The 284,797-nt window shown below is 46.4% G+C and overlaps 5 protein-coding genes, 1 long non-coding RNA gene, 1 other non-coding gene and 2 pseudogenes across 32 annotated transcripts; 5 read left to right on the forward strand and 4 right to left on the reverse strand.

Annotated features, from left to right (window-relative positions):
* Positions 1–5,768: 5,768 nt before the first annotated feature.
* LOC120888577 (tetraspanin-31 pseudogene) lies at positions 5,769–6,453 on the reverse strand (annotated as a pseudogene).
* A 4,414-nt stretch (positions 6,454–10,867) lies between these two features.
* Positions 10,868–50,474, forward strand: Slc6a13 (solute carrier family 6 member 13). 3 transcript variants are annotated; one of them, XM_005333963.5, is made up of 15 exons: positions 10,868–10,994; positions 13,696–13,902; positions 28,493–28,627; positions 31,664–31,804; positions 36,096–36,180; positions 37,424–37,556; positions 38,390–38,524; positions 44,195–44,298; positions 45,682–45,806; positions 46,786–46,898; positions 47,215–47,352; positions 48,040–48,142; positions 48,563–48,663; positions 49,575–49,745; positions 49,998–50,474. In XM_005333963.5, exons 2-15 carry the CDS (start codon positions 13,701–13,703, stop codon positions 50,124–50,126), a joined length of 1,815 nt encoding a protein of 604 aa, XP_005334020.1. In that variant the 5' UTR covers positions 10,868–10,994; positions 13,696–13,700; the 3' UTR covers positions 50,127–50,474. The 3 variants fall into 3 exon arrangements, with proteins under 3 accessions (XP_005334020.1, XP_077871662.1, XP_077871663.1); XM_078015536.1 differs by lacking the exons at positions 10,868–10,994; positions 13,696–13,902 and adding an exon at positions 15,191–15,337; XM_078015537.1 differs by lacking the exons at positions 10,868–10,994; positions 13,696–13,902 and adding an exon at positions 22,608–22,627.
* LOC101969044 (growth arrest-specific protein 7 pseudogene) lies at positions 25,285–26,215 on the reverse strand (annotated as a pseudogene).
* A 138-nt stretch (positions 50,475–50,612) lies between the features above and the next one.
* On the forward strand, positions 50,613–79,290 carry LOC101954843 (sodium- and chloride-dependent betaine transporter). 5 transcript variants are annotated; one of them, XR_002484880.3, is made up of 17 exons: positions 50,613–55,070; positions 56,887–56,966; positions 59,065–59,337; positions 63,790–63,924; positions 66,921–67,061; positions 67,843–67,930; positions 68,982–69,114; positions 70,705–70,839; positions 72,812–72,915; positions 73,294–73,418; positions 73,785–73,897; positions 74,414–74,551; positions 75,306–75,408; positions 77,126–77,226; positions 77,519–77,689; positions 77,822–77,952; positions 78,817–78,953. XR_002484880.3 is itself a non-coding variant. In XM_078015531.1 (17 exons), exons 4-17 carry the CDS (start codon positions 59,124–59,126, stop codon positions 78,958–78,960), a joined length of 1,845 nt encoding a protein of 614 aa, XP_077871657.1. In that variant the 5' UTR covers positions 50,613–54,546; positions 54,921–55,070; positions 56,887–56,966; positions 59,065–59,123; the 3' UTR covers positions 78,961–79,290. The 5 variants fall into 5 exon arrangements, 4 of the variants coding, with proteins under 4 accessions (XP_077871657.1, XP_077871660.1, XP_077871659.1 ...); XM_078015531.1 differs by lacking the exon at positions 77,822–77,952 and having other exon boundaries at positions 50,613–54,546; positions 54,921–55,070; positions 78,817–79,290; XM_078015533.1 differs by lacking the exons at positions 50,613–55,070; positions 77,822–77,952 and adding an exon at positions 55,353–55,373 and having other exon boundaries at positions 78,817–79,290.
* Positions 78,144–195,223, reverse strand: Iqsec3 (IQ motif and Sec7 domain ArfGEF 3). Of its 17 annotated transcripts, none has more exons than XM_078015520.1 (16): positions 194,541–195,222; positions 161,741–161,824; positions 139,562–139,838; positions 126,699–127,822; positions 124,353–124,514; positions 120,045–120,206; positions 109,600–109,722; positions 108,969–109,135; positions 104,538–104,677; positions 102,822–102,947; positions 100,337–100,436; positions 99,874–100,035; positions 97,542–97,634; positions 95,551–95,600; positions 95,384–95,463; positions 78,144–78,352 (listed from the first exon to the last, which is right to left on the reverse strand). In XM_078015520.1, exons 1-15 carry the CDS (start codon positions 195,083–195,085, stop codon positions 95,389–95,391), a joined length of 3,390 nt encoding a protein of 1,129 aa, XP_077871646.1. In that variant the 5' UTR covers positions 195,086–195,222; the 3' UTR covers positions 78,144–78,352; positions 95,384–95,388. The 17 variants fall into 17 exon arrangements, with proteins under 17 accessions (XP_077871646.1, XP_077871652.1, XP_077871653.1 ...); XM_078015517.1 differs by lacking the exon at positions 78,144–78,352 and adding an exon at positions 92,030–92,164; XM_078015519.1 differs by lacking the exon at positions 78,144–78,352 and adding an exon at positions 92,049–92,147.
* On the forward strand, positions 100,240–100,315 carry Trnaa-ggc (transfer RNA alanine (anticodon GGC)). Its single transcript has one exon. It is a non-coding gene; the product is annotated as a tRNA-Ala (tRNA).
* Positions 112,586–120,595, forward strand: LOC110598967 (uncharacterized). Of its 3 annotated transcripts, none has more exons than XR_005731982.2 (3): positions 112,613–112,841; positions 116,769–117,007; positions 118,990–120,595. It is a non-coding gene; the product is annotated as an uncharacterized LOC110598967 (long non-coding RNA). The 3 variants fall into 3 exon arrangements; XR_013423220.1 differs by having other exon boundaries at positions 112,616–112,841; positions 116,928–117,007; XR_013423219.1 differs by having other exon boundaries at positions 112,586–117,007.
* Positions 195,224–230,932: 35,709 nt separating the features above from the next.
* Positions 230,933–250,685, forward strand: Washc1 (WASH complex subunit 1). The gene is made up of 11 exons (XM_005333960.5): positions 230,933–231,088; positions 236,754–236,907; positions 246,908–247,019; positions 247,183–247,329; positions 247,483–247,619; positions 247,855–247,990; positions 248,198–248,399; positions 248,486–248,656; positions 249,241–249,399; positions 250,056–250,124; positions 250,271–250,685. Exons 2-11 carry the CDS (start codon positions 236,759–236,761, stop codon positions 250,408–250,410), a joined length of 1,422 nt encoding a protein of 473 aa, XP_005334017.2. The 5' UTR covers positions 230,933–231,088; positions 236,754–236,758; the 3' UTR covers positions 250,411–250,685.
* Positions 250,682–274,288, reverse strand: Ddx11 (DEAD/H-box helicase 11). 2 transcript variants are annotated; one of them, XM_005333959.5, is made up of 27 exons: positions 274,127–274,288; positions 273,670–273,817; positions 269,616–269,864; positions 269,105–269,191; positions 268,638–268,795; positions 265,627–265,672; positions 264,591–264,698; positions 264,264–264,351; positions 263,676–263,884; positions 262,961–263,113; positions 262,041–262,087; positions 261,624–261,703; positions 260,696–260,740; positions 260,509–260,576; positions 258,207–258,245; positions 257,895–258,006; positions 257,665–257,796; positions 257,035–257,147; positions 254,337–254,409; positions 253,929–254,032; positions 253,176–253,325; positions 252,832–252,900; positions 252,631–252,731; positions 252,224–252,308; positions 251,884–251,962; positions 251,557–251,711; positions 250,682–251,476 (listed from the first exon to the last, which is right to left on the reverse strand). In XM_005333959.5, exons 1-27 carry the CDS (start codon positions 274,255–274,257, stop codon positions 251,447–251,449), a joined length of 2,859 nt encoding a protein of 952 aa, XP_005334016.2. In that variant the 5' UTR covers positions 274,258–274,288; the 3' UTR covers positions 250,682–251,446. The 2 variants fall into 2 exon arrangements, with proteins under 2 accessions (XP_005334016.2, XP_077871664.1); XM_078015538.1 differs by lacking the exon at positions 264,591–264,698.
* Positions 274,289–284,797: the final 10,509 nt, after the last annotated feature.

A 284,797-nucleotide genomic window follows, 5' to 3' on the forward strand; every position in this document is an offset into this window, starting at 1 on the left:
GGTTTTCATTGTTATTTTCCATTTCCTCTTCCTGTAATGTTTTGCCAAGGATTTTTGAAGAGATGGTTTTCTAGCTGCAAATTCTTTTAACTTTTGTTTATCGTGGAAGATTTTAATTTCATCTTCCATCCTGAAGCTTAATTTCGCTGGATACACAATTCTTGGTTGGAACCCATTTTCTTTCAGTGTTTGACATATGTTATTCCAGGATCTTCTAGCTTTCAGAGTCTGTGTTGAGAGATCAGCTGTTATCCTGATTGGTTTACCCCTAAATGTAATCTGCTTCCTTTCTCTTGTAGCTTTTAAAATTCTCTCCTTTTTCTGTATGTTGGGCATCTTCATTATAATGTGTCTAGGTGTGGATCTCTTATGATTTTGCACATTCGGCGTCCTGTATGCTTCTAGGATTTGGGATTCTGTCTCATTCTTCAAGTCTGGTAAGTTTTCTTGTATTATTTCATTGAATAGATTGCTCATTCCTTTGGTTTGGACCTCTATACCTCCCTGTATCCCAATGACTCTTAAGTTTGGTCTCTTTATGTTATTCCATATTTCTTGGATGTTCTGCTCATGGTTTCTTAACAGTCTCGCTGAGCTGTCTATGTTCTTTTCAAGTTGGAATACTTTGTCTTCATTGTCTGATGTTCTATCTTCTAAGTGTTCTACTCTGCTGGTAGTATTCTCAATCGAGTTTTTAAGTTGGTTTATTGCTTCCTGCATTTCTAGGATTTCTGTTTGTTTGTTTTTTATTACCTCTATCTCCCTGTATAGTTGATCTTTTGCTTCTTGGATTTGTTTATGTAATTCATTGTCAAAGTGATCTTTCATTTTTTTGTCTGATTTTGCTGTCTAATGTCTTCCTTGAGACTCCAGATCATCTGAAGCATGTATATCCTGAATTCTTTATCTGACATTCCATCTGCTGCAGCTATTACCTCTTCTAAAGTTGACCTGCATTGCTTGTTGTCCTTTCTTGCCTTGTCTTTTCATACTGCTCGCGTTTCTTTCTGCTTGGTGAAGCTGTTGTGTTTTTGAAATTTTCCCCCTATGTATTTATATTGCTCTTGTATAGTTGAAAAGTCTCCCTTGCAGGACGGGCAGTGGCTGTGCTCCTCCTCCAATTGGTGTGATGTGTCTACCACACCCGCGGATCCCTGGGCCTGTTCTGCCGGTCGGTCGCAGGTCTGCCTACCTTGCAGGCGCGGGCAGCGGCTCTGCTCTGCCCTTACTCCAATTGGGGTGATGTGTCTACCACGCCGGCGGGTCACTGGGCCTGTTCCAGGCGCGGGAGGCGGCTCTGCTCTGCCCCTACTCCAATTGGGGTAATGTGACTGCCACGCTGGCGGGTCGCTGGGCCTGTTCTGGGCACGGGCGGCGGCTCTGCTCGGCCCCTATTGCAGTTGGGGTGAAGTGATACCATGCTGGCGGGTCGCTGGGCCTGTTCCGGGTGTGGGCAGAGGCTCTGCTCTGCCCCTCTGGCCTCCACAATACTCAGCAGGACCCGGATCGAGAAGCAGTTTCCACGAGTTCTTTAGCCCTGGGCCAGAGCAGTTCCGGGAGTCAGAATTCGGCCGCTCCGGGCTCAGTGTATGTTCTGATAGGAGCAGGCTCCAAGAAGCAGTTTTCGCGGGTTCTTTAGCACTGAGCCTGAGTAATTTGTCTACGAGACGCAGGTGAATGGCAGCCTGAAATTACCTGTTCTATAGCTGAATGAGCTGCGATCAGTCGAAAACAGTGATGGTGACGTCGGCTCTCCAAGATGGTGGCCACTAGCTTCCTCTGTGGTCTGACTGGTGTGGAGAACCGAATTGGACCGCTTCCTTCCCCCATCTCAAACCCAGAATTCAGCACTGAGTACAGTGATTGCACAACTGGCAGGAGCCCACAGAATCCGCAGCGCTGTATCTTTGCTTTGGCTATCTCGTCGTTTCCCAGCGCGCGCCGCAGATTCTAGCCATGGGGCGATTTTCTGAATAAGCAGCGTGACCCTCCGCGCGGACAAATTGCTCGTGTTTGAGCCCCCGAAGCTGATCCTCGTGTGATGAAAATTCTTCCACTAGGTTTTGGAGCACCCCAATTTTGCTGGAAATTCCTAACAAGATAGCTTTTAGCTGTTCTAACTCGTCATTCTCCCGCACAGTGACGTGGTACACGGGGGTGATACACTCCCTTCGCTGCCATCTTCCGAATCCCTCCTCTTCTTCTTAAGGAGTTCACAAACTCCTGCATTGAGACCAATTAGGGAACTACACAAGAAAGACTAAGTGTGGTTTTTTTTTTTGCACTAATTTCCACAGAAATTCTGTTGAAAGGGGAGTCAGCAAGGGCTGAAATGACTCATGATGACTTCATGGAAAGTGTGGGTTTGAGCTGGGTCTTGAGGAACAGTAGGATTCAAAAAGAGAGTGAGTGAAGGAGGCCCCGCCAGGTGAGACAGGAACAAATAGGATATCTTTGGGAAATCTTGAGGAAAAGAGTTTGGCTAGAGAGAAAGAGCATGTGGGAGAGTAAAAAGAAGTCAAGTCCAGCGGGGTGGAAGGGGCCAAAAGCCAGGTTATTACCCTGGGTCATTCATAATCTAAAATTCTTAATAAAACAGGCAATTCACTGGGACAGGTGAGGTAGTGTAAAAGAAGGGTCAGCAACACTTCACTGAAATCTTTCATTCCCATTTGGTAAAGGCCCACTGAAACAAGCTTCCTTCAGACTTCCAGTTAATGCTTTGGGACTTCTGATTCTGAATATTAAAAAATTGAAAGAATGGTTAGGAAAATGGCCCAATGATTTCAATCTAGGCTAATATATATATATATATATATATATATATATATATATATATATATATATATATATTTTAAATTGAAGTAATAGGGGTAAAATATAAGAGTAAAGAAAGTTGGAGTTGGGCTTACTTTGAAGGATAGAAAATATAGGGAAAATGAAGTGGGCCTATGGCCAAGGCCTTGAGAATAAGTAAGCTTAAGGATCCTTCTTCTTCCTAGGGTCATTATCTTCTATTATCTCAGTTCATATTTCTCTCTCTCTCTCTCTCTCTCTCTCTCTCGCTCTCACACACACACACACACACACACACACACATACACACATTCATACACACATTCTTGTATTGGGGATTGAACCCAGGGGCACTTAACTACTGAGCTACATCCCTTCTTTATATTTCATTTCTCTCGGTATGTGGCTACTATGGCTGAGAAATAGAATAGAAGTCCCTGACAGCTGAGATCTGGACACTATCAGTTAGGCCTTGGTACCGCCAACAGCTGGGCCCACACAGCTGGGTCTTGTGCTCTGTTGGACACAAACATCAGACAGGCCACTTTGTGAGCAGGATAGATCAAGACACAAATAACACTACTCTGTGATCATGTCTGAACAGAGACAAAAAATGAACATTGTTCAAACCACAAAAAATGACCAAACACCACCTTGTGCTAACACAGGTGATTGCTACTTTTTAATTTTTTAACCAACTATAGCTTTTAACTTTATTTTTCTTGCTTCTGGATAAGATTCATTTAAAAACCCGCTGGGTGTGGTGGTGCATGCCTATAATCCTTTTGGCTCCAAAGGCTCCTTTGGCTCTCTGAGGCAGGAGAATTGCAAGTTCAAAGCCAACTTCAGCAACTTAGGGAGTGAGACCCTGTCTCAAAATAAAAAATAAAAAGGGCTAGGGATGTAGCTCAGTGATTAAACACCCCTGGGTTCAATCCCTGGTACCAAAAACATAACAACAACAAAGCAAATCATAAAACTAGCTCTGCTTCCTAAAAACATTCAATCTAGAGCAAAACCCTGCTTACTGAACCTTCCTTGGAATTGCCTAACATAAGCTCATCCTGTAATAAATCCATACCAATACCCTCTTACTGCGTGGTTCCTTTCTTGTACATTCTCCCTTATGGCAATGAGTGATAAACTCAACTTGATTAACTGTAGGCATGTCCTTGTGGTCTTTAGCTGGTGGACATTGGCACCATACAGTTTGAATGTGCCCTATTTTTCTCTTGTTTGGAGAAACCAGGGCAGATGAGAGCCTGTTATGGTTTGAATTGTAAATGTCCCTAAAGGCTTGTGTGTTAAAGGCTTGGTCCCTAGTTGATGGCGCTATTGAGAGGTAGTGGAAACTTTACAAGATGGGGACAAGTTGGAGGAAGTAGGAGTGGGCCTTTGAAGGGCATATTAAGATTCCAGCTCCTTCCTCTCTCTCTGCTTCCAGCTGTCATGAGGTGAGCAGTTTTGTTCTGCCATTTGCTTTCCACCATGATATTCTGCTGTCACAGACCCAAAGCCATGTGGCCAAGTGACCATGGACTGAAACCTCTGAAACTGTGAGCCTTTAAAGTCGATTTTCTCTGGTATTTTGTCACAGCCACAGAAATCTGATTAACACAGAGTGAAGTATTCATGTTCCTACTTCTAGGTCTCCTCTCCCTCTGGACTGGAAAAGACCCATGAGCAGTGAGAGATGAGACTCAGGCCACACTTTGTGTTCCACATCAGTCAGCTAAGGGATCAGCACATCTATATATTTTCTTAGTCATCACAAATGAACTCCTGAGGTGATGTTCAAAAATGTTGAGGATAAAAGGCTGTCCAACGATTGAAGTTGTTCTTTTGCAATGTTGTCATCCTGCCCTAGTCCTTCACCCTGGCTCAGTAGTACAGAGTGTGGGAGCTGTACCGAGATCTCCCCATTTACTCAGAGCCCCTGCTCACTGTTAATCAGCCAAGCGCTTCCTGCTAAGACTAATTACATAGATGTTGCAAATTCTGTACTTTGAGAATCAGACAAGAAATCAGGGAAACAGGGATTGGAAAAAACTAGATACGATTGGAAAATAACTACAGTTACTTTTCTGGAGTTAAAGAGAAAGGGCTGATTTTCCCCCTTTACTAAAGAGGGCAGAGTGGTAGCAAAGGATGATAGTAGAATACATTGGGATAGGAAAGAGCCTTCTAATTCGATTTTTAAACTCTTCTTCAAGCCTGATGAAATTTTTAGTAAAAGAAATATTTTTTTTTCTTGTCATTTTCTCTACTTGCCTCTTTCCCAAAGTAGACACAGCACTAGAGTTTTAGTTTTTTTTCCTCGTATTTTCCTCCACTTGAGTTAAAGGTAGCATGGTAGCATGGTTTTTATAAACCATGGACTTTAGAAAATCTTACAAACTTGAATTAATTTTTTATGTTTTTTTTTAAATGTTTCTTACTCTGATTAGCTTTCCCACTAGGTGATTTGAAAAACCACTTGAAAAAAGGAACTTTCCTGCTCGTTCCTTAAGTTACATAGGGCCTATGCTGTCTATGGAGCCCTTGGACTGGAGGTTAAGGTGGCTTATGTTCACTAAGCTTTTCCAAACTGGGTCTTGCATATTATAAGGGTTTTTGGTTTTCTCCTTGATTTTATCCGATTTAGTCTTGGAGCCAGGCAAAGGCATGTTGAGGTAGTCCAGCATGTAGAAGAGTGAAAAAGGGAAACACCTGTGAATGACTCTACCCCACATCCATGCACTCCCAGGCTCTGTCTATATCCACCTGGAGAGACAAGGAGTTTTGCTCTTCCTTACTTCATCTTGCTCCAAAACATGTCAGGATATAAAGCCTAGTCACTCAATTAGCTTTAGGGAATGTGGCACAGGCCTTTCCTTTTTCTTAAACCAAAAGGTCTATAGGCCCTAGGTATTCCCAAAGGGAGGAATAAAAAGCTGAGAGAGAACAGGGAAAAGTCAGAAAGATCCATCGGCTCATAGAAAGGCACTGGGGTTGGTGTGAGGATCTTTCTGATTCTGAAATTTCATTGCCATCCCAAACACCAAGTCAAACTAAGGAATAATCCAACACTCGCTAGGATTTTCAGGGCTTCACCTGAATGCTTAAGAAATTTTTCTCTGCATATCTGGCATGTAGATCCCTTCTTCTTATAGATTGCATTGCAGAAAGGGTCGTCTTGGTACAGGGTTTAAAGTAAATTCAACAAGCCACAAGAGTCAAAACTTCTTTCCAGTTCATGCCTGGTTGTTGTTACTCCTGACCCACAAGAAGCACTGATGACATCTGTCATGTAGACCATGTTGAGAGTGCACAGCACATTCTTTTTTTTTTTTTAGTTGTAGGTGGACACAATACCTTTATTTTATTTTTATGTGGTGCTGAGGATCGAACCCAGTGCCTCATGCAAGCTGGGCAAGTGCTCTTCCTCGGATCCACAACCCCAGCTCCACACAGCACATTCTTGGAGCAGGCAAAGCCTCCTCAAACTATCTCCCCAGCTATGGGGACCCAAGTGGTCCCAAGGACTTGGGGGAAGGGCATAGGGGGACTGTCTTCAAGGACCCCCAACAGTTTCTGTCTCTCAAATTCTGATTCTTGTGTGATGTTGAACATGTCATTTAATTCTCTCCAAGTCATCTGTATGACTAAGATGGTCATAATAGTAAGACATAACCCAGTGAAACAATCTTAAGAACAACGACACCCTCAACCTTGAATTCTAAACTAATTTTGGACTTACAGAAAACTTGCAAAAATAATAGTTTCCATATATGCTTTATCCAGCTTTCCCTAATGTTAACATTTCATATAATCATAGTTGCACTATCAAAACTAGGATATTAATATTGGTAGAGTACCATTAAAGATCTTATTCATATTTCACCAGTTTTTACATGGATGCCCTTTCTATTCCACACTCCTGTCTACCATCTTATCTAGGATTCCATGTTGCCTTTAGTTGTTAATTTTCCTTAGTCTCCTGAAGTCCGAACAGATCCTCAGTTTTCCATTGCCATTCATAACTTGGACAATGAGAAACAATGATTAGTTATTTGCTGAATGTCCCTCACTTTGGGTTTGTCATGTTTTCTTATGATTGAACTGCATTTTTGGCAAGGATACCACATAAATGTTGCTGTATCCTTTGTACATCATATTACATGGTTAATGATATGGATCTTGATATGTCTTATCACTGGTGTTGTCTTATTACTAGGAATGTTGATCAGGTTTCTCTATTATAAAGTTATTATCTTTCCCTTTGTAGTTATTAATATCTTGGGAGAGATGCTTTGTAACTCTTACATTCTGTTCCTCCTCAAAAAATTCCCTGATTTTTAATATTCATTGGTGGATTTTATCTGCAACTATTGTTATAGCGCTGTTTATCTAATGGTGTTTTTTTTTAGTTTTATTTTTTATTCCACATTTATTAATTGGAATTCTGTAAGGAAGAGCTATCCTATTTTCCATCATTTATTTATTTAATTTATTATTTATGTTAGCATGTATTTTATTGAGTTATAGTTCAATACTATAATTATTCATTTTGTTGCTCAAATTGTTTCAGTTCTTCCAAGTCATAATTTTTTAGTTTATTCCGCTTGCTTCTTTCTTTTCTTTCAGTGTAATATTTGAAAAGGGATCTAAAAAGTTAACAGGTTCCTCACTTCTATTGTTAAAAAGAATTGTACCTTTTAATTTAAAGGTCTCCAAAGAATATAGCCACCACTTCCTTTACTGCCATTCCATCCTCCATTCCAGAGTTGAAATTGATGTTGCTTAGAAATGTTATTTTTGAAACAAGTTGTTCTTCTTTTAAAATTTATTTGTTCTTGTTCTATTCTTTGTGGACACAAAATATTTTTTAAGAGTGTATCAGGGCATACTGGCATTTAAATATGCCCAGGATCAATTTAATACAAACCAAGATCTCCCAGGCCTGCTTTTTCCATGGCTCACTTTGTTTCAAATAGATTATAGATTGCATTGCAGAAAGGGTCATCTTGGTACAGGGTTGTGAGGTTAAACGGGAGTCAAAACTTCTTTCCAGTTCATGCCTGGTTGTTGTTGCTCCTGACCCACAAGAAGCACGGATGACATCTGTCATGTAAGCCATGTTTAGGGAAGTACAGCCTTCAGTCATCCTCAACATCAATCTCTGATGGCAGTCTCTCTCTCTCTCTCTCTCTCTCTCTCTCTCTCTCTCTCTCTCTCTCTCTCTCTCTCTCTCTCTCTTTCTCTCTTTTGGTACCAAGGATTAAATTCAAGAGTATTTAACCACTACTACTGAGTCACATCCCAGCTCTATTTTTTATTTTGAGACAGGGTCTTGCTAAATTGCTTGGAGCCTCACCTAGTTACTGTTGCTGTTTGAACTTGGGATCCTCCTGCCTCTAGTCCCTGAGCCCCTGGGATGCAGCCTCTTAAGAACTCTTGAAGACTGATTCTGGTATTATCTATTTCCAGGTTTCTTGACCTTATACCCAGGAGACCAGAGGATGATAGAAACATGAGATAAATGCAAGGCTTATCCTGACTGATATGTGCTGAACCCCAGCCAGGCAGTGGTGAGGGTCTGTCACCAACACCTATCTACCAATGGTTCTCAAACTATTTCTTCTTTATTCTTTCATTTTGGTTAACCTAAGCAGGGAAAAATATCTATCATATTCATTTCACTCCATAGAGCAAAAGAAGAAATCATGGGTAACAAAAATTTGGAAAGAAACAAAATAACAATCAAAATAGTAATAAAGCAGAAGTTACATAAACACCAAAAGATAGGACTCAAGACCAACTCTAGATAACTCTGATGATGACTTGATTACTGGGAGTCTTTCCTGAAAGTTCCAATCACTTGCACACTGCCAACACCGAGGGTTGAGTAACATTGCCCAAGGCTATATGGTATTCTGGCGTCTTAAAGTAGTGAATTTGAGTCCTAAGTGAACTCCAAGTTTATAATGCTGAAGAGTTCAATTAGTAGGCCATTAGTAACTACCACTCGATGATAAGTAAAAACAGAAGTCAACAGCATTGGTATAAAGGTAAGCTTTTTCATCTTGAGTTTACAGCCCTTCTTAAAGAGCTCTTTTGGTCTTTTGCTTTATACAATTAATCAGAGAGATAGGTGGAAAGGGAAGGGAAGAGAAAAGGGACAGCTAAAACATAAGATCATGTTAAGCTGCATTGAAGCTCCAATGAAGGAATTATCCTGGCCTGCTTCCCTGCCCATCCCATACCCTATAGATGGGTCAGAAATCAAGAACCAGCTGGGTGTGGTGGCACTCGTTTGTAATCCCAGCAGTTTGGGGGGCTGAGGCAGGAGGATTGCAAGTTCAAAGCCAGCCTCAGCAATCTAGAAAGACCCTTAGAGCCTCTGCTTTTGCTTCCTTTTCACTGCTGTCTGTCATGGCAGTCATATTTCTATGACCTCATGCAGTCATCCACTGCGATCCCTCATCCTAACAGTCTGACCAGATCCCAGTTTTGCTCAGAGGTCTCGCTATTCCATTGGCTTCAAGAAGCATTTTCTGCTCAATAATTCCTCAAGCATCAATAATGGCTACTGCTTAGCAACTTGCTAATACTCATTATTTCCTGAAATGTCACACAATTTTTCAAGATAAGGAATATACTCCCCATTTTATAGATGAGAAAAAAAAAGACAGAGAAGTTGGATACCCCATAATAAAAACAAAACAAAACAAAAAGGAAGTTGGGTACCTTGCTTAAGACCCTGACTTACAAAGTGATAGAATCAGCTCTCAGGCCCTGTACTTGGCTGATGTGGAAGCCTAAGCAGTTTCCCATCCAAAGTTCAGCCCCATGCCTAGAAAATGATGCTTACTCTCTATGGTGGCTTCTTTGGGCCATTCCTGCCTAAAATTGAAGTTCCTGTGGTTAGCTCTGTCTACCTTATGCTTGCCACCAACTCCTTTTGGGACAGGATTTTGCTTTGGTTTTAAATCTTGGCACTTCCTTTTCTGTGTTTGTTTTTTTAAATATTAAAAAACTTTTCTTGGTGTAGATGGACAGAATACATTTTATTTATTTGTTTGTTTGTTTATTTATTTATTTGGTTCTGCTGAGGATCGAAGCCAGTGCCTCACACATGACAGGCAAGTACTCTGCCACTGAGCCCCAGCTCTAGCCCTATTTTTCAAAAACATTTTTTAAAAAATTCTATCATATAGGGGCTGGGGCTGTAGCCCAGAGGCAGAGTGCTTGCCTAGCATGCATGCACAAAGCCCTGGGTTTGATCCCCAGCACCACAGGAAAAAAACAAACAAAAAGAATTCTAGTATATATATATTGCCAGGTAGGAAGCTGAGGCAGGAGGATCTGAGTTCAAAGCCAGCTTCATCAACTTAGTTGATGAAAAGACCCTGTCTTTAAGTAAAATAAAAAGGTCTGGGGATGTGGCTCAGTGGTTGAGCACCCCTGGGTTCAATTCCAAGTGTCAAAAAGAAAAAAAAATTCTAGTACACGAAAATTGTAAAAATTCACACAATATACTAGCATTATTGTCATCTCTTGATCCCAATCTTACTCTGAATATAACTACTATTAACCATTGAGTGATTTTTTCCAACTTTTTCTATATGTATTTAAATGTGTGTGTGTATGTGTGTGTGTGTGTGTGTGTGTGTGTGTGTGTGTGTGTGCGTGTTTGGGAAGTTTTTGTGACTTTTCAGAGTTCTGTAGTTGGTGTATCTTTTTTCTAAATTATTCACCATTCCAGATTGTTAGATGCAAAATGGTAAGATAAACGTACTTTTAAATCAATCTGTGCTGTACCTGGCAAAATAAAAGCACCTATTCTTGAGTTGGGGAGGGGCGTGGAAGGCCAGATCCCTCTAGAGAGATTCCAAAGTCACTAAAAGGGGAGGGCATGTGAGCTACAGGGAAGAGACATGATGTGTGATGAGCTCACAAGCAACTGGCTTGACCTGCCAGGGTGTGCACACAGTCCCCAGGCTGTGAAATCACTCATGTGTGGATTGTCTGGTGGCCTAGGGGAGGGGAGAACAGGAGGGCGGGAGGCAGGAGGGCGGAATGTGGGCTGGGCCAAGTTTAGGATTACAAGTGCCACAGAGGCATTCTCCAGCCACACTTTAAATAGCCAGCACCTTCCCCTTCCCCCTAGATAATTCTTCTCCCCTGACTGGACTTCTGGCAGAAACTTCACTAAGGTTCGGATTATTTTCTTCTTTTTTTTTTTTCTGTTTCTGGGTCTCAGACTGCAGGTTGGTGGGATCCATAGAAACTATGACCAAAGGGCTTTTTGATCTTCTAGAAAATGTTTCTGACACTTAGGTGTGCATATGCAAAGACCGAATGCTATTTTCTTGATTTTCTGAAACCTGCATGGCTGATAACTTAAAAGGGATAATTTGAGTTGGAGAAAAAGAATACTAGAATGAGAGGAAATACATATGGGTTCAATTCCCAGAAAATGAAGGTTTAATTCTTTGTGAAATGAGAAAATGATCAACTCTTCAACAGAATTGAGAGAAACTAAATTTTTTTTTAAAAGAGAGCCTGATATTTTACTGCATGAAGAAGTATCTCCTTATTTAATCCTTATACCTACATAGGTCACATCATTCCCACTTCTGCAGATGAGCAGACTAAGGCTGAGTTATTCATTAACTTCTCTGAAGCCAGGCAGTGGTGTGAGAAAAAACTAAGAGTTGAAACCAGGCTCCTCTGATTCTATGCTCATGTCCTTTCAACTGTAGCATGCTACCACTGAGGAAAACTATACTGAGGCCAGGGGAAGGGACTACTGTTTCTCCTAGGGCCTGGGAAGGTGAAGAAGTAAAGGGAGATGGCTTTCTACCACTGGAAGACATCTGTCAGGGAGGCCCAGAATCAGCACAAGGCTTTTGCCAACTGTTTCAAAAGGACTGAGGAACTCTCTTAGGGACAGTTGCTGGAATTTCTCCTTCTTAGCCCACAAATAATCTTGAAGCCCATTCCTAATTTATCAAATGAGCAAATGTATGTTGTGTTCCCTGACTTCCTCACTGACATTTTGGATCCCTTGGGTAGCTCAACTGGGGAGGAAAAGGCTGAGCAGAGCTGTGGCCTGAAGGAGCTCCTGCTGAGAAAGTTCTGTTAACATGAACTCTTTTTTGAGGCTTATGAAAAAGTCCACCTGTCCACTTCTCTACTGAAGGAACCAATGTATCAAATCAGGGTCAGGAAGTAATTAGAAGACACATCAGACATGCTGATGAACCTAGGCAGCCAGTGTAATTCAAGATATGTAATTGGAAAAGCGGGAGGGACAGAGTGGGTTCAAGTCTTAGCTGTGCAATTGGCTAGCTATGTGGCAACAGTCACATTATTCTCCCTCCCTTCCTCTCTCTCTCTCTCTCTACTAGGGATTGAACCCAGGGGGTGCTTAACCCATTGAGCCACATCCCCATCCCTTTTTATTTTTTATTTTGAGATCTTCCTAAGTTGTTCAGGGCCTTGCTAAGTTGCTGAGACTGGCTTTGAACTGGCCATTCTCCTTCCTCAGCCTACCAAGTTGCTGGGATTACAGGTGTGTGCCACTGTGCTTGGCACATTTAACTTCTCTGAGCAACTTCCTTATTTATAAAGTGGCAGTAATAATACTTACATCTCAGGTTGTTGAATGAAATTACTATTCAGTGAAAAGCATCCTTATTTAATCCTTACAACTATGCATGTCACATCATTCCCACTTTCACAGATGAGTAGACTAAGGCTGAGTTATTAATTAACTTTTCTGAAGCCAGGCAGTGGTATGAGACTAAAAACTAAAGGTTGAAACCAGGCTCCCCAGGCTCTATGACCTTTCAATTATAGCATGCTACCCCGAGAAATAGGTAAAGTGCCTAATCCATAGTAATTGCTCAATAAAGTGAGTCATATCCAATCTTATCCTTGATCCCAATAGCAATCTAGAGCATTTTGGGCAGTGTAAATTTAGAACTATGACTCTTTATTCATTTTTGCTGTCTTCTCTACTGTAACAGATTCCTACATTTGTCATCATGAAAACAAAACAAAAATAAGTCCTTAGTTTATCTTTCAGAGAGAAACGGAGGAATCGGCACCTAGATAGCTCAGCTTATCTTATTCACAGTCACTGGTCTCACTCAATAAAACATATTATTTGATGAAAGTATAAAATATAAGCAAAATATTACTATAATCCAGCCCCTAAGAGACAAACATTTTTGTGTATATCCTAATCTTTCAATTCATGTAAATACTTTATAAAATATTTGTCAAAAATAATTATATTATATATACTGTTGTTTTTACTTCATATAGTATAAATACCACTTTGGTTCAATATTCTTTTTTTGCAGCAAAGTCTTTAATAACTATAGTTTGTTGTATATATCTATCGATTTATTAACCCATCTGCCCATTTTTGAACATTTACATACTTTATAAATTTTTTTGCTGTTACAGAAAATAAACATAATACCAAATCTTTTTCCCACAGTCACAAATCAGTGGCTTTGAGGGTATGTAAAATCTCATCTTTTCAATGGTTCCCAGAATATAGAGTAAAAAAACTGAAGCACAATCTGATCCAGCTGAGGCCAAGGCTAGGTGGTGGGGAGAACTGAAATATCCAGAGGCTGTGATTCCTTCTGTGCTCCAAAGTCTAAACCTGAGAGAGCCTGTGTGGGGGAAGAAGAAGCTCTCCTTCAGTATCAGTGCTTGTTTGATAAAATGGGAAAGGAATATAATATCTCAGTAGCAGTTACCTAGTTCTACCAATGAGAGATGCTAAGGAGGACATGGGTCTACTTCCAATTTATGCTCTTGGACATTTTCTGGTGCAGAGAGGAGGCTTTCCTTTTGGGGTTCCCAACAGTAACAGAGCACCCACTTGTTTTCCAGGTGGGATGGATAGCAAGGTCTCAGGCACAACCAGTAATGGAGAGACAAAACCTGTGTATCCAGTCATGGAAAAAGCGGAGGAAGATGGCACCCTGGAGCGAGGGCACTGGAACAACAAGATGGAGTTTGTGCTGTCAGTGGCTGGGGAGATCGTTGGCTTAGGCAACGTCTGGAGGTTTCCCTATCTCTGCTACAAAAATGGGGGAGGTGAGAGCCACTGCACCACCCCACCCACTCCCAGAAGGAGGATGATTCAATTTCCTGCATTCCCTGCCCCTCTGGGGAGTCCCATAGGTGCATAGAATGCTGGAATTGGAAGGACCCTGAGAGGTCATTGAGGACACTCTGCAGGGAACAGACCTAGAAAAGTTATGTGAATGTTCTAGGGCTCTTTTATTATAGCATGGCCCTCATAGAAGTATGAAGACAGGCTTGGAACCAGATGGATCAGGGTGTGGATTCTGGCTGTGTTACTTATTCTCTGTGTGATCTTGGGCAATTGCTTCAGCTCTCAGAACCTCAAATGGCTGCTACAGTAAATACCTGCTTTTCAAGGTTATTGTAAGGACTAGAATTAATGTACGCACAGTGCTTAATAAATAGTAGCTACCTTGATGATGATGTTGATACCAAACTGACCTGTGGTCTTGAGATTCCTCAGTCTTGGCCTTGTCTCTTTCCCCCTACTCAGCTGGTATCATAACATTCCTGAAGCTCAACTGCCACTAGTGCATAACCTTTGACCTTAGAGGCTTTTAAAAAATTTTCTCACTACAAACGTGTGTGTGCGTGTGTGTGTGTGTGTGTGTGTGTGTGTGTGTGTGTGTGTGTTGGATCTTCACTGACTTCCATTGCATCCTCTTGGAGTAGCTCTGCCATCCCCACAGCAGTGGAGGTCATTCTGCTACTGCTAACTTTCAGGGAACCTCACCCCATTCCTGTGGGAAGCCCCACAGGGATTTCCCAGGTATGTAAGAGTTTTGGATAATCAGTGTGGGATAGTTGGTGTGTAAAACTTACAGGAAGGGGTTGGGAATTCTGGATCTGGTTTTATAGAGGGGCTGCAGCCTACAGGAGCCGGCATTTCACAGGCCACAAGGATTCGAGGGTACGGGACCGAAACACCTACCCTTTCTCAGGGGAGGAGGGGCCTCCAAACCCATCACGCTTGATGGTCCCAGTGATTTTAGAGAAAGAAAGCACCATTCCAGAGTGGAGGTGGAAGGTCTGAGGGAGAACACAGGAGATATGTTCTGGATCCCTAGTCTTATTCCCAGGTTTGTGGCAATTCGGGATTGACCCTGGGATTGAAAGTTAACTTGTATTTTTCCAGAGTGGTGGGAATGAGCTAAAATGTCCTTTCTCCACAGGAATTTCTGGCCAGTGGCCTGAAATCACAGGACTTTGTTCAGTCGGCATTGTGAGGGAAGGAGGGAGGTCTTCCAACTTCTTCTGTAGCCCTGGACACTCCCCATGTTTGTTGAGGAATTTGGGCCAGAGCACCTTCCCTTTAGAGAATTTAGTGGAAGGATGAGGTTGGCCCAGGGCACACGCAGAAGTTGGTGACCAAGCTGGGCACTGGGACTCGGTATCTGGAACTTAATAACCAGCTTAGCGCCTCACGTGGCAGAAAGATTAGGAGGTGAGCAGCTTTCCCCAAGCCTCTCTGGAATTGGGTAAGGATTGGCCCTGGGAATTAGTAGAAATGGCATGAAGAGATGGGAAATAGTGATGTACAGGTTTAAAGCAAAACCACTAAGCTGAAGAAGGGGCAGTAAAAGGGAGCAGTGACAGGAGCAGCTTCATTTGTCTGGAAACTTTTGGGTCCAAGTTCTGCAAAAGGGTTTCATGGAAAGTTTGTGTAGACCTGAGAATACGTTGGCTCTGTCTTGTATTGAAATTCAGGCACAGGAAGAAAAGATTACCTAGGGCCCTTGGTTTCTCATGTGGGTGCCTGTGTGGGGAGGTGGAGGCAGGCAGTAGGGTGGCTGCTGAGGCTTCTTCCTTCCATGAATAGAGCCTGTCTTCCACACACTGATCCCAACAGATAGTTGAGACATTTTTAGGGGTCCTCAGATTAGTCAAGTTCTTTATTTAACCCTTAGGCAACCTCTCACAATTTTATCCCCTGATCCAGCATGAGGTCTTAGCACGCCTCCTCTCTATTTGCTGGTGGATGACAGCAACTGGAGAGGAGTGTTATGAGGACTTTGGAGCTACAGGCTAATGCCCAAGTTTGCTCAGAAGGGCATGAGTCATCCAGGGCCATTGGGTGAATTAATGAAAAGTTTCCTTTGCCAAAGATTGATCAAAATATGTATGGTCATTAAAGGAAAATTACACCTGCCTATTTTTCTGATTTTTTATGTTCCTTTTAGTTACCAATTAACTCCCCTCATCTCCCAAGGAAAACAATCTTCCACAGAGGATGGACCCAAGCACTTCAACATGTCATCTTTTTGTCAAAGAAGAGACCAAGGCCTCTTCCCTAAAGAGTCTTTTGCTGCTGATTTGGGGAAGGAGTGTTCAGAGAATGGACACCATCAGATTGGTTTGACCCCTTTACTCCTGGTTTAGTGATTTTATTGAAATTCATGGTTCCTAGATTGTGGCTTGGGTTCAGGGGATGACGGGGATGTTCTGAGCAAGTCCTGGAGAAAGATGCTGGGATATTCCATGGATGTAGCAAGCCCAGCTAACGTATCCTATCAGCTTGCTTCTGAGATCTTGAACTAACAGATTCACACGATCACTTTTGTACTCGGAGGAACTTTATTAGTAATAGTATTTGTTCAGTGAGAAGGTCAGGGATGAAAAAGTCCCCCAAAGCAAGTTTTAGTTCCACACTAAACATACAAGTGATGTCTTCTTTGGTTTCTTTCAGCTTTAACATTTGATAGATCTAATTTGAAATGAGTTCCAGAGCAGGGAAGAAGCTGAGGCAAGAGAGAGAAAAGAATGGGTGAACAGTTGAAAAGTATAGCTGAAAAACGGGGAGACTGAGAGAGTACTATAATGAAGCCCATCTCAGACAAAAAGCAAACAGTGGGATTTTCAGGGACACGGCTGGAGGATGCCCGCCTCATTCATCTCCTAGGTAAACACTCCCCCAGAGTCCAGGACCTGTGGCCCATTTATCCCCACACGCCTGCCTGGCCCTAAAGGCTTTCTGAGGTCTTCAGTCTGTACTTGGATCAGCACAAAACTAACCAAGCCCTGACTTTCACAGTCATTAAACAACAAATATTCCCTGAGGCAGGAATTGTTCTAGGGGATACATCTATAAACAACAGACCCAGGCCCAGCCCTTGGAGCTTACATAATAGAGGAGGGAGACAGGAAATAAACAATAAGCAAAGTAAATAAGTAAAATAGACATTCTATCAGAAGTCAAAGAGTGCTATGGGAAAAGAACAAAAAGAGTGAGATAAAAGGGATCAGAAGTGTGGGTGTGGGTGGTGGAAATTTTAAAAAGCTTGGTTGTGGGCGGGGAAGCTTCATTGAGAGTGTCTGGGCAAAGCCTGGCCAGGAGTGAGAGAGTTGGCCTTAGGATGCAGGGGGTGAAAGTTTTCAGACAAAGGAAAATAAAGGTTTAATGGTCTTAAAGAAGAGGTTGAAGGTCTTGTTTGAGAAGCCCCAAAGAGGCCAGGGAGCCTGGAGCAGGAGGAGTGAATAGGAGGTGCCATTGGGAAGTAAGTGGAGTGTGGGGTGCATACCAGGTAGGGCCTTGCTGGCCATTGTCAGCCTTTGGCCTTTAGCTGGGACCTCTTCAGCAGAATACCTGGGGCCATGACCTGGCCATGTGAGGCCGCAGCAGAATGAGTGACAACTAGACTTCTCAGAAATAGACATCTTAGAGGGGAAGGGCAGTAATAAAATGAATCTTAGCTCTAGACTATAAAGAAATAGAGGAGAAGATGAATAGGGGCAGCAATGTAAAGAGGACAAAGTGAAAACCATTAGCCTTGATGCTGTTTATAGATACCAAAGAATAAAGAGAAGGGAGACTTTTCTTCTTAGAGAAGCAATAGTTGATATTTTAGCAGTACTTGACAATTGTTACCATTTTTAGTGGATTATTCAGTGACCACTATTGGTCAGGCTAATGTTGATTCTAGCACATAAACATTCAAGTAGGCTCGCTGTTTTGTTGCTCATGTAGGATATCAGTTTTATCTTTAAAAAGTACCTAGGACATTGCAGTGATACTCCTTTTGAGAAGGGTAGCCAGCTGAACAATTCCTTCCTAGGATGGGAATGTGGTCTGTCCTATGTCATGGGGGGAAAAGCCAGCACATTTTAGAATTTTGATGAGATTAGCTTGGTGATAAGAGAGTACAGGTAAAGTGAACTCCATTTGCCATCTCCAGGACTAACTACATCTTTTGATGGTGAAACCTGAGGGAATGAAAGACAAAAAATGCGCTTCAGGGCTCCCTGATCTGCAGTGGATCCCTCTTAGGCTCCATCCCGCCCCTGGTCCCTTCTATACTTCTAGAGCCAATAGCTCTTCCTAGCAGGTGTGGACTCTGTTCCTTGTGGCAGGCTGCCCTGATGCTGAATGAGGCAGAGGAGGAGGGGAGCGGGGCTGACCATGGGACCAGGCAGTTAAACATTGTCTTGGTTTATTGGGAAAGAGCAGCCAGCAGAGATGTGAGCAAGGGCTTGAGATGAGCTGATAAGTCTTTCTGGAGGGATTAGGTCTCTCAGTGAATATGTTCATATCAGCTACTGGGTTCTGTCTTCCCTAATTTCTCCCTCTTATCCAATACATCTTAGATTGATTTATGGACTTATTAGGATGAAGTGTTTACAACCTTTATTTCTTTGCCCAGTAATCAAGTGCCCCCTGGGTATCTGAATCATGGATGTGTAGACTACAAACTAGAGATTTGGAAGGAGACTTAGAAGATGAAGAATTTGAGAAGTCTGTTTCCCTTTAACTTAATATAAACTATAAATATATAAAATATATTTAAAGTGTATAATTTGTTAAATTTTGACGTACATATGTACTCATAGAACCACGGCCACAATAAAAATAATGAACATATCCATCACCCTCAGAAGTTTTTTCCTCTCTCTTTCTAACCCCTTCCTCCCACCACCACCCACTGCTATGGCATCCCAATGCAACCACTGATTTGTTTTCTATCATCACACATTAGTTTGTTTTGCTTGGAATTTTGTATAAATGTAATCATTAACTGTGTACTTTTCTTTATTTGGTTTCTCTTGCTCAGCATAATCCTTTTGAGATCCATCCATAGTTTCTTTGTGACAGTAGTTCATCCCTTGCTTTTGAGACTTCTTTATATATTTGAGGCACAGTCTTTTAGCAAATGTATCTTTTAAAAGATTTTAAAAGCAAATACTTTTACTCATTCTGAGTCGTGTATTATTTATTTATTTAGGTACTGGGGAGTGAGTCCAGGGGCCTTTAGCCACTGAGCCACATTCCCAGCCCTTTATCGTTTTTTATTTAAAGACAGCGTCTCCCTGAGTTGCTTAGGGCCTCATTATGTTGCTGAGGCTGGCTTTGAACTCGTGATCCTCCTGTCTCAGCTGGGATTACAGGCATGTGCCACCACACTTGGCCAAATTTTTCCTTTTCTTGATAGTCTTTTCAAGAGCAGTTCTTCTAAGTTTTCATGATTTTTCATGAGGTCCATTTTATCACTGTTCTTTTATGAACTACTTTTGGTGTCATGTTAAAAAAAAATCTTTGTCCAACTTATATTTCATTCTAAAAGTTTTACAGTTTAAGGTTTTATATTTTGGTCTGTGATTTATTTTGAATTGATTTCTGTAGTACAGTGAAGCTGTGGATTGAAGTTTTGTTTTGTTATATGGATGTTTGCTTGTCCCCGCACCATTTGTTGAAAAGGTTATCCTCTTTTCATTGAATTCCTTTATGTCTTTGTGAAAAATAAATTGTCTCTATATGTGTGAGCCTGAGGTTGAGCTCTCTTTTGTGCCATTTATCTCTTTGTTTAATACCAATAACATATCATCTTAATTTCTGAAGCTTTATAATAATATAAATACTAAAGTTGAATTAAGACTATAATTTCTTCTTTTTCAAAGTTGTTTGGCTAGAATTTTAGAATTGTTTTGTCAATTTCTATCAGAAAGCCCACTCAGATTATGATATAGATCAATTTAGGAAGAAATGACATGTTAATGATAATAATTGACTCTTCTGAACCATGAACGTGATATGTCATTCCATTTATTTAGGTCTTTAATTTTTCTTAGCAATGTTTTGTAGCTGTGACTGCACACATCTTTTATGACTTTTGTCAGATTTATTAAATTTTTCATATTTTTGATGCTGTTGTGAATGTGTTATTTCTGAACTTGTGATTTTTTTCTAATATATAAGAGTACAATTGATTTTTGTATTCTGATCTTGTAATCCTGCAGCCTTACTGAATTCACTTATTGGCGAATTAGTAGGTTTATTTTTTTCACATTCCAGAAGATTTTCAGCCTATAATATCATGTCATCTACAAATAAAGCAGTTTTATTTTTTCTTTTTCAATCTGAATAGCTTTTAGTTCTTTATCTTGTCTTATTTCCCTAACTAAAGTCTTTGGCACAGTGTTGAATACAAGTGGTAAAAATAGACACCTTTCTGGGTATGTTGGCGTACATATGCAATCCCAGTGATTCAAGGCAGAAGCAGGAGAATCACAAGTTCAAGACCAGCCTCAACAACTTAGTAAAAGCCTGTCTCCAAATACAAAATAAAAAGGACTGGGGATGTGGCTCAGATGTAAAGCACTCCTGGGTTTAATCCCTAGTACAAATGAAAAAGACACCCTTGTCTTTTTCTGTCTTAGCAGTTTTTCAATATTAAGCATGCTATTGTTGAAGGGAATTATCTTTTATTCATTTGCTGAGAGTTTTTTTTTTAATCAGGAATGACTGTTGTATTCAAATACTTTTTATTCATCTATATAATGATCATATGATTCTTTCTTTTTAATTTGTTAATATGAAAAATTACATTGATTTGTTTGTTTGTTTTTTTGTGGTGTTGGGGATTGGACCATACTAGGCAAGCACTTCATTACTGAGCTACACCCCAGGCCTACATAAATTTTAAAAAAATGTTAAACCTATCTTATTTTCCTCTGATAAACTCCATTATGTAATATATTGTCCTTTTTACATACTTTTTTAGATTTGATTTGCTAGTATTAGATGTAAAATTTTTGGTTCTATGTTCACGAAATATATTGGTCTTTATTTTCTTTTCCTTTACTGTCTCAGTCTGCTTTTGTTATCTATAATAATGTTGGCTTCATAGAATGAGCTGGAAAGCTTTCCTTCCTGCTTCCCCAATGTTCTAAAACAGCTTAACAGTTTTTGTAGAATTGGAATTATTTCTTTGTTTGGAAAATTCAACAGTGAAGTCATTTGGGCCTACAATTGTCTTCATGTTTTTTACTCCCTCCCCCAACAAAATCAATTTCTTTAATTGTTACACAGCAATTCAGACTGAGGTTGTTTCTTATTGAGTGAGCTTTGGTAGTTTGTGTTTTTCAAGGAATTTGTCTACTTTACCTAAATTGTTGCAGTTATTGGCATAAAGTTGTTTATGCATGTTGTTCATATTATCCTTTTAATATCCATAGAATCTGTATTGGTGACGTAACTCTCAATTGTCAGACTGGTAATTTATGTCATCTCAGACTTTATAAACTGTATTTTTTTAAGGATTCAGCTTTTGGTTTATTGATTTTCTCTATTATTTTCTATTTTATTGATTTTCACTATTTCCTCTGACTTATTTTGGGTTTCATTTGTCCTTATTTTTCTCACTTCTTAAGGTGGAAGCTGAGGTAATTGATTTGAAATTTGTCTTCTTTTGTAGAAATAGTCATTTAATACTATAATTTTCTCTGTAAATCTGCTTTAGCAGCATCTACAAATTTGGATATGTTGTGTTTTATTTAATTCCACTTGAGATACTTTCTTCTTTTGGGGGGTCAGGGGTGGTAACCAGGGATTGAACTCAAGGGCACTCAACTACTGAGCCACATCCCCAGGCCTATTTTGTATTTTATTTAGAGACAGAGTCTCACTGAATTGCTTAGTGCCTCGCTTTTGCTGAGGCTGGCTTTGAACTTACAATCCTCCTGCCTCAGCCTCCTGAGCTACTGGGCTTACAGGCATGCACCACCACACTTAGCCCACTCAAAATATTTTCTAATTTCTCTTTTCATTTTTTATTCGACCCTTGTGTTATTTAGAAGTGTGTTACATAATTTCTAAATACGTGGAAAGTTTCTGAGGTATTTGTCTTATTGATTTTTTAAAATAATATTATTATATTTTTTATACCTTTATTTGATTTGATTTATATTTATATGTGCTGAGGATTGAACCCAGTGCCTCATGCATGCTCTGCAGGTGCTCTACCACTGAGCTACAATCCTAGCCCCTGTCTTATCCATTTCTAATTTAGTCAGAGAACATACTTTGTATGACTTGAATCCTTTTTACCTTGTTGAGATTTGTTTTGTGGAGTAGGATGTGGTCTATCTTGGTAAGTATTTCATGTACACTTGAAAATAATTTATATTCTACTGTTGTTGGCTAGAATGTTCTGCAAATGTTGTGTAAGTCAATTTGGTTGATACGGTTTTCAAATCGTTTATATTCATATTGATTTTTTGTCTCCTTGTATATGTAAAATATCGAGAGGAGGATATTAAAATCTTTGACTTTGATGAGTAAATTATTTCTCCTTGCAGTTCTATTAGTGATTGCTTCATGTATTTTAAAGTTCTGTTTTTAGGAGAATGTGAGTTTAAGACATGATGTCCTCTTGATGAATTGACTCCTTTGTCATTACCGAGATGACCTTCTTTACCCCTGGCAATATTCTTTGTTCTGAAATTACTTCATGTGATAATTAAGGTAAACATTCCATCTTTCTTTTGATTATTATTAGCATGACATATCTTCTTTTTTTGGAGGAGGGTACTGGGGATTTAACCGAGGGGATCTTTACCACTGAACCACATCCCCACCCCTTTTTGAGACAGGGTGTTACTAAATTGCTGAGGCTGTCTTGAACTTGCAATCCTCCTGCTTCAGCCTCCTGACTTGCTAGGATTACAGGCTTGAGCCGACACATCCAGCTAGCATGATAAATCTTTTATTGTTTGTTTGTTTTTGTGGTGCTAGGAATTGAACCCAGGGCCTTGTGCATTCTAGGCAAGCACTCTGCCAACTGAGCTATCTCCCCATCCTTGATTAATATTTTTATATCCTTTTACTTTTAACCTCTTCATGTCTTTCTTATTTGAAGTGCATTTTTTAGGCAGCATATAGTTGAGTCTTGCTAGTTTTTTAAAAAAATCAATCTAACAATCTCTTTTAACTGTGATATTTAGGCCATTTACATTTAATACAGTTATCTATATGATTAGGTTTAAATCCATCATCTTTTCCACATTTTATATTTGTCCTATTCATTCTTCTTTGTTCTTCTCCTATTTTCCTTTCTTTGTTCATTCTTTCTTTCCTGCCTTCTTTTAGATTAATTGGATTTTTAAAATACTCCATTATTAGGCTTATTAGTCAAACTTCTTTGTTGTATTACTTTAGACTTTGTAGTATACATCTTTAACTTATCACAGTTTATCTTCAAATTATATTGTACCACTTTATATATAAGAACTTTATACTACAACTAAATTTCTATCCTTTTGACCTCTTGTTACACATTTTATTTTTTCATATGTTATAAGCTAGATTTGGGCTTCCATTATTGTTATTTTTGCTAAACTAGTCAATTATCTTTTTTTTTTTTTTTTTTGGTACTGGGGGTTGAACTCACTGAGCCACATCCTTAACCCTATTTTGTATTTTATTTAGAGACAGGGTCTCACTAATTGCTTAGTGACTTGCTTTTGTTGAGGCTGGCTTTGAACTTGCAATCCTCAGGCCTCAGCCTCCAGAGCCATTGGACTTACAGGCGTGTGAAACTGCACCCAGCTAAGAAATTCTGATTCAGTGGAAGAGATGCAGAATGATTCAAGATTAATATCCATTATTAACATGTAAAACTGAGGGAAAGATCAGTGAATTGTGCTTGTAGAATTCTGACCCCATGGGAGATGGAAGGGTCAAGTCCAAAGTCGCTAATGGGAGAGATGAAGAAATACTGACTCTGAAAGCGTGAGTTTCTGGCTAGAATCTATTCCTTGCTCACTGTGTCTTCTTTTCCCTCTCTCAGCCCCCTTAGGCTGATTCTCTAGGTTAATGTGGTGGAGATCATGTTTGTTATAATAGGGAAAGGAAGTGTCAGGCTGAACCCAGTGCTGAAAAGCTTCCTGGGTCACACTTGGCTCAGGCTTCTCCAGGGAAGATGGACAGAGGGAAGAGAGGTGCTGGCACCAAGTAGGGGCTTGGCACAGGGCTCTGGAAAGTTCAGAGGAGCTGGAGGCCCAGGTGGCAGGACATGCCTGGGTAGCAGTGAGCTCCTATGGCCACAAGAGTCTGCACTGCCCATACAAGGGACAGCAGCCCAAACCCTATCATGCATGAGCAGATGGAGCCATATGGGGGATGACAAAGACTTGCCCTAACCTGTCTCCCATGTGGGACTGACCCAGCCCTATTAAGCCCATGGCAGGCAGCCTGGGAGAATGGGGGTCAGGGGAGCCCAGTGTTGGACAGCATACCATGGTAGACAGACCCCATCTGGTTTTTGATTCATCTCCATTCATTCAGCTGTGAGCTTTTGTATATGCACACAGCTGAATGAAGTCCTGCTGACTGAGAACTTTGGAAAGATCCCTCTGGCGAGACAGGGCAGGGGTGGCAGGGTGGGGGTGGGACTGCCTTGAGAAAGCAGCTGAGGAATGGATGGATTGGGATTTCCAGAGCCTTCAAAGATGATGCCTAGTCTGATAGGAACCGTGATTCAATGCTCTGATTTGGGATTAATTTGTCGAATGAGGTCGTTCCATCCTGACCTCTGTAGGCAGGGTTAGTCTGGGAAGACAGGCCTTCCCAAGACCCACAGGGATGGAAAGTGGCCAAGAAAAGCTAGATTTGGGCTTCCAGAATGCAAGGAGAAAAATAGAGAGAGAGGGCTGTAAAGGTTACTAGGTGCAGGCTGAGCTGATGACACCTTCTATTCATGATTCTGATCCTGATATTGGCTTTGAGGCAGAAATGGCCCTTTCCTGATCTTTCAAAGCCCCACAGATAAGGGGACCAGCTGGAGGATGGGCCTTGGGCATCCAGAGGCACAAGTGTGACGGCCACCCCTATGGAACTCAGCAGGGACCACAAAGTTCCAGCCTCAGTTTGTTTTCAGAGCAACAAGCATGGCTTGGGGTTTGGGGGGGCTTCAGTCTTGGACAAGGGCAGGGTTGCAGGTCTGTTTTCTTGGCCTGGGAACATTTGGGATCCCCTTCTGGAATCATTAGTTCTTTCCTCTCTCCCCAGTGAACAGGAGAATGGGTGGGAGGGCAACTTCACCCAGCAGGAGCCACTACCTCCTCTCTGTGGGACCCCCAACCCGTCTCCTGGGCAGGACCCCTGGGGCCGCACAGGTGTGTTTAGATCTCCATGTCTGCAGGGTGAATGTTCCCTATTTTGTGCTCTCTGACCCACAGCTCTCTGTCTTTGGCCAGGTCTACTTTTTGAAGCAGTTGGTCCACATGCTCAACTGTGCTTTGGTTGAACATGTCCGTCTCATGCTGCAGCTGTGTGTATTGGCACAGATGTTGCCAGATCATCTCCACCCTCTCCACCTCCAGCTGCTCCAGCTTCAAAGTGGTGGTCACCATCTCTTCAAACCACTTGGACTGGGCCTGGCATGAGGTCAACGCCAGCCTGTGTGGACTTCTCCGTGTCTTCTTGAAGTCCTCCTCTGTCTTGTTGCTCAGCTTGATCTCCAGCTGCTGAGCCTTCATCTCCAGGTCTCTCTGCCACTCTGTGAGGGCGTTCTGGGCCTTCTGACGCATAGCGACAGGCGAGTTGCTTGTGGGGGTCAGCAATATGGTGGTCATACTTTTTCATGTCTTTCTCGAAGTTCTCATGAAAGTTCATTAGGGGCTTCTCCATTTCACTGTGAAGCTTGGCAGAGAACTTGAGATAAACTTCGGCTTTACCTGCCAGGCTCTGCTTCACCTGGGCCCATACTTCTCCCAGGGAGCCTTCCTCCTATGCAGCCAAGGAATTCTGAGAGAGCTTAGCCAAGTTCTTTGCATGTTCTTCTTCAAACTTTGTCCTCTCTTGGACAAATTCAGACATTTTTTTCTGCATTTGTTCGCCTTTCATTTGCTTTTGGAGTACCAGTTGGAACCCAGCCACAGTGCCGTCGCTTTGGTGGTCCTTCTTATCAGCCCAGAAGTAGTCACGGTAGCTCCACTCTGTTGGCTTTAGCAGTTGCTGTTCAGGCATGGTGTCTGGGTGAGGGAATGGCACACAATTTATCATCTCTGTGTGGTCAACTTTATTTTCAAGATTATATATTTTTGTCTTCATTGCCTGAGGTTCTGTCTTCCAAGTGGCCGCATCTGTTGGTGATACTTTCCATTGAATTTTTTATTTGGTTTTTTGAGTCCTTCATTTCAAGGATTTCTTCTTGATTTCTTTTCAGGATCTCTATCTCTTTATTGAAGTGATCTTTCACTTCCTAAAACATATCTCTGATTTCACTCCTTATATACTCATTCAATAAGTTAAGGAGCAGTTTTACTAAGTAGATTCTGAACTCCTTCTCTGATATTTCTTCTACTGTTTTTTCAACAGATTCTATGATTGGAGCATTTTGGTTTATTTGGAGCACTTTATTCCCTTGTTTTTTCACGTTGTTTGTGGTCTTCCCATCTAGCCATGGATCTGAGGCAGAGCAGTTTCTACTCTGTAGACTTTAGTGCCCCTAAAGGTTTCCAGTACCTTGCCAATCCAGGTTTCAGTTTCTGTAGGCTCTGCCATGCTGTAGTCCCAAGATGGCTCCTGGATCATGGACGATGGTTAAAGTCTGGTAGACAGTGAAGGATAGGGACAATAGGCCCCAGGGAGGGAACTTCCCTTCCTCTCTTTCATGTCTTTAACTTTTAAAAACATATGCAATAGGGGGCTGGGGATATGGGTCAAGTAGTAGCGTGCTCGATTGACATGCGTGAGGCACTGGGTTCGATTCTCAGCACCACATAAAAATAAAACAAAGATATTGTGTCCACCTAAAGCTAAAAAATAAATATTTAAAAAAAACATATGCAATATAGTTATGGTATTATTTATGTATTTATTTGGTACTGTGGATTAAACCCAGGGCTGCTTAACCACTGAGCGACATCCCTAGCCCTTTATATTTTTGAGATAGGTCTTGCTAAGCTACTCATGGCCTCACTAAATTGCTGAGGCTGGCCTTGAACTTGTGATCCTCCTGCCCTAGCCTCCGGAGTTGCTGGGATTACAGGCATACGTCACCACATCTGGAAGGATAACTTTTTAAATGCCCTCATCTGCTAATTCTAATATCTGCTTAAATATGGATAAGGTTCAATTGATTGATTTATCTACTTATTATGAGTTACATTTTTTTACTTCTTTGCTCTGAGGCAAAGAAATTGGATTCCAAGCCTGGTGAAATTTTGCCTTATTGGTTGCTAGATAGAAAACAATTTCTACAAAGATTCTTGAGCTCTGTTCTGCGAGCAGCAAAGCCTCTCTTGATCCTTTTGCATTTTGCTTTTAAGATCTGTTAGGTAGGCCTGGGAGTTGTGTTCAGTCCAGGGCTGATTATTCCCCATGAATGAGGAAATGGTCTTCTGCATACTCTATTAATACCAGGTGATTCTTGAGATTATTCAGCATGGCTGGGGAGAAGAGGCACCGTATGAGCACCATTACTTTCACTTTTTTTTTTTTTTTTGTAACGAGGATTGAACCCAGGGACACTTAACCACCGAGGCACATCCCCAGCCCTTTTTTTGTATTTTATTTAGAGACAGGATCCTCACTGAGTTTCTTAGGTCCTCACTACCTTGCTGAAGCTGGCTTTGAGCTCATGGTCCTCCTATCTCAGCCTTCTGAACCACTGGGATTACAGACGTGCGCCACTGCTCCTGGCCCAGCACTTCTAATCTTTTTGATAATTCTTTCCCTTGTCTCAGTTAGTGTCTTCACACATATGTTCTCACCAGGACTGAGTTAAGGGATTGAGGGAACCCTATGAAGATATTAGGGTTCCCTTCTCTGTGCAATTCTCCCTTCTCGATACTCTTTCCTTTGAAGTTCCCTGTTCATTTTGGTAGTAAAGTCCATGGTAAGGAAAAAAAAATACCAGCATTTTTGACATTCATAGTTGGTCTTAGTTAATGGTAATGGAAACAGAAGTAGAAAGATTACTAAAGGGAAATCTGAATTCAGCCTGCTTAAAGTCCCTACCTGACATTAAGAGCCATATTTTTTTTGAAAAGAATAATAGACTGTGAGCTGTGCTAATGTTCCTGGATATTTATTATTCAATGAATTCCTTGCTGTTGTCACAACTTATGTTAGGGAGCGATTGGTGTTCGGTAGAGTACAGGTATAGATTGAAACCTCACAATGAAAAGGCCTGGGACACTGTAGATCCTAGGTAACTTGTTCATTCTTGATTCCTGTTGTGTCTGCAGACATGGAGGCAGACGTCTCTCCTGCAGTGTGCATGCTCCTAACCCCCAGGATTCTGACTGGCAGTGTGGGCTGGTAGCGGGAGGACACAAATGTGACTCATGGAGAGGATATTGACAGCCTGTTTTCTACCCACAGGTGCTTTCTTTATCCCCTACCTCATTTTCCTCTTTACCTGTGGCATTCCTGTCTTCCTCTTGGAGACAGCGCTGGGTCAGTACACAAGCCAGGGAGGTATCACAGCCTGGAGGAAGATCTGCCCCATCTTCGAGGGTGAGTAACTCTGTGCCTGATTCCCAGGTGTCTGCTCTAGTTGGTTATAGACCATACTTGGGATGACTGAGTAAAGAGCAGCAGGTCTGAGATTAAGATAAGACTTTAAGTCTACATGTTAAACCTTTGGTTTGTGGACTGAATACTGAGCTGGTCACCTGGTTCATTAGAGGATGGGACAAAGGTTTTAGGTTAAATGAGTGCAAAGTTATTTTAGTTATGTATATTTTACATATGTGACAATAATTATTTTTTAAATATATAGCCATAATTTTGTATTTTAGAAGACATTTAATTAATTAAAGCATTTTAAAAACATTTAAAAATGAGAAAAGTTCTTTCAGTAATAGTTCTATCATCTTGACATAATAAGTTTAAAACTTAGGATGTTTTGTGTTGGCTGTGGTGGTGCACACCTATAATTCCAGCTGCTCGGAAGGCTGAGGCAGGAGATTGCAAGTTTGAGGCTAGCCTTAGTAAATTAGTGAGGCACTAAGCAACTTAGTGAGATCTTGCTTCAAAATAAAAAATAAAAAGGGCTGGGGATGTAACTCATTGGTAAAGAACCCCTAGGTTCAATCCCTGATATCCAAAAAAAAAAAAAAAAAGTGTTTTAAAAATTTTCTCTCTGTATAGTTTTTTCTTTAAGTTTTTATTTTGAAATGATTATATATTCACAGGAAGTTACAAAAATAGTACCGAGGGGTCTTTGTACTATTATAAGAACAGTGTAATAGCAAAATCTGGTACAGAGCTTATTCGTATTCCAGCAGTTTTCCATACTTCTTTTGTGTATGTCTGTGTGATTTTATGTGTAGATTTATGTGACCACCATCAGGACACCCACTATTCTATCACCACAGTGGTCTCTATGTCACCCCCTTATGGTCAGACTCACCCCATCCCTAACTTCTGGCTTCCCCTATTCTTTTTTCTATCTCTATAATTTTGTCATTTTGAGAATGTCATATGAATGGGCTGATGCAGTACGTAACCCTTGTGAGTGTTTTTTTTTTACACTAAGCATAATACCCTTCACATCCTGGATCATCCAGGTTGTTTTGTGCATCACTAGTTCCTTTTCACTGCTGAGTGGTATTCCTTGGTATGGATATACCACAGTTTGTTTAATCATTAATTTACTGAAAGCATTTGGTTCATTTACAGTTTTGTGGCTTTATTTCAAAATTTCTTTCTCTTTCTATATTTTATAATTTATTAACATGGAATGTACACACGTATGCTCTCTTCAATTCATTTTATTTTTCATTTTTTTAAAAAATCAGCTTCTGGTTTTTTTCTTAAATTTGTTTTTAGTTGTTGATGGGCCTTTATTTCTATTTATATGCAGTGCTGAGAATTGAATCCAGGGCCTCACACATGCTAGGCAAGTGCTCTACCACTGAGCTACAACCAAGACTCTTATTTTCCATTTTTTTACACAATAATTACTTAATGATTTATAAAATTCTATCAAGTGGGTATATCATAATTAACAGTTCTCTGGGGCTTTTTTGCTTATTTTTAAGTACTCATAAAATTTATATTCTTATACTGCACACATTTGTTTAGATAGTTCCCCACTTCGGAATTATTTCCTTGGGATAAATTCCCAGGATTAGGATAACTGGATCAAATGGGTATTTAGGTTGATATTTCTTGGAATGATTTATTAAATTGTCCTAGGGAAATGATAACTGACAGTGTCACTAGACATGAGTAGGCATCTTTCTCCATATCTTGAACAACTCTGAGTTCTTTTTTTTTCTTTTTTTTATTGATTGTTCAAAACATTACAGAGCTCATGATATATCATCTTTCATACATTTGACTCAATTGGGTTTTGAACTCCCATTTTTACCCCAAATATAGATTGCAGAATCACATTGGTTACACACTCACATTTTTACATAATGGCATATTAGTGACTGTTGTATTCTGCTACCTTTCCTATCTCCTACTATCCCCCCTCCCCTCCCCTCCCCTCCCATCTTCCCTCTCTACCTCCTCTGCTGTTGTTCAATTCTCTCCCTTTTTTTCCCCTCCCCCTTGCCCCTCATAATCTCTTATAATTGAGTTCTATCAGCGGTTCCCAAACTTGTCTGCACACTGGGATCTCCTGAGCCCCTTCAACATACCTGTGGCTGTGCCCCATTTCTAGAGGTTGTGATTTCAATAGTCTGAGCTTTGTCCTGGGCTTTGGAATTTTGTAACTATTCTAAGGTCATTCTAATATACAGACAAGTATGGAAACCACTGAGTTAACATCATTTGTAAAAACTTGCAGTAAGATCATAGCTGCAGAATGGTACCTCATTAGTGTTTCATTTTACACACATGTAATTATTAGAAAGAATGGACATATTATAAAAGTGTTCATTCACTATTTGTATTTCTCCTTATGAAAATCATATGTCCCTGCTCTTGTGCTTTTATTTTTAAGAAACATATCAGTTTAATTCTGGGGAACATTAACTATTAGGATCATGAATGAAGGTAATCTTACACATTTTAAAACTCACTGACTTCATGAACTTTGAGAATGTGGTAAAATTGACCAGATGTGATGGCACAAGCCTGTAAACTCAGTGTCTCAGGAGGTTGAGGCAAGAGGATCACAAGGTTGAGGCTAGCCTGGGCAACTTAGCAAGAGCTTGTCTCAAAAGAAAATTAAAAAGGGCTGGGGATGTAGCTCAGTGATAGAGCACTTGTCTGGTATGCTCAATGCCCTGGGTTCAATCCTCAATACAGAAAAACAAAACAAAAGATGGAAGATGAAATTAAAGTGCACAGGAAGCATACCTATTGCAGCAGAAGACAGGAGAAAGGTCCTAGTCTGCCCTGGAGGGCTGTGGGAGCCCAGAAGTTTCACTTTTTGGTGCCAGAGTGGGAGAGCTGAACCAGGAGCCTCTACTCCAACACTGTTTGCTTTAGGGGACTGACAGTGGGGTGCAAGCACTTTCCTATACAGGGGTGGATGATATGAGAAGAATCTGGGTACCATCCCCAGCCTAATCTGCAGCCCCTACTCCCCAGGTATTGGCTATGCCTCCCAGATGATCGTCATCCTCCTTAACATCTATTATATCATTGTCCTGGCCTGGGCCCTCTTCTACCTCTTCAGCAGCTTCACCACCGACCTCCCCTGGGGAAGCTGCCACCATGAGTGGAATACAGGTAAGGCCACCACTGGAGAGTCCCCTTCTTTCTCTTGCTCTGCCACATGAACCAGGAAAGGGATTGTCCCAATATCTAGGCAACCCAATCCCCAGTCTTAACTCAGGACTCACAGAAATCAGCCAATTTGTTCATGAAAAACTCACATCAAGAATAAGTGCAAGGGGGCTGGGGATGTGGCTCAAGCAGTAGCGCGCTCGCCTGGCGTGCATGCGGCCCAGGTTCAATCCTCAGCACCGCATACCAACAAAGATGTTGTGTCTGCCGAAAAAAAAAAAACTAAAAAAATATATATATATTAAAATTCTCTCTCTCTCTCTTTAAAAAAAAAGAATAAGTGCAAGGGCTGGAGTAGACAAAGGGGAATGAAGGGACAGGAGGGAGGATGGGAACAGGAAAGACAGTAGAATGAATGGGACATAACTTTTCTATGTTCATTTATGAATACATGACCACATCATGTATTCCTATATCCACATCATGTACAAGCACAAGAATGCGAAGTGAAACTCCATGTATGTATGATAAGTCAAAATACGTTCTACATTTATAACTAAAAAGAATGAATACAAAATTAAAAAAAAAAGAATAATTGCAAGGGGCTGAGGATGTAGCTCAGTGGAAAAGCATTTGCCACATTCAGGCAATGCAGTCCCAGCACTGCCAATAAATAAATAAATAAATAAATAAATAAATAAATAAATAAATAAATAAATAAATAAATAAAATTAAATACTGAGAATTCACCAATGTCACAAGAAAAATGTCATAGGCTTAAATAAATTCATGTATTTGATTAATGTTTTATGCAAATAGAACTGACTTCTTTTTAAATATAGTTTATCCACTTATTTGTTTCAAGGTGAAAAATAGTGTTTGATATATATATCTATTATTTGTTTATGTACTTGTTTTTCATGTCTTCTTTCTGACACTACTTTAGGTCTCTCAAATTATAATTTATCTGGACTTAACTAGGGAATGAGCTGTTTTTTATGTCATCAATAAAATTTATAATAGCAATTAACTCCTGTGCTTCTAACACAAGGTGAGCCACCTATGGCAATAGAATCACTGAATCTAGTATATTGAAAGTAACAGTAACAACAAAAATCTAGGGTAAGGATGTCCAAAGGAATTGTCTATGAGGATGAAAATGTTCTCCACATGTCCAATACAGTAGCACCAGCTACATGTGTCTATTGAGCATCTGAAATGTGCCTAGAGCTTCTGAAGAACAGAATTTTAAATCATTTTACTTAATTTTAATTTAAATACCTATGTGGACTAGTAGCTATCCTTTTGGAGAGTACAGATGGAGAGCATGTTGACCACTGTTCTGTTTGGATTCTTATCACACAACTTGCTTTGATTGTCCAAAAAGCTTTCAGAGCTTGTCTGTGAGACCTCTGCTTTTGAAGTGGGAATGGCCATTGTGTTAGCTTTTCATCGCTGTGACAAAATACCTGAGAAAAACAACTTAAAAATTAAAACTGTGCATGCATGGTTTCTGAGGTTTCAGTCCATGGTAGGCTGGCTCCATTGCTTTGGTCCTGAGGTGAGGCAGAATATCATGCAGTAGGGCATGGTATGGAAAAGATGCTCCGCTCATGGCAGCCAGGGTAAAGAGAGAGAGAGCAAGGAAGGTACCAGGGACAAGATATAGTCCCCCAGGGCACACTTCCAGTAACCTACTTCCTCCAACCAGGCCCAGCCTTCTAAAGCTTCCATCACCTCCCAATAGTCCATTCAGCTCTGAATAATTTTACCTCAATGTATCAATCCACTGATGAGGTCAGAGCCCTCATGATTCAATCACTTCCCCAAAGCCCCACCTCTTTTTAACATCATTTCTTTGGGGACCAAGACTTCAACACATGAACCTTAGGGGACATTCCAGGTCCAAACCATAACAGACACAACCAGTTCTTTCTTGTGCAGGTAAGTGACTCAGTTTAAATCCTTTACTTGCCAAGGAAAAAATTTTTGCAGGGTTAACATGGTATTCTTCATGTCCTTATGATGTTGCCCCTGCCTTTTTTATTTTTTTCAGTGCTGGGGAATGAAGCGAGGTCTTGCATATGCTAGGCAAGTGTTCTTCCGCTGAGCTACCCCTAGCCCACCATTACCATTCTCATACTTCACATTTCCTTTCAGGCAGTTCCTTGCCCATCTCTTTCACTACTTTTATTCTACTGTCATTTGTCCATTGTCAGGTTATCTCTCCTGACACCCCAAGATTGGATTAGATTTTTCTCAAATGTATCTACTGGTATGTATATTGAACCTGGCCCTATTGTGGCACTTACCTTATTTTTTGTGTTTCTTGGCTCGATTTTTCCACTAGTTGGCAGGATCTCAAGGCAGAAAAGACTCTCTCTCCATAGCCTTTCTGTCTAGCATGGGGCTGATTAGCTTTCAAGAAAGAGTTGTTGAAGGCAAGATTTAAAAATCTTTTTTATTCTAATATTTCCTTTTTTTTTGTATCTTTGCACATGAGTCATCTTTGACAACCAGCTTATCAGATAGTAACCATTTCATCCAGATCCTAGCAGAGTGTCTCTTGAAAGAATTTTGGTGAAATTTTGTCTAGAGTTTTTGTTTCAGGACATGAGTAGACCTATCTGTCTTTGAGTCTCTGAGATAAGTCTGAGGCAAGCTGAATACCCGAGTCTTTTGTTTTCAGACATTTTTTGTCCCCTCTCTTAGTGGGTCTGGTTTCAATCAGAGCCTGGCATCTTGAATGGCGTAGGCCATCCTGTCATCAATATGAAATAATGCTTTTCTTCAAGGAGAATGATATGGTTTTGTGGAGAGAGCCTTCCATGAACGCCTACCATTTAACAGGCTCTCTTCTAAGCACTGGGGATATGGTAATGTATTTCCTGGAATTGTCATTCTAGCAAGGGAAGATAGACCATGAACAAAATAAATAAGTAGTATGTATTATGAGAGAAAATAAGGCCATGTATTATGTTAGAAGAAATGCTATGGAGAAAAATAAAACAGGGAATGAGATTCGGAGTTTAGGGGTAGGGGATTTTAATAGGACAATCAGGAAAGGCCTTCCTGAGGTTGCACTTTCATTTGAAGGAGGAGAGAGAATAAGCTGTTAAGATAGGGGGACAACCATTCTAGTTAGTGGGACAGTAAATGCAAAGGCTCTGAGGTGCATGGTGCCCAAAACGTCCAGGGACGAGCCTGGAGCCAGTGTGGCTGGAACAGGGAGAGTGGAGGGGTGTTAGGAGATGCGGGCAGAGATGTTGAGAGCTAGGTGAAAGAGGACCTTGAAGGCAGCTAAAGGAGTTTTGTTTTTTTTTTTGGAGTGGGATGAGATACCCATTATAGGGTTTGAGATGGGATTTAACATAATCATCTTGGCTGCTGTATGGAGATTTGACAAGGGAAGTGAAGGTAGAAACCAGTTAGGAGCTGTGAAATGCTGGTGACCTGCACCAGGTGGTAGTGGAGATCACAAGAAAGGTCAGAGTCTAAGTATTTTGAAAGTAGAACCCGGGCAGTTTGTTGACCTGGATTCCAGCCCACACTTGATCATTTATGAACTCTGACAGGCAATTTCTAGGAAGATTGATTTTCTTCATATATACAGTGAGGAAAACAGTATCTGTCTTAATATTTCCTCGGATGATTATACTGATAAAATATTAAAAAGAATGTCAACTCTCTATGTGAAACTCCAAAGTGACATACAAATAATCAAGAACACTTTATGGAGCACTTTAGATTTACATTTTAATTTAATCCCCCTATCAATCCTACTAGAGAGACATTAATGTCTGCATTTTGGAGATCAGGGAAATGACACTTGAGCAGAGAGTTTTCACAAGGTCACACAGCAGATATCCAGAGCATTGGGATCCAGCCCAGCGCTTTCTGACCTTGCCTTGGTATCTGAGGTCTTGGCCTCTGTGCTCCATTACTTTCTAGAAGGCATTTATACTATTCCTCAAAGGCTGTGACTTTACACAGTTTGGTTTCCTGGAATTAGTGTATATATTTTGAAGCAGCTAGCATGCAGAGCACCTTACCTCATGCTGTCTGATGGTGCTTTAAGGAGAACATGCATGCAAACATCTATAAGCCCCCAGTAAAGGTGCAGCGGGGAGTTGAGGTGGGTTTGTGGAGGATGAGGAGGTTTTGTAGAATGATGGCCCAGTTCTTCCAGATACCTTACCTTCATTCTCCTAAAATTCCATACCGTTCTCTCTAGTTTTGCCAAATTTTGGCTGATGAACTTTCTCTCTCTTCCTTCCCTGGGGCCCACGGGTAGAGAACTGTGTGGAGTTCCAGAAGACCAATGGATCCCTGAATGTGACCACTGAGAATGCCACGTCCCCTGTCATCGAGTTCTGGGAGTAAGTGAGGCCCTGTCCCCATGTGAATGTGGGAGGCGTGTTCCACAGAAGGGTAGAGGGTATAGTTCTCACTGGAGAGCAAGGAAGAGTTTCTTCTTTCCTGGTCCTGTCACCTGTGTGCCCTTTTTCTGTGGTGTCTGTATTGGTGGTTATGCAGGACTGGTTTCAGAGATGAGTAGTTCTTCTCAGGCTGTGCTGGCCTTTTCCTCACGTCAGAGAGGGAACATGCATGTGTATTCACTCTGCTAACACCCTCCTCTCTTTGACTCTTGTATGTTGCCCCTTATCCAGCCCATTCCCCCAAATGTTGATATTCACCCAGTGTGTGATCCCTGATGACAGCCTAAAATCCTGGTTGAGAAAATGCATGCTTGCACCTCTTTCCCTGTGTTAAATTAGTACTCAGAGCAAACTTCCCTGGGCACAGTTTTTATTTGCCACCCTTTAAATCTAGCTCCATCTCCAGGCAAAGGAGAGCCTCACAGTCCCAGTAAAAAGAGTTGACCTACCTTCAGAGAGAGCCCGGAGGCGTGGCTCTGCAAGACCCACAGGCTACAAAACTGAGAATCAGGGCTGGGGTGCAGCTCAGTGGTGGGGTGCTTGACTAGCATGTGTGAAGTTCTGGATTCTACCCCAAATCCCTCCAACCTCGAAAAAAAAAGAAAGAAAAAAGGAAAGAAAAGAGAGAAGGAAGGAGTGAAGGAAGAAAAGAAGGAAGGAAGGAAAGAAAGGAGAGAGAGAGAGAATGAGAATTTTTAGTCAACTTTTTCACTGCTGCAACGGAAAGACCTGACCAGAACAACTGTAGAGGAGAAAAGGTTTACTTAGGGGCTCATGGTTTCAGAGGTCTCAGTCCATAAAAGGCTGGCTCCATTTTTCGGGGCTCCAGGTGAGGAAGGACATCATGGCAGAAGAATGTGGTAGAGGAAAGCAGCTCTCATGATGATCAGAAAGCAGAGAGAGACTGCACTCTCCAGATACAAAATATATACCCCTCAGCCACAGCCCCCATGAACCACCTCTTCCAGTCTCACCCCTCCCTCCTCCAGCCACAACCCGGTTAATCCCATCAGGGGACAAGTCACTGATTAGGTTAAGGTTCTGCTCCAATCATTTCTCCTCCAAATCTTGTTGCATTGTTTCACATGTGAGCTTTTGGGGGACACCTCACATCCAAACCATAACAGAGAGAGACCTGAGGCTGACATCCAAAGTGGAACCAAGCTCACTCTTTTCTCCCCAGGAGGCGGGTCCTGAAGATCTCTGATGGCATCCAGCACCTGGGGGCCCTGCGCTGGGAGTTGGTCTTATGTCTCATGCTCGCATGGGTCATCTGCTACTTCTGCATCTGGAAGGGGGTCAAGTCCACAGGCAAGGTCTGTATTAGACAGCCCCCGCCCCCCTATCCTGGGATTCCCTGCCCTAGTCTGGGGACTGTCACCCAGTTGTGGTCTAGTCTGGAATGGGAGGGAATGATCCAGCGAAGATTTTATGTGCTTCCCTTCCTTGATTCTGTGCCTCTCCTGGAATCAATCCCATGTGCTTCTGGGAAGTGAAACAGGAGAAACAAAGGCAGGGAGAACCCTTCCAGGAGTTCCATCTTGGAATTTTCCATGTGTGTGAGCACACTGCATGCCGAACACTGTTTGTGGCTTTTTATTTCATATACAACATTTTCTGTGGATAAGGAATTCCACTGAGACTCTTCACCTCCAAATGATTTCCAACCAACTCAAGAATTTGGGAGTCTGAGGTGCTAGAGGGTAGGCTAAGCTGGACTCTCGCACTGGAGGCTTCAACAAGACTTCTTTTCTAATTTGGCTGCCTGGTTGTGCTAAGCTCGTAAACTCTTGTGAGGAAGAGATCACATGTTACAGATCTTTTCATACCTGACAAGTCTTGCCAGAATTCCAAGCACTCTTGTTGGAAGAATGCCTAAATTCATTCAGTCACTTGACAAATATTTGCTGAATATGTGCTGGGGAGGGCAAATGCTTAAACTGGAGGGAGGAGGGGTGAGGGAGGTAGTGACCCAAGGTTTCAGGGAGATGGAGCTGAACAGCTGCACGGTGGAGGGAGGGAGCAGGAGAGGAGCTCCCATGCCCTTTTTGGTGGGGTGAGAGCTTCTGCCTCTTGTCTCTGCTGCTGAGTCTTGGGGTCCCTCCTTCCTAACTCACAAGTTCCTTGTCACTCATCTGCTCTTGACCAGGTGGTGTACTTCACAGCCACATTCCCTTACCTCATGCTGGTAGTCCTGTTAATTCGAGGAGTGACACTACCTGGTGCCGCCCAAGGAATCCAGTTTTATCTGTACCCCAACCTCACACGTCTGTGGGATCCCCAGGTAAGAAGCCACAGGCAAGGGCTCTGGGGGCTTTGCTCTGGGGGAGTCTTGGTTCCTGGCTCATCCCCAGGGCATCCCTGGAGATGGTGGGGTTCACCCTTCCTTCTGCAGACATGTGTTGGCAGTGGTTTGTGGTTATAAGGTGTCTGACATTGCCCCTTCTTGGTCCACAGCTTCCAGAGAACCCAGGGGGCCTGAAGCCCTAGCTATATTTCTCAGGGACTGCAAATATGTCAGTCACTGAACACCTTTCTTATGAGCTGAGCTCCTTTCCTCTTGTCTACCCATTTTTCTCATGTTTGCATTTTTTTCTTCTTCTCCATTTCCTTCTCCCAAACTTCCTCTCTAGTTCTTGTCTGGTGTCTTCCTTCCACCATGTGACCCTTTGGGGGGGGCGGGCAGTTCCTAGCCCCTCCCCACACTAGTTGGCTGGGTCTTTTCCCCTTCCCTCGGCCCTTCCTTGGTTGCCCACACTCCCTCGGAGACAGTCAGCTTCCTTACAGCTCCACAGGGAGGGAGGGGGTGGTGCTGCTGGTCTTATTTTCTCCTCTTTGAGAGCCATTTTGAAAGCTGGCAAAGCCAATGGGAGTATGGGTAAGCTCCACCCCAGAGCCTCCCAGATTGTGTTACCCAGTTCAGGACCATGTCTCTGCCTCTGCCTCCTTGGCACAGAGGGGAGTATTGTATAATTTAGAGCTGCTCCTCTGGGTTGTCCAAGGTTCCCTGTGACTGTGCAAGGGGCCCCCAGGAGACTCAAGGGCAGATGACTTTCCAGGCTTACGACTATAAGATGGCCTTCCAGAACTTTCACATAGCGCAGCGCCAGACAATCACTGAAGACACTGAGTGGGAGAAAAAGACTAGGACAGGCATGCAGCTCCAGAGTTCCTTCTCAAGACCCAGGAACTCGGTTTACCCCAGAAGCAACAGCTCTCCATTGGGAGGAATTTGCGGGTGATCTAGAAGCTAAACCACTCTCATCTCCTAGCCCCCCTGGCAGAATTGTGAGGCTTCCCTCTTGACTTGTCCTGGTACTGATGTGGCTCCCAGAAGCAGCCAGACCAGCCCTACTCAGAAATCTCCCCACGGAGTCCAGTGATCTTTGTCCTGGGTGTGTCTCAATGGTCTTCCAGTGGGAAGAATTTATCTTTTTGCTCTTCCATTTCTTTTCTTTCTTTTTTCCTTCCTCTTTCCTTTCTCCCTTTTGACAGTGTGACCTCAAACTTGGAATCCTCCTGCCTTCACCTCCCCAGTCACTGGGGTTACAGGTGTGCACCGCCATATTCTGGCTTCTCCCATTTCTTACACATTATAGAAATGCAGATTGCTATTTCCTCATTTTATGCAGGCTGCAATAAGGTTGTGGAGCCAGTTTACAGAGACAAACGTGTTGAAGCTAAAAGGATTCCGGAGATCATCTAGTGCAGCCTCCTCGCTGCACAAATGAGTAAACTGTGAGCTCAGGGGGGGAAAAAAAAGCAATGTAAAGGTGTATTTTGTTTCCTAAATCATAAGCCCTTTTGACTTATATGAAACCAAGGGCTGTGATAGAGAGTAGGCAGTAAGCAGGAGGTTGTGGGGGCAGTATATTTGAGAAAGGCTTTGAAGGTCAAGCAAAGAGTCTGGTGTGGGTCTGCCATGCAAGAGGAAGCACTGTGGTTCTGGAGCTGCAGAGCTGTGAACCAGTGGCTAAAACTCAGCTTTCCTTGCAGATAGGGCTGGGTTGAGAGAAAGGGGAAATGGGCAGGGAGACATGCAGGTAGGCTGAAAGAGGAAAAGGAAAGTGGGCTTTGTCTTGATCAGCTATTTATAGCTAACAATTGGTGAGGGCTTACTATGTCCCTGGCACTGTTGAGAGGTTTAAATGCATTGTTTCAGATAATCCTCACAGCAGATCCATGAGGTATCTCCTCCATTTTATAGACAACGAAATTGAGGCCTAGAGAGCTTAAAGGATTTTCCATCTTCACACCTGCAACTGGAACCAGGTCTGAATGATGATAAATACCATACACTTTTATGATCTCCTCTTGAAGGCAAGGCTCCTGTCTGCTCATATTTGTTTCTTTCACAAGCTCACTCATTCAGCAAAAAAAAATGTGTTGAGCATCTATTATATGTCAGGCCTGTTCTAGGTACCATATTTGGTGTATAATAGCTTCCAGCCAACTTGAAAGTGGGCCAGGTAGCCTTCAACTCTGAGAATTAACAAGGCCACGAGCCTGTGTCTGGGTGACTGCAGGGAATAAGACTTATTTTAATCTGCACTCTGGACACCATCCTTCCAACCCCAGCCAGCTGTGGGCTGTTCAGGGAGCATATGTCTTCCAAGGGTTTTGAGGCTGCAGGGAGGGAGCTGTTTCAAGAGCAGCCTGGTCCTGGTCCCATGAGGAAGCCAGGCCTTTGTCATCAGTGAGCAGAGAGCACCTGCAGGGTGGGATGCCCTGCCAGAGCCCTAATTGAATCTAGTTGGCACTCCCCAGGAAGTGTGATAATTCCAACTGGCATTTGCCTGGCACTTGAGAAAGGTGCAAAAATCCCTGTTAGCCAACACAAAGACCAAAGACATCTCCCTCTGCCAAGCACGGAGGCTGGGGGCTGGGAGCCAGGCAGAGACACTGCTGGGTTCCCCTCCTGTTTCCGCCTTTTTCTCTGCCAGGCTTGCTGTGCTTTGGGCGAGTTGCTACCTTTTCTGGTCTCCAGGGCACCTCCCTTTCATACTAGGGAATGGCCCCTGCCCCCCCACCTGATGTGTGCTTCATTCAGGTGGCGTGTTGCTTTCCCTCGTCCTGTCTTTCATTCTCCTGAACTTTGGTCCATGGATGGGGACAGGGGGATGGCAGTGGGGTGTCCAAAGAGCCCTGTTGAATCTTTTACATTTCTGTGTTAAGTAATTCTGATGAAGGTTTTGTCTAGGGAGGAGGTTGAAACCACAGATTAGAACTAGTCTTATTTAGCGTGGTACATTGAAATCCATGCTATCTCATTATCACTGAAAGGTGAGTTGCTCTGTAAGATGGTAGCAGCAATAAACAGCAGCAAAAGCTTGCATGAGTGCTTGACAAAATCTAATATTCACACCAACCCTGTGAGTCAGAGGTTAGCCTCATTTTACAGATAGAGACACGCTTAGGAAACTCAAAGACACTTGCCCAAAATCACAAAACTAGCATGTTGGGGAGCTTGTGTTTCCTCTCAAATAGTTTTTTTGGAGTCTGCTATCTTATTCATGTGATACATCTTTTCCAAAGGATATGAATTATTTAAAAGTTTTAAATGCTGTTTTCTAACCTGAGCACAGTAGTGCATGCCTGTAATCCCAGCAACTCAGGAGGATTTGCAAGTTCCAGGCCAGCCTCAGCAATTTAGCAAGGCCCTAAGCAGCTTAGTGAGACCCTGTCTCAAAGTAAAAATAAAAAAGGGGGCTGGGGATGTGGCTCAGTGGGTAAGTACCCCCTGAGTTCAATCCCCAGTACCAAAAAAAAAAAAAAAAAGCTGTTTTCTAAAGGAGGCAATAGGAAACTTTAATTTATTTTGTGTTAGGCATTTTTACACATTATTTTATTTGTTGTATTTATACCCATTTTTCTGATGAGGAAAGGGAGGTTCTGAGAGGTCAAGTGACTTGTCTAAGATCACACAACCAGTCATCAATAGAGTTGGAAATTAAAGCTGGATTGTCCTGACCACGCTTTTCCATTTCACACTAATAGGTAATCATAATCCTGGGGGCTGAACTCAAGGTTGAAAACGTCTTTCCTGGATTTTTCTACAGGTTTCTCTCTTCCTCTTTCCTGTGAACAGCCTCATTTCGTCCACATTCTTACAAGTGTTTTTCAATCTTGGTTTTTTCTTGATCTGTCTTCTGCCCCAGCCAAAGGCACATCAGAGTTTTGTTCTGGAAACCGGGGCTCCTGCAATGGGCAGATAGGAGGAGATCTCCTGTGGTGGGGAATGGAACAGTTTGCTCTGTGTGTTCCTTCAGCTTCCTTTTGACCCCATTCCCATCTCCCATCCCAGCAGGCTTGTCAGGCAGTGGCTCTGTGAAGAGCTGGGCCTGCCAAGCCCCCGGGGGAGAGGGCTTTGGTCCAAGGCTCCACTGGACCTTGAGCTCTAAAGGCTGCAACCTCCTGCAGGTTTCTCTGTTCTCATTAATCTGTATTCCCAACTCCTTCTCAGCCTGCCCCCTACACCTCCCACCCCTGCGGGGGGGTTTGAGATGAGCAGCCAAGTCACGATTTCCCTTAGTACTTCTTTTGTGCGTCTTACACGATCCTTTTTCCTTGGTGGCAACTCCTGCCTCAGGGAACACCAGGGATAGGATTCCCAGTGAGTGAAGGGACAGAAGATGGGAAACATTCTCGCCTTTCCTCCATCTTTCTGTGCTTGATCCCCATTCCTGCATGAAATGGATGCACAACAAGAGGAATGTCCTAGGTGTTTCCCTGATATCAGTTCTCAGGGCTGCAGGGCTGTGATTCCCACACCTGGTTGCTATTCATTAGCACCACCAGGAAGCTTTGAAAATGGTACTGTTTCTGGGTTCTCCTCCAGCCCTTGATATTGGGGATGCTGACTCTGAGGTAGTTCACTTGCCTATGGGGTCCCCCGACCTTACAATGTGAAGGAAAATGGGCACTTGGGTATGGCTGAGTAGGATGTGGGAGAGCAACGGGCAAAGAGATGGAGGGTGGTGGTGATGGTTAGAGGGCAGGGAAACTCCAAGGCTGTGGAACATTGGTTTATGGGGGAACTGGAGGCTGCTTTTAGTGGAAGAAAACCATGGGGGCTGGAGGATTTGGGGGTCCTGAGTAGGCTAAGCAGAAGGCACAGATAAGACTGTTCAGTGTCCCTCTGTAAGGACACCTGCCTGGGCAATGTCTGCATCCACAGTTGGTGCTCCCTGGTGGTGCACTGTTTCCTGAAGGGAGGGTGCCTGGGGAGGGTCTGGAGCCACAGGACCCCATCTCCTGCAGCTCTGAAGAGTTGCTTACTCCTGTTGCCTTGATATTCTTTCTCATCGGGATGTTATTCTAGCTGTTAGAACTAAATCACAACATGCAAAGCGGGGTCAGCCAGCTGCAATAACAACAGCAATAACCATGCCTCGGCTTAGCTGGATAGGTATTTTCCGTATGCATTTCTGTTCTTCCTGGAGACTTCTTGTGAGTGGAGGATCACTCTCCCCGCTTTTCAGACAGAGGATTTTGAGAAGGAGGAACAAAGCTACATGCTTGAGATGGCCCTGATATCTAGGACCCACAGTCCTAGGGAGCCTGTACCTGGATCCCTTCCCTGCTGGTCACAGTGCTATGAGAACCTGGAATAGGAGAAAGTGGAGGCAGAACCCAGGTTTTGTTTCCCATTATAGAACACTTGACCTCAAACCTCGCTTTGTTCTAGAGCTTTGCCCTGTCCTCCTAGGCCTTCCACCAGGGTCCTGTGGTCTTGTTCTTTGAATGCCTAGTGCCTGTTTCATCTTGGTGAAGATACTCCATCCAGGGCCCAGAGAGAAGAGCCACTGGGTTTGTGGGGTTGGCAGAAAGTGCCGGCAATGGCTGAGAGCAGGTTCTCACCATCCCTAGGCAGCATCTGGCTCATGCCTGTGTCTTCCCTTGGAGGCCCAGTGGCCTGGCTCTCCTGGAGTTCAGCTTTCTTCTTCCTTTGCAGGTGTGGATGGACGCTGGCACCCAGATCTTCTTCTCCTTTGCCATCTGTTTGGGCTGCCTCACGGCCCTGGGCAGCTACAACAAGTATCACAACAACTGCTACAGGTGATTGGGAGAGTGGGACCTGAACCACACGCCTATATCTCTGATGTTTCCCTAGCCATGCTAGACCAGGGTTGAGCTGCACCAGCTACTGCATTGCCCCCTATCTGTACCCCCAGTTTCCAATACCACAGAGCTATGGGGGGGGGGGTTAGAATGTGTAGAGCGATTGCTTCTGAAAAAAGTGGAATAGTAGTGGGAGACCAAAAGAGGGACCTAGCCCATCCTGGCTGATTCAGAGGTCAGTGGGATCTGGAGTTGTAGTTAAGCAAGACTGAGAAGCAGTATCATACAGTGGAAGCCTGGTCTTGCCTGCTTAGTTTGCCCCAGCAAACACGGAATCAACACCCATTTTCACTTCATCTCTTGGGCATTCTTCCCATAGGCCCCTCCCTCACTTTATGTCCTCTCCGCAGTGTTCCTTCCTGCCTACCTGGTTAATGCTCAGAGAATCTAAGCCAGTTTAGCTGAAATATAGCAAGAAAAAAAAAACCTATCATGCATTTCAAAATCACACCTAGATGCCCAAGAATTATTTGTTTGTTTCTTTGCTTTAAATGATCCATGTCCATGTCAGAAGGAATTATATCAGAGTTGCAATGAACTTCAAGAAGTGTGGAAGCAATATGACAGGGAGGGGAGGCTGTGTGGCAGTTGGTAATATTTAGATTTACATTTTACTTCCTTTGAGCACCATTCTTTTAGGATGATGTGTTAGTTAGCTTTTTGTTGCTGTGGCAAACACCTAAGAAAAACAACTCAGAGGAAGACAGATTTATTTTGGTTTGTGGTTTCAGAGGTTTCAGTTGGTGGTTTGCAGGCTCCATTGCTTTGTGTCTGAGGTGAAGCAGAGCATCATGGCGGAAAGGCATGGCGGAGGAAAGCTGTCAGCACGTGGCAGCCAGGAAGCCGAGAAAGCAGGAGTGTGGGGACGAGAGGAATGACTAGGGACAAGATATAGACACCAAGGGCATGTCCCCAGTAGTCCATTCAGCTATCAATGGATTAATCCACTGGTGAGGTCAGAGCCCTCACGATGCAGTCACTTGCCCCAAACCCCTCCTCTGAGCATTGCTGCACTGGGAACCAAGGTTTTAAACACACGAGTCTGTGGGGGATACTTCATATACAAATGATGACAGACCACCTTGATTTACTCTACATTTGAGCAATCTTTGGGGGGCCAGGGGAGTGGGGCAGAGCTGACCCTTTGAATAGTCATCTAAATTCTGCAAGGAGCCCTGCCCCTGGCCTCTGCGAAGATGCCAGGATGAGTATCTGCCAGGAGGGGTTGTGTTTCCCGGGGGATCCTGTTGCAGACTGAGACTCTGATAGCCCCTGTCTGACCTGGCCTGTTGCCTTCTTCTCCCATCTGCCCCCACACAGGGACTGCATTGCCCTCTGCTTCCTCAACAGTGGCACCAGCTTTGTGGCCGGGTTTGCCATCTTCTCCATCCTGGGATTCATGTCTCAGGAGCAGGGGGTGCCTATTTCTGAGGTTGCTGAGTCAGGTGAGTGTTGCTGGGAAGTGCTGAAGGCACTGGATTCTGTGAGCCTGGTTTGAAACTTTGGCAATCAGGATCCAGAGGTGATGGCCAAGAAGTTTCAGATTTTGGAGCATTTTAGATTTTAGATATTCAAATTAGGGATATTCAACTGGTCAAGCTTATGCAAATATCCCCCAAATCCCAACACTTCTGGTTCCTAGCATTTCATTTGAGGGATGCTCAACCTGAATGTGTCAAGCATTGTGTGAGGCATTTGCATGAAGCATGTGATACAAACCTGTTCCCAGTATGGGAACTGACACTTGAAGAAGCAGATGATGGTCCGAGATCACAGTGGTACTTTTTATTTTTCAGAGGGAGTTTCTTATGGACAAACCAGGCTCTGGCATGTGCATTTGTTCTTTGCCATTTGAGTCAACTGAGAACAACATTCATATTTTGAGAATACCATGTGTGTCAATGGTATTCTAAAATGAATGCCAGTTTACTTACTGTAGGGTGAGAAGCCCCAGGCCAAATCCGGCTCTAGAGGCATTTTCTTTGGTACCATCTACTTCCTAAACACATTGTGATGGCCCTCAGTTGGACCATGATTGTTCCCTTTCTCACCAGGCCCTCCCTACAACTTCCTCTTATTTCACAGCGAATTAGCTTCACATATTTACATGGCCTGTTGGTTCCTGAACTCACTCCAGGTTTGGAACCTCTGGTTTGGAGCAGTAGATCTGGAGGCCCATCACTCTTTTACAGAAAGTCCTTTGTATCTAGGGTCTCTAGGTTCTCTTCTTGCCAGTGAGAACGTGACGGGTGGTGCTCTGGAAATTCAGGGATCCGGTAGAGGTTTGGGTGGCTTGTCCTGGGCCAGGAAGGTGGTGATGATGGTAACTTTGGGGTTTCCTCCGACTCTGTTATTCCAAGGTCCCCTACCGGGAGGCCCTGGGACACTGAGGCCTGGAGCTGTGTTGCTCTGCTTCTGTTGTAGGCCCTGGCTTGGCCTTTATCGCCTACCCTCGGGCTGTGGTGATGCTGCCCTTCTCTCCCCTCTGGGCCTGCTGTTTCTTCTTCATGGTCGTTCTTCTGGGACTAGATAGCCAGGTATCAAGAGGTGGTCTCTCAGAGCATGAGAGATGAGTGGGTATGGGGGGGGGGCTGGGGCAGGGGGCACAGAGAGTATGAGGTTGAGCTTTATTCCCCAAGGATCCTTAAAATAGTTGGGGACTAGGCAAACGTCAGAAGTGGACCCAGAGGAGCTTGTAGAGTAGGTCCACACTGACCATGCAAAGACCGCAGCTCTGGGGACTAGTGACAGGAATGCTGGCAGGCCTGACCCTAGGAGTAAGAAGCCAGAGCTGGCGGACAGGCTTCTTGTGGGAGCTCTCTTTCCCTCCAATTCTTTTGCCCTCTCATCCAGTTTGTGTGCGTAGAGAGCCTGGTGACGGCGCTGGTGGACATGTATCCCCGGGTGTTCCGCAAGAAGAACCGGAGGGAGATCCTCATCCTTGCAGTGTCTGTCGTCTCCTTCCTGGTGGGGCTGGTCATGCTCACAGAGGTGAGGGTCTGGAAGGCCGGAAGGGGGGACCTGCAGAGGAGGAGGAGCCAAGAGGACTGTTTCTGTCAGGTGGGGTAGGCTGCTAGGGTTCCAGGTCACAGGACAGGCCCTCCGGGAGTCAGGGTACCTCTTCCCCCTCCCCCACTCCCCACCCAGAAAAGATGGCTGAAGGGTAACTTGGCTCCATGGTAAGTGAAGACTTATGGAAAGGACGGATGGGAAGTCCTCTAGAGTGGCCTCTCTAGCAAGAGGGTATGATTTCCTAGGTCTTTGAACCAAGTGCAGTGAAGGACCTCAAAGGGAGAAGGGTGGCCCTAGGATGGATGGGTGACATTCTGAGTGATGTCCCAGGGGTGAAGAAGGGCAATGGAGCTTGTCAGTTTGACAATACCAGACGACCCATATCCTGATTCTTTCTCACAAGAGTACACACCATGCCTTAGGCTTCTGAAGCAATCCCTAGATGTTCTCAGGGAGCCATAGCTGTGTGATCTCATCTTCTTTCGGAAAACAATAACAAAAAACAATTATTGTCCATATCTGCCGAGTGCTTTGCAGTTTACCTACTGCATTCTCTTTTTATCTCTTGTGATCTTCACCAATGCTGCTTTGTGTTCCAAAGTCGTGAGGCTGAGGCGCACGGGGGGTAAATCCATTGTTTCCTCTGGCTAATCTCCTTCCTTCCAGGGTGGCATGTACGTGTTTCAGCTCTTTGACTACTATGCAGCCAGTGGCATGTGCCTCCTGTTCGTGGCCATCTTTGAGTCTCTTTGTGTGGCTTGGGTTTATGGTGAGTGGCTTTCCCCGCTGGGTCCCAACTCTAGCTCCAGTGCTCTCCTTCTCCCCAGGGCCCTTAGACCAAGGGGAGATATTTATAGCTCTCACCACCTTTCCCCAGACTCCACCCTACCCAACCTCAAGCCTCAACCCAAGAGGCTGCCTTTGGAAGGGCCTTGCCCACACACCTGTCATAGCACACCTGGACCATTTCAGATGGGTCCACATCCTGTCTCATCCCAGCCTTTTCATCTTTTAACCACCTTAATAACCAAGAAGTGTTGCCTCTCCCTAAGCCAAGTACTACTGGCTGCTCCCATAATATCTTTTATTTACTGGTCCTGGCCCATCCTAGTCTGTGGCCCCTTTCCTGACTCTTCAGATGCTGGAGAATGTCCTTTCTCCCCCTTCCTTCTTCTCTTCTCCGTGGTAGGAGCCAGGCGCTTCTATGACAACATTGAAGATATGATTGGGTACAGGCCATGGCCTCTTATCAAATATGGTTGGCTCTTTTTCACGCCAGCTGTGTGCACGGTAAGGTAGTCCTCAAGAGGTAAAGACAGATGAAGGAAGGGAGAGATGGTGGTGGCTGCAGGGTAGAGGTCATGAGCTCTTGAGTGGACTTCTCCCTAGGAGTTGACAATCACCTTAGATTTTTCACTCCTCCCCCTGTTGGAGCTTAGAAAACTACAGCAAGATAGATTCTTCCTTTTCATTTCAAGGAGGGATACACTGAGGTACAGGCTGTTAGACAGTTTGATCGACAGCCCAGTGCGAGTCTCAAGTCACAGTCAGAACTTAGCCCAAGGGTTGGGCTACTCGGAATAATGTTGATAACCATGGTGGCCATAATAGCAGTAGTTATAGAGCACGAGCTTTGTGCCTGGCACAAAGAGTTTCACACAAGAACCCTGACTACCAATGACACTCATTTTACAGATGAAATTGAAGCTTAAGAGGTGAAGCAACTTACTCAGCCAGAAAGTCATAGAGAGCAAGGATTCAAACTTGCTCCAGAGTTTGAGCCTTAAACTATGATGTGATGTGCTCTGGCTTCATCTGCTTCTGTCAGGAGTCCCCAGAGCCCCCACTGTGTGCACAATATAAATGAGGAAAGAGGGAGAGGGAGGCATGATCACTACCAGGAGGTACTCATTGCCCAAACTCCTGAGTGGGAGATATAAACACCTTAAAGCACCCAGCAGACACACAGTCATGTCCTAAAGGTGCCCAGGGACACAAGCGCCCTGGAGTGACATGGTGTGTGCCCTGGAAGTACAGATTGGGGACGTGGATTTTGAGCAGAATATGGGTGGAGATTGGAGACTGGTCCAGATAAACCTGGATGCAAATCCTACAGGCCAGCTGTGGGGAGAGGGGAATGAGGACTGAAGACACGGTTCCTCCTCCGCCACATCCTCTTTCTTTTCCTCTTCCACCCCCAGGCCACCTTCCTGTTCTCCCTGGTCAAGTACACTCCACTGACCTACAACAAGAAGTACACATACCCATGGTGGGGTGATGCCCTGGGCTGGCTCCTGGCTCTGTCCTCCATGGTCTGCATTCCTGCCTGGAGCTTATACAAACTCAGCACTCTCAAGGGCTCCTTCAGAGAGGTATGGAGGAAAGCAGTCAGAGCTCGGCACCTTGTTGGGTGAGGAAGGCCCCTGGATGACGGTGGGCTGCCTGCAGGGGTAGGAGCTGGTACACAGAGGAGCCAGCGGCTGGTGTGGGTGCAAGACTATGATGATAGGCCTGGTACCTGGAGGTAAGTTTATGGGGCTGCAGGCAGACTTTGATGATAAGGGGTTCTGGCAGACAGCCCCCCCCACTCCACCATGTGACAACTACCTCCACTGTCCTTGCAGAGAATCCGCCAGCTCACATGCCCAGCTGAGGACCTGCCCAAATGGAACCAAGGAGGACCCCCTGCCCCTGCCACACATACAACGTCACTTCTCAGAACGTCACTCAAAGAACCCGAGTCTCACTGCTAGGGTCCGGACTCTCAGATGGTGCCTGTGAGCTTGGGTGTGGGGCCAACTGCAGGAGCAGAGGGCCAATGCAGTCCCTCTCTGCTTCCCTGCTCCCCACCTGGGGCAGACAAGACAAAAGATATTTGCCAAATAGCCCAAAAGATATTTGGGGATCTGCCTTCCGCACTGGGGGCCTTCCACTCCAACTTCCCTGCTCCAGGGGTGGTCTAAACAGTTGTGAGATGCCAGTATCAAGAGGACCCCTTTGAGGCAGCTTGGGAAGCTAGCTGGGTGAGGGCTGGCGGGGTGAGAGCATGGCTGGCGTCTGGCCTTCTACCCTTCATTCCATTAAACCCATCTTCCCCCTGACTCTTGCAGTTCTGTCTGGTTTCTGCCCTCTGCCTTGTGCCTTGGCCACCTTCCCACTTTGAATCTGGGGCTGTAGGACCCTTCCTCTCCCTTCCCTCGCCTTCCCTCAGTGAGTTCTCCTTGTGGACCACTTAGCAGAGGGTATTGCTGTGGTGGGAGGGTGACAGGGCCAAGCCACAACCCTTCATTATCAGACATTTGGACTAGAGGAAGCTTCCACACCTCTCCCATGCTTCCCTTCTCTCCTCCTTTGCTTTGCAGGATAAGAAAGGAGATGGAGGCAAGGATAGGGGAGCCCTGGGCACTAGCTACAGGAAAGTAAAAGCCTGGTTGCAGCTTCTTCTTGCCTGCATTCCCTTTGTTGTGTCCTTGCCTGCCCTTGAAGTTGGTCTGTGCGTGCCCACTCAAGACCTGGTGCTGGGGACCTAAGAGAGGGCCAGCAGGCCTTGCCATTGCCCATGGGAGGAGGGCAAGGAGAGCCTTGGCAGAGGAGGGCACTACCCCAACTCTGCCAGTAGAGGGATCCCACCGCCCCAGGATGGCCTTGCTCCTTTTATGTTTTGCAAAAGGATGCTGTCGCCATTAAATGTGGCCACAAGGGGGTGGCACTGCCATGACCTCCACTTCACTGTCAGAGCCTAAGTTGTAGAGATAAACCCCTAGGGTTAGGCTGCAAAGAGGGTCCAGGTGGAAGGCAAAGTCCAGTCATAGTGATTTGAGTCCCCTTCCGGAGATTCACAAATGGTAAAATATGGCGTGAAAATCACTGCCTGGCTCAAAAATCAGGAGCTAGGGTTCTGGTCCTGACTTACCTCTAACTTGCCGTTTGTCTGTGTGGAAGCTCCTTGGACTTCGTGTTCATTTTTCAGATGCACCGTTCACTGCACCTATAACCCCATCCAGTGGCATTCATCTGTCCATCTGTCTGTTGTAGGGCTCTGATGAGGCCATGGGTGTGAAAGTCCTTTCAGTCTTTTGAGGCCAATGAGTGTGAGGTCACTAAATCTTTGGGGAGATGGGTGAGGGGAGGTTCTCTGGCCATCCAGGAGTGAGGAGCTGACAGGTACTAATGTGAGAAATGCTGCTGGTTTGAGGTCAGAGTTGAGAGCAGCAGTTCCTGCACTTGGTTTAGGCCAAGGGAGGGGACAAGATGAGAGTGGGGGTGAAGGAGGGCTGTTTTTGTCCCCATCTGCTTTCCTTGCCTGGAATGGCAGAGACAATTTCCAGAGGAAGAGAGCACAACAGGATGGGGAACCTCCCTTGTCCAAAGGCTACACCTATTAGAGAAGCAGGTGGGGAGAGTCTTGGGCAGGTGATAGCAAACAGCAGAAGCATGAATAACTGGAGATTTCCAAACTGAGGCTTAGTGCAGTAGCAAGCACTTGTTGGACACTTGGCTCACCAAGCTGCCTTGGGGCCTCAGACCTCATGCCTTAGACCTTACAAACAGATATATTTAGGTCTCTGATTCATACATGTGTGTACACACAGTTTCTCACTATCCTTAGACAAATGTCCACACGTGCGCAAAGTTAGAGGCCCCACAGTCAGCTGAGCACACTCCTTTACTGAGACTCGCGGTCCTGACTTAGATCTTATTAGCTGTAAGGCCTTGGGCAAGATAACCTCTTGGATCCTTAGTTTTCTCCTCTGAAAAATGAGGATCATACTATTTATGTCATAGAAGTCACTGTCGTCCAGTAGAGAGAATAGTGACAGCTGCCCTGGGGACACTCAAGCAAATCCCTTGTATTTACCCCACATGGGACTGTCAGTATAACAGAAAAGCCCAGGATGAAATGAGACATCCTTGCTGTCCACTATGTTGCACTGGGCTCCATGAAGGAGAATACACATTTATTGAGTTAAACTTATTTGTTAGGAGGCAAGGGAGAGGCAGTCCTAAAAAAGTACCCAGCCTGTGGCCCCGCAGCCCTGCTCATCACAGCAGTATTGTCCAAGGAAAGCAGGACCTGAGCCTCCCTGCTTTAGCTTATTCCCCGGTCCTGGGAGAGCAAAGCCTTCCCAGGATAGGAAAGGTGGGGATCATGTTTTCCCCATCAAGTTGCATTCATCTGTCCATCTGTGTATCAGTTCATCCATACATCCATGTAATCAGTAAAAACCAAGTGCCTACTGTGAGGCAGTATTGTATTAAATGCTAGCAGCAGAAACAAAGAATTATGAAATGAAACCCCTGACATTTATATATGTATGGTCTGGTAAATAGTATGCTGCATAGATTTTGGGAACCAAGAGACCCAGATTCAAATCCCTGTTCTATCATTGACTAGTGCATGGCCATGTGACAAATCACTTAGCATATATTCTCCCTAGCATTCTCTTCTGTAAAATGGGGCTAATAATGCCTACATTTCAAGATTTCTAAGGGGATTACATGAGGTAACAGGTAAAGCACTGAGCCTGAGTTAGATGCTGATAAAATAGGTTCCACCCCAGGTCCTCTAAAAGCATGCCTGGAGTTAGAAGATGATGGTGTTGAGAACATTCTAGGGGGTACAGTAGTTCTCACTGCAGTGAGATCACTATTCACTTGGTCATATTTCCTCTCAATCCAGGACTCTTCCCAGTATGGAAACAGTCCAGTCTTAGCTAGAATTTCTAGGATTCCTTCTTTTTGCAAAGACAGGGTTTCTGGCCTCCAGAATTTTCCAGTTGGTCTGAATACCCAGGGGAAAAGGATGGCTCAAAGCTCAGCCAACGAGACTCAGACCAGAGGCATCCAGGTAAGGGCAGGAGGAATGAGGCAGAGAGGGCTTTCTCTTTGAGGGAAAAAAAATCAAGCTCCATTCCCTGGGGAGAGAGGGAAAGAGAGTCAGGCTAGGCAAGAGGGTGAGTTTGGAGCAGCTGGATATTTTGTTTTCTAATAACTGTAACTAGGTAGTCTCCTGGACTCCAGTAACCCCTTTGCAATAAACTCTATGAGCAATACATTTTGGACCCAATATTCAGAGACAGGGCAGGCTCAGCAATGCAGATGGCACCGTGACAGCCGGGCATGGGGGTAACACAAGTGTGGATTCTGGCTAGACGGGGTGGGTCCTCCTCTGCCAGAGCCAACCTTCAGCCTGACTTCTAGTATCACAAAGGCAAAGGGCCTGAGAACTTAGACTCACTCTAGCTTTCTTTTGATGAGGGACCTCACAGAAGAGGCTGAGAGGGGCTGGAGGGATGCTGAGTAGGGGTGCTGGATGGAAAATTACAGACCAAGATTCTCACTTCACACCCCTCTGCTGCTGGGAAGTTCTAAAAGACAAAGAGGAAGCACATGTAAAGGGAAATTTCCCCTTCTCCCCACAACTTCCCCTCCCCCCACACCACCTGTAGCTGAAGAAACAGCTTTGTCTAGAAGAAGGCATTGTCCCTTCTGAATGAAGGGCCATGGGACAGTCTTGTCCCCAGTGCCTTGAGTGCATGCTCAAGAGAGGTGACTGAGGGCCTCATTCTGGAGATGCTCACTGGGCATGCAGCACAGGGCACATACTCCACACAGGCCCTTCAGCATGGCCGGCTGCCAGGCTACTCCAGAGAAATCCTATCTGTGTACATCAGTGCCAAGAGGTGCTGCTTAGGACCAGACCCTCCACGTTCCGAGCCCCTGCTTCCAGAGGCATCATAAGGAACACCAACAGCTTCCCTTGAGCTCTTGGGCTAGCCTAGGCAATGACCAACTTGTCTGTAATAATCCCTGCAAACTATGGATCATTAACTTTTCCAGTGTGGGAAACTGAGGCTCGGCTCCTCACCTCCCCGACCAGACTGGTAGGTGCTAGAGGAGAGGAGGAAAGCCAGACCTGTCTGGCTGCAGACCGGAGTCCTCTCTGCATCATGGACCTTGAGATACACAGGCTCTGGGTGCTTTCTCTAGGAAAATCCCAAGGAGAAAGTAGTGGTTCTAGAGCTCTGCCTGGAAGCCACAGAGGGCAGGTACTTGGTGGAAAACTCCAGTGTGTGATTCACCCTCCTCCCGTGCCCTCATCAGGGAGGCCAACTCCCCTCCCGAGTTTTCAGTCTTCAGCCTGGGAGTTGGTGGCTTCCATCTGCTGCTCTGGTAAGAGAGGACTGTCCCTCGCCTAAGAAGGGGACGGTACTGTGGTGGGGGGCAGAGGGAGAAAGGGAAGGGGCAAAGAACAAGAGGGGAGATGAGGGCAGGATGTGAGGGTCTGAGCCCCTTCCCCTGCTCAGCCCAGCTACGGAGGGGACAGGACGTCTTGGGACAGTGCCACTGGGAGGGCAAAGGCCAGGAGGGAGGGGGCTACAGCGCGAGTGTCATGGGTTGGGGGCAGGGACAGAGGGCTTGGCTTCCTGAGGTTGGATGTTGTAATCCTGATTCGTAGACTTTTGGCTTCAATCCCTCCTGTTACTTGTGGTATTTCTGTCCCTTCACTTCCCAATACTCTGTCTCTCTTTGTCTCACACACACAGAGAGAGAGAGTGGCTTTCTGCCTGGTAGTCCCAGGACAACTTGGATGGGAGTCCGTGCTGGGAGGAACAGGAGTGAAGGTGGAGAACATTCCCCTTTCAGGTCCCTGGAATGACCCGTGTATGGAGCTGAGCTGACTGCAGGGCACTGAGGTGAGCAGGAAGCGGAGGGGCTGGACTTCACAGAACTATGGAGGGGGGTCTTGGGGAGCAGGGGTAGGCAACTGCAATTCCCCACACCAAAGAGAAAGTCTGGTATTGGGAATGCTGGGACAATGGGTGCCACCAAGTGCCCCTCAACATCCACAGCACTGGGTGCTCAGGAACAAACCTGTGTAGCAGGAGAGTCTATTACCAGAGCTGGCCCTGGGCAGTGGGTGAAAGAGGGGCAGTCAGCTGACTCGGACGGTCCGGGAGGCAGGCAGTGCCCAGAGAGGTGGGAACTAACCATCACAGGTGAGGGGTGACAGTCCTTCCCTTCAGGGTCACTGGTGAGCCAGAAGCCGAGTGGCTCCCAAAAGAAGGAAGCAGCCTGGCTCTTGGGTGGCAGCAGGGGCGTGTTTGTGTCTAAGGTTGGGGGCGGTGTGAGGGAAGGCGTGGGCAGCCACAGCAGAGCCAGGCCGCCCACGGGGTGTGAAGGACTACAGACAGAGCCAGGCTTTGGTGCCATGCACACAGGTATGTGTGTGCAAAGAGACGTGACGGAAGGCACCAGTGTGCGTGTAGGAATGGGTATTGGTATGTGGGTGTGGGCTGCAGCAGTGGCCAGGCCCTTCTCATGCTGGATAGGCTGCCAAGGAGACTGAGCCCGGACCTGGCCACTGGCAGGCAGCGGCATTTCTGGACTTCACCTGCTAGAGCCCGGCCAGCCTTCCGTCTACACCCCCAGCACCCCAAACAGAAAGTAGCTTTGTACTTTCTAATCTCTGAAAGACTAGAGCCCGGTGTGTGCATTGGTGTCTTTGCTTCTGGGTGGGGAGGACCATCCCCTATCTCCATCTTCTGCCCCATTTTAATAAAGCAGGAAGACAGTCTGGGGAGGAGATGCTGGGGGCTGCCAAGGGGACAGAGCTGGGGTGAATTCTTGGGAAGATTTCCAGAAGTCATCTTTGCGGTGGACAACACTGGTGAAACCATTCTTAACAGATGAGAGGTAGAAAGGTGCAGTGGGGGTAGACTATGCTGTCCTTTTAGCTTTTAAAAATAACCCCCAAAGGATAGCCACATATGGTTTGTTTTTACGTCTAAGGTCCTCCAGGATATTTCTCCCCCTAGTCTAACTTAACTCTCTCTTGCTTCAATTCCAGTCTGTTTCCCCTTAACTTACCAGGGCTCTGAGCCAACTTTTCCTTTCACTTGCTCTTGCTTTCATTCTGCCATTCCAGTTTTTCATTCCTACCTGTAAGTTATGCTTCTTCCAATAATATTTTTGTTTCAAAAAAAATGAATGACCCCATGTCAGTTCATGTTCTCTTCTGTCTCCTCCCCCATCCCCGATACAACCCAAACCCTTGGCACAAACTTCTTCAGCTTTCCCTTCATCCATCCCTTCCGTCACTCCTTTTATCCATCAGGTCTGCCCTCCGACACCTATTGAGAGCATCATGGTCTTAAAATAGTCACCTCTGGTCTGGAAATAGTCAGGCTCTTCTGCTGACCATTTTTTTGGGGGACCTTGTGCTTGGGCTTGCCCTGAGCTCAGCTACCCTATGGCTTGGCAAGCAAAGACAGTAGTTGCTGGGGCTGGGATTGTGGCTCAGTGGTAGAGTGCTTGCCTAGCATGTGCCAGGCCCTGGGTTCAATCCTCAGCACCATCACATTAAAAAAAAATAAATAAAATAAAGGTATTGTGTCCAACTACCACTAAAATAAATATTTAACAAAGACTGTGATTGCTGATTATGGATCTTACTGTTATTCTCCCACTCTTGCATTATTCCTGTTGAGCAGGGGTCCTTCTCTCTTCCAGGAGGATTTAAAGTTCAGAGAGGAAGTGTGAGTTGACTAAGGTCAACACCACAAGACCCAGCTCCACCACTTATTGTCTTGGTAAGTTTATTCTGCCCTTCCAAGAGAGTTTTACTGAGCACCTGCTAGGTGCCAGGTACCGTTCTCTAATCTCTGAGCTTCACTTCCTCATACGTAAAATGGAGCTAATAGTAACACCTACTTCAGAGACTTAGGAGGAAGAGATTCAATAATGTACATAGAGATTGGTATGTTTTTAACTCAGTGCTTCCTCAAATGTTAACCTTCTACTGTTATTGTAATTAGCAAAATGTGGATGAGATCTCCGGTTTCCTCTCTGACGCTTTTGAGTCTGTGTTTCCAAGTTTTCATTCACTTATTTGTTCATTAGTTTGATAATGATTCAGGGGCCGTTCCTTAGGGTGCCCCAGTTCTGACTCCTTAGCAATGGTCATTTTGGGGTTCAAGTGTCATAGACCTCTCCCCTGGGTGGAGCTCCCCTGTCCTTTCAACCTGACGCTCTGGTTCTTTAAGTTCCCCTGGGACTGGCCACTTCCTCCCAACGTGGAGCCCTCTTTTCTTCTCTTCTCCCCTCCTTCTCTCTTGTACCTGAGGGTCAAGGCTTCTGAATTCCCAGGTGACTCTTTGTTCTCCCTCCTGGATTGAGCTTGCATTAGAAGCCTCTGAACAAGTCCCAATCCCAGCATTTTACCCTGACATGCTTTCTGCTCCTGGGATAACCTGTACCCTCCAAGTCACCTTCAAAAATTTCCATAACCTCAAATGGCTCCTGCCCACGCCTTTCTAACTGACTTGGGCTTGGGCTGTTGCCTGGATTAAAAGGACCAACAAATAAACACAGACTTTTCCTTAATAAAAAGACTCCCTTGTGTTTCTCTAGCGCCTCGGAGGAGCACGGAGCCCTTGGTAGTCCTGGTCACTTTGATTCCCCCAATACCCCTCCGAGGTGAGGGGTGGCAGGATGGGTGCTTCTCTCTGTAGGCTGGGACAATGTCTCCTGGCACTTGCCTGGGAATAAAGGCACAAGTGGCTTCAGGCTGATTGTCTGTGTGGGTGGAGAGAGGAGAAGGCAAACATGGGCTGCAGAAACCAATCTGCTGCAATCTGTCTCTTGGTGATTGACAGGTGAGAGGATTGGAAAATCAAACTGACAGGGGCCCACATCCTTCTCTTGGAGGTCCAGGGAGTTTGGGGATCTTTAAGAGGGGAAGGATTAAAGGATGGTCCGTGATCTGCCATGACGGGCAGTTCTTACCAGGCTTGTCTCCACCCTTTTAAATAAGTACTTTATTTATTTACCTTCATATGGTGCTGAGGATCGACCCCAGTACCTCACTCGTGCAAGGCAAGCGCTCTACCACTGAGCTACAACCCCAGTCCTGGCTTCCCTCTTAAGGAGACCATTTGGTAATCTTGGAGTCATCTGGAGATGACCACTACCCAAGTAACAATTGCTCTGGTGACCCCTCCTGGCACACAGCCCCCGAAGTTTTCTCATGACAGAAATGCAACTGAGAGAAGAGAAACAGGGCTCCTTTGAAGGCCTATACTTGGCCCTGGTGCCAGTTCTAGTCCCCATCCTGCTTTGTTCTGAGGTCCCACCTTCTCCTGCCCTTCCAATCAGACACCTAGGGCTAGCTGGCCCCATGTTTACCCAGAGTTGATCCATCACCTTGGCACAGGAATGAGCACAAAACTGGGGGGGACAATACAGCCACCTTGGACAAACTGCTCTTTGACCCCCATCACCTCTGGCAGCCTTTGATTCCTTCTGCCCCAGAGGTCAGAGGCCAGGCTAGTGTAGCCCACTAAATCCTGAGGATCTGGGCACACGGGCCAGCTGTGATGGTGACTGGTGTTAGAGATCAAGAGCCACTTGGTCTATAATGCTTGGACTTTCACGGTAGCTCTGCTCCTGCCTGGTCTCGGGCCAGTCGCATCACTTTATCTGTCGAGGCTTGACTTTCCTGTCAGCACATCTGCAAACTGAGATTTGCTCCCCATTTGTTTAGTCTCATGACTCTGAGAGCAAAGTGTAACTCTATGGAGAGGTGCCATGGAGAAGAAAAGCAATACTCCAACAGCAAAGACCGGGCTGGGGAGGGCAGGACGGTGGAGCCTGTGCCAGGGTTTTACAGTTCACTCCTCCTCCCACCAGACTTTGCCTCTCTGACATCTTGCTCCATCCCACGGGGACTCCCAACTCACTATCTGGCTATGGACAAAAAAGTGGCAGTCCCTGAGGACGGGCCTCCTATGGTCTCCTGGGTCCCGGAGGAGGGAGAGACGTCGGACCAGGAAGGCGAGGACCAGGTGAAGGATCGGGGCCAATGGAACAACAAGATGGAGTTTGTGCTGTCAGTGGCCGGGGAGATCATTGGGCTAGGCAATGTCTGGAGGTTTCCCTATCTCTGCTACAAAAATGGAGGTGGTGAGTTCACACTGGGGTAGGCGTGGTGGGGAGAGCCGTGCACTGTGGCTGAGCAGTGCCTACCTGGGCCCCTCCTTCCCGGGCAGTGCGGTAACAGGGAAGGGGGGCTGTCATCGAGTTGGGGGCCTGTAGTAGAGCTCCAGCTCCACCTCCAGCCTCAGTGTTTCCCTCTACGAAATGGGGATGATACCTCACAGGGATCCGGTGACTTTTAAATGAGGCCACAGCAGGACCAAGAAATCTGCGTCCTCCATTACTCCATGCACACTCCATTCATTCATTCAACTAATATTACTCCAGGTCTATCTTGTGCCAGGCACTGTTCTCGATACAAAACAGAGCCCGCTCTGAGTGTTATGTTTTGACAAAGGCTGACAGATTACAGACAAGAAAATGTGTACTATGTCAAGTGGTGATAAGCAGAGTGGCAAGAAGTAAAGCAGGGATAAGGGACAGGAAATGCTGGATCACTGGGACAGGCAGAGGGATTTGATACGGGAAACAGGGAGACCAGGAAAGGTTTTGCCAAGAAGGCAATATTTGAGCAAAGATGTGAAGGTGAAAGTGTGAATCCATGGTTGCATGTGGGACAAAGAACATTCCCAACACTGGGAATGGTGAGTGCAAAGGTCCTGGGGTGAAAGAGCAATGACCTGTTTGAGGAACACTGAGGAGGCACTGTGGAGCTGAATGAGAGAGGAGAATAACAGGAGATGAGCTCAGAGAAGTAATGGGTTTAGATCTTGAATTCTTTGTTCCAAGTGAAATGGGAGCCATTGAAATATTTTGATTGGAGAAATAATAACTTGTCTATATATTTTTTTCAGATGAAGAAAATGTATTTGATTGTTTTTTGGCATTGGTAGTAAAAGTTAACAAGGTCACAGTGGGGAAGGGCCAGATTTATTTTTTTAAGTGTGCCATTCAGTGATTTTAGTATATTTACAGAATAGTGCAACCATCACCAAAATCAATTTTAGAACATATTCATTGTCTCTAAAAGAAAGTCATGTCTACTAGCTGTCACTCCCCATTCCCTCACCCCCTCCCCACTTTCAGCCCTGGGAAACCATTATCTGCTGTCTCTAAGGATCTACCTACTTGGAGTATTTCATGTAAATGGAACCCTTCAATATATAGTCCTTTGTGATTGATCTGATTTTTTTTTCCTCTTGAAATTACCTTTTTCTTTCATATTTTTTCTTGTCATACTGGAGGTTGAACCCAGAGGGCACTTTACCACTGAGCTACATCGTCAGCCTTTTTTATTTTTTATTTTGAGACAGGGTCTCTCTAAGCTGATCTTGAACTTGCTATCCTCCCATCTCAGCCTCTCAAGTTGCTGGGTTTACAGGCATGCACCACCAAGGCCGGCACCTGTTTTTTTTTTTGATAGAAATTATATATGTTTATTATAAATACTAGAAATACTCTAGGTGGGTAAAAAGAAGAAATACATTGAGAGATAACCATGGTTTAGGAAATCCTTCTAAATACTATTTATATGTAATTTGACAAATGTTTTCTGAGTATTCACTACACATGTTGCTATGTGTTTTATTTTTTTATTTATTTTTTAAAGAGACAGAATTTTTAAATTTCTTTTTTTTCAGTTTTCGGTGGATACAACATCTTTGTTTGTATGTGGTGCTGAGGGTCGAACCCGGGCCACACGCATGCCAGGCGAGCCCGCCACTGCTTGAGCCACATCCCCAGCCCCAATTGCTATGTGTTTTAAAACTTATAGTTGTTTTCATGAACTGTTTAAACTAATGACTCCAAAGAAATGGAAATGGAATTTCTTGGGTGGATCAGGATGATGGTGGGAGACAGTTAGGAGCGGGAGAGGTGTGCTCTCTTTCTTTGTCCCGGGGCATAGTGTTGTGGATGAATCTAGGTTGCTAGAGCCAGAGCTGAGGGTTATCAAGTCCCAGAGGAGGCCTTGCCCCAGAACACAGCTAGTGCCATGCTTGTGGTTGGGTGACTGCCCTCAACTCACTGTTTACATTCTTGTCCTACTACCTGGAAGACAGAGCCTGAGGGCAGGAGGCAGGGCCCCAGGCTCTGGTGGCTGAGCCCAGGTCACCTCCAAGATGGCAGGATCAAAGAAAGACATTATATCTGTATCACTTTAGCTCTGTTGCTAAACCACCCAAGTAAGGGTTTGATAAGCTAATTCATAGAACTGGTGTGTTGGAAACTCAGAGAGAAATCCAAACATGGAGGAATCAACATCCTCCCCTGGGCTGCAAGGTCTAAACTTGTGACCAGCCTGAGGTGAGGCTCTTCTGAGGTCCCCAGCTTCTGTGGGACCAAAGCCCACATTTTAAAGTCAGAACGGAAGCCGTCTCCTTTATTAGAGAGAAGGACATCTGACAGCTGGCAGAAGGGGCCTGTGGGCCACATGCCCCATAGCTCTCCTAGAAAGTGCCCTGTGGGAGAACCCCGGAGCTGTGTCCTTTCTCCTGAATCCTGCCCTCAGCCCTGGCGCTGCAATCATCCACGAAACCCAAACCTGAGCCAGTTGTGTCACTGCAGTGTGCTCGCCAATGCTCTAGTAGCACTCAGGCTGGGGAAGCCAACGTGAGGCAACAGGACTGTAGCTCAGTGGAGAGTTAGGTGGCACTCTGGTCCAGAGGACATAAACCCTTCTTCACTCTCACAGGTTACTAGGGGGGACGTGTTGGTATAAGAGTTATGGAGGGCACTGTGAAATGCATGCCAAAGACCTTTAGGCAAGGTATATCCCCAAAGGTGGAAAGAACCCAGACGTCCTACAGTGGATGAATGGATACACCAAGTGTGACGTATACACACAAAGGACATTATTTAGCCTTAAAAGAGAAGGAAATCGTGATATATGCTGCAACATGAGGCATCTTGAAGATATGTTAAATGAAATCCATCAGGATAAGTACTCCCTGATCCCACCTTCATGAGGAACCTAGAGTAAGCACGTTCATAGAAACAGAAAGTAGAACTGCGGTTGCCAGGGGCTGGGGAGGAACAGGAATGGGGAGCTGCTGTTCAATACGAACAGAGTTTCAGTTTGTGATGATGAAAAAGTTTCAGGAGGTGGATGGGGTGATAGTTACACAACACTGCGAATGGACTTAGTGCCCCTGAACTGTGCACTTGGAAATGGTTAGAATGATTCATGTGGTATGTATTTTAACACACATACACATGCATGTAAAACAAAACAAAAAAAGTTTATCTTTGGACTCAGCAATTCCTCTACTGGAAATTTGTATTAAGAAGAAAATTAGACAAGTGCATGAGGCTATGGACAATGGTCTTCACCGTGGTGGTGTTTCTAATGTACACTGAAAAACCCAACAATAAGGTACTTGAAATATGCTAGAATTACATATAGTGGAATACTATACAGCCAATAAATGAGATAGGTATAGATTCTCTGGTTGATATGAACAGGTTCATGATGAAGATTTTTAAAATGGTTATCAAATAATCTATAGTAGGTTCTCATTTTGCAAAAGAGAAATGAATGTGTGTGTTTATAAGAAAACTAGAAGGATTCACAGAGCTTTTTCCTTTATAACTTCCCATTTTTTTCTACACATGAGAGAGATTACTTTAGAGGTATTTTGATGTAGTGGTTAAGATCAGGATCAAAACCCCTGGGGTTGGTGCCTCTGTTTCCTCTTTTATGCTTCAGTTTTCTCTTCTGTGAAAGGGGATAGCAATAGTACTTACCACATGGGAGGTTGTTTTGTGAGGACTTTGATGTTGGTGAAGCATTTAGAAGAGGGTCTGACACACAGCACCAAATAATGCCAGGTGTTATTATTAGGTGATGAACCAGAATCCACTTGCCCAATTTGAACCTCTGAGGTGAGGTTTCGGCCTTGGTGATTTCAACCAAAGTGGGCACTGGCTGAAGGGTGTCTTCAATTCCATCACATCATTTGCTGAACGTCTCTTAGCCTGGCCTCCCCTCAGTAGCTGCTGGTCAGTGCCTAATTATGTGATAGCTTTCTCTGCTGCGGGTCCCCTGCAGACCAGAGCCTGATGGGGGTGGGGGAACACTCCAAAAATTACTAGTGTGAAAATAATGTTTCCAAGGTGTTTTTTGTTTGTTTGTTTGTTTGTTTTTCTCTAAAATGTACCAAACTTGATAATTTAATAAGCATATCAAATTATACAGAACACATGTTTGGGTTCCAAAAATAATACACTGATGAAATTCGTGAAGCACACTAAGAAAATAAATAGTGCACCTACTATTCCCTAATCTTAATTCATTCATTTCCTTTCAAAGGCCTTGCCCACCTCACGCAGGGTTTAGTCTGGAACATTTCCACCCATCACCCCTGACAGCATGAGAAACCTTGGGCCATGGGGAGGAAGGTGCTGGATGGAGGTCTGGGAGGGTCCCCGGGGCTGAGAGCAGAAAGGTGTGGCTCAGCCTTTGCCTCTCCTCTCCTGCAGGGGCCTTCTTTGTTCCCTACTTCATCTTCTTCTTCAGCTGCGGAGTCCCAGTGTTCTTCCTAGAGGTGGCCCTGGGCCAGTACACCAGCCAAGGCAGCATCACTGCCTGGAGGAAGATCTGTCCCCTCTTCCAGGGTGAGTATTCTGCCTCCTCCTTCCAATACATGGGGAGGTGATCATGCCCACCTCCTTCCAGCGTCCCTCCCTTCACTGTCATCATTCTCCCCGTGCTCACTGTCCCCTTTGCTTATCCACTCTCCTCCTGCACTGAGTGAGAACCAGGCTTTTCAGGGCCCAAGCTTACAAAGCTTGGGAAGGAGGGAACACTTCAAGAAAAACAGACAAAACAACAAAGACCAAATCAGGTACAGAGCTTGGGAGGGGTCCCTGCAAGGGAGGAACCCTACAGTTCAAGCTTCATCAGCCTCATAGAAAGTGTTTCTGAGTTGATGTCATGGTCCCAGATGGGCCTACAACACATGTAGTGACAGGGATGATGCTGAGGGGGATATCTAGCATCTATGGAGCACTACCCTGTGTCAGGTCACTTGTAAGCACCTTTCTCACCTAATTCTCTGGTAACTATTGGTTTCATTTTGTAGATGAGGAAAATGGGGTCATTCACAAAGGATTTGAGTCCAGATCTACCTGAACCCTTTCCCTCTTGACTATACCAGGGGCAGCTTCTGTTCCTCTCTCAATGAATCTGTTGGCACTAATGTGAGCAGCCTGGAGCATCCTGCCCCAACCCCTCTTTAGTTGATTGGCCAGTCCCCTGGGGGATAGTGGGATGCCCAAGGGGTCTTCCTGTCCTTCAAAGGTTCTTTGCACATTTTGAGATGCAGAGAGGACTCTTCCCCTCATGTCAGTAACTAAGGGAGCCCTGGGGACTAGGCATTCTTGGGTTTCCTGGGCACAGTTCAAATTGGATAGAGGTGTCATGAGGAACATCTTGGTTACTGGGTAAGGCTGGGTGCCTGACCACATTGGGGAAGACTGAAGCCTGTTTCATGCTGTGTTTCTGGAACATCCAGGGGGGGTCCTTGTGGAGGTAGCAGTGAGGGGCAGAGCAGAGCAAAGCTTGGCCTACCACGTTTCTACTCATAAGTTCTGGGCGCTGCAGGAGTTTCTGGGTGTTCTGCTCTGAACTCAGCAGTAGTGTAAAAGTCCTACTCAGCTGAGTTCTAACCCCAGGTCCAAGCAAGCTCCTGGGCAGAAGCAGTAGAGCCTGGCCTCTGCAGAACACCCTTATAGGGGTACCTGGCAGGTGGACATTGGATGGGTAGGGAAGAGACTGTGAGACTGCGGCTCCTTTCCTCTTCCACATTACTGGGCTTCCCCTGGCCTGGGTGCTCCGGAAGAGGCTGGCTCAAGGTGTGTGCCCCTCCCCGCGCGCGGTGGGAGTGCAAGCTGCTCACTGCCTGCCCATTCCCTGCCTAACTGTCCCCTCCTCCCCCAAGCTCCCAGCAGCCTGTGCACAAAAGGACGCACAGGAAACGCACCCTGTGCTCACCCACACCCCCCCTCCCCAGTCTGCACTCACTCAAGCTTCTGAATCACCGCAGGTCGCTCCCACACTCCCGCGTCCTCCTCGCTCTGCAGGCGCCACCAGAGCCCGCCGCCCGCCCCCCCGCCCCGCGCTCAGGTCCCGCCCGCCCCTCGGCGGTCCTGGGGGTTGACCCGCTGATCCCCGCCCTGTCAGGTCCCGCCAAGCCACGGGGAGCGCAGTGTTCAGGAGGCTGGCACAGAGGCCGCTTGTTTGTGCTTTCGTGGTCTGAGTGGGAGTCTGTGTGGCCCGGAAACATCCCCCAGGCTGGCCCACTGCTCCCGGGGGAGCCCTCGGCCACGGCAGCCCTGGCTCCTCAGCCCCCGCAGCGCCCCAGCCTGGCCGCAGACGCGGGGGGACCACCACGCCTGCAAACCGCCCTTTGCCAGGATGGGACAAAACAGTCGCGAGTGGGTTCTTCCCGCAAAGGGGCAGTTCGGTTCACGGTCAGCATTGATTTCTGAGCCAGCCCTGAGGCTAACGGGTTGTTCCACACAGGCCACAGTCTTCGTTAAACAGCATTGATCAGCCTGTGTCCTCTGTTCTCCAGAACTCAGTCCCGGTGGACAAAGTCCGGGTGGGCTTTGGCCTGGGAGAGCACCACCCACCACCCCTCCCAGCTGGCTTTCATTCAGCCTGGCAAAATGCTGCTTCTAAAATGACTGTGAGGAGATTCTACTTTTATTTAATTAATTTGTTATTTTTTTAGGTACCAGAAATTGAACCCAGGGGTGCTCAGCCATTTAGCCACATCTCCAGCACTTTATGTTTTTTTTTTTTTTTTTTTAGACAGGGTCTCCTTAAGTTGTTTAGAACCTTGCTAAATTGCTGAGGCTGCCCTTGAACTTGTGATCCTCCTGACTCAGCCTCTGGAGTGGCTGGAATTTAGAGGTGTCCACCATCATGCCTGGCAAGATTCCACTTTTATAGCACATGTTTCCATTAAAGAGACCAAGTGTACCCCACCAACCAGAACCTGCCTGATAAGGCTAAAATGGAAGCTCAACTTTTGCAGCAAGGGGCTCTGGACGCTGGGCCAGGCACATCATGTCAAGGGCCGCTTCTCTCTTCCTGGCTGTTTTCTTTTTCTTATCCTGAGATACATTTTTACCATTTCCCTCTTCTTACTCCTTTATCCTTCCTGTTTTTTCATTTTGCAAGTAATACACAATTACATCAGAAAATGCAACAAGCAAAATGAAAAAAAAAAAAAGCTTGAAAAAATAAACTAAAATCCAAAATCCTATCACTTCAAGAACTTCTTGCTAACTTTTGGGTGGGAATCTTTCCAGAGTTTTCTCATAAACAAAAATAGACACTCTCATTCTGTTGTCATGTATAACAAATTAAAATAAAAAAAATAGACACTCTCAAATATGTTTTACAAAAATGAGAGAATATATAGGATGATGATTTATAACCTGCTTTTCTTACTTGGAAAAAAGGCTATAAATGGCTTCTCATGTCAATGAATAAACCCAACTCTAAGAAGACCCTTGTAGCCACACCTGGCAGCTTTTTGTGACTTTTTGCTAATGTTTATCTCTTGGATTCTCCTTGCCCGCCCCACCATTCACTCTGGAAGGCATTGGACTGGCATCTGTGGTCATCGAGTCCTATTTGAATATCTACTACATCATCATCCTTGCTTGGGCCCTCTTTTACCTGTTCAGCTCCTTCACCTCTGAGCTACCCTGGACAACCTGCACCAATTACTGGAACACAGGTATCCATTCTTTCAGCCCCTGGGATGGTGTCTGTCCCTTGAGGTTGGGCCATGGTGGCTGGTGATGGTCAGCATATGGCAGAATTGGCCTCAGAGCCACCCCATGTGGGCTTTGGTGCCATTCTGCTGGCTGATCCTTCTGGGGGCCCTTAGACCAGCCCCTGGGAGAATGAAGTACAGTTGTGAGAACCCAGTGGGCCTGTAGCAAGAGGTGATCATTCATCATTTAACAATATTTATTGGGCACCTATTATGTGCCAAACACCGCTCCAAGGCCAAGCAAGGGCAACTTGGACCCAGCCCTCTTCTGAGCTTACTGTAGAGCTGTAGAAATAGTTCAACAAGAACAAAGCATTATGGGTAGAAGAAACAGACAATTAACTATGTAACAGTGGGAGGGAGAAGCATGTGAGCAGCATCAAGCCAGGAAGAGCTGCACCTGGCCTTGGTCCCTTGTCTGTAGATGGGGGTGATAGTTATCCTTGTGAACTACTCATATTGGGGCTGTATCATCTTCAGTCTGGATGATGCCAGAGGTTGATAGAGTGGCCAGCTGAGTGGCCAGGCTCACTGAGTACAAGAGCAGTGAGCACAGGCCACATGAGGAGGAGAAGCTGGTCCCATGAACCTCCTCAGAAGTTCACCTCTGATACTCTGGAAAGTGGGGAGTCCAAAGGTCGACTAGAATGTTAGAGACCCCTAGGCTGGGGGGGATTGGATGTGGGGACATCTCTCCCCATCATGTCCCTAACTGACATGCACTCTACCTTGTCCCCAACAGAGCATTGCATGGACTTTCTGAACCACTCTGGAGCCAGCAAAGTGACCCATTCTGTGAACTTCACCTCACCTGTCATGGAATTCTGGGAGTAGGTGCTGGGCCTGGTTGTCACATGTCAGGGGCCCCTAAGCAGACAGTCTGCATGTCTGAATTGTGCGAATTTGAAAGTCTGGGGTGCAAGTTTAAGACTCTCTGTGCATGCTTTCTAGCACTCATGCACCTCCTACCCCCCATCACTGAAGGATGAGAGAACAATCTCGCATCCACCCACGCTTGTCCACCTGTCCCCTTACACTCACCCCAAACCCACATGAGTCCACGTAGACTCACATTTTTCTCTCCACATCATTTACAGTCTCACGAATATCCACCTACACCCTCACATCCACCCCACTCATGTCCAATGGTGTGCTGGAAACAGCCTCCACAGCCCCAGAAGAGCCCATTGTACCATCTCTTCCAAACTCTGTATTCAGTGATGTCACATTGGCAACCTGACACTGGCCAATGTGAGAATATTTATACCACAGAAATGGGCAGGCCCTCCGCTCACACGTTCACCTTACCATGGGATCACGCACACTTCCACCTCCACCTCGCCACACGTCCCTTCTCTCACAGGTCCCCACACATGCTCACCAACACCCTGTGTCTGCCCACACCCTCGCACATGCAAGCCCTTGATTACCTAAAGTTCTCTCTCAGTCATACCCACATCTCCATCTCCCCATACACATCTCTAGAGCCCAACACTTTAGGGTTCAGCCCCTCCCTGCGATACTCGCATTCTTGCCCATCACCCTGCATATACAAATATCTACTCTCCATGGACGTGTTGTTTCTGCGTTCCTCACCATCCCCACTCTCTTTTTCTCTATCTGTACAACAGAGAAATCTGGATGAGTTAGAAAGACACAGATACCTATGGGATTATGATGATTTGGCCTTCTAACAGCCAGGGCCATACAGACCACAGGTGGGAACATGGCATGGCCACAGGGAAGGTGAGCAGGGCTGGGAACGGAGGAAGCCCTGGAGTGTGAGGCCTGTGGTGTCAGCTCTAAGAATCAGGACACGTGGTGATGGACAACCATCCTTTTTAGCTTTTCACCGGGTTTTTAATTTTCCCAATCCATTAGGAGACGGGTTCTGGGCATCACCTCGGGCATCCATGACCTCGGGACCCTGCGCTGGGAGTTGGCCCTGTGCCTCTTGCTTGCCTGGATCGTCTGCTACTTCTGCATCTGGAAGGGGGTCAAGTCCACGGGCAAGGTGAGGTGTTCAGGCTCCCGTTGGGCTCTCTGTGGCCCCCAAAGTCCATGGAGACCCCTGGAGGGCCCTCAGGAGAACTGAGAGAGTGGTAGAGGGGAGGTGCATGGTGAGGATGAGGGAAGTTGTAGGAAGGCAAAGTTTAGCTCAATACAAGGAAATACTTTCTGTTTTCAACAGACTTTAAAAGACCTGTTTATGTAAGCAATATTCAGAACAAAATAAGAACCATAAAAGTTCCACTGTTGGAGCTAATCACTGGACAGGCCACCAGCATGATGGCAGTTGGATCTGCTAATCCCAGTTCACTTTCTCTGTGTGGCCTCCTCGTTCCTTTCATAGGTATGTAGGTGTGTGTCTGTAGCCATTATGTGTATATATTGCACAAATTAGGAACACACACTCTTACATCAACTCAACTGCTTGTTGAATTTAATACATAAGGAGAATATTTTTTTTTACCTTTTAGATTTTATTTTGCTTTTTATTTCAGATTTTTTATTGGTTCATTGTAGTTGTACATAGTGATGGGATTTATTGTTACATATTCATATATGCACACAATATAGCAATATAATTTGACCAATACATGATGTAATTTTAAAAAGGGAAAAGGACTTGGGTATACATTTCTCAGAAAAGACCTACAAATAGCCTATGAAATGATATTCAACATCATTAGTCATTACTGAGTGCAAATCAAAACTACATTGACCCCAGGCATGGTGGTTCATGCTTGTAATCCCAGGTACTCTGTACGGAGAATATTTTTAGCACAAGTCACAAACAGAAATGTCTTTGGGGTGGTGAGTTGCTAGTTGCTGATGGGGTTCAAGCCAAAACTGGGTAACAGTGAGTTTATTATATAGAGAGAATTGGGGTTTGAGCTTGATTTCCAACACAAGAGAGCCAAAGATGCTGCTTGGTGTTTTTGAAAGCCAGGAATGGCAGGATGCTGACTGTTCTGATCAGCCCTACAGTTAGGCTGTTCCCACAGCAGCCTCCTCTTCTTTGGGTTGTTGTAAAAATAAAAGCAATACTAATGATAAGAATAATAGTAGTCCTAACCACACAGATGAGGCCGCTTGCTCCCTTGGTAAGGAGCTGAGTGTGGTCAGGGACAGAGTGGAACACCTTCTGTGAGTCCCTAGGATTGCTGAGCTCAGGCCACGGCTGCTTCCCCAACCCTAAGCCTGGAAAAGTACAGTCTGAATCTTCCTGCAAATCACTGTCCAAATCTGGCCACTTTTTCTGTGAGGGCCAGTCCCACCCTCACTATGGCCATGGGGAGAGCAGCCAGGTTGAAGGATGAAGGCTAATCAGTTTCTGGGTTTCAGATGAGTCCCTGCCCCTCCCCCTGCCCTGCTAATGTGTGTCTCACACTGGGCTGGGGAGCAGGGCCACTGGAATGTGTAGGGGAGGTGTGGAAAGTTCCCGTGCTCTCCCCCAGGCTGTTTCTATGATGGTGGAACCTGGTGGTGAGCTCTATGTGACTGGCATTACCTGAGGGTGGGGGGGGGCACTGGAGACTCTTTGCCGGGTCCTGGCTGCCAGGTCTCCACCGGGAGTGACCTTGGCCTGTTTCTCTTCCAGGTTGTTTATTTCACAGCCACTTTTCCCTACCTGATGCTGGTCATCCTCCTGATCCGAGGCGTTACCCTCCCTGGAGCCTATGAGGGCATCATCTACTACCTGAGACCAGACCTGCTCCGCCTCAAGGACCCCCAGGTGGGCACCATGTGGGACCTTTTACCTTTGAGGTGGAGGGTCCTGCCCCCACCCCAGTCTGCATTTGAAAGTCTTCTATTGCTTTTCCTTTGGTAAAAAAGCCAGAGATGCCCACTGGAGAAAAATGAGATAACATGGAAGAAAATTGAAAAAGATTTAAAATCTCTTATAATTCCACCATTCAGGTACAATTTCTGTCCACATTTTAGAATATTTCCTTCCAACCATTTTCACTATGTGGTTGGCGTGTGTGTGTGTTTTGACATATATATATATATATATATATATATATATATACACACACATCTATCCTTGTTTCACTTATGAGACTTTTCTGTGCTGTCAAATTCACCTGTAAATGTAATTTTTAACACCTGCATAATATCTCATCCATTCATTAGTCATTTATTTATTCAACAAAATATACTGAGGACCCATTAAGTGCTAAGTACTGTTCTAGTGCCAGGGAGAGGTCAGTGGATAGAGGGCAGTCTCTCTGCCCTCTTAGAGCTCATATCCTGCCCTTGGACATTTAGGTGATATCTATTTTTCCCCGACTCCTGGGGATTGAGCCCAGAGAAGCTCTACACTGACTTACATCCCCAGTTCTTTTTATTTCTGATTTTGAGACAAGGTTTCACTAAGTTGCTGAGGCTGGCCTCAAACCTGTGATCTTCCTGCCTTGGCCTTCCAAGTTGCTGAGATTTTAGACATGTGCCACTGCACTTGGTAGTGATATCTATTTATAGGGTTATCCCTCAGTATCCATGGGAGATTGGTTCTATGGCCCCCACAGATACCAATTTTTTGGATGCTTAAGTCGTATATAAAATGGCATCATGTTTGCATATAATCCAATGCAATTTTCTGTATACTTTAAATAATATCTAGATAATTTACAGTAGTTACTGTAATATAAATGCTATAAAATTAGTTGTTATACTGTATTATTTAAGAAAAAAATCTGTTCGTGTTCAGTAGAGGTACATCTTTGGGGTGAATATTTTTGCTGTGGTTGGTTGAACCTGTGATTGGTACTGACTTTAAAGAGCCTTTTTTTTTTTTTTTGGTATTGGGGATTGAATCCAGGGTGTTTAACCCCTGAGCCACATCCCCATCCCTTTTTAATATTTTATTTAGAGACAGAGTCTTGCTGGGTTGATTAGGGCCTTGCTAAATTGCTGAGGCTGGCTTTGAACTTGTGATCCTCCTGCCTCAGCCTTCTGAGCCTCTAGGGTTATAGGTGTGTGTCACTGCACCCAGCTGGTTCTGGCTTTAGAGAAATATAGATTTCTACTACCAGTATTTGAGGATACCCTTCTTCCTATAGGGCCTTTGCAAGATTTGATTAATATTTATTTTAATCTTTTATAACTTGATAGGTCCAAGCAGTATCACTTTATGATTTTAATTTAGCTTTTTTTTTTTTTAAACTCTGGGCAAGGTTGGGCATCTCCCACATGGTTACTGGCCAACTGCATTTCCTCCTCTAGGACTTGTCTGAGCACATTTTTGTATGCCCATGAAGTCTTGGTGGTTTTTCTTTCTATTTTCATGAAGCAGCCTCTTTGCCCCAGGTCACAGCTGCCTGAGGCATGATGTAAATACATCATGCCTCAAATATTTGAATGAATGCAGGTGACTCTTAGCTCTGCCCTGTAGGTGGGCCTCACCCATCTTGGGTACAGCTTGAGTTTACAGATTACACCTGAGGTAGTCAAGGGACACACATGTCTTTGGTGCTTCCTAAGTGTCCATAGGACTGAAAATGGGCCTTGCCTGTGAGAAGTCCACGGTGGAGAGGCGGGAGGACACGAGGGGAAGTATGTCACATGGACTAATGTCACATGGGTGTGACATTCTTGGGGACAGTGAGGGGTGGACCTATGCTATGGCCAGGGGTCTGTTTTCCCTGGTTCTAGGCCGTGGCCACCCCCTCCTAACCCTGGCACTTTCTTGGGGTCTCGTGCAGGTGTGGATGGACGCAGGCACCCAGATCTTCTTCTCCTTTGCCATCTGCCAGGGCTGCCTCACGGCCCTGGGCAGCTACAACAAGTATCACAACAACTGCTACAAGTGAGAACTGGCAGGGCTGGGGCAGGGGCAGGGGCAGGGGCAGGGCGAGAGTGACTCCTGCCTCTCTGGGAGCCGAAGAGGGTCACAGTCCTGGAGGTGGGCTCCGAGACCAAGACCCACCGTCCTGGGCCCAGGGAGGGGCACCTTGTGTCCACTGACACTCTGCCAGGCTAACTTTCTTTCTCCCCACTTTCTCTCTTCCTTTCTTTTCCTCCTCCTCTGACACCTGACTTTTGTCTCTCTCTCCCTTCTCCCTCCCTGGCTCATCTCTGTGCTTCCCCTTCTGCCTTCTTCTTTCCTCTTTACCCTCCTCTCCTCCCTGATGGGACTCTTCCTCTCTTGCTCCCCACTTTTGTCTGCATCAATCTACTCCCACAGGGACTCCATCGCCCTCTGCTTCCTCAACAGTGCCACCAGCTTTGTGGCGGGGTTTGTCGTCTTCTCCGTCTTGGGCTTCATGTCCCAAGAGCAGGGGGTGCCCATTTCTGAAGTGGCCGAGTCAGGTAGGTGCCCCGGTCTGCCTGGGACCTGAGGGGAAGGAGAGAGGCCCGGAGCCCTAGAAAACTGAGTGGTATGAACCTTTTAGCCTTGGAAGGACAGCGCTTGGCACAAAGCAAGGCTTTTGGAACCACGGGAAGCAGGAGGGAGGGGGGAAGAGCCGAGTGCATGGACTGACATGTGTGTGTGTGCATGGATGAAGGAATGGCCTTGTCCCCAGGGAGTAGAATAGCGGACTCACCCTGCTGTCTTGAGCTAGCCCTGTCTTGAGCTAGCCGTGCACGTGACACGGACAGGACAGTGCAGGGGATTAGCGCTCTGCTGAGGGCAGCGAGACCCTGGATCAGCTGAGCATGCTGTGTGCTTGGCAGGTCCCGGTCTGGCCTTCATCGCATTCCCCAAAGCTGTGACTATGATGCCCTTGTCCCCGCTGTGGTCCTGCCTTTTCTTCGTCATGCTCATATTCCTGGGGCTGGACAGCCAGGTACGCCACCCAGCCCAGCCTTGCCCGGGTGACCTTCTTTCCGGCCTCTGCTTGTCTTGGCCTCACTGTTCTCACTCCTTTCCTCCTACCCATGAATCTGAGCCCTTCTCTACAGTCTGGGGCTCATTCTTGTGGTTGGCTGGTGGCCCCAGGCTTCGAGACCCTCTTCTGTATGTGTGTGTTGGTGGGGGAGGGGGTGCCCATTTTGTTCTCAAGGCTTGAGCCTTCCACATACACAGGTGTCCCCCAATACCCTGCAGCCTCTCCCAGATGCTCAGGACCAGCACAGTGCCAGCCTCCTACCTTTGGGCGCAGGATAGATCTCCCCTTCCATCCTCCCTGTTGGGACCCCTTCTTGAGGACAAGGGCAGGGCTGGCCTCACCCAGACCCCCGACTCCTTCTCGTGACAAATGGGATGAGAAGGGCCAGGGAAGAGCGGGGCGGGGAGAGCGCTGGGCAGGGGCTGGCGGCCTCCCACACATTCCCCTCACCCCAGCTCCCCTCCTGGCCCACAGTTTGTCTGTTTGGAGTGCCTGGTGACAGCCTCCATGGACATGTTCCCCAGGCAGCTTCGGAAGAGCAGGCGGCGCGAGCTGCTGATCCTCACCTTTGCTGTGGTGTGCTACCTGTTAGGGCTCCTGATGGTCACCGAGGTGAGCGGGGTGGTTAGCCTGTTTTGAGGCTCATCACAGGGTGACTTGGGGTCACTGCCAGCCCCTCTTGGAACCACTCTTTCCTTATCTGCTAAGTGGGGCATTGACACCTGCTCAGTTTCTCTCGCAGGGCTTGGGTGGATGGGAAAAGGTAAGCTGGAAGTGGTACCAGCCTTGCTTGATGGGATCTGTCTACCTTAGTTAGGTCTCGAAGAAACCAAATACAAGCTGGGTTAAGCAGAAAGGGGAATTAATGGGGGTTGGGTGGCTGCAAAGTCTAGAGATAGTTGGATTTTAGGCATAGTTGGATCCAGCTGCATTAATGACACGGTCCCTTCTCCTGGCTCCCCTTTCCTCTGGTAACTTTGTCCTCAGGCAGGTTTTCTTCCTGTGATATCCAGGAAGGCTGGTACCACTTCCAGCTGACCTTTTCCCATCCAACCAACCCCAGTGGAAAGAAGGGGCTTTCTCCTGAGTGTGGCAGGAGTCAGGGTCATGACTTAACCCAGGCCTGCTGCAGGGAGTGGCATACCCCAACCCAAAAGGAACAGAGGGAGGTGGGTGTCCATTCCCAGAGGATGGGATGCTGGGATGTCGACTGAAGGATCTATGGTAGGGCCAGCATCCTCTTAGATGCGAGGAGTAACTTCCCTGGGCAGGGCAGGATGGCACCCCTGGTGGGGATTTGCCACCCTGGAGGAGCCTGCAACCAGCGCCATGGCCCCAGGCCTGAGCCCTGCTCCCTGCTCCACAGGGCGGGATGTATATCTTCCAGCTGTTTGACTACTATGCCTCCAGTGGCATATGCTTGCTCTTCCTCTCCGTGTTTGAAGTGATCTGCATCAGCTGGGTGTACGGTAAGGAGGCAGAGAGGTTGAGGACCGAGTGGGAGGAGGTTGGGGCAGGGGAGTCCCTGGCGAAGGACAGGGTCTGCTTGGACCAAGAGGTGAGTGTTTCCTGAGAACCTTTGCATCACCGTCCTGTTCCTGTTTCCTGGGAAGGTCAGCCACGGCCAGGCAGCCTGGCATCTCTCCCGAGGGCAGCGAGAGCTGGGACAATGACAAGACAGATTTCCTTGACCAGAGAGAGGAGTGATCAACAGCCATGCAGGGTGCTCTTGACACAGAGGCAGCCTGAGGCCCTTCGCCAGTAGAACCCCAGTCGGAAGGGACTGTCGGGGTCACTTGGTCTGACCCTTCACAGATTCCCGTGTTCCCTTTCAAACAACCAGGTTGTCACCTGATTTTGTTTGAATACTTCCACAGGCTGGAAGCTCATTCTCGTGGTTTTGAAGCAACCTCTTCCGTCGCGGCTGCTACACATTTCTTTCTCACACTGCAGTGAATTCTGCCTTCCATGCATTTCCACCAACATCCTGGGGGCCTTCAGCAGTGCTGTGGAATGCCTTAATGCCCTGCCATCCCTATGCCTGACTCCCAGGAAAAGAAACCTTTTTTATTGAGCCGTGTGCTCTGTGTCAGGCACTGAACTGGTCACTTTCTCTCTCACAATCTCAGAATCTCTATGACAGTCTTTTGCAGGGGAAAGGGAGGTTCAGAGAGGTTGCATCTCTTGCCTAACCTCACACAGCTAGAAAGTAGAAGGGCCATTGTCCTACCCCAGGTCTGCTAGCTCCACTGCACCAGGTTGGGGTCACAGTATACCCATGTCAAAAGACTCAAGGTGAAGCTACAAGTAGGAGGGCTGATTATTTTGCTGCCCTAAGTCTTCCTGCTTGGTGTCCTTTCTTCTCTTCACCTTCTCCCTTCAAGCTTCTGATGTTTTCTGGTTTTTTCTTCTACCCCTTTCCAAATCTTGTTCTCAGAGAGGATCTGATAAACTCAATCACAGTGAGGTCTTAGACTGTGATACCCACCTGGCAACATCTGGCTTTTAACTTTGGCTTTTAGAAGTGAAAGCTATGACTCTTTAATGGTGGGATTTCACGTGGCAGTAATCAGTGGGGAGGTCCTAGGGGTGTGGGGAGATGAGTCCCCCATGTGACTTTTCCAAGGAGTGGTTGGTTCTTCACTGCGAGAAGACCAGCTCTGCCTAAGCAAATGTAGAAACCTATGGACATTAAAACAAAACAAAAACAAAACCAGGGTTTTCCCAAAGCGTAAATCAACCTTATCACGCTTCCTTTGGAACGCAGAGGTAGTTCCCCTGGAGTCTGGGATCCTGGCCCTTGTCCTGTAATTTTCTAACCCTGAGTTTGGTATAGTATGTGTGAGCACGGGGCTCCTTGCTGCTCTGACCCCAGTCAGACCCATGTCTGCGGCACAGGTAAACAAGCATCTGCACTGCCACTTGGCCCCGTTTCAGGCTCACACTTTCCTGTGTGATGAGGAGAGTGGGGGTCTCCACTCCATCCTTACACAGGAAGTCAGAGATGGTACCAGCCCCTGCTCCCTGCTCTCTGACGGGGGTTCCAGGGGCACATCTCATTCACAGCTGTTCCTGTCTCCCATCCCAGGGTGGGTGGGTAGGTGGGTGGAGAAGAAGCCAGGCCAGTCTTTCCCAAAGACCCATGAAGTTCTTCTCACCCTCTTTCCCCACGGTGGACCTGGTCAGGGGCGGACCGTTTCTATGACAACATTGAGGACATGATTGGCTACCGGCCTTGGCCACTGGTGAAGATCTCCTGGCTCTTCCTGACCCCGGGGCTTTGCCTGGTATGTGCCCAGTCTGCTTCCCCTTCCTCCCTCCTGCCCCCAGAAGACTTGTGGGGTGAGGGGGGATGCCTGACTTATGGACACCCACTTCCCCCTGCCCCACCTCTGTCTCCTCCTGCCTCAGTTCTTGTGAGTGATGCCTTGGGTCACGATTTGCTGTGGCTTTTCCTGTCCCACCTGGGATGCACCACAGTGCATCCTGCTTGTATTCTGTCTTGGGCTGTTCAAGTGGCCAGGGAGGGACTTTGAATGTCCCTCTGTCTCATCCGCATCTGCCCTTTCCTCTTCCCAGGCCACTTTTGTCTTCTCCTTGACCAAGTACACGCCTCTCAAATACAACAATGTCTACGTGTACCCTCCCTGGGGGTACTCCATCGGCTGGTTCCTGGCTTTCTCCTCCATGGCCTGTGTCCCACTCTTCATTGTCATCACCCTCCTGAGAACCCAAGGTTCCTTCAAGAAGGTAGGTTCCGGGCCCAAGAGAGGATGGGCTGGCTGCACACACAGGCTCTGCGCGGGGTGGGGTGGGGGGGCCTGTGGCCTCACAGAATCTCAAAGAGAAGGGCTTTGACCGGTCCAATGGCTTTACTTTCAGAAACCTTCTTGACCTCTGGTAGATCATCAAGGGTAAACTGTAAAGGGTTAAGGGAAGCCAAGTTACAAGAACATAGAGAGACCTAGACACAGAAGCTTAAAGAGCATCGATACCTTGCTCTTGGAAAACTGGTAAGCATGGTTCACTCCACACACAGGCTTCTGACTTCCTTTCATCTTAAGCCTGCTTGGAGACACTGAAAAAGGCTCCCTGTTGGGAGTTTGGGACATGCCTTCCTGGCGGAGGCTATGGCTAATGACCCACAAAGACGTTCCATCTGTCGAAGTCTGTCTGGCCTACAAGTAATAGAAAATCCACCCTATAACAGTTTAAGCAAATAGGTTTATTTGTTCTTTGACATATCAAGGAAATCAATCGGGGGCTGCTAGCATTTGGTTTGGCTGCTTAAAGGGGACATTAGGGACTAGACTCTTCCTTTATTTCTGTGCTTTCATCTTGAACACAATGTCATTTCATCATGCTTATCCCTTCATAGTCACACAAAAGCAGTTATGATTCCAGTCGTTACATCTGCATTCAAAGAGAGAAAAGGGAAGGAGATAGGACCAGTGTCAATAGCAATAGTAATAGTTGTATCACTGATAACAGGAAAAACAATAGATACTTATGAGCACATACCAAGAGTAATAAAAAGAATGGTAGTGATAAATAACAAAAATATGCACTTATTGATCACTAAACAGTGTAGTGTGTTCTACTGTTATCCTCATTTTATAGATGAGGAAACTGAGGCAATCGCGTGAACGAACAGAGGAGTTGAGTGAGCTGCTAGGGGTGTGCAGGTGGTTGGGAGCAGGACCTGCACCGGAAGCCAGGCAGTGCCCTCCTCCTCGCTGTGTTCTCGACTCTTCTCTTGAAACACTCTTTGTCCCTGTATACCCTGCTCTGGGCTGAGCCCAGGCTCACACATGAGGAGCCATCCTTTCCTCCCTCACAAAAGTATGCACTCACCGCCTCTCCTCTCCTCTCCGCAGCGCCTGCGACAGCTCGTCACCCCCGACTCCAGCCTGCCACAGCCCAAGCAGCACCCACATCCTGACGGAGGCACCAACGGGGGCTGCAGGCTCCCCCTCACAAAAGAAGGGCTGATTGCTGGGGAGAAGGAGACCCCCTTGTAGGAAGTGTCCACCCTCTGCCCTGAGGGAACAGCCCTCTCCTCTGACCCCTGCCGCAGTCCTGCTGAGAACCTCAGAGGGAACCCTGGGCACCTGCACCCGGAGGCCACCCACTGTCCTCCTGGCAGTGCTCCACGTGGCTGTATCTGTCATCTACTTCTGACCCAACCCGCTGACTTCACGGATGAGGAGACTGAAGACCAGAGGCAAAGTGACTTTCAAGTTCGTTTGGCTTCTTAGAGCCAGAGTCATGACTCAGACCTGGTGTCCGTGTGCTCAGGCCCGTGTCCCTCCCTCCATGCCTTAATTAACAACCACGTGTGGACCACCTTCGCCACCTGCTGGTGTTCTTTGCCTTGCTCCATATCTGCCCAGTCACACTGTCTTGGGGTGGGAGGGAGGAAGGGAGATCTCTTCATTGGAGGGGTGGGGTGGGGCTCTCCCCAGACTGCGTCCTGCCTGGGATCCCCTTGGCCAGCCCATACCCACTGACAGATTTTCTTTCTGGGCATTTTGCTGCTTTCCACGTTCTCTGCCCTGGGGGTGCCATGGGTCTCCCTGAGACAGGGGTATGTGAGGGGCCTCTTGTTTGCTCCCACACAGTTCCTTCCCTTCCTCACCCCTTTCCCTGCTCTCCCCACAACCCTACCAAGCCACACCTGCTCCTTCCCTGGCGGGAGGCTTCCAGGAGGAGGAGGGCAGGGTGTGGATAAGTTGGTGTCCTTGTGTTCAGAAAGGAAAGGAGGAGAGAGAGTGGGATGGGACACTTCAGGATAGTGTCCTGGGGCACAGGAGGCCACCCTGGGGGAAACAGTGTGCAGACAGATGTCACCCAGAGCCACTGTTCAGTGGCCAGAATAATCATCTATAGTCTGGCCAGGGAGAGTTCCATCCCTGAGCCCCCAGCCATCCCCAGAGTGTCTCCCACTCTCCACCCAGGCTTGTGAGGGCTTTTCCATTCAAGAGGGTGAGTCCATTGGTATAGTGGGCACACTAGATGCCCCAGCTTCTGGAAGCTCCCATCTGCATTCCTCTGGACTGCTCTGTACACCTGTACTTGCCCTTATTAGACCAGGTAGTGGGGAAAGAAAGAGGTCCAAGAGAAAGGGGTACAGAAAGGCTCTCCATAGCTGAGTCCAGGGTCCATGTGAAAACCAACTGTGGAGCTGGCATGGTGCTCTCTATTGCCGCCTAGTGGCCCAGGAGAGCAGGGTTGCATCCCGCCTGTGCCCACATTCCCAGCCCTATTTTGTATTTTATTTAGGGACAGGTTCTCACTGAGTTGCTTAGCATCTTACTGTTGCTGAGGCTGGCTTTGAACTCACAATCCTCCTGCTTCAGGGTACTGAGCCGGTGGGATTACAGGCATACGCCATTGTGGCCGGCTAACAACTTTACTCTTTCAAGCAGCCAGAGCGCTGGTACACGGGTGTGTGTGTGCGTGCGTGCGTGCTTGCGTGCGTGCGTGGTGCGTGTGTGTGTGTGTGTGTGTGTGTGTGTGTATACATGTGTGCATAAGGACCAGCTGTGGGTTGTGATTTGGGGTCTCTTTTCATCTCATCTCCTAGGGCTGTTTGAGTCTGTCAGCTGTGGTTTATTTGGCCTAGTGTACATTTAGAAAAAAAATTTTTTTTTAGAAAAAAAATATATATATTGGTTGTAGATGGACACAGTACATTCACCTTATTTATTTTTATGTGGTGCTGAGACTCAAACCCAGTGCCTCACACATGGTGCTAGGCAAGCGCTCTACCACTGAACTACAGTCCCATTTTTCTATGTTTTTAAGCAAATGCCTTAGTCACTCTCTGGTTTGCCACAGGCTCCACCACCCCCTGCCATTCTTGACATTTTCACACATTCATGTTTGAGTGGATCTGAATTCCTAACCTGGGTGGAACTTTGGGCAGTGGAGGAAGCTAGACCCTGGCTTGAGCAGGAGGAGAAAAGCAGAGGGCAGTGGCCGCAGGAGGCTCAGGAGTGGTGGTCCTGGATGTCTGGTATGTAGACTCTGTAGATCCTCCGATGTTGATCATCTACCCTGGAAAGAGTCCCTTTCCTGCCCACTCTTCCCTTTCCCAGAGAAGGCTGGTGGCCAACTTTAATTTCAAAGGTAGATAGGAAGTATCAGACCACAGCAGCTCCCATATGGCGGAGTGGACTCAGAGTGGAGCATCCATGTGGACACTCATGTAACCCACCCAATAAAGAGGTTCATGAGGAGGGAATTGAGGCCTCCTGGCAATGGCCATCACCAACTTGTGGACCAGTTGAACGGACTACTGTGAAAGTGGATCCTCCAGTCCCAGGCAAGCCTTCGGGTGACTGTAGCTGGCTGACATAGGGCCTGAGATCTCATGAGAAGCCCTGTGCTACAAACATCCAGCCAGGAGGGCCCCCGTCCATAGTGAAGGATCAGAAATGTGTACTGTGGTTTTAAGCCACAATGTTTTGGACTCATTGGTTAAGCAGCAGTCAATAACTAACATTGTCCTTGGCTTCCAGGGTACAAGAGGCTACCACTTTGAGGGGCAGGCATGGCCCCTTATCCGAGGGTCTCTGAGCACATTGGGAAGAGGAATGACTCCCCATGCTCTTCTGGTCCCCAAGTCTTTTGCCCTTCTCCTTATCTCTGTCTCCTCTGGCCCCTCCAGAGCCCTCTCCTGAACCCCACTTATCCTCTTCTCCTTGCTCAGAGGCAGGTGAGATCTGGTTGCCTCTGTCCCTGCTGCCCTCTATCCTCACATGCCCTGTTCCCTGGTGACCGAGCCTATGTGACTTCCCTCTGGGTTGGTTGCTCGGTGAAGTAACCAGAGTTGATTGGATCTGACGGGGTTGAAATGCATATTAACTACCCCTGGGTACAGAGAGGCCCAGGAAGGACTCGTGGGCTGGGGGAAGATAGAGGGAGCCAACAAGAACCAAGCCTGGTAAGGGTGCAGGGTGGAGGGGGCTGGTGCCCTGGGCCCTGGTACTCTGCACTCCAGCTCTCTCTGCTTCCAGGCTGTCCACCAGCAGGGTCAGGTCACTTATCTGGTGTGAAGAGCCTGTCTGACAGGTGAGGGAGGTGAGCATCCTCAGAAATTGAAGAGCCCATTCCCTGCCCAGCCTGGGTCTTTCCATAGGGTTCATGTCCAACCCCACTGCTAAAATGAGAATCCCACCAAGAATTCTGACGCAGTCCCATGCTGAGGCTTTCTCTGCCCACACCCATGTCACCAACTGAAGGCAGCTGTGGGCAGAATCAAAGGGCCTGGCTCTGAGGACAACTCCATATTCCACATCAGCAACACCCTAACCAGTAGTGGGAAATTCCCTCGCAACAAGTCACCAACCCCTCCAGACTAAGCAGAGGTGTCCTGCACTATGCCTGGCCGGAGCTGGTCCTCAACAAGAGTTGCTGACATCTGGGTATATTGTGAAGAGAGGGATTCCAGGAGGAGACCAGGGACAAGGTCAGGAGCCACCAGACAGACTGGTGGGGCAGCCAGCTGTCAGGATACCTGGGTTCCCTATCTGTCTATAGCCTCTTCCTCTGCATTAATTCTAATATATATATATATATATATATATATATATATATATATATATATATTCTTTCAGGCTTTTTAATAGGTAATCAGACTGTCTGGAAATAATGACATTGTGTTTCTCCAATCACTATTCCTTATTCTTTTTCTTGTCTCCCTTTACCTGGTAACTAGAAGTGGTGACAGAGGCTTCCCTGTCTCCCTCCTAGTTTTGACAGCAATCCTGACATTCCATTATGTAGTGTGATTGTAGACACTGTTTATTGGGCTATGAGGTTTTCTTCTCTTCCAAGTTTGCTTTCTTATCTTTAAATCAATAATAAGTGTTGAACTTTATGGATTGCTTTTTTAGCATCTATGAGTTGATCAGATTATTTTTCTTCTTTAATCTATTAATGTAGTGAATTGTAGGAGCAAATTTTTAAAATATTTCAAACTATCTTTTCCTTCCTGGGGAGAACCCATCTTGGTCATGGTCTATCATGTTTTTGCCTTTCAACGCCAGGTTCTGTTTAATACTTTGTGTAGAATGTTTGTATTTTAGCCAGATTGGCTCTCATCTTCCTTTCCCATATTGTACTTGTCTGCATTTGTCTTTGTCTTTAAGATCACACGATGGCCAGGCCTGGTGGAACACACCTGTAATCTCAGTGACTTGGGAGGCTGAGGCAGGAGGATTGAGAGTTCAAAGCCAGCCTCAGCAACTTAGCAAGGCCCTATCTCTAAATAAAATAGAAAAAAAAGGCTGGGGTTGTGGCTCAGTGATTAAGCGCCCTGGGGTTCAACCCTTGGTATCAAAAAAAAAAAAAGAAAAAAAAATCATACTCTGCTCATGAAATGGAGCCTAGGGATGTTCTTTTTCTTTCTTCCTTGCTTTCTTTTTATTTTCTGAAAAAAGTATGAGATTGGAGCGGCCTGTTCTTTGAATGTTTGGTAGACTGCAGTAAAAATCATGAGGCTAGTGATGTGAGGGGTATTTTTTTTTTTTTGAGGGTGGTAGATGGACTTTTATCTACATATTGAAATTTCTTTAATGGTCATACATCTCAAATTTTCTTGATGGAGTACTGGTAAGATATCTTTCTAGATATCTTATATTTCTAGGATAGTGTTAATCTTGGGAAGGTTTTCAGACGTCTCATCGTAAGACTTACGGTTTATCTGCAGTTTATTTTAGTATTCTCCTTACAATAAACTCCCTGTGGTGTTTGCCGTTGTGTCCTCCTTGGAGGTCCTCAATCTACTTATTCCTGCTGACTTTCCCATCAGTCTTCTCAGAGGTTTATCACTTTCATTCATCGTTACACAGAACTAACTTTTGACTTGTTAGTCTTTTCTGTTGTATATGTATTTCCTATGTCATGAATTTTTGGGGGGTCGGGGTGGGGGAATTAAACCCAGGGCTGATTTACCACTGAGCCACATCCCTAGCCCTTTTAATTTTTTCTTTTGAGATAAGATCTTGCTAAGATGCTTAGTGCCTGGCATGCTAAATCGCTGGTCCTGGCCTTGAACTTGTGATTCTACTACCTCAGCCTCCTGAGCTGCTGGGATGACAGGTGAACACCACTGCACCTGGCTGCTTTTGTCTTTATTATTTCCTTATTTCTACTTTCTTTGGGCCCGTACTGTGTTTTGTTGTTTTTGGAACTTCTTAAGCTAAATAGTCATATCTGTAAGAAGATCACTAACCTAGTTAGTTGCACTAACTTACCTGTGAGTCTGCTCACAGGCCTGCTGGGGATTCTGCAACTCCCTGTGAAGGTAGACGGTGTCTCTCCGCACTGCCTTCTACTCCCCAACGGTGGGTAGTGGGAGGCCCACCTGTCTTGGATGAAAATGGAATGGGGGCTTTTGGAGAAGGAGATCAAGCCAGGTCTCTTAGGAAGTTGGAATGAAGATATGATCTTCTGGGTATCCTGACTTTTCTGTGACTAGCTCCCGGCTTTCCCAGAGCCAGGCTTGAGATCAGTCAGTCCTTAGGGTCATGGGAGCAGGAAGCCCTGAGGTGCTCGGGGTTGGCTAGTGGGGTTAGACTGCCTGGTTCCTTTGGGAACAAAGCACACAGACCTGCAGGGGGAATGGGAAAGAGAGAGTTCCCATCCCTCCTCCCCATCCTCTGAACTCCAGTTCTTGTTTCTTCCAGCCTTATCCAGAATGGAATTTTCCTGCTAGGACCAGTTCTGGACCTGCCCCCCTCTCTATTCCTGTTTCTTCTTTTAATCTTCCTGCCCCCAAGCTAGGGCTTGGGGCCTATCTCTGAGTCCCTGGGAAGAGAAGGGTGCAGAAAAGAACTCAGCCCTTGGCCCTTGTGGCTTTGGGGCTCTGGCTGAGCCCCACCTTCTCCTGGAGGAAGCACCTCCCTGTTCTCTGAAGGGTCTCCCTGGAGGGAGGGAAGAATGGAGCTCTCTCCTAAAGCAGCTAAATGCACCTCGGGGTGGATTGCCCTCAGGATGCCTTTCTTCCCAGTTCTCCTGGTTTATGCCTGTGACCCTGGCAGTCCCATGGCTTGCCCTGTAGGTAGAGGAAAAGACTTCATGGGAGGTGAGTGGATAAGTGAGGGGACCCAGTGGACAAGATATTTGGTTGTCAGTTATGTGAAGTCCTCAAGAGAGCAATCCTAGGCATCTAAGTGGCTTTTGTTCCATTGGTAGAACAAAAGCAGAGCTGTTTTCCATGAGGAATCTGAGAGCAGTGACAGGGAAGAAACCCTGAGACTTCCTTCCTTCAAGATGCCTCCGTTGGAAAGGATATCATGGGCCGCCTGGCAATTTTATTGCATCCTGGTGTCAACAACATCCTAGTGATGGATGGTGGCTCCGGAAAGCAGTGATCAGTTAGCCACATCTGTAAGGACTGGGAGAGGAGGGTAGATATGCCAAGGCACACGGCCAGGTTGATGCTGTGCCAGCCCTGCTGTTAATCTGGCTTCCGATTTGTGGGGTTTGTGCTGAGGTGTGAGAGGCTGTCAGTTGCAAGACTGACTGGCAATAAGCCACAGAATCCATCCCATTATAACTTAAAACCCAAGTCTTCGTGGATTGGGGTCCCAGGGGAGGAGGTGGACAGTAGACTGTTGTTATGGTCTAAATATGAGGTGCCCCCCCCCCCCCCCCGAAAAACCTCATGTGATAGATCATGCAGGAACATTCAGAGGTGAAATGATTATGAGAGCTGTACCCTAATTAGTGGATTAATTCATTTGATGGGTTAATAATTTGAAAGGAGTACTGGGTGATAATTGTAGGCAGGTGGGGTGTGGGAGGTGGTGTGCCCTCAGAGATTATATTTTGCCCCTGACTCCTGTGTGCTCCCCAAGCCCCCCTCTCTCTCCTTGCTGGCTCGCATGAGAAGAGAAGCTTTCTTCTACCATGCCTTTTCACTATGATGTTCTGCCTGATTCAGGCCCAGAACAATGAGGTTGGCCAACCATGCACTGAGACCTCTGAAACCATGAGCCCCCAATACACTTTTCTTCCTCCAAGTTGTTCTTACCAGTCATTTTGGTCACAGTGATGGAATGCTAACTAACATCACTGCCAGCTGGCTAAGCTAACCGCCAAGCCCTGGAATGGACTCCTTCTTCATCAGGAGAATCACCTAAGTGTACTTGTTGGGACAGCAGGTGCCCCATGTTGGGGTGGCTGGGCCTCACTGTTGCTGGTGTCTGCTTCCTGGGTCTACTGTGATGGCCTGGGTCCTCTAGCACCGTTGCCTGTGCACCCAGCCTTAGTGCTGCCCCCACCCCTACCTCTAGGAGCCACCCGACCACCTGTCCCCACACCACTTCTTTCCCTGCTCTATGCTTCTGGTAACTACCTGACCTGGATAGAATATTTAGAAGACCAATTTGATGATTTCCTCAGTGAAGGTGGTTTTTCAGTCCATTTGTACACTTAAGTATGATTTTTTTTTTCTTTCATGCAAGTAAATTTATATATCAGGTTATGGTCCTTGGGCAGATGGTCTTGGTTTCCGTCTCATGAAGATATGTTCATTCTCGTCTGTAGAGGTGGCCTTGAACATGTTCACTGGTCCTCAGACCTGACTCTGACTGGAGAATTCCCTCCTTGGAGAGCCCTGGGAAGTTTCATTCTAATACAGGCCTTCCCCATGACCCCTACCAGGTCACCAACCTCTACATTGAAATAACGGGTCCATTTCTTGTTTCTTTTGGATGGCACCCCCAGTGTGAACTTGTAAGCAGGAGTTTTGTTTATCCCACTCACTGTGTATGCCCAGACACTTGGAAGGTGGAAGGTGTGTGCTGGCTGGCAGGTGTGCACAAGCTTGTTATTGAATTCACCCTAGTTTCTAGCACTGCCGTCTCGTTTGGCCTGTTGCTCTCAGCCAGAAACCCATAAATCCCGGGACCCCCTTCCTGCAAAAATTCAAAGTCAATGACAGATGAGTGTGAATTTCCACCATCACAAAAAGGATCAGAGCTTTCCATCTCAATGGCAGATGGATCCAGAGGGATTTGGAGGGTTTTGTTAGAATAGGATGGTGTCCATTCTCACTGGAGGGATAGGAATTCCTCCTAGATGACTTCAGGGGCCAGAAAGTTGGACCAGTGTAGCCCGCCTGCATCTGAACAGTGGGGTTCTTTTGGCTGCAGGCCCTCTCCCAGGGCTGGCCTGAGCTAGGTCCCCTCCAGGGTATTCTCCAGGGGTCAGTCCTCAGCTTCCTGGGTCATAGAATTCCCAGGATAGGACAGGTCCTAGCTGGCTTCTGCTTCTTCTGGAATTTCCTATTTCCTGGGAAAAGTGTAAGGTCATGTCCCCTTTTACAGGGGACAGTGGGACCACTAGGTTTGTCTAGATTTCTGGGCATTCAGAGTTCTGGTCCCCAGGAGAGCTGGGAGCCTGCTTGCAGGTACCTCTCCTTCCTCAGTGAGGTCCTCTGGTGACTCAGCAAGGCTCTTTCTTCTGTCCCCAGTTAGGAGAAAACAGGACCTCACCGTGGAGCAAAGAGCAGAGCTGGGCTGAGCACTGCACGTGGCTCTGACTCAGTCAAGCCCTTGTGTCTCTCAGGAGCCCACGTTTCAGAGTCCCCTCACCCTGTGTTATAGCCATGGGCTATTGTCTTATCCTTCTCAGAATCTTGGCATCTCTGGCAGCTCCCAGCAGGAGACCTGGCAGGCACGTGATAGGGCTCAGGAAATGTTTGCCAAATTGCTCTCTGTGGCTCCAATTACATTCCCCAACAATGCTCCCCCCAATCTTTCCACTGGAACCTGTTGCCCCTCCATTTCAGGAACAGTATACCCCAGGGGCTTGTCAAACCAGACCCTGTCATTAGGTTTTACACTTGGGTAACTGAAAATCACCTGAGGTTAATGATCCAATCTGCTCAGTGGGATGGGCTCCCTTGACCCTTGATCAAGGAGGCTGGGAGGGTCCTAGCCTCCACCCCCTCACTGCCTCGGTGCACACTGATTGTTGTGATACTTCTTCCCTCTGCAGCTGCCTCCAGTCTCCATTGTAACCTGGTCTCTTAACTGGCTCTGTGTGTGTGTGTGTGTGTGTGTGTGTGTGTGTGTGTGGTGATAGCAGCGGTGGAAGAGGCAGATCTGGACCCACAGGCAATCTCCTGGCCCTGCTCCCCAGCTCTGCCCTAGTGCACCCCCATTAGATGACCAGTCCTTACCTTCCCCATCCAGGACTTCCCAACAATGTCACATAAATACTTAATCCTGGAATGGCTGCCACGGTGAAGGAGAGAAGCCTGACACCCCCAGCCGCCCCAAGAAGGCAGTGGAGAGCAAGAGTCCATTGGGTGGAGGGACCCATCCCACTGACAAGATATGATCATTAACCTCAGGTGATTTTTCACCTGACATCAACTCCCAGAGGCTGAAACCCGATGGCAGGGTCTGGTCTGGCCAGCCCCGTTTCCTGAATGAAAGGGCAACAGGTTCAGGTGAAAGATTGGGGAAACATCAAGGGCACCGGTACATCCTCTGACCCGACCCTAACCAGGAAGATGCTCTGATTTGAGGTGGGTCCTCCCTCTGTGAAAACAAATGAAACAACAGACACCGTTGGCTCAAGTGACATATTTCAATATAATCTCTAAAACTCTATGAATTGAACAGATAAAATACCTCTGGGCTATTTTGTTACAAAATATTTGCCATTTGGATTAGTTGCTGGGTGCAGCCACCCTGACTTTTCCTAGAGAGGTGTCTCTCCAGTGGGGTGAACGGTGTACGCGGGGAGGAGGGGCACAGCGAGAAGGGACACACAGCTGAACACAGGGACAGACGGATGGATGGTTGTCAGGGAGGCCTACTGGGCACAAGAGACATCCTGGCAGGCTCTGGGGGACAAGTGGGTGAGGGATCAAAGGCCCAGGGCCGAAAAGTGTGTGCGGGAGCAAGACATCTCTGTGAACAGACAGACAGACAGGCAGGCTTCTGGGACAAGCTGCTGGGGCCGGGCCTGTTTCAGGCCTGAAGGTGGGACTTGGCCAAAAGCTGGTGGGAAAGCTAGTTTCATCCCCCACTCTCAATTCTGGAGTTGAGGCCAGGTGGATAAATTGGGAGAGGGTACCAAGTCCCCTAAAGTAAGGCCTAGAGAGTTGATGAAGTGGGGCCATCTTGGGGTGATGGGGTCTGGGGGCTCAGTCAGCACTCCACTGCCCTCTTGGGAGAGCAGGAGGGCCCAAGGGCATCTCTGCCAGGCCCTCTGAGAGGACTGAACCACTGTCATGGGGAGGGACAGGAGGCTTCTCCTAGGTCTCTGTGGAAAAGGACAGAGAAAGGTCCCAGACTTAGCCTGCTGGCTGAGTGGGGAGGGAAGTTAGAGACATTGGGAATTCTGACTTCCCCTGACGGTGAGGAGGCCCAGCTGTCTCCTGCCCTAGGTGACCAGGGGGTCAGAGTCCCTCCCTGCTCAGAACTGCTGGGTGCCCAGGACCCCATGCTGATCTGCTGCCTTTGCAGATGGAGTACACACATGTGCCAACCCAAAGACCCCTGCCGTGGAAAGTCAGGCCTTTAGGGGGCAGTGTTACTGTGCCCATCAACAGGAAGGGAGGGCACTTTTTCAGCTTGAAGCATGATGTGAGCAAGAGACCTTGGTCCAGATGATGGGGACCAAGTTGTCTGGGCTGTGCCCCTTCCTCGACAGCCCTTGGCATCCACGGTTCCTACCCCACAAATATATCTACCTGCGCTCATAGCTCATTCTTTTATAGCTCATACCCTGCCTCCTATTCATAATTTTCACCTTCATTCAAGATTTATCCATTTCCATACTGCAACTCTACTTCCTCCCCAGGCCCTGACACCTCTGAGCCAAGGGCGATAAGGTGTCTGACCTGTGCACCCCATCTGTCCGTCTGTCAGCTGCTCCATTCCCCAGGCTTTGACTGGAACATTCCTGTTACAGAAAAGACCCTGCAGGGGGCCAAGGCAGCCAGGACAGGGAGGAGCAGATGGGCTGGGAGCCCCCAGGGGAGCCAGCAAATTGGCTGCAAGTTATGAGTTATGGAAATTGGGCCGACAAAGACAGAAATAAACTCACCGGGTGACATCATAATGACGTCTGGGTGACCACACATGTACATAAGAAACTAGGTCATCTGGCCTCTCCGAGAGCCAGGAATTATGTGTGCCTCCTACCTGGCCCAGAGTACTGCAGGTTGGGGTGTGCAGTAGGGGCTGGGAGAAGCCAATTCAATTCAGACTTGGGCAATATTCACTGTATCTTTCTGGGTGCTTTAAAAACAGGCTCTGAGTGGGAGATGGGGTGGGGGAATCTTAATGAAGGAGCGACAGTGGACTAGAGACGGGCCTGGCTTGAGATAGACACTTCCTGGAAGGGTCATGACTCGGGAGGACGGCACTGCCCCGTGGTCTTGGAGGATGGGCTGCCTTTCATCTGACTGGGCAGAGGACACTTCCCTGGGCTCCATGTGGCCACCTGAGGTTAGCTCTGATTCTGCTCTGCCCTGGGAAGTCAGTGAGCTCTGCTTGGCTCCTTTGCAATTTCTTCTTCTTCTTCTTCTTTTTTTTGGTACTAGGTATTGAACCCTGCTCTACCACTGAGCTACAACCCCATTTTTTTTAAATTTTGAGAAAATTCACTAAGTTGCCCAGGCTGGCCTTGAACTTGCATCCTCTTGCCTCAGCCTCCTGGGTTACCAGGATTATAGTCCTTTGCAATTTTGAGAGTCCAGGACTCTTAGCCATCCCTACTGGAAGTGGGTCCATACCTTCCAGAAGGGGGGACTATTTAAAGGCTGGGGGTAGCAGGGGAGATGCAGTGCCTCTGGAGCCCCACTTCTCCTGCCTGCCTCCGCACCCAAGCCTCTCCTGGAGGCCACAGAGTCATGCAAAAAGGAGCCCTGCCTCAGGACCAAGTGGCAGCTCTGCTGGGCAAATCACTGTCTCATCCCCTTGTTTCTGCTTCCACATTGGTTCTCGTGTGTATTTATGTGCCAGGGCCTGTGTGCTCTTGGCATTGACTGGGTAATATTTATGGGCCAGGAGATTGAGAAATGCTTTTAAAAAGTGCATTTGGCAGATATATGATCCAGCAATTCCATGGCCCTGTTGACCTGGCCCAGAGACAGCGCAGTGCTCCCCTTTCCCTTTCTTGAAGCCCTCCTGGAGTCAGGCCAGCTCAGGAAAAGCCCCAGGAAGAGGAGAGGGGGGAAGACATGGTCAGAACAGCCAATGTCTTGGAGGAACCATGGAGAAGCCCCCTGAGACTGCCAGGCTTGGGGGACAGGGGCAGCAGAGAAAGTCCCCCTTCTCACATCTCCCACTCACTGGTACCTCCAGGGACCAGGGTCTACTCTCCTCCACTCAGCCACAGATGCCTCTGGTCCTGGGGCTGTGAGGCAGCTGCCTTCTATCCACAGCTCTGCTGCTGGCCACTGGCCACTAAGAGACTTAGAGCCGGCCACCTGTTAGTCCCTCATCTCTGGTCTTCTTCAATTCATGGGCCAACTGGGGAGAGTGGTAGCCACAGGAAGAGGAGGTGTCGCCTCATCTGGCCATGTGGGCCCAGGAGTGTGGGTGGTGTCTCCCCCTCTTGGGGGAGGGGGTGCTCAACTGAGTAAGGGGAGGATGTTTGGACCAAGCAAACCCATATGCCAGGGATTGGGGTTCTTTCCAAAATGACGGTGATCAGTGACCAGGAACACATCGTGCCAGGGTGTGGGGAGCAGCGAAGGACAGCCCAAGTCCCCCCCAGTGGACAGCTCTCCTAGGACAGTAGGGTGCTGGGGGACAGAGTCTACACCAGGCTCCTTGAGCCGCTGGAATAGCGGCGCCGATGCAGCAGGGAGCCCGGTGGGCAGAACTGGTGTGGGTGGTTGTAGGGGGGTGGGGGCGGGGGCAGTGGAGGCTGGTGGATGACCTTGACCTGGGAGCCTGGGCCGCCCAGAGGTGTGGAGCCACAGGAATCAGAAGAGGATGAGGCGTAGCAGGAGAGAGCCTGGCTCAGCAGGGGCTCCATGCGGGCCAAGCAGGGCTTGTCCAGGACAATGACCTTGACAATTTGCTGGCACTGCACCAGGGTGCCTGGGGGCGTGGGTGGTGGTGGCAGCGGTGGGGGCTGCTCTCTCAAGGGGCTAGGCTGCAGGTCTGGCAGCTGCGGTGCTCCCCTCTCGGCCCCCAGCCCGGGGTGGTGCTGGGACGTTTGAAGCCTGTTGTGAATTGACACCTAGTTTAGAAACAGCCAGAGAAGCGTGAAATGTTACAAGACTAATTCCCAGCTGCTAGGACTGGCTACCCTGAGCCTCCCTTTGCCTCCCTCCCTCACTCTCGGCCCTTTCTCTGACCCGCGACCCATCTCTCTACCCAGAGGAGAACTGGTTCTGACTCTGGCTCTTGTGCAGCAGGGACAGAGGAGGTAAGAGACCGTCCACAGGCAACCATAGCACTCCAGGCCTCCGTTTCCTCATCTGTGAGATGGGGTCTGCCTGAATCTGCAGTTGGATTTCATGGACTTGCTGGGAAGCTCTAGGTCAAGGGCTAACTCCTTCCTATGGCCCTCTGTACTGACCAAGCTTGAAAGGTAGGGGTCATGATCTGTATCTGCTCAGGGCCTCGCAGACACTGTGTAGACACTGTCCCGGATGGGGCACGGGGGCAGAGCCTGGTGTTTTGGATTCTTCAATCCCATTTCCTCTCTCCAGCTTCACTGAAGAGGAAGCCTCATGGCTATTGACCTAGAGGTGCCCCAACTTCAGAATGCTGGGGACCCTGAAAGGGGCGTTCTGGGCCAACCATCCTCCTAGACTACTCAAGCCCATGACCCTGAGTTCAAGAGCAACCCAGGCAGCCTAGGGCAGAGTCAGGCCCCACCCTCCTTTCCACCTCAATCTAGGCTTTGCTACAGAAGGGGAGAGGCTCTCCTGTTTATCCCTTGGGTGGAACAGGAGGAGGTGACCTGGATGGTAAGACTACGGAGGTCAGTATGAACTTCCCGGGCCTCATCCCGCTAGCAGGGCAAGGTGGAGAAAATGGGCGGCAAGGGGGGCTAGAATTTTCTGGAAGGAGAAGGATTTAATTCCTTATCTTGTTCCATGCCACACCCAAGCCCCCAACCTATAGATGTGACACATCAGATCCTCTCCAGACATTGGGGCCTTTTGAGCGGGGGTGGGTGGAACCCTTCCCCTCTCTGAGGAGGCTTCTGTCAGCTGTGCCTGGGCACCACCTGGGGCCAGCTGCTCACCGTGCAAAGGAGGACATTGAAGCTGCAGGGAGGGGGACTTATCTCAGGCCTAGACTGGGTGGTCCAATCTCAAACTATCTCTGAGCCCTCACCCAGCATTCCCTAGTTCTGTTTATTGCTAAAGGTATAATTTCAGGGACCCCTTTTCTGGAAACAGGTCCTTCCAATGGGTTGCTTCCCTCTCAAGGCTCCCCACCTGTGCCTTCCCCTCAGGATTCTCAGGCCCCACTGCCACCATCAGCACCTGACAGGCTTTCTCCTTCACCCTCAGCTTCCTACTGCACAGTCCTAGGCTGACTGTCCAGGTCTGAGATCCCCCTAAACAAATGAAGGTGCCTCCAGACACATGGCAGGAGAGGGCACAGCTAGGGGCCACCCTTCCTCTCACGGAGCCTCTGTGGTCCTCGCTTCGGCAGAAGCCACTGCCCGAGGTCATGGGCACCTTCCCCCACCTGCTGGTATTTTGAACTATTCCCCAGGAGATAAGTGGCTTGAGAACAGCCAAGCTAAGCTCAGGGCCCATCTGCCTCCCGGTCCCCACCTTCACAGTGCTCCCTCTCGAGGAGAACACCTGGTCACTTAGCCCAGACCCAGCCTTCCTGGTCCTCCTCCTCGGCTGCTCCCAGGAGGCTGGAAGCTCTTGGCTTCTTCCAGCAGCTCCCTACACCTCCTGCTCTAGTTCTCCTCTGCTGCATGGCAGCCCCCACCCCAATCTGGGTCCTTTGTTTTTGATGGTCAGTAAGTGAAAAGCAGGACGTGACAGCAAAATTCCCTATCACTTTAACCCCCTTCTCACCTCCCTGCTCATGAAAGAAAGAGAAGAGAGAGAGAGGATGGAACATGAGTAGCAGCTCAGAATAGCTCAGAGAAGATGGAGAAGCGCCTGCCAGAGGGCTCGGCCAGGCAATGATGGAGGAGAGGGCAGAGGACGAGAGCTTGGGGTCCAGCCGAGAGGCCATGGGGTAGAGAGGCTGCTCTCTGTGCAGGGGAGCAGAGGCTGGCAGGGCCCTGGAGCTAGCTGAGGTGTAGCAGCCTTGCAGATAGCCACATGGCCCCTAAGGGCAGGCAGGAGGGGAGATAGGGTGTTCAACTGGGGTCTTCCCTGGGCAGCCGGGGCTCAGGCTGGGGCAGGGCTGGCGGAACAAGCCGGTGGGCTGGTAACTGGGCGTGTTTATCTGCAAGGCTGAGAATGGGCAGCTGCAGGAAGATGGGGAGAGGAGGGTGGGGGATGGAATACCCACCCTGGGGGCTGGTCAGCTGCTGGGGCAGGAAGCTCCTCCGAGTAAAGGTGCCTCCTCCAGACACACGTGTGTGGGGGGGTGGGGGCCAAGGGGACAGAGAAGAAACTGATCTCCCCAGGACATCCTGTGGCTTCCCAGGACTTGGGCAGACTCCAGGTGGGGCTCCTCCCTTATTGAGCTGGGTGGGAGCCTCCACTTTGAAGTGGGGGTTGGGAAAGGATCATCTGTATGAGCAGTTAGAGGTCCCCAGGGGCCTGGCAGCAAAGGAGTAAGGTTGGGTCTCACAGGGGTGTGAGGATCCAGTGTGGAGAGCTGGGACCCAGCAACATGCCAGGGCCACTCCATGGTCCCCCACAGGGGAGACACCCTGGGGCTGGCAGGGACCAGAGGCTACTTCCCCAGTCCCTTCCTGGGTGGCTTAGGGAGGGACACCACCCTCTGCCTCCAACACAGCTGGTCTTCATATTCATCAGCTCTCCCCCCAGGAAGACCCCTAAGATGACCCAGCCCAAGTCTGACTCCTTTTTTCCTGTGCACATCACTGTCCCCCGGGGCCAGCTTTCTGGGGGACCAGATGTTCCGAGGAGAAGCTCCTCCTCCTCCTCCTCCCTTGTTTCCACCCTCAATTCTCCATCTTTCCTAGGAAGTATCCAAAAGGGCTGGTCTGCCGGAGAAATGTTCACTTTGGGGATTTAGTGGGTGACTCTCTAGCGGGAACCCAGGCTCCCTCTTACGGGGATGGATGGAGGACACAGCAAACACTGGAGAGCCGTGGAGAGTCTGCTGGGGAAGTAGATACGGGGACAGGATGGGTGGGAGGGACGCGGGGGTGTCATGGGCTTTGTTTCCATGGGGCTGGTCTGGGAGCTCGGCCTTGGAGGGCAATGGGCAAGGAGGGCTGGGCTGGGGAGTGGGCAGAAAGTGCTTGCAGCTTAACTAGGGGCTGGAAGAGTGGCATTACCCAGGCTAGCAGTAACTTTTAATTGTATCTCTTGAAATTGGTAAAATGGTGAGTCGGGCTGGGGAGGCATTGATTAATACCTGAGAAGAGAAACAACAGAGACGGTGAGAAGAAGGACAAGAGGGGCACAGACTCACTCACCTGGACACAACCAGGCCTCCACTTACCTCCCCTGAGCTCTCCACCGGCTTCTCCCCCAGCGCGGCTTCCCTTTTGGCTTTGAATGCAAACAGCATAGGCTCATTCTCTACCAGTCCCGGAGGGAAACCTGGCCCACCCTACTCCTCCCCTCCAGCATCTCTGTTGTTGGCTGTCGAGGGCAGCAATACCGTAAGTGCCATCTTGCCGATGACAGGCTGCACTGTCCAGGTAAGAATCTCCATGCAGCAGGAACTCAGTTCTACCACTCAGTGGCTGTGTGATCTGGGCAAGATGCTGCATATCTCTGGGCCTCCACACACTGGCAGAGGTCTGATGTTGACATTGTGGAGTCTAATTCCCCACAGTCAAAGCCTTTCCAAAATGGACTAGGAAAGCTGGCTGATGGGGTGAGTCCTGGTTTGTGGGTATCATGGTAATCTGCCTCCTTCACCCACAGGCCCCTTGAGGGAGAAGCCTGACTTTGTTTCTATCCCTGTGACTTGGTTGAGTGGTGAGGACTTGATCAGCTGAGGCCTGCACCGTTCAAAACATGGTGCCCCACACGCATCAGAGCCGATAATGGCCTGTAATTACTAGTAAGGCATTCTGCCTAGCCTGGCACAGCAGCAGGGACCCTGCGGACCCCCAGGGACAGCTTGATGACTTTTCTGGCTAAGTCACTGATGGTTTCCACCCACCCCCAGCAGGAGCCCCTCTGATTTCTCAACTCCTGGGGGTGCCAGCTCCCCTTGCCAATGTGCAGCCCTCTGTTTTCCAAAATGCAAGAGGCAGCAGCACCACTGTTTGGGAAAGAGAAACACCTCGCGGCTGAGGCCACCGATGGCCAATTCCCTGGGGATGCGCATCCTGGCCTGACCTGTGCTTGCAGCTCCCAAAAGAGAGGCCAGCGGGGATACAGGCTGTGGGTGAGAAGGGGTGAATCACAGCTGAGGGCCAGCTGTGGGGTTCAGACTGCCCTGCAAAAAACAGTGACCCGCATCCTATGACCTTATAGAAACAAAGGGGCGCCCTAACAGGCTGGGCAGAGAATTATGGATGCACCAGGGCAGGTCCAACCATCCCCAAAGATCACAGTTATAGTAAGAATCTCCGTGCAGCAAAAAAGAGCCCCATGTCTTGCTTGGAAGTGAATCCCAAGTCCTAGCTGGTGTGACCAGTCCCTGTATCTGGAGGGTTTGAGACCACATGGAACCCACTGGAGTTTCTCAGCTCAGGCTGACACCTTACTGTGACCCTGGTCTTCTGGTGCTCCCTGTAGAGCAGCAGATACTCGGTAGGCATTTTTTGAACGTGACACTGAATGACTGGGTTATTGAACGGTTCTGGATGGTTTGCTGGGGTTCTGTTGGGAAGGGTTGTAAGTCTCATGCCATCTCTCCCCATTCCTTTTATTTGGTGCTGGTGTGAGGGAGGTGGTGCTCCCTGAAAATGATGAACAAAGTCGGGGCAGCAGGTAGAAGGAGGGGGCATGGTAGGGGTTGGGAGAAGCAGGTATAGAGAACATGGCAAAAGGACATGTCTGAAGCTTATTCAACTTGGCCAGGAAACAATTCAATTTGAAGGAGTTGAGTTTGAGGCTCATCTGGATCTTGGGGTAGGCTGACTTGGGCTTGGGGCTCATTAGGGAAAGAATAGGGCTCTGCACGGGGCACAGCAAGATTCAAGATCAGACCCAGACCCTCCTGGCCATCCTTCCTTCTTACCCTGCTCCTCCCATCTGGGGCCAGGACTTGATTTCTCCAAAGTGCATTGTGACATTTCTCATGGGCTCCAGAACTCTGGTGCAGTTTGGATAGATGGATAGATTTCTCTCTCACCTTCCTTGTCATTTCCCTACTGAAGCCCATGAGATTAAAGACAGCAACCCTGGAGCTCCACAACAGAAAGAAATGGCCAGAGAAAGGGGCACGTTTCCCACCCAAATCACCCAGGAGCCAGGTGCAAATGCCTCAAGTGTCCATGTGGGCCAGGGACCCGGGGCAGAGCTGAGGCTCACCTGTAGGCGATCCTTGCTTCGACTGTGAGTCCACCTGGGCTCCCCCAGGCTTGAAGGAGAGCGTCTTTGTTCCCTGCTGCTTTTCCAGCTCCCCTGAAGAAGGTAGAGGCCATGAACAGACAGGAACCCTAAATTCTACCCCACAGAGGTGAGCAAGGAAAAGTGGGGAGAGCCGGAAGAGGACTAGGAGAGCCCTACTACATGCTACAGGGAGGGACCTTAGGGTCTGGCATGGCACTCAAGGTCCAGTTAACTCTTCTCTGGGGCCACAGTCTCATCTGTACATCTGGATGGCAAGATCTGCTGAAATGCCCGAGGGGCAGGGGAAGAGGCTAGTCTGAGGAAGGTGAACTACCTGGGCTGGAATCCTGGCTCTGACGCTCCCTAGCTGTGTTACATTAGGCCCATTATCTTAGCTTTCTGTGCCTCTCTGCAGGGAAGACAAAGTCGGTGATATCTAGTCCATCCATGTGTATCTAGAAGAACTGAGCTCACCCCAGCTACTGGGCTTCTGCATGTGCTCAAAGCTCTCTCTCAAGAAGGAGATTCTGCCTACCTGGGCATCTGTAGGGCTTGCACAGCCCGTGTGGCCAGGACATCTATCTTGGCATTCCACTTTAATGCCTCTCCCTGGACTGGAAACTTGTTCCATCTCGTTCTCCCCGTGGTGTTAGAAAACTGCCAGTCACCATCACTGGAGATCCGACAGTCATTATTAAATAACTCCTCCAGCTTCTCTGTGCCAGGAGACATAACTCAAGTTCCTTTTATTAAAGCTGCTCTCCTGGGTTCCATTTTCTGTCTCTCTGGTTGTCTAGAATCCGGGGACACTGAACTGAAAGCCCCCAAACCAGAATAATCTGTCCCGATTGCCTGAATCACAACATCCATCAATACTTCATATTTTTACTGAACTGAGAATTGTTGGAGAGTTCCAGAGGGCCTTCTGGGCTTTGGAGAAATTAGCATCATAATTACGTACAAGAAGTCTGCAGAAACTGGGTGCGCCGCTTGCTGTCACTTACCTTGAGAACTTGGACACCTTTCTTAAGCTCTATTAGCCTTGGTTTCCTTGTTTTAAAAATGAGATTAATAGACACCCGTGGAAAGTGGTTGTGAAAACTGATAGGCTCTGTCTACAGCCCAGTGCCTGGCATGCAGTGATGCTCAATTCATGGTAGCTGCTACTGGCTTCCATTTTCTCTTTCGCTTTCTGACTTCCTCTCCTGCCTGCCCCATGGCCAGCCTATCATCTCTCCTCCCTTTGTCTTCACCTGAAGACTGAAAAAGGAACCTAAGTCTTTCTCCCTGCTCCCTTGGCCAGCAGGAGGGGATGTTCCCCTCTGGACACAGCAGATCCTGACAATATCAGCTCCTCAGTTGCTTTGGGAAGGGATTTACAGGCTGCCCTACAGCTGATGGGAAAAAAAGATGTCTCTTCCAGCAACTGCTAGTGCTGGGAGTGTGCAACGGCTCCCCAGGGCAGTGTGGAAGCCACTTGAGATGTTTTGACCATAAGAGATGTGAAACATCCTTGAGAATGTTCTAGAACAACAGCTAAGGTGGCCTCCTGGGTATCCACTCCAGCCCCTGAAAAGAGTCCGTTTGTGACAGCACAGAACTCAAATGAGCAAACACTGCAGAAAGGAATGTGCATGTATTTAGCCTCACCATGCAGTGACCTAAGCTATATCTGGTGGTTTTTATTTTACTCTGATTTCAATTATTTTCTTAGGAAACTATAAACAGAACGTCTTCTCCCAATCTCAGAGTAGAAAGAACAAGAACCTTGAAACCAGACTTAAAATGCAAATGCCAGTTCCTCCACTTCTCACAGACATGACCTGGACATACTAATTCCTTCTCTGAACCTCATCTCTAAGGTGGGACAAATACATCTGTCTTCAAGGTCACTGCCAGGAATAGCAGAATATAGATAAACTGCCTTGCACCTAGCAGGTGTTCCAAAAATGATGCCCTGTCATATTGACCCCTTGCTCAAAACCCCTCACCTGGTGTAGCTGGGTGGTGGAGTGGTTGCTTAGCGTGTGTGTGTGTGTGTGTGTGTGTGTGTGTGTTTGTGTGTGAAGCCCTGGGTTCCGCTTGTGTGCACGCTCCAGTGTGCCTCATTTAACTGTACAGCCACACCCACATCAGCCCCATTTGTCCAGCAGCCTGTGGGTGGTGCTGGGAGAGGCAAAGGTGGGGAGTGTGGGCGGGTCCAAAGTGGGGCAGGGGCAGAATGGGGCTGCTCCCAAGAGCAAGAGGCATGTCTGTCTATAAGCTGGCCTTGCTGGCCACCTCGGGGAGTCCCAGGCCACCGTATCCTTACACTCTATCCGGATCTGCTCCAGTTCTGTCACCTCAGCGATGGACTCCTTCAGGTCCTCCACGAACTTCTGCATCTCATCAGAGCCCAGGGCACAGAAGTGTAGCATCTGCTTCTTCTCAGAGCCCGAGATGGGGGTCACCAGTGTGATGCCATGAGAGTAATCTGGAAACCAGCCCCAGGACCCCAAGGGTTGTGAGCAACAGCAGCATCAAGGCTAGAGCCAGCCAGATGTGGGGAAGGGATGGAGTCTTTGGGTACTTGCCCCTTCACCTGCCCCCCCCAGCCCTTTTCCCTCTACTTCCCCCACTCCCCCATGTGCCTGTCTCAGGGTCATTCATTCATCCTCAAGACTTATACTCCAGACCTGGGGATATAGCTCAGTTGGTAGAGTGTTTACCTGGCATGCACAAGGCCCTGGGTTCAATCCCCAGCACTACCACCAAAAAAAGAGGGGGGGACTTACACTCGTTCTCAAAGAGGTGGAACTGCATGCCCAGCAGGCCAACTGACTTGCAGAAGGTGTATGTGGAGGAGCTCTTCTTTTTGGGGCACAGTTTGAGAATCTGCCAAGAAAGGAACAGGAAAATTTACTGACTACGGTGGATTCCTGACAACGTGCATATGCACACACACATGCATCAAAACCCAGGGACACTTGTGAATACATCAATCAACCCACAAACACACACACACACACACACACACACACACACACATACATACACGTGCATGCTTTCAAGATATATTCACACACATATATACATGTACAGATATACATGTGTGCTTTTCACTGATGAAAACCTACCTGTGGCTGTTGCCTCTGCACTTAGAAGCCAGGCCCCATTTCCTGCCCTTGCCTGTAAGCCTTACTGGATCTGGCCACTGTTTACACTGGCTTTATGCAGGAGCCACACTGTTCTCCTTTCTGCAACTTGAAAAGGGGCAGCTCAGGGCCTTTGCACTTGCTGTTCCCTTTCTGTAGTTCCTCCTGCAGCTTTCTGTGTGGCTGGAATACCCTCATTACTTAGGTCTTGACTCAAATGCTACTTCTTTAGAGATACCTTCCTGGATCATCCTATGTAAAACATAAACCAAAAGCAAACCAAAGGCCTCTCCCTTGACCTCCTGTCACCCTGTTTTATTGTCTTTGTAGCACCTTACTGCCATCTGATATTCTTGTACATTTATTTGCTTAATTGTTTTCTCTCTCCCTCTCCTACTAAAATGAAAGCTTAGCCAGCCAGTTGCTCAGTATGTAAGTATTTTATTAGCACCTCCTCTGAACTGGGCTCTGGGAATACAGGTGTTATGGTTTGGACGTAAGGTATCCCCCAAAAGCTAACAAGTGAAACAATGTAAGAAGGTTTGGAGGAGAGATGATTGAGTTGTGAGAGTCTTAACCCAATCAGTGAATTAACTGCCTGGTGGGGATTAGCCAAGTGGTAACTGAAGGAGGGTAGGATGTGGCTGGAGGAGGTGGGCATTGGCGGCGCAGCTTTGGGTATATATTTTATATTTAGGAGTAGAGCTTCCCTCTCTGCTTCCTGATCAGGTGAGCTCTTCCCTCTGCCACACTCTTCTCCCATGAGGTTCTGTCCCATGAGGTTCACTCTGAGGAATGGAGCCGGCTGTCTGTGGACTGAGCCCTCTGAAACCATGAGCCCACAAATAAACTTCTCCTCCCCTAAAATTGTTCTGGTCAGATCTTTTATTCACAGCAATGAAAAAGCTGACTAAAACAACAGGAGGGCACAAGACAGTGCCCCTGCCCTCAAGATGTGATGCTGGAGGAAGACAGTCAAGATGTAATTCAATCAATCCATAAAGCCTAGTGACGAAAGGGGTAAATAAGGTAACTTCAGAAAATGGTGTTTTGAAGAAAATGAAATAGGATAAGGAACAAAAAGTGACCGGGCAGTCTGCCTTGCTTGGTGGGCAGGAGGGTCTACCTGGGGAGGAGGTATTTGAACTGAGATGGCATAAGAGAGGGCGACCACCACACCAAGGTCCAGTGGAAGTGAAGGAGCAGCCAGAAGACAGTCCTGGTTGGTGGGAGCAGCCCCTGGGGCCAGAGCTCTGGAGCAGCCCCAGGAGTGTGTAGGAGATGCAATCCAAAGACCTGGGCCCTTCCCTGACCCGAGGAGGCCGTTTGGAGCCCAGGTGGGACCTGATGTGCACTCTAAAAAGATGGCATGAGAGCTCTGTGGAAGGAGGCCTTTGTGGTGGGGTGCTGGTGGGCAGTGAATGTCCCCTAAGGGAGGCGCTCAGGGTGGGACTGACTGGCGGCAGTGGAGGAGTGAGAGGGGATGCCACGAGGCTCTGAATAGAGAGGATGGGGGCGGTACCACAGGAAGATATGTCTTGTTGAAAACCTGCTCACCCCTGTTTCCCGGCACTTAGAACATGCCTGGCACATAGTTGACACTGATGAAAGATTTGGTGACTGCATACTTGTTTTCAAAAAGCAAAGAACCCCTCAGTGTGTGTATGTATGTGTATGTGAGCAGGATGCTGTGCACCCCACCCCCCCCACCCCACAGCTCTCCCCAGACCCAGGCGTAGCACATGCTCCAAGTGGGCCCTCGGTTCCTGCCCGGCCTGGAGACGTGAAGCGCATTGCTGTGCTCCCCTGTCCCAGGTTTTTTGTAACATAGAAAGGCAGATGGTTTGGGGTCTAGTTCACTGCCACCTGGGAGTGTAACCACGAACAGATCATTTAATGTCTCTCTGCTTCCACTTACAGTCGGAAGGGTCACATTCTCCTGAGCTACCTCACACCACGATGTGTAAATGCCAGGAAAACAGTGACTCAGGCACGGTGTGCAGAGCATTCTGTCTGCGAGCTCTGGGCGCCCCCCTCCACTTCAGAGTCCCAGTGCAGACTGAGCCGGGAGGGGGGCCTGGGGCAGCTTCAGCCCCGCCCCGCCCGGCCAGTGCTCTCTGCTCACCACCAGCAGGTCGTTGAAGAGGAACACCTCTCTCTGATGCGCCGCCTGCTTCTGCAGCTTGTTCACATCGGTCACCTCGAAGAGCCGGCTGCAGCAGACGAGGCGGCGGTGTGGCATCGACAGCACCTGGAACCCAGGCGTCAACTGAGCCTACCCCGCACCACCTCTTCCCTACCCCGCACCCACCTCTTCCCTACCCCGCACCCACCTCTTCCCTACCCCGCACCCGGCCCCAGCCGACTCAGGAAGAGGGGATGCCCCTCTGCCATTATAGCAGGGCCTGCTCTTGACCCTTAAACCTCTTCTCTCCTCATCTGGGGCCTATTCCCTTCGTCGCACATCTTGGGGAGCAAAGCCAGAGGAGAAGGGGTTCATGATGCTAGAGGGAGTGAGGAGATTAAGGAGTGGGGAAAAGAACTCCAAAAGAGCCCTCAATTGTTGGCATCCAGCCACTGTCAACATTTTCCATTCTGTGACCTTAAGGGCACCCCCACATTCCAGGCTGCAGCTTATATGTATGACTCCTCCATCTCTTTCTCTACTGCACACCCAAATGCAGGTGTGCAAGAGTGAGGAGATTACAAGGACACACAAACCTTCTCTAGTGGGTAAGAGAAACAAACCATTTACAAACCAGACAGAGGCCTAAGACCTCAGCCGCCAAGGCGCTAAAGCAGACTGGGAGGGGGAGTCTAACAGCCCTGGAGGGGGCCCCCAAGTTCTCCAGCCTGCTCCCCAAGCCAGCCATTCAGTCAGGAGGGACTGGAACCTGCTCTTCCTCCTTTATATTCATGGTATAAAGCACTTCTGTGCCCATGTGAGTAGTGCTGTAATCTACCCAGGATGCTCACTTGAAAAATCGTTGCACAAACTCACATTAGCTAAGTTATGGAACCAACTCAGGTGCCTGTCAATAATTGAATGAATTAAGAAAACGTGGCATACATACACAATGGAGTTTTACTCAGCCATAAAGAATGAAATTACGGCATTTGCCAGTACTTGGATAGAACTGGAGGACATCATGCTAAGAAATAAGCCAAACTCAGAAAAATCAAGGGTTGAATGTTTTATATGTGGAAGCTAGAGCAAAATAAGGGGAAAAATGGGAGCGAGGAGAGTCCGATACCAGAAGAATAGAGGGAAGACCAGTGGAGTAGGAGGAGGAGGTTGAGGGGGGAGGGGAGGAATGGGAAGGAGAAGGAAATGTGGAATGTATTTGACAAAATTATGCTGTGTGCATGTATAAATAGACCACAGTGAATTAAAAAAAATCATTACACACTTGGATCACATTGCCTGTGACACAGGTTACAATGAAGGGGCACCTCCATGGTTTGAGGCACTAGTCTATAGCCCATTTCCAGGAATTCCTGGTATCCATGCCATCCTGGAAAGAGATTCTAAAATTCTCCCTCTGGCCATTCAGATATTTCAGCCTTATATTACAGGGCAGTCCTTCTTAACATCTCACCGTAGTCTGTCCTGCTGTGGCAGCTGGTGGCAAGAGGCAATGTGGATATTATGCAAGGGAAAGATCAAGGTGCAGCACCCGACACACAGTGAATGGATAACAGAAAAGTGTTTTTAAAAGGTAAGGAGGAGAGAGGGAGGAGATGTTAGGAAGAAGGAAAGGAAAGGAGATGTGAGATAGGGGTGGCTTGGTAGCCATGGGAGAGGAAACTAAGTCCTGCATGCTCCGTGGTGGACACTTACTGTCTTCATGCCCACAATGGACTTCTCCACCTTGGTGACATACGTGACATGATCCTCATTGGACTTGAGCTCCTTCTGCTGAATCCTCTCGTAGATGCCTACTACCAGCTCCCTGGGGATGTCAGCACCGTCATCCACACCTGCCAACAGGGAGGGGGGAGCAGGAGGAGAAGAGGGGGACGGTGGGGGTCAGCGCCCTGGACCATGGGGACAAAACCTTACCAGACAAGCTCAGGGAGGGTGGCCCTGCTCTTGTCAGGCCCTGATCCTGTATCTGTTCCAAAGCCTTCAAGAGCTGGTTCCCATCCTCTTTAAGGACACACTCCTCAGGAGGTATGACAGCTACGTATGACCCCACGGCATTTCCAGGATCATCTGCTGACGTGTTCAGTCAGAACCTCCATTCTCACCTGGCAGGACCCTTTCCTGATGGCCCAGTACAACCTCCATGTTCCTGCTCAGTGTCTTTGCTTTTGTGGCCCCACTGCCTTCTGAGGATCTGTCTTGACCTCCCCCAGTCCCACCCCAGGAGCATCTTTGGGATGTTCTGTCTTGTTCTCTTTAGGATCTCCCCCCCCCACCCCCAGGCCCTCCCCTCCAAATAGGAGTATGTGGTTGAGTGATCTTTGTGGAATGGGTGACAAGATTCTCCCCTCACTGGGAGCTTTGGAGGGGGCGGGGGACAGGCAGCAAAGAGAAGCTGGTAGGTGGCCTGTGGTGACGCAGGTGATGAGGCCCTTCACCCTGGCTCCTAGGTCCCCGTGAGGTCCACACTCGGGCAACAAAGTGTCCTAGCAGGAAATAGACCCACATGGAAACGATTTTCTTTTGGAAATAGAAACAGGAAGTAAGAAATATTTCTTCTTTATATTTTCCCCCAACCCTTTCTTATTTTTCTTTTCCTTTTTTTCCCAACTCTTTCTTTAATGTCTACATGCTTCTTTTATAAGAGGGAAGAATTAAAAATAGAAGGACTTTGGCGAAGGCCCTCAAAGGAGCTTTCCCAACTACTGAGAGGACGTCATGCCTTCTAACTCCCTGTCTTGTCATTCCTTCTTCCATGTCTGATCTTGGTTTTTAAAGTCAGGCAAACAAGCGCTGCAGCATCCCAGGGGCCTGAAGAAATCAGGCTGTGGGTGAGAAAGAGCAGGAACACAGGTTCTCAGTTCAAGACGACCTCGATGCTCTCTGGATGCCCAAAAGGCCTAGATCCACTAAGACAGACAAGGGACAGAGCACCCTGGGGTCTGGCAAGTGGGTGAATAATGGGGTGGATTAGCAAACCTCAGACAGCTGAAACCTAAACTAGCAGAGGTTAGAAGCCACCCAACATCCCACAGGTGGCAAAAGGAACTGGTGGCAACAGGAACCCCAGAGAGTGAAGTGGAGGTGAACTGGAGATCAACACAGTTGGAAAATGAGCTAGACAGCTGTCCTGTCTCCTCCTCTTTTCAGCAGATGACTGAAGAAGGGCTAAACCAGGAATTTGGGGCTGGGGCAACTCAATCCCAGCCAGAGGTGGGACTCTGTGCTGAAAACAGGAAGATGAGGTTGATATCTACGTATTGAGAGACCTTGACCTCATTTCCCCCAAAGATCTCAGAACACTGGCAGCCAGAACTGTACCCTCTGGGCAAAAGGTTAGACATTTATCTTCTGGTAAAAATCCACCAATAGAAAATAAAATATCTAAAGATACTGCAGTAACAGGTGACCAGGGAGCAGTTTAACTAAATCACCCAAGAAAGGCCACAAGGGAGCAGGCCTCACCTGCACCCACACAGCTTTAGATCAGCTTTTCAGTAGCTCCCTCTTGACTACAGACAACCACATTTCACCAACTATGTTTGGAAGGTCTGTAACATAAAAGAGAAAGAAATAAAAGGAACCCAGAAGGAACAGGCAAGCAGGTAGCCAATAAAACAAACAAATAAGAACATATGAATATCTTCAAAGAGATACGAGAAGATATTGCAACTAGTAAACAGGAATAAAATGCTATAAGAGAAGAACATTCAGAGAACCACAACAACAAAAAGTTTCTGGAATTGAAAACAGTAACAGTGGGAATGAAAAACTTGGTAGGGGGCTTTAAAGCTAAAGCTGAGGGACATCTTCCAGAAAGTCAATCAAGAAAACAATGATGGCCCATAGAAAACTATAAAGATTAGAAGATCAAGTAGGAGACCCAGTAACTGAATAACAGGAAGTGGAGAAAGTACAGAAAACATGGAGAAGCTAAATGGTCAAACATGGTACAGTGTGTCCTGGTGTCCACGGGTTCTGTGTCTGTGGGCTCCACCAACAGACAAACAGAAATATTTCTAAAAACCTGCATCTGCCCTGAATATGTACAGACTTTTTCCTTGTCCTTATTCCCCAAACAGTGCTATGTAAACAGCAAGACCACTATTTGCATTGCATTTGATATTATAAGTAACCTAGAGATGAATTCAAATGTATGGAAGGGTGAGCCTCGGTTTTATACAAATACTACACGATTTTATATATAATTCACAAGGCACTTGAGCATCTGAGGGGTATCCTGGGAAGCAATTCCCTGTGGATTAACAATATTTAGTAAATATAAGAGATAATAATATTTAAGAGAACCTTACACATTTGGAGGATGTGTGTTTTTAGGCTGTAAAGACTAACTCAGTACTGAGCACAGTGGGTGGAAACAGAACCCTAGCAAGGCGCATCATTATGAGAATTGAAAACATGAAAGGCAAACAGAAGAATCAACAACTTTTCAGAAAGAGAGAAAAAGAGTGTGTAAAAAAGGCCAGGAATTCAAACAGCAGAGCAGCACTGTCAGCTAAGGCACGATGGCAAAGTTTTAACATTCTCATTTACCTGTTTCCTTCTGGAATTCTGTTCCCAGCAAACTCCCAATCAAAGGGACAAATAGAAACAGGTATATTTGAAAAACTCAAGTTTTCAAAAATGTTTTTCTCCAAGATGCCTTTTCTTTGAAAGTCATCTAAAAATTAGGAAACTATAATATTCAGGAACAAGAAATCCAGCCCAGGAGACTTCTAGATGATGGCTTGTGGCTGGCCTGGCCCAACAACCACCCAGATAGAGCAGAAGCAGAGGCCCTGAGACACAGCTGCAAGAGGATGGGAGTCCCGGGGTTCCTCCCAGGTCTGTGTGATTGACAGGAATTGGATAATCAGGGGCAAGGACGGGATGGACTGGTGGCAGGTATCTAGAGAACTAAGAAAATGGAAAAATAATACAAGTACTGACTCCAAGGAAAATAGAAATGGAAAGGAATCGTAACTCAGGTTTGCACTGTGTGTAGCCAGCCTCCCTAAGGTGAACACTGGTTTTCATGGGGATGGTGTGGGGAAGGCAGATGGATAAGAGCTAAATTCTGAAGTTCTATAATGGGAAATTAAAAGATAATGCTTAAAAAATTAAAAAACTAATAAGCAATAGTGTTTAAGAGAAGCCAGATACCAATATGTATATGTGTGTATTTATGCACATATATGCACACATCTGTATCTATCTATAAATCTCTCTCTCTCTCTCTCTCTCTCAGTATATATTTCTTATCTAACCTAATTTATATAAAGTTCAAGGACTGGCAAAATAATGGTGCTAGAAGGCAGAATAGTGTTCAGCTTAAGCTTAGGCAAGTGTATCTAATGGGATGCAACATAAGAATGTTCTGGGACGATGTAAAAATCAGTATGTGGATACAGGTGCAATCACACGGGTGTCTGTGAAGATAAACAGTCATCAAGCACTCAGATTTACATACCTTGTATAGTATGCACTTTATACCAATTAAAAAAGGAATAGAAAAAAAAGAAGCAGGACAATGTTACTTATTGATATAGAGGGGACACAAAATAAATAGCTAATAGGTGCTTGCTTAGCATATTTGAGGTTCTGGGTTCCATCCCCAGCAGCACAAAATAAACAAGCAGCTAAAAATGTTGAAAGTGTTTGCCCCTGGAAAAGAAGAAAGATGAGCTGAGCAAAGACTAATTTTTTTCTGTAGTGAGTCCTATAGAATTATTTTGATCTTATTAAATCATATGCATGTATAACTTTGATTTTTTTTAAATGCCAAAAAACATCAAAGGACTTGGCTGGCAGATGATGTACAGCTGCCTGCAAGGTTGAATAAAATGGACCCAGGACCTGAAGGCCCTGTTCCTGACTCTTCTCTCCTAAGTTGTGGAGTAGGGAAGGGCTGATGCCACCCAGGTGCCCAATCTGGTGCCCGGGACCTACAGGCCATCCAATGGAGAGTATTCACATTGCCCAAGGGCCTCTGTTGCTTTGAAGATGAGCAAGCAACCTTCCCAGCCTGCCCTGGGTGACCGGACCCTGAGAACAGGTGACAATCTACAGTTCGGTCTCAGACTCAACAGAATCAACAATGAACTGGCCTGGCCCCCACCTCCTCACCTCGCAGGTTCCGGATAAAGTCCTCCAGCATCATCTTCCGGTCAGGCTTAATGTTGGGGCTGTACATGTCGGTGTTGAGGAGGATGATGGCGAAGGCCAGGATGAAGATGGTGTCGGGGTTGTGGAACTGCTGCACCACCTCAGGGTTGCACATGCAGTAGCGCTGGCTGTGGTGGGGGAGACGCAGGGTGGCACCGTGAGCTTCCCAAGCTCCAGCAGTGGGGACTGATGACCCAGGGGGGATGACCCAGCTCCTCGAGGGCTTTGGGCCCAGGGAGATGATGGGTCTGCCCCATATGGCAGTCCTCTTCCCCCCTGAGAGGACAGGCTAGCAGCACTGCTCCTCAGGTGCCCCCCAGGACCAGCCTCACACAGATGCTCAACACCAATGTGCTGGCTGGTGGGGATGAGTGACAGGCAGTCCATCTGGAGGGCCCCATGTTGCTTCCAGCTTAGAGGGCTCAAGGGGTTCGGCCCCCTTTGTTTCCTTTTCTCCTTTCCCTCCAGCCCACCCGCATGCCTGCCTCAGAAGAGTGATCCCCAGCACCTCTGGTCTCTGGAGTCCCAGCAGCTCTGCTTCCCCACCCACACTCCCAGGCTCTAGACACATGCGAAGGGGGGAGGGTCCTACCTGAAGGCCTCTATGAGCCGCTCCACCTTCTGGGCCTCCCCCTGCACACGGATGTGAGCCTGGAACTTCCGCAGGGCCTCATCCAGCTCCATGCTGGAGAAGTCCATCTCATCCACCACGCAGCTGAGGACAGGTGCAAGGAGGGGTGGTGAGGACAGGCGGGGACCTTCTGCTATACTTGAGCTGTGGGATGTACAGCCAGGGCCCTCTGAAGTGGGCAGGAAGGACGGACATAGGGTCTCCCAAGCTCACTTCCCCTCAGGAGTCTTCCAGGAATAACCCAAGAGCACAGCGTTTTCGTACCTCCTCTCTACCAACACAACAGCCCCGTCAGGCAGGCCACAGGCTGTAACCTCCATTTTACAAGCCAGAAACCTGAGGCGCAGAGCAGTCAGCTGGTGCCCAAGGCCGCAGAGGCAGGGGGAGGCTGAAGTCAGACCCTCCTACTCCAAGTCCCAAGAGCCCAGAGTGAAAGCAAGCTTTAAAATGGAGTAATATGGGCTGGGGATGTGGCTCAAGGGTAGCGCGCTTGCCTGGCATGCGTGCAGCCCGGGTTCGATCCTCAGCACCACATACAAACAAAGATGTTGTGTCTGCCGAGAACTAAAAAATAAATATTAAAAATTCTCTCTCTCTCTCTCTCTCTCTCTCTCTCTCTCTCTCTCTCTCTCTCTCTTCTCTCTCACTCTCTCTTTAAAAAAAAAAAAATGGAGGAACAGCTGCGGCCTGGAGTCCCAACGAGGCAGGAGGCTAAGGCAGGAAGGAGCACTTGAGTTCAGCAGTTTGAGACCAGCCTGGGAGATAGAGTAAATAAATAGAAGGTATTTTTCTGATCTTTCAAAGACCTGTTGGGGAACCCCAGTTCTCAGGGGAGTCTTGTTGGGTAGGCTGGGATCCCTGAGGATGGGGCACTGTGAGGCACAGAGCCAGGTTCTGGTCCTGGTCCTTGGCTGAGCTTTTTGTGACTTGAGTTAATGGACTCCCCCCTTTTAAGCCTCAGTGTGTTCTTCCGAAGAGCAAGGAGGTCAGAATCCCTGCTCCCCCAGGGACTTTCCACCTGAAATGCCACTCGAAACCTGAAGGGTTCCTCGAATGTCCCAGTGCAGTGAGTAGTGGGAAGAGGAGGAGCTGGGGACATCAACCAATCCCCCTGCTTCATAGTGGTCTCATTTTTCTGGGCTGGATCACTCCCAGGGGCCTCCTCAGCCCCTACACCCTGCCTTGTCCTCCTTGGGGGTGGTCCCATGGGCCTTGCTCACCGAGGCCCGGCAAAGCTGCAGACCTCCCCTGAGCATCTAAGCATCGTTCCTCCCCGCAAGCTGATCACAGAGCGCCAGGCGGTCGCAGCTGCCGACAGACCCAGAGCTGTCTTTCCCTCTCTCTCTCCTCCATTTCTCTCCTCACTGCTGGCTCCTTACAGCCTTGACCCCCACTTCCCAGTGCTACCATGTGGCTGGGCAGGACTCCAGCCCCCACACCCTTGGCCAACTCCAAGGCAGTATCTAAACCCCAGGCACTAATCACCTCTCACAGTTCCTTGGCCCTCCAAGGTGTGCCCATGGCTACAAGCACTTGATTCAGTGCACAGCACACCCACCAATGGCTCAGAAAACATCTGCAGAGTGGCCACGCGAGGGGTGGGCTCTGAGCAGGATCCACCTTCTCCATGTTCCTAGAAGACCAACAGACCCCAACTCTGGTGTCAACGGTCAGGAGAAAGCAAGGGGAGTTGCCACAGGGCATCTTGGTGGACTTGGAGTCTGCCTCCCCCACTTTTTTCAGGGGCAGGGGTTAAAAAGGAGAGAGTGTCACCAATGAGTTCTAAAGAGGGAGGGTAGGGCTGAGAAGTAGTTAGAGGCTTCTCTCCTTCCTGACCAAGGGCAAGGCCATGGCCGGGATCAGCTAGCTGCAAGCTCCCCTTGCTTGGCAGAGGCCTGCTCTTCTCAGGCTTGTCTGCCTGGTTAGGAATCCGGGAGAGATGGGCTGGGAGCTGGAGGCAAGAACTTTGCCTGAGCATAAGAACCAAAAATGTCAGTATGTGGGCACTGAGGGATGACTGGGCAGGTCTAGCCAGGTGAGAGGACGTTCCAATTTCCCGGTGGCTCCCATTACCTCACCCTGCACCCTCCCCAGCTGTAATACGGCTCTGAGGACAGCACCATTGGGCCCACATCTGTGAGTCCCCACAGCCCATCCCAGCAGGGGATGGTTGAGCACCACTGGGCCACAGAGCAATGCTTTTCTGGAAGAGACCCAGTGATGGAGACCAGATCCAAGGAGAAGAGAGGAAGCAGAGAACAAGAAGATAATGAGACAGAGAGGGAAAGAGAAAGGGAAAGCTAGAGAGTGAAAGAGAGAAGCAAGGAAGAAAAGGAGGGAGAAAGATCAACTTAAAAAGGGGGAGACAGCTGGGGGAGAGGGACAGAGTGAGAAAGCGAAAGACAGAGAGAGAGAGAGAGAGAGAGAGAGAGAGAGAGAGAGAGAGAGGATGTAGATGAGGAGGACTGAGGAGGGTGGGCCAGGGCATGAAGCAGAAGACAGCCACATTGTGTCCTCTCACCCCAGGAGCCCCGACACCTAGGAGGCCAAGCGGGAGGACAGCAGGCCCAGCCTGGTCAATGCAGACCAACAAGCCTGGCTCCTTGGAGGGTTCCCAGGATGACCCTTGGCCCCTGTGGTCTGGCACCCAGCTGCTCCCCACGACTGGCTCCCATTTGTCCATCTACCCTCCCAGCCTCTCCCCTGCCCTTTCCCTGTGGGCTCCTGAACTGAGATCTTGGTTTCTCTTCCCTCCTCCAGATCCCACCCTCCACCCCGCCTCTCTCCATGTTCCTTCTGCCCCAGAGCTCTGGACCAGTCCTTCCCCTGCAAAAATAATGACAGAGGTGTGTGCTGGAGGCCAGGGCACCATTAGGGGAGGTGGCAGAAGGAGGTGGCAGCTGGAGAGGGTGGGATCTGCTCAGTCAAGCACGATGGCCTAGTTTCCCGTCCTCCACTCAGGTGACATGCAGCCGGTTTGCATGCTCACCCGCTTGGGGCTGTGGTTAAAAGCTCCAGTAATGAGCCAAGAGCCCTGGACCAAAGGCTGGGCTGGGAGATCAGCCAGGTGGAAACACCCACCACAGAACAGGGAGTGCTGGATTAATCCTTCCTGGGCCTGCAGGTTGGGGGGACCTCAGGGGAGGACATCTGGGCTTCGGAGCTGGAGCAGCCTCTAATTCAGCACCTTCCAGTGCAAGGAGGTGAGAGGTCACGTGGGAGGGATGAAAGGAAATATGGATGCCCGCAACCCCCCATTCCTGCTTTCCTCTCTGCAACACCACCCTGGGGCGTTTTATGGTCCTGAATTTCTCGGACCCTGGGGGCAAAAACCCAACTACAAAACTGCCAAGTAGGGGAGGGGAAGGGCTGAGTAGTCTCTGTACTCCTCTCCAAGGCAAGCTGCTTCCTCTGGATGCAGAACCCACTCCCCAATTCTGACATTCCCCTAGCCAGAGCCCAGAGAAGGGCAAGCCCACAGCAGGTCTCTAAAGGTGCTAAATGCTCCCCATGGTGCACTCTGTGTCCTCTTGGGGAAGGTGGCTGGGCAGGGACTGTGTGCCCCCCCCCTCCCCCCCCCAGCGTGCTGCTCCTGTGGACCTTCACCTCAGGGTCTTGCTGCCTTGGAAGCATCATCAATCCTTGTCCCTCACAGCATGGTTCTTTTGGCTTCTCTCCTGTACCTTTCAGCCAGCACCTTGGCCTCTTCTTCCTCTCTCCTCTTTGTTTCTCTTTCCATGGCTTCTATTTTGCAGCATCTAGCCCTTTAAACTCCACCCCCCTCCACTTTTCTTTCCTACCCTGGAGTCCCTGTGGGGAGCAGACTGGTGACAGTTTATCAAATCCTTCCTGCTTCTTTGACCCAGGACAGTCACCTCTCCTTGTCGATCACCTTTAAGGCAAATAACATCATACATTCCAGGTGTCTTTCCTGGTTGGATTCTCTTTCCATTTTACAGAAAGGAAAATTGAGACTACATAGGGACTTGTCCCACACTCCCACTACTAGAAAGCAGGCTTTCAGATCCCTCTCGGGTGCACCCCTGTGTGTCCACTGGGGCAGCATGTGGTCCAAATGCCAGTGGGAGGCTCTTGTTTAATGAGTGTTGTTCTTAGTGCTTCACTAATCACACAATGACTTAATCTCCTCTAGCCTGTGCAGTATTAGCCATTTTCAGGAAACTGATGCTCACAGGAGAGTCGGCCCTGCAGGGGGACTGTACACATCACATTCCTTGTGGGCATCTCCTGGTCTAAGCAGGGCTGCCTCTCCCACTTCCCACTGCTCTCTGCAGCTCAGTGGCTGGTGCTAATGTGTCTCTCCCTGGGGGTTGCCATCTTCCCCAGATGCCTGGTGGGGGTCTGGGAGGAATTCAGGAGGTATGTTCCAACACAGTGTGGAGGCTGATTATTGGTGTGTGAGGAGGCATTTGTCCATCGGTAGCCAGCAGGAAGGCTGTGTGGGCACCTGCAGTTCAGAGCTGGCTTGGGCACACAGCCCACGGCAGGGGCTCCCACCTCCCTTCTTCTGGAACTTTTCCTGACCCTGGGAGTGGCTGACTGGCTGGCTCTCTTTCAATGAACACGCATTGAGTGACTCCTGAGTGCAAGGGTGGGCAAAAAATACAAACACAGTCTCCGTCCTGGGAGAGAGACAGACATTAAATGAAGAGTTGAAAATAATTCTTTATATGTGTGATGAGTTCTATTCAGAGAAAGGGCATGGTTCCATGAAAGGACGAAGCAGAGATTATTTTATATTGCTGTGTCCTTAAAGGCCTCTTGGGGGACATGACATTTCAGCTGAGATCTTAAAGATACGTAGGGTTGAACAGGAAGAGGAAGCATATGCCAAGGCCCCGTGGTAGGAAAGAACTTTCAAGAACCTAGAAAGGGTCAATGAGAGTGTAGTGCAGAGTAACAGGGAGAATGGAGGACAGTGAGACTATGGAGGTGGGCATTTCTCTCATGGCCTGCAGAGAGAGATCTCAGAGTTTATCCTAAATGTGGTGGGATACAGTGGCAGGGAATGATCAGAGCAGTGATGTGATCCATTTTTTTTTTTTTAAGATTTCTCTGGTTGTTGGGCAGAGAATGAATGAAAGGGATGAAGCAGAGAACAAGAATGAGCTGGACCCTGAGTCAGGACGCTACAGCAGAGATCCAGGCTAGAGGTGATGAGGCTTAGGTTGAGACACAAGCAGCAGAGACAAACTGAGTGCTTGATCCAAGCTACCTCTTAGGTGATAGGAATGTGGGAGGGTGGAAAAGGAGGAGACAATGGATCTCAGAGCTCGGGCTTCACTGGGAATCCGGAGATGCTACTCCCAAAGATGAGTACATGGGGTGGACACAGTTAGTGGAGAAGACATCAAAACTTGTCTTGGCCACGTTCAGTTTGAGATGCTGTTGCATATGGTTTGATTTCTCCCTTCTATAAATTGCTCTCATGAACACCCCAATGCGTGCGTGTTTTTATTTTACAAACTAAAACCTTACCCTGGCCCTTCATTGCTCACTACTCTTCTTTGCAGTCATGCTTCCGGAAGACGACCCTTCTTGTGCTCTCTCTGCTTCCTCATTTTCACTCATTTTTCAGTCCACTCCACTCAAACATCTATCCACAGCACCCCTTTAGAATTTCTCTTGACAGGGTCACCACTGGCCACCATGTTGCCAGATCCAGTGGACTCTTTGTCCTCATCCAACCAGCTGTTGGCAACATCATCCCTCCGATGGTTGCCCTCTTCTTCTCTGGAGGTGCCTCTCCTCCTCTCTCTGACCTCTGACTTGGGACAGTCACCAGGCCCCTTTCTAGATGGCCTCATCTATTCCAACAACTGTAACTGCTACCCACTAACCACTCTTTCCTGTCCCTTGTAATGACTTTACTAACTAGTTACTTTGCTTCTTGGCTGATCTCTGACTATGAAAGACCAGTACCGTGCTACCTAGACAGGAGCTCTTGCGTCACCACCGACTCTATGCATTTGACTGGCACTTGATGGGCACTTCTGAGATCTGGCTGGCTGAGGGCACCTGGGGTGCCGTGGCTGGAATATCATCACTGGACAATGCTCATGAGAGGATAGGATGCACTGGTATTTCTTGTGGGCAAGTCAGGCTGTACATCTTTTGTTTTACCTGATATTTAACAGTTTGACTTGCTTGAGTAAATATTTGACAATGTCTAGTTTTATAAATTCTGCAGATGAAATGTCCCCAAGCCCAGCCATTCCCCTCCCTCTTAAAGTGAAAACATATACAGCATATTCGGTATAACTGGTACCAATGCAGTGGTATGAAGCACCAACATATCCATATGCAAAGACGGAGTGTCCCCAGTTCTCACTAGCTCTGGAGGTCGTTCACAGTGACACGACCCCTCGGCTCTCCTCCCACTCCTGTCACAGGTTCTCGGTTCTGCCTCCTCCCCTGCTCCTGGTGGCTACTGCTGCAGCTTAGGGCCTCATCCTCTCCTACTATTACTGCAATAGCCTCCCTTCCTCCAACTATCTTCCAGAATAGTCCTTCTAGGACACTCAGTCTGTCACTTACTACCCTGCTTACATTTCTTCAAGGTCTTCTCACATTCCTAGTATGAAAGCCTAGTTCCTCAGCAAAAAAAGGTAGCCTGTGTCACTAACAACTCAGCTTCTTCCACCTCTTCCCCCCCCCCCCGGTGGCCCCTCTTTCAGGCCTCTGCACTTTGCACACATTATTCTTTATTCCTGACATCCATTGTACCCTGGATCTGCTTCTGGTCTGCCATGGCATTTCCCTCCTTGGGTCAGGACATGCTTACCTGTCCTCCCTCCTTACATCTGAGCTCTTTCAGGATAGGGCAGCTCTTCTCATCTCTGTATCCCTAGTATATGTATGAGCTCAATACATGTTCTATATGATGAACGAATGAGAGATCAATGAACAGGACCTGTGCATGTGGTCAACTGGAGAAGAACTCCCAGTGGCCTGCACATCTGGAAGGACCACCCAGCGGCACTGGATTGCTTAGCCTGCTTTGTCAAGATCATCCAGAGCTGACCCCAGACCTGTACACAACTGCAGGGAAATGACCCTGAGGGTTCCAGAGGTGGTGTGGGGGTACACATGCTTTCCTCTTCCTTCAGCCACACATGCAAGTGAGTCAGTGATGAGAACCAACCAGGGAAAACTGGACTGCTTCCAAGGCAGCCTGTCTGGACCTGTCTTGGGAGGTGCTGCTGATCTGATCGGTGAGAGAATCACGAGTTGTGCAGGTTTTGCTTGGGCCTCCCTCTTTCCCGTAGGTTTCCGCAGAGGCTGCAGCAAATACCTGACAAGGGCTCGGGATGCAGAAGCACAGATGTTCCTGCATCTGTATAAACAGGTACAATCTTGCATCAAATTGCTTGTTAACACTGATCAGTGTGTGGAATCAGTTTGTGTGGAGGGGAAATGAAGCGTCCTATGCCACTGTGATCAAAATGAATTTCGTCATCTCATTTTTTTTTTCTTTAAATGTGAGCAAGACAGTGTCTGGCAGACAAAAGAACTGGTTAGGAGCTGAAAATAGGTGATAGCAACAGCAGGGTGTTTTAATTGGCCGGAAGAGATGGTAAGGATCTGGAAGGTGAGGCCCCAGCTGAGGCCTGGGGAGAAGTATGTAGCTGTGCCCTAGGGGGAGTCTGCCACGAGACGTAGAAACCTGGTTGGATTCTGCGATTCTTGGCTTATGTGATTTAATTAAAAATCTCTCGGTCCACCGGAGGGTTATTTTTGTTAGTCAGAACTCATAACATGTTCCACAAAGGTCAAGGCCTTTGGGGAAAATGTGATGGGGCTGAGAACAGGGAGAAGCTGACTCAGGGTGTTCCTGGTGACAATACAGGGACAGAGAAAGTCTCCTTTGAGGGGGCCTCAGAAGGGATGACGGCCAGTCACACCTGAAGCACTCAGGAATCCAAAGAACTAAGTTTCAACTACCCAGACAAATCAGGAGTCAAGGTGGATGCCTGAGACACTTTTCCTCAGGGACTCAGGAGCACTGTGGGTCAGTGGTTCTCAAACTTCAGCATGCACGAGATCACTTGGTGGGCTTATTCACCCCAGACTGCCGGGTCCTACCTCCAAAAGTTTCTGATTCAGTAGAACCAGAGACTGAGAATTTGCATCACCAATAAGTTTCCAGGTAAGGCTGATGTTGCTGGTCTGGGGACCACACTTTGAGTAGCAAGACACCATGCCAGTAACAGTGGGTGGCATGGGAAGAAGTCAAAGCTTTGGGGTCGGTTACCTTGGGTTTCAGTTTGGTTTCCTCCTCTAGCTACTCAGTCCAAGTCAATGGACCTCTCTGTGCCTCAATTCGTAACCTAGAGAACAGAGATCATGCCTATCACATCTACTGGGAAGGGATGCTATGAATTTTAAGATGATAATGTGCGTAAAGTTCCTAGATACAACAGGGCTTTATATACTATTGCTTTCATTATGTACCTGGAGACCACGTCTGGTGAGTGACAGGCCAGCTGAGTGAGTGGATTCAAAGTCCCCTCTAGCTTAGATATTGAGAATATCCTTCCTTGCCAGGCATGGTGGCACATGACTATAATCCTAGTGGTCTGGGAGGCTGAGGCAGGAGGATGGCGAGTTCAAAGCCAGCTTTAGCAACAGTGTGGCGCTAAGCAACTCAGTGAGACCTTGTCTCTAAATTAACTACAAAAAAGGGTGGGGATGTGGCTCAGTGGTTAAGTGCCCCTGGGCTCAATCCTGAGTACCAAAAAAAAAAAATAAATAAAAATAAATAAATAAATAAAATACCCTTTCTTAACCCCAGGACTACAAAAACAAAAAACAAAACAAGAAAAACACCTTTTCCTTCACTGCCAATTAGCTGTGCCTGAAATTGCATCATTAGACAATCATCTGATGGCCCTTTAAAATATACGTATAGCAGAGAGAGGAAGCTGAATCTAGCTCAGACCTCCTGAGACTTATGAATTGGTTTCTCAGCTCTGCCTTCTCCCCAGATGACACGATCAGAGCACAACAAATAAGGCAGAGTCAAAGGAGGCGAGAGGACCTGATTCCACTCCATTTCTCTGCCACTAGAGAAATGGAGTGGAATCCTCTCTCTGGCCCCCCATTTCTACCTAGGTAAATAAGAGGTCTGAACTAGCTGATCATTCCAGGGGTCTTTTGGTGCTGTGCTTGCAAGTGGACTCACCAGGACTCTAACTGCATGCAGAACATGTCTTTAGATGCTATAGGGTTAAGGGCTTATTTGGCCTGGCTTTAGATCTCAGCCATTGATGAGCTCTGTGACTGTAGGCAAACTACCTAACCTCTCTGTTCCTTGGTTCCTTCATTTAGGAGAAATGAACAGCACTCACAAAAACTACTGCAGAGACAGATGAGGCTTCACCATGTGAGATCTTGGAACAGCACCTGCTGCGAACGATCGATGCCTGATACATGTGAGCTGTCAGTATTATGCTTCCCAGCCTGCTCCCTCACCAACGCCCTGCTGCAAGACCTCAGGAAAAGATAACTGCCTGAAAGCCCCTCCTAGAAGTTCCACATGAAGAGTGGTCAGGCCAGACGCAGTGGCGCATGTCTGTAATTCCATCAAGGCTGAGGCAGGAGGATTATGAGTTCAAAGTCAGCCTTAGCAACTTAGTGAGGCCTTGAGCAACTCAGGGGGACCCTGTCTCTAAATAAAATACAAAAGGGGCTGGGGATGTGGCTCAGTGGTTAAGCACCCCTGAGTTCAATCCCTGGAACAACAACAACAACAACCAAGTGGTCAGCTGGAGCCACAACTGAACGTTACACAGAGATTGAGTGAGACCCCTCTAGAGCGACAGCCTGAGTAATCAGGAAGGGGTTGAGTGGTAGGGATGTCCGTTATGCAGGATGTCCAGTTCACATGGGGAAGTGACCACACTGACATGGTATTGTCAACCCTGGATTTGTTTGTCCCCCTCAACTAGGGTCTCCAAGATGCCCACATATAGAAGCCAGGGAGTCCTCAACTCCCATGACGATTTTTACTGTCCAGGAGAGTCCTTGTCTATCTATGGCACGGTAGGGGATGGGAGGGGGGCTTGGAGAGGTAAAGGGTCAAGGCCATAAGCCAAAGACACTCCCTTGCGTGTCTGTCTTCCTTCCTTTCTGCTTTGCTGCTGGGGGCTCAAATCCAGGGCTTCATATATGCTAGGTAAGCACTCTACCACAGAGTGGCACCTCAGTTCCTCAAAGACACCACTTTTCACAGAGACACACTGCCTTCCATTCCTTTAGGCAGTAGGAGTACAAAGTTTTCAAGCGGTGGAAATAACTCCACTTCTTCTCTTCCTGCCCGCCCCAGGCTTCCTTCTATCCTCCTCTAGACCCAGGAGTCTGCCTGGGCCCTCCCCTGCTCTTGCCTGCTCTCCCTTTCCTCCTCAGGAATGAGAGAACTCTTCTGAGACGACACGCAGCACCCCGGGCAGGATGTTCTTGAATCATTTCTTCCCAGTGATGAAAGGCCAGAGCCTTGCAGTCTGTTAAGTTTGACAGACAATCTGTCTTCATTTTTGAAATGTCCCCTAAAAAGAACAATCTGTTATACTCTGGCCCACACATTTGAATGGAAATGAAATTATGAAATCTGACCCAAACATCACAAAGGAAGGAGTAACCTTGGAGGGAAGGGATGCATGGGAAACTTTCTGCTGGCAGCTCAGCCCAGAAGTTGCCCTTTGTGCATTTTCATGGAAATGATGGATACCAGTGCCCTCCGTGTGCATGTGAGTCACACTGGAAAGACTCATCCAGGCCAGAAAGGAGACCGCTCACTGTCGACACGGAACATTACCCATCCGCTGGCTTTCAAACCTGCTGAAGCGAACATTTTGGGAAGGAAATAGAGCAGAGCTAAATTTCCCAGCCATGTGAAAACAGAGAGAGGGAAGCACATATCCTCCAAGGATCCCAACTTTGTCTGTGGTCTGGCTCTTATTGCATCCAGAAAGGCTGTCCCAAGTGCAGGGTGGTCCTCAGAACGAGCTCCCCTATCATCTCTCCCCTCCTCAGCAAATTCCAGAAAGTCTAGCCAGGTTTTATCCGGTGGGCAGACCTGACTTCAATCTAGACCTGAGATGTTCAAGGTCTCCCGGGGTGGGGATCAGGGTAGAGATTTCTGTCTTGTGATTTCAAGTGGGAAAGATCATAACAGAAATAACTAACATTTACAGTACATTTACTAAGCTTTGATTACTGAGTTAAGCTCTTCCTGTGTATTTTAAATATTTAATTTGCAGGAGGAAGGTCCTTTTATGGCCATTTTACGAATGTGGAAACTGAGACTGACTTCTCTTTGAAAAACCAACAAACAAGCTTGGCTGGTGAAACCTGGAGTAGGCATGACCCTTGGAGCTCATTCTTACTTGCTAAAGTCTGGTGCAATACGTTCCTTTTTGGAATGTGTCTTCTGTAGAAATGAGACACAAAAGCCCAAGACATCGGCTTCCAAGAGCACCCAGGGCCCATTCTGGAAGCTCATGTCAGGGCCTCCATGATGTTCAGACTCAGCAGAGGGGGCAGATTGGGCTTTGGTCCCGCCTCTCCTCCTTTCAATCCTAGCTTCTAAGAGTTGCCCCCCCCACCCTTCTCCCCTCCCCCCAGAGGCATTCCACCTCTGTCCTCCTCGTTGGGCTCCTTCTTGGGGCATGCCGTGGCTTGGGCCGTCTCGGTCTCCAAGGGGATGGGTGATTTATGTCCTTTTATTCAACAAACAGCTTTGTATAGAAGGGATGTGACTTGCTGAATGCCACCAGGCGGGGGGGGCAGGGAAGCTGTGCAGAATCCCAATGAAGCTCTCTGGGCCTGGGCAAAATGGCATGGGGAGACTCTGCTATTGTGTGTGTTTGCTCTGGTGGGAGGAAGGGCAAAGCAGCCAATCCTGAAAGGTTCCAGATAGGGGGATGGAGCAGCAAGGGAAGGCCCAAAGCCCCAGCGTCCTAGTTGTGCTGCCAGTGCCTGACTTTTCTCAATTTTCCATGCCCTCCTGGCACTCTGTAGGAGTAGGCCTCCTCGTCCCTGGACAAAAATTAGGAGGGGCTCCTTTCTGTGGGGCTGAGTGAGTTCAGAGGCGGAGTGTGCCAGGACCTTAGAACCCTTGGCTGCAGAATAAATTGAGGGGCATGGAGACATTCACTAGGACAACATCGGGGCTCCACTCTGCACACAACCCTTCCCAAACCCAGGAGGCCCTGTGGTCTATCTGCTTTCTATGTTCATCTTTCACCTCACCCCATGGATGTCTGGGTCTGTAAGTTCTCTGACACCATGAGCCACGCCTATTCCTCCCCCGCCCCAGGATGCCCAGCACAGCCCTATCTTCAAAACACAGTAGGTACTCCATGTTTGTTGAATGAATAACAAATGTCATTTCATTCCCTATTAATCCTGACACCCATCATTGCCCGGGAGCCTGAGGGCTGCTCTGGGATACCTGACAGAATGACAAAGCATGACCCCAGTGTTTGGGGCAGATTCCATGGTGCCAACCAGTGTGTGACAGATGCACTAAGGAACAGGAAGAATGAGAGCTGCAGGACCAAGGTTTGGTCCCACTCTCTGCCTTCTCCCACTGGAAGAGCTTACCAAGGCATAATCTAGTCTCACCTACTCCAAGCCTGACTCCTTTCAGCAGCTGGCCCCGTCCCCAGCTTGGTCCCTCCCCAGAACAGGCTGCAGTGACTTGTCTGAGTCTGCAGCCCCAAGGCCCCCATGCTGGCTCCCTCAGCCTCCCCCACATTCAGTCACCAGGGAGGACGGCAATTAGTCTTCATTATGCTGCTCGGCCTAACCTGGCCTGGTGAAAAAACTCCTTGTTCCCCACTTTTCAGATCAATGTGGACCTGGCACACAGGATCCAGAGACTGGCTACACAGGGACTGGGGAGGGCAGAAGAAAACATTCAGAGCCTGTGAGAGGAGCAGGTCCACTCTTGCCCCCAGAGCAGAGAGACAGCAGGGTCCCCTGGAAACATGGGGCAGCTGGAAAGAGCAAAGTGAGGAGAATGGAAAGGGACAAAGGCATGTGAAAAGGCCACAACAATGGGGCAAATGGAGGGGCAAGAGGGAAACGAAGAAAATGCGATGTCTCTTTGGTATGTCCTGATGTGCGCTTTGTTCTGTATCATTTCCTTGGAACACCCCTGTGGGATACCCCACATGGCAGGGGTGGTGGTAAAGGGTAAGAGGAGCTGGAGGTAGAAGAAAGGAGGGCTGAAGGGAAATGCTGAGCATTTACCTATTCTCTTTCCTTTCCCAAACCTTGGTCTCATCTGCACTGAGAGCATCAGATCCTGGATTTCAGTTCTGGGAGTCAGAGGCAGGACCTTGGCTTTGCCGAACTAAGGGCCGTCCAGGGATTTCAAGGTCTCTCAGATAGCACTAAGCCCTTGTTTTCCTACCTGCACTCAAACACCCCAAGAGTGAAGTCAGGGTCTGTCTTCAGGATCTGTAAGTCCCCTGAGATTATAAGCCATGGCTGTTCCCACATAACATCAACATAGGGGATGCCCAGCCTAGTCCATTATCAGAAGGCAACTGGTCTACCCTTCAAAATCCAATACCCTGCCTTCCTGCTGCCATTCCACAGGTATGTAACACAGCCCTGGCTCAGGGACACTAACAACCAACAGGCAGGGTAACTCCCCAAGCTTCCCAACCCTGGGGCAGAAAGAGTCCCTGCCCCTCTCTCATCAGGCCCTTGATACTTCAGAAGCAAGTGCAAAAGGGGCAGATTCTACCAGGACCTCTGGAGAAACAATTCTGCTGACTGTACCCAAGGAAAAGAAGGGAGAGAAATGGGGAGGGTCCCTACAGAAGGAGGGTGACGGTCAATAAAGAAGTGAGCTTAGGGGGCATAGTGAAAGAGAGAAGGAACACAGGGCAGTAGCAGGGATCTCACCCTCCCTCCCCAGGAAGCAGGGGCTCCAAGGCTTTGATCCTCAGTCCCTAAGCAATGCCATCCCTGCCCTTTCACTCTGTAGATGGAGATACTAGCTAAGCACTGGGAAAGGCAGCTCTTCATGGTCCCCACCACATCCTTCTATTGGACTTTGAGATTATTTTCTTTGTTGCCATCCTGTGAGTTAATTTACCTCTATGAAATCAGTTCTTTCTTCCTTTCTTTCTTCCTAAAATCCTCAAGCCAGTCTCCTTTCTTTTGCCGCTTCATGTTTTGCCCCCGCTGATCTGAAAAATGTGCCTGAGCTTACGTGTCCTGGGGGCTGGACAGGTGGCAGTGAGAGTGTGGGCGGAGGGGGCTGTTCCCTAGCAGAGATGACCAGGCGCTGATACATCCCCCCGCCCCACCCCGCCACACACACACTTTCTTCTTCTTCCTCCTCTTTTTCTTGCTCTGGAGGGTGGCAGGGTGGGTGGACTTTAAGCTACTTTGATGTGAAGTCTCCCTAGCGACTCTAATGGCTCCTGGCCCCAGCACACTCTGAATGACTCCCAGGTAGAGACAGAGGCTTGGTCCTGCGGGGAGTCATTGGCTAAAGATCACGTGACTCTACCTCCCTCGGCCAATCAAGAAGCTGCCGGGGCTGGAGTAAAGATTTCACCCGGGAAATCGCTGGAGACATCACCAGTCTGGGCGGAGGTGCCTGGAGAACCTGGGCCGGTGGGGTGTGAGAAGGATGGGGAGGAGGGGAGCCCGGGGCGCGGGACACTCACTCTAGTACGTCGCGGTTGAACTGTTTCTTGCTGTTGCCCAGGAACTCGCCGATCATCTGGCGGCTGAGGCCCTTACGCTGGAGCAGAAAATGGGCCACACCGATGGGGGTGTCGGGGATGAAACCGCGCGAGATCAGGAACTGGATGCCCTTGTCAGGGTTTCTGGAGGAGAGGTTGGAAGTGAGGAGTAGTAATAGAGAATGAGCCAAGGCTGTCTCTGACTTCCATCCTCTCTGTCTTCCTACCCGTGAAACCCATAAAAGGGCCCGGAGGTCCTTGGAAACCAACTTCCCAGGAGATGCCAGGATTCTTTATGCTGCAGAGGTATCTCTGCTGATGCATCCCTCACCTGACCCATCTCACACAGAGGTTGGGGGCGGCGCCGGAAGGAGGTTAATGTGGAGGTCTTGCATAGGCAAAGAGAAGTCCAGAGCAAGTGGAGGCATAGCACCCTTCTCTATCCCTGCCTTGCTCGCTCTGGATCTTACCCTGAGGTCTCCCAGGTCTACTGAGGAGGCCCTTCCTTCTTACCTGGATCCTGAGCTCAATCTCGGGTCCCCACCCTGGAGTCCAGAGAGGGAGGGGGAAAAGAGGTGAGATCTCCCACTACGCCCCCCTCCTTTCCTTTGCACGGTTGACAAGGCTACTGATCTCCAGTGTGAGTCTCTCTGTGTGGGTGTGTGCCCTGTCCTAAGGCAATTGCGCTCTCAGTGCAGTCTGCAAACCCATGCTGCTCTCTGGGCTGAATCTTACTGGTTCAGGAGAAGATAAGTACAGAGATTGAGGGTAAGCATTTGGAACCTTTTACAGCACTTTGACATTTTCGGGACAACCAAGCATGTGATTGTTTTTCTAGCAATTCATTTTTATTGTGTTTTACAAAAGCATCAGCCCACAACATATTAGGTGAGAAAAACCAAACTGGTCTTTCAGGAGGGATAGTTTGAGACTCTCCGCTTTGAGGGATAGGAGTATCTCAGTGTTTTTATGTATAGGCAGAACTGATGCTGCGGCTATGGGGGTAGGGTGGAGGCAGGGGTGAGGGCGAGGCTGTGCTCATCAGGTGAGGAGGAAAAGGAGAGATGGATTTGGAGTCCACTCTGGCTTCCCCTAGGTTTGCCTCGTACTAGAGTTGAACAGTGTGCAACCTGCCTCACTTTTGTGAGTCATTTTCTTTTCTATAAATGGCATAATACATATTACTAGATATTACTGGGAAGATAGCAGATGCTTTATGTCAGCTGAACTATGAACAGCAGTGAGTGTCTTGAGGCCAGGGGCTGGGTCTTACTCATCTTTGTAGTTGCAGTGCCTGGCACTCAATAAATAATAGTTGAAGGAATAAATGAACACACATGTAGGCAGGAGAGACATCAGGGCTATGAAGGAAGGGGTGAATGGATAGTGATGAGTATCTCATGGTTTATGAATTTCCACGAGAGGGGCATGTCTGCTTCCTCTGTTTAGCATTGTCTGTGCACATTCTGGTTGCAAGGAATAGTCAGGTTAGGATCTCTGAATTATGGCCATTCATTTCTCTCTTCCCATTCCCCTATTCTTTTTCTAGTCCATCTCTGCTTGCTTCATACTTTCTTCCTTGTCTCCCTCTCCTCCTTTAATTCCTTCCTTCTCTTGATCTCTACCTGTATTCTTTTCACACACTCTCTCTCCTTCACTCAGTCCCTCATTTCACCAATCCCAAGAAATAATGCTGTTTCCTCAATTTCTTTTTTCTTCTTTGGTAGTGGGGATTGAACCCAGGAGCAATTTACCACTGAGCTACATCTCAGTCATTTTAAAAATAATAATTATTATTCTTATTTATTTATTTATTCTTGAGTCAAGATCTTACTAAGTTGCTGAGGCTCACCTGGAACTTGCAATCCTCCTAGCTCCGCCTACCAAGTCTCTGGGATTAAAGACATGGGCCACTGTGCCTGGTTTGTTTCCCTAATTTCTTATTCTGAGTGCTTCCTGCTCAATCTTCATACAGCTTGTTCCATTATTTACTCAACACTGGATTTTCTTTTAAATTCTCTCACTTTTCAAACCCTCACTCCAACTTAAATAGTAGTAGTTGTAAAAAAACCTGTATTTTATGTTTTCCCCTCTAATTTTTCTTAAAATAAATTTATAATGAAAAATAAAACGTGTACTTCCTAAATATTATCTCAGTGATCAAGTGTGACACAAAAATACCTGGAAAGACCTTGGGATGATGTGGTAAACTACCTAGCACCCAGTTTGGTGGAGAGGGAGTCCCCTGTAAATTCAAATCCACCATTTTTCCGTCCCTCCCAGGCCCTCTCCAGGTCCCCAAGGTGCCCTAGGCCAGAGCTCACTTACATGTTGAAGAGGTTGAGGCCAATGCGATAGAGGCGCTTGCGCAGCGTGTCGGTGGACAGCGTGGGTGACTTGCAGCTAGCAGGGTTCTCGCAGTGGTAGCGGGGCAGGCTCAGGATCATGGCCTGTAGGGCTTCCTTGGAGGCGGAAGCCGATACTTCCGAACCTGACTTGGCAGACTTGGTGGATGTGCTGCTACTGCTCAGCTGCTCCGAGTTGTCGCCAGCCTCAGTCTCTGTTCCTTTCCCTGCCTCCCCAGTCTCCTCTTCTTCCTCCTCCACCTCTGTGGCCACAGCCTCCTCCACCACGGACTCTGCAGCCACTGGCTGGGAGGCCCCAAGGGCCCCACTGACTGCCACCTCTGGGCACGCGTCTTGGGAGAAGGCGTCCCCCTGACCCACAGCTGGGGCCTCCGGGGCCTCCTGCCCTGGGGCTTCGCCCCGCTCGGCTTTGCCGGCTGCGGGTTCTGCTGTGGCCTGGGCAGGTTGGGCGCCCAGGCAGTTGGCCACAGACAGAGCGGTGGAGGAGGAGACCGAGATGTTCTGGCTGGCGATCTGCACAGTGACGTCCCGGAAAGCCATCATGAGGGTGCCGCTGTGGCTCTGGGGCAGGCCGGTGGTGGCCTCGCTGGCCTCATCTCCAGGCCCTGCGCCTGCGCTTTCAGGATCCCGCATCTCAGTCTCCAGACAGGGCTGCCCGGTGCCTGCGTGCAGGGCTTGGTGGATCTGGTAAGCGCTGCTCTCCTGCAGGGAGCACATGGTCTTGAGGCTCCAGGTGTTCAGGGCGTCGTCGATGGACTTGGCCAGAGACTGCACCTGCTCAGTGAAGGAGTCCTCCAACTCGGTGAGCGTGCCGGCGAAGGTGGGCGGCAGGGAGGGTGAGCGCACTAGCGGCAGCCCCATGAGGCCGTAGCCCTCCATCAGGGCTTTCTCAGCCGCCAGGCTCTCTGCTGTGGGAGCCCGCACCTTGCGCAGGGAGATCCGCCGCGGAAGGCGGCTCTCCAGGAGCGAGTTGCGGATCTTTTCGAAGTTCTTGCTGAGCTGGTACTGGCGGAAGGCGGTTTGGATGGTGCAAGCAGCTCTCCGGGACACCAGATGGCCCCCGTACTTGTGTTCTAGCATTTCAATCTGCAACAAGGACAGCGGAAAGGGATCCATTAGGAAGGGATGTCACTGCCTGGAGGGTAGTGGCGGATATCAGTTCAGTGGGTCACCTGGTCCAGCTTTGGTGGGGCCAAGAAATGCATTGCAGGGGACTACGAGGGGGCTCATGTCTGAACATTCCTACTGTGTCATGGCCTTGGATACCAGGCCCTTGGTAAGACTTCTAGCCGTGCAGGATATAGGATATGGGGGATTGGTGAATGTCCCAAGGGGCAGAGGAATAAGGTGTTGCTGATTGTATCCAACCATAGCTACTGTGGTGGTTATCAAAAATGTTCCATCAGAGATGAGTATTGAAGGACTGATAGGTGAAACGCATGATATCTTAAATTTGCATTAAAATATTCTGTAATAAAAAGAAGGGTTAAGCAACACAATATTAATAAAAATATTAATAAAATCATTGGAGCTCAGTTATGGCCATATGTGAGTTTATTGTGCTATTGTTTCTACTTTGGTGCACACTTAAAAACATTAAACCATTAAAAATTAAACAGAAATGCTAAGGAAAAAAAATACAAAAAACAACTGCTGCTACTCCCTCCCTGCCTCCTCAGCATTCATGTCACTGCATTGGGGTCCTTCCCTTTCCCTGCAAACATCATAAGGATTGAGACCAGGGTTTGACTGCATTACCATTACCCAGCCCAGGGTCTGGCATATGATAGGTGCTCAATAAATATGAAACTAATAAAAAGATGGAGGTGTATCAGGAGTGTGGGTCTCAGGTCACAGTGTCCTGCAGTTCTACAATTCAAGACACTTTCATTCACAGTGGGAGCTGTCCAGCCAGGACAGTGTTCGGTGGGACTGGCTAGTGTTGCCTCACCTGAGCAGATTTGGCCCCAGGAAAATTTTTGGCACAGACTAGTTTGTGTTCAGGGGCCTTGCTCACCTTATCTCAGCTCTGGCCACCTGCCTATGGTCTTCTCTGTGCTTAGGTTGCTATGTTCTCACTTTATCCTTTATCAAAAACTCTCAGAAAAGGACTAGAAAGAGTATTCTCCTGAGGTGTGAATGACCATTAACATTACCATACCTCCTGAAGGGTTTGCATTTTAAATAAGGAGGGAGGTTTAAGGGGAGAGGCCTAATTGGTGGTATTGCAGACTCTGGTTCTCAGAGAAGTTTAGGAAGCAAGGAAATGTTCTGGGGTCCTAAAATTATGTCCTATAGGCTGGGGATACAGCTCAGTTGGTAAGAGTACTTGCCTCGCATTCATAAGGCCATGGGCTCAATCCCCGGCATCAAAAAAAGTCCTATCCATAGCCTTACCCTTCTCTTACATATTATGTTATTCCTGAACAAAGAATTGGGAAAGAAAAACTGAGACTCACCTCTCCAGGCAAGAGCAATGTCACCACTCCCATGTTCCCTAGGGACCATGGGTATGAGGAGTAGAGGAAGAAAGGCCAGGTTCACCCCTCAGTACAACCCTGCAACCTGCTTTCCTCAACCCAACAAAGGCTGCAGCGATACCACCCACAACTTCTGTAATGCTCACTGCTCCCCCCTGCAGGGTAGGATGGTGACCCACATCCTGGACCTTCAGAGGTGTCCTTTTAACCCGATTTCTAGTGACAATTCCAGGTAAAATGGGAAGTCCCCAGTGCTAGTCTTTGGCTCTTCTAGTCTTGTCATTCAGTGCCCTTTCCTATTCCCAAACCTATGGAAGTCACACTATCTCTCCTCCTGTATCCAGCCCTAGCCCTACTCTCCAGGGGCAATTAGAAGCTTACTCAGATATAGGTATGAATGACCCACGAGGCTTCCCAAAAGTAGCTGCATTTTACAAAAGACTCTAAGCTGCAGAAGAAAGATTGACCAGTGGTGTCATGATCCTAGTGTTGTAGGAGTCTTCAAAGTATTAAAAATTATACTAGGATGGATTGGGAATGTAGCTCAGGTGTAGAGCAGTTGCCCAGCATGTGCAAGGCCCTGGGCTCCATCCCTGGCACTGCAAAAAAACAAAACAAGCAAGCAAGCAAGCAAGCAAACAAACAAACAAAAAAACCCATAGAAAGTGTATTGGTTATTTTGGTGTAACAAACTATTAAAAACTTAGGTGCTTAAAACAATGCCCTTTTATTTTCTCATAGTTCTTTAAATCAGTTGTCTGAGCATGGCTCAACTGGGTTCTGTATTCAGGATGTCACTAGGCTGAAACCAAAGTGTCAGCTGGAGTTGCAATCTTATCTAAGTCTTCTTTCAAGCTCACTATTCTTGGCTGAAGCCAGTTTCTTACACTTGTAGGTCAGAGGCCCTCAGTTAACAAAGGCTGCCCATGTTTCCCTGCTATATAGCCCAAGGAGCAACATGGAGTTTGCTTTTTCAAAGCCCACAGAGGAGTATTTCTTCCAAGGTTTTACTTTCTTTTAAAGGCCAGACCTGATTAGACCAGGACCACCCTTTTGGTTAACTCAAAGTCATGTTGGACATATCATATCACATATTATAGGAGTGATAGCCATTATATTCATTTGTCTCACTCAAATTTGAAAGGAGGGGATTATATAGGACCTGTACCCCAGGGGTAGGAATCCTGGGGCCCATCTTGGAATTCTGTCTACAATACCAATGGGACAATTGTCTACTTGGTCTTTATCTGAGCAGCACTGCATGAACCCAAAGGAAATACGGATATCTGCTTCCGAGGCATTTTGTTCCTGCTCTAGCAGAAATCATGTTAGAAGGGTGAGAACACTGTAGCTTGGCTCATTTTTCCTGGTAAACTCTGACATGTTCCCTGACGCCTAGAATGGATATTTGACCTTGGCTTATCCAGGAGAGTCCTCCAAAGGCAAAGTACAGAGAGTGAGGGGGAACTCATCATAAATTGCTTCCTTCCCTTTTAACTTCCATCACCCTTTTACCTCTCCTCAGGTGTGATAAGAAACTGGCATGAGACCCCGACTTTATATCTCTTTCTCATTGGCCTATTAGTGCTTCCTAGGGAAACCTTAGCCCAAGATTTATAAGAGGCTACTGGCAACTGAGAGAAGGTATGAAGCCCATTGCCTGAGGTGTTCCAACATGGTAAAGGGGTCCATCTCCCTGGCATGGTGTCATCCTATTTAGAGGCAGAGACTTGAGGTAATCCTCAGAGACTCCTTCTGCCAGTCAATGTCTAGGCTTCAACCAAGAAGAGAAAAAAAAAACCAATAGATTTTAAAAACTGATATTTATCCCACTCCCTAGACTTTAAGCTCCATAGAGGCAGAGACCATTCCTACCGTATTAATTTCTATATCCCCAATGCTTGGACATTGACCAGCACACAGTAGAATTCAATGAATAAGTACTGAATAAATTAAAGAGAAAATCCCCAGGTCGTCTTTTGTGACTCTCAAAAACCTTCCTTGTCTGACCCAGTACAGATAACCTCTCCTCTCTTGCCTCCTCTGGACGTTCACGACTTGTCCCCTTCTTGCATTTCCAACCTCCACCCTTCTGTTTGCTGCTTCCCACCTGCCGGTGCACACCCTCCAAAATCTCCCCAGGATAAAACAGAGCTCCATTTGGCTCTCCTCCCTCTGGAGCACTCGTCAAATCTTGTTTTCCACCGCACTTCTTGGAAGACAAGTCTGCCTTTTACCTCCCTCCGAAAATGAATGCCAAACTGGTGATCCAACTCCCTGTGCCCTACTCCTCACATTCTGGCTCCCACTCCCATGGCCCATCCTCAACCTCCCTCCTCCCCTCCTTGCTCCGGATGTTGAAATTCTCCTCTTGAAACTTTCCTCTTGATTTTCTTGCCCCTCTATGGTTCCTTAATCTTAGACTCTGGCCACAAAAATCCCCGCCTGCTAGTGGGTCACCTGCCATTCTATACACATATTTTCTCATACAGTTCTGACATCTTCCATGACTTCCATGTTGGAAGTCATTAGAGCAGTGACAGGGAGCTGATAATTAATGACTAATTAACAGGGAGAAGTGGCTCAGGCAGAGCCTTTGTGGTGACTCTCACCAGGTTCCGTAGGCTAATGTCTTCTCACCTCTCTCCTTCTTTAAGAGAGCTCTTCGACTATCATAACATTGCTCTACTTTAGTGGATCGATGAGCCAGCGTCTACTTCCTCCATGCTGGCTGAACTTGGACAAGTTTATTAACATCTCTGACTCTCCGTTTTTCTTATCTGTTAAGAAGAATGAAGCTCATCCTGCTGATTTTCTCATGTAGCATCAGGCATATAGCAGGTACTCAGTCTGTGGTAGGTATTTGATGATGACATTGATGGTTATGTACATGACTCCCAAATCTCCATTCCTACCCTTGATCCTAGACCTGCATTTCTAGTAGCATATTGGTCTCTCTGTTCATCTATGTAAAGCCATAGTCTTTCTCCATCTCACCCTAATCACTTTTCTGTCTTCTCTTATTCCGTCATTCAAGGTGGGAGCCTTGTGTCTGTCCTTGGGCCCTCCTTTGCCCTGTGCTTTGCTTTGTCTCCTATAGCCTCCATCTCCGTCCTTTGTCCTTTCTCAATCATCCTCTACTTTCTTGCCAGAATATCACCACATGGGACTCTCATTGAATATCCAGCAGTCTCTAACTCTCTCCTACTTCCTCTCCCTCCCCCATTCACCAGGCCTGGCACCTGCCTCCTCTGTTTTAACTGCACAAACTACATCATACCCCATCTCCACTGCCTACTGCCCCCACCAGCCCTGGGCCTCCTGCTGCAGCATCTGCTCAGCCTTTTCCTTCAGCCTCAACTTCACCCACCCTCATCCCTTTCCTCCATGTACAAATGTTCCCCTTTCTTCAAGACCTGTCTTGAATACGCCTCTTCCACACGGCCTTCTCAATTTCCCCAACCACACAGGGTCTCCTTTCCTTTGACCCCCATACAGAATGCTGAGTCAAATTTCTCTTGGATGCTCAGTTTTGTCCATGAATCTTTGTGGTATTCCATCCCACCCATCCTTCCCTGTCTACCTTTCCCCCAACACTCCAATAGAGCCTAAGTTATTTGAAGTATTGTCAACCTCAGACCCATCTATAGCACCTAGCATGGTGCCTGGTGTGGAGCGACTGCTCGCTGAAAGGTATTCAAAATCAGTTATTGGTTCATCTCCATTTATTCCAACCAGTTTAGTACAACCATCTCCCACTGATTCCAGTTTCATGCTGGCTGTGCCCCCAGCTTGCCCTGTCCCCTGATAAGTCATTTCCATCCTTTGCAGCCCACCTTCAATGCTCATGGTCATTGCTCTGCCCAGAACTCTCTTAGCACTCACAGACTATCCCTCAAAGGCAAGATACTAATATCTGTCTCTTTATCCCTAATATGACAGATTCATGGTTGGGCTTAATAAATGTCTGTGGACATGAACTCAACTGAACTTTTTTCTATACCCCAGTGGAAATGAAAGTCCAGATTGTCTTACTGATCTAGGTGTGGAGCCAAATGCCCATCCTTTGTTCCCCTCCATGCTCCCCCACTCCACTCTCATAGGACTAACTAAAGAACTCAGCAGTGCCCCAGGTCAGCTGCATCTATCCAAGCCAGGCCTTCCGAACACTCCAATTCTGTTTTTAACCAGGGTCAGGCCAAAGAGCTGAGAAAGGTGGGTGTGGGAACAAGGACAGTCCCATGCAGGGTCTCCAAACCCACTGACCCAGAAGCAGCTCTATTCATTTCTCCCTGAGCCCTATGAATCATGGGTCATTATGGTCTCACCTCCTCCCAAGAGAGCAATCTCTCAGCTTCTGCCAGAAGAAGCAACAGAGTGGGGCTCAGGGGCTCTATCTCTAATGAGCTTCTCAGTGTTAATTAGAAAGGCTCCCTCTTTTCAGTTTGCCTGACAAGTTAGCTGAGAGATGGTGGCCAAGTCAGTGAATGGGAGTGGGGGTGGGGGGAGTAGGAGTAGGGAGGTGGCATGGACAACTAGCTAGGGGAGGTGGTATAGGGCTGGGGAACATGGGCCAGGTGAGAGGGACTTTCAGACATGAGCAAGGATCTCCTTTGATCCAAGATTTCTCAGTTGAGAACATCAGAACCTTGTGTTTAATGAGCTCCTGGAACCTGACAAGGCAAACCCTAGCATGAGATTGAGCAGCAGAGTCTGGGGAGGGAAGAGGCACTTTGGGGTTGTTCAGGAGGCCCACAGGAGAGGTGGACCTGTGCTGGATAGGACTGTGGTTTCCCTCAGGCCTGGGATTGTGTCTCTCCTGTGTGTCCACCTCTTGGCTCACTAATTGAAACATAGTAAGCACTCAGCAGGAAAGGCTGCCCTTGGGAACCTCTCCTGACTACAGCCAGGCAGGCATGGGGGGAGTAGTATGATCAGCTAATCCCAGGGTCACAGAGACTCCCTCACATTGAGCTGCTCCAGGAGGCTGCTGCTCCATAGGCCCTGTGCATCTCTTTCCAAGGAGGCTATGCCCTTCACTGCAATAGCAAGGGGTGATAGAAGGTACTGGATTAAAATCATGGTCTGTGGATTCTTCATCTTGGCTGCACTACTTCCTAGAGCTGTGTCTCACTCTTTTCATCCCTGAAATGGTGATGGTAATAGTGCCCACCCCACAGGGATATCATACAGACCTGGGAGACTGTTCATGGCACGTGCTCAGCCCCGAGCCTGACACACAGCTCAGTCAGCACTAGCTGGTACTGCCTGCATGCCAGTATCCACCACTGGAACCTCCCTGAGGACTGGGACTGTGTTTTTTACATCATGGTGAACCTGACTAAGCACAGGGCCACTATCAATGCTATTATCTAAAACTGAATGGGGGTACCAGCCCTGATGAGCCTTGCCTTCACCACCATGCCCTGCAGGCTCATGCTCCAGGGCCCTCCTTTGGAGTTGGAAGGAGCCTAGAGACATTCTTGGCTCCTGCATGGATGAGGCTCAGAGAGGGGAAGTGACTTAGAAATGTAGCCAATCACTCCTTCTTGGAGAGGTGCCCCATGGAGACTGGGCCCTGTGGCTGAGGGTGTGAGATCTCTTGGGAGGGGGACTGCTACCTGGGAGAACGTGGATTCTGTCTAGGGCCCAGACTTGGAGAACAAGACCTGGATGCTACTGACCGTAGCTCCACAGCCTCACGGTGCTTGACCAGCACAGACAGCTTTGCACCTTGCACGGCCAGGATGGACCATGGATCAACAGTGTGCAGACCAGTATTCAAACTCCCTCAAGGGCCAGGATGGACTGTGGATCAACAGTGTGCAGACCAGCATTCAAACTCCCTCAAGGGCCAGGATGGACCATGGATCAACAGTGTGCAGACCAGTATTCAAACTCCCTCAAGGGCTTGAATGAATTTGGAAATCACACGGGGGCCTTCTACATCCTTGCCACAGCCACTTTTCTGAAGGGGTCCTCTGTCCCCCTAGGATTAACCCCAAAAATCTCTGTGAGAGAGAGCAAGAGGGTCCTGGATAGAAGGAGAAGAGGACAATGGGGCAGAGTAAGAAAATCTTCTTGTTATGATTTAGATGTGGTGCCCCCCAAAAGCTCAAGTGTGAGACAATGTAAAAAGGTTTGGAGGAGAAATGTTTGGGTTAGAGCCCAAACTAATCAGTGATTAATACCTGATGGGATTAACTGAGTGGTAACTGGGGCCAGGAGGGGTGTGGCTAGAGGAGGTATGTCACTGGGGCATGGCTATGGGGTGTATATTTGTATCTAGCAAATGGAGTCTCTCTCTGCTTTCTGATCATCATGTGAGCTGCTTCCCTCTATCACACTCTTCCACCATGACATTCAGCCTCACCTTGAACCCCAAGAAATGGAGTCTGCTGTCTATGGACTGAGACCTCTGAAACCATGAGCCCCTAAATAAACTTTTCCTCCTCTACAATTGTTCTGGTTGGGCCATTTAGTCACAGTGGCAAAACAGCAGACTAAAATAGGGAAGGGCTTTGGAAAAGGACATTCAGGAACAGAGAAACTCAAGGCTGGGCCTCATTCATGCATTTGTTTGTTTGCTCATTCATTCATTCATTCATGCGTTCTCCATATTGAGCATTTCCGAAGCTCCAGGAACTGTGCTGGGTGTTGGAGAACAGTGGTGGGAAAGTTGCATGCACAACTTGGGAGCCACCTGCTCTTCTGGTGGACTATGAAGTGAATGGCGCCCCTGGAGGTGTCCGGTGCACAAGCTGCTCCACCCAGTGGCTTGAGAACAACATGGTTCTTGTCCTTATGAGTGGGACAAATATCAGATAGCAGAGTAAACTATGGGCATTCGGTGGATGCCCCTTGAGCCTAAGTCTGTGTGGAGACCACCCGGGTGAAGCAGGACTGTGGATAGGCAAGGAACATTCTCATCAGAGGAAGTAACATCCACCAAGGTATGGGGAAGGCCCAGAGGCAACGCACACCTGGACAGTTCAGGGAATGGCCATGGGAATGGCTGGGACTCTAGTGTGGGGTTGGGTCTGTGAAGGGGGAGCCTGCAGAAGCCTTTGTACTGCACCCAGCTGGAAGCCACCGAGGGCTTTCACACCAGGGCACAGCATGGTTAGATTCAGCTACAATCTGGAGACAAGGTTGAAAGAGGCACCGCTCAAGAAGGGGAACCAGTGGGAGTTTTCCCAGGGGCATAGGCAAGACCCCCTCCCCATCTCTCCTTATGTCACTAGGTTTTTCCTCCCTCTTGAGCATCTTCTTCATGCCAGGCACTGTTCTAGGACCTGGAGAATAATAATGAATAAGCCCCTTGCCCTGACTTCAAGGAGAAGTCAAGTCAACTGGAAATAAAAATCCAAGGCTGAAGAGCAGTGACAGAGATCACCTGCATGTAATGGGTGTCCTGGGCAGCCTTGGGAGGGTTGGGAGGCTGCCAGAGAGGAGGAAGAAGTACCTAGGTGATTCCTAAGGCAAGGAGGACAAATGCAGGAGTGTTGACGGGAGTAGGAACTTCAGAGATGGAAGTAAAGAGAATAGCATGAAAAGCCCCAAGGAGATATATGGGGTTGCTAAGACCCACAGAAGTTAGGCTGCTTGCCCAAAGTCATGCAGCTCATTGGCAGAAAGAGAGAGAGAGAAAGAAAGAGAGAAAAGTAGAGACCAGTCTTTTGTAACTATGTGCTGTTCTCAATCACCTTGCCCTAGCCCTTGATTCCCCTTTGGCCCTTTTCCCTCGCCCTCAGACTATGCTTGGTCTAGAAAGATAGACAAGCCAGGGGACATAAGCTGTTCCTCAAGGCTGGACTCACTTGGCAAGAGGTCCTGTGTTATATCCTCTGCCAGTCCTCACCTTTCCTGACCTCATCCTACTAGCTTGACATGCAAAACCATCAGTTAGAATTATACCTATTAACAAAAAGTCTTAACACCAATCAGAATTCTTTACAATACTCTATAGCCACTCAGTCAGTCAGAATTCAACGAGTCTCCTGCCCAAGCCAAAGCACAAGTATTCTTTGGAATTATGAGCTGGATACCCCTGAAGTGGAACAGCAATATCTTTGCAAGGAGCAGGTAAGAGCATGTTTTTTTCTTTCTTGGTACCCTGTCCACTTCTTGCTTTGTATAGCATGGTTATTTAAAAACAAGACTCACTGAATGAGATGTTATTATGTCTAAGATGCTCTTCTAGATGCAAAGGGAACGGTACAAAAATGAATACAAGATAGTTTGTGTCCTCAAGGAGACCAGAGAGTGGTGTGGAAGTGCATGGACTCTCATCTGGGCCAAGTGACTCCCAGGTCACACTGTCATGTTCCTGATGGATCATCTAATAATAATAATAATAAAACTTATTACTGGGTATTCTATATTTTAATTGCTAAATAAGTTAAGACCTTCCCTTCCTAAAGCTATCACAGTACCATGATTTTTACCTGGAATGATGAAAAACACATCTAGTCACTTTTTCACACGCCAGTACTTCCATATTTAAAACTTGTTTTCTTTCCTCTCTAGAATTTCTTCATGTGATCCCAACTCATTCTGCTCTCCTTCTTCAGGAAACTCAGGATTCTCATTTCACCTTTAAATTCAGCCCTCAGAACAAAGCACAGGGTGTAGACAAGGCCCTGGCCAGTAACCCTGAGGCTGGGGCCTTATTTGCCCTCCTGTGAAGGATGCTGAAGGTGTGTGCGCTGTGTTGGCAGCTGCTCCACTTAATTCTGGTGCACCCTGAGCTCACAGTAGACTGAAACCCTAAAGCCTTTCTCCCAGAATCTGGCCTGCCTACCTATTTACTAGTGCTCCAGCCTTTTCTAAGTTACAAGCAAAACTTTAGATTTCTTCCTATTTAATTTGAATTTTTTTCATTTAAATATCCTTCTGATAAGATATTTTTTAAAAAATCTTAGATTCTATGATCAAGATGCTAGCTGCTCTCCTTCAGCTTTATGCTGTTAGAAAGTTTGGAAAGTTTGGGAAATGTAACTTTCATGCCTTTGTTCAGTTCTTTGTCAAAATGATTGACTTGGACAGGACCAAGGACAGCACTCACTTAACTCCACTGGAAGTAGCACTGATAGAAAACCAGTGTGTGTGGGGGGGGGAGAGAAAGTGAGTGAGTTCTGGTTGAGAACAACACATATGATTACATTGTCACTTAATCCATCTATTCATTTCTGGTTCACATAAATATCATGGGAGATTCTGTTAAAACACTTCACCGAAAGCCAGATGCACTGATACAGCTGGCCCCTAATCCAAGATAATGGCCTGGATCGATGCCAAAAGAAAGGAAAGAGGTTAATTTGGCTTGACCCAGTCCTATAACTTTACTACTTGCTTCCTTTCCTAAGATTCACCTTGTCCACTGGATTAAAGAACGATTCTTTGGATCCTACACATTCCAGAGCCAGTGGGGATCTTAGAGGTGATTCAAAGTCTAGTTCCCAGTTTTGCTGATGAGGAAACCAGTCCCAGAGTGCTTAACTATCATCCCCCAAATCACAGGTTAGCAGAGGAACAACAAGGATTGAATCGCATTTCTGTCTCCAAGTTCAAAGCTATTTCTTAAGAGCATCACATAATCATGTCTTTCTCTAAACATGTGTGTGTGTGCACACACACACACACACACACACGTCTGCACCCTGTACTTTGTTCTGAGGGCTGAATTTTAAGACTTTCCTTCCAGTCCCTTAATTGTCCACTAAAACATACAACGGCATCATCTTTGTTTTAGGCTCAGTGGGACCCCATGTCTGACTGACCACTTTTCCCTCCTGCTTTGCAGAACAGCAAATGAAGGCCAAGAACTCCTCCATGGGATTTGGGGGATCTCTAGACTCCCTGAACTGGGTTAATCTTGGGAATCCTCTGTCTACCTAAAAAAGGACACTGGCTCACACCTCATTTGCACCTGTGTGCCTGGGCATGAGGCTTGTCCTGGGTGGACATGTAAGCTGGGCTCTGTCTTGTAAGCAGAGTGGAGGTGAGGACTTTTTCAGTGAACATTTGGTTCCTTGACTAGGGGCCTGTGGGAAAGTTCAGGCTTCCTGCACATTATGAAGGGGACAGAGTCCCTGCATAGACTGCCTCAGGACAGCCCTGTCATGTAAAGGACCTGGATGGGAGTTGGGCAGTGGCCTGTGGTTCATTCCCTGAGGAACCGACTCCAGGGAAGGGCAGATTAGGTGGCTCAATGCAGAAGAACAGGGAAAGAGGGTGTGCCTGCAGGGTGGGCCCAGAGCGGGAGGTCCCTGGTACCCTGGACAGCCCCCAAAGGCAGGGCCCCTTCACCACCCTCCCCGCCCCCCTGGGAGGCCCTGGGTACCTGTTTATTCTTTAGGTCAAGGGAGAGTTCGTATTCCGAGGCGGCAGGGGCGTGGGAGCAGAGTGCTGTCAGGGCAGGCTGCTGCTGGCCGGGGGAGGCCACGCGGTGGGAGCCCGCCCTCGGGGAGGCACCCCCCGCCCCCGGCCGCTCCTCCTCCTCCTGCAGCTCCTGGGCTTGAGCCTTCGGGGCATGGGCACTGGGTCTGCCGGCTGCCACCGCCGCCGCTGCCACCACGGAGTCCTCCATGCCCCCACCAGCCTGGGCGCAGGAGCCATCGCTGTGAACAAAAGGCAACGGGTGCTCGGTTGGGGGAGAGGGGGACAGGCATGTGGCCTGACTTTTCTGGCAACTGGGCCTTTCCAGTGAGGGGGACCGCTGGGGGTGTCTTCTGCAGTCCCCCCTAGGGAGGGGATCTGATGATGGCAAGGGGGGTGAACCTGAACTTGGGGAGGGTATCTCAGATAGAGAAAAGGATCAACAGTGGCCAGAGTCTATGATGCTCTGCTTAAAACTAGAAGCAGAGAGGTTAAGAATGACTATCTTCAGATCTGGAATCTGCCTCTTCTCAGCTATGTGTTCCTGATTTAACTCCGGTTACTAAACTTCCCTAACCTCTTGTTTCCCCATCTATAAAATGGGCAGAATCATGGTACCTACCTAAAGGGGAATTTGGATGGTTAAAGTTAGTTAAAATTCTTAAAACTGCCTGGATCATGGTCACTGCTATATATAAGTGTTAACTACTTTACTTATCAGTGCTTTGGCTCCAGGGCCATTAGCTTAGGCAGCTGGAGGGAGTGAATTTGCACAGAAGCAGTGTCATCTTTAGCCCAAACAAGTTTGGGGCAATGAGAGATACTGAAAGGCCTGGCTTGGATGTCAGCCTCTCTAGAGTGGGTGGACTCTGGTATTGGGAGCTGGGTCTTTGAGGAAGAGGGATCTGGTCCTGCTGGGCTGAGGGAGGCATCTGTCCTCTCCTGGCCCCTCTTCTCTTCAAGGATCCCCTAGCAGGCTGAGCATGGCTGCTGCCCTCCTGCTTACCTAAGAAGACAGCTCTCGGACAGAAGCAGCCACACTGCAGCATACTCTGGGGAGCTAGTGAACTCAGGTTGCTTTTATCCCCCAACAATCTCCAAGTTAGCCCCTCCACAAGGCCCCAAACCAAACCACCTTCTCCAGCAGCCTACCCAGATGACTGCGGCTTTCACTGCCCTGCCTTCTAGGAGAACACTAGAGAGGACCTGTCCTTAGAGCGTTGCTGCCCATTTCTTGGAGGAGGAGCAGCATCATGCTTACCAGCAGGGGCTCAAATCCAAGCCCAACTACGGAGTGGCTTGGGGCAGGCTGTTTTGCCTCTGATCCTTGGTTTCCTCATTTGTGTGATGGATGTACTACTAATGCCTACCTCGTGGGGTTGTAGTGAGGAATATAGGAGTCCATATATGTAAGGTGTTCAGCAGAGAGTACATGCTCAATAAATAAACTACTTTTCCCCTTTCTAGCCCTTCTTAGAAGCCGGGGCCTGATTTTATTTGGTTCTCATCTCCCCAGTGAGTGTTGGACAAACACTGAGTACTCAGTCAAGACTTGTTGATGAGTGAATTAAAAAGAACCCCAGGGTCCTGGGAGTGGCCTCTACATAGACAGGGATAGAGGTCAGGACTGGAAGGGGACTTAGGGTCATCTAATGCAGCCTGGCAACCCTTCCTTTTTTACAGAGGAGAAGTGGGGGGCCCAGGGAGGTGGGGCACTTTGGCACAGAGAGATGGGCAACTTCAGGACTTATTTCTTCTGAAATTTTGCCTTCATGGAAGTTTCTCCAAACCATCTCAGAAGAAGGACTTCTTCCCCTTGGGGTGCCCAGAGATGTGCGAGAATAACCAGGAGTGGGATGAAAAGTGCTCTCTTTACCTGATCTCCATCTGTCCCCCTACACCCCCCTGAACCCTCACAGCTGGAGGATGGCTTATGGGCTGACCTTGGCAATAGGGAACCCTTGTTGCTACTGCAGAGTTCTTTGCTCCACCATTTCTCGTGTGGCTACCAGTCAAACTGCATGGTTGGATGCAGGTCTGGGCATCTTTGATATGTTTTTTTTTTTCCATTAGCATCACCAGAAATTTCTTTTTAAGATCTAACTTCAACTCCTCTTGCTGTAGCACATGCCCTTTCTTCCCTCAGAGAACACGAAATTAGTCCATTTCCACCACGAGCACAACTTGCTCCGGGGCCTGGAGGAGCACTCTGCCTCACCGTCTCTTCTCCAGCCTGTTCTCAGCACAGACACCCAAGCCTTCTTCACTCCAGAAGGTTTCCAAGACTCTTTAGGGAACTAGTGGCTACTCAGGGCCACAAATATCTATAAGAATAGCCCTTTTCTTGCTTTGATTGTTGGAATATGCCTGGCAACAGATTCTAGGTGATTGATGGCCCTCAATGGCTGCACTCAGCTAATGACAATGAAGGGTAGGGGGTAAACGCCACAGCACCCTTGTCCTTTGGGTGGGACAACTGTGAGGCAGCTTCTACACCATTTTCCAAAGTCCCTAGGGAACTGATCCCTGGCTGCCCAAAGCAGTGACTGGATCATTTACAAAGACCACATTGGCTTCCTTCTCTTCTATATCTTGTTTTCCCACTCTCCTATGGGTACTTCCTGGGGTCACCTTGTCCCAAATAAATTATTGGCATTAAAACAAATCAACTTTTAGTAGAAATAACAGAGGCCCTTGGCATGAGCCTCTGTCTATGGCTGCCCCTCTGGATATAGACAAAAGCTACAAGGCCTTCTTCCTTGAGTTCATTCACAAGGCCTGGGAGTGAGGCTGTGCACAGCCAACTGAGGCATGCACATATGCATGTACAGAGGCCAGTTCACCAGAGCCCTCCAGCCCCAGGGATCCAGGTTCTCTGGCTAAGAACACACTCCACCTTTGTCTGCTTATGCACAGGGACCCAACAGGCTGGAACCTTCCAGATGTATAATGAAAGTGTTGGAAAGGGGATCTTGTCCTTGCCTTCCTGCCCTAGACTTCCCTATAGGCTGTTTGGTGGAAGGAGGCCATAGAAACCTGGAGAGCACTCACCAATATGGCAAAGTCTCGGGTTATATAGTAGAGGACAAGAGACATGAGTTTTCGTGTCAGGAAAGGGTTAAAAATGGCTCTGCTACTTCCTATGTGATGTTGGGCAAGTTGCCTGCTTTCCTTGTGGCTTTATTTCCTCATCTGCAAAATGGATATCCTAATAAGAATTTTGCAAGGTTGCCATTGGGAACAGACAAAGCATGCACAGCCCCTAGGACAGTGCCTGGCACTCAGAAATCCTTGATAAATGGTGACAGTGGTGGTGGCTGCTTGCTTTTTGAGCTAGACCCCTACAACATAGAGTCTCAAAGAAATCCGCAGAAAAATAATATGGAGGGTTCTCCACACTTGGCCTTCCTGTCAACCTTCACAAAACTGAAACATGGGTTTTCCATCATAGTTCACCGCCTTTTCCAGCCCTCCAGATGACCCACGGGAGCAGCAACACGGTGAAGAGATTTTAGATGGCACCAGCTCATGGGATCCATGGCCTCTGAGGAATCTCTGGGTGCTAAGCACCTGCCAGGGCAGGCCCGTCAGCTATGCCCACCACAATGTGGGGCACTTCCTGGATGGGCATTTGTCCAGTGCCCATAGCGTAGACCAGTGCTTTGGTCACTTTGTCAGGGAACAGAAGAGGCCTGGGTGCTCAGAGCATCAGTAGAATGTTAGTAGCTGAGGATCACTAGAATGTTCTTGGCTGTTTTCCTCTCTGCACTCCATGTTTACAGACAGTCTGAGGAAAGGTTGGAATCTTCATCCTAGGCTATTACAGAAGGTCGGATCATCTATTTCTTAGGGACCATCTTCTTCAATCCACAGAATCCAAAACATCTTTCCTTCCAAGACATGGTCTCTTCAGCTTCTAGAAGTTGCTGGATTGAGCCCACACATAAGCAGCTGCCATTGCTAGGGGGTTAGATTTTTTAGGACAAGAATCCTGTGGATGGGGTTCATTCATTCTGTGACATGAATATCTTCTTTCTTATTCTTTTCAGTTAGACATCTAAATTTATTAAAACTTAGATGTAGTAGAGACTATTAAAATGCTAAATTGTACAGTAATTATAAAAGGGACATTTTACATGATTTGTCCATGAAGTTCTAGAGTGTTTGTGTGTGTGTGTGTGTGTGTGTGTGTGTGTGTGTGTGTGTGTGTGTGTAATTTTTTTGATACTGGGGATTGACCTCAGGGGCACCCAACCACTGAGCCACATCCCCAGCCCTATTTTGTATTTTATTTAGAGACAGGGTCTCACTGAGTTGCTTAATGCCTCCCCATTGTTGAGGCTGGCTTTGAACTTGAGATCTTCCTGCCTCAGCCTCCTGAGCCTCTGGGATTAAAGGCGTGTACCACAATGTCTGGCTATATTTTCCTCCTTTGGAAGATGTATACTTGGAAAGTAATAGAGAAACAGGAGGAAGAAGGAGGGAAGGGAAAGAGGAAGTACTTGGGACTGAAGTGAAGCACATCCTATTCTTCGCATGTATGATTATGTCAAAGTGAACTCCAATCGTGTGTATAACTATAATGCACTCATAAAAACATTTAAAAGAGACTGAAGACACATAAGTCCGTCACAGAGTATTCACTTGTAAAGAAAAGAGTTCTCACAGCAGGCCTGGGACTGCTGTCCTTGGAAAGCCCTTCTTAAAAGGTCAGTCTTTGATTGGCATCTGGAAACTTGGATTTGGGGAATGTCACCATCATTCCCTCAACGATGAAGATGGCTCGCTGCCTGAACCGTGGCACAAAATGGTTTATGTAAATGCCTGCTTTCCTTCTGGGAGTCTAGAACTCAGGTACCTACTGGGCAGAGGGCATCTATAGGACCAGCTTCCATGAAAAATCCCTGGGCACTATGCTCCCCATGAGCCTCCCTGGGAGACAACACTTCACGCTTCTCACAACTCGATGCTGGAAGAACTGCATGACTCCACGGGGAGAAGGCTCTGGGCAGCTTGGTCTGACTTCATTGCATTGCACTTTTGGCCTTCCTCTTGGCCTTATTCCAGGTGCCTTTCCCCTCGGCTGAGCTTCTGCCTTAGGTCCTGTCTTTGTAACAAGTCAAGCCAGGTAGCTGATCAGATGCTGAGTCCTGGGAGTCCTCCAATGGATCACAAAAGCTTGGAGTGGTCTTGGGGACCTCGAACATAGCACTTTAAAAAAAGTGAATCACTTCTTTTAAGCCCCTCCACTGAGCTCCAGGGTGATGGCAGGGGAGGGTCCTCAAGATCTTGGCTCTCTTGGGCTCCCCGTCCAGCTGCTGAAAAAGATTCCTTGAGTGGCAATATAAGTAAAAGCGTGGAAGGAAAAAATAGGATGTGAAGGGCACTGTGATGAGGGAGTTCTTAGAAAGCTTGGTTTGTCCTTGAGACATGAGGCTGATACATCTGCAGGGGCCTGGGTCAACAGTGGAGGTAAGCCCCGGCAGGAGAACACAGGATCCTAGTACAGGAAGTGAAGATCTTTGAGAAAATGGGGAACAAGCAGTTGCTCAGAGGAACATCACCTGTGCTCAAGATCACAATGACCTATGTGACGAACCCCAACATCCCATCAAAAGAGGGTGACTCAGGGGAGAAGCTGGCTCAGGCTCAGAGGGATGCTAGGCACCTGCTGTGCATGCCTGGTCCTGGCACATAGATAGCTCCCCCAGGATCCCAGGGACCTCTGCATCCTTTCTGTCATTTCCCATCAGAGCTGACTTCTTAAAATGCAAATGCTTTAATGCCAATTCTCTGCTCAAAACCCACCAGTGACTGCAAAGTACTGATGGATAACGTTCACTCACAGTCCTACTCTGTCTCCCTTTCCAGTCTCATCACCACCAAGTAACCCATCCACTTTGTCCACACTGTCCCCAAGTCCATCAGGCCCTTTCAGACAATTGCACCTCTCAAAGGATCACTTCCATCTGAAGTACCTTCTCTCCACGCCCCCTGCCCTTCCACCCAGGCCTTTCTCTTCCTTGTTAACTCCTTCAAGACTCACCTGCTGCCCCCCAGAAAGTCAGACTCATCTCTCATGTGCTCTGATAATCCTTGGCACTTGATTCTCTTTTAGTGATGACCACTTTGTGCTCTAATGTGTCTCTCTTCTCTATCAGACTCTGCCATGTTCACCTTTTAATCGCAGGTGCTTTTCACAATAGGTTGGTTTGTAAGATGTGTTTCATAGATTTTGAATAAACAGCTAGCTGGGTAAATGGTTGGCTGGCTGGCTGCGGGGGATGGATAAGTGGGCAGATGTACAGCATTTAACCTATGTACTTTCTCAAGAACAGAGATACTGAGATGGAAGGTAGACTTGGCAAAGCACCACCTAGACCTTCCTTTGTGGCAGGACCTTTTGCCCAGCTAGTAGGAGTGCTGTTGGGAATTGTCTTCAGCTGTCAGCTCTATCATCCCTCAGATATTGTCCCCACCAGGGATTGTTTCAGTTACAGAGAACTTCCTGGCCCATGGTCACATCCTTCCAGAGCTGTGCATATCTGATGACCAACTGAGATGGGAATGTACAGACCCAGCCATTCTGACCCAACATAGGGCACGTTTGATAAATCTCCATCCAGAACTCCTGGTGTGATTGGCCAAGGCTGCTACTGGACATTTGCAGTTGGTCTTTGCCCAGGTCTAGGCTTCTGTGGAGACTCTTCCCCAGCATACCCTAGCAAAAAGTCCACACACTAAGCTCAGAATCTGCTTTCTGGAGAACTCAGCCCCATAATAGATACCTAGGGTTTCTTTTTCTTTTCCTTTTCTTGATATCTGGAATTACCCTGGTCTCTTAGCTCCCTGACCTATAGAACTTTTCTGGGCTCCAGACACCTTGGCTGAAAGTTCTGGGTTCTCTTCCTAGAGACATGTCAATGATTACCTTGACATCAGGGGCTGTACAGACTTCACGGACCCAGGCTAAAAATACTGTCATGGATCAGTAATCATGGCCTACTTTCCATATGCTGAGAACTGATCCAGGGCTGTAGGCAGCTCTGGTCATACAAAGAAAATGTTTGGGTACCACACACCACCAGGCTTTTCAGATACTGGTGGTCATTATTCTTAGTGCTGAGGGGATCTTCATTCAGAGGTAAGAGAACTTGAGAGGAGCAAGGCCCCCAGGTCTGCAACTTACTAGTTGGGTGGTCTTGAGTGAACATACCTATCTTACAACTCATCTGCAAAACAGGGATGCAAATATCTCTTTTCCAGGAAAGTGATAAAGACCAAAGACCCATGGGTAGCCTTTATACAGAAACGGGCAGGTATGCACCAGTATTCATACAACCCCTGCCAGAGAACTGACTCTGGGTAGTGAGTGCCTCCTCTGAGGTTCCGGGCAGGCTCTGGCAGGCCAGGTTATCCAATGCCAGGCGCTGAAGGGACAGGAACAAATGTAGAGCTGCTGAGTGAGAACCAGGGGGGGGGGCAGGGGGCTCTGCTTGGGAAGGGGGAGGCATGGGAGAGGGAGAGGGCACATCTAGGCCCATCTTTCTCCTGCCAGAGGCTGGCTTGGGTGGCAGAGAGTTGGGAGAAGGAAATAAAGAGGCCCTGGAGGCTAAACCCCTGAGGGGATCGCTGGTCTTGATATGATGGGCACTTGTGGGAGGTCAAGTTGAGGGCAGTTTGCCCATCTCTGCAATGGCTGTCACGATGGGAGCTCTTGCTAGCAGGGTTTTGAAGGTTGGAGGCATGCTCAGGCTGGGAGGCTCCTCCTGAGGCCCTAGCCAATTGCACCTGATTATCCCTGGCTCTGCCAGCCATTCTCAAAGCTCTTCTGGGACAAAGAAATGCAGCATTTTCCAGACAAAAGCTAATGCTTCAAATCCCCTCAAGATTTTTCAACCGTTACTAAAACACTTATTTTGCTCCCTCCTTTGAATCAATGCAGTGATTTTTAGGTGGTCAAAATGAAGGCACTGAGCGTGGGAAGCCAAGCGTCGTTTGGGGTCCCAGACGGTGCTAAGAGTGTTTGAGGTAAACAGAGGACCAGTGTCAGTGACAGGGAATGAAACAAATTCATTCCGTGCTGATTCAAAGAACAGGCTCAAAAATGTTGCCCTGGGAGTCAGATGGAGTCCCATCCTCCGCCTCCTGTGTCACCTTGGGCAAATCATGTCCCCTCTCCACGTTGCCCTGTTCCCATCATCAAGTGGGAAGTTTGACAAGATGCTCTGACATCTGGGAGGAAGGAGAAGCCCAGCTTCCTCCATCTTCCCGTGCCCTTCACATGGGCCAGGGGCCCACACTGTCCATCCCTGCTCCTGCTGACAGCCATCAACTGGCTCCACCTCCCCTGCCCCCAACAGCCAAGGCTATAGTAGAAGCCTTTCCACGTCTTCCTTATGTCATTTGATCCGAGCCAGCCAGCCCTTCCCCTGGCCTGTGGCCCCTTGTCGGCCATCACCAAGCCAGAAGTCAGGGCTTAGAATAGGAACCCCTGGAGGAGGGTAGACGCGGCTTTCCAGGCTCAGCCACTTCCAGAGTCTGTCCTGACTTCACTGGTTGTGACAGCCGCTTCTCCCGCCCAGTCCCCGGGGCTCTGAGAGAGTAAGTTATTTTCTCTCCTTGTTGACTCCTTGGAGACTCCAGGCTTTGGTTCCCCAGCTGTTCCAAAAGGTGCTAGCAGGTTTGGTTTGTCTCCAGGGATTTCCTGTCAAAAGAATCACAGCCACTTCTCTGGGCTCAAGCCTTTCCCCATCCAGGCCACCCACTCACAGTAGGGTGTCCCTGCTGACTGTCCTAGGTGGTGAATATGGAACCCTCCTGCTTTGCCCCTTCAACCATGAAAGCTAACATCTGGTATGGAGAACCCTAAAGTGCTCATGGAGGCCTCTTCTGGAAGCTTCCCCAGGCCTTCTCAGGATATCATCTCCCTCACAGGCTCCCAAGCCAGACCTCTGACTAATGCTACCTCATTGCCCCTGGAACCCGACTATTTCCAAGCACTTTATGTTCTCATAAATGGGCCCGGATCTGGAAGCCAAATCAAGAATGCCCTCCTGCCCCTCCCTAAGGCACTACACAGTTTCACATCTGCATGTTTTTCTTTGGCCTGGCCGACAAATTCTGGGGGCACCTGAGTACACCTCACAGTTTCTGACCTTTCATGTCTGTTTGCACCACTCCCCCTAGAGGAAGGCAGTTCCTGTCTCCTCACACTCTCATCTCCACATCTTAAAAGGGAGAATCTGGAATTTTCCCTTGAACATACAACCTAAAATCATCCCACGGCTGATTTGGAAAGCATTTAAGATTTTCAGCCTGAGGCTGGTGTTGTAGTGTGGTTGAGTTTGTCCAGGATACACGAGGCCCTCCCTGGGTTCCAGCCCCTACACCACACACACACACACACACACACACACACACACACACACACACACATACACACACACAAAAGGATTTAAGCCTTGGTGAACACTAGTTTTTGCTTAATTTTTCTCTTATTATGAACTATTTTATATGCAGATATGTACAACAGATATGTGAGGCATAAAGAAAAATATCTGCATGTAACCAACACAAGAAACAGGACTTTGGAAGATTTTCATACCCTGTGTATTCTATCCCTTCTCAGGAGAATCTGAGTTCTGATTTCCGTTCCTCATACCACGACTTCTCCTTTTCGGCCATGTTCTTCCTGGCTTCCTGGTGTCTTCTTCACATGAGCACCAAGTTTGCACCGTGAATGATGGAGGAGGCTCCAGAACAATCAGGATCTTGAAGATCCACAAGGGTCAGAGGTGCACCTTCAAGGGCAGTGGCCCCTCCAACTCCATGCTGGCAGGGCTGGTGAGATGGCAGGGCTCTGAGTGCAGCTGGGTTGTGCTCACAGTGTGGGACCCAAACATGACAGCAAGGAAGAGTTTTAGGAAAGGAAATGGAGTTTTTCCTTAGGTGGGTTCCCCTTCTGGCTCTTCATGGCCTGGATCTGTGATGATCTCCACATGGACAGTGGTTGACCAGCCAGGGCCACAGGGGAATGGAGCTGGATGCAGTGGTGCACACCTAGAGTCTCAGGGAGTCTGGGGGCTGAGGCAGGAGGATGGCGGGTTGAGGGCCATCCTCAGCAATTTAGCAAAACCTGTCTCGACATAAACAATTAAAAAAACAAAAAGGACTGGGTATGTAGCTCAGTGGTAAAGTGCCCCTGGGTTCAACTCCCACTACAAAAAAAAAATCAAAAGATAAAGAGCAGCTCACAGAAATGGGATGTTGGGAGAAGGCTACCCAGTAAGAGAGGTATCAGCGCAACTGAGTCCAGGGTGTGAGTGCCTTTGGTGTCCCAGAGAGGAGGGAGCATGGGAGACCACAGGTGGTGGCAGCCGACTGTGGTCACAAATGCAGATGTGGCCACACTGCCTGGGTGTAAAGTCAGCTGAGCCATGCACCTGCTGTGTGGCCTTGGGTAGGTCACCTGACCTTGTGCCCCACTGTCCTCTCTATGGACTGAGATGGCCATAAGAAGACAGTGAAAATGGAAGAAATAATTAATGCAAAATGCTCGTAAGGAGTACGAGCATTTTGCATTAATTTTAGTTTTTCTTTTTTTTCAGGATTTCCAACATTCATTCTGTCAAATAAGAAAACAAAAAGCAAGAGCATCATCCGTTTTCCCTAGATCATTGTAAAAGAGTTCGAGCCGTAGGAAGGCTGTTACTTTAGAATGAAGAACAGACCAACTTGAATTATCTTTTTTTTATATGTGTCTTGCACTGGATTTGTCTCAATGGAGAGGTATTGGGCTTTCTGTGTGGTGTAATTTCTGAAGCTCCGAGTTAGAGATGGTGCCAAGAGAAGCATAACAGAAAGTAAGAAAGACTGGGAGACAGCAGTGAGTAACAAGTGAGAGATTTAGAACCAGGCAGACCATCCTTGCTTAAAATCCCACTGCTTACTAGCTGTGTGGGGTTGAGCTGGTTCCTTAACTTCTCTGAGCCTGTTTCCTCACGTACAAAAATGGGGATAACTACTCCATGATTTTGCTGGGAGAGTTAATGAATTAATGTTCAAGAAACCTGTAAGCACCTGTTTGGATGCCATGCCTCCTCAGTTCCAGGTTCATAAGTCAATTGCTCCCTGGAGAGTGGGGACCTTATGTCCTCCGCTGTGGCCCCTCCCAGAGCCTATTATGGTGGCTCACACAAACTCTATGTACCCAGCCCATTCCAGGGCAGGCCATGACACTTTGCCCAGGTGTTTTGTATTCTCAGGGCTATAAAGTCCCTCATTCCATTCTTCTCCCGTCCCAACCGAGGTCCATCCTACTCTCCCCACCATGGTGGGCGTTCCTTTGGTCCTGAGTTATTTCCAGGGAAGCACAAGGCCTCACAAGCTCAATCTCACCACAGGGTCTCTGATGGCCTAGAGGTGCGTGCCTATGCAAGTCACAGTGTGCTTGTGGAAAGCAGGAGTCTTGTGACCCGAGAAAAGGAAACGGCAGAATTCCCAGTGATCTTGGACATGATCTCGTTGCTATGGAGCAAGATTCTCCTTCTACAAGAAGTCCTTCCTGATGTCTGGCCTCATTCTTTCTTGATGCAGTAGAAAACCCAAGCTGGCAGCATCAGATTGGCCACACTCCATGCGCCTCGAGATGTCATGGGTTCTATCTGAAAGTGTGTTTAGGAGGAACGGGCGAACCTGGGCTGCTGCAGCATCTAGGACCATGTAACATCTGTTCACTGTCTCTGCAGGACATACTGGTGCTGGTAAGAAGCCTCGGAGATCCCAGCTTGAGGAGCAGCCCATGGGGCAGGGTAGGGAGCAGTGCAGGGCCATAGACCTTTCCCTTTTAGGTGAGCAGACGGTCAAACTGCTGCTGGCAAGAAGACTTTCCTGGTAAGATGCCTGTGCTCTTAATCTCCTTCCATCCTCCGAGATGACAGCCTCGTGCTGGGTGACGTCTGGAAAATCTCCCTGAGCCTGCTGAACTTGATTGACGTTCATCTGGGCCGTTAGCTGCTTTGATCTCTGCTCCAAATTGGTCCCTCAGTTCTGAGTCAGAGTCTCTCTCTCTCTCTCTCTCTCTCTCTCTCTCTCTCTCTCTCTCTCTCTCTCATGTTGGGCTCTTTCTAGCCAGTACTCCATATGTCACAGGCAGGGCTCGAATGGACACAACTGAAGATGACTTCTTCTGCTCCTGTCATCCCAAAGGAGGGACCTTACCCTCTCTCTGAAGGGCACAGCTTGGGGACTTTTATGGTTTGGGTCTGGAATGTGGAAGACTTGGACCCCAGCTGATGAAGTGAGGTCATTGGGGGTGTGCCCATAAGGAAATATTGGGACCCCCAACCCCTTCCTCTCTCTCTCTCTCTCTCTCTCTTTGCTTTCTGGACACCCGGGGTGAGCAGCTCTGCTTCACCACATACACTCTGCCATGTGTTCTGCTTCACTACAGGCCCAAAGCAACAAGGCCAAGCAACCATGGGCTGAAACCTCTGAAACCATGAGCCACAATAAACCTTTCCTCCTTTTAAATTTCTGATAAGCTGCCTAACTCAGTGACCATGAACCACATACAGGGTAGCGAGTCCCCTCCTGCTTGCTACTGGGTGCATCCTGAAGTGGTCGGTCCATTCTTTCTAAACATTTCCCAGGCATCCTTGGGCTTCTTGATCCTGGATCTTGCCGAATTTCTGAATTCTTCCTCTCTGCCCTTGAAAATCTGCTGTGTGTGTGTGTGGGTATGTGTATTTGTTTTGCTGAGGAAGAACCCAGGGCCTTGCACACACCACACAAGTAAGCAATCTACCTCTGAGTTAAACCTCCAGCCCTGAAAGTCCAGCTTTAAAATAGCTAGCTACGCACCTCTCAGTGCATCTCATTTTACCTTCCAAACACTCTGAGAGGCAAGTGCTGCCGTTATCCCCACTTTATAGATGGGCAGGCTGAGAATTAGAAAGCCTAAGTAACCTATCCAAGGTTAGAGTTTGTCAGTGGCCAAGCCAGGACTTGAACTTGGGTTTGAATTACACTAGTCTGAACTCTCACCGCCTCCACGTCACAGTGCTTCTGAAGCACTCTCCTACTATCTCCTCACCTCCTCTCCCTTTCCTTCTCAGAAAGGAATCCACAAAACCACATGGGCTCATTCCTCTGCCCCAGAAAAGAACGGGAGAGGACGCTCATGTTTTTTAAATTCTTTAGTCATCAATAAATAGGTGTATCCAGTTCTCTTGGCTAATTTCTCATTAGGAACTAGTAAATTCATAGTAATAAGATATTTCACTTTCTTATGAACTTGTTTCTGACGAGTCAGTTTTCCTGGAGTTCAAGAACCTCTGGATAGCCTAGTTCATTCTCCAAACCTTCAAAGCTTTAAGCATAGACACAAAACATGGTGACCAAACCAGGATCTCCTCATTCTGGTTGGCTCGTGGCTCTATCAGCTTCTACCTTTGTGACCTGGAACAAGTGGTCCATCGTCTCTGAGGGTTTCCTCAGCTGTAAAATGGAGACAGTGATTCTCTTGCAAGGCCAGAAGGTGAGGATCCTTGGGGTGAGAATCAGGAGAGGGGGTGGGAGGAATTTTGTAATCGGGAAGAGCCTTTACAGGTGCTGCTTGTTAGGGTCAGGGCTGACTTTCCCCTTAATCCTCCTTCATGACTCATCATGTCTGTTCTTGGAGTAAAAAAACCACCGTGCACCCACGTCCAGGACAAGTGCTGAGAGCTGCCAGCATGGAGGCAGGGAGTGGGTGACTGGTTCTTCCTGGGGCCCTTGGAGGGAACATCTTAATACCTAGGCTGCACTGCTCCAGACACATGGGGAAGCTCACAGAGGTGGGCTGTGAGATATCATTTTTTCTTCTCTTAAAAATTTTATTCTGAGTCAGGCTTGGTGGTATAGGCCTGTAATCTCAGTTGCTCGGGAAGCTGAGGCAGGAGGATGGTGAGTTCAAAGCCAGCCTCCACCACTTAGTGAGGCCCTAAGCAATTTGGCAAGACCCTGTCTCTAAATAAAATATTAAAAAGAGCTGGGGATATGGCTCAGTGGTTAAGTGCCCCTGGGTTCCATCCCTGGTACCAAAAACAAAAAAACAATTTTTTTTCTTTTGTATTATAAAAGCAGTGTTTAAACAATATGTGAAATATAGAAATAAAACCCCATGCACCGGGCAACTGAATTCTGCCCTTTCCTTGCATAGGCAAGGGGCACACAGAGTTCCAGGGCTGGATTTCCCATCGGCCTCTGGGTCTGCTATTTTATCAGACCCCTGACCTGTCTTCTTGCTCTGTAAATGCTCCTAGTCTCTGCTCATGTGACCCATCCCTGGCCAAGGCAGCACACCTTCTGAAGAGAATCGCTGCTAGAGGGGGCCTTGAATTAGCCAGTCCACCCCCATGTCATATTGAGGAAACTCAGGCCTAGAGAAGGGTGTCTTGTCTGATCCAGGAGCCCATGTTCTACTCTGGCCCGCACTTCCCCAGCTGCAAACTGTAGACGGTCACTTCTGGAGGGGTCCTTTGGCTCTCCTGCTCAGCTGGTGCCCCTCCATCCATGAGCCCACTCTCTGTTTCCCCATTCTCCCTCCTGCCAGAGGCAGCAGCACACTCCAGGCTTCCTCTACAGACAGCTCTTTCCTGTTTGTTTTTTAATCATCACCAAAGAAATTTCCAGGACCTCCTTTCTTAAACCATGCCAAGGCCCCTCAAAGGCAGTCAAGTCCCTAAGCAGACCTGATCAGATTAAGTCACACTTGGTACAAATACTCTCTTTCTTCCCCTCTTGGTTTGAAGAAACAAATTTTTAATTTTTTTGGTCATACATTAGATACATTTATAGAAATTATAAATGATTTTCACAGTCAGGTTATTTGTTATAAGTGAATGAATAAAGAGGACTTTTCAGCAGAGAAAGCAAAACAAAAGCACAGGAAATCATGGGGTTAGAAATTTTCTAGGCCTGCAAAAAGAGGTTCCTCTTACCGGGGATGAGAAAAGAATATCCAAGAAATTCAAACAAGATTCTTCAGTACAGAAAACAAAAACAGGTTTTCCCAGAAAACTGGACAAAGTGCATTAGCAACTACCAACAGCACAGAGAGAGCTAGCTATTACTTTTGGTAGCTTTCATCTTGTTGTTCTGGAAGTATAATCTTCAGTTACGTTTAGTTTCTTTAACTAATAAAACCTGGAATTGGTTTTCTTTTTTTGTCCCTAAAAATATTCCCCTGGGTCATTTCTCTCTTCAGCCTGGCTGCTCTGATGAGTCTGGGAACAGCCTCGTGGGGCAGGGTAGAGGGAAGGAAAGAAAAGCCCCATGTACTTGAACCCCTCCCTTTTCTCATCTGACTGGGCCAGCTACGGCCTGCAAAGGACAGATACTTGGTTCAAATCTGGCTCTGCTCTTTACCAGGTATGTGGCTCTTGGAGAAGTCATTCAGTCTTTCTGATCCCCAGTTTTCTTGTCTGTAAAATGGGAATAACATTTCACAAGCTACAACTGAGAGTTAAATAAAATAATACTTGTATAACACAGATCAGGTGCTGAATATATAATAGCTAATATTCTCTCCCCACACCCATGGTAGGAGACACAAATAGAAATGTAGAATTAGAAGGAATTCTCTAGTCTTCTCTAATCACACTGCAAAAGTAGCCCTTCCTTCATATGGCACAATCCCCAGCAAGAAAAGATTAAGTCTCTTAAGTACCCTTGGTAGACAGCCTAGGTCACATGAAAAGGCCAGTCTTAAAAAGATGTCTCAAGGTCTGGGAGGGAAAATTATACAAGGAAATTGGCCTGGACAAAGTGTTGGCTGTAAACATGAGTTTCAATTTTAGCTAAGGGGAGCCATGAGGATCAGGAGATCCGAAAGCCAAGTCATGACGAGACACAAATGTTCTAACACAGGTTAAGCATCTCTAATATCAAAATCTAAAATCCAAAATGCTCCAAAATCTGAAACATTCTGGACATGGAAATGATGTCACATGTGGAAAATTCCATACCATGAAACTCTGTTTCATGCACAAAATTATTAAAAATGTTGTGTAAAATTACCCTCAGGCCCAGAGAATGGGGAGGCTGAGGAAGGAGGATCACAAATTCCAAGTCAGCTTCAGCAACTTAGCAAGGCCCTAGGCAACTCAGTGAGACCCTGTCTCAATAAAATACAAAATAGTGCTGGGATGTGGCTCAGTGGTTGAGTGCCTCCGAGTTCAATCCCTGGAACAACAACAACAAAATCATCCCTAGGCCATGTGTATATGAAATAGAAATGAAGTGTACACGAAATAGAAATGAATGCTGTTTAGACCTGGGTCTCATTCCCAAAAGACCTCATTTGGTATATAAATATACTCCCCCAATCCCCCAAATTTCAAAATTCTAAACATTTCTGGCCCCAAACATTTCAGATAAGGGACACTCAACCTGTATTCTCTATTTAATAACCTCTCCCGAGCTCCAAGTACTTCCACACTTATTTATTTTGGCTTTTGTTTTTAATAAAAGAAGACACAAATGGGGCAAAAAGCACACAGAGGGAAGTGACAGGTAACACAGTTCCTCAGGGACAGGGGACAGATTTCATTAGCTCTAGGACCAAATTCTGCTGCACCCTTTGCGTGGTCACCCCAGGTGTGGTGACCAGGAGAGCCTGATAGGGAGATGCTCAGAAGGCCGTAGAGGAAGGAGCAGACCTGCTCCCTGCCTGCCCCCCTGCCAGGCCGGCTTTGCTCTGTCGGGCAAAGAGCTGGAGTGGGGGATCGTCAGTCCCTGAAGAGCTGCTCCCAGAAGTGACAGGGCACCAGGGGCATTTTCTTGGCCTCCTGGGTTCAGTCTCACCATCTCAGCTTCTCCAAAGGAGACACACACTTCCTCTGGCCTCCCCTGCCACCCACTTCTTCCTGATGTGAGGATGCACAGACTCCAGAGCCCCCGGGGCCAGGCGGGCGGGGAGCCTGCTTCTCAGGGCCTTTGAGGGAAGCCCAGGGCTTTTCCCTGCCCCTCTGAGGAAAAGCCGTGTGAGGTGGCCCAGAGCCACCCACTTGGCCACTCTGTTCCACCAGTGGGTAAAGTGGGTCTCCCAGCAGCCTCTGAGCCTCAGAGTGACTCATGAAGCAGGCAGGTGACGCAGAAGCGCCCCAGCCCAGCTGTTTGAGGACTAAACTGTATCGATTGGGAATATAATTGCTCCGTAATCGCTGAGTAAACACTGGCTGGTCCATTGATCATGCTTCAGGCCCATCACAGCCAGCAGGATGAGTCGAGGAGAGGCGGAACGGATGCTCTGGCCATGCTAATGCCGGGCTCCCCCGACAGCCCTTCTTGGAAGGATGCCCCTTCCTTAAGGGCATCAAGCAGCTGCAGCCACCAACAGAGCCTGGAGCCACACTGCAGACGTTGCTCGGCTGGCTGGTTAGCAGGGGAGGGCATGAGCTGGGTGTGTTACCAGGGTGAGTGGGGGCCCAGGAGGGACGGTTTAAGAATGAGGCTCTCCAGACTGATACAGTATACCAAGTGGGAAATGCAGGCTATAAAATCTTTTTTTTTTTTAAGTGCTGGGAAAATGGAAAACCCAATCATAGAAAAATAAAACACTGAAAGTTTGCATCCTCAAATATTAACTGTCGTTAATTTTATATGAATGGATTCCATTTTTATTTCCCTCTTTTTTATTTCTGTGTCTTTCACATTTCCAACAACTAGCATGTATAACTAATAATCAGAGGAAATAGATGTTATTTGAAACCAAATGAAATGGCTGGAAGGATTTCTCTTGAGTTCTTAAAAAAAAAAAAATCCAATAGCAGCTTTGCAGGAAAAAGGTTGCGTTTTGAAGTTAGATCTGGGTTTAATTTCCAGCTCCAGATCCGATTAGCAGTGGTCCCTCTGTCAAGATACCCAATGTCTCTCCATCCCACATCACTTATCTGTACAGGAGAATCACATCTATCTCACAGAATGAGGGGAGATAAAATATGGAGGGTGCTTAGCACAGCGTTCCTGGCATGCTCAATACATATTAGCGTCTCTTCCATCCTGGAGGAAGGGTGGGGAATGAAAGGAAGGAGCTAGCACCAGAAGGAAGGGAAGCAGTTCAGGCCGCTGGGTCCCAGGGCACCCCCTGACTCCAGGTCTCCTCTTTCTCCCCACAACTAGGGGTTGGTTGCTCTGTGTCTTCCCCTGCCCCGCCCCCTCCTCTTGCCGCCTCCTCCCATTACTCTAATAGAAGCCAATCTTCCTCATCTCAGCCCCATTACCACCCACGGAGACAAATGGGCTGCAATTCTGCTTGATGCTGGGAGGCGGCTGGCCAGCTCCCTGGCCATTATTCCGAATGTCACTGAGAGCCTGAAAGGGAGGGGAGCCCCGTGGTATCAAAAGTAAGGCTGCAATTACAAGCCTATTCAGCTCCCCAGAATAAAGCCCTGTCCTTAGCTAGCACTTGGGGAGGAGGTGGGGAAGGGGCCCCACCTGCTCCCCAACCTCTGGGAGAAAGAACCATGAGTGCAGTTGCTGCCTACCCACCCCCTCCCCCGCTGCAAGGGCCCCCAACTCCCAGCTCCCACCTGAGGCTAATTACCCCTAGTCATGGGTTGTTTGCCTAGGGGTGTGTGAGGAACCAGGCTCAAGAGAGCCCATGATAATCCTAACTGGAGATCCAGCCTCAGAGCCCATTGCTAGCCCACAGCGGCTCTGTTGTACCTAGGTCCCTGGTGCCCAGCTTCAGCCTCCCTTTCGAGGACACCCAGGCTTCCAGACTTGCTCAGTGCTAAGTCTTCCCATGCCAGGGGACATCTCTCCCTGGTACATAAGAGTTTCTCCTGTACCAGTCTCCAACTGCTGCTCTGCAGGTGGATGGGAAAGTCTGTCCCATCCCCCAGCAATGCCATTCTACCCTACACTAGGCTGAGACTTCTCTGCCTCTTTAGGAGCATGAGGGTCTCTCTAGGTCCCAGTGTCTCTCCTCCGTGCTGAGGGTTGAACTGAGGCTACAGCAGCTGATCAGATAGGTAAACTATCCCCAAGGGATGACACTGCCTGACGAGAGGGCAGGGATGAAACAGACGGCTGAGCAAGCTTGGACTGACCTTGGCCTTAACCATAGTGCAGAGGAAGAGAAGGTGAGGGAGCTCCCACAACTGCCTGAATCCACAGAGCAAAGGCCCTGAGATCTGACTGATGGGTTTGGAATTCCCTGTAGAGATCTCCTGTAGAGATCAATTCGTGTATCCCTAGAAATCCTCAGGGGAGTCCATGACCTGGCTGATGGCTGACTGAGCTGGTAGGAAGCCAGAATGACTGGCAAGAGGAGCCTGGCTTGTCTCACAGTTCCAGGGGATGCCCAGGGGCCTCTGTGACCCACTTACACCTGCTCTAGCCCCCCACCCTCTAGATGAACTCCTTGGGGAAGTTTGGGATACCCTGTCTGGAGGTGGGACACCTGGTTCAGGAGAAGGGAGAAGGGGTAGTGAAGGGGTCTTTGATAAGGTTGGGAGCAGGAATACAGCAGGAGTCTGGTGGGAGAAAACTTTCCTGAGGATGGAATTCCCCCAGGGAAGTCAAGAATAGACAGACCAGCTGACAACTGTACTGTTGGGTTGTTCAGAAATCATCCAGGAATCCCCTTCCCAAGAAGGGGAGAAACTGACATCAGACAGACAGACAGACAGACAGACAGACAAAAACAGGCTCTAGGAAACTACAAACCATACAGATAAACAAGACAACTTAGAATAACTGGGAACCAGAGACAGACAGCAGTTGAAGCCCTGGGCCATCTTGAAGGCCAGGCTCCCTGTCCCTCGTGGAGGGGAGGCTGCAGTGGGCAGGGCTTTCGGGCTCTTCCAAGAACAATCCAAAGCATCTCCCACCTCTCACCCTCCTTCCCCAGAGCCCCTCCAGCCCCAACCTCAGCATCAGCATGCCTAAGGGGAAGACAAACAACCAACCTTTTGGGTAATAAGGTAAAGGAGTTCCTAACATCCACTCCAAACCTTGGAATCAACCCTAGTTCTTTGGAGCCCTGGCTCCAAAGGGCAGCACTTCTCCCCTGCCCCACCTTCCATGGGACTACTCCAAGGCTGGGCAGGCTGGTTCCTCCTACCCCTTCCCACCTGGAGCCAGGGCTGCAGGCAGGCAGAGTTCTGCCACCAGGAAGAACCTGAGGGGTAGGAGTGAACCAGAGGAAAGACCATGGCAAACCCAAGGGAGGCTCTCTGTTGCCTGCCCCTGCCCAGGCCTGAACTTCCTGAGGGTGGAAGTTATTCAACCTCACTGAAGCCTGGTTCTTCCTTAGCATCAAGAAAATGTCCATGGAGTTGAGTTGAACTGATGGGGTGGGGTTGGGGACGGGGACAAACTCCTGCTCCCCTGCCAAGGAAGTCGATCTCTAGGAAGGAGACGGGGCCACGTGTCTGAACACTGGCAGCCCACAAGAAGGAACCAGGCCCCTTCTGCCTCTTCCTTCCACGCCACTCTCATGCCAGAACTCCACTCTTTGTCTTCATTCCTCTTCTACCAGTTCATTCTACCACTTCTCTTCTTCCTTCTAATTCCTAGGTGAGAAATTTTCACTTTGGGGAATCCTAATGCTCCATTAGGTGTGGGCTTCCCAGGGATCCAAGTGGGTGGGATTTATTTGTCTTCATGTCCCTGGGTCTGACCCAAAACTTGGCCAGAAGACTACGCAGAGCATTGGCACAGAGACTGGTCCTTCCCTTTGGCCTCCTATCTTCCAACCTGGTCAGACTCAGGGAGTCCCATCCCTCCCTTGGTCCTAGATTTAAGGACTATTGGGCTCACCGCCCATAGTCTCTGCCGGAGGACTGTCTCTTTCTCTAACCTTTGCTGGCTTCCCCTGGAGGGAAAACAAGTAGCATTGAATTTTAGGGGGTGAATGTCTGTAACGTGAAGGTCAATAGCACCACTTCTGAAAACTATCTAGATATTTTCTATGGAATAAAAAGGGAAAGATGATAGAATTATTGAATATTAAAAGTGAAAATAGTGAACACTGGGAGCCAAATTCTCCGAGTTCAAGTGCAGGCACAGGTACTTCCTGCAGACAAATCCCTGAGTCTTCTGACCCTTTCACATAAGGCAGGGACAATAACCTTCCTCACCTGACCTCACTGGACAGCTGGGAAATCAGTTAGGTTCTAGTTAAATGCTACTTTCTTGACAGGCAGACCAGCCCTCACCCCCCACCCCCAGCACTATATGGGTAAGGAGACCAAGGCCCAGGGGAGTTGAATAACTTGCTCAAAGTCATTCCTACATCAGGAAGCTGGTGACAGGGCCCATGTCAGGCCAGAATTCAAGCAAAGTAAAGAACAAGTCAAGAAAAAAGAGATGTGGAGAAATGAGGCAGAAAAACTGGTGAAGAAGAGACCAAAACAAAGAGACTGAGAGTAGATCAAAGTGCAATGGAAAGGGGGCACTGACTTGGGCAGAGAAAAGGAGAGATGGAGAAACACAGGGGTAGAGAGATGGAGAGGAACACGGAGGGAGGACTGGGCATGAGGGCATGATGTGCTACAAGGAAGGGAGACAGGAGACCCAGGAGCAGGAATGACCCAGAAAAAAATGAAGACCAGAGCTCTGGGTAGTGACATCAACCCTGCCTTGTCAACACTCCCCCTTCCTTCCCAGGTTGTCACCAACTCCCTGAGGGTTGAGAAATCCCTAAAATTAGTCAGTGACCTTGGCTCCTTTATGGAAGGAGAAAGATTAGAAAGAAAAATAAAAAATCTTTGTTATAGAAGATGGGCAGGCACTGTTAAAGAGTTAAGTACCCACTACATTCAGACTCGCTGCCATGTGAAATACATATCTCTATATAAAATCAAAGTCAGATCCCTTGACGTTTAGCAAAACTGAACTTTATGCAACCTGTTTAGAAGGAAGGAGCATAGGTTTGGAATTTGAATGGCAGGGTGTAATGATCTTAAAAATTGGGAATGACTCATCTGGGTTCAGAGGAAAGAATGAGAAATGGAAGGATGGGGAAGGAGATAAAAACAAACAAACAACCACACAAGACTCAAGAGGAGGCCAAACAGCACTGTGCTGTGTGCTCTGCTCTGAGAGGAAAAGAGATGGGGTGGGGAAGGAAGGAAGGGCCACCACGTCCCACCTTTGGGAGGCCAGGTCAGAGCAGGAGGGCTTCTGCTCGGCGTCAGCGGCTGGGCAGCAGAATTGATGCAGCACGGTTTCATTCCTGTGGGCAGAACAGAGGGAGAAGGTCAGAGCAGGGCTGAGACAGGCTGGACCTTAGATCCCCCTACACTAAGGCATTCCTGCCCGGAACCCTTGCTGGCTTTTGAGCCTCTGTGTAATACCAAGGCAGACAAATGCTGTTCCGGGGAAATGTTGGCATTGACTCTCTGTCCATCCAAGTCTTTTTCAGTCACCCACAAGCCCTATTCAAATGCTACCTCCTGCACAGAGCCTGACCTACCTGGTCAACTCACTCTGCCTTATTCCACACCTCCATCCCTGCAGTGGGCTCCTACCCCTGGATTTTCCATGTCCCTTGCTCAATCTTTTATCATAGTTAGTTCTTTACCACCCTGTTCCCCACTAAGTCCTTTACGCCTATTCACCCAGAATATACTGATTCCTATGCAAATGTACATAGCGCTCAGAGCCCTTTGTGTTGTCTGCTGGAAAGTCCAAGGTGTTGATTTGTTTGATGTAGATGGGAAGGCCAACTCAGGAGATGGAAAAATCCTAGTTCTAGTACCATCTCTATAGCTGGCCAGCTGTGTGATATGAATTCACTTTTTCTGGTTCTCAATATATTTACTATTGAATTCAGAGGGTTGAACTACAGAAGTTGTTCTCAACCCTAGCTGCCTAAGACTCACCAGGAGATTTTAAAAATAATTTTCCAATGATTTTCAGAGATTCTGAATCACGTAGTCTGGCAGGGGCCCAGGGCACCAGGACTTTTTATAAACTCCCAGATGATTCTAAAGGCAGCCAAGATTGAGAGGCACTAGACTAGATGATTTTTCAAGGTCTCATCTGTTTCTGAAGTGCTGTATGATATCCACCTGGAGCCAAATCAGGAGTTAATGCTTAAGTCACTGCTGGATAAAGTTCCATTGACCTGTCACCTCCTCTTCTTTACTAAATGGTTGATATCCTGAGTATTATGGAGTCAGAGAGTGTCAAGCCTGGGAGGATCCCTAAAGATCATCTGAAAGGGGTTTTCAGACTTCCTTAAGGCTTAAGAACACCTTGTCCAAATCAGATCTTTATTGGAAGCCCATTTTGTAAAACAGCAAATGTAGAATAGCTTCGTAGTTGGGGGACAGGGAGTCTGACATCAGTTCCCAGACACCGCACCCTCAACCCCAATATTAGTAGCTGACTAGCTACCTCCTAGGATCCCCTAGGCTTGGAGATTGGAAACGTTGAATTTGGCTATCCTCCTGGAAAGAAAGTAAAATTGGAGCATATTTTTTAATTCAACAAAATAAATTCCAGAGAGATTTTGTTTAAATGAGAAAAAAATAAAGCAAGGAAAAATTCAAAAGGAAATTTAGGAATATAGTGTATATGTTGGGAAGATTTTAAGAACAAAACAGGAATTTGAAAAGTCATTAAGAATGATACACATATCTAGCCCAGCACAGTGGTACATGCCTAGAATCCCACCTACTTAGGAAGATGGCAAGTTTGAAGCCAGCTTCAGCAACATTGCAAGACCCTGCCTCAAAATAAAATAAAAAGAACTGGGAATGTTGCTTTGTGGTAGAGCACTGGCCTAGCATATGTGAGGCCCTGGGTTTCATTCTCAGTACCACAAACCCACACACACACACACACACACATACACATATCAAAGAAAAAGACACATATCTGACTAAATAAAATGAGAACATCATGTATGGAAAAAGATTCCCTACTAAGTTGAACGAAAAATAATAGACTGGGAAAATATATTTGCATTACATCCCACAAAAGGCAAGTTAAACATTCCTACATTGAGCTCCAACACATTCATAATGCAAAGACAAACCCAGAAGAAAAAAAAATGAGCAAATGGTGTGAATAGCTATGGATAGAAGAGGAAATCTGGAAAGCTAATAAATACAAAGAAAGATGCTCCAGGTTGCTAGTAAATAGGAAAATGCAAATTAAAATAGCACTGAGATGCCATTGCTCATCAAGCAGGCTGGCAATCATTAAAATGACTGCTAACTACCAGTGCTGGTGAGGATGTGGGGAGACAGAGGCTTTCATGCACTACTTGTGTAGATGTGAATTTTTATTCTTGTTTTGGGGAAAGAGGACACTGGTGAGTCTTATGCAGTCTTCTCCAGCAATCCCACCCCTGGTATTTCATACTTGTAGAAATGCAAGTAACTGTTCCTAGAGGTATTATTATTCAAAATGTTTATGGCAACATTGTTTTTAGTTGGGAAGAAGAAACAGCTAGAAAAAACCCAAGTCCCCATCAATCACAGAATGATTGAATCAATTGCAATAGCTTCATCTTATGGAATCATGCACTCTATCTTGGCCTGAATGGATTTCTACAACATATGGCTAAATGAGGAAGACAGTTTGCAGAAAAATGTATGTCGCATGGTCTCAATTTTGTAAAATAGGCCACAACCCCTCTCCCCTCAAATGTGAATTCTATGTGTGATATGGGTACTATATCAGTACATTATATTTTATGAGTGCAAACTAAGCTGTGAACTTTGCAGCAGGAGGAGAGTGGGGAATAAAAGAAGGTTGAGGTAGGAAAAACAAAAGAAAAAACAGTGTTCTGTGTAATGTTAACTGAAATGTTAAATATAAATTCCTATTTTTGAAATACATTAAAATTGAATAGGTACCTGGACAAGAACTAGAAATCATCAGAAACCAACACAAATATTCATGTCATTTCAGAATGGGAACATGAGCAATTTTTTATCTTGGACTTTTATTACTTTAATAGATTATTTGGATTATAGATCATATGTAATCTATAGACCACAGATTAATCATTAATGCAATTAATATGAAATTTCAAAAGAGCAAGAGTTGGGGATGTGGTTCAGTGGTAGAGCATGTGCTTAGCATGCACCAGGCCCTGGGTTCCATTCCAGCATAATAATAATAATAATAATAATAATAATAATGATGCAATAAAAGTAACTGATTCCGATCCCTCATTTTACAGATGAGAAAGCTGAGATCCGGTATGGAGAATAAGCCTAGAGTTGTCTGCTAGTCTGTCCTTCCCCCATCTCCCTTTTCCATCCATGGGTTCCTGGGGCAAATCGGAGACCCTGGAGAACTGTCTGGAACCAAAAGGTCTTGATAGCACCCAAGGCTTCCTGGCCTGAGGAAAAGGGGAAGAAGAGGAGACTAGGGCAAGAAACAGAAGAGCTCAGAGCCCAAACAGTGGAGGGGCAGATGAACCCTGGTAGGTGAATGGCATACCTCCCCATACCCCCAGTTCCAGGCCGCCAGCTGTGCCTGTATCCAGGACAGATTTGAGATTCCTGACAAAAGTCATCAAGAGTACAAATGCAGCTTAGTTGCCAGCCCACAGTGCTGGCAGTTCTGGAAGGCAAGCCCAAGGAGACAGTCCCCTGCTGGCACAGAGGTGCCTGGGGGCACTCTGCTCTGATCCTCCCTGCATTTCCCAGAGGCTTCCTTCGAGGGCTGTGCTGCTTCTCTATCCAGACATGGAGGGCGGGTTCCAAGGGACTTCCCTCCACCCCCAGTCTTTGGCTGCATTGGCCCAGACAGTGAGCAACATAGGCCTGAAGGATCCTGACCTTTCTGCACCCTAGACTCAGGCTGGCAGAGCTGTAGGGGGCAAAATCTTTGTTGGGGTTTCTGCCAGTGGGGCCCCTCAGGACAGTCCAGCCAAGAAGGGCTCACTTCCTGGTTCTTCCCCTCTGGCTCCTCTGTCCACAGCCTATTCCCTGAGCCTCCTTAGCCCGGCCAAGGGGCTCCCCTAGGACCCCCTGGCCTTCTACTGGGGTTTGGCCCGTGCTGAATTTCTGATCCTGCTCAGTCTGCCTCTAACCACCTCCCCTGCCCCAGGTCATGGTCCAAGTCCCCTGACTGGGCAGGTCTTAGCTTAGTTTGGCTGAAGCTGTCCTTCAGCCACGCAGACTTCCCTTTCCTCCACCCTGAGGGAAAGCCAAACAGAGGGAGCCAAAGAATTCTTACCCATAAAAATCAATTTGGAGTTGTGATGAGAAAAGCACTTTCCTTCTGGGTAATCCTCTCCAAACCCCTAGTCACAGTCTAACGGGGAAAACGAGCAGACAATTTAAGTTCTAAACTGGGGATAGTCCATGAAACACCTGACTGATACTCTTCAAACTGTTAAGGGCATGAAAGCGACAAAGAGACAGAAATTGTCACAGACCAGGAGAGACCAAGGAGACATGGCAACTGCAGTGTGGTGTCCTGGATGGATGGATCCTGGAGCAGAAAGAGGACATCAGTGGAAAAACGGGAACTACAAAGTCTGAAGTTTATTTGATACAGATGATAAAATGAGAAGGAAAACATCGATTGTGTCTTAGAACTTTATAGTGTTTACTACGTGGCAAATATGGTTTGAAGCACTTTATAGATAGTAACTCACCATTCTCACAAATCCCTGACATCAACCAGGTGCAGTGGTGCCTGCCTGTGATCTACTTGGGAGGCTGAGGCAGAAGGATCTCAAGTTTGAGATCACCTTTAGCAACTTATTGAGAACCTGTCTCAAAATTAAAAGGGTCTCCACTGGTTCTTATCAGATCCTTTGCTCCTGTCTTGCTTGGCTGATGCCTTCATATTCCCAGAGCCAGTCACTCTGGGGCCCAGGAACCTGGAGCTTTCTGCTCTGCTCTTCTCTCACTCCCAAGTCCTCCAAGCTCCTCCTCCACCCAGCCTCACAGCACAACCAGGGACCACCAACCTGTGAAAATCCTCAATATTGATTTTCACATTCAGGTGTCGCCACCTCTAAACCACATACCAGTCCACATACCCCCTCAGACTCATCACTTTGGGAGACCTGGGATTGCTGAAGCCGGGGAGGACCAAATGTGCCCAAAGACATGGGCCCTGGAATTAAGGGTCCAAGGAAGAATTGATTTTGTTCTGGATCCTACAGCCTGGCTCATTTGTCATTCCAAGAGCCAAGGACTAAGAATGTGTCATATTCCTTTTCAGGAAGGGTCCCTTTCATCGCCAATTTCTAGTGTCCTTCAGCCCCAGAACTCCTTGGGCTGTGAGCCCCTCACATTACAATGGAAATGATGCATGGGAACTGTGTGACAGGGTGGCTTGGAGAAGCCCCTCGCAGGCTCTTTTTGTCAGGCAGGTTGAGGGCTATATGATTCCAAAGCCTGGCTCACATTCCTGATGTCCGCCTACCACCACCCAAATGGGGACTTTTCTCCTTTCTTTACTTCTCTGGTAGCAGAGGCTTCTTGGTACTCTGCTTAAATGTCCAGCATCTTGAGGATTTGCTTGAACTCTTGGGACCCTCTTTCACTCTGCACCAGACCTCAGTTTCCACCACCATGAAATGGGGATGCAGAGATGTTGCATGTCATCATCTGCTTTAGTGATGAATCAGGTGTGTAGAACATGTTCTGTCAGGAAGTTCTGTGAGCCCCTGGCTCTTGCTTTATTGAGGGGACATTTCTGCTTCTGGGTGCTCCTAGAATGCAGCAGTGCTGGATTTCGGGGATGTAGGAAACATCACTGGTAGAAGAAAGAACTCTGTCTTCCTTTCTGTCATTTGAACTGATGGAAGGAAAGAGCTGGATCAGGAAAGTGAATGAATGAAAGGTTCACCTGCGTGGCCTTTAACTTTATCATGCATGGTTCCATTTTCTGGGTATTTGCTCCCCTTAAAAGCCCTGCAGGGTACAGATGTTGCTATTATTCTAGTTCGACTGGTGAGAAAACTGAAGCTTTGAAAGATAAGGGACTTAAATGAACACACGCAGGGGTTGTGATCCATATGTGGGGAACTGGGGCATGTGGTATCCATTCCATTAGCCTGTCTGGAGTCGGACAGTGGCAAGACCTCAGGTTGGCCCTCCTGTGGGGAGAAAGGCTTACTCTAGTTTCTGTAGACAGAGACAGCTTGTACCCATGGCCCCTGGCCTCGAACATGGACAGGACAGGCTGTGAGGGTCCACCAGCCCTAGGCTGTTGCCACCCCAGGAACCCTGGGTCCTTCCTCCTGTCCTCTGTGCTCCTTCCCATTCTCTGATGTCCAGTGTCCATCTGTTGTGGTGGCAACTTCCAGGGAGGATGGGAAGAGTGAGAGGAAGGGCCATGTCACAGAGACTAGAGATTCAGACTGAGGCTTGAGTGCAGTGTCAAGAAAATCTGTAGACTCAGGCAGAGAAGTACAAATGAGGCCCCATCCCTTAGTCCACACTCTAAATGTAGCCTCCTCTACAGCTTCACTCAAACAAGGACTTTGACCTTTGTCAATGCGCTGAGCACCAAGGCACTGAGCTGGGTACTGGGGACTCCTACTCCAGGTTTAGAGAATGAAGACATGAATGTCCACTGGCTATGAAACCTTTTGAAGAGGAGTAATGGGCATAATCCTGGAAATCAGACTGCCCTCTGCCAGGTTTAGCTCTGTTAGTAACTAGCTGTGTGACGTTGCCCAAGTCACTTAATTCCTCTGAGTTTTTACTTTCTCATTTGTACAAAAGGGGATGATAACACACACCACAAAGTGTTCCCATAAGAAGTGAGGTAATGTGGGTTAATGCTTGATATTTTATCAGTGGTTCACAAACTCACTGTGCCTCAGTTCCCTCACCTCTAGAGTGATGAGGAAGATGTGGAAGTTTTGTTGGATGTTGGATTTTTGGGGAGGTACCGGGGATCGAACCCAGGGGGGCTCTACCACTGAGTACCAAGGAGTCGCTGCTACCAGAAACGTAAAGAAAGGAGAATGATCCCCATAGGCCCGAGCACAATCATCACACTTTGGGTGGTGGTAGGCGGACATCAGGAATGTGAGCCAGGCTTTGGAATCATACAGACCTCAACCTGCCTGACAAAAAGAGCCTGCGAGGGGCTTCTCCAAGCCACCCTGTCACACAGTTCCCATGCATCATTTCCATTGTAATGTGAGGGGCTCACAGCCCAAGGAGTTCTGGGGCTGAAGGACACTAGAAATTGGCGATGAAAGGGACCCTTCCTGAAAAGGAATATGACACATTCTTAGTCCTTGGCTCTTGGAATGACAAATGAGCCAGGCTGTAGGATCCAGAACAAAATCAATTCTTCCTTGGACCCTTAATTCCAGGGCCCATGTCTTTGGGCACATTTGGTCCTCCCCGGCTTCGGCAATCCCAGATCTCCCAAAATGATGAGTCTGAGGGGGTATGTGGACTGGTATGTGGTTTAGAGGTGGCAGCAACACCAGGATGTGAGGACTGATATTGAGGATTTTCACAGGTTGGTGGTCCCTGGTTGTGCTGTGAGGCTGGGTGGAGGAGGAGCTTGGAGGACTTGGGAGTGAGAGAAGAGCAGAGCAGAAAGCTCCAGGTTTCTGGGCCAGCAGAGTGGCTGGCTCTGGGAATTTGAAGGCATCAGCCAAGCAAGACAGGAGTGAAGGATCTGCTAAGAGGCAGTGGTGGGAACCCAAGGAGGAGGAAAGCTGAGGCTGAGTGAGAGGAGGACCCCCCTTCTGAAGAAGGAGACAGCTGAGAGGGCACTGCTGGGGAGAGAAGTGGGGCTGAAGGGGCCAGTCGGCTGGTTGGAAGGAGAAGGGACATCATGAAAGCTTTACTGGTGCCAGGTTCTCAAAATTATGAGAGGCTATAAACCTATGAGCGCCCACATCTGTCTTTAGTTTGAGACTCAGGATTCCACTGCATGGCCATAAAAATAGTGGCATGGCTTAGACCTGAGGATGTGTGCAGGAGTGCAGTGGGGGAACTGGCAGAGAGGTTGGAAAAGGGACTCTCTGCAGGAACATACAGGAAGAAAACCCAGGAATCTCTGTGGGGCAACTTTGAAGGAGGATTCCTCCCACCCTTTCACCAAACTGGAGACTTGCTTCACCAAGCAAGAAGACTTTCCCCCCAGACTTTGAAAGGAAACCTCCAGGGAAACTCTCTAAAGGAGCTGCCTTGAATTCCAGGGAAAGGGAGAAACCCTGAAATCCCTTCACTTCCCATTATATTCCCATGCCCCACCCTTAACACCATTCTCACTGGAGGGTGAAGCCTAGAAAATGAATTGCTTTCTTTTAACTTTTCTCTTAATTTTCTCACCTCCTCCAGGGAGCTTCTCTAATCTAAACGTGATAAATAGGAAGAAACAGATCTTTATTTTTTTTCAGAAGATTCTCCTCTTCCTAGGGATATGGGGGACTGACTAGCCAAAATAACTTTGGAAAAAAACCAACAACTTATAGAATTAACACAAGGTGCCCTCAAGACTTAAAATAGATCTGCCTTAATTAAGATGGTGTGGTGCTAGGGGTGTAGCTCAGTGGCAGAGCATTTGCCTAACATGCATGAGGACCTAGTTCTATTTCCAGCACCACCACCACCACCACCAAAAAAAAAAAAAGACAGTGTGGTATTGTCATGAGAATAAACATATGGACTGATTGAAGCAAATACAGAGGTTACATACAGATCAGCACATAGGTCATCAATTGATTTCTGGTAAGAGTGCCAAGATAATTCAAAGGGAATGTGAATATTTTTAACAAATAGCGCTGAAACAATTGTTTATCCATATGCCAAAAAAAGGACTTCAGTCCTTGCCTTGTACAATATAAAAAATGAATACAAAATATATCATAAACCTAAAATAACAGATAAAACTTCTCAAAGAAAACATAGGAGATACTCTGTAACTTTAGGGCAGGCAAATATTTCTTAAGACCAAAAAGCACAAACTATAAAAGAAAAAAAATTGCCAGAATTAGTGCTGGGGACATAGTGGTAGAATGCTTGCCTAGCATGTACAAATCCTTGGGTTCTGTTTCTGGCACTGCAAAAAAATTATAAATAAATAGAACTAGACTTCATCAAGACAATTTTTAAATATCAAATTTTCTCTTTGAAAGGCACTAATAAGAAAAATGAATAACTCTTATAACCTAATATGTAAAAGCAACCTGATAGGAAAAGGTACAGCATATTTGAACAGACACTTCATCAAAGAAAAATAAACATGTGAGAAGATATTCAGTTCCATTAGTCATCATGCAAATTAAAACCCACAGTGAAATCCCTTTGCACATCCTCTAGAGGAACTAAAATTTAAGTCTGACAACACCAAGTGTTGACAAGGGTGTGAAGCACCTGGAACTCTCCTATACTTCTGTGGGAATGCAAAATGGTGCAACAATTTGAAAAATAGCCTGGCGTTTTCTTATGAAGTTAGGCCACACACTTGCAATATGCACCTGCAATTGCATTCCTAGGTATTTACTCAAGATTAATTCAAACATAATGACCCAAAACTCTTCACAGCAGCAAATGTTCAGAGTAGGAAAACAAACGCAACAACTTAAATGTCCATCATCTGGCAAACAGATAAGCAAATTGCAGCATATCCATACAATGAAATGTGTACTATTCAGCATTGAATACATACTCCAGCATGGATGAATTTCATAAGTATTATTCTAAATAAAGGGATTTAGACACAAAAGACTGCATTTATATGATGTTCTAGAAAAGGCAAAATTATAGTGACAGAAAGTAAGTTTTAGCAGTTTGGGAGGGGAAGGATTAATGGCAAAAGGGAATCAGGGTTCATTTGGGGTGATGGAAATGTTCTACATCTTGATTAAGATAGTGGTTACGTGGCTGCAGACATCCATCAGACCTCATCACACTGTACCCTGAAAATGGGTGACTTTTATTGTTTTCATTTTACTTTAATACGACTGATTGAAAAGCAAAAAGACCAAAATCTTTTTCTTTTCCTCCTTAGTTCTTATTACTTCAAGAGGATTTAGAATCAGTTTTTTTTTCTTAACTTCCCTCCACCTATTACCCCCAGATCATCTAATTATTAACCCCCTTCCAAGCAGCAGAAAGACATTGTGTTTTTCCTTCTTTCAACCAGCTAGATTGTATTTTCAGAGACCAGATGGCTCATCACTGAGCCAACTGAGTGCAGGGGGCCAGAAACTAGGACAATGAGAAAATTGGGGATGTGGATGGATGAATGGGGGAAACAGGGCCTGGGCTGAGAGAGGGTCCCGGGGAGGTGTGTCAGAAATAGCTCTGAGCTGAAGATGGACACCTGGCCCCGTTCTGTGGCTCTGCCTCAGGAGAGGAAGGTCATGGTAAAAGAGGTTTCTGACTCACTTTGTTTATCTTGTTGAGTTGTGGGATTCAGTAAGACTGCAAATGTGAAACTACCTTGAGAGAAACATAATAAACCCTGTACAGATGCAAAATCTTATAATGATGATTTTTGATATTATTAGTCTCTGCCACTGAGGAACTCGGCAACCACAGCTTGCTTGCAAACAGAGCCCTACCAGGATACCTTCTTGACTTTCTTCTCCTGAGTCCCCCATCTCCTCCTTCAGGTCAGGATTTCCTTTGCTCAGTGGTGCAATCTGACACTTAATAAGGTACATGTTTATAGCTATTCCAGCAGCTGGGGTGCATACAACAGAAAATGTCAGCCTGTTGATTTCAGGACAGGGTTGTCCAGCCAGGTTCAGTGTTCTGCTCCTCCTTTCCTCACTGCTTGTAGGAAGCCTGCTTGAGTAATCCTTCCTAACTCCTCTGTACAAATTCTGCCTCCATTTCCCATCTGTAAAATGGGATGGAAGGTCCATACCTTTCAAAACTGGTACCCAGGGAATCAAGCTTTGACATGAGTTTTGACAGGGACAAATCACATTTAAACTTCTCAAAGGGTTGTATGAGGCTGAAATGGATGTCCATTTGTTACCAGCAGCCCAGCCAGGGAAACTGCCTGGATCCCAGCTAGCTGAATTCAGCTGCCTGCATAAGAAATAGGCAAATGATGGAAAGAAGGAAACATGAATTTAATGCAGTTTGATCAAACTGGGGAGAATCAATCTAGTTGCTTCTAGATTGCTAGAAACTAGATTGCTTCTCTGCCAATCCCATAGAAGCCATTTGATTTAAAGGAAAAAAAATAAAAGGCCAGGTGATATACATACAAAGATTTAGCTAGATTATATTAATTAGAAACATGTCACAGTCTTGGGTTCCCCAGAGGGACAGTGGGCAGCCCCTTGGCCTCCATCCTCAGTATGAGAAAGTTTAGAAGTTAAAATAATTTGGAGTTTTAAATTTTTTTCTGAATTTTCAAGTAGGAATCTTTTTCCCCCTATGTTTTTTGTTGTTGTTGTTGGTGGTGGTGCATTATCCTTTTACAAATTGATGGAATTTTTTGCTATATATTTGCACATGCACACAATATAACAGTATAATAATATGGTCAATATCATTTTTCAGCACTTCCTCCCTCCCTCCCTCCTCACCTCCCATCCCTTGATTGGAATTTTTAATTTCAAAAGGGGTCTGTTTCACATTTTGAGTCACTATGATAAAATTTCTGTTGCTGGGTAATGTATAAAGAAAAGAAGTTAATTTGACTCATGACTCTGGTGACTGAAAGCGCAAATAACATTGCACCAGTTCTGGTGAGGGCCTCCTTAACTACAGTCAAAGATGGTGAATGACATCATGTGGCAAGAGTGCATGTAAGATATAGCTCACATGGTGAGAGAGAGGGCCAGAGAGCAGGAAGGGGCCAAAATAACTTTTTTATAATAACCAGTTCCTCAGAAGCTAATCTGCTCTCATGGGATCTAATCCAGTCCTCTGAGACCAGCATTAATTCCTTTAGAAGGGTGGACATGACCCCCCCACACTGGACTCTATCTCTTAAAGGTCTCACTTCCATTCAATACTGTTTCGTTGGAAACCAAGCTTTGATATGAGTTTTGATGGAGAGAAACCACATCTGAACCACGTCTTTAAAGGGTCATATGAGATGAAACGAGTTAAAACACATAAAGCGCTTACAGTACAACTTAGCTTAATAAGTGGGAGCTGTTATTCTTATGTCTGACTTAGGGCCCCTCTTGCTTCTCTCCCTTTGACCTTGAAAGATTGGTGTTCATGTCCTTTTCATGCCTCATCCTGTTTTCATCCCATCTCCTCCCTCTTCAATATTGTTATTCTCATAAGCATGCAAACATGCTCAAATCATTCTAAAAAATATTATTTTCCTGCAACTCTTCTCCCCTGATTATAACTCTCTGCTTCCTTCCTCAGCCACTTCCTGAAAGAGTTACTGCTTGCATGAGTTTCCCTTCCCCTTTATCTCCTGCCAACTGGCCATTTCCTGGGTTCTTCCCCCAGACCCCAGCAGAACTTTCCCCAGGGAGGTCCACATTGTCTTCCTGATTGCCAGACCCAAGTTCCTAATTAATTCGATTTCCCTACAGTTTTTGTTAGCCAAAGCCTCCTTTCTGAAACACCTCTTCCCTTGACTTCCAGAAAAGTGATCTGCCCTAGTTTTCCTCCTTCTATTTTTTTTTCATGGAAATAAGAGGAAATCCGTCACCATTCTGGGAGAATGGAGAGAATTATGTGGAAAGCCACTAACAATCAACACAACCTGCCAGCCATTTGGTGACCATCCTGTAGATGAGTCTGGTCAGCCTTAGCCAGGCCACTCTAGCTCATGCCAGGTAGAGCACAAAGGAACTATCCCAAATGAGTCCTGTCCAAATTGCAGATTTATTAGCAAAACTGATGCTCATCTGTATTTTGAATTGGGGGTGGCTTTATGACACTAAGTATTGCGATGGTACGTGACAGTTTTCATAGCATATTGTGGTTGTGTGTCTCTGGTCCTAGGAGTGCCCCCTTTTGGAGTGTGTGGAGGAGCCACAAAAATCTCTGGGGAAGGAATTTCACTGAAGGCTCTTCTCAAAAAACAGGAAATGGCATGGTTCCCAGGAAACCAGCAGGCTGTGGACTCAGGACAGCCTGCATTCAGGCTTTATCTTCCCACTGCAATGATTGTGGATTCACAGGCAGATTATCTGAGCTTCTTCAGTCTCCATTTCTTCTGAAAAGGGGAGGTCATCAAAGAAGTGACATCATCAGGCTATTGTGGAAGTCAAACAAGATAACACTTTCGGTGCTTAGCACAAAGTGTAGCACAAGGCAAGCATAGAAGAAAATGTCTGTACCCAACTGTGCCCTCATATGGGCTCCAGCAGTCCAAAGTTCAAAGTTCACTTTCTGTTTAGTAGCTTGACCTGGCTGAATCTGAATTTCCTTACCTATAAAATAGGATACTAATAGCATATCATCATCATCATCATCATCATCATCATCATCATCATCATCATCATATACCTCAAAGGGTCTCTATAACAAGTAAATGAGCTAATGTATCTAAAGCGTTTAGTACTGTGCCTGGACCAATTAGTTTGCACTTTTTGCTTCCAGACTCAACCAGACTCAATTACTTTTCCCAGCCCTGCAGCTGCAAACTCAAAAGTCTTGCCACAAGGATATGGGAACAGCAGAGCCTAGATCTATATCCCCAATTTACAGTTAAGAAACAGACCAAGGATGATGGAAGCCTCAGTCAGAGATTCCAGGTTCCTTCAAACTCCAAATATCCAGATTCTGGCTACCTGTAGGACCAGGGCTGGGCGTCTCTCCCAGAAAGTCTTCCCTAGTTTGTCCTTGGGTCTATCCCGAGCTCTGTGGGCCTCTGTCCCCACCTGGGCCAGAAGCACTCACCTCTGAGCTCCATTGGTGGTGTTCCTGATGCACTAACAGGCTGCAACATCAAATTTTTCTATGCTGGATCACTCTTTATATGCATGTTATATCTCTCTATACTGGAATGAGTTTTCCAGAACACTTCTGTGACCAATGCATCTTTACATCTAGTACAAGACATGGCCTGGCATGTGGCATAGAGCCGATACTGTTTGTAGACAGAATGCATAAATGAGTTCCTATTCCTGAGGGTGCTGGGGGGAAATGGAGAATCAGACATGCACATACATGAAACACTCGCGTGCATGCAAACAAAAAACATACCACAGAGACACAGACCTACTCATCCTTATGCTCAAAGCAGTGTGTAAGCACCTTTCACACATCACCTCATTGTAATCCTCATTTTATGGAAGAGGAGACTCAGAGAGACTAAGATACTTGTTCAGTATCACACAGCCTTGGCATCAGCTTGGCAGTCTCTGGGGAGGAAACCCAATCTGTAACCTGAATGTGTCAGGGGATCCCAGCCCCTTCCTCCTTCCATACTCACCACCCAGCCCAGCCTAAGAACCATTAGGAAACTAGCTCCATCCCAGCCCTCCAGCTCCATGCTTTACTCTCCTTCCTGCCCAGCAAGCCTGGAGCCATGTAGTTGTCCAAACCCAAGCGAGTTTTTCTGAACCCCAGCACTCTTTGTAGGGAGCCAGGAGGGATTCTGGTGCCAGACTGGGCAGCACAGCATGAATTACGGAGCTGGGCCGTCACTCATCTTGCCAGTTTCTCTCACAAGAGACCTCTTTATTACCTGGCAGACTTCAGCCTGGCTGTTGAACGAAACTCGCTTGGGAGGACAGATCAAGGCCATGAGGCCCATGCCAGCCTCAGAGGCTGCTTCTCACCAAGTCTTGACTACTCAAGGCCAGAGCAGCACACAGCACATGCACTAACCCACCCTTAGCCGAATGTGGGCTGCACTGCTTTACCAGGAAAGGTGAGGAAACCCAGTGAGGGTGAACAATGGTTGTACCTTTACAGAGTTTCTCATTTACAAGACACTTTTGAAAACCCTAAGAAGAATCTTATGTCTAATAATATAGTATAATAAGATAATTCATAACATTTCTATTAATAACTATCATTATTATTATATTAATACCATTTGAGCGATGGGAAACTAAGGCTAAGTGAAGTCTGATGACCCCCATTCCCCTTTCACTGCTGCACCTGCCTCTGGCTCCCACACTCACTATACCTGCTCCCCCAGCATCTATAGCGGAGGTGGCCTCTCAGTTGTGAATACAAGAGCCTTGATCTTGTCCTTAATAGCATATGCAGGCTCTTAAAATTCGACAGAAATCAAACCTCATTCAGCCAACTCCATCCCATAACTTCCACTGACCTCCCAACACTGACTCTGCTCATGGCATCCACCCAACTCACACACTTATCAAAAAACCTGTTTGCTCCTGATAAATCAGCTGAACTCTAACACTCAGCATACATGCACCCAATTGGGTGTGCAAAGATTCATACATACAAGCATACACACGTGCCCCTTTGTGCCCAACACATCCACACATACATTTCTTAACATACATATCTAATGTCAAGCACACATTCAGTATACTCCCATAGGTCCTAAATGAACTCCTAGTCTTACATTAAATATATTTATGCATTTGTAGGCACACATACATGTTCAGACATGTGCATGCACACACACTCTTGAATGTGCAGATACAGAAACACAAACATATATTTTTTCACATAGAACACTGCGTGTGTGTGCACACACACATACAGAGCTGAGGCCAAGGATGTTTCGTCCCATATGTGAACCCTTCTGACCATGTGGGCCCTGGAGGGATTTGATGCCCCACAGTGACCTGCCAACCATCCATCCTGTGGCTACATGTGGGTGGCATTCTGCCAGCCCTCTAGCCTAGTACTGCCTTGCATGACAGAGATGAGTGGGCCAAGGGCCAAGTTCAGAGCTGCAACAACATGAACAACTGTTGTATGGGCACAGTGCCACCATCCTTTTTGTCCCTGAATACTGGTATATATCCCAGACTATACTTTGCTTGGGGGAAGCCACTTTCTGCACCACAGGGGACTCTCCCTAGAGTGGAGACAGGGTATCAGAGGCTACGGCTCTCATGTGACTCCTGAATATAGCACTTTGGTTGTGTGACCTTAGGTGGGTCACCTTAACTTCTCTGAGCCTCAGTTACTACTTCTATGAAATAGGAATAATGATATCATCCCATCAAGATTGTGTCAATAAATGAGATAATAAAGTACATAAATGCCTAACACATAGCAAAAATTAAGTACATGGATATTTAAAGAAAGTTTGAATAAATGAGTGAATATGGAATGATTATGAATTTTTTTCTGGGGCTGTCTCTGTTGCGCTAGTCTCCTTTTTCTGCCCTTCAAGCCCCTGAATAGTTTTCTGTAGCAGTAGATGACATCATTCCTTTGCTAGGGTCTCCACCCACTTGACATATCTCACCCAGACACTCCTCCAGAAAGCCCCTCCCAACCCCATTTCCTCTCCCCCTCTCTCTCTGTCTCCCTTTCTGGGTCCCCTCTTGGCCACCCCTTCCTTTCTGGGTTCTTTGACACATACTTTTCATCCGGCCTAGGGCCCTTTCCCGGAATGCTTTCCCCTTGGAAAAGGTTACTTGTTTCAATTCAAGCCAGGCAGTGTGGTTCTGGCAGTCAGTGCACTTAGCTTCAGTCCCCTCTTCTGCCTGTTTTATTTAATCTCTCTGCAGCAGTGTCATCTCCTAAGCAAGGTCTTGCCTATCAAAACAACCCTCCTGAACTGGGGTATACATAACTCAGGGGTAGAGCACCTGCCTAACATGTGTGAGGCCCTGGGTTCCATTCTGACACTGCCCAAACAATAACAACAACAAAAACCTTCCTTTGGCTCATCCCCTTCTTTTCCTTTCAATCCTTTGAATTTAGATTACATATGTGCAAATTTACTTGTTTCGTGCCTGTCTTCTCCTCTTGACTCAGAGCTGCAGGGTCTTTGGTTTGTTCACAATGAATCCTCTTTGCGGACAGCAGTGCTGTTAGCAGGAGGTGTTCAATAATACTTGTTAAGTGAGTGTATACATATGACTCCTGCCTTTAAGGAGCCTAAATAAAAATTTCCATCCCTAAGTAACAACAACACACTCAGCTCCCTCTCTCTACTTTCCTCTCTTCTGTATAGCAGTGCATAATATTTCAAAATTTCCCCTCAGCTCCAGCTAGTCTAATTGCATACAGCAGTGGTGTGAATGTCTGTGTATGTGTTGATAAATGAATGTGTTCAGGCTGATCTATTCTAATGGTTTTTAAGCAGGGAGCTGCATCTGAATCCCTTGAGGGCTTCATTTAAAGCATGCTTGTCTGTCCTTCCCCTGGTCCCCTGCTGAGTGACATTCCCCAGGGCAGAGGCCAGGACAAATACATTTGAAAAAAATCTGAAAACACGTGACTGCAGTCATCCGCAGAAAGGCAGGGGAGAGTAGAGGCCAAGAGTCCCCAACTGCCAGACCCATACTGCCTGGGTTTGAATGGGACAAGTAACTTGGAATGTAGGACAGAGCTTAGCTCATAAAGTTTTTTAGGACATATGGAGAAAAAAGTTTGTGAAATACTTAACAAAGTGCCTAACCCATTATAAGCACATAGTCATATTTCCTCTGCACCAAAAGTAATTAAATGATTCACTTCCTATAGGAGTCTTTCTAGATTTCTCTGTAGAGCTCTGCACAGGGTCTTTCTTGTGGTGCAAGGATCAATACATGGTGTTGACTGAGGTACTGCAAAAGCAAATGTACTATTATTTCTTCCAGCTTATAATCCTTCATCTTAAACCACTTTCCCCTTCAGTTATTACCCCATTTATTGCCCCCCCTTTCCTAGTAAAACCCATTGAAGAATTTTCTATACCCACTTTCTACAATTCCTCTCAATTCCATAATTTCTTACACTTTTTAAAAACCTATTTAATTGTTTCTTTTTGGTTATACAGACACTAGGATTCATCTTGACATAATTAAAAAAGCATGAAATAAGAATATCATTCAGACCCTAGTATTTCCCCTTCCCCTTCTCTCCTTCCTTTCCTCTACTCTACTGATCTTTCTGCTATTCACTTTTAGACGTTTTTTTTTTTTTCTTTTTGTTTGGTGTCTTGTGGGTATACACGATGGTGAGATTCACGGTGGTGTATTCATGTCTGCACATTCCTCTGTTATTCCCTTATCTTCTCTCTTCTCCCTCCCTCAGTCCCCTTCATCTAGCCCACCAGTCTTCCTTCATTAAAACAAACAAACAAACATGTTTTAGCTGTCAATGGACCTTTATTTTGTTTTTATATGTGGTGCTGAGAATCGAACCCAGTGCCTCACACATGCCAGGCAAGCGCTCTGCCACTGAGCCACAACCCCAGCCCTTCCTTCATTTTTGATGGAGCCCCTCCTCCCCTCTCCCGCTTCTCACTCTCTCTCCCCTCCTTCTTATTTTGGACTAGCTTCCACATATCAGGGAACACTTTTATATTTATTATTAGGGAAACTTTAAACACACCTTTTGTTGTTCTTCTACCTTCCGACATTTTTTTTTTTGCTAGAATAGTTTGTATCTCTAAAAGGTAAGAACTTTAAGAAGATATATAACAACACTTCTTATCATTCTCATATCTACATAACAGCAATTCTCTTGTCTCTCTTCAGATTTCCCTGATTGTCTTGAAAATGTCTTCTAGTTGCTTCATTGGAATGAGGATCTAATCAGGGTCCACACATTATATTTAATTGATTTGTCTCTCTTTTTAAATTTTTTTTTTAGTTGTAGATGTATACAATATCTTTATTTTGTTTATTTTTTATGTGGTGCTGGGATCAAACCCAGTGCCTCATGCATGCTTGGCAAGCACTCCACCACTGAGCGGCAGCCCTGGCCCTCCCCTTCTCTCTTTAACGCATACCAGTCAAGTTTCCATCCCAATGTTCTAGCAAAATTCTGCTTTTCAAGTCTCCAATTGCTTGAATGTTGCCGAAGCCAATGAACAATTCCTCATCCTATTCTACATGTGAGCAGTGTTTCACTCTAAGGTTCATGGCCTCCTCCTGGAAACCCCTCTGCTCTCTAAGCTTTTTTTCTTTGCCCTTTGGTTGTCCCTTCTTGGCCACCATCCCCATCTCCCAATACAGGTGTGCCCCAGGACTCTGTCTCTGGTTCTCTTTAGTCTTCTTTTCTCACTGCTTGATGGTGTTGTCCAGGCTTAAGGATTAAAAACCAGCCCAGATTTATATGCCCGGCCATCCCAAATGCCAATTCCAACATCTCCAGTTGAATGTCTAATGGGCATCTTGAACTTGACTTCCTAAATTTCAATACCCAAGATTTCCCCATCTCATTCTTTTAGTGACTCTGGCTCAAACCTTGGACTCATCCTCATTTTCTGTCTTTCCTACACACATTAATCCCTCGGGAAGTACAACTATCTGGGCAGCTTGTCACCACTTCCACTGCTACCACCCAGGTCTGAGCTACTAACCATTTCCTACCTGGATTTTGTGCCAACCTCTTGCCTAAACCCCACTCTATATCTTCCTTTCTTCTTCAGTCTATTCTCAATCCAGTGTTCAAAGTTCCTTTTAAGCATCCTCTGCTCAAAATTATCCAATGGATCCCAGTATTTCTCAAGGTAGAAGCCAAACATTTCACAGTGGATTCCAATGCCCTTAACAAGAAACACTGGCATCATTGGCAGGGAAATTCTTCATTCTGTGGACCATCCTGAGCTCTACAGAATGTTTGACATGGCCCCTGTCACTAAATTCTAGTAGAGCAACTCCACCTCCCCCAAGTCCATCGGCCATTGTGACATCTAAAATGCTCCTATACATTTCCACACATGGCCTGGTGGATTTGGAAGCCCCAGTTGAGAATGATTACAAGATCTGCTCCACCCCTGCATACTCACCTTCTCCCTACATCCCACACCAGTCTGATTTCACCTGAGGCTACTCTCTGAACTCCCAGGAACTGGAATAACCAAGCTGGTTCCCACTCTGGCCTCTGTGCAGGCTTTTCCCTCTGCCAGGAGACTTCTCCCCAGACATTGAAAACCTCCTATCTCTTCCTCCAGATTTTGCTCTGGTGTTAATCTTCCCAGTGAAGCCTTTCCAGGGTATCCTGTTGAAATCACAATTCTTATACTCCCAGACCCCCTTCTCGGCTCCAGAGCATTTATCCCATCAGATGCATTATAAGTTTTCATTATTTTGTTTATGTTTTGGTCTGCAAGCTTCTTGAAAGGATCTGGGAGATTTTTGTTCACTGCTGTACTCCAGTGCCTAGAGTTGTAACTGGCCCAGTAAATACTCAATAAATATTTATTAAGCATAATGAATGAAGGAATGCATATGCCATTAAAATATATGCATATTCAGAGAAGAAAACCACCTTTTGCAAGAGCATCAGCTTATTTCTCAGATCAACTCAGGAAGACTCCCTGAAAGGGGGTGGGGTGTTAGAATTTGCTTCAGCTTTTTGTGAACAACATTATAATACTCTGAATGTTTCCCCTACCTGAAGCCTATGGACCACAAAGGAAGCACCAGGGAACAAAAGCAGGGTCAGGATTTTCAGTCTCTGAATCTCATTTCTACTGCAACTTACCCATGCCTGTAGCATGTCAGCAACTGGAGAGGCAATCTCCAAAGGAGCCCCTCAGTGTCTGCCTATCACCCAATCCCCTGACTCTCAGAAAAGCCCACCCAGAATGGTTACACAGAGCATGCCTTCCAAAACTCCCAGCAATGGAATACTTTGCAGCTATTAAAAAGAATGAGGCAGCTCTTTTTATACCGAATATGGAAGGATCACTAACATACTTTATTAGGGGGAGAAATCCAAGTGCAGAACAGCAGATAGTATACTACCATTTGTATACACACGCGCGCGCACACACACACACAGTTGTTTGACTGTACATCAAAAACCCCTCGAAAGAAATACATAAAAAAAAAATACTTAGAAAATGGGTAAGTGAGTCACTTTTCATTGTAAACTTCTGCATCTTTTAAATCTTGCACTAGGTTCATGTGTTATCTATTTGAAAAGAGTAAATTCGATTTGAAAACAGAACACAATCAGATTGGGGAAATGCAAAACAACAGGTCTGTGTGAAAAGTCCCAGCAATTTTGTAAAAATGAAAGTCACCTGTACACTTAGAAACGGCAATTGACATCCCATTGTATAGGTGTCGGATAGATCTCCTGTGACTGGGGCTGAAAGAGCCAGCAGGTTCCCAGCCAGCACAGCAAGCTGGGCAAGGTCCAGAGCTCAGATGGAGCTGGGGCTGAGGCAGGGCTTCCCTGTGCCCAGGCTGATCTGGCCACACCCTTTGGGCTGTAGACTTGCTGGTGGCACTGCGCTCTGAAAGAGCTGTCACTGAGGTGAGGCAGAGCCACCCACAAAACCATGTGGAGCAGGAAGTGCTGGACTGGGTGTGCCCATCTGAGTGAAGATGGCAAGGGCTGGAGGGTGGGAAGGGGGCTAGGGAGGAAAGGATGACTATCTTCAGATGTTTGAGGGGCTGTCAAACGGAAGAGGGAGTCCTGTTCTGAGCCCTATGGGAGACAGTGGGAGTGAGGACAAGAACTCTACCCTCAAAAGGCACTTTCTGAGGCTGGCATGTGGCCCAATGGTAGAGAGTGATTGGGTAGAGAGTGATTGCCTAGATGCCCTAGGCTCTGGGGGCTCATCCTCTCCAGGACCATTGAAAAAAACAAACAAACAAACAAACAAACAAAACACCTTCCTGGCGAGTTCTTGCAAACAGTCCCCAAATAACAGCAAGTACCTTACTTTCTACCCTCACTATGCACATGACTTGCTTGACGCTTCATTAGCATTCCTTCTGAATTTTCATAGCAATCCCACAAGATGGGTACTATTCCTGGTCCCCATTTTGCGGACAAGAAAACCGAAGCTGTCCCTGCTCAAGATCATAGAATTAGCGAATGAGGTAAGATTCAAACCCAGTGCCACACTTCCTGCTCCATCACAGGCTGGACCCAAAGATCCTTTGGAATTCTACAACTGAGCTACAAAACACATCTCAAAGACAAAAGGGCTGCGATTCTTTAGCAGAGGAGGTGTCTCGCGGGTACAAGAAGATCAGGAGAGGTGGATGCTGAAAAGCTGGACTCGGTAACACTCCTCATCCCTGACTTCCTTGGCCTCTCCCGCCTTAATTTCCCTTTTTCTCCAAAGGGAATCCATTCACATTAGCGAGGGCTGAGGCCTAGGGAGGCCGGGCAAGAAGAGTGCCCAGTGTTCAGCCTTGAGCGCTGGGGCAGGCGGTGACGCGACACCGACACTCGTTTCTCTCCCCTCTGGAGCTCGGGGCGGTGCGCGGAGGCGGCGCGCGGGGAGGGGGCGCTCCCAGACGCCGTGGGCGGCCGGCGGCGCGTGCACGCCGGGCTGAGCGGGAGAGGGCCGCGGGGGTGGAGGAAGGGGACGAGACACAGCCAGACGCGGGAGCTGCACCGGGCGAGGGCGGGAGGCAGGGGCAGCGGGCGAGTGCGCAGCGCCGGGAGCGGGAAGCGGGCGGCGGCTGGAGCGCACAGGTGCTGCGCGTGGCTGGGACCGCACTTCCCGAGCGCGTGACTCAGCAGCGGGGGCGCGCGGGGTGGCAGGGGCGCGCGGCTTTCCTGCGCCTGGGGTGCCCGCCCCCGCCCCCGCGAGGGATTGCCGAGCGCCGCGGGGGAGGGGGCGCGTGGGCCGGGAGATCCCATCCTGCTTGTCAGCAGCTAGCCAGCCGCCCACACACCGAGATCCTGACTCGGCGCTCCCTCCCCAGCCAGCAGCCCCCAGGAGCGCGGCCGGAGAAGGAGGAAGGGCTTTCCCCTGGCTTGCCCAGCGACTGGGGCACGCGAAGCTGCAGAGGGGCCTGAGGGAGCGGGATCCCGGTCAGGTTGGGGAAGGAAAGAACAGGTTAGATCCAAACGCTGTTCTGCTGCCCCCGGTTGTACGCATTCATGACCAGAGGGAACCCAGTGGAAATTTCCGGGGTACTTGATAGCTGGAATCCTCTGCGGAATTCACTTTATCCTGCTAAAGGGCATGAATTCAGAGTCTCCCTCAGTCCTCCATCCTGGGCTTCCGTCCTAGGGTTCTTGTCCTGTAGAAGGCATTTTTCTCTTGGAAGGGCGGCCCTCTCTGCTGCAGCAACCCCCTAAGGGCTCTGCTTCACCAGACTTGAGGGTAGAGGGACTAGGAGAAGGAAAAATGATTGTCCCCTTGCGCAGAGAGAGGTTTGCTTGGGGGGTCTGTGAGGAGGGCGAAGCATGAGAACCAGAGTCCTAGCTTCTGGATCAAAATCCAGATGCTTGAAAAGATAGCATCTACCTGTCTCTGAAATTCCTTTGGTCTTCCCTGAGGGGCTCTTAGTAAGAAGCATCCAGAATGTCAAAGGTGCCAGAAGTGCCAGTTTGGAAGCATCCAGGCCCATTACAGGGCCTGTAAATATGAGGCTTGCTTGGCACTGGAAATACTGAAGCTAGGCCCAAGCAAGAAATTCCCTGCCACTTTGCAGATTTTTTTGTTTCTGTTGTTTTTAAATAATCATTGTGTTAAATTGATGCATTGAATGAAAATTGTGGTAGATTGGAATCATTCATCAAGGAAGAAATTGTGGAATTCCCTTGCCTCTCTGCCTGGGATAGGCGTACATTCCTGATTGAAGGCAGGCAGAATATTGCTTTGACCTGGCATGTCCAATGCCTTGAGAAGTCACTGGCAGCAGGCCCTGGCCAAAGAAAACCACTTTGCAGATTTTTGTGCTTTCTGCTGCAGTGTACCTGAGCTTCCAAACACTACACCTCAGTAGAGAATCCCAGACTACACCAGCTGCAACCGCCCATCCTCCAGGCAGCCTTCTGCCTCTGGGCTCAGTCTTCTGGAGCCTGGTTTGTGGGTTCCAAACAGTAGAGTACTGATAGCAGGATGGGTGTGGACTGTAGACTCACCCCATCTTATAGGGAGGAGACAAACCCAGAAGAAACTGGATAGCAAGAGAGATGAAACATGTTGTGCAGAGAAGGAACCCAGAATCCTGACAGTGTGACCAGACTCTGCATCATTGGAGATAGCAAGATAAAGCTATGTTGATCTTTGCTGGGAGGTTTTCACAGCCTGTGGTGTGAGGTGAATTGTCATCCAACACCCTAGCCCAACTCAGTGACACACTCACCCATGCACGCCATATCCACTTAGTCTCAAACACATCCACACCATGCACACACCCACTCACCTTCCATCAAGATCCTGACTTGTCCTGAACAGGACTGGTGCTGCGTCACAGAGAGGCCTGCAGCCTGGGTGCTGGCTATGTCGTGACCAGAATCCAGGTTGCCCTTTCTCTTATGTTTGTTTCTGTCTCTCTGTTTCTCTCTCTCTCTCTCTCTCTCTCTCTCTCTCTCTCTCTCTCTCTCTCTCTCTCTCTCTCTCTTTGCTGGGGATTGAATTCAGGACTTTGCACATGCTAGGCACATGTTCTACCATGGACCCACACCCCAGCCCATTTCTTTCCTCCAGAAACAGGCTGTAATTCAGGCCTCCTTTCCCTCACATCCTCATAGACCCATTGTCCACTGCTTTTCCAACCTCCTGATAGGCTGTGTGTGTGTGTGTGTGTGTGTGTGTGTGTGTGTGTGTGTACACGCATGCACACACAAGTGTCATTGAGATAAAACATTAACTTTGTTCTTAATGAGCTTCCTAGGCTGAGAGATTGCTCAGAGGCTGGGGCAGAGGGAAAGGAGGGCTTTCTTGCTCACATGTAGGATTGTGTAGGATTGGAGTGGGTGTCATTAGGAGGGATGGGCAGTCCTCCATCCACCATCACCCCCTTACTTCCCTACCAATGTGAAGAGCTGAACCTCCAAGTTTCACACAGGCAAGGAGCTATGCTGTTGAGCTCAAGCACAACCTATTTCCTGGGGGAAGCTCCCTTCAGCAGAGCTCTTTGTTAACCCTGATACCATACCCTTCTCTCTCTCCACTCCATAATTCATGAGCCTGCCTGGGCCCCACACAACTATGAATTTATTTATTCAGTTAGTATTTATTAAGCACCTAGGTCTTGAGTTTGGCTCTCATCTCCCATTCTCTTCAGACTCATGGACACCAACCCCTACCAACCCTCTCTTCCTATCTCAGCAAACCCCAAGAGTCCTGGGACATTTTACTATCACAAACATTATGTTAAGATCCTAGAAAGAAGCAAACAAGCTCCACAATGCCCCTTTATGTACTTTTTTTCTTGTGACTTTACACATGAATGAAGCTCATTGGAGAAGTATCCCTTCTATAGCCCAAATAACTTTTCTACAACCAGTTGGGGTGGGATGCCCTGGGTCCCTTTCCCTTCTTTGCCAAGGTCAAGCAAGACAATTCCAACTCTTTGCGAAATTTAGTGAAAATAAAGATACATTAGATACTCAACAGCCTCCCTCATGAACCTTTCAGCTCCTTATGAGCCTCCTGGCCTGGCCTATAGTCAACTAGTGCTGCTGTGTATCGCCTCTCACCAAGCCTTGCCCTGGGAAATGCCCAGATACATGCTTTCGTGCTGAAGTGTGAAAGACTGATAGGAATAAATGTTTTGTTTTTCTCCTGTCCTAGGAGAATTTGTGTTTTATTCAAGAAGATAACCTTGAAGTACTCAAAGCAATCTCTGACTGTGGAATTGGCAGCAAAGGTGAGAAATTCTAGAAGGCAGAGGGACCTCCTTGGGTCCCCTAAGCCCCAATTACTAGCTGTAATTTTGGTCCAGCACACCCTTGGAAGAGCCCTGACTAGCTCTTCTGGTTCATCTCTATGTAAAACCAAGAGAACTAGATAAGTGTTAAAAGAAAGATAATCTGAGTTCCAAACCTAAGTCCTGCCACTAACTAGTTTAGAAGCACCAGTCACTGCCCTTTTCAGGACCTTTTTTTTTTTTTTCCATTTGCTGAATGAGAAGTTTGGACCAGGTGGCCTTAAGGTTCCATCCAGGTCTGACATTTGCTTGACTCCCCAAAGAGGTTGGGGGACTCTGATCCAGCCTCTAAAGTCCCCAGTCTCTGAATATGGGCCTAGATGGAATGTTCTGAAGCCAGAGGCTAGGACCTTCTCTAGGCAGGGACTTGGACAGGCTGCGTCATGCCCTCTGTCCACAGCACTCGGCCCGTGGGGGAGGATAGGTACCACTCAGCACATCATCGGTTACATAACCCTCCAGATTAGATGTTGCAAGCAAAGAGCAACAGCAAAACAGCCCATCCTCCATCTTACCCAGGCCCCCCCACACACACACACACACTCACTCTCTCTCTCTCTCTCTCTCTCTCTCTCTCTCTCACACACACACACACACACACACACACACACTCTAATAGTTTTTGCATAGTGGTCTTTAGCCATGACCACAATGGGTAGAATATTTTAAGCCTACCTTATCTTTTCCCCCTAGAATATATCTCATTGAAGAAAACTCTTTAAGAGAAGACTCTTACCCTTTAGGCCTGACCAAACAAAGTAGGATCCTTAGCCCCCTCATTACCATCCAGAGCACTCACAACAACACATCAGGCTTCTTTTCTGTGTCCCTCCCTGCTTTCCTCTGCTTTCTGACCTCAGAATGCTGCAAAAAAGCAGCTTTACCTTTAATCCCTTAGAAGAAAACAATTTGGAGAAATGGATCAGCTTTCTTTTTGTGGAAGTGGGAGATGCTTTCTGGGTTCAGCCTCCATTCCCTTCACTCATCACTGTTGTCCTTGACAGGTCAGTGGGAAACAGGGTAGCGGTCCCTCATATCACCATATGGCATTAGTACTAACTCAGATCTGTTTGGTGTTTTTAAGAGAAGAACAAATAACCTTAAAATGCAACAAAATATTTCAGTTAAGCTTAAAAGACGCCTTTCCCAGCTATGAAGATGTGTATGGATCACTAAGGGGTGGTAGATTTGTCCTGCCTGGCTGCTTTTCAAGCTAAGCTCAGCATTCATGTCTCTGAATAAGTTTTGGTGCCCATTGTGCAGAGGCAGAATAAATGAGAAAGGGGCACATGTGAAAAGGTGGCCTGGCAGAATAGAAAGAATCTTGAATGTGGATTCTACTCTGTCTGCCATCAGATGAGCCTCCTGTCTTTTCTGGGTCCTGCTTTCTTTATGTCAAAATACTGGCATGTATCGAGCACTTATTATGTGCTCAGAACAGTGCTAGAAAGTGATAATATCAAATTTTTGAACTTTAAAACAATCCTTTAAGGTAGATATTATTTTTCATTTTATATATTTTAAAAAAACAGGCTTAAAGGAAGGCAATAATGAATGTACGGTTTCACAGCTGGTAGATGGCGAAACAGGATTCTTCCCCAGGTGTGCCTTCCCCAAAGCTCATGTTCTCACTACCTAAATCTTGGACATTCTGTGGTTCTATGATTTCCAAAATCTCCTTTCAGTCAAAAAATCCAGCTTCTTCCTCACCTTACTCCTGATTCCCTTCTTTTGGTTAATGCCCTCATCACTTGAAATGAAGATGACCATCCCTTTGCTCCATGGAAACAAGAAACCCTTTCCCACTTCTGTGGGAACCTGTGCATCATGCTTTTCCAGAAGCAGAGGAAGAAGTTGCTGCAATGGCCCAAACCTTGGAAACCCTGCCAGATGGCCTCACATTTGGGAATTTGCCAGCTGCAAAATGAAAGTGTCCCCTAACTAAACTGCTGCTACCCTGTGTCCAGAGCTGCCAAGAATATGTTTGAACCCCAGTGGGAAAAAATGTTTGGGCTCCCCAATAAGAACAGTTAGTCTAAAAATCTTTACATGGGATTTAAATTCAAGAGTTGAGCCTCTTTACAGACCCTGGTTCTGCTGTTTGGCCCAGCTTGCTCCTCCTTTTTTCATATCACCCTCATTTTCTTTCCTTTTCCACCCAGGCCTGACCCCATCTGCCTCCCACCTTTTTTTCTTTTTTCTTTCTTTTTTTAATGTATTAAAGTTGTTTTAATGTTTTAATACTAGAACTTTCCTTTTTTATATTAGTGCTACTGTTACAGACAGCTATTAAACCATAGGACATACCTCACCTCCACCGTTTTTTTTTTTTCCTTTTTGCATAAGTGACCTTTGAAACTCAGGCTGCACAGATAGATATTTGCTGAATCAGCAGGACCAATTGCTATTCCTCTCTCTTGATTTTGGGCCAAGGGGAAAATGTGCCAGGATGTCTTGGTAAGGCCTTGTGGTGTTGACTGTGTGAGTCTGGGAAGGGCCTGAGAGTGTGGAAGGAGAGAGATGCGGTGGAGCAAGGCACAGGGCTTTCCCAGGGGCAAAGAAATGACATGTTTTTCTAAAATTGTGATCTTTTTGGATGAAGGGAAGGTAAGAACAACATTCCAGGACCTTGGAAAGGCAGAGGACAGCACATTTACTCTGCACCAGCTTTCAGGAATAAGCAAAAAGACACATACTCCCTCTTCTCAATGAGCCTTCATTCTGGCCCCATTTTCCAACTTATTGAATAGGAGTCCTCTCCCTTGTGAGGGTAGGAGAAGACAAAAAAGGATAATCAGATTGGTGAGGCTTGGCTGTATAATGCTTCCTCAGGCCTTTTAGACACAAGATAGATTCCCTGTGTGCTGAGGCTTTCCAGGTCAGGAGGATACGAGAGGAGGGGGACTGTACCATCAGAGGATGGAATGATATCCACGTGCAATGCAGATATCTCTAGGATTTGAATCATCTTGGTTGTTTCCTTTCTGGTTATCCTTGACTTTTTACTATTTCCTGACATGAACCCTTTCTTAAATCCAACCAAGAATTCTCCGGCTCTGAACCTAATATGTATACACATCTTTCTTATCTTGTGCTGTTCTAATAGAAGGTAGCTTTAGATCACTGCAATATGCTTACACTTGTTTAAATGTTTCCAGATATGTGTCTCATGTGGGTTGAGCAAGGACCACCTGCTTCTTTCCTATTTTCTACAGCACAGAGTGAAGGGTTTTGAATGGACTGGATACATGATACATTTAGTTGGCTGACTGATAGACCTTCACACTTTCTTAATAGCTTCCAGGATGGACCAGACAGGAGCTGCCATCTTCAAGCAGACCTCACTCAATAACAACAGAAACACCTGCTGTTCGTGTCTTAGAAAACTCAGGCTAAAAACTACATCCAGCTAAAAGCAAGAGCTCTTTTAGCCATCCCCAGCCTCCAGGCAGCATTAGACCAAGGAGCTCCAAAGATGACTCAAGATTTATTTCATGCAGGGATGGGGGTGTATCTCAGTGATAGAGCACTTGCCTAGCTTGTGCAAGGCCCCAGGTGGCATTCCCAGCATCAGAAAAAAATAGATTTATTTCATGATTAAAGGATAAGTGCAGAGAGGAAAGAGATGAACCTGTATAGCTTAAGTGAAAGTGAAGGATAGAAGGAAGCAAAGGAGAGAGAAAGAATTCAAGGGAAAGAGAAAAAAAGGGAAATAATAAGGAGGAAAAATAGAAGAGAGGGAAAAAAGGAGAGGGAAAAAAGTAAGAGGAAGGATATAAAAGGAAGACAAAGGAGGAAGAAAGAAGACAGGAATTATTAAGCTAAGCCATTCAGACTTTGCAGCCACATTGAGATAGGGAGCTTGGAGAAAAAGCTGAATTTGAAGTATAATATAAGAATCTTATTTAACTTCCTGTAATCACCTGCCTATGGGTGTGGAGACACAGGCAAGTGCTGGTATCCATACTCTAAATGCATGATGAGTAGGTAGGCAATTGTGCTTAAACAGAGAAGCTGTGGTCACACTGAAACCAGCAGCTTTAGATAGGGTCATGTGCTTCCATGGCTAGGGGACTTTTTCAGGTCAAGCTGAGGCCTGGCTCCAACCAGGAAAGGGATAATAGTCAGTTTCATAGATGCTGTGAGCCTTGATTGAAAAAATAAAGAGGAGAAAGCTATGTTTGCTGCTTTCATTAAGAAGCATAAGCAGTGGGAGCCAGAGCTTAGCAAGAGTTGAGAAGCATGCAGAGAAAGAATTTTAACCCCTTGAGGATTTTTCTTTCATAATATGTCTAGGCTCACACACCTCCACATAATTTCTTCCTTAGTCTGACCTCCAATGCCATCCCCTTTGTGTGTCCCTCAGTTGAAGGAGGGAGAGAAGGCAGGTCACATGTTAATGTAGACCAGGTGGCAATTAAATGATTCATTATTTTGTAGTCACAGGTTTTCCAGGGTTTCTGCTTCTCCTGGAATTGAAAGGGAGTTAAGGGGAAAACTTCAAACTCTGTGCTGAAATAATACATCTAACACAGAAACCACCCTCTCTTCAGTCTCCATGCCCGGGACACATTCTTGCTATATAATGAGGCATAGAAGAATGAGAAAATATTTACAGCAAAATTATGATCCAGAGTCCTCTCTGTGATCTCTTCTTCCTGCTTCAGCATGCTTATAGGGAACTGATTCATCAGGGAGCTCCCTGGAGAAATACCAGCCAGAGGGCTTTTGGTTCTGCTCTTCTCCCTACCTCACCCTATCCATGGAGATCTCTCCCTGCCCGCTGCTCCATCTAGCCCTGCACTCTAGAGAGGGGTGTGAGGAGGTCAAACATCCAGAATGGGGGCCAAACACATAGTTAGCAATGGTGATTCCTTCCCAAGGTTCTAAGGGAAATTTGGGTTGACATCAAGCAAAACAATGGGAAAAGAAACAGGTGGTCCAAAAGTCATCCCACCAGCCAAGATGTGAATGGTTTCACATCTAGGGGAAGAGAGTTGCAGGGAGGAGGAGGTAATGCAAGCATATCCCTGTTCTCTAAGTCTCTGGGTACTGAGGCCTGGGGACAAGGGGCAGAGCTTGAAGCTCTGGAGAAAGTAAAGAGCTACTGGTGTTATTAACCTCTTAGTGTCTGGCACAACTTTCTAAATGAAAGATTTTCAATAACTTCTACTCTCCTACATCATGCTAATTATTTCTTATTTTTGTTCCGCTCTCTTAAGAAGCAAAAGCAGGGCAGGGGAGAAGGAAAGATAAGGACATCACATGGTATTGACATGTGAGGCTGGATAGGAAGCCAGGTAAATTCTAAGTCCCTGGCTTCCAAGAAGGAGCATCTGGACATAAGGTGTGAGCTCTCTAGACCACTGTGGGGGCCTCAGAAAAAGTCTTTATGCAAGAAAAAGATATGTCATCAATCCTTCTTGCTCACTCAGTCCCCTGAAGAGATGCAAAGAAAGTGGGGGTTCAGTGGGAGAGAAGGGAGACCCCAAATGTCATGAAGAGATGAATCAGGTGAAGAATTAATTATCAGGAAGCTGTGGCTGCCTCCAAGGAGATGGAGTGGAATAGTTCATTTTCCTATATTTGGGGGAAAGGCCGCATAATACCTTGGGAAAATTTTGCCTTTTGCTGAGCCATGGGAATTGAGGAAAAACTGACTTTCTGCTTTTTATGTCAGATAAAGAAAGAAAAACCATGAAACTGAGAGGATAAGTGGGCCATTGAGTGAGTTGAAGAAGAAAGTTGTTATTTTCTTGGGGCTTGAATCAGATACTTCAGATCTGTCAAGCTGAATCATTCTAGATCTTTACTCCTTAGATGCCATGATTCTGATCAAATGTATCTTCTGAACTAACATGTCCTGACCCACCTCCTCTAACTTTGCAGCAGTTGGGCCAACAAAATGAGGGGGTTTGTGTTGGAAGAATGCTGGGAAGAAAATGAGTTTTTAAGGAATACAGTGAATTTTCACAAGTATCCTCCAGAAATAAAGCACACTTGAGACTGAATGAGGGTAAGATTCCTAGGCCTCCTTCCACCTTCCCCCACTCCCAATTCCCTCCATTCCTTTAGTATCATCATCATCAGGGCCAGGTGCTGACCAGGTACTGATTTCCCCAGGGCTGTTCTTCCATGCAGTTCTTTCATCACCTGTTTAATCAGAGAGGGAAAGCTGATGTGATCACAGACTTCCTGATACAGAGGAGAAGATATTTTGGCTCCCCTTCATCTTTTCTTCCCACATTCGTAGTTCATGGATCTCATGAGTGAAAAAAGCTCGAGGTCCTAGAACCCCACTGGCAATGGTGCCATTCTCTTGGTACCCAATGTAAGATTCCAGTTATCAGCAAATAACCAAGGGGAAATAAGGTTTGAAATCATTAGACAATAACAGATTTAAAGAGGCCACATTATATCCACATAACTACTGTTTTCCAGCTGTCTCCCTCATCATTGTTCCCTTTCCACAACTGCCAACCACTTTGCACAGATATCCTCCTTGAATCAGAGGAAAATTCTGTAACGAGACCGAATCCCCAAGCTATAATCAAGAGTCCTTCATTGGCTTGGTGAGTTGTTTCCTTGCACTCTTTTGGCTCTGCAGAGATTTGGAAGAAAGGTGGCCACTCAGATGAGAGCAGAGTAAGCTTCCCTAAATGAGCCACTCCTGGCTTTGACTCCCACTGCATCAGTTAAAGAGCCATCTCGCTCCTCTGGGAAATGCTTTCTCCTACCCTTTATCTCCCCCTGTCTTCAGATCCCCTCTCTTTTCACATCACTCCTGCCTTTCAGCTTTACCTCTACCTCCTGAATTCCTCTCTATTCCAATGCTACTCCATCTGGACTCCATCCCTTTTAAAGCTCTTAAGAAGCCTCTTGGTGCCTTTGTGGTTTTTTTTAAAGATATTTCACTTTGTTTAAATAATTTTTGTACCCGAACTCTCAAATTTTTTTCCTAACTTAAATCCTTCAATGGTTCTCTTTTCTTCAGTTTAATCTTCACCACAACCTCCTCCCACTTTTGTCCCTTTAAGCCCTCCAGTTCCCAACAGCCCAATCACTTAAAATCCATTTCTTTGCTTCTTTGCCCCCAAGATAGTCTGAATAACCCTTTTGCTCCAATATCCATAAAACCTCAAACACTGATATCCCTTCCTTCTTTCCCCCAAATCTCCTTGACACGCTTCTACCCCAAAGCAGCTTCTCATTCCTTCAGTTCACATTACCCTAGTCCTTCAGACTCTTGCGTGCATCCGATTTCCCCCTTGTCTCCTCACACCCACTTGCTTTTCCTCCCAACAGTCCCCATCTCTTCCCCACTCACTCGGGTCTCCTGCTCAGGACGCCCTTGCCGAGGGCGGCGGGGGATTTGTGCTGAAGGAGGGCTCCGGCGGCAGCGCAACAACTCGGGGGACGCTCCTTCTCCTTGTCAGCGACGGCCCCAAGTGTCACCGGGTGCTGGTGGGGTGATTGGGGTGAGTGAGCCCTACTGCTGGGGCCCGGCTGGGGCTGCACCAGAAGCTGTCCGTGGTGCTGAAGCTGTGGCTGCTCGGGCGCGGACTGTGGTGTGGCGGATTGGAGCTGTCCGTGGTTCTGGAGCGGTTCCTGGGCCGCGGCAGGAGCGGTGGCCGCGGGAGCCGGCAACGGGGCTGATGATGGGGGGACGAGCCCAGGCGGAGGCTGCGCTTGCAGCAGCTGCTGGTGCTCCCACAGGCTGCGGTTCTCGGCGCTTAGCTCGTCCAGACGCCGCTCCAGCTCGTCGATGCGCTGGCGCTGGGTGTGGATGAGACTCTGCTGGTTCTGCACGATGGCCGTGAGCTCCTTGAGGTAGAGCACAGCGCGCACCGGATTCTCCAACAGGCTCTCCATGCCGCCCGCCGCCGCCTGCGCCCTGCCAGCGCCTCGGCAGGCGGCGGAGAGCGCGAGGGCGCGCAGGAGCCGAGCAGCCCCAGCGGTCGGCTCGCCTCCTTCTCAGGCGGGCCCGGCCTCCCTCCCCTGCCTGCCGCCGGCGCCGCGTCACCGCCACACAGACATTCACACACGCACCAAGGGGCGGGACCGCGGCGCCAGGACCCACCCACCCTCTCTCGTCTTGGCTGGGTGAGGAGGCTCTGCATCCCGCAGGGCAGAGAGATGCGTGTGTGGGGACCAGGCGTGGGGGCAGGGGTAAGGGAGCGGAACGAACGAAGGGGACCTGAGATGGACGAGGTAAATCCGACTGGCGAGGAAGGGAAAGCGAGAGAAACCCAAAGCAGAGGTACTGGGACAGTGCAGCCGGGCTGGTAAAAGAAACAGTTAAGAAAAGGAAGAGGCTGGGAGAACGAGGAAATTGAAAAGAAGGGACAAGGGCAAAGGTAGAAAGAAATACACTAAAGGAGGGGAATTCTTGGGTCCCGAAATTCTGTGTCCAGTCACCCCAGAGAACTGGGGCCCCATCATAAAGACCTTGCGAGGAGAAGCCACACTCACCTCTTTTGTACTCAACAATCTATTCTTCTGGGGATTCCCTGGAACGCGGGATCAGGGGACTTAAGGGCCCTCAGGAAAACCTGTGGACCTGCTGGTGTATTCAGTCATGTGGAAACTTCGGGCCAGAAGGCTGTGCTGGATTTTCTCTGGGAAATGAGACCTTTAGGCAGTTTTGGACAGTCTCATAGGAACACAAACTAAATAACGCAGCCCTTTGTAGCAGGGGCTAATGCTTCCAGAAACTTCTGAAGAGATCATTTGGTTCAAATTTTAGGAATTGCATGCTATTAGCCAACACTGGGGTGGATGGTGGTAAGATAAGGATGGACTATTTGGCTTATGAATAAGTAGGTAAAACAAATAATAATTAATTTTGGCATATGGTGGTGGTGGTAAGTGGTTAAATAGAGATACATCCAGCGTGCTGTAGGAGCCAACAATGTGGGGATCTGGAGGTCTTCTTGGAAGAAGTAATAGTTGAGGTGGGAATGGCTTTCCAGGAAGGGAGGACAGCATGAGCAAAAACTCTTAGGAATGAACGAGCATGGATCAAATCATTCATTCATTTCTACAATAATTGCATGTAAAACACCCACTAAGTGCAAAGCATTCTATTAGGATCTATGCAGGCTTCAGCTAGCCTGGGTCAGAGGTTATAGTTTCTACAATCAAGTATATCACAATCTAATACAATAGGTATGGCATGCACATGGATAAATAAATATTAAGTCAAGATTTTTGCAAGAGTTCTTCAAGTCAAGTGCCACAGGAATTCAGGGGGGAGAGACAGATTTCCTCTGACTATGGAGAATCTGATAAAGCCTGATGAAAGTGTTATTTAAACCAGGTCATGAAGGACAGGAAGATTTCAACAGGTAGGTACAGCAGGGGAACAGAAGATGGGGAAGATATGCCAGGTAGCAGAAAAACACCAAAGAATGAAAATAGAGCCCTTTGGTTTCATCTAATTTGGCAGGGAAATGACTCTTTCTTCTTTTCTAGAAGTGGGATGAGGAAGAGGCAGGACTATGGGTGTTTTTAGTGTATTTGTTGTTGTGCTATTTCATTCTCCACACAGGTGGCCCATCAGACTCCCTGTCCACCTGCTCTTCCCCCAGGATAAGCATATTTATGGATATAATGTACCCAGTGAACTGTGTCAGCCAAGCCCACCTGGTGCCAGACTTGAATGACCTTGTAGGAAGGAATTTGTTCTCTGCAAATAAATTGGTCACTCTGCATTTATAATGAGTTTTTATTTTGCTTTTCTTCCATTTATTTTCCCAGCAAACACTCTTCTGTAAATAACGGATGATTCAAGCATATCCACAGCTGAGGCAACAGTTGGGAGATCAGAGTACCCAGGAGGATATTCCAACTAAATAATGAAGGTTGGAGATGGAACAAGGCCACAAGAAAACTCAAACACTTATATCTTGACTTTTCTCTGCTTGCCTAGTTTATTGGTTGCCCAGGAATTGGGTGTTTGGAGAGACCAGTACTATTTTTATAAATGGAGCATAATTATTGATGGGCTTGTTTAAAATGCAGATATCTGGGCCCCATGTCAATCCTGCTGAATTGGAATCACTAGGAATGGGGTCCAAATGTTTGTTTTTTTATTTTTTTCTTTTATTTTTAGAAATCAACTTTATTGAGGCCTAATCTATACACACTAAGATGCATTCATTTTGAGCACACAGTTCAATGAATTTTGACAAATAATACACTCATGTAATCACTACTGCAATAAAAATGCCATCATTGCAAAAAAAATAACCTCTTTTGCAGTTAATTCCTCTCGTCCCAGTTAACCACTGACCTGCTTCCTGTCAATACATATTAGTTTGTTGTAAAATTTAATATTAATAGAAATTATACAATAATTACTGTCTTGTATCTCCCCGCTTCTCTCTCTCTCTCTCTCTCTCTCTCTCTCTCTCTCTCTCTCTCTCTCTCTGCTGCAGATTGAACTCTGGGGCACCTAACCACTGAGCAACCTCCCCAGCCCTTTTATTTATTTATTTATTTGTTTGTTTGTTTTAGTTGTAGTTGGACACAATATCTATTTATTTTACTTATTTATTTACTTAATGTGATGTTGAGAATTGAATCCAGTGCCTCACCCATGCTAGGCAAGTGCTCCACCATGGAATGCTTCCTATTTTTTACATTTTATTTTGAAACAAGGTCTCACTAAGTTGCTGAGGCTGGCTTTGAACTGGAGATCCTCCTGCCTCAGCCTCCCCAGCTGCTGGGATTTCAGGTGTGTGCCGCCACACCTGGCTCCTCCTCCCTCCCTCCCTTCTTCCCTCCCTCCCTTTCTTCCTTCCTTCCTTCCCTCCCTTCTTTCTTTCTTCATTGTTATGGATGGAACCCAGAGCCTCCTGCATGCTAAGCAAGCACTCTATCTCTGAGCTACACCTACAGACAGTGTCTTTCTTTTTTTTCATCATAATATTTTTGAGGTGCATCCATTCTGTTACAAATATCACTACTTTGTTCTTTTTTTATTTCTGAGTAGCATTCATAGTTAATATACCATAATTTCTTTATCTCTTCACCTTATGATGAACATTTTGGTTGTTACCAGCTTCCACTTCTGTTTTTTTTTTTTTTTAAGTAAAGCTGCTACCATTAAAGGACAGGTCGTTGTGTGTATGCATGTCTTCATATGTTTCACATGTTTTTTGAGAAGTAAAAACCTAAAATTTGAATTAGTGGACTATAGAAAGTACATTTCTACCCTACTAACAAGCTGCCAAGTTGTTTTTCACAGTGGTTGTACTATTTTTTATTCTTACCAGCAATATATGAAGTTCAGCTGTTCGTCATCCTTGCTAACATTTGGTATTTTCCTCCCTTTTTAAATCAATTTGAGTGCATACATAGTTATATCAATTTCAGTATGGTTTTAATAAGTGTTTTCCTGCCAACTAATGCTGTTGAGCATCTTCTTGTGTACTTAGCAGCATATACCTCCTTTGTCCACTGTGTCTGTTGAATTGTTTATCTTCTTCTTATTGAGTTGTAAGGGTTCTTTATATATCCTAGAAAGCAGTTTTTGTCAGACATATGTATTGCAAATGTTTTCTGTCAGTGGCTTGCTTTTTCATTAACATATTTAGAGGTGCAAACGCTTTAATTTTAATAAAACACTTTTTCTTCTAAATTTTGATTTTATTTTTTATGCTTTTAATGTCCTATCAAAAGTTCCTGCTTACGTCAAGGTTATAAACATGTCCTTCTGGGTTTTATTCTGGAAATATTATAGGTTTTGCTTTTATGTTTAGGTCTCTAATATCATTTTAGGGTAATTTTTCTGTTTGATATGAAAAGTCAATGTTTGTTTCTTCCATAAATATTTGACAGACTAAAATCTAAAATCATCTCAGCCTGAAAGTTTCTTAGTGGAAAGATTTTTAACTACAAATACACATTCTTTATAGTATAAGCCTATTCAGATATTTAATTTCTTTGTGTACCTATTTTGGTAATTTGTATCTCTGGTAGTCAGAATAACATCCCAAAGTTGCTCATTTGTTAATCCCCCAAACCTGTAAATGTGTAACTTTACGTGGCAAAGGGACTTCAAATAGATCATTCAGTTAAGGATTTTGAACTGTTAAGATTATCCTGGATCATCTAAGCGAACCCAGTGTCATCACAAATGCCTTCCTAAGAGGGGTGCAGTGTGTCAGAATCCTAGAGAAGAGATGTGACTGCAGAAGTGGAGGTCAGACTGCTGTGATTGCTCTCTACGGGTCAGGAGTCAAGGAATGCAGGTTGCCTGTGAAATCTGGAATAGGGAGGAGCCTCCAGAAGAAATAGAATTCTGCCAATACCTTGATTTTAGCCAGATGAAGCCCCCTTTGTACTTCTAAATCGTGGAATGATAAGATAGTAAATTAATTGTATTGTTTTAAGTCACAATGTTTATGGTAATTTATTTCAATGGCAATAAGAAACTTGTACAGTGTCTCTCAAGAAATATATCACTTTTTTCTGAGCTGTCAAACTTGTTGGCATGAAGTTGTTCACAATATTTCCTGTTAGCTCTTTAGAATCTGTAGCCTATATAATGTTCCTTTTTCATCCCTGATCTTGGTAATTTTTGTATTCTTTTCCTTAAATCAGTCTAGCTAGAAATGTATCCATTTTATGATATTTTCAAAGTTTTTCAAAGCATACCAGTTTTTAGTATCATTGATTTTTTTCTCTGTTGTTTGTGTGCTATTTCATTGATTTTTACTCTTACCTTTATTATTTATTTTCTTCTGCCTACTTTTGGTTTTGTATTTGCACCTCTATCACTAGCTTAAGGTAGAAATTTGGATTATTGATTTTTCCTTTCTTTCTATTTAATATAAGTACTTAAATCTCTAAAGTTCCCACCAAGCACTGCTTTAGCTGCAGCCCACATGTTTTGTTTACTTTTTTTTTTTCAAAATCTTTTGTAATTTCCCTTGTTATTTAAAAGTGTGTTGTTTACTTCCAAGTCTTTCTATTATTGATTTCCAATTCAATTCCTTTGCGGTCAGAGAACATATTCTATTGATTTCAATCTTTTAAGTTTATTGAAACTTTTATATGGTCCAAAATATGGTATATTTTGATAAATGATCCAGGGGCAATTGTCTGATAGCCACTCTAGTTTTCTCATTAATGTTTCCATGTGTAGTAGGCAAAATATTGGCTCCCCAAAATGTCTGTAGCCTAACCCCAGGAACCAGTGAATATATTGCCTTACATGGCAAAAGGGACTTTGCTAAAGTCTTTAAAATGAAGGACCTTGAGATGGCAGGATTGTCCTGGATTATTCAGGGGAGCTAACCTAATCATATGCTATATCTTAGAGGCAAAGAACCTCTTCCCCCCACAGTGATCACGGAGAGATGTGATTACGAAAGAATGGTTAGTTAGAGCAGTGAAATATGAGAAAGACTAGACTCACCATTACTTGTTTAAAGATAGAAGAAGGGACCATGAGTCAAGGAATGTGGGTGGCAAAACAAAGTAACCGATTCTCCTCTAGTACTCCCAGAAAGGAATGCAGATATGTCAGTGCCTTGATTTTAGCCTACTGAGACCTGTGTTAGATTTCTAACATATAGAACTATAAGATAAGAAATTTTTATTGCATAAGCTATCAGGCTTGTGATAATTTGTTAATGGCAACCATAGAAAACCAATACAGCAATATATCTTTTTTAAAAAAAATATTTAATTTTTAGTTGTAGTTGGACACCAGCAATATATTTTTTAGCAATGTGCCAATATATACTTTTCCACTATTTTACTCTTAACCTATCTAAGTGTTTATGGTGTTTTTCTTGTAGATTATATTTAGTTGAATCTGATCTTTTCATTAATCCATTCTGACAATCTATGTTTTAATTTAACTGTTTAACTTGCCTCCATGTGATTTAATTATCCATATGTTTGGGTTTAATCTATCTTCTTGCTCTTTTATTATTTATCTCATTTGGGTTTTGTTCTTTTCCACATTTTCTTGATTTCTTTCAGATTATTTTTTCTGGTATCCTACTTCATTTCCACTGTTGGCTTATTGATACTCCCTGTTCATTTATTTATTTGGTGTTGATCTTGGGTTTGCAATATTTGTTATTGACTCATTACTCTCTACTTTCAAATAATATTATAATATTTCACATATAATGAAAAGCACTACAATACTTTGTTTCCATTCATCCCTACTCCATTTTTATAACTTTGAAAAAAGTTTTTTATTTGTCCTTTATTGTTGAAGTGTATTTTTTCTGGATAGTTAATTCTAGGCAGACTTTTATTTTCTTTCAGCACTTACAAATATTGTTCCAATGTCTTGGCAAGAAGTCCTTGATCATTCTTATCTTTTTTGTGATGCAAAACAAGGAGAAAAATAATCAATAGAAACAGAATTTGAAATGACTGAAAGATGGAATTAGCCGACAAGGTTTTAAACAGCTATCCTAGATATGTTCAAGGATGTGCAGAAATATGTGGACACCGTGAGGAGAGAAATGAAAGACAAAAAAAAAGAGCTAAATGAAATTTCTAAGACTTTTTAACCTCTAGAAATACAATATCTAAAAAAAGTTTACTGAATATGATTAATAGCAGATGCATAATGCAGAATTTTTAAAAATCAGTTTAAAGAAACAACTATCTAAACAGATTAATATTGTTCCACAGGTCTCTAATTTTTTTCAGTCTTTTTTCCTCTGTACTTTATTCAGTTTGAATAATTTCACTCTATAAGTTCCTTTTATTATTTTTTTATGTATTGCAGATCTTTTTTGTTTGTTATGTTTAGTTTGGGGTTTCATTTTCTCGCTTCTTTACATGTCTAGTAATTTTTTATTCTATAGTGGACATTTTGAACATGACTGTTGAGTACTAAATTTTGTTGGACTTTGTTCTTGTGGGTAGGTAAGTTACTTGTGGGTCAGCTTGATCCTTTCAAGACTTGTTTTTAAGCATTTGTAAGGCATATCTATGGAAATTATTACTCTAGGACTAATTTATCTCCACTGCTAAAGTGTGATCATTCACGAATCTCATTGAATGCCATCAAAGTCTCTTCACTCTGATCTTTATTCTAATTTTTTCCAGGCTTGTATGAGCCTCGACAGTTGTTCAGCTTACAGCACCCCCCCCACCAATAATTATTTGCTCAGCCTTATAGAATTTCACCCTGTATATCTGCAGCTTAGTGCTCAGTAACAGATTCAAGGGGCTTTCTGAAGATTGCTAGATATATTTCTTTTCATAACTCCCTCTTCTCTGGCACTCTGCTCTCTAAATTGCCACCAGCTCAGCCTCTTCAAACTCCACTCATGTCCTCAATTCAGGCTACTGCGCTCTGCTTTGGTTCCTCCCTGCACTGCAACCTCAGAGGTTTCTCCAGGCAGAAAACCAAGGTGATTGAAGGGCTAACCTAATTTGTTTGCCTTTTCTCTGAAATCATAGTTCTATACTGCTAGGCTGAAAATTGGTTTTTACTTATATATGTGTATATTGAAATATAATAATTTCCAGTTGATGAGAGTAGGAAGGCAAGTACAGACTCAATTTTTGGCGGCTGACCAATTTTTCATAACCAGAAGGCCAAAACTTACATGTTTAACCAAGCCCCCAGGTGATTCTAATGCATCCTAAATGTGGAGAACTCCTGGGCTAGAGGGCAATAAAAATAATGCCTTATATTTGTACAGCATTTCAAGTGTATGAGACACCTTCATGTTCATTATCATTCAGTTCTTACTTTCCAGGAAGGCAAGAGGGAGATTATTATTTTTTTAGGGCATTTTTTTTAAGATACTGAGGATGAACCCAGGGCTTTGTGCATGCTAGGCAGGCACTCTATTACTGCTCAGGAAAAAAAAATAAATTGAGGCCCAAGGAAGTTATGTCTTTCCCAAAGCAGGACAGCTGGTAAGTGGGAATTCTGAGGGTGCAACTCCAAACTTCAGACTCTGTCAGTTACACAGGCTCATCTCCTGATGGTGGTGAGAATTGGTAGACCCTGGAAGAGTAGACCTTGTGGTAAACTTGAGATTCCCCTCCCTGAGCCAGAGAGGCTGGCTCCTCAGTGCACTGTCTCTACCGTTCTCTGCACTGCATTCAGGCCTCTTTTTCCAGCATGATTTCTCACCTCTCTCCTATTGAATAATAGGTTCCAGCCAAATTGGATCACTTACCCCTTTCCATGCGCAACCATACTTTCTGTCTCTTTTCTATTTCTTTCTGTACTTGGGATTGAACCCAGGGCCTCACATATATTAGGCAAATACTCTACCACTGAACTACATTTCCAACCCTTTTCATGTTATATTGAGACAGGGTGTCACAAAGTTGCAGAGGCTGGCCTCCAACTTGCAATCTTCCTACCTCAGCCTGATTACAGAAATATGCCATGGCTCCTGACTCCCTTTCTATCTTTCAAGTGTTTCCTACTCTAAGATGCTCTTTCTCAGCCAAATCCCTGTGTGTCCCATCAAGGGGCAATTTCTGTCTCATCAATGCTCTTCATCAATGGCACTTATGCCATGAGTAGCTTCCTTTTTCCCCTCTTTCATTTGATTCTTGTAGCACCTTTTCTGTATCCCTTTCTAGCATTCACCACTCTCTTTGTTGTATATTATTCTCCTAGGCTTGAAACTCCTTGAGAGAAAGAATTAGTGGCTTATAAATCTGGGTACCCACTCAATACTTAAACCTGCACTGAGTCTAAGGCCTTCAGTACAATAGGTGTTCAAATAATGAGTGAATAAGGTAGTGGTTGAAGGGAGAAGAAAGAGGACAATAAATGATGATACTTAGTTGTGGGGAAGAATGCAGCCATAAAAAATGGCACTTTACTTCAGTGGACTGGGCTGTCTCACTTTTAAAATGACATGGTTAGGTGCTTGGTTAAATTGTGTGTGTATGAATACATGCATATATGTGTGTGCGGGTTTACAAACATGTCTATATTACATATACATGTAGATATATATTACACAATGTGCTTTTTCTACTTTATTTTTTTTTGAGAAAGAGAGAGAATTTTTTAATATTTATTTTTTAGTTTTTCAGTGGACACAACATCTTTGTTTGTATGTGGTGCTGAGGATCAAACCCAGGCTGCCCACATGCCAGGCGAGCACGCTACTGCTTGAGCCACATCCCCAGCCCCAGCTTTTTCTACTTTTATATATTATTAATAATAAAATGTTTCAAAACTAAGATTGTGGAACAAGCTCAGGCTTCCTCTTAGCTGTGATATATACGTTTTAAAATCATAATTCTAGTTAAATTTGATGGAGCAGAAAGGATATTGATGAGGGCTTTGATGCCTAAAGATCATTTGCAGGAATAGCAAGGCATTTGGCTCTTGTGGTCCAGGTACTAATTCAGCATCTCTCCTCTCCCACTTCTTACCTGTGTGACCAGCCCTGTCCACAAGTTGAATAGCTCTGGAGAGAAATGCTCTCACTTTGGCACAGAAGGCCCACGGGTTTTCATCTGGCTCTGGTTTGACAGCTCTCTGGGTGGGCAGGTGGGGTTGGGGAAGAGATAGTAATGATTAAATGGATCCTGGATGCCTAGACAGGGTGTTCAGGGATCATTTCTTCCAGACCTTTGCCTCTGGGGAGAACAGCAATCATCCCCCTTCCACCCCACTACCACCACAACCACACAGCAGAACATCGAGATCACACACATTTCTTAAGCATTCTATTGCAGACTTGAAATAAATCAGACTATCAGCCCACAGGGAAATAAAGCAAAGATGATCTCTTTTTTGGGATCTGTTTCATGGGTGTTTGCATTATTTGTGTATTATAATAGCCATGATAACCCTAGCTGGCATTTGAATTTCACTTTATGGTTTTAAGTATCTCTAAGTCTTGGTTTCTTTCACTAGATTGGAGGTAATAACTGAATTCATATACTAGATTGTTGTAAGGATAAACAAATAATACATAAGTGCAATCATGCATATGCATTTTATTTGATTCTTAGTGAACAGTAAGCAAGACCTGTACTGTTATCATTCCTGTTTTTCAAAAGTAGAAAATGAGGCTCAGAGAGGGTGAGTAACTTTCTTGAAGCTATACAACCAGTAAAAGCAGAATTAAGACTGCAACTCAAGTCTTCTGTTGAACCTCTGCTTCTTTTTTTCTCAGCACCATTAGTATGTCTGGTATGGAGTTATAGTTGGACTCTGAAATGGCCCCTAAGGTCCACATGTTAAAGGCTTGGTCCCCAGCCTATTGGGAGGCAATGGAAACTTTAACAGGTAGGGCTAGTGGAAGAAGTTTAAGTCAATGTGGGAGTGTCCTTGAAGGGGATACTGAGACCCTAGGCCCTCATCTTCTGTTATGGTTTGGATATGAGATATCCCCAAAAAGCTCACGTGTGAGACAGCTCAAGAAGGTTCAGAGAATAAATGATTGGATTAGGAGAGCCTTAAACCAATCAGTGAATTAATCACCTAATGGGATTGAGGGGTTACTGAAGACAGGTGGGATGTGGCTGGAGTCGATGGGCATTGGGGATGTGGCTTTGGGGTATATATTTGTTATCTGGCAAGTGGAGATCTCCCTTCTCCCTTCTCCAGCCTCTTCCCCTCTCCCTCCTCCTCCCCACTTTCTGATCATCACCTGAGCTGCTTCCCTCTTCTACACTCTTCTGACTTCAGGTTTTCCCTCACCTTGAGCCCCAAAGAATGGAGCCAGCTGTTTATGGTCTTACCTCTGAAACCTCAAGCCCTCAAATAAACTCTTCCTCCTCTACAATTGTTCCGGTCAGGTCTTCTAGTGGCAGCAGCAAAAAAGCTGAGGAAAACATCCTCTCTCTTTCACTTCTCAGCTGCTTTGAGACAAGAAGCTTCCTTGCTGCACACTCCTGCTGTGATGTGCTGCCGAATCAGGCCCAAAACAACAGAGCCCATCGACTCTGGTTTGAAACCTTCAAAAGGGAGTCAAAATAAACCTTTCCTCTTTATAATCTGACAATCTCAGGTATTTATTACAGTAACGGAAAATCTACTGGCATGGAGAGAACACTGCGGGGTGTAGGGATAGCAATGAACTTACAATTAATTGTATGTGTGATCAAATGATGTCAACCATGTTTAACACAGAGCACCTGCCCAATGGAGATTAGCTTTATTACAGAGTGGGTAGTGCTGTGCTATGTACAAAATACTTTCAGACATGTAACTTCCTTTATCCTCACCAAAAGCCTATGGAGTATTTTTATTAACCCCAACTTACAGGAAAGAGAACAGAGGTACACATAAATAAAGTGACTTACCTGAAGCGAGTAAATAGCAGAGTCAGAAATCCCACTCAGATCCGGCTGTCCTTGGCTTTCTCAGCCAGGGCTTCTCTTAAGTATAGCCCCGGGAGCAAGGTTTTCTGCATCTCATATAGCCAATGTCAGTTGAGGGGACATAGTTTATAGCATTGCCCTTGAAGGGAGTCCCTGAGGCCACGCTGCAGCTGCACTTTGTACTTGAGAAGCCCGGCTTACCCCAATCACCTGCTTAGTGGATGAAGCCATTCCTGCCAGTTTCTGAGCTGTCTGAAAGTACCAAGTTCTCTAGCATGAGTGGAGCCTTCAGGTCAGGTCCCTTCTCCAGGATGGCATTTCCTTGGGGGATTCTCTGGATTTAAGAATAGAATTGAATCATGAAAAATAATATGGGTTCTGGAAAAGGCAGCTGTGGGATTGAACCCTCAAGATACCTGTCCCTTCCTAGTAATGTGACCTTAAGGAAGTTATTCAACCTCTCTGAGTCTTGGTTTCTCCACCTTCTTTTTTGTGTGTGTGTGTGGGGTCAGTTACAGGGGATTGAATTCAGAGGCACTTGACCATAGAGCTACATTCCCAGCCCTATTTTGTATTTTATTTAGAGACAGGGTCTCACTGAGTTGCTTAGTGCCTCACTTTTGCTGAGGCTGGCTTTGAACTCACGATCCTTTTGCCTAAGTCTCCTGAGCCATAGGATTACCTATGCATTAACTCCAGCTTACAGGAAAGAGAACAGAGGAACCAATAAACTGCTCTAAAAATGACCTAGGAAGCAGTAACAGCGCCCCACCCCTGGGGACTTTTCTAGTTTGAATGGCGATAATCAGTAGTTTTCAATTTTTTAAAAATTGCGCCCGGCTGGTTCATAGCAGAGGTGAAGATTTTCCTGGAGTCACAAGATAGTTTATTCCTCTGGTCTTGGTACCAGGGTGAGTCCCTTACTGTCTCTGAGCTTCCTGGTCCTCATCTGTGAAATGGAACAGTGTTGGTATCCCTTTAACCCACATCTATGCATGTTCTATAAGAACAGAAAGTGGTAAGCAGATGGTTTGGGGAATAAGCTCAGATCCACACAGAACCTTCAGGTCCAGCTGCAGGTGGGAACACCCCATCCAATAAGTGTCCCGTGTCAAATTTGGAGAAGGTTAGAAACCTCCGTGACAGGCACACTGAACAACCCAGCAAACCCTGAAGTCAGAAAAGCATGAAAAGAAGCTGGACACTTGTAATCCCAATGGCTCGGGAGGCTGAGGAAGGAGAGTTGTGAGTTCAAAGCCAGCACTCAGCAACTTAGTGAGTCCCTAAGCAACTCCATGAGATCCTGCCTCTAAATAAAATATAAAAAGACATTAAATGAATCAGACATAACTGACGTTCATGTATGAATGCACCACCAGTGAAACTCCGCATCATGTACAACCACACGAATGGAGTCCTAATTAGAATAAGTTATACTCCATATATGTATAATATGCCAAAATACACTCCACTGTCATGGATATCTAAAAAGAACAAATGAAAGAACTGGGATGTGGCTGAGTGGTTAAGAGCCCCTGGGTTCAATCCCTGGTACCAAAAAAAAAGGAGAGCATGAAAAGAATTTTCCTCCCTCTTTAATACTCTTTAATACTAGCCTTGGGAGGGTTCTGTGGGGTGGCACTTGAGCATACTTGAGAAAGCTGCAAGCTGGAGTTACAGGTTGGAGGACCCTGGTTACTGCTCTAACCTCTCTGTCCTCCTAACTGCATGAGTTAGAACTAAGGTCTGCACTTGTCTGGCCCTAAGAGTCCTAGAGTAGAATCGGGGGATATGCGTGGAATTACAGGATCTAGGAGAAAGATGGAGCAGGGAATCCACCCACTTAAGGAACCCTTCCACCCACGCAGACACCCAGCACATCTTCCCTGTTTGTCAGATCTGCCCCAAACTTCCCAGGGCAAAACCAGTACCTACATCACAAGAGGATTGATTCTTCATCCTCAGGATTCCTGACAAAATGGCCAGGCAGGTTTCCCTCACACTGAGCTGTGATCATCCTGCCTTCATCTGTCACCCACTGGTCCTGGGTGAGCCCTCTGAAATCTGTTTGTCCAAGTCATCCTTAAAACCCCTCTAGCTCTGCCTTCCTGGGTAGAAAAGAGGAGGCAAGAAGGAGGAAAGGGAGAAGGGAGGAAGATTCCAAGTGCCTGCGCTTTCTCATAGAGCATCTGTCTACACACACAAGCTGTGGGTTGTCATGTTTGACAAGTTGTTTTAAAATATTCTCTTATTCTGATTGCCACCAACGCTTCCTCACCCCCACCCACAGAAACTGCTCTAAGAATGACCCAGGAAGTGGGAAGCAGTAGCGGTACCTCACCCCTGGGGACTTTTCTAGTTTGAATAGCAATATTCTGTAGTTTTCAATTATTTTAAAATAATTCTTTCTGGAGAATTCCTGTATCAATTGAATTCTTACATGAAACTCAGATGGATGGATGGATGGATGAATGCATACATGGGTTGGTAGTGGATGGATAGGTAAGTAAGTAAATAAAAGAGACTAACATACTTAAATTAGATGTATTCTATAATCCGACTACAAGGGTTTTAATCCCTGCTCTGTGATTTACTAAATGTGTGACCATCCAGCACCTGTTTCCTCATCTGAAAATGGGCATAGTGAAAACCCATCTCCAGGAGTGCTGTGACTACTGGGTGAGTTCATGTACACAAAGCGTATAAGACATGCTTGGAGCAGGAGCAGGGATGCTCTGTACTTGTGTTCTAAATTACTATCGGCGTTATAACTGCTGACTGAAGTTGGGCAGGCTCCCCTCCCCTAACCAGTGCAATGCCTGAGACATTAGAGATTCTGAGGAAACTTCCTTTTAGGCCACTTATCTAGTTCATTTTATTTTTCATTTGACAGATTAGAACATGAGGCCCAGAGAGGCGACAACACTTGTTTAAAGTCTCATAGTGGCATGTGTGTGGTAAGCTGGATCTTGTGCTGAGGCCTCCTAACTCTTGGTCTTTGTGATTCTCAGAGATCTTTCTGCATGGGTTTCTGGAAGTTGAGCACCCCCAGAAGCCTGTGGGGTTGGCCTTAGCTGAGCGGCTCTGACCCGATCCCTTCCAGGATGGGCCCCAGAGGCTGTGTGCTAATGAAGTGGAGCTGCCCGTCTCAGACAGAGCAGGGCTGGAGGTGAATAAAGTCAGTGAGCTGTGAAGCTTAATTCACACTTAGGCCACGTCTTAAGAGTGCAGGCTACCAGGTGTTACATGCTGTATGTGCAAAGTGCAGTGATTAATTGACAGATCAGATCCATCAGCTTCTCTATCCCCTCTCTTCCATTTCCCCTCTCATTCCTGTTCTGAAATATTAGAGGAAGCCTCTCCCCCCAAGATAGGCAAAGCCAGGCAACCATGTTCCTCGAAGTTTATGTGGGATCTCCAAGGGGCCTTTAGTTTTCATCAAAATCAAATGACTTGTTTATCTTACATCACATGAAAGCCCTCCATTCATTCATATTACTCATATTTATTGAGCATCTACTATGTGGCAGGTGTTAGCAGGGCCACCATTATAAGGATGTGGCTTGTGAAGATGCTCAGGGTCCTGCATGCATAAGGACCACACACTTGGCTTGATGCTCGGCTGTCATGGTCTTAAAATTATAATTTTATTTCTACATTTGTGTTTGTAAGCAAAGTCCAGGAGGACAAAGGATCATGCATTCGAACAAGGGAGATACAGGTGACTAACAATCTCCTTGTCATCCTCTTTACATATAGCCTGTGAGGGCAAAATTCTGGGGGTGGGAGTTTGGGGAGATTCATGGCCAGTACAAGTGAAGGCCATAGGTATGTAACTCAGTGAGCAGGGACCATGATGAAACTGTAAGCTATGAGTTCCATTTAAAACCAAAGCTTGTTTTGTTTACAGAAAGCAAGCAATGATGTTTAAAGAAATACAATCTTTCTTGCTGGAGTTACTTCCTTATATTGACCAACCACTTATATTAAGATGATGAAATAGAAGGAAATTCTTCTTAACTAGACTTACTGTCCTTTCTCACTGGTGTTACTTCCCTGTGTCAACCAACCAATTATACAGGCTACCTTGTTTGATTGAACCTTGCTTAATTGTACTTCATGGATATTGTGTTTTTTACATATTGAAGATTTCTGGAAATCACACATCAAGCAAGTTTATGGGCATCAATCTTTCAATACCTCAGATGATCACTAGCATTTTTAGATATAGTTTTAAATTAAGGTACATACATTTTTTAAAACACTACAAAGTGTGATTTAGGTGGTTCCATCAATGAGTTAACCACCTAAAAGCTGACTAATACTAATTTGTGTTAGTCAGCTTTTCATCTCTGTGACAAAATACCTGAGATAATCAACTTATAAGGAGGAAAAGTTTTTTTGGTTCATGGTTTCTAAGGTTTCAGTCCATGGTCATTTGGCCCTATTGCTTTGGGCCAGCGGCAGCAAAGTGCATCATGGCAGAAACATATAGGGGAGGAATCCCATTCAACTCATGGCACCTGGAAAGCAAAAAGAGAGACAGGAAGAGGCAGAAATCCCAATATCCCCTCCAAGAGCATGTCCCCAATGACCTAACTTCCTTCTATGGAGTCCCATTTTCTTTAGTCCACCACCTCACAATAGTGCCACAGGCTGGTCACCAAGGCTTTATTTAACACATGGACCTTTGGAAGACATTTCAGATTCAGACTATAGCACTATCACATACTTAGACTATAGTATAGTGTTAACATACCTTTATTTATTTATTTGGTACCAGGGATTGAACTCAAAAGCACTCGACCGCTGAGCCACATCCCCAGCCCTATTTTGTACTTTATTTAGAGACAGGAGCTCACTGAGTTGCTTAGTTGCCTTGCTTTTTCTGAGGCTAGCTTTGAACTGGTGATCCTCCTGCCTCAGACTCCTGAGCCCCTCGGATTACAGGCGTGCTCCACTGCGCCTGGGTGTTAACATAACTTTTACCTGCATTGGGGAACAACGAAAAAAAAATTGTGTAACTTGCTTTATTTGCTTTGTTGTAGTGGTCTGGAACTGAACCTGCAATATCTCCAGGTGTGCCTGTACTGAAATGATGAGAAAGAAGAAAAGGGGGAGAGAAAAAACCTGAAACCTAATTGCTCTTTTCCAGTTCTTCTTCCCTCATCAGTAACCTAGAGGCAGAGATGTGGGTGGAATGTCTGGGTATCAAGGAGTGAAATAAAAACAGCTGAGTTAGCTTTGCACAGCATCCACTGTTCTGCAAGGAACCATATATACAATATATGTATATATGTATATAAACATACACTCATACACACATACATACATGTAAAAGCTACAAAGTGTAATTTAGGTGGTTCTATGAATGAGTTAAATGCTCTTGTTTTCATTTAAAATTTATATCATGCGATATAAAAAATGAATGGTAAAATTCATCATAATAATTTAATTTTTAATGTAGGATGATGAATAGTAAATAAAAACACCATGACAAGTCAAAACAGAGAGAACACAGAAGAAAGGTATAATTGTTAATTTGAATTGTCAACTCGATTTGATTAAGAGATGCCAAGGATCAATGAGAGTGTATCTAGGAATGATTGGCATGTGGGAGAACCAGTTGAAATGGAGATACTCCTTAAGCATGGGCATCATTGTCCAATAGGATGATGGCTTGGATGGGAATAAAAGTTGGAAGAACAAGGAAGCAGCAGCAGAGGCAAGCTCCATTCTTCTTGAAGCGGTTCTTGATTGCTGCGGTGATGTTCTGAGGCTATTGGACTCTTGCTTTTTCACTCTTCCAAAGCAGACTCTGCCAGTGATTCTCCAGAAGCTGGTCTGGGGCTAGGGGAACACCATTGATCCCTCTTGTTCTGAGGCTTCAGCCCCTTGGACTGTGCAGCTACTGGTTATTCCAGCTCTCCAGCCTGCAGATGGCCATCATGGACTATCCAGCTTCTGGTCCCATAAACCAACCTAATAAGTCCCCTTTTTATAATTATACTTCCTGTTGATTATGTTCGTCTAGAGAACCATGACTAAGACAAAAGGAAAAGGAATATTTTAGCATTGCTAAGAAACTTTCTTTCCTCTTTGAATAGGGACACTCCATTTTCATTTTATACTGGGCCACACAGGTTTTATAGCTGGCCTTGGTATTACAGATGCATGATAAACAAAACAATGTTTTACATTACAGAGATTACTAATCTAGTGACAGAAAAATACTTTTATTGAATGATCACAGAAATACACAATTTTAAGATGATGAACCAGGCAGGCATGGTGGTACATACCTGTAATCCCAGCAACTCAGAGAGCTGAGGCAGGAGGATTGCAAATTCAAAGCCAGCTTCAGCAATTTAAGGCTGTAGGTAACTTAGTAAGATCCTATCTTAAAATAAAAAAAATAAAAAGGGCCAGGGATGCTGCTCAATGGTCAAGTGCCCCTGTGTTCAATCCCCAGTACAAAAAAAAAAAATGATGAATGCTATGGAAGAAAGGTACCTATAGTGGTAGAACCTAATCTAATGTAAGGGTTAGAGGAGACTACCCTGAGGAAGTGAAATTTGAACTGAGATGTGAAGAATAGACAGGTATTAGTGAGGTAAAGAAAAGGGAAAGAATATTCCAAACAGTGGGGACAGCACATAAAAGACCCTGAGTCAGGAGAAAGCCTGGAATTACAGCTGCAACATGGCCCAATCTCATAAGTCACATGAAAGAATTAATATTTACCCTGAAAGTCATGGGAAACCACTGAGGATTTAACAAGGAGAGTAATGTGACCAAATCTGTGTTTTCAAAAGGTCTGATACTAATTTTTTTTTTTTAGTAGAACAGCCTAAAGGGAGGCTATTGTGCAACCCAGGTAAGTCATGGTGATGACTTCAGTTATGGTGGGGAGAGAGGAATCAAGTGGGTTCAAGATAGGTAAGGAGGAATAGTGATGCGTGTGGGAAGAATAAAGGAAAGGTATCAGGAACAACTCCTGAGTTTCTGATCCGTGCTGCTGTGTGGTAAGGAGGTCATCTACTAGAACATGCATCTGTAGTGGAGGCTACCTTCCCAAGAGAGTGGAGGAAGAGTGAGAGAGAAGATTATGGGTTTACCTTTATACTCAGTTGTGGTCCCTTTGAAATACCCAGGCAGAGATATCAAGAATGCCTGTTGGTATATTTGTCCAGAGCCCAGAAATGAGGTTTGGACAAAGAAATAAGCTTGCTAATAAAAATCACAGCCATGCAAAAGGCTTAAACAGGCACTTCACAAAACAGATTATCCAAATGGCCAATAAGTACGTAAGCGCTCAACATCATTAGCCACTAGAGAGATGAAAATTAAAACTACAATAAGATACCATTCCACACCAGAATGGCTAAAATTTGCAAAAACTGACAACACTAAATGTTGGCCAGAATGCAGAACACCAGAAATTGCATGTGTAACTAACAGGTAGAGCTGTACAGCCACTTTGGAAAATGGGTAAGCAGTTTTTTTTTTCAAAAGTTCACCATATAGTTACCATCGAACCTAAAACTGCACTCCTAGATATTTAACCAAAAAAAAAAATCAAAGCATTCATCACACAAAGACCTGAAAAATAATGTTCATTTTAGGTTTATTTATAATAACTCCCAAAATGAAAACAGTTCAAATGCACATAACTTATGAATAGATGAACAAATTGTGGTATATAATACAATAAGAAGCAAACCACAGGTGCATGTAACAACACTGTGAGTGAAATAAGTCAGATTGTAGGGACCCAGCTTGACATGGTTACAGCCATCTTAGTCATAACCACAATTTTGACTATCAGGTGATTCTGGCACATATCCCAATCCCTACAGGGCAAATAAAGTTGTTAAGATAGTTGACTGAGCATGTTGTGTCAGTCACTAATACTGGAATTGTTAAGTGATGTTGGACATGTTAATAGTTTTTGAGAAATGACAGGCACCTTACTATTGGCCATGAAAAAAATAAGGCTCAGAGAAGGGAAGTGATTTTCCCCAAATCACAAAGCTACTGAATAGTAAAGCTGGAACCCAACATCATCTGGGCATAAGGCCCATTCTTTTCAGTCCCTTCCATCAATCAGGTCTGTGTCCATGACTGAGCATGGTGGCCCAGCAGGAAGAAATGCTCCCAACTCCTGTTTTTTGAGGAAGAAAGGCAGAAGCCTTGTGGGCTGTGTCTGAATCTGAAAAACTATGTGATGTATGAAGATGATGCTTTTCTTCCATCCCCAATTACATAAGCACTTAGATTGTAGGGCATTAGGATTGCTGTGACGATGACTTTGCCCTGAGCCAGCCACATTCTCTCTACCAGTTTTTACTGTATCCAACAGGACCACCAGCAAGAAAATCAGCCAAGTTTAGAGGTTCTGCATGGGTCCACCAGATGCCCAGAAGAGACTCACAGCTAGATCTGCCCCTTCAATCTGACATTGACATAGTCCTTTATAGTAACCAACCCTGGAAATATTAACCAAGGACAGCTACATTCAAAACCCTTTCTCAGTCCTGGGTTCATCTGATCAGTCCCCGGTTCTCACTGATCTCTCCCTAGGACGGGTACAACAGCCTGGTGATGAGTTCTCTGCCTCCCAGCCCACCCCACGTTTAAGATTACCTTACACTACCACAAGAGGGGCTTCCAGGATGAAGGAAGCTAGCATCACTACTTTCTTCAAAATGTCTTCAGTAATTTCCCCATTGTCTACACAATGCTTTGTAATACTCAGGCAGTAGTGGATCATACAATCAATGGAAGGGGTCATTTAAAAAATATGAAATAGAAAAGAAAATATCAGAGTTCATCCCTTGAGGTGAGGTTATATATATCACCTTCAAACTTCTGTTTCAGTTAGATCTGCTTACTTCTTTCTATATATTTGTGTTTCTATGCTGACCAAGGGTATAACCTGCAGTACTCACTGTAGATCACAGGCAAAAAAGTGTTTGGAAGCTAAAAGAATGTTGCTATGATGGGACATCAGTTACCTTTCTTGCTTCTGGCTATATCTGTACATACCTATATCCTACCTTGGGGCCACATATCCACAGAGCACCCCTCCAAACCCTTTTCAAGCTTATGTAACCTTGCTCAGGGTACTTCCTCCTGCTTTGTCATTCCAGTCCTTTCTGTGCCTATTGCAATTCTATTTGACAAAACACCTTTGAAAAACCTCAACATTCTCCCCAATCAGAGCTCATCACAGATTCCTCTTTGTTCCCACAGAGCATTTGCATACACCTCTCTTTAGCATATTTTATTCTGCTTGAATAAAGGTTAATTTAAATGTCAGTTTCTCCCAGCTGCCTTGGGTGTTGGGCGTAGGTCTAATTCATCTTTGTTTTCCACTGCAGCTAACACGGTGCCCAGCACAGTGGAATCACTAAGGAAGTGCGTCTTCAGTTGAACTGAATCCTCCAACAGCCCTATGAAGTAGATATTATTTCAATTTTGCACATAAAGAAAATGAGACTCAGAGAGGTTAGGTGACTTCCTAAAGGTCATACAATTAATTTAAGAGTAGAAGAGTGGTCCACAACATGTCAATCGATTTTCCTGCACTGCAGTTGTGATCTCTGGATACACCTGTTCTAAGGGGTGTGGATCTCAGTGCAGGCTCCCTAGTCACCATGAATGAGAGAGACATCTGAACAGAATGCTTCCTTGTGCCTCAGGAATACTGCAGTCCATGCACGGATTCTTCATAGTGTTGGTTGAAGCTCCCCACGGACTCCAATAGGCTGTGGAAAGAGGTGAGCTTTCCTGACAGCTCCTGAGCTTGGAACGAGAAGCTAGGATCGAAATAGAGGCAAACAGTGGAGGGGAACATCAGGGATATGAAAAATACAGTAACTCAGGAAGAAACAAATGCTGAAAATGGTTGAGCAACCCAGAAAAATAAAGACAAAGGAGTGAGGAGAGACAAGGGGAAACAGAAAAGAAAGGACAGCAAACAGAAGAGGAAGACAGGCGGAGGGCCCTGGGGCTTCCTGCCCCCCCCCCCATTTATCTGGCATCTGGCAAGTCACTCATCATCCCTGCCTGGTTGGAAAGTGACCTACACTCAGCCCGGTAGACAGTGCCAGCTCCTCTCCCAGGCAGAGAGGGCTTGCCAGAGGACAGCTGGTATATTGATGGCAGGACAGTGGGGCAGGAGTTGAAGCCCCAGCTCCTGTCTTCTATTCCAGAGAGCCAAACGCTCTGGGGAAGCTTTCCCAGCAAGTCACTTTCTCCAATTCTGGATCAGGGTCAGGAGACCTCCTTTCTGGCCCCCAGATCTGGAATGAAGTACCCAAAGTGATCTTGGTCAAGTCTCCCGATGTCCTGACTGGACATCCTTGTGTATGTAATGAAGATGAAATGAAAGGCACATCCATGATTGCTGACCCATTGCTAGGTATAGCACTGTTAGTCACTTCCCATAACATAAGTAATTAGATGGATAGAGTCAGTGTTATTTTATAGGATATAAGAATAGACCTACTTACAGAATTGTATTTTTCTCTAGCAAGAAATGTGTTAAGGAAAAGTATATTAGAAGCTGGACTCCCTAGAAATCTGCCAGCCTTCCAATTTCTTCTTCATTATCCTAACAATCCCCCACATCTACAAATCTCCATGGTTCATTTATTTTCCCTGTTAGTACTTGACAAGCACCCCCAATGACCTGGAATACTGGAGTAATAAAAACTGACAAAAATGATGACAAAGCATTAGGGGTGGGGGGAAGCAAATAAAAAAGGGGACTAAGGAGGGCTGGGGATGGGGTTGCAGGTGAGTTGTGTTTTTGTTGTTTTTTTTTTTTTCAAAATAGTGGCCAGGAAAGGACTCACTGAGATGGCAAAATTTAAGGAAAAATCTGAGGGAAGACAGGAATGAGTCATGAGTTTCTACGCAGGAAGAGCATTCCTGGGAGAGGAAACAGCCAAGAGCAGAGGCTGGGAGACAGATGCTTGTTGATGGATTTGAAGACCAGCTAAGGGCAGGAGATGAAGTCAGGGAGTTGGGAGTGAGGCTCAGATTGGGTAGGGCTTTGTAGGCTGGGTGACTGCTGTGTGGAAGTGCAACAGATGACCATAAATTTAGCAGCTTCAAACAATACCCACTATCTCACAGATTCTACAGGTCAGGAGTCTGGACACAGCTGAGATGGGTCCACAGTAAAGCTGCAGCCAAGATGTTAGCCAGGGCAGGGTTCTCATCCTGGGTTCAACTGCGGGAGGATCTGCTTCCAAGATCAAGTGGCAGCATTCGTTCCTTGTAGACTACTAGATGGAAGGCCCTAGTGGCTTTTTGGATCCAACTTGAGCTATCTCTTGGTTCCTTGCTGCATGGCCCTCTCCATATGACAGCAAGCAGCATATCAGCTGCTTCTTTAAAACTAGAGAGGGAGAGAGGCCCTAGCAAGACAGATGTTACAAACTTACATCCATAAGCATGGACATGTGATTATATGTATACCATCACCTTTGCTGTATTTTATAGATTAAAAGCAAATCATGGGGGCTGGGTTTGTAACTCACTGGTAGAGCACTTGCCTAACGTGTGAGGCATTGGGTTCAATTCTCAGCACCATATACAAGTAAATCAATCAAATAAAGGTCCACTGATAACAAAAAATATATATATTTAAAAAAGCAAATCAAAGGCTCTGGCACACACCCAAGGGAAGGGATTATGCAATGCTGTGAATACTAGAAGGTGAGGACTACGGGGTTCACCTTAGAGTCTATCACCGCAGTCTCCTCTATGTCCCCTCAGTGATTCATGTCCATTGCACAAGCAAAATACCTCGGTTCCTCCCAATATTCCCTGAAGTTCAAAGTCTAGAATCTCTTCTAAGTCAGATTGAGATGTAGATGAGGTTCCTTTGGGTGATCCTTTGATCTGTAAATCTAGAGAGAGATACAAGTTATCTGCCCCCATGTGCACAACATACAGGGGTAGGATAACAGCCAATGCATCACTGTTCAGAAAGCAGGGACAGGGTAGCTATAAAAGAATTGCTGGCTCATAGTGTCTGAAATCTAGCTGGACAAATGGCAGTGTTCCCCAATTAGGTTTTAAGACCTGGGAATAATTCCGTATCTCTGAGCTCTGTCTTCTAGACTTCTGCCCTCAGGGGTATCCTTCCGGTTTCATGAAAGATGCCATGTGTTCTGCAGACAAATGGTTTTGTCAGGTTCCTCTTGCCAGCAGTTTTGGGGGATTGATCAGCCTTCTTTCATTTTGCACATTGCTGTTCCTTATAAGTCCAAGCTGGCGGTACTCACGCTGAAAGTGTTCTCAGACATTTTGCGCCTTCTGTGGATTTCAGATGGGTTCATTCCGTTAGGCAAATGCCACACACATAGAGACCTTTCTGAGATAAGCCCTGCTCTACCTTTGGCTGCTATGGAGATGAACCAGGGGCAACTCACTTAAGCTTCCTGGAGACCCTATGGTTTGATTAAGAGGTTCTGTGAGGCACATTGTTAATCTCTTAAGAGATTAAGGCCTTTGTGTGACTCAGTACTACTCTGATCCTTTGATCTTTGCTTGGTTTTAACAAAAGATTCTACAATCACGCCCTCTGCTTTTTCTCTAGACCAGGGCTTATCTTCGTGTCCTACTCTCAGAAGTCATTTCTTATTTTTAGCATCTTTTGCCATGTGAGGAGACTGAGAATTTTCAAAATCATTGTGTCCTGATATTTTTTTTTTTTACAGTTTTTTTGTTTTGTTTTGATTTTTGGTACTGGGGATTGAACCTAGGGGCACTTTACCACTAAGTTATACCCCCAATCCTTTTTATTTTTTGAGACAGGATCTCACTAAATTGCTGAAGGTCTAAGTTGGCCTCAAACTTGTGCTCCTCCTGCTTCAGCACCCCTGCCTCTGAGGCATTGGAATTACAGGTATGTGCCACCTGGCTACAGTATTTTTTTAAATAATTTGAAAATTCAGTTTTCCCCTCATTTTATCTCTCTGCTCTCACATTATACTATATGTTGTAAGAAGCAACCAGGCAGCACTTTTGACACTTTGCTTGAGGCTCTCCTTAGCTGTATGACCAATTTATCACTTATATAATCTATTTTCAACATAACTGCAGGAGACAATTTTTCTAAGATTTTTTTGCTTCTACTTAATAAGGATTCCCTTTCTCTGACTTCTATTAATAAAATCGTTACTCCCTTTGAGCCCTCTCTGGCAAGACCTCCAACTTCAGATTTCTATCAACAGTCTGCTCAAGGCAATCTAGGCTTTCTCTATAATGTCTCTCAAAATTCTTCCAGCCTTTGCCCTCCATACGATTCCAAAAAAACTCCTATACTGTAATAGCAGCACTCTACTTGCAGAACTAAAAGTTGTATCAGTTATCTAGTGCTATCCAAACATAAAGACTTAAAACACCACATGATCATTATGTCAGTTTCGCAGGTCAGGAATCTGGACACAGTTTAACTTGGTCCTCTGTGTGGCTTCAATAAAAATGTCCATGAGAGAGAAAGTAGAATAATGATTACCAGGGACTGGAGGAAGGGAAGATAGAGAAAGACTGCAAATGGGTACAGGGTTTCTTTCTAGTATATTGAAAATGTTTTGGAATTATATACTGATGAAGGCTGCTCAACTTTGTAAATCTACTGAAAGCCACTGAATCGTGTGTTTCAAAAGGGCAAATGTAGGGCTGGGTTTGTGGCTCAAGTGGTAGCGTGCTCGCCTGGCATGCATGAGGCACTTGGTTCCATCCTCAGCACCACATAAAAATAAATAAACAAAATAAAGGTATTGTGTACAACTAAAAAATAAATATTTTTTAAAATAAATAGAATAAAATAAAGATACTGTGTCCACCTAAAAATAAAAAATTAAATTAAAAAGGGCAAATATATGGTATGCAAGTTGTATCTCAATTAATAACAACAAAATTGTCAGCCAGAGCTGGGTTCTCATCTGGGGCCTGACTAGGGAAGGATCTGCTTCCAAGTTAACATGGCAGCATGCAGGATGCTGAAAGGCCCAAGTTTCCTGTTAGATGTTAATAGAAGATAGCTTGGCTCCTTACTGCATGGCTCTTTCCATATGGCAGATGCAACACATCAGCCTGCTTCCTCAAAGGCAACAAGAACTAGCCTCTAGAAAGATGGTATTATAATTTTGCAATCTTATGTAATGTAATTACATGCATATGTAATCATGTATGTCCTGCTACCTTTGCTGTTTGCTCTTGAATATAAACAAGTTATTGGTTCTGCCCACAGATTATGCAACGGTGTGAATGCCAGGAGGTGAGGGTCAAAGAGACCACTTTAGACTCTAAGAAACTGATGTGACTCCATTTTTGAAAATAAATGTCATCAGCTTCTACCTCAAGACCTGTCCTAAGGAAGGGGGCGTGACCCTTGTACTTGGAAAAACCCACAGAGCACTCCTAAGCACATACCCATCCTGCTAAGTTGTTTGTCTGCAAATAACAGGAGAGATCTGCTGTGCCAGGTGTCCCTGATTCAGTTAGGCTAGGTGAGGACCCACAGCAACCCCCTAGCAACCACCAATCAGCATGAGACAGGGAAAATACCTGGGTTGCCACATGATCTCCCAGTAGTTTATGGTGGTTGATAACATGTTGGGAAACCATGTAGTTTAGCACGTACACCCCTCATGGCCTAAACCAATCAGTTCAAAGGAATACCCCTCTTGTATTAACCAATAAACCCTACCCAACTTGTTCCCACCAGTGAATGTGATAATGTTAAGAGTTGTTGTTTGATTTTCCCACAGTATGGAATGATTTGCTGTGTGATGTTGTGACGCATAGAGTATCCCCCCAAGACCTATAAAATCTCACTGAACAAAGGGCCAGGACTCACTCCCTGAGACTGATGCATTGGGAATGGTTGTGATAAAGACTCTTGTGTGATTGCATCCGATTCGGCTCCTGGAGGTCTATTGGGGTCCCACGAATCTGGCATTACAACTCCATCTTTCAACATCTAATCCATTTTAAAGGACTAGAGTTTTACTCTGAGATGAGTGTTTGGAACTGAGGAGTCACCTGACTTACCCACCAGGCAGAGAAGGCACAGTGCCTAGGGCCAGCAGAAAGCTTTTCATTAAACTCAGAAGGAAAAAAAAAAAAGAACTTTGGATGAAAGATGTCCTAATATATAATATTCATATATTCATTTCTAAACCAACACAGTCATAAAATACAATTTTAACACTTTTTTTTAAATGGAGTAGGGCCCCACAAAAGCAAAAGTGCTCAGACAGTACAAATCATAATGAGCTTGGTGTGTGAGCGAGGGGAAAGAGAAGAGTTGTGCATACATGCAGGTGCGTGCATGCGTGTGTGTGTGTGTGTGTGTGTGTGTTCGTTTCCATGTAGAGACTAGACTTTAGGCTCTCATCTCTCCAGCTCTTAGATTTAGGATCATGCTTAGGGTTGCAGGTTGACAGCATCCTGCATCTCACCATACTCTACACACCATGTCACATTCTAGAGAATCCAGAACCTATTGCTGATGCTCACCACCCTGCTTGGATCTGCATTACAGGCACCACACCCCTCACTTTATAGCTGAGTCCAAAGCCCTGAAATCCCACTTGTGTGGGAGCTGGGCACAGGAGTCACCTGATCTGACATGTTTTTAAAAGGATGCCTCTGGCTGCCACGTTAAGAAGGGGCAAGAATGGAGGCGAATACCAGTTAGTAAGCTACTACAAAAAAACACAGATGGAGGCTGGTCCCTGAAGCTGTTATTGGGCTAACACATAGTTCCCTTCCACTTCTCAGGGTTCCCTCGAACATCCCAGAAAATAAGGAGACTCCGCCTCCAGTGCACTTTAGCCCTTTCCCTCCAACTTCTTTTAGGTCCTGGCCTTCTTCCTTAAGGTCTCTTTAGTCTAATATTTTAGTCCACTATAGCAGATAGCTCTTTGACACACACACACACACACACACAAAAAAAAAATAGATGTAGGTGGTCATAATACCTTTATTTTATTTATTTATATGTGGTGCTGAGGATGGAACTCAGGGCCTCACATGAGCTAGGTGAGTGCTCTCCACTGAGCCACAACCCCAACCAAGATGAAATATTTTTTAAGAGTCTTCTATGAGTATAGAATGGCGCGAATACTGGAAATACAAGAAGAAATAAGGCACAGTGTCTGTGCTAGAGAAATTTATGGCCCAAAGTTGGCATAAAAGTCAGTTTTCCACTGCTGTGGGAAATACCTAAGCTAAGCAACATAAAAGGAAGAAAGGATTGTTTGGGTTCGTGTTTGCATCCCATAGTAACTTAGAGCCCTGTTGCTTTGGGCCTGTGACTGCATAGTACAACATGGTGGGAACATGTGGCACAGGAGGCCTGTTTACCTCATGGCAGCCAGGAAGCAAACAGAGAGACAGAAAGAGGGGTCCCAATGTCCCATCAAGGGCACATCCCCCAACAACCTAACATACTCCCATTAGGCCCCACCTTCCTAAGGTGCCACCATCTCCCAGTAGTGCCATAGAGATAGGACTCTTGTTTGGGTTTCAACTCTACCACTCTGACTTTCTTAAGTTACCCAATGTCACCTAGATCCTGGTGCCCTCACCTTTACACAAATACCAAAATGACCACCACCCACAGCTCATACAACTCCTGCTGACTCCTATCTAGATTATCATCTCTATGCATAAACATTTAGTGTACCAGAAAGGCAATTTGCATATCGATTACATCTGCTCTATTCAGATTCAAACTTTCAGAATGCGGAGGAATCCTCCTGCAACCCAATGAGATCTAAGGAAATTGGGGCTTGTATTCCCATCGATCTTCCAGACGTAGGGATCTTCCAGGGGCCTCTTGGTATATAAAATAGGGAACAATTCAGCCACTCAGAAAGAGAACAAAGAAGATGCCAAAACATGGGTGGTAGTGTGGGTATCAAGGAGATTTACACATACGTTTTTTTGTGTTGCAATGGCTTGGTGGCAAAATAAACACCTTAAGGGATTGTTTCACAATTCATACTTTAAAATTTTTATAATTTAAATTCTTTTCCCGAGGCTGGATTTTTTTTCTAGCTTTAGATCTCTAGCTAGAATTGGCTTGATTTACATAATCCCACCTCTGAGATTTAGCCCTACCCAGTGGAGCCCCCTCCTTACCACTGGTAGTCAGAAAACCTGTGGGGACATCCACCTTCCCAGCCTGCCCACTTGGGGCAGCAACCAAGCTCTGACCTCCCCCTCCCTGGGAATGAGCCCAGCTGCTGCTGCTGAGCGGCTGGGATAATCTGCCTTGAGCTATGTCAAGGATTAGTCCTACTGCCCTGTGCCCAGCTCCCACACAAGTGGGATTTCAGGGCTTTGGACTCAGCTATAAAGTGAGGGGTGTGGTGCCTGTAATGCAGATCCAAGCAGGGTAGTGAGCATCAGCAATAGTTTCTGGATTCTCTAGAATGTGACATGGTGTGAAGAGTATGGTGAGATGCAGGATGCTGTCAACCTGCAACCCTAAGCATGATCCTAAATCTAAGAGCTGGAGAGATGAGAGCCTAAAGTCCAGTCTTTACCTGGAAACGAACACACACACACACACACACACACACACACACACACACACATGCACGCACCTGCATGTATGCACAACTCTTCTCTTTCCCCTCACTCACACACCAAGCTCATTATGTTTTGTACTGTCTGAGCACTTTTGCTTTTGTGGGGCCCTACTCCATTTAAAAAAAAGTGTTAAAATTGTATTTTATGACTGTGTTGGTTTAGAAATGAATATATGAATATTATATATTAGGACATCTTTCATCCAAAGTTCTTTTTTTTTTTTTCTTCTGAGTTTAATGAAAAGCTTTCTGCTGGCCCTAGGCACTGTGCCTTCTCTGCCTGGTGGGTAAGTCAGCTTGGCCTGAAGCCCTGCTTAGCTCCTCAGCTCCTGCAGAGGAGGCAGGAATGGGGGTGGTAGGAGAATTGTAAAGACCTCCACTGGGCTCAGAGAGGTGCTGAAGCTCCCAGACCCTTCCTCTAAAAGTACTGTCCTTTGTCACTTGGGAGATCCAGGTGTGCTATCAAAGAAGGATGTATTCATAACTTCATGAAATCCTTCTTGCTGATGCCATTGATTATAGTCTAAGCAATTCTGCAAGAGGCCAGTTTTGGCTTGGGAAAGGAATGACTTTGTTCAATATCACTAGCCATAACCCCAGGTTCCAAAATACTCTAGTTAAAGTGCAGACTCCTTTCTAAGATTCTCTCTCTCTCTCTCTCTCTCTCTCTCTTTACTATTTAGATTTTTAAAAATGTGTTCCAATTAGTGATACATGATAGTAGAAAGCATCTTGACACATCATACATATATGGAGTATAATTTTTCATTCTTCTGGTTGTACATGATGTAAAATCATACTGGTCATGTAGTCATGAATGTACAGAAATAATGCCTCATTCATACTACTATCCTTCCATCCCCTATACCTCCTCCCCCTCCCTTCACTTCCCTCTATCTAATCTAAAGCAACTCTATTCTTCTCTAGCACCACCCCTGCTTAACCTTTTTGTGAATTAGTATCTGCATATCAGAGAAAACACTCAGCCTTTGGTTTGGGGGGATTGGCTTATTTTGCTTGGCATGGTATTCTCCAGCTCCATCCATTTACTGGCAAATAGCATCATTTCATTCTTCTTTAAGGCTGAATAATATTCACGGTGTGTATATATACCATATTTTCTTTATCCATTCATTTGCTGAAGGATACCTAGGTTGGTTCCATAGTTTAACAATTGTGTGTTGAGCTATTATAAATATTGAGGTGGCTGTGGTGTCACTGTAGTATGCTGATTTTTAAGTCCTTTGGGTATAAACCAAGGAGTGGGATAGCTGGGTCAAATGGTCTTTGAAGGACAGTATAATACTGTGGATAAGAGTGCTTACTAAGAGCGGGGTCTGAAGCTGGGTACCCTGGCATGTACTTATACTCCCTGCTACTCAGGAGGCTTAGGCAGAAGGATCACTTGAGTGCAGAAACTTGAGGTGGCTTGGACAATATAGTGGTACAACATTTTAAAAAAATAAATAAAGGTGGGACTGACAACTTTGGACAAGTTCTTAAACCTCACAAAACCTCATTTGTCTCTAACTGAAAAGAGAGTGATGGTAACATTTTCCTCACCAAATTCTTATAAGTATTAAATATTGTATATATACCTATATTCTGTATACAGTGAAGCTCTATAAGACTGTTAGGAAATCGGGTTTTTTATGCAAAACCAGTAATGGTAAAGGAACTCTCACTTCTTCTCCTACAGGGCAGATAACCTAATATCATTGCAATCCTACCAAGCGTGTAGCCTGGCATAGAGTAGGAACTCCAAAAATTAAATCTAGTACTGTAGTCTGGTTCTGGTCTACCTCTCTATCCTCTCCCCACCCGTCTCTACCTTTCAGTTTCACCAAACTGCTTACAGTTTTATCTCCTTTCCACTTCATACCCACCTGTACATCTTCTCACCTCCTGATAGCTGTAGCAGAAACTGGCTACTACTAGTAGTACCCAAGACTACATTTCCCAGCTTCCCTTGCAGTTGGAGGTGGCCATCTGAACAAGCTGTAACCAATGGAAAAGGAACAAGAGTGATAGATGCTGCTTCCCAGCCTGCTCCAGCAAACCTCCCACGTGCTCTACTTCTTGCTTTTTTTGATCCCATGGAACACAGCAATGTTAGGGCCCCATGTTAAGAGGACAGACCATAGATGGAAAAAACCTGGGTCCCTGACTTAAAGCAACACAGAACATACTACCTTGATCTGGTGTTCTATTAGTGAGAAATAAACTTGTGTTGAACTTAGACCTTTATTTATCACTCAGTTTATTTATAATAATAACATGCTCCCAAGAGCCTTAGGCTCCCTTCCTCTGCCTCCATCAAAACATGCATCACGTTCCAATTAAGTATCTGTTTCCCCAACTTGTCTGAAGGCACAGGGAAAGCACTCAATAAACGTGTGCTGAGAGAATGGTGATGAGGGAAATTATTTTGTTTTCTTTATTCTGCAGCTTAAGAAAGGAAAAGGTATCTCAGAAAAGCACACAGCAAAGACTGTGACCTTCTGTTCCCATCTCTGCCATCCGTCCAGCATCGGCTCTGTAGTCTCCGAGGCTTTTTCCAAGTTCCCACATTCTCTTATCCCATCTCACATTTGTTAATCTCCACACACAGGAGGATGTGAAGGTGTAACACACAGCCAGCATTGGTGAAACAAGGGATACACGAAGGCTAACACTGACTAATGCTACTGCTCTTATGTTCTGGCATCTCTTTGTTTATTTTTGTTTGGTTTTCAGATGGAGGTGAAATCTTATAAAATTTACCATTTTAAAGTGAAATAATCAACAGCATTTAGTGCATTCACAATGTTGTGCAACCAATAGTACTATGTACTTCCAAGCCATTTTCATTATCCCCAAATAAAACTTTATACCTATTAAATAGCCACTTCCAATTCTCTCAGCCCCTGGAGACTACCAATCTGCTGTTTATAGATTAATTCTGAATATTTAGTGTAAGTGGAATTGTACAATACATAGCTCGTTGTGTCAGGCTTCTTTCGGTTAGCATAGTGTTTTGGAGGTTCAACCATTTGGTAACATAATATCACCATTTCCTTCCTTCTTATAACTGAGTGATATTTCATTATATATTTTTACCACAATTTGTTTATCCATTCATTCATTGATGGACTCAGGCATCTTTTTTTTTTTTTTTTCCAGAATCAGATCCAGGGCCTCTCACACATGCCAGATAAGTACTCCACCATCGAGCTATACCCTCGACCATCATTTTAAACACTTGAGATATATTAACTAATTTAATTCTCACTACAAAGACAGATGATGGATTTTTATTGATCCCACACTTATAGAAGAGGAAACAGAGACACAAGTAACAGGCACAACTAACATTCTGTTATTAAGCAGAATAGTTGCAACCCAGGCAGTCTAGTTCCAGAGGCCTTGCTCATAACCACGACGCCCTGCTGCCTCTCAGAGACACAACCCTACCCCACCTCCCAGCATATTATGGGAGCTAAGCTGTCCAGTCAAGATGTCAGTGTTGTGAATTTCATAGAAGGGGAGATCCCTTGGGCTGTAGTCCCTAAGGAGTTTTTAGGACTGTGTAAGGTTTAACTTCCAGTAGGTGAGGATGATGTAACTAACTCCCTCTGGACACAGGGTGTTTAATAAAACTGGCTCTGGTGCTAGTGATGAGGTCAGTCCAAGGCTCCTGGAGGAGAAATTTCTTGTCCTTGCCTGCACATTACAATGCTCTCTGGGCAGAGTTCTGGACTGAGGTGGTTTTTTTTCTTTTTCTTTTTTTTCTTCCAAATGCATTCGAAACCTGAGCAAGAGAAGCTGGTTCTATCCTTTTGTCTGGTTAAAGGGTGAGACATTTCCATGCTTTTTCTAGGCATCTTTGGAAAACTTCCCAAGAAGTAAAGAATCTCAGTAAAATTTACTATTGGAGAGGAAAATGGTCTCCAGGAAAGAGGAGCCTGTTCCAAGAACAATGAAACAAGGGCTAGAGGATGGGACTTAAATATTGAGTTTTTCTTCTTCTTTCCAGCTTTCTTTCTATAGATTAGAGGCTCAGGACACTTTGTTCTATTTGTATGTCCACGAGGAATTTCTGAAATCAACACGCATGGATCCTAAGGAATCCAAGAGGCTGGAAAATAGTAGCAAGCCTTTGGCAAGGCTACTGAGGACCATCCCTGCAACCTGTCATCTCAGGCCCAAGGGTATGTGGAGCCTCAGTAGCCACACATTACATCCAGCTTTTCTTTGTCTTGATTAAATTCAAAGATTCTCATTGCAGTTTGAGGATTTAGATACCCTTGCAATTGAGCTCCTGGGAAACTTTATGGTTAGGTCTGGGCTGAGTCTGTCAGTAGCCAATTTTTGAAGTTGAGGGTAGATGGTCTGGAGGATGAACAGGCAAGGATAGTCTAGTTCCAGCACAGGAGTGCTGTCTAGAGCACTTTTGTTAGAAGACACGGCCAAGCTTGACATATGATGTGGAGTGAGTGAGTGTGTGTGTGCGTGTATGTGTATGTTTAGACAGACATCCTGGAGCACATAAACATTTCCTTTCATGTTCGAATAAACTTTATAGATTACAAGCACATTGACATACTGTTAGAGTCTGTAAACAAGTCAGGATGGTGCCTGGCATTTTGCCAGGGGGAGTGGTTTGTGAGGTGGCGCCAGGGAGCCATTAAGTGTGGAGATTTCTTATTGGTTGACTGCTGTATCTAGTTTATGTTAATTAAGATAAGCTGTGTGGAATGTATATGTACCCCTCCTGTCCTACAATAAACGGCTCCCACTCCTGCTGTATCAATGTACACAAGTTGTTCGTCACCCCCCCCCCCTCCCCCGGTTATTTTGCTGCAGCCGGACTGCGGCAACATACTTTCTGCGCAGAAATTGAAAGGAGGCAGGGAAAACACTCTTAAACCCAATTTACAAAAGGGGCAATTAAGGCCCTATTAAGTGACCTTCCCCAGGTCACACAAAGAATGAGTGGCAGAGCTCCCAAGCCTGTGTGCTCTCCTTCATGACAGGCATGGCTTCTCTTTGGGATGGGTGGGCCCTGTCCCCAGCACATTTCCCCTTCATTGATGTATCTTGAAAATTTAAGCCACTCAGCTATCGCTCAGGTGGGTGAGGGGGAAACATGTTTGTATCAGTCAAGGTGGTAAATGATTAGGTTCCCTCAGCTCCTTTCCTAGTTTGCAGACAGCTGCCTTCATTGTCCTCCCATGGTGGGAAGAGGACAAAGAGAGTTTGCAGTTCTTACTAAATCCATCATGAAAGCCCTACCTATATGATCTCATTTAGCCCTAGTTACCTACCCAAGACCCATCTCCAAATCCATGACACTGGGGTTTAGGGCTTCAACTTATGGGGACACAACCATTCAGTCTACAATATAAGTGGAGACCCGTCTTTCTCACTACTGATAGCAGCCACTGAGACAGCAGAATGATCTTGTTGTCACTCAATGCCCTGCACCCTTCATTGTCCTTTTGGAAGGAGGACAAAACTGGGAGAGTAGGAGAGTATTAAGTAGTGTTGTCGGTGAGGTGGTGCATGCATGTAATCCCAGTTATTAGGGAAGCAGGAGGATAGCCTCAGAAACTTAGTAAGACCCTGTCTTAAGAAATTAAAGAAAGAGGTTGGGGTTGTAGCTCAGCAATACAGCATTTGCCTAGCATATGTGAGGCACTGGGTTCAATTCTCAGCACCATATAAAAATAAATAAATAAAATAAAGATCCATTGACAACTAAAAAAATATTTAAAATAAAATAAAATAAAGGGCTGGGGATATAGCTCAGTGGTAGAGCATCCCTGGGTTCAATCCCCAGTACAGAGAAAAAAAAAAAAAAGTAGAGTTGCTGGATTTAGAAACAGAAATATAAAATGCCAAGTTAATTTTGAATTTCAGATAAACAATAAATAATTTTTCAAATAAGTATAAACAATGAACAAATTTTAGCATAAGTATATTCCAAACTAATCATGGGACATACTTATACTAAAAATTATTTTTCTGAAATTCAAATTAACTGGGCATCCTGTATTTCTATCTGATTACCCTAAAAGGGAAGGTACAAAAACTCCCCAGATAAGTCCGTGGATTCTAGGGGAGACTATTACAGGCCCTGAACTGAAGTTCTCTTTATATGTTTAATTTAAAAAACAAAACAAAACTTTCTTCCTTCCTTCCATTTCCTCCCTCCCTCCCTCCTTTCTTCTTTTATCCAGCTTTAAAATATATGTAACATAAAATTTAACACTCTAAACTATTTTCTTTTCTTTTTCTTCTTCTTTTTTGTTTTTCAGAGCTGTGGATGGCACACAGGGCCTCAGGCAAGCTAAATAAGCGCTTTACCATTGAGTTATATCCTCAGCCCCTGATCATTTTTAAGTGTACAGTTTAGTGGCACTGAGCACATTCTCACTGTTGTGCAATCATCATCAACATCCATCTCCGAAACTTTTTCATCATCCCAAACTGAAACTGCACCCATTAACCACTAACTGCCTATCCCGTCTTCCTCATCCCTGGTAATCACTATTCTCTGTCTCTAGGAATTTGGTGCAGGTACCTCACATAAGTCAAATCAGACAATATCGGTCCTTTTGTGTCTGGCTTCTATATTTAATTTTAAAACGGGTTTGGGCACTAAGGAAAATCAGGGTGTGCTACAAGACTGATTAAAGCAGGCATGTTGGTTGGGCCTGCGCTGGGTGTCCGGCACCAGGACACACACAAGGCGAGGCCTGCCCGGCGCTCTGAACTCGAGACGTCTGCCGCGCGGACGTTGGGAAGCTCCAAGCCGAGGCGGTGGACTCCGTGTTGGGGCCACGCCACCTCCAGCCCGGGAGTGCGGCGGGAAGGCGGAGCTGGTGCGTGAGAGCGACGGCGCTAGGACCCCGCGGCGCGCGCCGAGCGGAAGAGGAGCGCGGCGGGCGGTGGCGGTGGCGGCGCGCAGGTGAGGGGCGCGGGCTGTGGGCTCGCGGGCTGGCGCCGGCGGCGGGGCGGAGGAGGGGACGCGAAGGCTTGGAGGAGGGCTGCGGGAGGGCCGGGCCACCGGCACCGGAGGAGCCCGTGGCCCTGCGTGGGGCGAGGGGGAGCGAGCGGCGGCGGGACCGCAGGCCCCGCGCTGGGTTCCTGCCGCCCTCGGGGCGCTTCGGGACCCCCGGGACGCGCGCCGCGCTCCCTGGCCCAGCCCGGTCGCTTCCTGCCCTCGCCGGAGGCCGAGGCCCGCAGAGGACCGGGACCGGGCCGGGTGGGGCTCTGTGGGTCCCAGGCTCCGCTGCCTCCCGGCCGCCGGCCCCAGGACCCTCACGCTCCGCCCCGGGGTGCAGGGGACGAGCCGCTCGGAACCGTGACACAGTGCCTGACGCTGGGCCGGCCCTGTGGTTGGCCCCGGTCCTTCTCGGACCGCGCCTGTTTCCTGATCGCCTTGTGCAGAGCTGTGTAACTGCGGGATAGATCCTGGGAGAGGATGGTTTGCAGGAGGGGTTCCGTGCACTTCCCAAATTATAAACCGCAGTATCAAAGAGGCGTCGAGTGTGGGCTCCTGTTTTGGGGAGAGACCTCGGTCTTTCCCAGACTAAGGTAGTGCGGTCCAATGGAAATATTAGGCGATACGCGACAAATGTATACATTTCTGATTTGTCGACTTTAAAACATCTGGAGAATATCTTGGTGAACGAGGCATATAGATGCAAGGAAAACAGCATTTTTAAAGAATGTTTATGGGTTTGTGGAATGTATTAAACAATAAAAATGAGTAAGTAGGAAATGTCAAAGGCCTAGTATGAATTGCAGTTGTCCACTAAGGAACCGAGGAGGAGTTAGGATTTCTAACAATAAAACTCCCCAATACAAGAAAATACTTGTGAATTTTTCACCTTTTATTTTTCAACCAAGTCCCCCATGACTTCTTAGCTATTTATGGTATTTTCCCATGTTTTCTATCATCTTTTTAAAATGATCACCACAGACTTTTCAAAACATAATTGCCAACGAACCTCTTTGTGCTTGAGTTTTCTCATATGTGTAAGTCCACAGTAACATACCTCCAAAGTGTGTTGTGAAGTTATACGGTTGAAATGATTCAAAGTGACTAGGAAGTGTTTGTCACAGTGTGGCTCAGCCTCCCTAATGTCAAAAACATAACTAGTTTAGGTTTATATAGGACAAACTATCAAAATAAGGTGTCTTAATTTTTTTATGTGTTTTGGTACTGGGAATTGAACCCAGGGGCCCTTTACCACTGAGCTACATCCTGTCCTCCCCCCCCCTTTTTATTTTTTTATTTTTTATTTTGAGACAGGGTCTTGCCAAGTTGCTCAGGGGTCTTGCTTACTTTGCTGAGGCTGACCTTGAATTGGGGATCCTCCTGCCTCAGCCTCTCTAGTTGCTGGGATTACAGGTGTGTGCCATTATGCTGGGCAAGATAAGGTGTTTTAATTAGCACCAACACAGTCTTGGAACTCTAAAATTTGTGTTTTTATATAAAACAATAAAATGTACTGATAAGTAACAAAAGTTCTGCATTCTGACAACATAGGTTCAGGTCTGGGCTTCATCATAAGCTAGCATTTTGATGCTGGAAAAAAATGTTATTTGGTTTGTCCAACCCCATTTCCTTATCTAAAATTGGTGATAATGATATATTCACCAATACTAATAATTAAATAATTCTTTGATAGGATGTTCTCAAGTATATAGGTATTATTAGTTAAAAGTAATAATTATTCATAGTGTTATTAGTTAATAATAAAAATATTGCATATGAAAATTCTGTCTACTGAAAGAGTCAATAAAGATTATCTTCATGATAATCATTTAATAGCTACAGGATATAGGAGGAAGAGACAATAAAATGAAAATATTATGATTAATTTCAGTGCTTAGGCCGGAATTCATCCAAGGGTGTGTCTTTCTGGAAAAGAGGAACAGAGACTCATTTCTTTAGTTATACAGGACACAGAGGAAGGAAGGAAGATGCTAGCCACATGTGATATATATTTTTTTAATTTTCAAAAAAATCGTTATTGGTGCATTCTAATTATACATAACAATTATCCATTTTGATATGTTCATACATGCACATAGCATAAATTAGTCTGTTTCGTTCCCCCTTACCTGCCTCCCCTTCCCTTCTCCTATCCCCAATCCTATTTTTCTAGTAGTCTCACTTGTGTTTTCATGAAGTCCCTTCTCTTTCCTTATTCCTCTCTAGTTCCACATATGAGAGAAAACATAACCCTGAGTCTGGTTTATCTCACTTAGTATTATGTTCCCCAGTTCCATCCATTTTCCTATGAATGCCATAATTTTGCTCTTCTTTATTGGCTGAGTCATACTTCATTGTTTCTGTGTACCACATTTTCTTTATCAGTTCATCTGTTGATGGATACCTAAGTTGGATCCATAACTTGACTGTTGTGAATTGTGCTGCTGTAAACATGTGTATGCATGTATTTTTGCTGTAGTATGCTGACCAAGGAATGGTAAAGTTGGGACTTATGGTAGTTCCAGCCTTTTGAGGAACCTCCATACTGATTACCATAGTGGGATGTGGTAATTTACAGTCCTACTGATAGTGTATAAAATGTTCCTTTTCTCCTGTATCCTTGTCAGCATTTATTTTTTGTATTCTTAATGAGTGTCATTCTCACTGCAGTGAGATGAAATCTCAGTGTAGTTTTGATTTGCATTTTCTTGATTGCTAAAGATGTTGAACATTTTTTCATATATTTGTTGGCCATTTGTATTTCTTTTTTTTGAGCAGTATCAGTTTAGTTAATTTGTCCATTTATTGGGTGTGGGGATTTTTTTTTTTCTGGAGTTAAGTTTTTTTTCAGTTCTTTATATAGTCTGGTTGCTAATTCTCTGTCTGAAGAGTAGCAGCAAAGATTTTCCCCATGCTGTAGGCTCTTTCTTCATGCTTTTATTTTCCTTTGCCATGCAGAAGCTTTTTAAATTAATGCTATCCCATTTATGAACTCCTGATTTTATTTCCTGAGCCCTATTGAGGAAGTCATTGCCTATGCCTGTATGTTGAAGTGTTGACCTTTTGTCTTTCTTTTTTTAAAAAAAAATATTTATTTTTAAGTTGTAATTGGACACAACACCTTTATTTTGTTTATTTATTTTTATGTGGTGCTGAGGATCAAACCCAGGGCCCCGCACATATTAGGTGAGCTCTCTACTGCTGAGCCACAACTCCAACCCCCCCCCCCCAATTTTCTTTCAACAGTTGCAAAGTAGAAACCTTAGGTCTAATTTCTAAGTCTTTGATCCACTTGTGTTTGACTTTTGTATGGGTGAGAATTAGGGATCGAGTTTCTTTCATTGTTGTACATATGGATATTCATTTTTTTAAAGTAAAAAGAAATGGGTGATATTAGTGATATATTTATTTAACCCAGTTTATCTAACATGGTCATTTCAGCATATAATCAATATAAAAATTAATGAGAGATTTTACATTCTTTTTCCTACTAAGTCTTTGAATTTCAGTGTGCATTTTATACTTACAATACATCTCAGTTTGAACTATCTGCATTTCATGTGTTCAGTGGCTGGTGCCCACCATATTGAACAGCACCCATTTAACTTCTAGCTATGGTATTCACTGTTATTCACAAACTATCTCTTTTTATCATTTTTTTCCCTGTAACTTCCCCCAAAATGTTATATTCTAACCATGCAAAACCACTTATATTCCTCTAGATGCCATTGGTTAAGCTGTTTCTTTTACCTAGAATGTTTTTGAACCCTTTCTCTGGGCCTTGGTAGAGAGGTACAGATTTTGTCAACAGGCTTTTCTGGACTCCTCTAACTCTTAGCTCTGTATTTATAGGTGAATTACAGTGCTTATTGTAGGGGGTTTAGTTGTTTTTGAGGCTATCTCTCTGTCTAGTGCCTTTTTCATCTTTGTTGTGATCATGGCCTGCACTTAATAGCTGATCAGTAGATGTTTGCAGACAGAATGAGTAAACCGCTAACCAGCTGTATTCACTCTCTTAATTCTCCAACGGATGTGATACTTCCTTAGGAGATTTGTGCCTGTATTACCCTCTCGCACATGTGCGTGGGCAATCACACACACATCCAGATGTGGTAACTAACGAGGAATTCATCTCAAGACGTGCGCAAAAAGGATCTTCTTTCCCCCTCTTGATTTTATGGATGGGAGAACTGAGGAATAGAAAGTAAGTTAGGAAGGCCAGCTGATTTGCATCAGTATCAATATAAAGAAGGGGAGGGGAGGAGAGTTCTTGAAAGAGGTATGGTGGTTTCAGAGGATTGAGTCCCTTAGGTGGTTGGGGATCAGCTGGCTCCACTTGGTTGCTTGATAAAAGGGAAGGGAAGTGGGAAGTGAGGAGTAACTCTTGGGTCCTGATGAGTATTCAAGACAGGTTCAGGTCTAGGAAGCTGAGAATTTCTTTTCTGGAAGCTCCTCTCCAAGGAGGAGCTCATTGCTGGAGAAAAGTTGAAGAGCAAAATGATCATCATCTCAGATCAGGAAAAATACTGACCTACAGAGGGTAGGAGAGAGCCAGTAAGGCAAAAGGAAGAGCTCTGGAAACCAGCAAGCGGAGCCAAGGAGTCCTATTGGGACAAAGACTTCTCAGAGAGCAGTACCAGTTCTCAGTCTATAGAATCAGAGATTCAGAGAGATTAGTCATGGTCAAACAGCATTTTAAGTTCACATGAAGCCTTCTAGCCCTTCCTGCCATACTTACCCGCCCCACTCACACCTCTGTTGCAACCAAGGGCCCCAGTGTGGTGCCTAAGAGAGCAGGTCTAGGGCGCCGTGCCAGGCCTGATTAATGTCTTCCTCACCGTCTTCCAGAGTGGGGCTGTGATTAAGCCTATTTATAGGGGCCTGGTGCCTTAATATTCTGCCTGGCGTGTCTCTTGCCAATCAAATCAGTGCCGTCTGCAGTGTGATTGCTGCTTTAGTGGCACCAGGGAGCGGAGTTAATTAAACCCAATATAAATAGACTCTGCCCTCGCCTTGCAATTCGAAGGCGTGTTTTTCCTTCCTGTTCTCCACCCCCACATGCACCAACTTCCTTCTGGTCCCCTTAATGCTGGCCTGGGTGAGTAAAGCACTCTTATACCTAGAGTCACTGGCCATTGCCTAGAGTTTCTCAGGGGCCAAAGTGGGAAGAATCCAATTGTCCACATTCTTCCTGCTTTCCCAAAGTAGGGTGTCATTTTGCAGTCTATTCTAATGATCCCTGTCCCCCCTACCCCCTGCGCCTCCATATCTGCTTCCATGCTTTTTGTTTCTCTGCGCAGGGTTTCTTTGTGTTTATCCAAGAATGGGAGGTCAAACTGAGATAATGTATGTAAAGGGTGCTTTAGGAAGTCATGAAATGTCATACCTTTTCTGTACTGTTGTCCCTACCAGTTACCCAGTCCATGGTACTGGCTTTTCCCTCCCTTATTCACTCAAAAGGCATCAGCAGAATTTCATCTCTGTGGAGCCTTAGCCTTTCACCAGATGTTCTTCACTCCTCCCCCTCCCTGCTCTTACACAGGTGGAACCTCAACATCACCTTGCCCTGTGGTGATGGGTATGGGTGAGCATGGGGCTCTGGTCCTGATGATCTCGTTCCCACCCACAGGTACTATGACTCCTTTGAGGACCCAGCATTCCTTGGCAGGTCAGACGTACTCAGTGCCTCTCATCCAACCTGACCTGCGGCGAGAGGAAGCCATTCAACAGGTGGCAGATGCCCTGCAATACCTACAGAAAGTCTCTGGAGACATCTTTAGCAGGTAGGTATTTCCACTCTCCTCCACCTTGCCCCATGCAGGGCTGCCCCCTGTCTTGAGCAGTCTTTTCTCCAATGTCAAGGATACACACTCTTGGAGCAGACTGCTTAGTGATTCTGGGTCCTGGGTGGGGACACTGCTTCTGTGGAATGGGCTCAGAGCAGGAGCCCAGCTTGAAAGCTTTTCTCCTAAGTGCCTGAGAGCCCAGCACCTACAGTCCCCTGTGGCCCCTGTGTTTCTTATAGATCCCTCAGGTCCCACTGGTAGCTCTGTACATTCTCCCACCCAGGGGCCCTGTTCACTTATTCCTGTGCTAGCAAATATATACTCAGCATTCTAGTATGCAAGGCACTGTGCTCCTCTGTAGAGTCAGCAACGAGCAAACTAGTATCACTGTCCAACTAGAGTATGTACTATGGGGGGAGGGACACTTATATACAATCATGCCTCCCTTAATGACAGCTGGATGTTCTGAGGAATGTGTTGCTAGATGATCTCGTGGTCGTGTGAACATTGTTGTGCACTACATAAATCTAAATGGAGTAGGTCAGAGTCTCCACGTGGCCTGTTCATATCATCAAGACACGTAGTAAACATGAGATAGATGAGGCTGCCACTGGTGTAATTGGTACACTGTTTACAGGAAAGTTTTTTTTGTTGTTGTTGGTGCTGGGGATTGCACCCAGAGTCTTGTACATGCAAGACAAGCATTCTACCAACTGAGCTATATCCCCAGCCTTTATGGTAAATTTTTATAGGTAGAAGAAGTATACTTTGAAATAATAGTGAAAAGGATTGTATAGTACATACATAATCTAGGAACAGTTGTTGATCATCATTATTGAGTATTATATACTATACACATTTGTATATGCTGTACTTTGACATGACTTGCTGCATGCTAGGTTTCTTTATACCAGCATCACCTCAAACATGGACATAGTGTGGCATTGTGCTATGGCACTGTTATGATGGCTGTGACATTACTAGGTGACAGAAATTTCTTAACTTCATTATGGGACCACCATTATACCTGTAGTCCTTTGTTGTCTGAAACACCATTATCTACTGCATGACTGTAATCAATTGCACAATCAGTTAATTACAGTTGTAATGTTTTTTATAATGTTTACATTAGGCTCTGAGTGCACTCATTTAGCCCTTGGTATACTTGAGGTACTGTTATCTCCTTTTATAGAAAACTGAGGCACAGAAAGGCTAAGAGATTTGGCCAAGTGACAAAGCCAGAGTTCAAACTCAGGGGCTGGGTGGCTCCAGAGTCTGTGAGATTATTATTATTTGTGTGAAGGGAAATGAGTTGCTATGCAACTTGTAATGGGTAGCCTGACTTGGTCTACAGGGATCAGGATAGGTGTGAGGAAATAACATTTACGGTAAAATCTAGGGGTGGGAGATTAGGTCAGGAAGCAGTATATTCCAGAAAGAAAGAAGGGTATAAGTGGAAGTCCTGAGGTGGGAAGGACCTGAAAGGAGGCTGATATACCTAGAGCAAGAGGGGTTGGTGAGATGGGCAGGGCTTTTGAGATCATTGATGGTTTTGAACTTGTGTTAGTTACCTTTCCATTACTGTGACAAAATACCTGCGATAATCAACTTAAAGGAAGAAAAGTTTAAGGCTTCAAAGTTTTCAGTCCATGATCACTTGCCCACATTGCTTTGGGCCTGTGGTGAGGTGGTACATCATGGCAGAAGGTGTGACAAAAGAAAGTTGTTAACCTGATGGTGCCAAAAGGCAAAGAGAGTGAGAGAGACAGGAATGAGTCTGGGACCAAATATTTTCTTAAGGGCACAACACACGGCCCTAATTTGCCCTAGGCCCTAACTTCCACTAGGACTTACTTTTAAAGTTTCCATTACTTTCCAATAACATCACAGGCTGGGGAATAAGCCTTCAACACATATCCTTTTGGGGGCACTTTCAAACCATAGCAGAGCTGAGAGAGCTGCAGCTTTCTGAATCTGTAGTGCTTATCTGGTGCAGACCCTGGCTACACTGATTTTTCATTCATTGTTTATTTAACATGATTGAATGGTGGGCTTGGATGTAGCTCAGTTATAGAGAACTTGTGTAGCATGTGTGAGTCCCTGGGTTCAATCCCCAGTATCAAAAAATATAAATGATTATAGCAATGGAGTCTGCTCGTTGCAGAGGCTCCAGGTTTTATCCAGAACACAGGTCTGGACTTTGGTTTAAGTCATGTGAGATGAGTCAGGCCTTCTGCCTGGGTGCCCACACTATGCTTCACATGGGAGGATCTTTTCTCTCACTTTGTCTGACTTAAGTTCCTTCATGGTCCAAATCATCCTGTACCCCATCCCTGGTTGTATGCCAGACCTGGAACCCCTGCTCCTTCCCTGTGCAGTATTCTCTGCCTGCAACCATTCAAAGTCAGTCTCTTCCTGGAAGCCCTCCCCTGTAGGGGAGGAAATATTGTCTCCAGCTGGACTTGGTGTAAATCCCAGATTCTCTTGGCTCTTCTGCCCACTGACTCATCTGTCTGCTCCAAGACTGTCCATAATGTGACTGTAACAGGGGCAGGGTATTGATATGGTTAAGGGGATCACCTCTGGAGCAGAAAGCTTCTGCTCAAATTGGACTTCCTCATTTGCTTGCTTTGTAACCTTGAGCTTGTTACTTAACCCCTGCAAGCCTCAGTTTTCTTTTCTATTATTTTAATAATGGCATCTTCTTTGTAGGCTTATTGTTGAGATTAAATAAATTAAAGCACATGAAGGGAGAAGCAGCGAATATTAGTTCTTATCTGTTAATATCATTTCTATGATGCCTTTCATCAACCTGCTGTCAGTGTTATAGGATATGTTAGATGCCTTCTTTGTGCTTATTTTTATGCTAAATGTGCCCAAGGGACACATAAGTAACAGGACATAGGCCTTTAAGAACCATCAGCCCCAGATGATGGCCTTTCCATGCCCAGTGCTTGGAAAGGATGCCAGAACCAATTCCTAGATATCGTTGTATCTCCTCACCAGGACTGTGACTGTAGGCTCTACATTCTGGAAGAGGAGTGTTGGGTTTTGGGCATATCTTCCTCCTGTATCATGGTATTTGGCACCTTGAGCACAGCCAGCTGGGCAGGGGAGTGTGGAGTTGGTTGAGCATAGGTGCAGGCCCTCCACGTGAGAGGGTAGGGTGCTTCCCAGAGACCTGGACCTGCGTCTAGGCTCCCTCTCAGCCAGATTCCAGGTCACCTCATCAACCCCCATCACATACTAAAATGTACAGGCCATGGTGTCCTCAAGGAGCTTATAGTCTAGAATAGGAAAGCAAAGGGTTGGTTGTTTCTTAAGTGCCTGGCATGGACTGTGGGGTTCCAGGGATCTAGAGAAGGGAAACAGAAAATCAGTGGCACATCTATCAATTAGAACTCCACAAACCTGCCTAAACAAAGAGTAACAAATCGGTAGAGCAGGCTTCAGAATTGAAGAGCTTAAACGGTGACATCAGGACCTGGCTTTGCTTTCATTCCTCTTCAGCTTGCTTCTTTTGGGTTGGCTCCATTCCCAGACAGGTCTTTCTTCAGTGATGGCAAGGGGATAACTGGTCGGGCCAGAGCTCCTACACTCAGAAAAGAATATTCCCTGCTGTGCCAGCCCTTCCTCCAGATGTCACTCTTGCCTGTGTGGCCTGGCATGACTCTTAAGAGTTTCCCAGAATCATTGCTGGGGTGATAACACACTGATTGATTCAGACCTAAGTCACATGCATTGCCTGTGAGGCACAAGGACTGAGCTTTTGGGAGTGAGATTCCCTAAAGAAAATGGGGCTGTTACTTGCATAAGGAGGAAATAGATGTAGAAAGGAAAAGTACAGGGCTACTCCACATGGCCAGGGGAAGCCCCAGTAGATGGCCAGGAAGAGTCATAAGGAGGGTTATGGTTAGAAAGGTGGGTATACAGGTCATCTGGTGGAGTCTAGAAATGGGAACCACAGGCTTATTAGAAGCTTGAATGTGGCCTGGAACATAGTGTGTCATGGGCTCTGGAGGAGTTCAGCTTTTGTGCTGGGAGTGCATACATTGCTGCCTGCCCCACACATTCAGCTCCTTCAGTGCAGAGCAAGGTGTAAAAATTCTCTTTTTTGTGTGTTTGTAGGGCTTGAGTTCCCTCTGGATCATGCATCTTTGGGAGCTTTGCCTCATGTTTCTGTACATCCTCTGTGTGCTGCGGGAACACTTTCTGGCAGGAATGGGAGTGAGTAGGGCTATGAGTGGACAGTTGGGATCAGGAAGGTAGGGCCAGTCTGTGGGGGTTCTCACAGCTGGGACAGACTTTGTGTGTGATTCAGGAGTCCCAGAGAGCCCTGCAAGGTCCTTGTGCCGGAAGTGATGGGACAGAAGAGCTTTGGCACGGCTCTTCGGGCATCTGTGGACAAGTGGGTCAGGGTGGATTCCAGGACCACCCTGGAAACTTCTTGAGGTCAGGGCATGACCGGGATGAAGTTGTGGTCCAGCTAAGGTGCAGTGAAAACTGGAGAAGAGACATTTTAAAGGAAGCAGTGACAGATTTGATGACAGGCTGGGAACAGAGAATGCAGGAAAGGAAGGAGTCAGTGTTGATTTTGGGGTGGGGATGGGGAGTGTGGACCCCTGTCCTTATCCACCTGCCCCTATCCTGCAGCAGTCCAGAGGCTGGGGAAGTGGAATTGTGAACCCCAGCATAAAACTCACCCCTTAAACATGCTCCCTGCTTGGAAACCTCTTGCCAAGAAGAGATAGTGAGTATAGAAGAGACTCTCACCACTCCACTGTCCCCATCTCAGGCCCAGGCACAGCTTCTGGCCTCAGCAGAACCTGGGTAGGTTGTGCAAGTAGGTGAGTTCATGGCAAATTAGCATTCCAAGCTGGCCTCCTTCCTTCTGCTCTGGCGCAGTGGGGAGCCATGCGGGAATGACAAGCACTTCTCAGGCTCTCTCCAGCCATGCCCTGCAGATCCCCCTCCCCTCTCTCTGCCCATCTTCACCTGGAAAAGCCAAACCCCAAAATATCTGCCCAGAGATGTCACCTGCTTCACATAACTTAGATGACGTGGCAGGAGGGGTTGGATGGGGGGAATAAGAGCTGGACACATTCTGTGTGTGGACATAGGGATGCTGTCCTCTCTCATTCCCGCCTGCCCCAGCCCAGAAGCAGTAGCACTGTGTAGCTCCTTCCTCCTGGGAAAGGGTTCATTTTCTCCACCAAACTTCCCCTCCATCCTTTCTTCCTTCCTTCTCGCCTTTTCTCTTTCTCCTTTTCACCTTCCCATCCTTTCCCCTTGTCTGTGCTCCCCCTTCTTCTTGGCACCTGGTGGCCCTCAGGGTTACAAAGCATTCAGTCAGCTGCCTGAATAATTAGCAGATTATTCTTAATTATCCCAGACTGTGGAGAAGACTCTGGTGGGAGCCCAAGCTCAGCGCTGCTTCCCCAAGGCTGGGATGAGGCAGGGGAGGGGCAGCTATTCCAGTGGCAGTGGGTGCTCTTTCATGGCAGCCTCTAGGGCCTGCCTCCCAGAGTGTGACAGGCTATAGCATTGGTGGGGGCCTTCCTGGCTTCATAGGAAATATTCCCATAGGGAATCGGGGTCGTCTTTGGAGGTGGGGACAGGAAGTCCACATACTGTCCTGCCCTCCCACTCTCACAAGGGAGGGGAGAGCAGTCCCTGGGTGCTTCCTTTAGAGCTTCATGCTTCACCAGAGGAATTGCATGCCCTGACACCTATCCTGTGTGGTGTTCTCTTGCAAAGAGACTATTTCCTTTGCCCGGAGTTTCCTTCTTCATTTCTGCTCCAGATACTTCCAAGAAACTTCCCCAGTCCCATTCCTGTCCACCATGCGGGAGTGTGCACTTTCCTGTGAGTGTCTATAGAGTCTCCTCTCCTAGCCTGTGTGATCCAAGTACTCGAGGTGTGTCAGCTGCCACAGGAGCGCTGTCCAGGAACCACAGTCATTCCATGATATACAAGTTACAATTCAAATTTTTTGGCTAAAGAAACCAAGGCATGGGCTGGGGATGTGGCTCAAGCAGTAGCGAGCTTGCCTGGCATGCCTGTGGCCTAGGTTCGATCTTAGCACTATATACAAATAAAGATGTGTCCGCCAAAAACTAAAAAAATAAATATTAAAATTCTCTCTCTCTCTTAAAAAAAAAAAAAAAAGAAAGAAGCCAAGGCACATACCAAGAAGTGACTTGCCCAAGGTCACTCTGCTTCTAAACAGATGTGTAGTCCCAGTCCATGGGACATTGTGGTTATGTAGTTATTGATGTCCCTTTTTTCCCTCCCTGATAGACCTGAGTCACCTTGAGGCCAGATATGTGTTGTCTGATTCATCTCTCCCCACAGTCCCTAGCAGTGTGTTTTTCAAACAGAACACCCTCAAATTGTTTGTTGAACAGTGAGGGGTGGGGAGGGAAAGAAAAGAGGGGGATGTTTGGAGATGCCACCCTCCAGCGCTGGTGGAGGAGGGTGGACTAGTTGTGAGGCCCAAGTGCTGAGACATATTGAGTGAGCTAGTTCCATTCCCACCCCTGGCAGAGGCAGCCTTTTCTGCCAGTGCCTGGGCACATGTGCTGCAGCTTCAGCAATGAGCCTGGAAACTAACCTGCCTTTAGTAGACTACCAAGCCAAGAGGGTCTAGACCAGGAATGGCACAAACATTGCCCTCACGCCACTGTTCCACCTTTGGCCCCTTGGGAGGGCACTGTTAATCAACATCCCAGCCCCATTGTGGCCTAACAGCCCTTCCTAACACATCCTTCCAGATCATCCCTACCAGTCAACTGTGGGGGCACATGAACGGTAAGCTCTTTGTCAGCCTAGGTCTGTACGCTCCCTCAGCGTCATGGTGTATGATCTTAAGAAATGAGACTACTGGAGGCTTTACTTAGACCTGTAGGTTCTTAGATGAGAAAAGAACCCCAGATACCATTTCTTCCATCCCCCACCCTGAGGTAGGATTCTTGCTTGGTGCATCTCTGACAGGCAGTCATCCATCTGGAATCTGATGGTCTTGCAAAGCCATGCAGCTCTTCACTAGAAAATTCTATGTAGAACCAAAATGTGCTTCCTTGTAACCCCACTCACTGGTCCTAATGTAGCTGTCTAGGTCTGATCACTTTTCCACCTAACAGCCCTTTTGATATATTTGATATTTGAAGGGAATTATCATCTTCTCGAAGTCATCTCATCTTCAGCCAGAACATCCTTCAGTTGTCTTCCTACGACATGAATTTCTCACTCATCAGCCTCCTTTGTACGATTGGTCGTTTGTCACATTCTCTTTACCACTTGTAACATGTCAGACTCTGCCCCAGATGCTAGACACAATGAAGAAGACAGGCTTTATAGTCTAGAAGGGAGTTCAGAGCCCAATTTGAAGGGGATGCACTGGTGGCTGAAACTGGTGCTGGCATGAAGCAGCTCTCCTTAATCCAGGGCTCTGCTTTCTCCTGTGCCTCTGAGAAGGGTGTATGAGAAGGGTGTAAGTTCCCTGCTTATTGAAAGGACAGGGGAGGGCAAGAGAGGGATCACTGAGATCTCACTCACTTTCTAAGCTGCTTAATGTGCTTTTAGCTCCTACTGAGCTTTTAGTGAACTAAAACCTCCAGGTCTTTCTTCCCTGAACTGCTACTTAACCACGTTCCCTCTGCCTTCTGTATTTGTGTACTTGATTTTTTAGACCTAAATGCTGGGCTTCACATGTATTTTTTGTAAGTGGGATCTTGTTGATTGTAGTCCCTCCTCTGGCCTTTCAAGATGAAGTCCTAATACCACTGTGCCTCTTGACCTACCTCTATAGTATGTGCCCAGTTTTCTAATCAAGTGTTGAATGAATGGGACAGGGCCCTGCCACAGACCTGTGTAAAAGACCAAGGTCATTCCCTTCTTTTTGTGTGCCTTTTGAGTGCTGCTGTTCATCTGATTGTGATCTTTCTTCTATGTCTTCTCCTCCAGCCCCCATAGCTTCATCTTGTCCATTGGATTTGGTTAGAAACTCAAAATCCTTTATGATTCAAGATGGCACCATTTTGAAAGTTTTCCCCTCTCTAAAACCTTACCAAAGAAAGAAATGTGATGGATTTTCTTTCTTTAACACACACTAGCCCCTAGGACTTGCCTCTTCCTTCTCTAAGTGCTTACAGACCCTCTCTTTAATAACACGTTGCAGAAATTTGCCAGGCCTTGTTGTGGAACTTTATGTTGACAGCCTTGAGATATCAGTCCTCCTCTCTTTGATGACAGAATTAGAACAGAGTAACTATTGTCCATCTCGCATTCTCATGCCCTTCCTGCTGTCCCATGAACTCTGAGTAGAGCTGTTAGCTCACCCCTAGGACTGTTTCAGCAGAATGTGACTGCGTGGGGGACTGGAGAGAAGCGAAGCATCTCGTGTTTGAGCACTCATTATAGTAGGTGAAGACCTCTCCCTGCAGAAGATGGACCCACTGGGTCAGGTGGTTCTGCTGGGAGGAGACAGCTTCCTCCCTTTCTCTTTCTCTTCTGCCACAATCCACAGACCTGTTAAGGGGAAGAAGCAGCTTTGGAACCTGTGCATGCCTCAGTTCCCCCGCCTCTATCTCCTCACCAAGTCCTGCACGTGCAAGCCAGGTGCGGTTGGGACTGACTCACCAGGACATGGAGACCATGGATTTTGGGGTGCTAAGACCTTCTAGAGCTGGTGAGGTGGTTGAGGAGGTTTTTGCCAGATTCCTGACTATTCCATCTTTTATGGAAATCCCTCTGCCACCCCATTTCCTCTTCCTACCTTTTCCATGAACTAAACTTGGCCTCTGCTTCCTTATTCCCTATGCCTCAGACATTTGCTTGCTGTCATGAGGCAGTTGCTCAGAGGACCTCTGTGAACGTGGAATGTGGGCAGGGGCTAGTTTTATTGGCGGTAGGGGAGCTGGAGAAGTGACTGGGAGGATATTGTGGCACATGAATCAGACATAACTTCAAAGAGCACAGAGTTGCTATGGCCCAACAGTATGGAAACACACAAAGGAGGCTCACACACATTGAGTGTGAGTTAGAAGAAGCCTCCATCGTGTGAGAAATGTACAGTGGGTGCCTCCAAATGCCAGACACTGTTTTAGGCACAGCAAGGAACAAACAAAGGCCTGACCTCTATCTAGAGCACACACAAGCAAGCGATGCATGGTGCCCAGAAGTGCTGTGGGGAGAAGCATTGCAGGCTGGGGGCAGAAAGTACAGGTGCGCTTCAAAGATTGTGTGGGCAAGGAGGGGACTCTGAAGTAAAGGAGCTAGCCATGTACATGTCTGTAGAAATGACATTCTGATGCAAAGGCCATGATAGGAGAATGTGTTTGGCACATCGGGGAATAGCAGGGTGGCTGGTGCATGAATTCCACAACACATCTGGGGAGGGTGGAAAAGGTGAGCAGCCTGGCCACCTGGAGACTTGTAAGCTGTGATCAGGATTTAGGATTTACTCTGTGAGTCATTGTTCATTTGTAGAGGCAGTCCTTCCACAGGCCTGGAGTTTGAATGTAGATGATGGCCCATAGGACCGGACTTACCCTTCACTTAGTCTCACCCAACTCTAGTTTCCTCCTTGGCAGAGGCCAGTAGTCTGTTGACATCATGTGCCCACGAGGGATAGGTACAAATGCTCTGCCAACTGTAAGTAACTATACATATGTGTAGGTAATCACAATGGTCTTTCCGTATACCCTGCTTGAGACTGTAAACTCCTGGAGGCAGGGACTGTGTCCCTTCATATGGCATGTGCAGGTGCCATCTGGGGCCAGGTGGCTACTCTTCCCTACCCAGGGCTCCAAAGAACTTAGTGGCATTAATGTGTAGACTCCTCAGGTTGGTCTCCTGGTAGAGACCATCTGGACAGGGCAACATCAACTCTGATGGTCAGGTGACACTGTTTGAAGAATTCATGCAAAGTCTGCTATTGACAGCAGGAGGTGCAGGGCTGGGAGTAACCCCAGCTCTCTCATCTTTTCTGTGGCAGGATCTCCCAGCGGGTAGAGCTGAGCCGAAGCCAGCTGCAGGCCATTGGGGAGAGGGTCTCCTTGGCCCAGGCCAAGATCGAGAAGATCAAGGGCAGCAAGAAGGCCATCAAGGTAGCCTGTGGGGCCCTGTGGTCTGTAGCTGGTGTGTAGTCCTTCCATCTTTCCATGCCCCTGCTGTCCTCCTGCCCAGGGTCATCTCTCCATGCCTCCCACTAACCAACCCTAGGCTCTCTGGAGCTTCTCAGGTCTCTTAGCCATATCCTGGTTCCCACAGGTATTCTCCAGTGCCAAGTACCCAGCCCCAGAGCGTCTGCAGGAATACGGCTCCATCTTTACTGGGGCACAGGACCCTGGTCTGCAGAGACGGCCTCGCCACAGGATCCAGAGCAAACACCGCCCCTTGGATGAACGGGCCCTGCAGGTCTGGTGGCCACACTCATCACACCCTAATGCCATGAACGCTGATGGGGAAGCTGAGGAATCTGTCTCCAGAGAAGATTCTGACTGGGATGGGGGTGGGGGTCAATATAGCTTGGTGCTAAAACCCACTATCCATCCCTGTCACTCACCCCAGGAGAAGCTGAAATACTTTCCTGTCTGTGTGAACACCAAGCCAGAGCCCGAGGATGAAGCTGAGGAAGGTCTTGGGGGTCTTCCAAGCAACATCAGCTCTGTCAGCTCCTTGCTGCTCTTCAACACTACTGAGAACTTGTATGGCCAGAGGGCGGGGCTGCAGAGATGTGGGTGGGAGGGAGGCTGGGCTTAGCAGCGGTTCCAGGGACATGGCTCTGGTGCAGCAGTCCAGAGCTAACAGCTTGTTTTTTTCTGGTTTGGTTCAGTTTGGTTTATAAGGCCTGAGAACCCACAACAGACTGCATCCTATGATGCCTTGGGAGAGGTGGTCAGGAACCCAGGCCTGCCTGATGCTACTCACCCCACCCTGTAGGTACAAGAAGTATGTCTTCCTGGACCCCCTGGCTGGTGCTGTAACAAAGACCCATGTGATGCTGGGGGCAGAGACGGAGGAGAAGCTATTTGATGCTCCTCTGTCCATCAGCAAGAGAGAGCAACTGGAGCAGCAGGTAGAGATGGAGGCAGTGTGGATGGGTGGGGTCTGTCAGCCCTGCCAGGGTGCTTCTCTAGACAAGGGCTCTACTATGCCCTTTGCCTACCTACCCAGCTGTGTGGGGTCTGCACTGGGTCACACTGGCTCTGCCTCCAGGTCTCACAGCAGGCCCTGTGTTCCCAGGTGGCTGTTGACCCTCATGAACCTCCACCCAATCCCACAGGTTCCAGAGAATTACTTCTATGTGCCAGACCTGGGCCAAGTACCCGAGATTGATGTGCCATCCTACCTGCCTGACCTGCCTGGCATTGCTGATGACCTTATGTACAGTGCTGACTTGGGGCCAGGCATTGCTCCCTCTGCCCCTGGTGCTATTCCAGAACTGCCCACCTTTCCTACAGAGGTTGCGGAGCCTTTCAAGGCGGGTAAGCTGGGAGCTAGTGTGGGAATTGGCCCAGGGAGCTCCCGTTTGGTCTCTTTCATCCTAGGCATTCACACACTTTCATTCTAGACCTAGAAGATGGGGTGCTGACAGCACCCCCACCACCACCACCACCCCCACCGCCACCCCCAGCTCCTATGGTGCTGGCCAGCGCCCCTCCACCCCCACCTTCACCCCAGACTGTGGCCTCCACCAGCCAAGGTGCCAGGGAGGACAACAGCAGCAGCACACCTCCTTCAGGTAGGGTGGTGCCGGGTGGACTCAGTCCTTGGAGGCACCTTCAACTGTCCAGTTTCCAGATCCTGAAAGGATCAAGTAGTCATTATTCCTAGATTTGCAGAATAGTTCTCATTTCAAATATTTTTTTCCACTAGGTTCATAAAATAGTGGTTTTCAAATTGTCGAGCTTTGGAATCTTTAGAGGGAACCTAGAAAATAGGGGTCTGTCTCCCACTCCCAGTTAAGCCAATGAAGAAGTCTATTAAAAAAATTGAGAACACAGAATTTATTTTAATATTGTATCTCCCAGTCTATTTCCAGCCTCCAGAAGGGGAACAAAAATCCTTTTTTTCCATGTGTCAAGATGGGACACTTATCAGCACATCAGTGATTCATAGGGCCCACTTTTGCAGGGTGGCAGCTAAATGGGATGGTGGAGAGGGACCTGTTGGCTACAGTTCAGGCCCTGGACAGTCCCAGAAGCCCCTGCTTCACCATTTGGCTTCCTCAGGAGAGGTGCCCTCCCCCATAGTCAGGCTCTGGAGGCTGTTCCTCCCAGCCCTGCCTGAGCAGCCTTTCCTCCTTATGCCCATCCCACCTCCCAGTTCCAGTCCAGGGAGCTCCCAAGGAAGTGGTTGACCCCTCCAGTGGCCGGGCCACTCTGCTGGAGTCCATCCGCCAAGCTGGGGGCATCGGCAAGGCCAAGCTGCGCAGTGTTAAAGAACGCAAGCTGGAGAAGAAAAAACAGAAGGAGCAGGAACAAGGTGAGGGGACCCTTGGTCCACTGCAGGAAGACTCCAAACAAAAGGTCACCTGCCCCTCCATCTCTCACGAGTCCCCACAGTGTTCTGCCCAGCGACACCACCCCAAGCTTTTCCTCCAGGTAGTCACTGGAAACCCCAGTGGATATCCTCACATGGGCCAGGCACTCCTTAGTAGAGCCTTCCCCTCTAAGCTCACCCAACTCCACCACAAAGGAGAATCTTGGCCCAGAGTCATTTAAGGAAATGGCCAGGGACCCAAAAGACTAAAGATCTGGGGGGTTAGCTCAGTCCTACTTTATGTTTCAGGCTTGTCTGCTGTGAATCCCAACTTGGCATCATGCATTACCTTGGCATAAAGCAGCAGGGCCCTGGGTTTGTGTCCCAGTCTGCTTCTGACCTGCCTGGTAACCACAGGCAAATTGCCTAACCACTCTGGGCCTTGTCCTCATTGTGAGAACTAAAATGTTAACTACTTTGTTAATGCCACTGCAGGACCCACAGAGACCAAAGCTCCAAGAGTCTGGTGAACGTGTGGCTGGGGAGCAGGCTGGGGAGTGTTGTAGAGGTGGGATGAGCAAGCCAAGAGTGTGAGGCTGCACCTAGAGATGTCCTATTTGGCACATTTGCACTCCCTCACCATGGCTTCCCCATTGCAGTGAGAGCCACCAGCCAGGGTGGAGACCTGATGTCCGATCTCTTCAACAAGCTGGTCCTGAGGCGTAAAGGTAGGAGGCAGGGTGCCCTGCCTTTTGGCCTTGAGACATTTTGTATTATATGTAATCCTGTGTGTGTCTTCCTATTCTTAAATCTCCCAAGGGCTGGGTAAACTAGTGCCCTGACCAACCTCCCTAACTAGTCTTTTCCTTCCCAGGTATCTCCGGGAAGGGACCTGGGACTGGAGCCAGTGAGGGACCAGGAGGAGCCTTTGCGCGAATGTCAGACTCCATCCCCCCTCTGCCACCCCCACAGCAGCCACCAGGAGAGGAAGACGAGGATGACTGGGAATCTTAGGTGGCTCCTCCCTCCCTAAACCCTGACTGTTGCCTTCTTGGAACCATCCAGGAGCAGCTCCTGGGCCTACCATCCTCTCAGCCTAAGCATCTCAGCTGGGATAGTGGACAGTCCCAGATCTGCACCTAGACCCCCTGCACAGGGTGTATGTGTATGCCACCTGCTTGTGCCCTGCTCATGTGACTGCCTTACCCACCCTTTACCAGGGTGTTCTTCTAAAGATCTTTGAGAAAACAGCAACATGAATCAATAAAGAAGGGTAATACAAGAATGGAGCTCAAGCCAGCAGTGCAATTTTAATTAAGGAATCATAGTTGTGCAGGGCATAGCTCTGTCCTTGGAGCCTGTCCCCTACCCTGGTGGTCTCCAGGTGATGGGGCAGGACTTTAACGATACTGAAGCCCCTTTCTCCAGGTAGAGGGTGTGGGAGCAAGGGCAGCAATTGTAGAGGGAGGGAGATTTTCCACAGGGAAAAAAAAAAAGTGACACAGTGTCTCTAAAAATAGTCATGCTGAGAGCCTAATGGCCCTTGGCATGATCACTGATGTCAGAGTAGAAGGTGTCTTGGAGTTTGCTCGAGTGGCTGAGAGGGAGGGAGGTGCCGCTGACTTAGAGGAACTGGAGCCAAGCCAGGGAGATAAAACCCTTGCAGAGACTGAGGGACAGGGGAGGGAACAGGGCTGCAGCTGGGAAGTGAGGCTGTGGGGAAAGGGGCTGGAAATGGACATCGTTAGCTGAGAGGGTGAAAGCACAGAGGCAAGATGGGCCTCACCTCTGAGAAGGTGGTGGCTGCCCACATAGCCTCCTACAAAGGCTGGGTAGGAAGCTGACCCTGGGCTGTGCCTAAGCATGGCAGGGATGGACCTACTATTTCTTGAGGATGAACGAACCTGCTTCTGGCTTTCTATGTAAGCTTGGATCCTGACAGCCCTGGTGGGCTGGTTTGAACACAATTCTACACATGGGTTCCACCTTAGGCCTAAGACTAAGGCCAAATGGGGGGAGGGGTGGGGGACGGTGACAGGCAGTGGTGCAGTCAGGAGGGGCCTGACTTCTCCCGATGAAACTGTGGAGACAGGAAAAAGCAGTAAGAAACTATATCTCAGGGAGGAGAAGCTCCCAGGGGAAGGAAAAGGCAGGCCTGACCTTCCGCATAGCAGCAAATGCAGGGCCAAAAGTGGCTTTGACCTCGACCCGGTCTCGAATCCAGGCTGGCAGCTTTGCCAGGGTAGAGGGGCGAGCGTACCGCTGGTCCAGAAGCACTATGCTGGCGAAGTCCCTCTGATGCCTGATGGCTCTACCTGGGTAGGCACAAAGATTATGGCTTTGAGTAAAACAACCTCCTGGACAGCCATATGTCATCCTCCCTTCCACAGCCCTCAGGCAAGAAAGGGCAGGTAAAATCCCTCCTTCCTGTCATAGCCATCCATCTTTCCTAACTGCCTCGATGGCCAGGAATAGTCCCAGGCTTACCTATGGATTGGTTGACAGCCTTCATACACAGATTCTCCACCAAAGCCTTCCCTGGGAGGGCCTGACCTGGGGCCCTAGGCTAGAAAGGATAGAGACAATCTGGGTCACTTCTCACCTCTTCTTGGAGCAAGGCCAAGAGGCTCTATGAGCCTAAACCAGCAGCTGGCCTAACAGGTGATGTCATGGAGAAAAACAAGAGGGTGGGCAGAATCATCCCAAACCTTTGGAGGAAACGTCCGCATAGTGGAAAGTTGCACCCTAGGGCCTTGCTACCATAGCCCTAGGGGTGACACAGCTCTTCTCCAACCCTCTCATCCTCTGGAACATTGGAAGTACTCACAAGGGTCTGATCCAAGTAGGCCATCTTCTCTTGTAGCTCTGGAGACCTGATGTTGGGGTAGGGCATGCCCACCATCACCACACACCTGGTGGAGACACGAGTCAAGGCCTCCCCCACACCTCCCTCACATCTCGTCAACTGCTATCTTTCGTAGCTTGCATTACCCCACCCAACACCTACTATCTGGAAAGCTCTAGCCCAGGCCAATGAATGGATCCTAATAAAGTTATGGTCTGCCTCATATTCCCCTTGCTCCAAGGGGACCAAATCAGGGATGCTATAATTCTAACATGCCCTTGCCCCACAGTGGACACTGAATAGTCAGCCTGGGTGCAGACCCAGATGGCATCAGACCACAGGCAGGGGCCATTATCTCAATTCCAGCAGAGAAGAGGATCACTACTTACCGGCCCAGGTCATCAGAGAAGTTGATCCCTTCACTCATCTTTCCTCCGACCACAGAGAGAAGCAGGGCACCCGTCACTGTGCCTCCCACTTGGCCACAGCTCTATAGGAGAAACCCAGCCCAGAGCTGCTGAGCCAAAGCTGGATGCCTCCCAACTACACCCAGCTGCCAGGCCTACTTGGTCTCTGGACCCACTTCTCACCGTGATGCACTTGGAATATGCCATCAGCACCTGCTCCACTTGGCTTGCTCTCTTGGGTTCCTGGAATATCTAAAGAAGGGAAAGAATGTCTCCCAGAAAAAGGCTTTGGAATGCTGGGTCTCAGGTCTGCTTGAGACCCTGAGTTTTGTGACCTAGAAACAGGAGAACTTCACTGAGTCCAGCTTTGGGGAACCCTCTGGGCCTATAGTCAGGGGCCAGAAGAGGTGGGGTTGAGAACTAGGAGAAGCTGAACCATCCCAATTTGACAGCAAGAGAATTCCAGAAGGAGCTCTGGGCAGCACTGTCCTCAAAAGGGGGAGGGGTCCAGCTGAAGGGCCACTCACCTTTTTCCTGACAGCCAGGCGGGCCAGCAGACCACTCTTGTCCCAGTGAGCATGGACCTGGCGCTGGTACTCATAGGAGGGGAAAAAACAGACTACCCCTCCAGGGACCACATTGCACAGGTTACAGAGAATGCGGCCTGTCTCGTCCATCTATGGAAGACAGATAGGGAGCCTCATGGCAGTAATACCCACATAAGAGTTGCTTGCATCCTCAAAACCAAGGATAGAGAACCATTGTGTGACTAGGCCACAGAGGATGATGGCCAATTGGCTTCCTGAGTGGAATGTGCCAGCCACCTTCCTACCAAACGTGCCCAACTCCTTCTGGTGATTGCCCACCTGTATGGCACATGTCCCAATGTCAGCATTCCAGTGATAAAATATAATGTTGGTTCACCAACTCCCAATGTCCCAAAGGATACCATCCATGATAAGCCGGGCACTGAACACCCTAGGCATGCCACTGGAGATGTGCCTAAAACCTGCAACCCTGGTCCGGGCAGGGGCCCATATAACCAAGGGACCATAGAACCAAAGGAAATGAGCAGTGTTCTCATTCCACACTAAAGGGATACATGAAGGTTATAAGAAAGTTTACTTACCAGCCTAAGGGGTAGGGGAATGGCTCAGACCTTCCTTGATAAACATCTACAGATCCTACTCATCCTGTGCCAGGACTAGTCAGGACCACCCACCCAAGAGCTCTCTCCCCTGCCCTAGGAGGGCTGTAGGAAGGCTGCTGCTGGCACTCACCATCTGAGGCAGCTCTCTCTTCTGGTATGTGAATTCCAACTGCTGGTTGGAGGGCCCGCTGCAGATGACGAGGGGCAGGATGTTGTCTGGAGGGATCACGTGGCCTGGTGAGACCCAGGAAGGGGATGAGAACCTGGCAGACTATTCTGCCAGGCAAAGTCCAGGGAGGGTGTTTTCCTAACCTGTCTCCCAGATGAGGAAGATTTATAACATACCTACCCACCCACCCCACTGCCATAATAACAGTGGGCAATGCTGATGGTGGGGCAGAGTGCAAGGGGAAGTGTGCTGGAGAAGGCAAGGCCCCTATCCTGTGGTCTCCTCAGCCCTGGGTCTCGCATGCAGCACAACCAAGACTACTGGGCCAGAGTGTGCCTGGTTTGTCCCACCCTGGACATGGATCCTCACCACAGGAAAACTCCACCACTCGCTCAGCTTCCACCCCAGCACATGCCAGCAGCTGTTCTCGAAAGTCAGACACCTGTAGGTCACAATGTCAAGACTCTGTGACCTCCAAGGGTCTGAGGAAAAGGAACCTCAGGCCGTGACTTGGGGGTCCATGCGTGAGGATAGAGAAGTCTGGGCCAGGAGGCAGCCAGTATGGTAGAAATTGGACCTGAAAGAAAAGGTGGGTGATACATTAGCAAAAAAAACAACCGTTAATGACATCCAGTGTTGGCAGCCTCATTAGACAACCTGTGGGAATAGCAAAGGAAATTTGGCCAATTTGGCACAGAGATTCTCAACCTAGCTGTGCACTAAAACAAAACAAAAAAACACCAGAGGGGATTTAAAAAAAAATCCAAGTGCCCGGTCCTAGCTCAAACCACTGAATAAGAACCTCCAGGGTTTTCACCTATCAAACTGGCAAGAATCCAAGAGTTTAATCACTCTGTGGAGAAATAGGCATTCTTAGATATTGTTGGTAGGATACAGAATAGTTGCCATCCTTGGGCAGAGGAATCTGACAGTATTTAGCAAGTTAGATGTAGTTTTTAATCGGCATCCTATATCTAAGATCTACTCTGATGATACAGCCTATAAATACCAATTAACGTGCACATAAGGATCTTTCTTTGGAAGTTATTTGCCCATAAGAGACTGGTTGAACTAGCTCTGCTACATCCACTGAAGAATGACCATCTTTAGTGCTAACAGATGGAATTGCCAGGACACACAGGTAAGAAACAACTATCATCATACCTTTGATGTTATTTAAAAAGGAAACTATATATATATATATATATATATATATATATATGCTTATTTTTGCAAACAAAGCAAAAACACTCCAAATTACGACAATGAAGAGATAAAGCATTAGCTACTGAAAATGATTACCTTATGGGGGTGAAGAACCAGCTGGTAAGGGATGGGAGTGGGGGATGGGGTTGTAGCTCAGGGTAGAGTAGATGCCTAGCATGTGTGAGGCATGGGGTTTGTTTCTCGGCACTGCATATAAATAAATAATATAAATAAATAAAATAAAGGTCTGTTGACAACTAAAAAAATATTTTTTAAAGGGATGGGAGTGAGATATGGACGTTATATACTTTAAAAACAGAATTAAGTCAAAAATGAAAAAGCAAACTCTGAAGTTGGAAACAAAAACAACAAAAGCCTAGTGACCTGTCAGACTGTGAGCAAGCACACAAAGAAGAGTCTGATTTCAAATGACTTTATATTCTTACAGAGCAAAGAAATCTTAAAAAATGAAACTTGGATCAGTTAGAAATAGTGTTGTCTTATAATTTTGAAACTTTTAAGTATATTGTGTGATTGAACAAATAAGTAGTCATATTAATAAGAAACTAAATGTTCATTCAGCAACAAATGTCATAAACATGTTTTCCTTGTAATTATATATTTACTCTACCATGCGCTAGGGGTCATATAAATTGATTCTTTGATTTTGATTAGAAACATCAATACAGACTCGTGCTTCTGAAAGCACATTTCCTAGGTCTGTCTGCTGAAATACCCAGGAACAATAACTCAGAAGCATCGGGGTCACCCTAGGACCCAGATTTTTACATACTGCCCCCCACTGAAAGAAACCAGAAACCCTGGAGAAATGGAATGACCCCACTGTGGAGCCAGGCAAACAAAGCTCAATCTGGGACATTTGGTTGTCCAGAAGTAAAGAAGGCATTTCAAGACTATGGGGTGGCAGGAGGGGCTCCTCCCATCAGCCAAATTTGAGATGATCTGAGTCAAACACAATAATGACTATAAACTTTAATATATGGGATGAATAAAAATCTATGAGTCTAGTCAAACAGAATGAAAAGAAAGCCACAGGGGTGATTCCCGCAGTGATCTGAGGCGGGGAACCACTGACTGAGGCTCTGAGCAGTCAGCCAGCCAGTGAGTTCTCTTCAGAGTGTGAGGCGAAGGAAATAATCCCTGTGCAGAGATCCAGTTATATTTACCACAGTACCGTTTAAAACATAGAAAAACTGGGAAGAGCCCAAATATCTAACAAAACATGAGTGGTTACATGAAACAGAACACATTCATATAACTGGAATCCAGTGCAGCTAGAGTATGATGAAATAAATCTATACTTGCTGTCAGGGAAAAATGTTTATGAAATTTTGTTGCTGAGTGAAAAAGCAATTACTAGCAGCATCTAGAATGCCATTTTTTGTTTTTAAAATATGTATGCACACATAAAAATTATATGTAAAAAAGACTATTACAAAGATATATGCCAACATAAATCTTCCGGTGGTGAAATTATGTTCTATTTTTTCCAATTTTTACTTCTCTGCTTTCTATAATGAAAATGTAATACTTTTACAAGAGCAGGTGGATACCTCTGGAGATGGGTGCAGAAAGGGAATGGCAAGGAGGCACCGCAGAGTTCCGATTACTGCAGAAGGCTTCAGAAACCAGAGGAAGCAGTGGTGCCCCCACCTACACCCAGAGCTCAGACAGGAAAAGTACAGCAGTGCCACCTAGCGGACACTGCTGGGCCTGCATGAGCTGACCCCTTCCTGGTGTGGAGGTCCAGGGGACTGAGAGGGAAGAGGCTTGGTGTGCAAGGCTGCCCCTGCCCCATCCCAATACCTAGGACACCAGAGGCTGGGATTGGTGTCCTTACCGGCTGCATGGTGCCACCTGCAATGACTACTGCCCGGCATTCTTTCACCACCTGGGCAAAGTGCACAGCTGGATTCAGGAGCAAGAATTTGAGGCTGCTCTGACTGAGGCTGCCTGAAAAGAGATACACACACATGGGGAGAAGGTTGGGAATAGCCTGAGCACAGGCTCGAGTTGAGTCCATAAGATAGCTCTTTCTCTTTAATAAAAACAACCTCATTTCATCTCCAGCCCAACCCACTGAAGTAGATAGTACTATTGTCTTCCTTCCTACGTTTCCAATTTCTAAGAGGAAACTGGTGCAGAGAGAAACTGGTCAGTCACATAGCATGCAGGTGATGGAACCAAGACTCGAATCCAAGCCCACCTAATCTTAACACTGGGCTATAGGGTTCTCCAGCAATGCTGTCTGCGAGGACCCAACATCTCTGCATCCTGGCTCCCCAGGAACCCTGCTTGCCCCAGGCCATGGGAGGCCAGCCAACACTATGCCTCCTCATTCTATGCTAGGCAGGTACAGGATATGTCAAGTCTCTGGCTTGATTCCCTGGCCCCATCAGGTTTTCTCTTTCTTGGGAAATGAGCCTGACCGAACCATGACCCCAGTTCTTTTAAGTAAACAGCTAATTACCTTGGCGGCTCAGGATGACCCTGCCATCTTGGTTGGCAGTGGTGAGAGCTGCAAGGAAGCCTTCGATGTGCATCAACGGGGAAGTGGGCCGCGGGGCCCTGGCCTCATCCTCCTCCACAGGGGTTGCAGAAGCTGTACAAAGCAGGACAGGGAGAAGGTGCCCTAAAGTTAGGTCCACATCCTTACCCTAAGCCTGCAGCTGGCTCTGCTTTTCCACCCTCCCAACTCACCCTCGGTGACACCAGGCTGCAGGCTCTTTAGGAAATGCTGAAACCCAGTCAGTTTGGGCTGGAACTGGGAAGATGGGAGGACTGCTCCATAGCGTTCTGTGAAGCCAAAGAGCTGGGTAGGGAGGAAAAAGGGTGACGGAAGAATGAGAAGCAGTATGAGTGGAGACCCACAGCCTACAGCCACCCAGCTCACAAACAGTTCCCACCATGGAGAGGGAAGACAGAGATGAGTCCATGGGCCAGAGAGGGAAGCAGTGAGGCAGCAGGCAGGGCGCCACTGGCTCCCTCTGGACCCACAGTAAAGGGGGTTACCTTCCTGCTGACCATGCTCTTCTCGAAATACCGCTGAACCTGCAAAACCAACATCGATGGCAGGCATGTGTCACAAAGAAGCGACTTATAATCTACATGAGAAACCAGTCATCCCAACCACCAAACAGAGCGGCTCACAAGTTGGGGGCTCTGCCAAATCACAGATACGACCTTCTCACCAACATCTCAGTAGCTCTGATCTAAGGGTGATCAATGGAAGTTATATGTCCTCTATTTTCCTTCCAAGTGATATCATGTAAGTTGGGCCTCAAAGAATTTAGACTCAGCTGGGCATGGTGATGCACACCTGTGACTCCAATGAGTTGGGTGGCTGAGGTAGGAGGTTTCAAGTTCAAAGCCAGCCTCAGCAATTTAGTGAGGCCCTAATCAACTTACTGAGACCCCATCTCAAAAATGAGGTCATGGTTCGGTGCTTAAGTGCCCCTGGGTTCAATTCCCAGTACCAAAATATAAATAATAATAATAATAAAAAAATCTATGAGCAAAGGCACTAAGAACTGAAACCTGGGGCTCATTTCAAGCAAGGCTGGAGTACAACTTAGTTGGCGGTTGAACATGTATAGATTGGTCTTGACGAGGAATGCTAAGTTGATAAGACTGAAGTCTGGGAAGATTTGTACAAAGCAGCTGGGCACACCTATAATCCTAGCAACTTGGGAGGCTGAGGCAGGAGGATTCCAAGTTCAAAGCTAACCTCAGCAACTTAGCAAGGCCTGTCTCACTAAGTAACTTAAGTGAGACCCTGTCTCAAAATAAGGGCTGGGGATGTAGCTCAGTGCTAAACATTCCTGGGTTCAAGCCCTGGCACCAAAAATAAATAAATAAAAGATTTCTACAAAACAGTGACATCCTAGCCAGGTGTGGTGGTTCACATCTGTAACCCCAGAGGAGGCTGAGGCAGGAGGATCATAAGCTCAAGAACAGCCTGGCAACTTAGGAAGAACCTGTCTCAAAATTTAATTTTTTAAAAAGGCTCAGTGGTAGAACACTGGCATGATGTATACGAGGCCATGGGCTTGATTAAATAAATAAATAAATAAATAAGTAGAGCGACATCTTTAGTTAAGATCCACTCAATTGTACCTTGTAAAGTAAACGAAAGGAAGGAGGCGAGAACAGAAGCAAGCAGGGGCCAGGAAGAAAGCAGGAGCAAATAGAGCCTGTACGGAAATCACAGTGGTGGGAGGGAAAAGCTGGGATAATTCCAGAGTTATTTTAGGCCGCGGAGCTTGGCAACTATTTAGCTATAGGACACAAAGGGAAGAAAAGTACCAAGGATGACTCAGATTTCCAGGGTGTTTGATGGGATAATGGCATTGACAGTGACCAAAAGGTGTTAATTGGGGAAAGCTGGTTTGAAGAAAGGTGGGCAGAAAGGGACAGTCTAAGATAGTACAGCTGGGCTCAAATGTGCACTCGTCCACTCAGCACTGATGCACTGGGGCGAGTCCTGTGCTCCTTATCCTCCTGAGCAACCTCCCTGAGCCTCGGCTTCCTTTGTTTTCAAATGGCAACAGTACATCCACCTGGGAATCACAGACCCAGCACACAGCCCCAGTATGTAGTAAGTACTCTGTCCATGAAGGTGATTATGGTTATCAATTTGTAATCCATAGGCTGTCATCCCAGTGACAGTGCTGTACCCCATTAGGAGAATCCTGGACATTCAGGACTAGAGTAAGAAACATCTGTGGCTGTGACTGAACCCAAGGTTGCAACTGGGAGTCAATGGGTCAAGCAGCACCAGCACCATTCTCACTCAGCTCAGCCCTACCAGATGGAACCAGGATCATGCTCCTTTAATCAGCTCCCTGCTTCTGTCCTAAAGTCCAGGGGAAAGACTGTCTGAAGACAGATGGAAAGGGGGGGTGGGAGGACGTGGGAGAGGGGTGGGGAGGACCTGTAAGGTACAAAGAAGAGCCTCTCTTTTCACCAAGCTGGAAACCCCATGACCCTAGACTGTTTGGTTACTGCCGATTTGTTGCTTGAAGGGTTAAGTAATTATTGTATGTATGTTTCGGTTTCTCAGACCTTAAACTACTCGACTACAGAAGGAATTTGCTTTTTATTTCTCCCATAGTCTTAATGTAGTGTCTGCCTATAGGCAGTAATAAGAAAGAAACTTGATGTGCTAATAAGTGGTGGCGGGGGCTGGAGTTGTAGCTTAGTGATTGAGCGTTTGCCTCACATGTGTGAGGCACTGGGTTAACCCTCAGCACCACATAAAAATAAATAAATAAAACAAAGATATTTAAAAAAAAAAAGTGGTGGGGGCCTTTACCTTGAACAGGTTAATGTTGTCCACCTGGCTCTGAAAGAGGAAGTCATTGATGGTCTTCAGCTCTGTTCCTAAGAGCAGACAAATGAAGGGCGTTGGGAATCTGCCCTGAAGCCCCTAGCTTTGGTCCCAGATTAAAGCTTAGAAGTGGCTCAGATCCCTCTGGGCCCTAGAAGAGCAAATCCCTCACCTGTCTTTGAGAGGTTCTGTGTATTAGGATTTTGCTTAATATTCCCTAAAAAAAAGAAAATGTAAACAGGTCAGGATAGTGGTCCTCTGACCCCCATTTCCCCGTCTTCTCGCTCTACACTGTACCTACTAAGAAGAACATCCATATTCAAACATATTTTTATTTGTTTTTGGTTATTTATAGCATGCAAAAAAGCCAGAGAGGGCAGGGGGTTCCATGAAGCTCACATATCTGCAAAAGGAACACAAAGCCTTGCGATTTCATTCAGCCCCAGGTATACAGGGGCACAGGAACAAGCACAAGCTGCCTTCGGCCATATGGTGCTGTGGCCAAGGCAGAGATGGAATCTAAGAGCAATACAGGATAAGATCCTTCCAGAAAACCCCACTGGGTTTCAGGAACTTTACTTTCTACAAAAACCTTCAAAGGCACTACTGTCTGACAAAGGAAAGGATCCCAGCACAGACTAGCATGAGAAGCCTGGGTCTGGAACCAGAAGGCTCACTCACTGGGCTCATCAACCACAGGCAGGTCCTGATTTGAGATTGTTACTCATCTATAAATGAGGGCTAAAACACCTGGCCTGCTCTCCTCACAGGGGCAAATGAGAGCATTGCTCTGAAAACACTCCAGGACAGTAACTATGTCACAAGGTGTCATTAATCTAATAGTATAAATGTATTATTATTGCACCCATAGAGTACTGTCTGGCAAAATAAAAGGATTCAGAACCTGGGCAAATGAACGAGGATTCTGAGAAACATAGAATATCAGACAACTAGAATAAAAAGGAATGAGAATTTCCTAAATTAATGACCCAGACAATCCTAAAGGGCACAGAAGATCTAGGAGCCCTAACTGGCATCCAAGGACAAAGACCAACAAGTTCTGCAGGCCAGGGGTGAGCCTGGGGAAGGTGCTCTCCTACCTCCCAGCATAGCCACAAACTTCTCCAGCAAATACAGAATCTGCTTAATGTACATCAGGTTCTTGGCCTTCAAACGCTTCCTGAGGAAAAATCAATAGACGTCACATGGCTTGCTCAGACGGCAGCTCCCTCCATCTGCCCCCAGCCACAGCCTGTCTTTCTGCTACCCCTCAAGCTGGGCCACAAACTATAAATTCTCCCTAGAAAAAAAGGCTGGCCAAGGCCCAGGGCCCTCAGAGCCAGCTGTTCTGTTCCAAGCAGCCTAGGTCTCATGAAGGACATACCACAATGGACTTAGGACCTGAGCAGAAAGCTGATGCCTGGTCTGAGCCCAAGCTAGAGTCTTGGAGGCTGACTTGTGAGGCCACTGACACTGAGCAGAATTCTCCCTTCTACCTCAGAGGGTAAGTGTCTCACCCATATCTTTCCATGTACTGGAGCAACTGGGAATGGGCCTGGCAGAGCTGGGGAGAGAACACAGACAACGGTGTGAAGGCAGACCAGGCTCTGGCCAAGAACAGAGAGGGCTGTCCAGGTGAAACCTTAGACCATGTACAGAAAATGCCCACCAACACACACAGGAAGGTCAAGGTGATGGGGAGCAAAAGTGGGGCTCATGTAAAGGCATGGTTTGAGGCCCCTGGGCTGAGGTTGTTGAAAGAGAGGAAAAGGAGGTTCTGCTTCATGTCTGCTATGGGCCTGGACAAAACATGAGGGAGAATCCCTCAAGCCATCTCCCTGCTGGTTTTTACTGGGCTGGGAAAAAAACTTGTAGTCTACTAAGAGTGAGGTTCCAGGTAACCACTGTATCCTGGCCTAAGGTCAACCCAAGCTTTGGTCAGCACAGATGGTAGATGCTCAGTGAGTTTCATGGTCAAAAACCAGTGGTCAAATCCTGGCTCCCATCTGAGCTGTGCGCTTCTAGGCACAACTGCTTAACCCTCTCTGAATGTGCACCGTAAGGTCAGCATAAAGAGCAGAGAGACCTGGTATAGTACACAATACATAAGAGAGTAGATTACAGAGACCTTGTGCCTTCCTCAGAGCACCATCACAACTGATGAGTCCTGCTTCCCTCATGCCACCATCCCAGCTAAGACAGAACATTAGCAGCATCCTGGACTGGAGGGGCCCAGGATGACATGGGCAGGTGAAAAGCAATGAAATAAGCTGGGTCCCCACAATTTTATGGAAAGCCAAGACCAGTACCTTGGCTCAGTGCAGCCTCTGCCCAACCCCATGTTCCAAGGAATTCCAGGTATAGATATCTATAGAGGTAAGTACTTATAAAGTCTCTCCGCCTTCTGGCATGTCAAGACAGAGAGAGGCCAACCCACCTGGGAACCGGTGACCTCTGTGCTGTAGATGCCTGTGATGGTATCAATCAGGTTGTGTGCCTCATCAATGATGACCACCTGGCCCTGCAGCCGGATGCCAGCAGCCTCCCGAGTGGCAGCATGCAGCAGCATTGGGTAGGGCAGCACCACCAGCTGGAGGGGGAGAGATACAGGGCTCAACCGGCAATGAACTTGCCCAGCCCACCTAAATCTTGACGTGACCTGTTCTATTTCCAGTCTGGACCATGAGTACAGATATTCAAGTGAGAAAGTTACAGCAGAGTAGCATTTATGGCAATAGACCTTTTCTCAGGAGCTTGATGTAGGATGTCAAGTATATGAAACAGTAAAATTGGAGATGATCTGACTGAAGAGAATAGAGGGAAGGGACTGAACTCCTGCTACTGAGCTTCATCTTAGCCCCCAAGGCTCCTCTCACTGTAGTTTCTCAGAAATGTACTCTTTCCTGGCTTCTATCTGGTATTCCCCAAAAATGCCAATTGGCCCTGAAGCCCGAAGCCACTAAGGCTCCAAGGGCCTCCCCTGACCCTACATTCTGGAAAAAAAATGGTTATGTGGCATCAGTATGCTGTATGACCTGAGCCTAGCCATAGTGGGGGCATCCTCTCAAACTAAAGAGGAACAAGGAACTCCTTCACGGCCTGCAGCTCCAGTTAGAGCCAAGAACTACCTCCTACCCCTCCGGAGTACTTACCTGGGCTGCAGGGATAGCAAACCGGCTCCCATAATAAGGGCAGGCCCAAGCCTCCTTCCCAAGAGTCACCAGCTGCTCCATGTCCTTCACCTCCACCAGGATCTCATCCCGGAGAAGCTGCATCTGCTCATGGTTATAGAAGGGGCAGGCAGCCTTGGTCTCCTGCCGCCTCTTCTTTGGCTTGTCTTCCTCAGCTCTGTTTTTCTTCTCTGCAGGTGGTACAGGTGCAGGGGAACAATGACAGGAAGAACAACTCTCTCTGGAGCCAAGAGTATGTTTGGTGATGTTGAGACCCACTCCCACCAGGTGGGGTCTATAGGACCCTTCCAAATGGTCTCATTAGAACACTCTGAAATTGTACTTTGTGTTCTCTGTAAAGAGCCTGTAAAATTATTTCCAAGGACGAGAACTTGACACTGACCTAGGAAATAAGTACACCTTCCCAAGAAGGGGCCCTCAGGAGGGAACCAGGGCCTGCTCTGCCTTGTTACCAGGTCCCTGGTCAAACCCTATCACAGCCCTTCTGTCATTTCCACCCTGCTCCTGCCCTCAGCACTGCCCCAGGCCACATACAGTCCTAGTGCCTACCGTGTTTGCTTCTCTGTATCTCCATGCAGCGGTCATTGATAAGCTGCACAGAACCCAGGTTTTTCACATCTTCATTCACACAAAGGTTCTACAAGACAGGAGCAAAAAAGAGGCAAAGAAATGGTGCTGGCTAAATGACATGCAAGCAACCAGTAGACCTGCCCTGTTGGCCTCTCCTCCTCCCAACAAGGGGTGGTAGGGCCAGGGACAGGGCTGTGCTTCTACTGCTCAGCCAGCCTCAGCCCCATCGACTTTCTATGCCTGGAAGATAAAGGCACAGAGAGGAAGCTGAATGGCACCTGGGCTGGGACATCTGCCTCTGCTAACCTGCCGAGAGCCAAGGGAGACGAGCCGGGTTTCCTTGCCAAAGGGGCTCTTCTGTACTTCGTGCACAAACTGGGCCAGCTGGGAATGTGTCCGACTGCAGTAATAAATCTGGTCAAGGGAAAAGAAGGGGACTTCAAAGAGGGGACTCTAACATCCCCAAATATTCTCTGCACATAGAGGGATGCCATGGCTTTAAAGCTTGTGGAGACAGGCAGAGTGGCTGTAAAGCAGACACCTGAGGCAAGATGTCATCTCACATCAGATCTCATCTGATGAGGGGACTAGGAACTGCACAGGCCACCTAAAGTTCTAGTTCAAGGGAATGCCCACAGAGGCCACTCCTCCCATAAGTTATGCCCATCTTCTAACCCAACCACTCTGAAGGGCTTGTGATCGTAGGAAAGATGATTTCCCCAGAGCTGATTTTTAACATGGCAAAGATTCCTCAATCATCTGGGGAGAGCATGTCAGGGGAAGATTGTCCCCCTGAAGAAAGAGGTAGAGGTGGAGCTGAATACCTTCTTTCTACTCTGGGATTTAGCAGAGAGAGAAGAGGAAAAGAGAAAAATGAGGGGCGGCGGGGAGAGGAGATATCTACTTTGAACAGAACACAGAAGTCTTGAACGAAATAAAATATTTTTAAAATTTGAGAGGTATCATAGCCATATCTCACTGCACTCCATGCAACATGAATACAATCGAGAAGAAACACACACAGGAGAGCCCGAAGGCAATGTGCTCTTCCCTGTCCCACCCCTCACCTTGTACCACTGGAGACAAACCACTGGAGCCCTTGGCCCCAAACAGCTGCCTTCAATCATCTGGGGCAACATGCCCAGGCCCTGGGAGCAGGCCCTTCTGGTAAGTTAACAAAAGGCCAATCTTTGGGCCTGGGAAACCATGAAGCCTGTGGGTTTAAGTTCTTCATTGAAAGAAGGCTAAGAAGCAACTGTAGTGACTTTTGTGTTCTTGCCAGAGGCAGAGAGCCCTTGACTCAGGCCCACACACAGAAATACACAAGGACTCAGCATCTTACCTTAGTTATATGCTCTTCCTCCAGGTCATCCTCATCCTCATCTACTCTGTGAGAGCAACAGAACACAGAATAGCCTCCCTCAGCAAACTCAGGTCAACTACAAAACATCACTGGTAAGTAGAGTGGAGCCCTTTTCCTGAGAAGCCCACAAAGCTTCAGTGTGAGCGCTGAGCCTGAAGGACAACATAGAGCAGCAGCCCAGCAACAAGCCTCTACCAAAGCAGCAGGTACTCCTTAGCTCAGGACACTCAGGCAGGCTCCAGGCCCAGCTTCCACTGCCACTGTGGAACCCAGGGAAATGTGGAGAGAAAAAGGGAAGGGCATCATGTCCCCAAACCTATGTTTCAAGCAGAAATGCTGGAGACGGGGTGTTTGACTCTGAGAGTCATAGTGGGCTCCTCTCCTCCTACTGTCCACCCTGTAGAAAACTACACTCCCCTCAGTTTTCCAAGAGAATTTTGATTTCTTCAGGGACTTTGGACAAATTGTTCTCTTGGCCTAGAAGGCTCTCTCCCTGACTGTACTAACTCCTGCTCCATGTTAAGATCTCAGCATCAACATGGCCTTTCTTGCCTTGACAACCTGAAGTAGGTCTGCTGCCCTGACATATCCCATGGCAATCTGCACCTGTTCACTGTGACATCTCATTCAAAGCCACATATTCCTGGTCTGTCTCCTGTCATGTGTACAGGGCAGCAAGAAGGTCTCTGTCTGCTGAGTCTCCGGGCCCTACTCAGAGCCTGGCAGCAGTAAGAACTTCACAGACATTTCCTGGTGAAGTCACAACTAACCAACTCAAAAAGTGAAAGATGCTGTCACTTGTAACCAAACTTCTACTCTTCTCAGTGCTTCAGACTTCCCTTCCCAAAAGTGAATGAGAAGCCCACTGGCACTGAAATTAGGAGATAAATTTAGCCAACATTATCAGTTGAGGCTGCTTAAAAACAGAAAATGCTCTTATAGACTCATGCCATCTACTGGAGCATCATATGGAATAGAAATGCTTTGTTCGCCATGAATGAGTTTTTTTCTTTTTTAAGCAGAAATGCAATTGTCTGGTATCATTAGAAAAGTCATTTACAAGGTTGGCTTCTTGATCAATAAACAACTATTGTCAGTTTTGTCTCAAAGGCTTGGATTTAAATTACTCATCACAAGTCAGATAAGGTCAGCAGGATCTAGGTGAGGGGAAGGACATGTAAAGAACTGCACAGCAGAAGTTTTGTATGAGGAACCTGTAATGTCCTGAGAGGCTCACGTCTCTCTGATAACACCAGGGTATCAGAAATTGGGGAAGCTAAGCTGCATGATTATAGCTCTTGCCCAGACGCTAAGAAGCACTTTATTCCTCTAATATTCACAAACACCTCTCAGTTCTTTACCTTGTTTCCAATGGACTTTAGGGAAGAAGTAGAAGCTACAAAGCCACCTTTGGGAAGGGTTTATGGGATACTCAGGATTTTCCCCATCACCCTCAGGGAAGGGTCAAAGGTCTATTTTCTCATCCTTTCCCTGAACGCTGCTGGAGTGCAGATCCCAACATCTCCTCCCCACTACCAGTGACGCCATCATCCTTCTTCCCTCCAGAGTCTTGGGGTGTGTTTTAGCACAGAAGGGAAAATCAGGGGAAACTTTTCAGAGGATGACAATACTTATGAGGAAGAAATCTAAACTAATACACCCAATCTTCTCTTCTACAAAGTTTCAAGCAGAAACAGGAAGTATGCTCTCCCAGTCCTACTCAGCAACACCCTAGAGGGCCACATTCATGATCTTGGCTGTCACCAGGAGGACTACAGGTGAAATGGCCAATACATATTGGAGCTTAGGTCAGGACCCTTAGGCATTTTTTTGTAGAGGTGGCAGGGCAGGTCACAGGCCTTCTGCCTCTGGACTGAAAACTCATAGGCCCTCTCCTACCAGTAAAATGCACCACCACACAAACTTGGAATAATTAAATGAAGGCCACGGATCCTCTCTAGACCACCTACAGACTTTGACATTTTGGCATTTCTAAATTTCTACAAGGACTGAAACTAACTACTGTCTGATTATTCAGTCCAACTAACCTGCCCAGAGTGCAGCTAGCTGCAGCCAAACACTGTGGGCCCTGGGCATGAAGAGTTTAAAAGTCCAGGCTCCTACCCCACAGCACACAGCCCAGTCAGAGAGAGGAAGACAGACCCAATCAAAGCTAGTTCCCGAGCAAAACACAGTATGGGGCTGAAAACCAGGACCACTTAGATGACAACTGAGCAGGGCCTGAAAGGAGGTGAAGGCATATGCCAAGGGAGGAGAGAAGGATGATTTAGAGGGAATAGCATGAGCAAATCCTCAGACAGAACAGAAATGCCCAGCACACTTGGAGTGTGACTTCAAGCTGCAGCATCCGACTCAGGCCATACCTAGAGCACACACTCATAGGGCACCAGTGGAATCAAGCTGGGGTAAGAAAAAAGGATCTCAGGAAGGGCTGTGTGGCTTGGAAATGGCCTAGTTGTTCTCTTTAGGGTTTTCTGGTGCTCCCAGCAGATGACTAGTGAAGTGGAAACCTAAGCATCTGGACCAACAGATGCCGTAAGGAGGAAAAAAAGCTCAAACTAGGGATTCCTTGGTTTGGGTCATGAACTTCACACAGTGCAGTTTGGAAGCTGAGAGCATGGGATCTAGAGCCTGGCTGTCTGGGTTCACATCCCAGCCCTTCTACCTATTTAGCCTGTGGCCTCCGTCAAGGCACAGCACCTAATTGGGTTGCAGTTCCAATTACTGTCATCACTGAGCTGCTGTAAGGTAAACTGAGTAAATACATAAGAGGCCACTGACAGGCACAGGAGAAGAGCCAGCTATCACTGGACCTTGAGAAGGCTCCTGGTTTAAGCAAAAGGGGCAGGTGGCTGCCACTCCCTCTCAGTAGATTCTTCACAAGTGTCTCTGGCATGGGGGAAGAGCTGCCTCCCCAGAAATCCCCAATAACTGTGGGTGGTGGCATGAGGTGGCAGCAGCTGTCTTACCCTCGGGCTGTTCTTTTCTCCTCATCACTCTCATATTCTGCAAGGACAAGCTCCTCCTCCCCAGATTCCAGCTGCTCTAGTTGCTCGGCCTCTGTCCCTGCTGCCAGCATCTCCCTGCTGAGGCGGAGGAGACTCTCAGTCTCTTCTTCTTCTTGTCTCTGTGTAGAATTGGCAGTGGGAAGAGGAAGAAGACTCAGCACTGGGGCCCCCACCTCCTGAAGGAGTTAGCCTGCATTTGTGGCCATCACTAAGAACAAAGAACCCAGGGAGGCCTATTAACACAAACCTCACTGTTTGACCAGAGAAGTCCATTCCCAGGCTCTATGCCTCCACCACTCAAGCTGTCCAACTACTGGGTGGGGAGAATGTGGCCAGTGGGGGACAGGGAGGAGTCTGAGGCCCTAATCACTCACTTGAGTCTCTAGGCAGTGTGACCTGCCTAGACTCTATGGTGGGACAACACTCACCAGGCGCTTGGTTGCATACTTGAGCTGTGCATTGTGGCGGGTCTGCTGCAGGCGCTCTTCCCGCTTCCTCCTCCTGATCTGCTCCTCCTACAGAGGGAAGCAGTTATAAAGGATATGCCAACAGGAGGCCAACCATGCCTTTCCTAGGAAGCCCCCGCCACACCTTCAACCTCTGCAGGTCTCAGTGCAGGGAACCTATCCTCTCTCTTGAAACCACACTAGTAACCAAATTCACTGCATAATTGAGTTTGCAGCCTCACCCCTCCAAACCACATTGTCAAGAGTAACAACTAGGATCCTTTCCCAGGGAAGTAATGACTGGAGAAGGCCTAGACATCAGCTCAAACAAACAGGAAAGAGGCAGCACCAATGATTCAAGAAAACTGACAGAGGGCTAAGAGGCAATGCAAAGGAGAAGGACAAGGGATACCTAAATCTCAAATGTGGCCCAAAACAATGGCTGAGGCCCATTTACTTGATTACCACTGTTCCTTACTACACAAGATCTCACCTTTAGTCTCTCCACCAGATCCCTTTCTTCTTTCTTCTGTACAAACTGGGTAACCCAGTCTGGTTCCCCGGCAGGCCTCAGGGTGTCAGGGGGCTCTTGGCAGGAAGTTGAGGAAAATGGAGGCTGGTCCTTCCCACCACCTAAGGGGTCAGCTCCAGGTTCCAGGAGACGTGCCTCTTCTTGTTGTTTCTTCTGCTCAAAATCACGGAGCCAGGAGAGGGCCCCACAAATGAGACTTAAGGACTTTCCCTACAGGAAGAAAATGACCTTTAGAAACAGAGCAAAATGTAAAGCTTCCCAAATGACTTTCTCCATTTTAGTATGGTGTCAAAGTAGCTCTGGCTTTAAAAATTAAGATGATACTCTAAGACCACCTAGGAGAGGAAAGGAAGATAAGCCACAGAATAGCCAATAAAAACAGGAAGACAGGAGAAATAAGAATTGGGCCCAAGAAGCAGGAGAGAACGCCTTTTTAAGTATACCAGTTCATTGTTCTAAAAGAGAATTTAAAGTGGTTTATCGTGTTATATATAAATACAGATCGTTAGACAGTGGTGAGATATTACATAAACAACTGCTCCCCCCACAAAGAATTATAGCCAAAAAATTTATAGCATGAAGTCTCATATACTTGCCAAGGAGAGCCACACTTGACTCTCAGCTTCAATGCAACTGATGTACAAATATAAAATGACCCGTCACATGAGTACCAGCGTTTTGTTTTGTTTTGAAAGGAAGCCAACTGCTCTAGAAAATCTACTCTTAAGTTATTTATTTATTTTTGGTACCAGGGACATAACAGAGAAGCTTAACCACTGAGATACATCCCCAGCCCTTTATTAATTTTGAGACTGTCTTGCTAAATAGCCGAAGCTGGCCTCAAATTTGCAATCATCCTGCTTCAGCCTCCCAAGTTGCTGGGATTACATGCCCACATTTCTGGTTTTGATTTAAAGATCAGAATTTCCCAAGAGTCCTTGTTCTGGGTTGAATGTACCTCCTCAAAACTCCCATGCTGAAGTCCTAACCACAGTGTCTCAGAATGTGGTCTTATTTGGAAATGGGATCACGGACCCTAGATGAAGACAAGGTCAGAGGTGAAGCAATGTAATCAGACATAGGGAGAAGATGGCCTCCTACAAACCAAGGAAAGAAGCCTGGATGGATCCTTCTGTCAGGAAACCTCAGAAGGAACCAACCTGCTGACACCCTGAAGTCAGAATTTGGAGTTCTGTTGTTTAAGTTCCCAGTCTGTGGCACCTCATTATGGAGCCCTAAGAAAATGACCCAATTCTTTTAGAGAGGAGACTGCAGTGAGCCCCAAAGGCTACTACTTGTAGGGCCAGACGGTGGTCTGGTTTCAGGTGAATCTTCTGTCTAGGCAGTTAGCATTCAGAGCCTGCTTAACCCAAAGGGATCTGAGCATCCAGGGTGGATTTCTAGACCTGCTCCAGTTAAGTGCACTGCAGTAAAACACATGTGCAGTCGGGGAAGCAGCCAGCAGAGAGGGATGCCACCACCAGGCTGCCTGGGTCATATTCCGGCTCCTCTGCTTACCAGCTCTAGGACTCTGGGCTGACTTCTCAAGAATCATTTCCATATATGCAAAAAAATAAATAAATAAAAGGGAATAATAATAGTAATACCTTCCTTGTACAAATTCAATTGGTTAATATACATAAAGGTTAATATTTAGAGCAGGATCCAAACAATTCCTGGGACACGATAACTGAATTGGAGTTAGCTATTTTTTTTGCTATTAATAAGTAATAATAAAATTACCACTCTGCCAAGATGTTGACTATCAGCTTTCATCAAATCTTGGAAGGCCCTATGCCAGAATGACACTTCTGATTAGTGGATGGATCACACTGCTTTAGAAAAGCCTCATATACCATTTCTCTCAGCTTTTGAGAGAAACTAAATGGCAGAGTTCCAGGCAGCACTCCTCAGCTGAACCCAGGGCAGCTGCTGCCTGTGATCTGAGGAGCCAGGGGCTTTACCTGTCACTGGGCTCAGGCAGGCAAGATGCACCACCCTTCCTCATAATAATGACCCAGGGACAGATGCCTGGTTACAAAGCCTCTACCCTTTACCTGAAAGTGAGCTGAGGAAATGAGTATTCACTTACATAAGACTAATTGAGGCTCCACAATTTTATATCCTATAAGAAGATACAGAAAAATCCACAAAAATTGTAGATCTAGAGTGCTGGGGTGGAGCTCACTGGTAGAACACTTGTCTAGTGTGCATGAGGCACTGGGTCCCATCCCTAGCTCCATGAAGAGACCAAAAAAAAAAAAAAATGTAGATTGAAACCTTTTAAAAGGCTGTATAACCAAATGTTCATCTCAGCAATGAAATAAACTCAATAAAGCATTCACAGAATACTTAGCTTTAAGCAATGTTATTTCATGGAGTACCATCCTAGATTAACAATTTAGGTCAAGTAAATTCATTTATTCTAACCACCTGCTGGTTGCAGGAGCCCTGGGCTTAGAGCTGAACATGCAGAGGTGCAGAACACTCTAGTCAGTGATGCACTGGAAAATGTGGCAGAAAACAAAAACAAAAACACAACACACACCTCCATTCTGGGTGTGATGCCAGGCATCAGTAGGTACCAGGGCACTGACAACAGGAGAGAGTTCCACTGACGGGTGATTTAGAAGATATTAGAACGTAAAGGGCAACTGAGTCATAGGAGTAGGTTCACAAAGGGCCACAGAACCAAGGCATCAACAAGCAAGGGCTGAGCAGAGGAAGAAGATGAAAAGTAGGAAGCGAACAGAGGATGGGGATGGAAAGCTCTGAGAGGGTTAAACAAGGATGAAGTCCACTCTCCCAAGTTCTTTTCCAAAAAGAAACATACTAAAGCTGCATCAAAGTCATAAAAGAGCACAAAAACAAAAAAAATAGAAGAGGGGAAATAACCAATGTAAGAAAGATGCAAAAGAGAGAGAAATGGAGGGCTGGGGTTGTGGCTCAGCGGTAGAGCACTTGCCTAGCATGTGCAAGGTCTTGGGTTCGATCCTCAGCACCACATAAAAATAAATAAATAAAATAAAGATATTTTTTGAAAAAGAGGGAGAAATGGAACTGACTTAGCAGAGTGAGGACTCTAAAGCCCAAGGGCCTGCAAGTCAGCCTCAGAAAGGTCCTGAAGCTGGCAGGGCCACAGTTGGCACTGAAGGCAAAAGATGACCTGACATGCTGGAGAGACAAGATGAGAGTGGGGAAGGGAAAGAGGACTAGATGGAGAGCAGGGCACTGAGGGAAGGACCACACCTGAAGCTAATAGGAGCTCTTCTGAAGAAACTGAATGACTCCAGGGAAAATCCAGATTTACCCAAACCTCGAAGCCCCAGTAAAGCAGCACAATCTACAAGATCACAGGATGGCTACCTGTACAGACTCCTCGACCACCCTGTTGGTACCTGTCCTTAAACAGCAACAGAAGGACAACAAGATTCACCCCATGAGGATAGCCTCCACACAAGGAATCCAAACTGAGAGGAAAAACGGCAAACAAACAAAATGAAACAAAGTGAAGGGAAAAAAATACCTTCAAATACTATTAAAATGGATATTCTCAGAAAGATACTGTTTTCATAAGTACAAATAGGATACTGTTTGTAAAAATCAGAGACGTGAATAGAAAAACTGGGCAATAAAAATTCAAAGAAACTTGGTCAAATCCCTCGAGCACTCAGTAACCTAGATCCTGAAGACCAGACCTATTTCTTTAATCTGTGAAAAATCCAAAGTCATTTTCATGTTCCTCAATTGAAGCAGCTAGGTGCTAGAAAAATCTGGAATATTTCTGTGTTATGGATGAAGTTCTGCCATTTAAACTCTAGGTTGCCTAGTGTTTTTCAGACCCTGGAGTTGTATTCAATAATTTAATAGAGAAGTGACTATTACTCAGAAAGATAAACTGAGTGACTGCTTTGCCTAACTTCAAACCATGAAAATCTCTGCAGAGGTAGGCAGTAAAGCAAGTCAGGCTCCCTCCAAGTTGTGTTAATTATGGTTCTTCACCACTCATACTCACTGTGCCTGTTGGACTCTCAAATATCCCAATCTTGCCAGCTTCCAAAACCTGGTACAGCTCTGCCATGAAGTCTTTCTGGATGGGATATGGTGGGAAGGGAAAAGGGAAATGGATGCCAACAACTTCCTGAGTTTTATTAGTCATGGTCCTGAGGACAAAAAAAGAAAAAGAAATGTGATTATTCTCTCATGAGAGAAGAAATGGTTTGAAAGCTACAGAGATGCCACACTAAAAAGCCATAATACTTGTCACTGAATTTTCTCCTTGGTTTGTACTATTTTTTTTTTCTTTTTGCAAGCAAAGACTGTGTTCTTTTTACCATGTGTATATCCTAAAGATGCCATACCAAAATCATGCAAAACATCTAGCAACATTCATCAGAAATGGCTATAGCAGAATGCAGCCTAGGAAAGTCCCTAAGCCAAATCCCCCTGCAACTTCACTGCTGCTTGGATACCTTTCTGATGCCTCTGTGGAAGGCTGACAGCTTTCCTCTTGAAAACAGGTGTCAGTGGGACCAAGGTTGTTGCTTGTGGTTCCATTTTGGCAGCATCCTTCTCCCACACCTCTGCCACGCAGTACTGGCATGCCAAAGCTGCTCTCCCTCTGTTGTGAAGGCCTATAAAACCATGGACAAAGCAAAGAATTATCAGTTCAGCTTGTTTAGAAGGCACAGTGAACATACACAGCCCTATTTTACAGATAGCTTGCATGTGCTTATTTCATCCTAGCCTCCATTTCTAGTACAAACCAGATCTGCTCCCTACTACTGTTTCTGGCCTCAAGAAATAAATGTTTGCTGTTTGGTTCCAGACCAGAAGAACTCTCTTAATTGCCACCGAGCTCTAGTTGGACCATCTTCCCAACACTAAGACCAAACATTTGTCTTTCCTTGACAAGCCAAGGTTTTCAAGAAACTTCTTTGCTCCATATTTATTTCATCTTTGTTCTCCTCAAACTAATTTTCCTCTGAGACAGCTTTTAAATATCCTTTTTTTCTTTAATTGCCATTTGGAGAAATGACTCTTCCACCCCGTTTTCATACCTCTCTTTATAGATGTCACTTCTCTAAGATATCTGGAAGGACTTTCTCTTCTATTAATAAGTATAAAACACATCTTTACTACACTGGCCTCAGTAAGAACAGTGATAGTGTCAATCTATCTATGAGAGGAAAGGTAGTTGCCAAGATGTTCTTCATTACAGTTTAGGGCAGTTAAAATGACTACCCTCATGTAGAGATTACTACAAAAGGGGTGAGTCAAAAACAAAACAACCAAAGCAAAAACTAGGAAAGTTCAGAAACAAAGGGAGATATGCAATTGAAAATTCATTAAAACATAAAGGAAAGGAGTAGAAATGTAGCTAACAAATTTTGAGCCATGTGTTAAATACTCCACAAGCCCTTTAACTTTTATTATCTCATTTAATCTGTACAAGACTATAAGCGTACACTTATTGGACACTAATGCTTACAGAAATTAAATAACTGCCGGTGTGGGTGTAGCTCAGAGGTTGAGTTCTTACCTAGCTTGCAAAAGGCTCTGGGTTTAATCTGTAGCACCACCAAAAAAGAAAAAGAAAAAAGTAAATAACTTATAAATAAACAGTTAATAGGAAAACCAGAGATCTGAATCCAGGTCTATATGGCTCTGCTTCAACAATGGCTACAACAAATAACTAGCATAAGCAAAAGGGAGATTCACTGAAAAACACATATTAAGAGATTAAGAATTGAGACTATCTGGGAAAACCAGGAGCAGAAGCCATTTGTTGGCAGATAGGACTTCTTGCAGATGAACTAGTATTTTAAGACAGCTCTAAGAACCTCACCAACAGGTAAACACCATGGACTTCCTACCGCTACCCCACTCAGATGTCAGATGGAGCCACAGTCTGTCTTCCTCAGCTTACTTGCAGTTTCTGCTTCCCAAATTTAAGCCAAAGCAAGGTCTCTTCAGCTCCCCTCTACCTTTAGTTTCAACTCTCATCTTTCATGTTTCTTAGTTCTAAATCCCAAGAGAAAACCTGACCCAATCAGCTTGGGCTTTCTAATTACCATTTCCTCTGCCTGAGAATGGTGAGTCAATATTTAGAATTCAGCTCACTTTCTCTCCCTGTTTAACCATACTACACCCTCCACCACCCACTCCTCAAACATATGCTGTTTTTGTTGTTTTGGTACCAGGGATTGAACCCAGGAGCACTGAACCACTGAGCCACATCCCCAGCCCTTTTTTATATTTTATTTTGAGACAGGATTTTGCTATTACTTGGGGCCTTGCCAAGTTGCTGAGGCTGGCTTTGAACCTGCTCCTGCCTCAGGCTCCCATGTCTCTGGGATTATAGGTGTTCACTACCATGCCCAGCTGCTGCCTTATTTTAAGTAGCTCTTTTATCACATTACCTTGTATTTAATTTCTTCAACTTTTAGCATTATCTGAACTTATTTTATTTACTGTTCTTCCCCACTGGAATATAAGCTACTCAAGAGGAACCTTGCCTATTTTGTTCTTCCCTTCCCACAGGACTCAAAATGAGGGGCTTCAGCTTGCAGGAATTCAATAAAATTGTGATGAATAAACAAAAGCCAGTTAGACATGGGGACTGGTTTATGTTCATAGGAAGTATAAATAGAGAAGTCCCATAACTTGAATATCTCGTCCAAGGGCTACTGCTTTAAGGGCTTAAAACAATTTTCATATAACCTCATGACAACCTACTATATTAAGTACTTTTCTTGGCTCTATTTTATAGACAAGAAACTGGCACTCAGAATTAAGTGACCTGCTCAAGTTCAACTCAGCACGTGGTTAACTCGGCAGCCAACCCTTTCTGCCACACCTCAAGTCCTTGAGCTTTGTATTTCCTAACTTCTCCTCCCACCCAGATAAGCAGGATGAAAAAGAAAGACTAGGTTACCAAACTTTAGAATGACAACATGAAACAATACAGAACAAAAGTGATCATTATTTCACTTCCTTGTGGGTGGTAATTATGGATCTCATTATTCCAGACGCAGCACAGGTTAATCACAGTTAAAGAACAGTTTAGATAAATCTGAGAATAATGGATTCACTAAGCACTACTGAGGACATCTGTTATCACTTTTTCAGACCTTTCAGGTGGTCTGTGTGGGGTACAACCATGAACTGCCACCCAAGTTCTCCCAGTGCTAAGACATACAATAAGCAGGCACATCTAATGCTTATTAAGTGAGGTTAAGATTCGTGAAAGCACTTCAAGTACACATTATTTCTGACTGTGTTCTCTTCTTCCAGTCTTCAATTATCACTCATTATTTACTGAATATAAACTATTGCTACAGACTAAACTGTCTCCACCACCACCAAATTCATGTATTGAAGGCCTAACCCTCAATGGGATTGCATCTGGAGACAAGATTTTTAGGAGGTAATTAAGGTTAAATAAAATCCAAAGGATAGGGTCCCAATCTGGTAGGACAAGTGGCCTCAGAAAGAGAGAAAAAAGTGTCATCTCTCTTCACCAAGTAAGGATGCAGCAAGAAGGTTGCTCTAATGCAAGCTGGAAGAGCCCTCACTAGGTACTGGCCAACAAATCCACCTTGGACTTCAAGCCTGTAGAAAATAAATTTTTGGGTGGGAAAGATGGTGGAATGAAATGGACATCATTACCCGAAGTATATGTATGATTGCACAAATCATGTGACTATTTCATGTATAACCAGAGAAATGAAAAAGTTGTGCTCCTTCTGGTACAATGAATCAAAATGCATTGTCAAGTGTAACTAATTAGAATTTTTTAAAAAAATTGGGGGCACTGGAGGCCCAATGACTCAGGAGGAGGCAGAGGCAGGAGGATCAAAGGTTCGAGGTTAACCTCAGCAACTAAGGAGACCGTAAGTCAAAATAAAAACGGCTATAGATGTGGCTCAGTGATAGGGTGTCTCTGAGTTCAAAAGGGGGTGGGGAGAAAAAGAAATGTTGTCTAAGCCACTAAGCCACCCAGTCTATGGTATTTTTTTAATGCAGCCTGAACCATGTTTCATGTACTATATTATTCCATACTATTGTTGTGCCACAGCCAGGAGAGAAAAGCTTGTCTGCACCTGCTGTTAACAAAACTACATCATGCCACAGAGCTGCAAAGCTCCCACTGCTGGAGAGATGGCATGGTCCACATTCTCACCTTGCTCTGGCCTTTTGTCCCCTCCCCTCTCCATCCTCAGGGTTCTCACACTAGGTGGGATCTAGCCAGCTATCTGTTAGTATTCACTTCCACTTTTATAACACTTTCACCCACAATTCATCAATTGCATTCATCCCAGCCCTCTTTGTTGGACCCTGCTCCACTCTGAGTCCCGAAGGGGCACTAGAGCAAAGCCCTACAGCATAGGCTCTGGGTCATATTGCAAAGTCTGGGATCCCAGCCCTACCTTTGCTTAAATTAAGCCTCACTTTCCTCACAGAAAAAGAGGTAATAGCGCACACTTACAGTTAGCGACCATAAACTATGAAAAGCAGTACAGCTGCGCCAAATTAAACTCGTGCTAGCTATTATCATTATCCCCACCCACCCCGACAACTGAACTAAATGTGGGCCTTCCTTACCTTCCCGGTACCCTCGCATTGGTTTCTCGCCCATCAATCACTGGCTCCACCTCCTCCGCTTCCGGATCGTTTCCCGCGCCCCCGCCCAGATAGAACACCCATTACTGCACACAGCTCCGCACTAACTTCTCTCCAAGGCGACCCTTTCTCAACTCCTTTCTTCTCGTTCTCAGTCTGTCACCATGCAACTTTACGCTCACCCTCACGGCAAGGCTGTGTCACTAGGCTAGGCGGGCGACGAATCACAAAGGCCAGTTGCTGAATTTGAATCGCCGCGCTGCTGGGTCTTGATCAATGCCCGCCCGGAGCGGAGCTGGCCGTGTTACTACGCCCCCGCGCCTCTGCGCCTGCGCACTCCTGAGCGCGCGCGCGTGCCCCGGGACGCCGAGATCTGGGGGCGTGGGTTTGTGGCATTGCGCTTGCGCAGCTGCAGGAGCGCCGGAATATTTTTCTGGCGCTTGGCTGGACTAGCGTTCCCATATTTGGAGGCTGTGGTGATGGTTCAGTGCCTGCCTCTCTCAACTTTTCCGATAGATACCGGGTGTTTGGTTGAGCCTCTGCCCATTAACGCCAAATGTACCAGGCTCTCGGCAGTGGTTGATTTGATTAAGCTGGCTTCTATTTTACCACTTACCAAACATCCCAGGATCGAGGCGCTGCACTCGAGAATCCTGCATTCTGGTCCCCGCTTTTGTCAGCTCATAGCATGGCTGGAGTTTCCTTATTTTGCCTCTAAAGCGGAGGAACCCTGCCACTTCCACAGAGTTGTGTGGCATCTTCAGCCTCAGAAGTGAAAGAGCTCTGGTGATGAAGTTCCTTGGAATTGTTCCTACTGGGTGCTTGGCACCGCCCTGCAGGGGTGGAGGAAGCTAGGACCCAACCCTGTTTTGAAGCCAGAGTTAGGCAGTCAGTATAGACAGGTAAATCAAATCAGATCAGATAAAGGAGGCCAATTTTGAGTGAGTCTGCCAAATTGGAGACAGTTCCCTGAGGGATTGAAATGTTAACTCCTTCAAGGCCCTTCCTCCACTCTTATCAAGAACCTGCCCCTGCTCCAACCTGTTGCTAAGGTAACCTGTCCCAGGAATTGCCCCTCCCTGCAGGAAGCTTATTAATTAATGAGCCCTTGGCTTCTCCAACCTGCCCTTCTCCCTTCAGCCCACCTGTTTCTCACCTTTTGGCCATCTCACCTAGCATTTCCAGGGCTAGTCAAATGCCTAGTCACCTCCGCTGGAAGGAGAAAGATATGGGGAAGAGGGCAGAACGTCTCGCTTCTTGGGATACCAGGACACCAGCTATGGCCCCCTTCGCCCTCCTGAGAGAAGTCTATGTTACCCCTTTTTAAATAAACCCTACTTTATATGCTTGCCTCAGCATGCTTCTGTAATGTTCAAACTTCAACATGTGAGGAAGCAGAACATCCCGATAGATAAACGGCAGTATCATTTTTAGAGGGCTCATCTTCAAATTAGGACAAGACACATCCCTTCATGTCCCTGGTTTCTCCTTTTTTTTTTTTTAATGGGGAATTGGGCTAGATGATTCTTAACTTTTCTAAATGCATGATAATATAAAACAACTGGAAGCCCTTTATGCTAGGTTCCCAGAAATTGGTGTGGCTTCCTGAAGGGACAGCTAGAGGCTAGGTAGGGCACAGGAAGGGGGATGACAGAGAGAGGTTATAATGGAGGAGTGAGTTCTGGTGCTCCACAGCACAGTGGGTGGCTGTAGGTCACAACGGCCTATTATAATTTTATGGAGAACTAGTAGACAGGTGCACAAGGGTCCAAGCACAAAGTTATGATAAGGAGATGTAAATGCAAATTGCCCTGATTTATCAGTACATATTGTATACATTTAAGGAACTATCAAAGTGTATTCCCGTAAATATGTATAATTATTACTTGTTAACCAAAAATTGTGAAAAAATGTTTGAAGAGATGGAAATGATTACACTATTCATCACAGATGTGTTGAATTACTATGCCATATTCCATAAATCTGCATAGTTTCATAATAAAAAAAGAAAAATCCAGTATGTTGTCATTTGTTTTACATATACCTTTTGTTATACTATTTCTTTTCTTTCTTTTTTTTTTTCCATACTGGAGACTGAACCCAGGAAGGCACTACCGCTGAGCCATATCCCCAGCTTTTTTAATTTTTCATTTTGAGATAGGGTCTCACTAAAGCATGGAGGCAGGCCTCAAACTTGGAACCTCCTTCATCAGTTTCCTGAGTTGGTGGGATTACAGGTTATGTGCCACCATACCCAGCTTTTCATATTTTTCTGTTTTCATTTTACACTGGCATCATGCAATCTTTCATCATATAATGCACATAAATTTTATATAGAAAGATTAAAACATTTGGGTATTGAAAATAAAAACAGGTGTATCTGTTGATTATTGGAGCTATCATGGTTTTGAAAGGTGAGGTCAAATTTTTCTTTGCTAAACACCTGAAATATCAACTCCTCTTTCTCCAAACCCCTGATTCCCATTCCCTACTTCTTTGGGGGGACCTTGGTACCAATTAAAGAGCATGAGTTCACAGAAAGAGTCCTAATTTGGAAATTCTTGTACTAATTCCTCCACGATTCACTTTCATGACTTTGGAGAAATGTTTCAGCCCCTGAAATTAGGAGGGTTATAAATTTGGGCTAGTAAACGCTTCTCTGTAATACTCCTAACTATAGTCAGAAGAGAATAAACTGGTAGCCTCAGGGGTCTGGCTGAGATGCCTCAAACTCCATATATTTTACAAACTTTTGGAACCTCTTTCATACATAGATTTTATTCTTCTCTGTAATATGTCCACCATAATTTTAATGCTTTAATTTTAAGAGCATCATTTAGAAATGCATACTAAAATACTTAGAGATGAAATAATATGAGATCTGAGATTTTATTCAAAATAATCCTGACAGGGAGAGGGTATAGGTAGGAACAGAAAAAATAAGGTTGGCCTTTAATTGATACTTGGAGCTGAAGGATGGGTACATGGTAGTTCATCATACTATTTTCCATAATTTTCTGTAGAAAACTAAAAAGAAAAAAATCTTAAAATATCCCGAGAGAAAGTACAGATCAGCTACAAAGGACAAAATTTAGAATGACTTCAGCCTTCTCTACCCCCATCAAGGAAGCCCAAAAAATATGAATATGGTGTTTTCCAAGTGCTGAGAGATAGGGCTTAGGATACAGCTCAGTGGTGGAGCTTTCACCTTGCATGCCAAAGGCCCTGGGTTCAACTTTCAGCACCACAAATAATAATAATAAATTCAACTAAGTGCTGAGGAAAATAATTGTGGACCTAGACTTGTTTCACCAGTAATGCTTGCTGTATTTTATGAATGACCATAAGAATCCTTACAAATACCAAGAGGGCACACCATCTAGATATCAGCACCAAAGAAATGTATAGAAGGACACCACCAGGATGAAGAAAAATGGTCTCCAAAAGATAGAGAAGCAAAAAGGAAAATGAGGAATATATGAAATTTAAAGTTTGTATAAAATAACAATCTTAGCATTTAGAGAGAGAGAGAGAGAGAGAGAGAGAGAGAGAGAGAGAGAGAGAGAGAATTAAAATACTAACAAAATCCTGTAAGCTAGGTGCTATAGTTTGGGTCTTAAATGTCCTTCCAAAGCTAGTTTATTTCCCAGCTTGCAGTGGTATTGGGAAGTGTGGGAACCTTTAGGAGGCAGGGCCTTGTAGAGAGAATAAAGAGAAGTTAGGTTATTGGGTTGGGGCATGTCCTTGAATGGGATATTGGAATCCCAGTTTCCCCCTCTTTCTTTAATTTTTTTAGTCATACATGACAGCAGAATGTATTTTGACATATAATACATACATGGAATGTACATACATCAATCATATTGTCTATATTCTGCTGCCCTTCCTATCCTCCCTACTCCTCCTCTCCTCTCCCATCCTTTCTCTCTATCCAATCTAAAGTGACACACTTTTTCTTTTTCTCATTACAACATCATATATGTATTCTGTATAACAATGAGGTTCTCCTTCCATCTTCTGTGCAACTCCCCTTCTCCCTCTTTTTCCCTCCCACCTCTCTTCCCTATTTAGTGGTAGTCTTTTTCTCATGCTCTTCCTCCCTATCCCATTTTGAGTCACCCCCCCCTTATATCAGGGAAGACATTCGGCATTTGTTTTTTAGGGATTGGCTAACTTCACTCAGCATAATCTGCTGTAATGCCATCCATTTGCCTGCAAATGCCATGATCTTGTTATTTTTTAGTGCTGAGTAATATTCCATTGTATATAAATGCCACATTTTTTAATCCATTCATCTATTGAAGGGCATTCTCCCTCTTTCTTTATCTCTCTCTCTCTCCTTCCTGGCTATCATGAGATAAACAGTCTTCCTCTTTCACCAGCTCACTATGATATGTATGCCATAAGAAGTCCAAAGCAACAAGGCCAAGAATTCAAGAACTAAAATCTCTGAAACCATGACCCAAAATAAACCTTTACTGTTTATAAGTTGATTACCTCAGGTCATCACAGTAGTAGTCACAGCAAAGTGGAGCTGACCAATGTATTAGGAAAAATAGTGATTGAAATTAAGATCAAAATAGGAGAGAAGGTTAAAAAATGCTTTACTTAAAATTCTGTTAAGCTAAATATGCATGGCAAAGTCCATTTTTTGGTCTCTAACCTGGAGAAACATTTCAAAATGCATATAAGGGGACATATATAAGAAATATTCATGGAAACATTGTTTGAATAGCAAAAAATTGGAAATAACTTAAATGTTCCTCTATATAAGAAATGATCAGTAAACTATAACATATCTATACTATGGATTGCTATGCAGCAGTTAAAGGAATGCAGTAGCTCCATATGTTCCAACATATTAAGTAGGGAAAAAAGCAAGTCGGAGAAACTATCCATATATATGTACATATACATATATACACACACATATATATGTATCTGTGTATATGTCTGTATGTAGTACATAAAAATAGTATGCATGTGTGTGTGTGTGTATATATATATATATATATATATATATATACACACTATATGTAATATATACACAGAAAAAGGATACAGGATTAGATAGGAAAGAAGCAGAAGAGGAGGGAGAGTAAGGAGACTGCCTGGAAAGTAAATGAAACTTTACCCTTATTTATAATGTTTATATTTTTTGTAAAGAGTCTGTATTTATGGATTTTTTCTATAAATATAAATAATATTAAAATATTTTAATGCAATAAAAAGGAACAAAACACTGCAAGTTCTTTGTAGGCAGGAACAAAAGCACCTATAGCACAAAATCTATGTTCAGGACTTCGAGAACATTAACAGCACTTCTTCCTTAATAGGAAGACAACAGATAACTTGTTTCTTCCTCCTACTTTTATCCCTTCCCTACGTTTCTATGTTATATTTATATGGTAAAAAGTAAAATTTAAAATAATGAAACATGTTCTTTAGAAATTCCCATCTTACATTGGATCTTGTCCACCCCTAGTAGAACTCAGAATCCAGAAACAAGGCCCAGAGTCATCCTATCAGCTGCACATCATCCACATGTATGTGATTAGTGTTTATGCTCTCAGCCATTAGTCCTAAAGGCAGGTCAGATGTAAAGTTCTTTTAGAATTCCAGGGTTTTTGGGTTGTCCCTTTCCACAGGCTTTGTTGTGAACAAAGACATCTGTAAGCCAATGTTAGCAAGGAATACACCTAAGAGATGCCTGGCAGACCAGATGTCAGTGTCTTATAAAAGAACAACCTCATGAGTGTCTGTGACCCCAAAATTATTGTCCACAGATTAAAAGAAGAGCATGAGACCAAAACATTGAACTTCTTGGGGTCCCTACAACAATAGAAAGATTAACAAGGGTCATGAGGCAATTAATTTATAAAAATTAAATGTGCCCTGCCAATCAACATATGAAAAAAATTTAATCTAACTGCCAATAACTAACATTATTAATCAAAACAACAAAATAACTGTTTTTCACCTATCAAATTGGTGATGATTTAAAAAATATTACCCAGGGTTGACAAATGTCTATAGAAGGGGATATTCACATACAGTACTGGTGGGGGTAGAAAATAATTCAACCTTTATAGAAAGCAGTTTGGCAATAAATATCAAAATCCAAGAGCTGCTTTGTGCTCCTTTGGTGAGGACCTGGTACCGTGTGGGTGAAGCAGCAGCTGAGAAGACTACATTGCTTGGCACGATCTATGAAAAACCCAAGAAATAATCAAGACTGAGAACATTGATTATATTATATTCACTTGAAGGTGGTGGAGATGGATGGTTCTATGACACATCATTTAGTAAACTAATGAAAGCCTACTGTGAACAACAGGGTTTATCCATGAGGCTGATGAGATTCTGATTTGACTGGCAGTCAATCAATGAAATAGACACAGTTGCGCAGTTGGAAATGGAGGGGGAAGATACAATTGACACATTCCAGCAGCAGACAGGAGGCAAAAAGGGAACCTGCTGCTTTACTCCAGAACGCTGTTCTTACAGACTAAGAATAT

This window comes from Ictidomys tridecemlineatus, chromosome 6 (genome assembly GCF_052094955.1).
Source record: "Ictidomys tridecemlineatus isolate mIctTri1 chromosome 6, mIctTri1.hap1, whole genome shotgun sequence".
In the NCBI taxonomy this organism is placed as follows: domain Eukaryota; kingdom Metazoa; phylum Chordata; class Mammalia; order Rodentia; family Sciuridae; genus Ictidomys; species Ictidomys tridecemlineatus.

What these genes read in the sequence shown, in the direction of transcription:
- Slc6a13 (XM_005333963.5), top strand. Translation starts at nt 13,701, where the DNA reads ATGGATAGCAAGGTCTCAGGCACAACCAGTAATGGAGAGACAAAACCT. An exon ending in GGGTCAAGTCCACAGGCAAG is followed by an intron (nt 37,557 to 38,389) that starts GTCTGTATTAGA and finishes GCTCTTGACCAG; the next exon opens with GTGGTGTACTTCACAGCCAC. An exon ending in TTGTGTGGCTTGGGTTTATG is followed by an intron (nt 48,143 to 48,562) that starts GTGAGTGGCTTT and finishes TCTCCGTGGTAG; the next exon opens with GAGCCAGGCGCTTCTATGAC.
- LOC101954843 (XM_078015534.1), top strand. Translation starts at nt 59,124, where the DNA reads ATGGACAAAAAAGTGGCAGTCCCTGAGGACGGGCCTCCTATGGTCTCC. An exon ending in TATCACAACAACTGCTACAA is followed by an intron (nt 72,916 to 73,293) that starts GTGAGAACTGGC and finishes CTACTCCCACAG; the next exon opens with GGACTCCATCGCCCTCTGCT. An exon ending in GGCTCCTGATGGTCACCGAG is followed by an intron (nt 74,552 to 75,305) that starts GTGAGCGGGGTG and finishes CCTGCTCCACAG; the next exon opens with GGCGGGATGTATATCTTCCA.
- Iqsec3 (XM_078015516.1), bottom strand. Translation starts at nt 195,085, where the DNA reads ATGGAGAGCCTGTTGGAGAATCCGGTGCGCGCTGTGCTCTACCTCAAG. An exon ending in CTTTATCCGGAACCTGCGAG is followed by an intron (nt 104,678 to 108,968) that starts GTGAGGAGGTGG and finishes CCCTGTTGGCAG; the next exon opens with GTGTGGATGACGGTGCTGAC. An exon ending in CGGTGGAGAGCTCAGGGGAG is followed by an intron (nt 92,165 to 95,550) that starts GTAAGTGGAGGC and finishes TTTCTAAACTAG; the next exon opens with GTGTCAATTCACAACAGGCT.
- Washc1 (XM_005333960.5), top strand. Translation starts at nt 236,759, where the DNA reads ATGACTCCTTTGAGGACCCAGCATTCCTTGGCAGGTCAGACGTACTCA. An exon ending in TCTGGAGACATCTTTAGCAG is followed by an intron (nt 236,908 to 246,907) that starts GTAGGTATTTCC and finishes TTTCTGTGGCAG; the next exon opens with GATCTCCCAGCGGGTAGAGC. An exon ending in TGCGGAGCCTTTCAAGGCGG is followed by an intron (nt 248,400 to 248,485) that starts GTAAGCTGGGAG and finishes CTTTCATTCTAG; the next exon opens with ACCTAGAAGATGGGGTGCTG.
- Ddx11 (XM_005333959.5), bottom strand. Translation starts at nt 274,257, where the DNA reads ATGCCAGTACTGCGTGGCAGAGGTGTGGGAGAAGGATGCTGCCAAAAT. An exon ending in AGAGCATGGTCAGCAGGAAG is followed by an intron (nt 258,007 to 258,206) that starts GTAACCCCCTTT and finishes CTCCCTACCCAG; the next exon opens with CTCTTTGGCTTCACAGAACG. An exon ending in CAGGTGGCACCATGCAGCCG is followed by an intron (nt 254,410 to 257,034) that starts GTAAGGACACCA and finishes TGTGACCTACAG; the next exon opens with GTGTCTGACTTTCGAGAACA.